The sequence below is a fragment of the Lagenorhynchus albirostris genome, chromosome 6, assembly GCF_949774975.1.
Source record: "Lagenorhynchus albirostris chromosome 6, mLagAlb1.1, whole genome shotgun sequence".
NCBI classification, from domain to species: domain Eukaryota; kingdom Metazoa; phylum Chordata; class Mammalia; order Artiodactyla; family Delphinidae; genus Lagenorhynchus; species Lagenorhynchus albirostris.
The window spans coordinates 58,459,913-58,748,270 of NC_083100.1; the positions used below are offsets into that span (position 1 = coordinate 58,459,913).

Sequence of the window (288,358 nt, forward strand, 5' to 3'; positions counted from 1 at the left end):
TGTGCAGTTCTTTTACCACCCTGCGGCCTGCCAGGAAGTCCACAGGACAGATAAATACGGTATCGGACTCCTTTGACTGGGGACAACTTAACTTTTTCTGGATTGTGGTTGTTTTTAAGCGAGGACAAGGAAAGAAAGGCAAGGAGGCTGATGGCCAGGGCTCCTGGATAAGCACAAGCCCTTTGGGGCTCTCAGGAGCTGAGTGTGAGTTAAGGTCCACCACTTAATGCTGTGACCTTGGGTGGGCCAGGAAGCTTCTCAGTTTCTTCCTCTCGAAAATGAAGCTAACAATTTCTACTTCGAAGGATTTTTAGAAAGGTTAAATAAAACTGTGTAGGGAAATTCCTAGCAACTGCTCAATACTTATTAATAGTTGCCTCCCATTTTCCACTGAAATTCCCAACTAAAACTTACTGTGGAACTAAAAGCAAAATCAACAGCAACTATAATACAGAATTTTAGTGCGTGTGGAAAGTACGGGGCCTAGTACAAAATCAGGTTGGAGGAGGACGAATGCAACAACAGCTAGCAGCTGCCTGTTTGGGAAGGAGTGAGGTTAGCTGCTCCAGTCAGCAACACATTTTATGGTCTGGTTTTCACAGGTCTGCACATGGGAAACAGGAGATGTTGTCTCTAACAATAATAGCTGACATTTATTGAGCACCTATTATATGCCAAGCATTCTTCCAAGTGCTTTACACACAGCATGTGATTTAATGAACACAATAATCTTATCAGGTAAGTATTATGAGTATTATTGATATCTCTCTTTTTAAACTTTTATTATGGAAAATCTCAAATATGTATTTAAAACTGGAGAGTATATTATAATGAACCCCTCTATGTTGATCACCCAGCATCAATAACTGTCAGCTCATAGCCAGACTTCTTTAATCCCTACCCCATCCATTTCCTCCTCCCTTATTTTAAAGCAAATCTCAGACATCATATCATTTTACTTGTAAATATTCCATTACTATCAAAATATCAAAAGACAACTAAAAAAAAACCCCAAATCACAATACCATGTTATAATCATACACAAACATATTTGAAATAATTCCTTAATATTATCAGACATCTAATCAGTGTTCAAGTCCCCCCAATTATCTCATAAATGATTTTTACAATTGCTTTTTTTTTTTTCAAAACCAGATCTAAGCAATATCCACACATTTAGTCTCTCATGTCTCTTTTAATCATAGGTCCCTCTCCCTCTTTTTCTTTCCTTGCAATTTGTTTATTGAAGTAACCTAGTCATTTATCCTTTTTATAAATGAAGACACAGGCTCATAGAGGTTAAAGGAATTTAGTAAGAGATAGAAAAGGAATTCAGACCCAGCCATGTCTGACTCCAGAGTCCAAGTGCTTAATGGCTTTATTATATTCCCTTTAAATCAAATGATGAAAAGCAAGACACAGGAAAAACACAATCACCCATAAAAGATTTCGGAACATGTCTAACTCCCCTAAGTGACTAGTTCCTTTACTAAGCGTCCACAGAAATCTGTTCATTTCAAACCCAGGCAGGGTTTGAATGTGGGAAGAGAAATTGAAAACAGGATAACCCAGTATCCTCCTTCTGTTTTGAATCTGACTAAATAATTCCTGCATTCATATGTATCTGTAACATGGTGAAAGGATTTTTATTTCCAACAAATATTTAGCAAAGCAAAAACATTTCTTAAACGAATCTACCAGTTTCCTTTTTCTTTCTTTCCTCCTTATTTTCCTCCTATATTCCCCTTTTCTCTGTTCTCCATAGCTAGATAAGGAAAAAAACATCTCTTTTAAGTAGTTATTTTAAAATACCAGTCAAATTAACAATTTGGTAGTTTGATACGTGATATCTGGCTTTTGTTACGGTAGTTTTGAAACCACAGTTACCCTAGCAACTGAATACATTTTTTTCTTTAAAAAATTTTTTAGCTGTCTGGAAGAGAAAAAAAAGAAAAAGAAAACTTATTGCCAGAATTTTCCTGTAATAGCCTCCATTAACTGCAGTGACTTCTATTGGAGAGGCCAGCACGGCTGTCTCCTGCTGTCACCCGTCATTCACTGATCTAGCAGATGTTTTGTTTGATAAGGCCAATTTGAGCTTTATAAAACATTTATTTTTTTACCTCCGAGGAGCAAATACCAGCAAGGATGGGATTCAGCATCTATCACTGGATACCATACAAGGGCCTCAACCTGCCAGTGGAGCTTCTAGGTGAGAGGAAACACTAAAACAAACCTAAAGGCTTCATTTATTTAAAAAAAAAAAAGAGGGAGGATGGTTAGAGGGCATTAGATCAGTCCCTTGAGACTTAGCAAGAGGGAAAAAAAAAAAAGTGAGTAGAAGAGCCAATATGGAATTGGCTATGCCAATATGGAATCTACTATGGAATCTTTCTGGAAACACCTTGGTAGGTGAGCAGTTGCCAAAGTGGGCAATGATATTAGTTGGTGAGATGATGGAATGAGAGAGGGGGTGATGCACATAGCGTTGAGTTTTATAGATTTGATAAAACATGTGTTAGTCTTTCAAGGAGGTGAAGTAGAGAAGAATCAGCAAGGAAAAAAGCTCTACATTAGGGCTTTTTGGAGCAACTAGACTATGAGCATTTGTAAGAATATTCATGCATTTGCTTCTGAATAAAATTCCCCTAGTAATCATGCTTCTAATGCACACAACTCTAGATTCCTTTTTCTTTACAAAACAAACAAACTGACTTTATAAATTACAAATATCCAAATCCTTTTCTCTTGACTAGAAGGAAGATTGGTTTCAACACCTGGGGCTATGGTGTGAGTAAGCCAAAAGGTAGCAAAAGAAGTGCTGGGCAGTTCTGCTCCTGTTGGTAAGATGCCTCCTCTTATGAGTCTCCTGGGCCAGGAAGTCCTCCTTTGTAATGTAATGGCTTGACAAAATGAAGGTTCCAGTCCTTCCTTTTTATTTTAGATGGCCCTGCCTATGTAAAATATTTTGACTTGAGGAATTACATTTTGAGCCAGGGTAAGAACTAAAGAAAGAGAGGAAAGAGAGAATGTTGCTTCCATTTGCAGAAAATGTAATTTCTGTACAGTAAACTTACCCTGAACAGCAACAAAATTTTTTGCAAACATATGCACATTCCTCTCTAGGTCAAAATAGGAAAAAAAAAAAAAAAGCAGAAACAGCAATATCAGCTAGGGCTTTTTCTTAACTACTTGAATCATTAAAGGAATCTACTGCTTCTTTCCCCCCAGCCCCCCACCCAGGTTTTTTGAGATATAACTGACACATAACGTTGGGTAAATGTAAGGTATACAACATGTAGATATGATACAAATGTATATTGTGTAATGATTACCACAATAGGGTTAGTTAACACATTCATCACCTCACATAATTACCTTTTTTTTTTTTTGGTAGTGGTGATGGTAAGAACATTTGAGATCCACTTTCTTTTAAAATAAATTTATTATTTGTTTTTGGCTGCATTGGGTCTTTGTTGCTGTACGTGGGCTTTCTCTAGATGCGGTGAGCGGGGGCTACTCTTCGTTGCGGTGCATGGGCTTCTCATTGCGGTGGCTTCTCTTGTTGCGGAGCACGGGCTCTAGGAGCGTGGGCTTCAGTAGTTGTGGCACGCAGGCTCAGTAGTTGTGGCTTGCGGGCTCTAGAGCGCAACTCAGTTGTGGCGCACGGGCTTATTTGCTCCATGGCATGTGGGATCTTCCCAGACCAGGGCTCGAACCCGTGTCCCCTGTATTGGCAGGCAGGTTCTTAACCACTGCACCATAAGGGAAGCCCTGAGATCTACTTTTTTAGCAACTTTCAAGTACACAATACAATACTGTTAACTATAATCACCATGCTGTACATCATTAGATCCCCAGAAATTATTCATCCTATGACTTGGAAGTTTGTACCTTTTGACCAACATCTCCTTGTTTCTCCTCCCCACAGCCAATCCGGAATTCAGATTGAGTACAGTGGGTATAGATGGCTTGTCTCTGCTCCACCATATTTGAAGCCTTAGCTGGGAAAACTCAAAGAGCAGGAACTAGACTCATCTGGATGAGTCTTCTTCATTCACGCATCTGTCAGTGGATGCTGGTCGGGACATCTATACATGGTCTCTCCACATGATCTCTCTGCATGGGCTAGTTTGGACTTCCTCACAGCATGCATGTGAATTCCTAGAGCCAGTGTCCAAGAGAGCAAGATGAAATAGCATGGTATCTTTGTGATCTCTTGATTGGGACAGTCACAAGTATTTGCCCAGGTTTGAGGGGAAAGGACATAAACTCCACCTCTCCATGGGAGGACTGTTAAGATCACATTGTAAAAAGAGCACTCAGGATATAAGATACTGTTTCAGTCCCTTTTGGAAAATACTGTCTGCAATAATATATGTATATACATGTAAAGGGAGCTTCCTAACAGAGTGCAGAGAGTTAACATCTGAGAGCTATTTTTCACTGTCTGTGGCAGTTGAAAATTAAAGTCTTTCTGGGACTTCCCTGGTGGTCCAGTGGGTAAGACTCCATGGTCCCAATGCAGGGGGCCCTGGTTTGATCCCTGGTCAGGGAACTAGATCCCGCATGCCGCAACTAAGAGTCCGCATGCTGCAACTAAGACCCTGCATGCTGCAACTGAGACCCGGCACAGCCTAAATAAATAAATATTAAAAAAAAAAAATAGGGCTTCGCTGGTGGCGCAGAGGTTAAGAATCCGCCTGCCAATGCAGGGGACATGGGTTTAAGCCCCGGTCTGGGAAGATCCCGCATGCCATGGAGCAACTAAGCCCATGTGCCACAACTACTGAACCTGCACTCTAGAGCCCGTTAGCCACAACTACTGAGCCCATGTGCCACAACTACTGAAGCCCGCACACCTAGAGCCCACGCTCTGCAACAAGAGAAGCCACCTTAATGAGAGGCCTGCGCACTGCAACTAAGAGTAGCCCCCGCTCCCCTCAACTAAAAAGAAAGCCCGCATGCAGCAACGAAGACCCAACGCAGCCAAAAATAAATAATAAATAAATTTATTTTAAAAAATGAAGTGTTGAAAATAAATAAATAAAATAAAGTCTTTCCTCCGCAGCTGCTCACCAAACATGAACACCCATTTTGGAATTCATAGAAGTGAGAAATAAATATTTTGTGTTATCCATTAAAAAATAATAAAGTCAGTCTGAGATATAAAGCAGGATTTTACATCTTCCCTATGCTTTCTTTATTAAGAATTATTTCCCCCTAATTTCTTGCAAGTGTAAACTTTGCAGTGTTTTGATTTACATTTTGCTCTCACACGCATAATTGGCAAGTGCATTACAATTCTTTAAACTTCTCATCAGCAGATGAACAACAGCAAGTACAGAATTTCAGTAACTACCAGAGTTTCTCTTTTGGCTCAAAATACTGTAATAAAAGTATTGATCTCATAACTCGATCACTTGCATCTCTTTAAAGTAAAATGTGATAGACTGCTTTAATAGAGAATTACTGATAATAGAAAAATATAATGCCCAGTCTCTCAGTTGTGCATTCCTTTTTATTAGCTTCTATTCGATTACATAATGCACAGTTTTGGAATATTCGAAATTAGCGGGCACCTTTGAAAGAAACTTTAATACTTTTCTTTGTTACTGCAAGTCTTTTTTTTTTTAATATGAAAAAAGACTGAGGAAATGTCTTAATGTTTGGTTAACAAATTAAAAACCCATGTTTAAATGCTTTAATATCCTGGTCCTATTTCACTGTGTCATCAGGGTTGATTTATCAGCTGTAAAATTCCGTAGGAAATCTTTTAAATGTAGAACTGTTAACAATAGTTCAACTTCTATACATATACTGTGATCTTCTGATAATGACAATATCAATTGTGACAGATCACTGCAGCTCACCCAGACCAGCTCTGAAATCAGTGATGCATTTTCAGAGATCTGAGACAGGTCACAAGGCTGGACTTGATTTCACTATCCAATGCTTGCTATGCATACAATAGTTTAGGCCCTTGCCACTCTTCTCCAAATCCTTTCTGCAAATCTTATGAACAAAACACTTTTTTCAAGAACCAAACAATTGGTGTGTTTGGGTGATCTTTCAATTAAGAAGACAGAAAAGATTTTGATCATATTACAAGGACAGACTCAATGGAAAGGAGTTTTGGAAGTTGACAATTTGTCATTTTAAAACATCAAGTTGAATGGAATACACCTCAGTGAATAGTTAAATTAGATCTGGAGGCATTAGCTCAGAGCTAACCCCTTTTTCTGTGTGCTAGTTCCATCATAATTGAGGGATGGGGAAGATGTACACAGAAGTGTATAGAAGTTAGGATTCATCTGGCTACATGTGTCAAAACAACCAGAAACCAAGATAAATAACATTGGCTTGAAGTTTACAAAATAGAAACTTACTTCTAAACTGATATGGCAGCTCCATGATCATCAGGGATCTTCCGCCTCTCTTGATGCCTCACCTATTTTATTTCGGACACAGCCTTATAGGTCAAGATGTAAGTTCCAGCTACTGATTCTACATTCTAGTCAGCAAAAAGGAGTAAAGGAAAAGAAAACATAGTCTTTCTCCTTAAGAATGTTACCCAGGGGACTTCCCTGGTGGTCCAGTGGTAAAGAATCCACCTTGCAATGCAGGGGATGCAGGTGCAGGTTCGATCCCTGGTCAGGGAATTAAGATCCCATATGCCGCGGGGCAACTAAGCCTGTGTGCCCCAACTAATGAGCTCGCATGCCTCAACTAGGGCCCATGCACCACAACTACGGAGCCCACGCGCCCTGGAGCCTGTGTGCCACAACTAGAGAGAGAAAACCTGCACGCCACAACTAGAGAAAAGCCTGCGCACCACAACGAAGATCCCGCATGCCGCAGCTAAGACCCGACACAGCCAAAAAATAAAGTAAAATAATAATAAATAAATCTTGAAAAAAAAAAGAATGTTACCCAGGAGCTAATTTAACACTTCACTTAACATCTGTAGTAGTAGAATTTACTCACATGGCCACATCCAGCTGCAAGGAATGCTGGGAAATACAGTCTTTATTCCTCATGACCATATTTCTAGATAACAAATCTATAAGGAAAAGGGAGAGATGAGACATTGGAGGCCAAATAGTATCCTCTACCACAAGATATGTGCTTTGGGGGAGGAGGGATGATCTAGAATCCAACAAACTGTTGTGATGAGGCAAATTTGTACAACATTGGGCTAGTCAGTATGTGACTGAATAGCAAAATGATTTTTAAATTTCATTCTATTCCAAGTAAACATCAAAAATTGTATCTAAACGAGACAAAGTAATTATTATTGATATTGTTAAGTGTGAAAATGGCATTGTGGTTATGTTAACATAATGCCTTACTTTTTAAAGATTTATGTTGAGTATGAAGGGATGAAATAACATGATCTCTGGGATTTGCTTAAAATATTTCTGCAAAGGAACAATGGGGGAAAGATGAAGAAAATACGGTCAAAATATTGATAATTTAAAATTTGGGGTTTTAGGTATATAGGATCTATCATCCTACTATTTTTAGTAAGTTTGAAACATTTCATTATAAAATATTTTTTTGTAAATAATCAGGATTGAAATTTCTAGATCCTAAGTGATAATATGAGTTCCTTGTAGCCTTGGCCAAGTTACTTAATGTTACTGAGTCTCAGTTTCTTCATCTGTAAAATGCAGATGATAATAACTTGTCCTAACCATTTAACAGTGCCACAGCGAGGGTCAAACATAAAAATGCCTGTGGAAGTGTTTCGGAACCTATAATGTAGTATGGCATCAGTTATTGTTAATGATATGCTTGCTGTCATTTTTGTTATCATTATTAATGTGAGGGCAAAGGCCATGTCTCATTATTCACTGCTGTATCTCCAGTGACTAGTAAAATGCCTGGCACATAATAGATATGAAATAAATGTCCGATGACTGAGAACAAAAATTGGTAAGCAAAAAATTTGTATCTGCAACTGACATGGGCTAGAAGAGACATGAGAACTTATCCATAGTACATATTAAATGACTGGCTTAAAGTGACACAGGATGGCAAAGGGTCAGTACATTGGAAAGGCAAAGGCATAGTCATCCTCAAAATTACAAGGGAAACACCAGAGACCCAGAAAAGAATGTTGTTTTCTTTTTAACTACCTTGGGAAAAGCATGCCGTAATATAATCACGTCACTTCTTGTTAGAGTCCCAAGGAACAGTGCATTTTCTAGCAGTACTCAGTTTTGTTTTGTTAACTACTATTTCTAAACAGGAGGCCAACCAGAGGGGACTCAAAAGTCCTTTTGTCATGCAAACATTTCGGTTCTAACGGTCACTATTGTAAGAACTGGTTTTGTAAATGGAATGACTACTTACCTTTTTTCTTTAAAAGTTCTCATAACACCGTTACATGATCTCTGTAGCCAAGAGCTGTGACTTCTGTCCAAGTCTTTCATGGGAAATTCTCTACTTGAGTATGCATCTGGATCAATCACTTCAGCAATGTCCTGACACAACAGGATTGAGTTAGGACCACATTTTCAGATTATCACTCTAGTCCTATGCGTGAGATACGTATGCTCGACACTCCCCTAGCAAATAACAGCAGAGAGCAATCATTCAGTAGCCAAGATTTCAGTGATAGAAATTATCGGACATTAATTTATTTTGACATACAATAAATATGTATTTTTGCTCATGAATGTATACATTGGTTAGGTAGTTCTGCTGATCTGAGCTGGTCTTGGTTGATCTCAGTGGGCAGGTCAGCTGGGAGCTGATTGAAGCAGGATGTTCATGGACGAGACGACTCATCTCTGCACTCTTGTTCTCCGGCAGGCTATCCCGTGCTTGTCGTGGTGAAGGCAGGGTTCAAAAGAGCAAGCAGAAGTGTGTAAGTCTTCCTGCAGGCCTTAGCTCAGAACTGGCTCATTCACTTCTGCTGCTTCTACTGGTTAAGCAAGTAACAAGGCCAGTAGAGAAAGGCAGGGAAAATAGATTCCACTTCTACATGGGATGCAAAGTCACATCATAAGAGACATGCATACCTAGAAGAGAAGAATTGGGGCCATTTTTTTTGCAATCAGTCTACCATAATAAAGATGAGATTTTGCTAGGGATACCTTAGTGAGGTTTCCTCTTGGAGTGTCCCCAACTAACCAAACAAAGTATTTTACCTCTTGAGTAAGAAGAAGAGAATTTCTTTGGAATAGTGGAGAGAAACTTTAAGTTGGGTAGGCTGGTGACAGATATTGGACTTTATTTTGAATGTTACAAAAACAGGCATAGATCTAATTATTCTGTGCTTTCTAAAGTTTGCCCATACCCAATAACAACACGGATTTCTATGTTCTGGGTATTAAGCTCTTTACATATTGCAGCTCATTTAATTCTTACAACTACCATATAAAATATCATTATCCCTATTTTATGGATGAGGTACCTGAGGCTTAGGAAGGTTAAAGGTTAGGAAGGTTTAACAGCCTGATCAAGGTCTCTCAGCTGTAAGTGAGAGAGTGTGGATTCAAACCCAGGACACTCTGACTTCAAGGCCAGTGGGAGATATTAAACACTATGATATTCAGTCTCCCAAAATGAAGAAGTTCCCTCTATCCCTGCAAATGGCATTGTACATCCATTTGGAGGTACAGAAAACCCTAACCATCTCAAGCTAAAAAAGTAATAGAAGTTTCATTTGCGGTTTATATGCTAAAGCAGGTTGGTGTCATATCGTAAAAGAGGAGTCAACAAACTTTTTCTATTAAAGGCCAGATAGTAAATAGTTTAGGCTTGTGGGTTAAATGGTCTCTGTTACAACTGTCAACTCTATATGTAAATGAATGAACGTGGCTGTGTGCCAACAAAACTTTATTTACAAAACGAGTGGCCAGCTGGATTTGTCATAGAGAATTTGATACCAAGCCAAGGCTTAGCAAAAAGGCACTTTGTTCCAAAGTCCAGTTTGAAGTGTTTTCCAAATCCCCTCAAACATGATAAATAGAGTAATAATGCACATTATAATAATTCATATATGCTATTAATAAAATATACTTAAAAATAAGGCAAAATCATGATTGTCATGTAAATACAAAAACACAGGTCAAAGATCTTATTTAATTTATTAATAATTAATGAGAGGGCTTCCCTGGTGGCACAGTGGTTGAGAGTCTGCCTGCCGCTACGGGTTCGTGTCCCGGTCCGGGAAGATCCCACATGCCGCGGAGCGGCTGGGCCCGTGAGCCATGGCCGCTGAGCCTGCGCATCCGGAGCCTGTGCTCTGCAACGGGAGAGGCCACAACAGTGAGAGGCCCACGTACCGCAAAAAAAATAATTAATTAATTAATTAATTAATTAATGAGAGAAACAGTGAGAGGTTAAAACTTTTTCAAAAGAGAATTCAAAGAACAACCACACATAGTAGCAACCAGGAATGCTGAAATGAAATTGCCAATAGGTGATAAAACAATATTTACAGGCAATAAAATGTAATGTTTGGAATCATCTCTTTTACATGGTGACAGTCAATTGCATCTTCACCAGAAACAATTTATTGTCACGTCTACAGACAAGACTCATTTGCGTCAGTTTTATACAACTTAGAGTTGGATGTAAAATTGCCTGAAGATCATGAAAACCACACACACCTATATAGTCAGAAAACCCCAAAGGATCACGTAGACAACATCCATTGAGAAGATACCTAGTAATCTTCACCCATTCTGAATTTTCCCTAATGAGCTATTATAATTTTTCTTAATACTATACTTTTTAAAAATTGAAGTAGAGTTGATTGACAATATTGTCTTAGTTTCAGGTATACAGAAAAGTGATTCAGTTATACATATATACACACATATATTTATAATTTTTTGATTCTTTCTCATTATAAGTTATTACAATATACTGAATATAGTTCCCTGTGCTATACAGTAAATCCTTGTTGCCTGTCTGTTTTATATGTAGTAGTGTGTATTTGTTAATCCCAAACTCCTAATTTATCCCTCCCCCCACACAGTTTGTTTTCTATGTCTGTGAGTCTGATTCTGTTTTATAAATCAGTTGATTTGTATTATTTTTTAGATTCCACATGTAAGTGATGTAATATAATATTTGTCTTTCTCTGTCTGACTTACTTTACTCAATATGATAATCTCTAGGTCCATCATGTTGCTTCAAATGGCAATATTTCATTCTTTTTATGGCTGAGTAATATTCATTGTGTATATATATATATATATACACCACATTTTCTTCATCCATTCATCTGTTGATGGACACTTAGGTTGCTTCCATGTCTTGGCTATTGTAAGTAGTACTGCTATGAACATTGGGGTGCATGTATCTTTTCGAATTAGAGTTTTCATCTTTTCTGGATGTAGGCCCAGGAGTGGGATTGCTGGATCATATGGTAACTCTATTATTTTTAGTTTTTTAAGGAACCTCCATACTGTTCTCCATAGTGGCTACACCAATTCACGTTCCCACCAACAGTGTAGGAGGGTTCCCTTTTTTCCACACCCTCTCCAGCATTTATTATTTGTAGACTTTTTGATCATGGCCATTCTGATCAGTGTGAGGCGATACCTCACTGTAGTTGTGATTTGCATTTCTTTAATAATTAGCGATGTTGAGCATCCTTTCATGTGCCTGTTGGCCATCTGTATGTTTTCTTTGGAGAAAGGTCTATTTAGGTTTTCTGCCCACTTTTTGATTGGGTTGTTTATTTTTTTTGATATTGAGTTGTATGAGCTGTTTGTATATTTTGGAAATTAATCCCTTGTTGGTTGCATCATTTGCAAATATTTTGTCCCAGTTTGTAGGTTGTCTTTTCATTTTGTTTATGGTTTCCTTTGCTGTTTAACACTATGCTTTAATCCAAAGTTTTCCAAAGGGTGGAAGATATAACACTAGTGATACTAAAGATGATTTTAAGTGGCATGGATAAATGTTTTGTATCTTAATGATCATATATTTATTTTATAATGGGTTGTAAAATTAAAATTAGTTAACTCATGATTTCACAGATACTATTTTTAAAAAAACATATCTAGACAGATCACTTTGAACTTACAGAACACTGTAGGTCAAGAGATGATTCTAAAATCCTGTAGAAAAAAATATTTACAAAGGAACAAAAATGAAACAAACATCAGACTTCCCATACACACCATTGGATGCTTAAAACAAGGGAAAAATGTCTTCAGTTTGTAGTGAAAATTATATTGAGTAGAATTTTATTTCAATCCAAACTTTTCAATCAAGAGTGAGAGCAGGGACTTCCTTGGTGGCACGCAGGTTAAGACTCCAAACTCTCAATGCAGGGGGCCCGGGTTTAATCCCTGGTCAGGGGACTAGAGCCCACGTGCATGCCACAACTAAGAGTTCGCATGCCACAACAAAGGATCTGGTGAGCTGCAGCTAAGGAGCCCACCTGTCACAACTAAGACCTGGCACAACCAAATAAATAAATAAATAAAATATTTAAAAAAAGAGTAAGAGCAATGTACAGTTATTCTCAGAAATTCAATAATTCAGAAAGTTTAACACCCACGTCAATTCCAGGTAACTTAAAAATGTACCCATTTCCACTCAAGATGGAGTAACAGAGACCAGATTGACCCTCCTGCCTGAAAAAACTAAAAAAAAAAAAAAAAATCAGATGAAATATATGAAACAATGGTTTTCAAGACATTGGCCATAAGATAATGAAGGACAGTGATCCCTGAGAGATGGGAAACACAGCAAGCGACCCCAATGATTATCACAGCTTAGTACCTGGGGACAGTTTCCAGGCTGCAGTGCAGGAGGGGGAACCCAAGCAGAATGCAATGATCTCTGAGTGGAGCAGGTGGAGCTGGGAGTTGCAGAGATGAAGCTGAGAGAGGCCAAAGCTGCTGGAGTTTGAAGAACAATGAACCAGAGAGGAGAAAGCTTCTCAGAGAGAAAGAACCCCCCAAATGTCCAGAGGTCCTCCCTGAAGTATTCACCTGAGAGCTTACCAGCACATGTGTGTGAGGACACTATACTAGATCATGTAAAGAACCACCCATGAGGACCTCACACAGGGCCACGAATAGTGCCAATGCCCACCAGCCATACTGGGAAACCTTATAATTCATGGGGTATTGGGTAGAGCATGCAGAAGCGTCTTGCTTCTGTAGCAGGGCAAAATTAGCCCTAGATTAAATGCTGTTCTGGTCTTACCTAATGAAGCTTAAAAGCAAGACCTGAAAGGATCAAATTTTTTTCCTGGTAACTTAGTTGCATCCCAGAACAAAGCTCAAGAATATTTATAGGGATATGAGAATATCCATAACCAACAAAGTAAACTTCACAATGTCCAGCATATAATAAAAAAGGTATCGGGCACGTGAAGAAGCAGGAAAATTATAAGGAGAAAAATTAACAATAGATATTGGAGAAAACTGATACAGATGATAGAATTAATAGATAATGACATTAAAATAGTTATCATAACTGTATCACATATGTTCCAAAATCTAGAGCAGTAGTTTTCAAGAGAGGACTGATTTGTTTTCCCCCAGCCAACATCTGGCAATTTCTGGAGACAGTTTGATTATCACAACTTGAAGGTAGTGGTGCTACTGGCATGTGGTGGGTAGAAGCCAAGGATGCTGCTAAACATCCTACAATACATAGGACAGCCTCCGCAACAGAGAGTTATTCAAACCAAATATCAGTAGAGCTGAAGTTGCGAGATCCTGATCTAGAGGAAAGATAGAACATGTTAAGTAGAAACACAGCAAATGTGAAAAAGACACAAACTGAGCTTCTAGAGATGAAAACAACGACAGAGATGAAAAAATACACTGGATAGGATTAAGTAACAACAGATTAGACACTGCAGAAAAATCAGGAGTGAATTTGAAGACGTGGTGATATAAACTATACACAATGAACACAGACAAAAATAAGTCTGGGGGAAGAAAAGGAACAGAGCATCAGTGAGCTGTGGGCCAGCATCGAGCGGCCTAATATATATGTAACTGGAGCCCTGATGGAAAGGTGACAGGGGGAGGGGTTTACAGAAAAAATGTATTTGAAGAAATAAAAGCCCCAAAATTTCCAAATGTAATAAAAACTAGATCCAAGGAGTTCAACCAGCCCCAAGAACAAGAAACACTACACCAAGGTAACATCATAATCAAATTCATTAAAACAAGTTACAAAGGGAAAATATTAAAAGCAACCAGAGGGGGTGGAAAAACATGACATGTATGAAGAACAAAGGTAATAAAAAAAAAACAAAAAAAAACAAAGGTAATGACAGAACATTTCTTGTCAGAAACAATGTAAGCAAAAAACAAAACAAGACAAAACAAACAAACATACAAACCAAAAACCCTGTGGAGCAACATCTTTAAAGTACTAAAAAATGAAAATAGTCATATATATACTATACTAGACTATATTTTAAAAATGAAGGCAAAATAAAGAACTTTTCAGTCATTAAAAAGCTGAAAGAATTCATATCCACATTACAAAAAATGTTAAAGGAAATCTTCTAGGCAGAAGGAAAACATTATCAGTTGTAAATATGGATCCACCAAAAGGAATAAAGAGCAATTGAAAGGGTAAAAATGTAGGTAAATGTGTAAGATTTTTTTCTTATTATTTCAATCTTTTAAAAAGATAATTGTTTAAACAACAACAAAATAATGTAGTGTGGGGTTTACAACATATGTGGAAGTAAATTGCATGACAACAATAGGACAAAGTGCCAATTTGCTTCGAGGGGAGGCAAAGCGGGGTGGTCCAGGAGCTCTGTCTGCGACTGACTGATTTGTTAAATTTAGTAGAAGTATTAGAAAACCTGTCTGGCCTAGAGGCTGAGCCAAGCTCTCCATTGGTAAGTACAAAGCCAATATTTTCTTTCCTAAATAAAAGGAAAAGGAAAAGGAAAAGGAAAGAAGGTGTAGACTGATTTGTACAGGCATTTGGTATGGATTTCCTCAGCAATGATGTAGGTCAGTGTTTGAGTGTCCCTTTGAGTGAAGGTCCCCTTCACTCGGTCCCCAGGCCACCAGGACAGCAGGCCCTGCGGGGAGGCCTGGCCGAGCGTAGGCTGAGATTGGGGAACAGGCATTTAGGAAGGTTCCTTTCTAGGGTACACGGCAAGGAACAGACCGGCAAGTTGTCCTTCCTCAAGCTAGGAGGACCTGGCTATGCCAATACTCAGATGGCAAAGGCTCAGATGGCTTAGTGGAGCTGCCGCCCCAGGTGACGCTAGTGGGCAGGGAACCACCCTCTACAGAGGCCTGGCTGCACTTCCCTAGGTCTTCTTATTTGATCCCCAATATGAGAACCCAAAGAAAATGATACATATCGTTCTAATCACAGGAAAGCAAAGATATTTCTAAATATAAGACCAAAGCCAGGAATAAGGACTTACTTTGTGCCAACATTATATCAAACAACTGATTTGCCTAATATTTTCACTGATTTCACCAAACATTTTGACATTGTGCAGATACAGAACTTGAAATAATTTCTTTCTTCAAAAATTGAGGCTGCAGTATTTGGCCTTAAAGATGCCAAGCCTAGACATTCTAAAGGATGGGTTCTCATGATAACATACAACTGAGAGAGGAACTAATTATGGTCTGGAGCTTCACTAGCTATAAAAACCCATAGAGGGCTTCCCTGGTGGCGCAGTGGTTGAGAGTCCGCCTGCCAATGCAGGGGACGCGGGTTCGTGCCCCGGTCCGGGAAGATCCCACATGCCGCGGAGCGGCTGGGCCTGTGAGCCATGGCCGCTGGGCCTGCGCGTCCGGAGCCTGTGCTCCGCGACAGGAGAGGCCACAGCGGTGAGAGGCCCGCGTACCGCAAAAAAAAAAAAAAAAAAAAAACCCATAGAAAGTTGTCTGGCTCCTACTGCTTTTGTGCTCTGTTCGAATATATGACTTTGCTTCTAATACTGTTTGGAATGTTGCAGAGCAATTGAATTATTTATTAAAACTCATAAACATAAATTCATTTCTTACTCTCTACAATTATACTGGAAATTAGTAATATTTTGTCCTAAAATGAAGATTCCCTTAAAGGTCAGTATGCGGTTTTTAATTTTATTTAATTAATTAATTCATTCATTTATGGCTGCGTTGGGTCTTCGTTGCTCTGTGCAGGCTTTCTCTAGTTGCAGGGAGCAGGGACTACTCTTTGTTGCGGTGCAGGAGCTTCTCATTGCGGTGGCTTCTCTTGTTGTGGATCATGGGCTCTAGGTGCGCGGGCTCAGTAGTTGTGGCGCACGGGCTTAGTAGCTCCGCGGCATGTGGGATCTTCCCCGACCAGGCTCGAACCTGTGTCCCCTTCATTGGCAGGCAGATTCTTAACCACTGTGCCACCAGGGAAGCCCCAGCATGTGGTTTCTATTTGGAGAGATATTAGGCTGATAACAGTCTTTTTTGTTTTTTTTCCTGTTGGCCTCCAACAAATTTTATCACCCTTTTCTTTGTCTTATTAGTTATTTATCTTATAATATCAGTGTATACATGTCAATCCCAATCTCCCAATTCATCACACCACCATAATCCCCCACCCGCCGCTTTCCCCCCCTGGTGTTCATACGTTTGTTCTCTACATCTGTGTCTCTATTTCTGCCCTGCAAACCGGTTCATCTGTACCATTTTTCTAGATTCCACATATATGCGTTAATATATGATATTTGTTTTTCTCTTTCTGACTTCACTCTGTATGACAGTCTCCAGATCCATCCACGTCTCTACAAATGACCCAATTTCATTACTTTTTATGGCTAATATTCCATTGTATATATGTGCCACATCTTCTTTATCCATTCGTCTGTTGATGGGCATTTAGGTTGCTTCCATGACCTGGCTATAGTAAATAGTGCTGCAATGAACATTGGAGTGCATGTGTCTTTTTGAATTATGGTTTTCTCTGGGTATGTGCCCAGTAGTGGGATTGCTGGGTCATATGGTAATTCTATTTTCAGTCTTTTAAGGAACCTCCATACTATTCTCCATAGTGGCTGTATCAATTTACATTCCCACCAACAGTGCAAGAGGGTTCCCTTTTCTCTACACCCTTTCCAGCATTTGTTGTTTGTAGATTTTCTGATGATGCCCATTCTAACTGGTATGAGGTGATACCTCATTGTAGTTTTGATTTGCATTTCTCTAATAATTAGTGATGTTGAGCAGCTTTTCATGTGCTTCTTTGTCATCTATATGTCTTCTTTGGAGAAATGTCTATTTAGGTCTTCTGCCCAATTTTGGATTGGGTTGTTTGTTTTTTTAATATTGAGCTGCATGAGCTGTTTATATATTTTGGAGATTAATCCTTTGTCCATTGATTTGTTTGCAAATATTTTCTCCCATTCTGAGGGTTGTCTTTTCATCTTGTTTGTAGTTTCCTTTGCTGTGCAAAAGTTTTAAGCTTCATTAGGTCCCATTTGTTTATTTTAGTTTTTATTTCCATTACTCTAGGAGGTGGATCAAAAAAGATCTTACTGTGATTTATGTCAAAGAGTGTTCTTCCTATGTTTTCCTCTAAGGGTCTTATAGTGTCTGGTCTTGCATTTAGGTCTCTAATTCATTTTGAGTTTATTTTTGTGTATGGTGTTAGGGAGTGTTCTAATTTCATTCTTTTACATGTAGCTGTCCAGTTTTCCTAGCACCACTTATTGAAGAGACTGTCTTTTCTCCATTGTATATCCTTGCCTCCTTTGCCATAGATTATTTGACCATAGGTGCATGGGTTTATCTCTGGGCTTTCTATCCTGTTCCATTGATCTATATTTCTGTTTTTGCCCCAGTACCATATTGTCTTAATTACTGTAGCTTTGTAGTATAGTCTAAAGTCAGGAAGTCTGATTCGTCCAGCTCGTTTTTTCCCTCAAGACTACTTTGGCTATTTGGGGTCTTTTGTGTCTCCATACAAATTTTAAGATTTTTGGTTCTAGTTCTGTAAAAAATGCCGCTGGTAATTGGATAGGGGTTGCATTGAATCTGTAGATTGCTTTGGGTAGTATAGTCATTTTCACAGTATTCATTCTTCCAATCCAAGAACATGGTATATCTCTCCATCTGTTAGTGTAATCTTCGATTTCTTTCATCAGTGTCTCATAGTTTTCTGAGTACAGGTCTTTTACCTCTTTAGGTAGGTTTATTCCTAGGTATTTTATTCTTTTCCTTGCAATGGTGAATGGGATAGCTTCCTTAATTTCTCTTTCTGATCTTTTGTTGTTAGTGTATAGGAATGCAAGAGATTTCTGTGCATTAATTTTGTATCCTGCAACTTTAGCAAATTCATTGATAAGCTCTAGTAGTTTTCTCGTGGCATCTTTAGGATTCTCCATGTCTAGTGCCATGTCATCTGCAAACAGTGACAGTTTTACTTCTCCTTTTCCAATATGTATTCCTTTTATTTCTTTTTCTTCTCTGATTACCGTGGCTAGGACTTCCAAAACTATGTTGAATAACAGTGGTGAGAGTGGACATCTTTGTCTTGGTTCTGATCTTAGAGGAAATGCTTTCAGTGTTTCACCATTGAGAATGATGTTTGCTGTTGGTTTGTCACATATGGCTTTTACTGTGTTGAGGTAGGTTCCCTCTATGCCCACTTTCTGGAGAGTTTGATCATAAATGGGTGTTGAATTTTGTCAAAAGCTTTTTCTGCATCTATTGAGATGATCACATGGTTTTTATTCTTCAGTTTGTTAATATGGTGTATCACATTGACTGATTTGCATATACTGAAGAATCCTTGCATCCCTGGGATAAATCCCACTTGATCATGGTGTATGAGCCTTTTAATGTGTTGTTGGATTCTGTTTGCTAGTATTTTGTTGAGGATTTTTGCATCTATATTCATGAGTGATATTGGTCTGCAATTTTCTTTTTTTGTAGTATCTTTGTCTGGTTTTGGTATCAGGGTGATGGTGGCTTCATAGAATGAGTTTGGGAGTGTTCCTTCCTCTGCAATTGTTTGGAAGAGTTTGAGAAGGATGGGTGTTAGCTCTTCTCTATATGTTTGATAGAATTCACCTGTGAAGCCATCTGCTCCTGGACTTTTGTTTGTTGAAAGACTTCTTTTTTGCAGTATGCGGGCCTCTCACTGCTGTGGCCTCTCCCGCCGCGGAGCACAGGCTCCAGACGCGCAGGCTCAGCGGCCATGGCTCACGGGACCAGCCACTCCGCGGCATGTGGGATCCTCCCGGACCAGGGCATGAACCCGTGTCCCCCGCATTTGCAGGTGGACTCTCAACCACTGCGCCACCAGGGAAGCCCTACTCCGCCATCTTGAACCAGTCTGATAACAGTCTAAATTTGACTTGAGTACAATGAAAATCTTTTTAATGAAGATGGAGAAGCTGGATATATTATACTCTACAACCTGTTATCAACCTTCCAAATAAGTGAAAAATTCCTAGGTAGAAAATTAAGATTAGCATCAATTATACTTCTTTGTGAGGCATGTTTCTATCTAAGCTCTTTGGACTCTAGCACTGCAAAATATATATTGCATAGTTGACAACTATTGTTAATGGATAGCTACTGTACTAATTTACTTTTTTTTTTTTTGGCCACGCCACGTGGCTTGTGGGATCTTAGTTCCCCAGCCAGGGACTGAACCCAGGCCCTTGTCAGTGAGAGCGTTGAGTCCTAACCACTGGACAGCCGGGGAGTTCCCTACATGGTTATTGTATGAATGAGTTTTGATAGTTTATACTGCAATAAGAAACATGCACAAATCTCAGTGGCTCAAAGGTTTATTTGTCACTCATGGAATGTGTCAGCTGTGGCTGTGCTCAATATGTGTTCATTTCAGGATCCAGGCTGAAGGAGCAACACAATTAAGGACACTCATTATTGTGGCAAAGGGAAAATGGTGTAATGGTTGACCTGTGCAATGGCACTTAAGCTTCTGTTTATATGTACATGTCGATTACACCTCACATTTCATTGGCCAAAGCAAATCACATGGCTAAACCCAATGTTAATAAACTGATGAAGTATGTGTCTCCTATACAAAGGGACTGCAAGTCACATGGAAATGTGTAGGATATATAACTCTCTTACAGGAGGTGTGGTGAATAGCTGAGAACAATAATGCAATGTTCCACCATTATTAAATGGGATGCATCAGATGAAGAAGTAATTCAACAGACTGTTCTGCTCTGATCATTCAAATAAGACCAACCTGATGGTTTATAGCATCCTTTGAAATTTTATCATTGCACTTTCAATTTAAGAATCATGGAACTTCTAGTGAAATACAAACCATTGCCACTCAGTGCTATTGTGTTGTGTTTTGTTGTTGTTGTTGTTGTTTTTGGTGGAAACATGGGGGAGAAAAGTCTCCTTAACAAGATCAATCACTAACTAGTTATGCCAAAGATAGTGACTCTTCTCTAATAACAGCTGTGTTGTAAAGCATTTCTTCCTACATTTTTAAAATTTATTTAATTAATTTATTTTTGGCTGTATTGGGTCTTTGTTGCTGTGCAACAAAGCCCTCTCCAATTGTAGAGAGCGGGGGCCACTCCTTGTTGCGGTGCATGGGCCTCTCATTGCGGTGGCCTCTCTTGTTGCAGAGCATGGGCTCCAGAGTGCAGGCTCAGTAGTTGTGGCACGCAGGCTCAGTAGTTGTGGCGCACGGGCTTAGTTGCTCTTTGGTATGTGGGATCTTCCCGGACTAGGACTCAAACCCGTGTCTCCTGCATTGGCAGGCAGACTCCTAACCACTGCGCCACCAGCGAAGCCCAGGCTCACATGTTCTTGTTAAAATGTATGGCAGCCACCACCATTCACAGTTCCTATTACTGTCTATAACCCTGTCCTTTAAAATTTGTCCCCTACTCAAAATCTCTCCTCAGGAAGAGCTGTCATTGATTTTTCTCCAGTATTCCACTGAGAGGCCACATTGTTTGAAGCAAAATGTCAGTGAATATCCTTCCAACAATTCTTCTGGCTTGTAATCATCCCCACACCTTCACTTTGGCTCATCATGTAGGAGCTAGTTTGTTCTGATGCCACACACATGTCCTGGGCAGGGAACTGTTTTTGAAGAGCTCTGCTACCATATGGTTTTTGTAAGTCTTCATTTGTGATTCAAGTATTTTGGCGTGATGTTGAATTTTATATTTTTTTGAGAGAGACTGAGCTCTGCCAGAATTTCAAAGACCTTAATTTTTGTCTGTAGCTTGATACTGCCCTGTTTTTCAGTTTCCATTATATGATGGTCTTCCTGATATTATTGCTAAATTTTCTTTATTAGTGCACGTAAGAGAATTATCGCCATCCCACCGCAGCCTGCTGCCTTTATAGAGAAATTGGTCATTATTTTTGGATGAGCTGAGTCATCAAAGAGATTCTGGATAATGGGCAGATCTGATAGTGTATATAGGTAAAGGTAAGATTATTCATTTTGTTTAGAACTCGCCTCTTATCTTTGCCAAGCACTTGAGTGGGGAGTTCGAGGTTTCCAAAAGAAAAACACATCAACTGAGTGGAAGATCCAACAGAGAGGCATAAACTTTGAACTTGAAGAGTCAGAAATTCTTCTGCTTGCCCCTGGTGGGATGCTGCCATAAGATGGAACTCATGCTTTGAGCACTACGATTAATGGAATTGCTGAAAAAGCAAATGTTTCTTTTCTTTTCTTTTTTTTTTTTTGCAAATGTTTCTTAAAAGCCTTTATAATTCACCAACAAAAGGGATTCAGAAATCCTATAAGGGACTGAGAAAAAGGTCAAGGTTAAAGGCCCCATCTTCACCGATGTGAAAGAGATGACTAGTCAATCAATACAGGATTTCTGCAAGGAATTCTGAAACCAGAGAGGGAAGTCTCTCTTCTGTCTCTAGGCAATTAGGAAAAGGCAGAACTCAAGAAGCAAAGTGTCTGATGGTACCGGTTAGGGCATTGGGCCCACATCCTGTGATAAGAACCAGCAGATGGTTCCTGGAAGAGACAAGAATTCTGTCAGTTCTGGTGTTGGTGCCTGCCCAGATATTGCTCAGGGTAACATTCTGACTGCTAAGTATCTACCTCACCAAGTATCTAACTCAGACTGGAGCAAGGCATGGAGGTGGGCGCTCTGTCAGCCAAAGCCTATCTGGGGCTGAAAGCTAGTTTCTTAGATAATGATTTTGTGTTCTGTAAACTATAAAAAGGGAAAGGGAAATCTGTCCGTTTCTCCACGGACAAGGAGTTGATACTCTTGTCAGAAGTCAAGAAACTTATTAAACTACAATTACCTGTGGGCAGGGTCACTGTGATTAAAGACATGGATTTTCTTCTCTTCCTCGCTTTCATGTAATGAGATGACACGGCCTCTGCTCAAAACATTCAGATAGGGACTTCCCTGGTGGCACAGTGGTTAAGAATCTGCTTGCCAATGCAGGGGACAAGGTTCGAGCCCTGGTCTGGGAAGATCCCACATGCTGCAGAGCAACTACACATGTGTTGCAACTACTGAGCCTGTGCTCTAGAGCCGGTGAGCCACAACTACTGAGCCCGTAAGCCACAACTACTGAAGCCCGCGTGACTAGAGCCCGTGCTCCGCAACAAGAGAAGCCACCGCAGTGAGAGAAGCCCCCGCTCACCCTAACTAGAGAAAGCCCGTGCGCAGCAACGAAGACCTAACACAGCCAAAACCAAATAAAATTTAAAACAAACAAACCAACCAAAAAAACCCATTCAGATATTTTGCTCCTTTTTGGTACTTTCTGCTGGCTCATGCAGCAGAAGGAATCAGATGATCTGCAGCCTGCCTCCTTAGGGAAGGCTGGGTTATCTTTCTCTCTCCTTTTTCATTAGATGTTTTAGTTCCTGGGTTAAGTCTCCTGCAGGGGAAGTGTGGCCTTGCTTGGTCCAGGTAAAACTACCCATATTCTTAAGCAATTTAAGAAATATTTCTTGTAGTGGCCAGAAGACAGACTGTGCATTTCCAGACAGCAGCAGTGTTGGTCGTGGATATCCTGAGCAGCGCCACCAGTGGTGTGGGTGAGAAGCGATTTGAAGTGAAAAGATGCAATGAAAAAGTGGAAAATCTGGGCCTGGGATATTGTGGTTGATAACTGTGCCACCTGCAGGAACCACATTATGGTTCTCTGCATAGAATGTCAAGCTAACCAGGCATCTGCTACTTCTGAACAGTGTGCTGTTGCATGGGGAGTCTGTAACGTTCTTTTCACTTCCATCGCATCTCCCGCGGGCTCAGAACATAACAGGTGTGTTTGTTGGACAGCAGAGAGTGGGAATTCCAAAAGTGTGTGTGCCAGGAAAGGAGAATTCTTCCATTAAGCTCAACTGTTTGTTATGCATTTAATGACTTGCCCTCCTGTTACATAATTATAAATTATGTAGAACCATGTCTTTTCTGCTTTGTCTTTCCAGTTTTCTATTCCTGAAGCTATTTTGTATTCTGTGTAAAATAAAATCCAGGAGGATTCTTTAAAAAAGGAAAAAAGAAATCTTTCTTGTGCCCTGGAAATTTCTGTGAAGAACAGGACACACCAGCCTGAACCTGTTTCCAACCCTGCTTCATTCTATTGCTTGGAGAGAATTAATTCACTCTTCATGGGCAACATCAAAGAAAAAACAGGCAGGATTTTCAGGGCTACCAAATGTGTTCAGTGGTGTTCAGATTCCAGGTCTACAGATGCTTGGCTTTCATTTGTTTCAAATGTTTGCACAGGTTCATGACTGGATAAGCAATATACTGGGTAGTGGACTTACGGTAAACATATCAGATAATCCATGCTCTACAGGTGTTTTACATATAGGAGTCTTTTATGGGTGAAACTGGGGAGAAAGCTGTTCTACAGCCCTTATTTCAGCAGGCCTTTTCTTTTTAAGAATAATGAAAGTATATAGTTCCCTGCATATTTCCTATTTCTGCTGTCACAAAGATTGTATCCAGGAAGCATGTGATTCCAGAAAATCCATTTGATGCTGGGTGAATACTACAAATTAATTTGGTTGAATTTCTGGAAGTTGCACACAACTATCCTGTCCCCTTTGAAGTGCTGCACCGGATGGCAATTTGCTACTGGCCTTCTGCAGACTCTTTTGTGGTAGATGAAAAGACCGGCTTCATGTAAATCAAATCACTAAAGTGTTTAGGCTCTCTGCATATATTGCTCCCTCAAGGAACAGGGCTGTGTTGGCCAGAAGGTGACCCATAAATCATAATGGGAACAAAAAAGTGTGGGAAGGATAGCAGCACGATATGGAACTTGCTTTCAGGCTTTCAGACAGTGGTAGGAAACAATAAGATAGGCTATCATGATGGGGAGCTAACTGCTAGGATCTTTGGAGGTACATCCATCAGGAATCTATCACCTTCTGCCAAGATCCATGAGACCAGATGTAACCTTAGAATTAAGCTGCTCACCAGAAATTGTCCTGGTAATTTCATGGCCTTGTCTGTTGGGAGCAGGAAGAGAGCAAAGTAACACTGAATTGAGAGCATTCCTGGGGACTTCAGAGGAAGATCATGAACTGGGAGTATTTGCCACTTTCTGATTCTTACCTGATTTATAACATGATTTAAATCCAAGAATTCTCAGAATATGAGTTATGGATATGATTACTTCAGGTAAACTAAGTAATCAGTTCTGATCAGAACTTAGTGATTTTTTTTTTTTCTTTTTTTTTTGCTGTACGCGGGCCTCTCACTGCTGTGGCCTCTCCCGTTGCGGAGCACAGGCTCCGGATGCACAGGCTCAGCGGCCATGGCTCACGGGCCCAGCCGCTCCGCGGCATGTGGGGTCCTCCTGGACCGGGGCACGAACCCGTGTCCCCTGCTTCGGCAGGCGGACTGTCAACCACTGCGCCACCAGGGAAGCCCGATTTTTTTTTTAGTTTAACTGAAATATATTTCAACATTCAATGTTATTGTAGCATTATTACACTCTAGATTCAGAAGTAAAAATGTCTTTTCCCAGGGTTTCTTGCTTTGAGTGATAATTGGAACTCAGTATTATATAGATGAGCCAGTGACTATGTCAACACTTATAGCTCCACATATATTTACTGCATAGTTAGTATTTGAAAAGAATCAAATAATGGATACGGTTGGGAAAGAGATTAAGTCTAAATATCAAAATATTCTGATGAAATGTCAAAACTGTAATGTCCAACATCCAGATGTTTTCAAATTGAAAATTTATCAGAGTATTATCTTCATGGGACAGTGTGAATGTGGCCTTCAAATACTGATTTACACTCAATGCCCAATTCTGTTACATTCTTCCAGCTTTAAACAATCACCTCTATTTGACACAAATAAAAAATCCATGTTATCCATATTAATAGAGTATTTCAGTTCTCAGAATAATCTGCTTGATAAAGACACTTTTCTGGTATTTTTCTCTTCTTTTTAAAAAGAAAATTCATAAAGAATTCAAAAAAGAAAAATCAAAGAAAAAAATCATAAAATTCACCCTTCTAAAGTGTACATACAATTCAGTGGTTTTTGGTATATTCATAAGGTTATGTGACCATCACCATTATATAGTAACAGAATATTTTTATTACTCCAAAAAAGAAATCCTGTGCCCATTAGCAGTTACTTCCCGTTCCCTTGTGTCCTCATGGAATGAGAACCACTGGCAACCACTAATCTACTTTCTGTCTCCATAGATTTGCCTGTTTTGAACATTTCATATAAATGGAACCATATAATATGTAGCCTTTTGTTTCTGGCTTCTTTAACCTGGCATAATGTTTTCAAGATCTGTGCATGTTTTAGCATGAATCACTACTTCATTCCTTTTTAATGGCTGAATAATATTCCATTTTATGGATATACTTCATTTTGTTTATCCATTCATTGCTTCATGGACATTTGAGTTGTTTTCAGTTTTTGGCTATTATGAATAATGCTGCTATAAACATTTGTGTACAAGTTTTTGTATGAAAATGTGTTTTCAATTCTCTTAGGTATATACTTAGGAGTGGAATTGCTAGGTCCTATAGTAACTCTGTGTTTATTTGAGAAACTGCCAGACTGCTTTCCAAAGTGTTTGCACTATTTTTTTTTTCAATGTTGGGGGTGGGAGTTTATTAATTAATTAATTTATTTTTGCTGTGTTGGGTCTTCATTTCTGTGAGAGGGCTTTCTCTAGTTGTGGCAAGCGGGGGCCACTCTTCATCGCGGTGCGTGGGCCTCTCACTATCGCGGCCTTTCTTGTTGTGGAGCACAGGCTCTAGACGCGCAGGCTCAGTAGTTGTGGCTCACAGGCCTAGTTGCTCCGCGGCATGTGGGATCCTCCCAGACCAGGGCTCGAACCTGTGTCCCCTGCATTAGCAGGCAGATTCTCAACCACTGTGCCACCAGGGAAGCCCATTTGCACTATTTTACATTCTCATCATCAGTGTATGAGGGCTGCAATTTCTCCACATCTTTGTCAACACTTGTTATTGTCCATCTTTTTCACTGTAGCCATCCTAGTGGGTATGAAGTGATATCTCATTGAGGTATTGATTTGCTTTTCCCTAGAGACTAATGATGTTGAGTAAGCATTGTTCATGTGCTTATTGGCCATTTATATATACTCTGTGGAGAAATGTCTATTCAAGTCTTTGCTCATTTTTAAAAAATATTAATTAATTAATTTATTTTTGGCTGCATTTGTTCTTCGTTGCTGCGTGTGGGCCTTCTCCAGTTGCAGCGAGCAGAGGCCACTCTTCGTTGCTGTGCATGAGCTTCTCATTGTGGTGGCTTCTCTTGTTGCAGAGCATGGGCTCTAGGTATGCAAGCTTCAGTAGTTGTGGCTGCGGGCTCTAGAGCACAGGCTCAGTAGTTGTGGCACACGGGCTCAGTTGCTCTGCAGCATGTAGGATCCTCCCGGACCAGGGCTCAAGCCTGTGTCCCCTGCATTGGCAGGCGGATTCCTAACCACTGCACCACCAGGGAAGTCCCTGCTCATTTTTAATTGGGCTGTCTTTTTATTATTAAGTTGTAAGAATTCTTTATATATTCTAGCTACTAGAGCCCTATCAGATAAATGATTCGTAAATATTTTCTGATATTTTCTCCTCTTCTGTGGGCTGTCTTTTCACTTTCTTGATAGTGTCCTTTGAAGCACTCCAATTTTTAATTTTGATGAAGCCTAATTTATCTATTTTTTTCTTTGGTTGCTTTTTCTTTATGTGTCATATTTAAGAAACCAATTCCTAATTCAAGGTAATGAAGATTAACTCCTATGTTTTCTTCTAAGAGTTTTACAGTATTAGCTCTTGCATTTAGCTCTCTGATCCATCTTTTTTTTTTTTAACATCTTTATTGGAGTATTATTGCTTTACGATGGTGTGTTAGTTTCTGCTTTATAACAAAGTGAATCAGTTATACATATGCATATGTTCCCATATGTCTTCCCTCTTGCGTCTCCCTCCCTCTCACCCTCCCTATCCCATCCCTCTAGGTGGTCACAAACCACTGAGTTGATCTCCCTGTGCTATGCGGCTGCTTCCCACTAGCTATCTATTTTACGTTTGGTAGTGTATGTATGTCCATGCCACTCTCTCACTTCGTCCCAGCTTACCCTTCCCCCTCCCCATGTCCTCAAGTCCATTCTCTACATCTGCATCTTTATTCCTGTCCTGCCCCTAGGTTCTTCAGAACCATTTTTTTTTTTTTTAGATTCCATATATATGTGTTAGCATATGGTATTTGTCTTCCTCTTTGACTTACTTCACTCTGTATGAAAGACTCTAGGTCCATCCACCTCACTACAAATAACTCAATTTCGTTTCTTTTTATGGCTGAATAATATTTCATTGTATATATGTGCCACATCTTCTTTATCCATTCATCTGTCGATGGACACTTAGGTTGCTTCCACGTCCTGGCTATTGTAAATAGAGCTGCAATGAACATTGTGGTACATGACTTTTTGAATTATGGTTTTCTCAGGGTATATGCCCAGTAGTGGGATTGCTGGGTCGTATGGTAGTTCTATTTTTAGTTTTTTCTGATCCATCTTAAATTAATTTTTGAATATCATGTGAGATAGAGGTCCAACTTCATGTGGATTTTGCATGTGGATTTCTATTCCATTTTCTAGGCATTTTTCCTTCTATTTTAAAATATGGAAAGTATTGATAAAGGAACTGATATAATTCTAACGAAATGTATTAACAATAAACTGAGAACTCAAAATTTCTGATTTCTAGGTTTATGTCCAATTTACAGTGCTTTTCATCTAAAGGAAACCACCAGATTTCTTTTGCTTAATTTTGAAATCATTTGTGCATCATAAAGTTGTAAAACTCTGAAATATCAGCTGTGTATAGGTTTTAGTAGTTTCTTTTTTTAAAATAGATTTATTTTATTTATTTATTTTTGGCTGCATTGGGTCTTCGGTGCTGCACGCAGGTTTTCTCTTGTTGTGGCAAGCTGGGGCTACTCTTTGTTGCAGTGCGCAGGCTTTTCATTGCAGTGGCTTCTCTTGTTGCCGAGCACGGGCTCTAGGTGCACGGGCTTCAGTAGTTGTAGCATGTGGGCTCAGTAGTTGTGGCTCGTGGGCTCTAGAACGCAGGCTCAGTAGTTGTGGCGCATGGGCTTAGCTGCTCCGCGGCATGTGGGATCTTCCTGGACCAGGGCTTGAACCTGTGTCCCCTGCATTGGCAGCCAGATTCTTAACCACAGTGCCACCAGGAAAGCCCTTGGTAGTTTCTTATAGGGCATTTTCAAAGAGCAAACTGCTTGTTGATTTTGAATTCTTCAGTTGGTAATTGGTATTCTGAAGCAAGGATAGTTTTTAACCAATAGTGAACAGTATATTTTGTTATCTTATTTTAGCATTACTCTCTCTCTATCATTTTACACTAATGGTTACACAGCCAATATTTTTAACTTTACTCTCTTATTTCTTGGCATTTATTGACTTGGCTTTAGTCAGTTGTAGTTGTTAAATTTAAATTCTGTTCTCCTATCACCTTTAATGTTCCCTTGCCTATTTGTAATGAGAAGTATGGAGCTATTTTATTCAGAAATTGTCAATGAAATTACTCATCCTGGCAGACAAAAATAACTCAAATGAGTAAAGTTTGGCTTCATCTACCTCATTTTTGAAATTAGTGCAATTTCCAACTTAGCATTCCTGATCAAGGAAATACTGACTGCCTTTGAAAATTTATGGGAAAAAAAAAGCAATGCACCTATACTCCTCAAAGACATTCAGACTTAAGGCCATCCTCCAACATGGCTTCTGTGGAACTGCCATTCTAACAAGCAGATGCTGTAAGCAAGAATGTGAATTATTAATGCAACATAGCATTGTCACCAACAGACCACAAAATCTATTTAAAAAATTCTTTTACTTACATAGTACAGATTCTGCTGTGGCACTGTGTGCTCTAAAGGCTGCAGGTACATTTTAGAAAACACCGATGAAGGCATTACTGCTCTGTCCATTTGTTCATAGCATATATCATTATTCAAGAAATTTAAGAACCATAATGAAGGAAAATCACACAGAAAGAAAAGAAAAGGAACATGGACTCTGTCAGAAACAAGGACTACATTTTTATTCAAGAGGTCCCTAATGATGGAAAATCACAGTGAAAGGCAGAGGCGAAACCAGGATTCCATAAAGGACCTGACACACACCAGTAGTACAAGTAGGAGAACAGTCATAGCAGAGGCATAAAAATAAAGAAAAACAAAATTAACGAGAGACAAGCTGTACTGGGGCTGATGTACCAAACAGCAACAAATCACAGCAAATTCTGAAGATTAATTTCAGAATCTTCTGAAATAAGCAAGGAGACAGACAGCATCAATATTAATGAAGCTGAAATAGAACTCCAAAAGAGCCACAGCATAAAATGGCACATGAATGTTTTGTTTTTAAATGGATTGTAGATTGGATCACAGGACCATCAGGAAAATGAAGGGACATTCACAAGAACATCATAACAGGGCCAGCTGTGTGATAAGCAATTACAACATCAGTGCTAAAATCTCCAATGTAAAAGAAAAACATCAGTGGTGAAATAAAAGAAAATGTCAACAGTCTGCAGATGAGGTAAAAGAAAGTGAAGAATAGATTTTATTGAGACTCAATAGCCTGCACTGTGTCAATATCGAATGTCTTTGATAAAACAGACAATAGACATTCAAAGAAAGATCAGAATTTGATTCTGTCTTGTAATGTACTCAATTTCCCTTCAAATTGTTAGCTAAGGCAGCCCTGGAATCAGCCCAATGCTTCCACTGCTTAAACCACTTGCTGGTTGTAAATTAAATGCTTTTGGAAGCTGTATAACTTTGACAGGCTTCTAGAGTTCTGCAGAGGTCTCATGCATCCCTGTAGATCAAATTTTAAAATAAATAGTTTAAGTGTGTTAATAGCGCTGGTTACTGAAAGGAATGTTACAGTCCACATTTTTATAAAATGAAGGATTTGTTATTAAAAGGCAAGTTGTCAATTATCATATCCCTGTTGGTTTTATGGAGTGCTGTCCTCCAGATGGACAGGTCCAGGGGCTATGTCTCAGAGTAGTTGTGGCAATTCCACTTGGCATTTCCATTGCTATGTGGTACCACAGAGGGAGAAAATAACACCCACTTCAAGCTTTTTCTCTCTTCCTATAGCTCTGTAACATTTATGATTGCAGGTTGTTGAGCTATTTTAACCACTAGCTGAGCCAAAGCCTGTTTGCAGGGGAAGAAAGAGTATAGGGGGGGTTCATTTCCCATCCACAATTAGAAAAACAAGTCATGTCTGGCATAAAACTGCCTCTGTAGGGTTGGGTTCTTTGCCAGTCTCCCCCTAAAAAATGGGTGGGAAGTTGTGGGCGTTTCTGGGGAAGTTAAACCAAGGCGCCCTTTCACACAGATCTGCTCTCTGTACTACCATAAAGAAATATTAGCACTGTCGTAATTTAAAGACATGTCCACAGATTCTTTGGTATTCTTCCCTTCAAGAGCTGGCGCTTAATTCTCCTCTCCCTGATACTAGGCTGGACTTAGTGACAAACAGAATATGATGAAAATAATGGGGCATGATGTTGGAGACTAGGTCATAAAAGGCATTAAGTTTTCCTCCTTGCTCTCTCTTGAATCATTCACTCGGGGGAAAGCACGGGCCATCTCATGAGGTAATCTCGAGGGCATTCAAACAATCCTATGGAGAGGCCGACTGGTTGAGAAACTGAGCCTTCCAAACGGCAGCCAACAGGAGTAAAAGGACGTCACTGTCAAGAACCATGCAGGTGAGCCATCCTCTTGTCCCAGTCGGCCTTCAGATGGCTGTAGCCAGGGCCGTCTGGAATGCAACCCTGTCTTGGATGCAACCTCGTGAGAGTCCCTGAGCCAGACTCCCTCAGCTAAACCTCTTCCAAATTCCTGACCCACAGAAACTGTGAGGTAATAAATGTTCATTGTTTAAGATGCTAAATTTGGGGGTGATTTTCTTTTTGGCCACGTCGTGCAGCTTGTGGGATCTCAGCTCCCCAACCAGGGACTGAACCTGGGTCATGGCGGTGAAAGTCTGGAATCCTAACCACTAGGCCACCAGGGAACTCCCTGGGGGTGATTTTCTATGTGGCAATCGATACAAGCCCCTGCCATTTACTTATGGCAACTATGTGCCAGGCTCTGTTTGCCAGACAAAACTTCTTGTAAGATAACGAGCTTCTCTAAAGAGGTCTAAGATTGCTAATTTCCATACGGGTATGAATCAGCCTGTTAAAAATGCTATTTTCTGTGGCTCATTCCCTAACATGGACCTATGAATCTGTATTTTAGCTAGCTTCCCAGGTGATTCTGATGCAGTTGGCTAGAGCATACTATTTGAGAAATATTGCTTCAAGCTTTTATCCTTTTCCTTCGGAAAATGCACATCTTTTAAATAAGACTCTCTGGGCATGTTGTTCCTTTTTAAAAATTATTATATTACTATTTAAAAAATACTACCCAAAGACTGTATGGAGTTTCTGGAAAGAGAGGGAGATGGCGTACCCTGATGAGAAGGTATTTTTGGAGACCAACAATTCCCCAAACCAGACCCTTTAAAAGATTTGTTTGGGTGGGATACTTGTACTCCCCAAGGAATTTTGGAGTTGCATTTATTTATTCTATAGGCAAAAACCTAGGCCTCATTTTGCTCGCAAGTTTATCTAATTTTTAGGAGATAAAGACAGAACCATCTCAGAGGAGCAGAGAGTTGCCAACATGTAGATCTGAGGGTGTCCAAAGGCCTTTCCCCAAGAGAAATTTCCTTTAGTCTCATAGGATAAGATAGAGTCATTCTCTTATCTCAACCATCTCTTTTTAAACATAAATACTTTGGGGATAGGTAACATTCTTAACCATCAGTCCCTCAAAAAGAGTGACTGCATCAAACCTTTTATTTTTTTTTCCTGTCAGGCTTAGAAAGGAGTAAGGGAGTGGAGAGAAAAAAGGTCTATTTCATGGGGCTTCCCTGGTGGCGCAGTGGTTAAGAACTCGCCTGCCGATGCAGGGCACATGGGTTTGAGCCCTGATCCGGGAAGATCCCACATGCTGCGGAGCAACTAAGCCTGCAAGCCACAACTACTGAAGCCTGCGCGCCTAGAGCCCGTGCTCCACAACAAGAGAAGCCACCGCAATGAGAAGCCCGTGCACCACAACAAAGACCCAATGCAGCCAAAACTAAATAATAAATTAATTAATTTTTTAAAAAAAGGTCTATTTCATGGAATCTATGATGCTATCAGTCATAAGGGCCACCTATGTTTGGTGTATTTTAAAAAAATACTTCCAATTATAATTGGAAGATGTCTTCAATTGTAAGATACCCTTTGATTTCTGAGCTATTAAAATGTGAAAAAAATATGTATCTTAGAATAGATGAAATAAAAGTAATTTTATGGCTGACATCAGTGGTTATCAATTACTTATCACTGGTAGAGGAGAGTCTAGATAATGAAACTGTTTCTCACCTTTGAGTTTCAAAGTGCTAAAGATTTGATAGAAAGTAATACTGAAATTTTAAACTACTAATGGAATTATTATATTGGTTTGTGCTTAAAATCATAAGAACAAAAATGATTCCTAATACTTAATTCTTATGATCTTACAACGTAACTGGAAATCATCAGAAAAATCACACTGCTTATATACATACAACTTTTTTTCTTAAAAGATGAGTTTTTCATTCATTTATTCATGGTCTCTAACATCACTGGGTCCTCAGTGGTACTAGCAAGGGTTTGGAAAGGGTTTGGCAAAGTTTTGGGGTGTGATTGTTGAGGGGAGGGTAGAAAAGGAATAATTTTGTAGCCTAAAGATATAGTTATCATTAATAGGAGATGATCTAGAATATGATTCTTTACTGGGACCCTCCTACTACACCTTCCTGTTCTCCTTTCTTACTGCTCCACCTCTCACTCTCAGAGGAAGTGGATGCCATCACACCCAACTGCCTCAATGTCTTGGCAACACCCCTTCAGCCTACACTGTAACCTTTATTCCTCCAGTTTCAGAGGAAGAGGCACCTACCCTGCTCCCGTGTAAGGCCAACCCTCCGTCTGTGCCCTGGACGCTATTCTCTTCTGATTTTTCAAAGAATTCACTTATACTATGACTGCTTTTTCCTGTTCTCAACTTTAACCAACACACCTCTACTGGCTCCTTCCCATCCATCCACATTTAAGCATCCTCAAGGGTCACATTGTAAAAGTTCTTTGAAATAAATACAAAGTAGTGAGTACAAACAAGTTGAGTGAAATTATAAAACCCAGGCAGAGCTTAAATGAAAGATCCTGACTCCTTCAACTGCAAAAAGCATCTTCCCAGAGAGCCTCTGTGCCCCATATGCTAACTATTCATTCCTTCAAAACAAATATTTGTTAAGCACCTTCCAGGATCATGGCAGAAAGCTGGAAATGTTTTCTTTCACCAGAAAAACAGAACTTGGCTCCAAAATTGCAACTTGAATATATATTTTTTTCATGGGTTTCCTAATTAGAAAGTTAGAGAGAGAAGCATGTTTTCTTTGTAGCTGGGAAGGAATAACCATAAATAAGGACTGAAATGCTTAGCTATTTGGATGAAGCCTTTCCACAAAGACTACTTATTCTACTCCTAGTCAATAAGAAACAGAACTGGAAGTATGGTAAGTTTTACAGATTCTTTACATTAAAACATTTGTATACTCAAAACAGACAGCCATATTCTAGTATATGCAAATATTCTATAGTTAAAGATGAATTAATACAGTCTAAAGACCCAATTTCTTAAGAAAAGAACATTTACAATAGCATTGAAAATATGAAATAATTTTCTGATTAAAGATGCACAGGACCTGTACACTAAAAACTATATAACATTGCTGAGAGAAATGAAAGAAGGCCTGAATAAAAGGAGAGCTATATTTTGTTCATGGGGTTGAAGACTCAATATTGTTAAGACATCTGTTCTCCCCCAATTGATCTATACATTCAATGCAATCCCAATAAAAAACTCAGCAGGCTGTTTTATAGAAATTGACAAACTGATTCTAAAATTCATATGGAAATGCAAAGGATTTAACATAACCAAAAGAACTGAAAAAGAAGAACAAAATTGGAGGACTAACTCTATCTGTTTTTTAAAAATTTATTTATTTTATTTATTGTTTATTTTTGGCTGTATTCCCGTGCGAGGGCTTTCTCTAGCTGCGGTGAGCGGGGGGCTACTCTTTGTTGTAGTGCACGTGCTTCTCATTGCGGTGACTTCTCTTGTTGTGGGGCACGGGCTCTAGGTGCGTGGGCGTCAGTAGTTGCAACACGTGGGCTCAGTAGTTGTGGCTCTCGGGCTCTAGAGCGCAGGCTCAGTAGTTGTGGCACATGGGCTTAGTTGCTCTGCGGCATGCGGGATCTTCAAGGACCAGGGCTCGAACCCGTATTCCCTGCATTGGCAGGTGGGTTCTTAACCACTGCTCCACCATGGAAGTCCCCTATCTGGTTTTAAGACTTTGTAAAGCTTCAGTAACCAAGACAGTGAGGTATATTGGCACAAAGATAGACAAACAGATCAATGAAAAAGAATAGAGAGTCCAGAAATAGGCCACATGTATATGAACAAATGATATTTTGACAAAGGTATACAGGTAATTCAGTGAAAAAAGGATAATCTTTCCAAAAAATGGTGCTGACATGTTTGGATATCCACATGCATGACAGTGAATGGATATATACATATGTCAAAGCTTGTCAAGTTGTACACTTTAAGTATACATAATTCATTGTATGTCATTTATACCTCAATCTAGCTGCTTAAAAAACATTAAGATTTATTTCTGAAAAACCAATGTATAACTTTTCAGATGATGTTGTTAGATGTCTCCCAAATCATAAGTGGAATACCATCTGGGTTAGGATCTCCTATGGATAGATAAACATAACAAGAGAGCAACCCTCTGCTCTGGTAAATTCACACCAGGCTACGTTAAGATACTGCCATTGGATTATTTTCCTTTAAACTTAAAAAGTTTCTTACTACACTGGATTAGAATTGGTGATCAGAACTGTCATTTTTGCTAAAAGAATAGATTTTTTTTCTCTTATCAGTGTTTTTAAAGAATAGATTTTTAATTTTGAAATGAGAAAAGTAATTCTTCAAAAGAAATTCTAATTTTAGAATGACACAATTCATGCAGATATCTTTTTCTATCATCCTTGATAATCTGAGTTGGTACTATTACATTAGGCAAGAAATCCTATTAATGTCTAATTATGCTAGGGAAATTAAATGGTTCCTAGAATCACCCAGAGTAAAATCTTAAGGGCAACAGTTTAGCTTTTAGTATATTTTGACAACGTAATAGCTATTAAAATAAAAATTGGGCTTGGTTTAATGGTTAAGATGTTTGTCATTCAAAAGACGTGAGCTAAATGTCCATCAAGCAATGCATGGTTAAACAAAATATGGTATACATTCAAAGGCATATTATTCAGCCTTAAAAAAATGAAATTCTGATACATGCTACAATATGGATGAATTTTGAAAACATGCTATAAGTGAAATAAGGCAGACATAAAACGACAAGTATTATATGATACTACTTACATGAAGTACCTAGAATAGTCAAATTCACAGAGACAAAAAGTAGAATAGTGGTTACTAGGAGATGGGAGGAAGGGGAAATGGGGAGTCGGTGCTAAAAAGTTGCAGTTTGGGAAGATGAAAAAGTCCTAGTGATCAATAGTGGTGATGGTTGCACAACAATGTGAATGTACTTAATGCCACTGAATTGTACACTTAAAATGGTTAAAATGGTAAATTTTAGGTTGTATATATTTTACCACAATAAAAATAAATTACCTTTTTAAAGCCTGGGCTAAGAACCAGTTCTACCACTTAAAAGTTATGAGATCTTGAGCTATACATGTATAGAAGCCAAAAGTTCCTCCTACGCAAATAGGGATAATAATAGCTACCTCATAGCCTACCTGAAAGAGCTTTTGTGAGAATTAAATGAGATAAATTATGTAAAGTATTTAAACAGCTTTTCTGGACAAAGTAAAAGTGAAGAAATGGTATATATGTGTGTGTGTGTGTGTGTGTGTGTGTGTATATGTATACATATACACATATATATATATTTACCTCTCCATCTCTAAGGTCAACAGTTTGTTGAATGAGTGAAGAAAGGAATGAATTGCAGCGCACTTTTCCCCAGTATATTTGAAATGTTAGAACAATGACAATAAAAATGACTATTAATATTTCCATAATGATTTAGAGTTCACAGAGACCTTTCATATACATCACCTCATCTGAATGTCATAATAACAGAATGAGTAGTGCAGATGTGAGACTGCTGTTCTTAACCACCAGGAACCTACAGCAAGGCAGCAATTAGGGTGCTTAGTACAATGGAAGAGTGAAGAAGCAAAGTTAAACTTTAAACTCAGGTTTGGAGCCCAAGATGTTTTCCACAGACACAGTACAAAATGATCAACAGGACGGGAAAATGTGCAGACCGTAAGATGACGTGAAAAGTTGGTAGGTAGTACCATTGTTTGGTACCTTTGCCCCAGATACCCTTCCTTCCCTCACACCTAAACATTAGCTACTATGCCTCTGGCAATTAGGGGTTAAAGTGGGACTTCAGTGCACCTGAGATAAGATACCTTTTTTTTTTTTTTGCGGTACGTGGGCCTCTCACTGTTGTGGCCTCTCCCGTTGCGGAGCACAGGCTCCGGACACGCATGCTCAGCGGCCATGGCTCACGGGTCCAGCCGCTCCACGGCATGTGCGATCCTCCGGGACCAGGGAACGAACCCGTGTCCCCTGCATCGTCAGGCGGACTCTCAACCACTGCGCCACCAGGGAAGCCCAAGATACCTTTTGATGGTGAGTAAGAGCCAGAAACGGTGGGAAAGAGAGGAATCTGACACTGATAACCCCAGAGCAGGAAGGAGCAGTGTCCTACAATTTCATTCCCATCACTGGAAAAAAGCCCTGGGAGGCTGTTCCATTTCTTGGCCAATGAGTTCTCCTATTGCTTAAGTCATTGTCTATACAGGATGGAATATGGATAAGAAAAGTTGGAAACAGACAAGGAAATAGAGTTACTGCAAACTGGACCAGATTAGATTTTGACTGTGATTTTTTCTAGCAGTTAAGAATAGTGACTTAAGCAATCAGTGAGGAAGGTACCAGCCAAGAAATGGGACTATCTTCCTTTATTGCTGCAGAGCATCTGGCAGCAATGAAAATGAGACTATGGAGTCTTCCGTGCATTATACTGTCTGTGGCGACTCTTCCTCCATAATTCCCTGGGCTGTCTTTTTGTGTTTGTTTTTTCAGACTAGATTTTTGGAGGTGTTATCTTCTACCTACAAAATACAATTTCCGCCCTTAAATTCTGCACCTGAAGTGTTTACCACATTTTCATTTCCTTTAAAATGTTAGAACTGAGTCATAATAAAGCTAGATAGTCATACAATAACCCTGAAAAGTGCTTGAAGCAAGCCTTACTGAGATGACTCCAACCTCCAACTATATGGCAAGCACACAGTTCTCCCAGTGCCTTCATCATGACAGAGGTGATCTTCCTGTAGTCTCTTTTGTTGTCTGCCTGCCTAAGATGCTCTTCCTGGCTCTAATGAGTGAGGATATAGACACATGTCACTGCTCCTTTCTCTCTACTCCTTTGACCTTGGATAGCATGCAGCCAGATTCTGTCTCCATCGTTACTGCAGAGAGTGCCATCTTTAAAGGAAGATGCCTTTTGCAGTCTTGTAAGAACTCCAGCTGGTCTGGCAAAGGTTGTAACCTATTTCACATCTTCAAGGATTACTCTTTTTTGGGGGTGTCTTTAAAAAGCAACACTCTACAACTACCTGTTTCCTTACGTAAAATTCTCCCATATCCTTTACCCCCATGCTTTAAAACACACTTTTAGGTGGCATAAATACTACAGGTAAGATCTGAAAAGCTCAATGTTAAAAATCATTAAATGTCATTAATTGTACATGGCAAGAATCTTTAAAATACACAGAAACTTCTTGAACAAACATCCGTGTGACACAATATACTTTCAGATCACGTCAGGTTGTTGGTCTACTAGGAGACACTGAGAAATTTTCATATGGATGTGAAATTATGATGGTTTCTAGGCTACTGGTGTCTCTGAAAAGAAATATCTGTTCCTAATATTTCGTGTCTAGAGTTTGATCACACGGTAATATAGATGCTACTCTCACTATTTCTGCGTTAAAGAAGCAACTGAGGCATATAGAACCTTGACGACTGATGAGGGTGACAATGTAACGGAGCCTGTAGGTAGCTCAGGACTCCCTGGAAGAATGGAGCTCAAGGTAGGAGGGGCTGTGTGCTAATACGAAAAGTATCTTAGAGAAGAGATGGGATTCACAAAGTTTGAAGGAGGCAGTAGGTATTTAGAAGGAGATTCTGGTATAGTACATAGGAAGTATATTAGTTTGTTTGGGCTGTGATAACAAAGTACCACAGACTGGGTGGCTTAAACAACAGAAATTAATTTCTTCACAGTTCTGGAGGCTAGAAGTCCAAGATTAAGATATCAGCAGGGTTGGTTTTTTTCTGAGGGTCTCTCTCCTTGGGTTGTAGGTGGCCACCTTTCTGTGTCTTCGTATGGCCTTCCCTGTTTGTCTGTGTCCTAATCTCTTCTTCTTACATGGACACCAGTCATTTTGGATTAGGGAGCACCCATCTGATCTCAGTTTACCTCAATTACCTCTTTAAGGGCCCTGTCTCCAAAGAGTCAGTTCTGAGGTACTAGAGGTTAGGACTTCAACACATGAATTTGGGAGGAGGGACACATTCATCCCATAACAGAGAGCAATCTAGGCAGGGACATGAAGACATGAAAAGTATATGATGATGACTGGGTGTTTGCTGTAGCAGACGTGTAACGTGCTCTTTGGGGAGTGGGGAGAGATGCAGCTGGAGAGGTAGATGGGGCTCACAGGATGAAGGGTCTTGTCTACCAGGCTGTGGAGTTTGGATTTTATCCTGGAGACTATGAGAAGCCATGGAAAATTTTATTTGATTTTATTTTTTTAAAATTTATTTATTTATTATTTATTTTTTTGCATTGGGTCTTCGTTGCTGTGTGCGGGCTTTCTCTAGTTGCGGCAAGCCGGGGCTACTCTTCATTGCGGTGCGCGGGCTTCTCATTGCAGTGGTTTCTCTTGTTGTGGAGCACGGGCTCTAGGTGCATGGGCTTCAGTAGTGTGGTACACGGGCTCAGTAGTTGTGGCTCGCGGGCTCTAGAGTGCAGGCCCAGTAGTTGTGGCGCACGGGCTTGGTTGCTCCGCGGCTTGTGGCATCTTCCTGGACCAGGGATCGAACCCGTGTCCCCTGCATTGGCAGGTGGGTTCTTAACCACTGCGCCACCTGGGAAGCCTGAAAATTTTAGATTATGGAAATGGCACAACCACATTTGTGTTTTTGGATACTCTGTCTGCACTGGGGATTGGATTGTAAAGGGGGAAATTGTTTGAAGGCAAGGAAACTAATTAGGAAGTTAAGGGTGGATCCAGAGAGATGAGGAAGCTGGAAGGAGGTTTTCAGGGTGCTATGTAGAGACTTCAGGGGAGGAGATGGTGTGGAAGAACCCGAAGCTCTTATGAGCAAGTGGACAGGATGAGGTCTTGAAGGAAGCCAAGGGCACAAAAGGCACGGAGAAGGCGGTCAGTGAAGAAAAGAAGAAAGATGTAAGGATGAGGAAGGATTCAGAGAGCTTAACAGATGTAGGGGCATTAAAGGAGTCTCTGCCTGATGCCTCTGTTTTTGCTTTTGTTTCTGCTTCTGTTAAGAGGATGGTGGATAAAGTCTGGGACTTGAGGAGAATAGTAAAGATTTGGAGTGACCACCGTGAATAGAAAGGGAATAAAATAATTTCTGAGCTATACTCAGTGGAGTGCATGGCTTTCACAGGAGTGTGGAGGGGCGGGAGGGTAGTAGTCCTGGAACAGAGAAATTGAACGAGGTGAGTTTCTGTTTGGATGGCTGAGAGAGTTGATGAGGCCAAAGCCCCAGGCTGAGGGAACTGGGGGGGCTGGTGAGAGAGTGGCTGATATTTTGGGATCCAGGCCAGGGGAGAGAAAAGGAACCGGGAGAGGCTAGAAATCTGACAACTTAGGACGTTTGAGGTAGAGATAAGGCTGAAGAGCTGGTTTAATGAAAGAGAGGACACATGAAGTGCAGGTGGAAAGGAAGCGGTGGTGAAGACAAAGAGGTTTCTAATGAAAAGTTTCAGGGGAAAGAGAAGCTTTAGGTAGCGACAGTGTCCTGAAGTCAGTGTTAATGAGTGGAGATATGTGCTGAGATGACACAGGAGAGTTTGATATTAGACCCGAAAGGAACATTTCCTAAAAATGCTGTCAACATGGCTCTGTTGTTTGGTCTTTTTTAAACTTTGGGCTTGGGGAATATTGGAAACCTCTGTTCCCTAAGGAAGACGAAAGTGAAAAGATAGAGCTCTGAGAAACAAGTACATCTGGGGACCATTAATTATATGTAAAAACAAAAACACCCTCAAAACAAGAAACAGGGCAGGAGAGGTAAGCACTCTGCCTTTTTCGATGTTAAATAACTAGCTAGAAAGAATTCTTTGCCTAAATCTTCATAATAAGGCAATTTTATTTGGTTTATAGTTCCCGTAAATCTTGAAACCAGAGAACTTTTATTTAAGTTTTGTTATATAAATCCCCCCTACCCTTGAAAAACAGCTTGAATTCTCTTTTATGTTCTTGTCATCCTCCTGGGGTTATGAGTTTGATTAGTAAAGTGGACCTGTAATTTCTAACTTCACACTCTGCACTTTATCTTACTATTCATTATTTGCCCTAATTTCTCCCTCCAGAAATCAGTTTTCTTTTAGACAGCTTTCTTTTCCAAACTCTCTATAATATTAAAATAAAAACTAAAAAAAGAAAAAGCATTAACCTTGTTCACTTAGGATATTCTATAGGAATCTTTAAAGTGAATAAAGCTGTACACAAATGTTCATAGTATTATTCGTAATAGGCAAGAAGTGAAAACCCAATTGTCTATTAACTGATGTATGAATAAATAAAATGTGGTATTATCCATATAATTATATACCATTTGACCATAAAAAGTAATGAATTACTGATATATGGTACTGCTATGAAAGAAGGCAGACACAAAGAGCCAATGGGTATATGCTAATGGGTATAGGGTTTCTTTTGGGGGTGATGAAAATATTCTAGAATTAGGTTGTGGTAATAGTTGTACATTGTGAATATACTAAAAAACACTGAGTTGTACATCTTAAAAAGGTGAATTTTATGGTATGTGAAATATATCTCAACAAAAAAATAAAGTGAAGAAAGCTACTAGAGACTAAAGTAAGGTCTATATGACACAGTGGACATGCTACACAGAAATAAACCATTTACTACAATTTTCTGCCCCATGGCTAGTTTATTTTGCCTTGCTATACTTGTCTATCACCCTTAAGCTATGAAGTTATCTGACTTAAGGTTTTAAAAAACAGAGTCAAACTTAATCTTTTAATCATTTGGTCTTATTTCCTTTTTGTTTGAATTTAAGATTTCTACATGCATTGAACATTTCTTATATATGCCCATTGTTTAAAAGTCTCATTACACATACTGAACTCTTAGTGGTGAGTCTGAGTCTCTAGTCTGTAAGTCAAACAGCCAGGAGTGGAATCTACCAGTAATAAGTAATGTACTACTTGACACACTCTCTTATACTGCTTTGGGAAAACCAGTCAAATAGTAATTGATTGAAATAGCATTTTATCGTTGAAGAAAAGGTGATTGAGTCAAAGGAAATATTAATTTGACTTAGAAGCAAGATTAACTTCTTTACCAAGATCATGGCCTCTTTAAGAAAAAAAAAACAGGAAAGAGAAAAAAGAAAGAAAAAGAGGGAGGGAAGGAAAGAGAAAAAGGGAGGGGGAACTCAGCAATCTTCTAATGTCTGGCATAACATTCCCCAATGACCTGAATCAGGGTTCGAGGGTGAGAGTGGCAGCGCTTATTCTAGTCAGAGATCTACCTCCACACGTACATGCACTAACATATAAGGAGTCAGACCCCAGACTTCCTGCAATTTACTCTAAACAAGGCGGCGCTAGACTTAACTGTTGTGATAAAATTGGGGCTAAAATTGAGCCCCAACAGTTCCTCCCCTCCCTGAATGCACATTTTGTTCCTCCTCTTTAGAAGTGAAGCGTAGTCACTTCTTAGCTTAGTCATTTCTTAGTCAGATCGGGCTGCCATAGCAAAACTGCACAAACTAACTTATCTCTCATAGTTCTGGAGGCAGGAAGTCCTCAGATCAGGGTGGCAGCATGTTTGGGTCCTGGTGAGAGCCCTCTTCTAGGCTGTAGATGGCTGACTTCATGTGGTATCCTCCCCACATGGCAGGAAGAGAGAGCTAGCTCTCTGGCCTCTTCTCAGAAGAGCACTAAACTCATTCAGGAGGGCTCCATCCTCAAAACCTACTTACCTCCCAGAGGCCCCACCTCCTAATACCATCACACTGTGGACTAGATTTCAACATATGAATTTTTAGGGGTATGCAAACATTCAGTTCATGACATGGAGTTTATTTCCACTCCCCTTCCATCTGCGCTGGTCTCGTGGCTTGCTCTGCCCAACAGAACACAACAGAAGTGGCTTTCCGGGACTTCCAAGCTCGCAGGTTAAGAGAGCTGGTACTTCACCTCCTGCACCTTGGAACCCTGAGCCATCATGTAAGAAGTCCTGACTATCCTGCTGGAGAGATGTCTGCCTCATATGGTGACCCTGGAGGATGAGATATCATGTGGAGACAGAGGCCACAGGAAGAGCACTGAGGGACCAAACATGTGAGTAAAGAAGCATGTGTATGTTATAGATCCAACCACTATGACTGCAGTCATTTGAAGTCACTAAGTTTGGGGCTGTTTTTTTCTTTTTAATATAACAATAGAAAACTACAACAGAAATTGGAATCTGGAAGTGAGGTGCTACGGTAATAAAAAGCTAAAAACGTGTGGCATTGGCTTTGGGACCAGCTGGAGGGCAGAGGCCAGAAGGGCTTTGAGGAAACTGTAAATGAAGTTGGAAGGAGGGTGATAACAATGTTATTGTATACTGGAGAAAAGGCAACCCCTGTTAAGTAGTGGTGGAAAGTCTGGCAACCCTGTTGACTATAGTAATACATCAATACAAGATAGAAAACATACCTCATGAACTTGTCAACATGGCTAAGGAGATTTGCAGGCAGAATATTGCACGTACCAGTTGGTTTCTCTAAGCTGCATATGATGAAACAGGAATATAGAGTCCTAGCCAGGACTTTGCTGGCAAGAATCAAATCCAAGGTGCTGCCAGCTAGATGACAGGGCTTCTAAGAATTTTAAGTGCACACCTCTTGGATTTTCTTTGCTAGACAAAAGGACCCCTGAGAATCTTAAAGGCATTGTCCCATAGCACCTGACTCTAAATCCAAGATAGAGGGAGCCTGTCTCACAGAGATTTGAGGGTGTGGCTTTTATCGAATAGAGTGGATTAAAATTTGATACACTGGAAGCCCTTCAAGATTTTAAAAAAGGAATTATATAAGCATGGCCTGAAGGGACAGAGATAGTGTAAAAACAAAAGAGGCCTCTGAGCCCACAACTTCCTCTGGACAAGAAGCAAGCAGAGACTGCTACTCAGTTGCAAACATGGACCGTTTCTTTTTTTTTTTTTTTTGGCTGCACTGGGTCTTCATTGCTATGCACAGGCTTTCTCTAGTTGTGGCGAGTGGGGGCTACTCTTCGTTGCGGTGCACAGGCTTCTCATTGCAGTGGTTTCTCTTGTTGCAGAACATGGGTTGTAGGTGCACGGGCTTCAGCAGCTGCAGCATGTGGGCTCAGTAGTTGAGGCACATGGGTGCTAGAGCATGCGGGCTTCAGTAGTTGCGGTGCATGGGCTCGGTAGTTGTGGTTCGAGGGCTCTAGAGTGCAGGCTCAGTAGTTGTGGTGGACGGCCTTAGCTGTTCCACAGCATGTGGGATCTTCCTGTATCAGGGATCGAACCCGTGTCTCCTGCATTGGCAGGTGGATTCTCAACCACTGCGACGCCAGGGAAGTCCCTGGACAATTTCTTATGGAAAATGAAGAATGACTCAGAGGGCAGAGCCAAGGGCCTAGAGAATCTGATACTCCCAGCACGTGGAACTGGGCCTTAATTAAGGCACATTCTCTGATCTCAGAGTTGGAGGAAATGATAGTATGTGCTTGGCCTAATTTCAGAATGACTATAGTCTGGTGACTGCTATGTACCTCCTATCCCTCCCACCCCTTAAAAAATTTTTTTTAAAATTGAAGTATATTTGATTTACAACATTGTGTTAGTTTCTGGTATACAGCAAAGTGATTCAATTATATAGATAGATAATATATATGTACACACATGTACATACATATTCTTTTTCACATTCTTTTCCATTATGGTTTATTACAGGATATTGAATATAGTTCCCTGTGCTATACAGTTGGACCTTATTATCTATTTTATGTATAGTATTTTGTATCTGCTAATTCCAAACTCCTAATTTATCCCTCCCCTACTCCCTTTTCCTTTTGGTAACCATAAGTTCGTTTTCTATGTCTGCAAATCTGTTTCTCTTTTGTAAATCAGTTGATTTGTATTTTTTTTTTCGATTCCATATGTAAGTGATGTATTTGTCTTTGTCTGACTTACTTCACTCAGTATGATAATCTCTAGGTCCATCCATGTTGCTGCAAATGGCAGTATTTCATTTTTTATGGCTAATATTCCATTATATATATATATGTATATATACCACATCTTCTTCATCCATTCATCTGTTGTTTTTTGTTTTTTTTTTTTGTGGTATGCGGGCCTCTCACTGTTGTGGCCTCTCCCCTCACCGTTATGGCCTCTCCCATTGCAGAGCACAGGCTCCATACGCACAGGCTAAGCGGCGATGGCTCACGGGCCCAGCCGCTCAGCGGCATGTGGGATCTTCCTGGACCGGGGCACGAACCTGTGTCCCCTGCATCGGCAGGCGGACTCTCAACCACTGTGCCACCAGGGAAGTCCCCATTCATCTGTTGATGGACACTTAGGTTGCTTCCATGTCTTGGCTATTGTGAGTAGCACTGCTATGAACATTGGGGTGCATGTATCTTTTCGAATTAGAGTTTTCTCTGGATATACGCCTAGGAGTGGGATCGCTGGATCATATCTATTCCCCTCTTTTTGAATGGAGGTGTCTATTGTGGTTATACTGTCCCTTTTTCACCATGGTATTGCTGGATGCAGGTGGGACAGATAAGTTTTCTTTTTCACAGGTCTTTGCAAATAAGGGCTGCACTTGAGAGACTACCCTTGAAGAGCTTCAGTTGCTCCTGGACCTTATTTAACTGACAAAGTCCCGGACTTTGACCTGATGCCATAAAAGTACGAGATTTTAGGAGCTCTGAAGAGTGTGTATATTTTGCACATTGGAAGGATGTGAATTGTTGTGGCCAGAGGGTAGACTAAAGTAGCTAGTTTCCAAAGATTGTCCCCCACAAATACTTCTCCTACAAGTATACTTGCCAATCTTCACATTAAGAGATGGAGCGTATTTCCCCTTCCTTGAATCTAGACTACCTTTGACCAGTAGGATATAGACAAAGTGACATTCTAGGTCTTCTGGAACTAGACCTTAAGGGAACTGACAGCTTCCACTGCCTATTGCTACTGAAATGCTCCCTCTTTGAACCCAGCCGCCACGCTGTGAGATGCCTGAGTGACAGAGAAAGGCCATGTAGAGAAGGACTGAGGTGCCCTAAGCAACAGCCCCGTCTGACTAGCAACAAATGTCAGCCAAATGAGTGAGGCCATTTTGGATCTTCTAGCAATCCCAGTGCCTAGCCTAGCAATTCCACCCAAAGCAGAACTACCCAGATAACCCACAGAAATGTGAGAAACACTAAATATTTGTGTTAAGGCACTAAGTTTTGTTTGTACAGGAGACTATAGTTGAAGGGAACTAATAATATCTGAAGAATGCTTTCATCTTGTGCCAGGTAACCTGGTTGCTGCTGTACACACCATTTTCATTAGACCTCATGAAACCTTTGTGAGGAAGATGGTGGTAGGATCAGGAAACTGAGGCTGAGACAAATAAGATGGTCCAAATGACATAGCTAGTAAGCAGTAGTACCAGAATTCAGGTCTAGGTTATCTGGCTCCAAAGCCTGTATTCTATTTAATATGCTGTGACACTCAACAATATTTTATAATTAATGGGCAAACCTCAGGTTTAACATAGAGAAAAATATGATTGGTGATTTTAAACAATATTACTCTGGAAACCTTGTTTATATTAAGTCCTAGAAAATTCTTATTTTATATACCATGCTAATGCATAGAAAGCCAAATCTTTGCTTTATCATAGTCTCAATTAATAGACTTTTATTGAACTTAATTTCCTCTTTTAGCATGTATTATTCAAGTAACAGGGAGATATGTTCCTTGCTTATATTGGTAATACATTTTAATTATATTTCTATGGAAAAATCTTTCATTTTGTTACTTATGGAATTCTTCGATTGGTTTAATGCTGTCAAAAATCTATTCAGGGCTTCCCTGGTGGCGCAGTGGTTGAGAGTCCGCCTGCCGATGCAGGGGACACGGGTTCATGTCCCAGTCCGGGAAGATGCCGCAGGGAGGCTGGGCCCGTGAGCCATGGCCGCTGAGCCTGCGCATCCGGAGCCTGTGCTCTGCAGCAGAGAGGCCACAACGGTGAGAGGCCCGCGTACCGCAAAAAAAAAAAAAAAAAAAAAAAAATATATATATATATTCATTACATTTCACTTTCTTTAAAGTTAATATAGAAAATGCAACAGAAGATAGTTATATTTGATAGGCACAACATTCCTGAGATTTTGACTTAAAAAATAATGTGGATTAGAACAATAACACTAAAAAAATCTTCAAAGAGCTTGAAATACCTGCTTCAAAGCCCCATATCTAAGATGGAATCTGTGGTTAAAGAATAGTGACATTTCTATTCTTTCCCAAGATAGCTCATTTCAATTTATTCACAAATGATTAGGTAGTTATATTTAGCTAACAATTCTATACAAAGGAGTCTCTTAGCATTCTTTTTAGCAGTATAGTTCTATACAAATGTGAGCAATGGTTTTAGGCCAAATTTTTCCTTTTATTTGATTGCTCCAGACTTTCACAATTTCATAGTCTGGCTCTTAGGATTATTTTCCAGTTGCTAGGGATTTTACTACATTTTGTGTACATTCACAGAAATACTGATGGAGACAACAGTGGTGAAAAGCCTGGCAGGCTGGTTCCTTTAGGGTCTTGTCTCTGTCCACGGCCGCCATGAACCCCTTGCTCTGTCCTAGCCACTGGCAGCTCTTTATTGTGACTTTGTGAGTGAGTGGTATTCTTGCATGTCTCTGAGACTTGCTCCCCATCTCATTAATCTCAACTCAGCCTTTACAGTTCAGCACAAGTGTCCCCTACTCCAGTAAGCCCTCCATCATTGTCGGTCTTGGTGCCATACCGCATTTACTCACCCCCAATTTAACCCTCACTTATTACACTGTGATTCCTTTGTCTCTTTCCCCCATTATGCTATGGAAGCACTGAGGAAAGCAATTGCATTTTATCCATCTTTATCTTCCCATCCCTCAGCAGAGTACCTGGCACAGCATTAGATTCAATAAATGCTTATTAAAGGAGAGAATGAAAGGGAAGCCTGTCTTAGGAAAAAAAAAATACAAGCCTTAGAAAGGCACCTTCAAGGAGATCCACAGAAAAACACACTAACTTACTTTCTCTGTCAAACAGCTTTATTGAGAGATAATTCACATGCCCTGTAATTCACTTCTTAGGGTTATTTATGCTATGACAAACCCCTGCAGGTAGTTACAATTTATTCTCCTTCAGACTCTTGCATATACCACAAATGCTTGTGTTTTGTTAACTTTCTTTTTATAATGACAGTTTTCAAACATACTGAAAAATATTCAACACTTAAAATTCTCAGACCTCCTTTTGTCCAGCACAGTGGTTCTCAAACTTTAGTTGCATCAGAATCAACTGGAGGGTTTGTTAAACTATAAATTGCTGGACCCTACCCTCAGAGTTTAGAAATTAGCATTTCTAACAGATTCTCAAATGATGCTACCGCTGCTGGTCTGGGGACTACTTTTGAGAACTTTTGGCCTAGCAGTTTCAACAATTATCAACATTTTGCCATATCTATCATTTATCACTCCCTCCCTTCCTTCCTCTTTCCTTTCTCTTCTGTATTTCTAAAAGCAAATGTCTGACGTTTCTCTATCATTTCACCCTTAAATACTTCTGTATATATCTAAACAATAAGGACTTAAAAAAACATATTATAATATCATCACACCTAAAAGTTAACACTACTTCATTAATATCCCTCATTGATAATGATCACATTTTTCTGATTATCTCAAAAACACTTTTTATGGTTGGTTTGTTCAAATCAGCATTAAAACAAGGTTAACACATTCCATTTTGTTGTGATTAAGCCTCTTTTAATCTAGAACAGTCGTCTTTCCCTTTATTTTCTCATGCCATTGACTTGTTGACAAAATCAGGTCAGTTACCCTGTAGAATGTCTTACCTTCTGGATTTGGATAACTGTTCCTTCATAGTGTAATTCAACTTGTCCTCCCATCCACTGTATTTCCTGTAAACTGGAAGTCAGTACTAAAGGTTGAATTAGATTCAGTTTTAGCTTCTTTAGCAAGAATATCTCGTAGGCGATGCCACATAAGTTATGTTGAATCACATCAGGAGGCATATAACATCTGGTTGTTCTACTTTTATTTTATTTTAATTTTTTTTTGGTTATTCTACTTTTAGTGATGCTACATTGATTGGTAGATTCAAGTGGTAACAGCTTAATCATTGTAAAGTGAACTACCAACCTTTCTCCTTAATAGTTTTAATCATCCATTGATAAGCACTGCCTATACCACAAAATAGTGTTTTTCTAACTCAATCATTCTGTTTACATCTATTTTTATTTTTTAAATTAATTAATTAATTTTTGGCTGCTTTGGGTCTTCATTGCTGCGTGCAGGTTTTCTCTAGTTGTGGCGAGCGGGGTCTACTCTTTGTTGAGGTGTGCGGGCTTCTCATTGTGGTGGCTTCTCTTGTTGCAGAGCATGGGCTCTAGGCACATGGGTTTCAGTAGTTGCAGCACGCGGGCTCAGGAGTTGTGGCGCGTGGGCTTAGTTGCTCCAAGGCATGTGGGATCTTCCTGGACCAGGGCTCGAACCTGTGTCCCTTGCATTGGCAGGTGGATTCTTAACCACTGTGCCACCAGGGAAGTCCCTCTGTTTAAATTTATTAACTGGGTTTTCCTCCTCAATTAGGGTGATTTAGTGTATTTTGTACAGGATGGGCAGGATACATTCTTTTCCTTTATTTTTTAATTTTTTAATTAAAAACAAATTTTTTTTTTTGGCCGCACTCTGTGCGGCATGCAGGATCCTAGTTCCCCGACCAGGGATCAAACCCGTACCCCCTACAGTGGAAGCATGGAATCCTAACCACTGGACTGCCAGAGAAGTTCCTCTTTTCCTTTAGTTTTTAATTTTCAAAGTAAGGACTCGGTGCCTGTTGTTACTAAATTGTGTTGTTCCTCAAATTCATATGTTGAAGTCCTAAGCCCCAGTATGTGTTTGGAGATGTCTTTAAAAGGCAATTAAGATAAAATGTAGTCATTAGGGTAGTCCCTAATACAACAAGACTGGTGTCCTTACAAGAAGAGGAAATTCAGACACAGATATACACAGAGGGAAGGCCATGTGAAGACACTGGGAGAATGTGGGCCTCTGCAAGCCAAGAGAGGCCTCAGAAGAAATCAACCTTGCTGACACCTTGATCTTGGATTTCTAGCTCCCAGAATTGTGAGACAAAAACTTTCTGTTGTTGAAGCCACCTAGTCTGTAGTATTTTGTTATGGCAGCCCTAGTGAGCATACAATGCCCTAGCTACTTGTAATGGTGACCAGTAATTTTTTGTATATTTATGTAATTAATTAGCTAATTAATTAATTAGCTTTCTTTCTCTTTTTCATATCATTATGAATGCATGGATTTTATACATCCAACGTGTTTCAATTTGTTGCAATCATTTTTCTTTTGGATGTTTAAATTGTTCTGTATTTGGCTAGAGGGAGCCTAGAGGAAATTGACTTTTGTGTCATTTTGATATGATCCCAACAGTCTTTGATAACTTCCTTGCTTTCAGGTAGAAGGCATCCTGGACGCATTTTATACATTTTGGATCCCAACACATTAACATAATTATTTGCTCTATAATGTCCATAAAATAGTTTCAGAGTAATCCAAGTATTTTTCACTAATTAGACTACTAGATGAAATTTAAAATTTATCTTTCTTTTTGTCCTTAGAATACCTATTTCTAAGAATATATACTCAAAGTCTTATGTTCTAGAGACTTCCCCGGTGGCGCAGTGGTTAAGAATACACTTGCCAATGCAGGGTACATGGATTCAATCCCTGGTCCGGGAAGATTCCACATGCCTCAGGGCAACTAAGCCCGTGCACCACAACTACTGAGCCTGCGTGCCACAGCTACTGAAGCCCGCGTGCCTAGAGCCTGTGCTCTGCAACAAGAGAAGCCGCTGCAATGAGAAGCCTGTGCACCGCAAGGAAGAGTAGCCCCCGCTGGCCGCAACTAGAGAAAGCCCGCGCGCAGAAACGAAGACCCAATGCAGCCAAAAATAAGTAAAAAATTAATTAATTAAAAAAAGACAAAGGCTGCAGAAGCAGCAAAAGAAAAAAATAGGTAAATTGGACCATATCAAAATTAAAAAAAAATACTTTTCTTCAAGCTGTAATGAGAACTGAAGTTAAAAGACAGATGAAATGGGAAGAAGCACAGTTCTGGGATTTCATCTTCCTACTTATATGCATCATTTAATAGTTCACCAATGATTTCACAGCATTTCATCCAGGATTCCCTGAATATACTGTTTCCTGATGGAACATTTTAATCACTGCATCAATTTAGATAATTCTGGTCATGTCATAACCACTGAAGCCTTAATGTTTCAGGCTCTTGTTTGTCCTTGAATATCAAAGCCTACAGATATGCTGAATATGTCTTCCAGTAACGTTAATAGTCCTATTTACTGAACTGAAATATTCATGATTAAAAAAAGAAATCCTAGCCAGAAGTTCCCTTTGAGGTCAATTTGTTTTACATGAACTATTTGAGTTAATCTTTTGCTCCAGTTAAAAGCACACACAGACATGGGTGCACACGAACACACATATACACACCCCTTTCTTCTTTATCTATACTGTTAGACTGCATCATTTACTATATGTAAGACATCATTTGGCTGTTGTGTGACAAGCATGTTTAAATACAAAGTGCATCTGGAATCAGATGGAATTGGTTTTTTTCTTGCCTAATAGTTAGGTTATTGCCTAACAAAGAGACTGTAATAAAATTGCCTAAACTTTTATGGATTTGGTGTCTTTAGCTACAAAAGTAACACTTACCTATAGAGTTAGTAAATTAGGTCCCAAATATAAAGTGGCTAGGACAGTATCTGCACACAATAAGGGTTTAATAACTATCTTCATTCTCTACCTAAAAACCTCTTAGGACAAATGAAAGCAGAAAAAAAATCATTTGATCTTGAAGATGACTGTGAGTACAGTGCTACTTCCTCTCTTGATTCTTAGATCATTGTGTGTAATCCGGCTCTACTTTAAAGGAGCGCCAACATGAGCTGTTATTGCTTCAGTTGGCCAGGAAGGCAAAGTGTTAAGCAGTCTTTTAAGTCCTGTTAATTTGTATAAGGCACAGAGGTAATATAAAACAGTGGCTGTCCTAGTCACGGGTTCTCCTATCAGCTGTCAGACAGGATATCCCAAAGATAGCTTCTAGAAGGAGATTCCTCAGTAATTTTCCAAGGTCACTCAAGAAAACCTACGTTTCATCCCACTCTTTGGAGATCTTTCCCTCCTTGTGAAAAGGCATTTTTTCATCCAGAGTAAAATGAAGCACAAGACTATTAATTCTAAACTTCATCTTGGTAGTGAGACATCTGGTGGGAGCAATGCTTTCCTTAGGTTGGTACTCACTTTTTTTTTTTCCTTGTTAAATAATCATTTTTGTCATTAGGTAGCTGTTAAAAAAGCAAGGGAAGAGAGCACTGTTCAACAGATTTCTGCTGCAGCAAAAAGTACTCCTCCTAAATCACTACTTAATAGCAACTTTCAAAGAGTTGATCTCCTCAGAGCACATGCTCCAAGAGGTTTTAATGTGTATTATATGAAAATGCATGTACCCATTTGGTAATGCTGGGTTAAGGAGATTGAACAGGTCTCTTTATTGCAGAATTTCTCAGATCCTTAAATATACTAATGTATATTACTGTCTCCTAAGGGGGGATGCAGGATGCAGCACTTCCTAAACTTATCTGATCCTAGATCTGTTGTTCCACAGAGCAGTGTGGAGGATCACTGTTGCAGAGAATACACTCTGGGAAATAATGTCCTATAATTTAAAACTACAGGTAAGAGGAACATTGGACCAATGGGCCCCTAATGTACATTAATCATTTTCAGGACAGTATAAGTTATTCTTTGCTTTGGTTATTGCAACCGTTGTTTGGCTGTAAGAAATAGAAACCCATTGCAAACCAATTTAAACAGAAGATGGAAGTATTGGTAGAACACAGCGCTTTCGCAGAGTCCAAAGTCAGAAAGTATACAGAGTTTTAGGAGAACTAGACTGTAACTTGAAAGTCAGAACTTGTGATTAAAGGACCATGTGGGTGATTGATTACCTATGCTTTTTTCCTGCCTGCCTGTTTTTTTCTTTCTTTTGAAGAGCTTTGTCTATATTGTCAAGAAAGTGTCTGACATAGCCTATGTCCCGTTCTATGTTCCCGTTAAGTTGTCAATATTATTTATTGCTATGTCCTAAGTCCAGCTTCTCAAAAGAAAGAGAATCTTGATAGCCCAGCTTGGATTGGGCTTTCACCCAACCCTAGAAACAATCTGTTGAGGCTAAAATTCATGTGCTATAAATAGGAAGGTCTAGGCCTGCCCCCTCAGTTGGGTGAGGGGGATGGATTTTTCTTAGAAGGAAGGGGCCATGGGATGAGTAGGCACCACTAAAGTAACATTAGTCATGACTTCTTTATAAGAATCATTTTAGAAAGAAGGGCAGCTTTGATTGCAGTATATCATATACTGACAATAGCAAATCGATTTAGAAAGAATGTGCTTCATAGAATCTATTTGTGAATCTATTATGAATATTGTGTCAGGCATTATCACTATTTATTAATAACTAATTCTCCTCTACTGCTGGGTACAAGTACGGATCCCCTGCCCCTTGAAGTTTGATGTGGCCATGTAACTTCACTTGGCCAATGAAACGTCACTTCGTGGGGGGAAATACTTTGATATAGAAGGATTTAGAGACCAGTGTAGCCTGCAAGTGCCAAGCCAACTCATGGACAGCTAGCAGAGCTCTGAGGGACTTCCTGTAAGGGAACTATTTTATTCTGTAACCCCTCTGACATTTTGGAGTTGTCTGTTATTGTATTATAATCTAGCCTACCCTGACTAGTACAAATATTCCCTGAAATGAACCACACAGGTTCAACAATGTAATGAAGGTGAAATATTATCCTGAGCTGGTGCTAATCTGAGAGGCCATAAGTTTGGTGACCTAGGCCTATGGACAAGATGCCCCAGTTTCCAGTTCAATTGACGGGACTCTTGTGATACATTTTGGTAATCTTCACTTCTCATGACTAGAATTTTAAGTATCCTTGTGAAGGTTAATAAAAATATTATTTTCACACACTCTCATTATATAACACCATTAAGTGTTATCAGAAGAGGAGCAATTTTCTTCAGTGTTTTCTCAGTGAACTAGGTGTATCAACATTTATGACAATTATGTACATTCAATCAGATGACCACCAATGCCACTGATTTGTTTCAGAATTATCATTCTGTACTCAAGCTGTTATCTTGAAAAAATGGTTCAGGAAGTGTAAGTGGACATAGGTGCGCTTTTCTAATACAACCCTGATTTTGCTCAGAGACCTATCCATAGCCCTCACAGTCAGATGCCTCAGAGGAAGCTGAGCTCTACTCCAGTCCCAAGGTTGGGCTGAATGGTCTCAGGCTAACCCCATTTCCCCTGCCAGTGTTCGGTTCAAATACAGGCATGAGACCCTACTTTGCCCAGTGGAAGAAGAAGTCTGCTAGAGGGTTTCTAGGGCATATTTCCTTTTTTCTAAGAAAGAGTTACAGGAAGAGATGGTTTCTTCCCCTTACCCCCTCTGAATATTGTCATTTCAGGATGTGTTGCCTAGAATTGCCACAGCAGTCTTTTTGCTGTTAGCCTGAAGATGAATCCAGAGGATGCCCAGAGAAGACAGAGCTGTGATACAGAAAGAACCAGGATCCCTGAAAATAGTGTTGAGCTACAGAATCTATCAATCCTGAAGTTCTTCCTCTCTGGACTTTCTGTTGCATAGGACAAATTTCCATTGAATCAGAATTGCTATTACTTGCAGCTAAAAGCATCCTGGCTAATACATTAATAATATATTTGCTCTTTTAGGTTAGCATATGCCTTTTATGTTGCCTCTGAGAAAACAGCATGTAAAATTTTCTTTTAAGACTTCCTAAATCTTTATTCATGAATTACGATAGAGATTAGATAACAAAACTCCAGTAGTTTCTGCGATAACTGGACTCTTTAATCAATCAGCATGCTTTCAAACACTATGAGCAATTCCAGAATACAGAGCAGATGATTAAACATGTTTTACTTCACAGGTAGCTTATGGTCAAATTTCAAAGATTCAAAATAATGTTCTGTCAAGTGGAAGAATGAAAATTTAAAATCTGTTTCTTTGCTGGTGCCTGACAGGGTCTGGGTACTGCTGGTAATAGAACAGGGAAAGGCAAGGATTAAGCACTGCCTGGGACATAATATCAGAAGTCCTGCAAGTAAGTGAAAATCAAGGTGGTGGTGTATTTTAAATCGTGAAATTGTAATCAAAGTACTTAGGTATTCTATAGATTTTTACCAAGTTCTTAGATAGTTATTTGTGTAACTACTTGTTTGCCTGCCCTGTTAGATTGCAAGCTCCTTGAGGGCAATGACCATGTTTATCTTGTTCTTCACTGCACCTCCATCACACAATTGTCATTGTTTTTTGTGATAAGAACATTTAAAATCTAGTCTTTTAGCAACTTTCAAGTATATGTATGTAACACAGTATTGTTAACTATAATGACAATGCTGTGCGTTAGATCCCCAGAACTTATTTATCTTCTAACTCCAAGTTTGTACCCTCTGACCAACATGTCCCCAACTCCCCCCCTACCCCCAGGGGTACTTATTTTTTTTGCAAGCTGTTCCCTTCCCCTGTAAAGTTATTCTCAGGACTCAATTTCCCTCTTAGTGTAGTTATTACTATTATTTTGTTATCTGTTATGCCTGTAACAGATGTGGATGAAGTTGACCAATACGTGTAGTCCAGCCTTGCCAGCCCATGATGAATGTGTCACTACTCCATTTTCCTCCTTTCCTCCTTAGACTCTCTCTAAAGTCTTCCTGTCTCCTGTCCCCTAGCTTTCTCCACAAGATCATTAAATCTCTGGATTTCCAACTGAGCTAGTCTGTATAAATTACTGACTCCAAACCACTCCCTAGATCCTTTGTGACCTTTGGTCAACTTACTTGATCCCTGGTCATTTCTTACCCTAGTAAGGTAAGAAAAATTCTGAAAGCTAATAATAACAAAGAACAAAAAATATGAGCTCTACTTATTTTCATCCCATTGATATTTCCTTGGCAGCATCCTTATGTTGAGCTGATCTGATGGCCTATTCTCATCCTTCCTCTGACAGAGATCTTTTGCTCAATTTCCATTCTAGGGATTTCCCTGGTAGTCCAGTGGTTAAGAATCCGCCTTCCAATGCAGGGGACACAGGTTCAATCCCTGGTCGGGGAGCTAAGATCCCACATGCCGTGGGGCAACTAAACCCCGCGCCGCAACTACTGAGCCTGTGCACCACGACTAGAGAGAAGCCCACAACGAAGACCCAACACAGCCAAAAAAAGAAAAAAAAAAATTTCCATTCTAGACCACTTCTGATTCTTTCCTCTAGGCTTCACTTAATCACTGAGCCCAACAGATACTAAATAGACTTCCCTTTGTGCAAAAGGCTCAAGGACAAGCTTTCCTATGTTCAAAGTCATTTTCTTAGGCTTGGCATTAGTATTAACTCTTAATATCCTGTCTGTCTCACTGAATCTTCATTTATCATGTAGAATAAAAGACACCTACTAGGGTTTTCTCTGAGACATGCCTGCTTCATTAGTAGAGGGAGGTCATGCACAGAGATGTTTCTACTATGTGACCTCTACCCACCTGACCAAGGCTGACTGGACCCTTGGTAGAACTTTACCTAAACCAGGCCAATCAGATCCTCTTTCTCATGAATATGAATTGACCCCCAGTGAGTTGGAAATGGAGTCTTATTATTGGGCAACTGTTAGCAGCAGCTATTGGCCACTCCTGAAACTTCCTAGCTCACTGACATCTGTGTGACCTGCTTTGTCAAAGCACTTTAAAGGTGGTGAAAAGTGCAAGTAAAAGACGTAGCTGCAAATAGAGAAACAGGTAACTGACTCAAGGACTTGATAGTGTGAATTGAAGGGAACAGGTAGATCGCAGAGATATTGAGATTGAAGAAAGAGCAAGATCTGGCTAAAAGACAGTGATAACTTGAAGATAATTCTATTTCTCCAAGACTGGGGAACATTTTCAATTACTATTGGAGTGGCTGGTTGCTGGGCAGATTGGGCTCTCTGGGATTCTTGAGCTTTTCAGGTAATGGTTCCTCTCTTTTCACAAGCAGCAGTGTGAAAGCCAACTATAGAACTTCACTACTGAACAGTAAACAATTTAGGAATTACTTTGTTAGGACTATTCATAACCGTTTATACTGAGGCTGGGTACAAAATGTGGGCTATTTAGCTTCCTTCTGTTTTGTACCTACTGTGTACTCACACCCATTTTTTTTTTTTTTGAATGATATGTAACCTGTTATCTTCTTAGGCTCATCATTCACACCCATTTTTATAAATACAAGGTATTGGTGACAAGGGAGCTAGATTGGGAGAATTTAAACGGTGCATATTTACCAATGACATAATGAAAAAATAATACAAAACCAAAATCAAATCAAGTTGCCCATGTCCTTGAGAATTTCCAAACTTATAGAAAAAGCTTTTTTACTTATCTCAGTAGATCACTCTCATAGGAAAGAGGAAAATGTTATGCAATTTTATTATCAATAATGGCTCCGTTGCTGCTTATAAAAATTCCCTATTAGAATTTTGGCTGAAAGGGAACAGATTTTTCCGTTTGATTGGGGCTTGAAATTTGGCTTCTGCCATTTGCCAGTTAGTTGTGTGACTCTATCCAAATTATATAACCTTTCTGATCTTGTTCCCACATCTGTAAAATGGGCATACCCATACCAGCCAACTCAGAACTTTTCCTTTATTAGAAACTAGTCTCTTTGAAAGAAGCACCTAAAAAAAGTGTCACAATTTTTGGACAAGTATTGCATTCACTGCAACAAATACTTGAATGCTGACTGAAGGCCAGGACCTAAATGAATGAATTCCTTCTACAGATGGAGCTCATGGTAGTCAGGTAGTCAGGTAGTCAGGTAGTCAGGTAGGGGTGAGATGAGATGAAACCCTAATATTAACAATAGCCTTTATTACTATTTATGAGCCTTTCCTATCTGTGTTGGGTACTGTTACTACAAGGTTTACACACATTATCTCATTTATCCTCAATCCTCACAATAACCTCTTAAGGTGGGTCTCAGTAGCCTCATTTTATCCCAGAGGAAACTGAAGCCCAGAGAGATTATTTTGGTCAGGGTCAAACGGCTAATGGGTAGTGGAATCCAGATTGGAACCAACGTTTCCCAAATTCCAAAGCCTTCTGCTCTTAACCTTCCAGAGGAAAAGGAGCGGGATGTGTGTGGAAACTGGCTGTGTTAAACGCATTCTGGGATCCAGTGCCTGTAATACGCCTGAAAAATAAGGCGACAAAGGACTCCTTAGATCATACCCTTAACCCTTTTTTCCGTTAAGAAAGTTTAACAGCTTCTCACCATCTGGATTGACTGAAGAGCGTTATAGGAAAAGGAGGCGAGCTGGGGCCGTGGTCCCCGAGGACTCAGCTGGCGGCCAAGCGGGGCTGGCGCGGCTGATCGCCAGACCTCAGGCGACCCGCCTCCGCGCGGGCGGTCAGGCCGAGGGTGCTTCGAGGTGAGCGGCGGGTGAAGTGTGGGGCTGCGAGCGAGCAGCGGCAAGCGAGCGTGTGCGGGAAACACGGGGCGCGCACCGGTAAGGAAGCGGAGATCCGGGGCCGAGAAGCCCCACGTGTAGGGATGGCGGAAGACGCGCGCTCCTGCGTGCCACCGGCTCAGGCCTGCAAGGATGGCTTTCCAGCTCCCGCCAGCTCGGTCGCCGCGCGACTCCTCCCACCCTCTCCCGCCTCCCGCGGCCAAACCAATGGGCGGGACGGGATGGGGGGAGCGCTGGGCGGAGCGGGGTGGGGCGCGCGGCTTGCGCGCAGGTGCAGCCCGGCGCCCGGCCCGCCTGTTCCGCTGCTGCCGCCGCCGCCGCCGCCGCCGCCGCCGCCGACGTGCATTCCGCTCGGCGGAGGGGCCGGGCCTGCGCTTTCTCCTCCTTCCTCCCGGCCTCCGGCTGCCGGTAGGACCCGTTTCCCGCTGCCGCTGGGAGCCTGTGTCATCGTCCGCCCTGAGCACGGTGAGGTCCTCAGGGAGCCTGTGGTCGCGACCCCCGCCGCGTCTTTGACTCTGGCCCATTGCTCTGAGGCCGGCGTCCCGCCAGGGCCGGGTGGCCGGCCTGGGCGGAGGGCGGCGTGGAGCGTGTGGATGAATGAGGCGCTCTCGGACTAGGCCGCGTGTCCCGGGAGCGGCCCACGCCTCACCCGGCACGCTATGGGGAAAGCCTTCTCCGGAGGCGGGGACGGCCAGTGGCCCAGTCCAGAGGGGGAAGATGTTGGGTGGGACCTCGCTTTGGCTGGGCGGCCAGCCACTCCTTGGTAGGAGGCCAGAGGACTGGAAAGTCTCTGCTCGTGCAGCTGTGCTTCGGAGACCTGGGGTTTGGCTGGGAACAGCTGTGAGTTACGACCCTGAGAAGGGAGATTCCTGGCCCTCGGGGTCAGGGATCAGAGGCTATCACTTCATGAGCAGGGCGTCAGCGTGGCCCCGGGAGGTTCATTTGGAGCCAGAAGACAGGGATAGTTTTAGTTCCCAGCTTATAAAACGTGAGGTTAGCAGTCCTCATGAGTTCAGTTTGCAGTACTAAAGTCGGCTCAATTTTGCCCGGAGAAACTTAGAGCCAGATTGTCAGTGACCGAGAAAGTTTCGACCTGTAAATAAAAAGGCTTAGTAGATCCATTTACGACTAGAAGTAACCAAAGGGTGGATTCAGGAGGTTGCTTATGAGGACTGATGAGTCGTAACTACAGTGCCAAAGGTGGAAGAGACTTGTTGGAAAGACCTTGATACCGGCGTGTGTTCATTCATGCGAAAAATGGTGCTTGTGGGCGAAATGGGAAAGAACAGGTTCCAGATTGAGGGAATGGTTTGGTGGGAGGTGACTCGGTTGCTAGTGGTTCTAGAATGGATTTTCTTTGACACTCTTACCTGTGCTCCTGCTTCCAAATGCTTTCATTCATATAACCGCATGTCAGGTTAAGAAAATGTTTTGTGAACAGTCTGGATGGAAGATTGGCAGCTAAATTTTATTTTTGATTTCTGGTGCCACATATTTTTAGATCAGTTTTCCAGGACTTCTCAGGAGTGACTGCTTTGACGACTATCAGAATCAGATCTGTTAACAGAACTTTTTTGTTTTCATTTTTGTTGAGAAATAAAGTGTGTCAGTTTTAGATTGATATATACAGTATGCTGTATTCTTAATCTATTACTCAATAATATATTGTGTGTGATGAAATGTGTTTTTGGTCAATGGGGACAGTAAAAAGTTTTGTTCATATGTGTGTTTGTTTTGACATTTCAGATGCCCCCCAAAAAGGGAGGTGATGGAATTAAACCACCCCCAATCATTGGAAGATTTGGAACTTCCTTGAAAATTGGTGTTGTTGGGTTGCCAAATGTTGGGTAGGTGAATGTTGGGCTTTTCTCATTTTCGTTTTGTAAATACTTTGGGTCTTGTTGTAGAAATGGGAACTCATGAGGTAATAAAAATTTAAATTGAAGAAAAGAGGCTAGGAAGCTGGACTATTAATATGTTGCAAAACAAGGTTTTCATTTACACTTATCTTATTTTTGCTTTTCTACGCAGATATTGGGTTGAAACTTGAGTTACTTATATTGTTTGTTTTGCTAAACTCAGAGGAAGAAGCAGTGGGAGTTTAAACATCAAGTTGAACCAGATCAGCTCTGGTTCGCCAGAAACACTGTTGGGAGATACACAGTATTGAATTTATGCGGAATTAGAGTAGTTTAAATTAGATTTTCATGCTGGCTGGCTCCGTAGGGTACTTAGGCTGGCTACCAGAGGCCATGCAGTAGGATACTTTAGGAAATAGTTTTAAAAGCCCCATTATAAATTTGATTAGATTTTTGGGAGATCAGGGATCAGATGGCTGAATTTTTACTAGAAAAGAAGGTGACAAGTTTGAACTTAATACTGGAAGTTGTGTGCTAAAAGGGTATCTTATAAAGTGGCTAAATCTGAATGTTGTGAGAATAAAATTTTGAGTTTTGTAATGTTTAAAATTAAAGTGAATTATTACTGCAAATAAGACTAATTAGGAAATATTTGTGGGGTTTATTATATAAATCTGTACACATGCAACTTGGTTGTTCAAAGTCTACTTTTTTCATTTTTTGCCCTTCTATTTTAATACCTTTTACTAACCTTAAAATGTAAAATGTCTCAGAAGTGATTAGGGTGTACTAAGGAGTAACAGATCCAATATGGATTTATTAAGAGGACGGAAAGTATTTTGGAATGTGCTTTAGGCTTTTAGATTGGTGGCAGGTAGGACAACTATGTTCTTTCACGTGTTCCTAGGAGCCTCTGTCATAGAGATTGCTTAGTGAATGGAGCATGGTGTGACCAAGTAAGGCAGTTCTGAAATTCTTGTAATGTAAAACATGACAAGTGGGGCTGTCCTAATTTCAGTCTGGAGCTGGAGAGGTTTGCATTTTGAGGGGGTTTCCTGCTGTGATATAGGCTGCTTGAAAAGTAAGACTAAATAGAGAGTGGGAATATAAGCAAAACAAATAATTAAGCAAAGTACTGTAGGGTGCTGTCAATAAACTTGAAAGCAAGATATGATCGTTATGTATGTTGTGAACTTTATTGCGTTAGTAAGCAAGACATAGTTTTTAGATATTAACATACTTCTCTCATTCTAGAATCATTGCAGCTTGACTTTACATGGGACTGATTTAAAATGGGCCATCTTAAAAAATGTTTCCTGTATGAGTTTTTTAGCATAGAGCATAATAAAGTCAATATATAGGAAGATAACCTAGAATATTTTATTATCCAGTATAAATGTGCTATTTATGCTTTTAAATTAAATACTCCTCCCACTTTCCCCCAGTTTTATTGACGTATACTTTATAAACAGTAAAATTCACTCATTTTAAATGTGCAGTTCAATGAGTTTTGGCAATTGTGTTTGGTTATGAACACTCTTTTTTAGAATGATCTTACTTTGCCTAACTGTATCAGGTAGGGTTCTTCGTAAGCAACACAAATTCTTGCTGTTTTAAGCAAGGAAAAGAGACTTATTGGAAGGAGAGCATTGAAGGACAAGCTGAACAGCCAGGCCTCAGGAAGGACAGGAACCTGGGTAGTGCTGGCAGAGACGGGTCCACGTGGAGCTCAGCCATATGAACTGAACTTCTGGGTGTTTCTCATCACCTGCTGCCTCTCCAGTGATATAGATTCCTGTGTAAGGAAATCTTACTGGGCATGTCTACCTCTGGATAGGCCCACAAGAAATGGATTGGGGAGAGGGGACAGTTCTCTGAAGGATGGCCTGCTGATCAAAAATAAGGACATTTAGTGCTGAAACCATCTAAAGAATCTCTTGGTTTTTAGAGAACTGGATGAATAAGAAGGTTTGCTGATTACCTAGAAACATAGAGGGATATTTATAGCTAACAATAGTTGATGTTTATTTGAACACTTATTTAGTGTATGCCTCTCACTATTCTGAGCACTTTATGTGTATTATCTAATTTAATCAATGTTTAACGTCCCTGCCCCCTTCTCATTAGAATTTAAATTCCGTAAAGGCAAGGATTGTCTTGTTCTTGTTTATTGTTGTATTTCTAGCACCTAGACTGGTGTTAGGAACTTAGTAGGTAGGCACTCAGTAATCATCTGTGAATGGATAGTTTTTCTGCCCTTGATGCCATGTGTAGGTTTAATGATAAGGAGGCACGTTTTGATGGCCACTTTTTTTTTTTTTTTTTGCGGTACGCGGGCCTCTCACTGTTGTGGCCTCTCCCGTTGCGGAGCACAGGCTTCGGACGCGCAGGCTCAGCGGCCATGGCTCACGGGCCCAGCAGCTCCGCGGCATGTGGGATCTTCCCGGACCCGGGCACGAACCCGCGTCCCCTGCATTGGCAGGTGGACTCTCAACCACTGCGCCACCAGGGAAGCCCAGAAGTTTCTTTTTTATGTAAAAATGTAAATTTTGCAGTCATAGATTGGTATATTGACCTTGCTTTATGAAATCTTAGAAACCCCAGCTCCTTGCACCTCATGCTTCAGCAATCCCAAGGGAATGGCCTTCCATTCTCATGGACCAAAGTGTTGTGAATTCCAGACAACTGGTTATCCGAGGGGTGAAAGGACCAAACAACTTGCCCTGCAGTCTAAGAGGGATTTTTTTTTTCCTGTAAGCTGCCACACCATACTTCTGGTAACATTCCTTTGTCCAGATATAGTCATAAGAATTTACTTTCAAGGAAGGCTAGGATATGTAGTCTTTATTTTGATGGACATATGTTCAGTTAAAAATTCTGTTACTATGAAAGGAGGAAAGAATGAATATTGGGGGACAACTGTATACTCTGTTCCATTACTCAGCAACTGCCTCAGGAGAGTATTTGTCTTGCTTAGTTGATACTTCTGGGAATGTCCTTTGGTTGTTCCTACAGCTTGCCTTTTCCCAATTTGCCAGAGTCCAACCACAAAGCTATGTACTGTTGTTGAGGAAAACATTGTAGGAAATGCTTTAAAAAAAAAATCACAGAGTAATTATGTTCAATGTTTTAGTTATCTATTTTTATGTAGGAAACCACTCCAAAAGTTTGTGGTTTAAAACGATAAATATTTATAATAATATTTCTCATGATTCTGTGGGTTAGCTGGGTGAGTCTACTGCTGGTCTCACTTGAGATCCTTCAGGTGGCTGCATTCAGCTGATGGCTAGTGAGGGTTGGAAGGTCCAAGATGGCCATACCCACAGGGCTGGGGCCTTATCAGGCTGGAAGTCTAGGGCATTTCTATCTTCCCTTACTTGGCTTCTTTCTCTCCAAGTGGTCTCCAGCCCAAACTTTTTTATAGCATGGTGGCTGACGCCCAAGAGAGTGAAAATGTGCCAGTGGTACAAAACACTCCCACCTATTTCTTTTAGTCAAAGCAAGTCGTGACACCAGCCCAGAGATAAGGAGGGAAGGGAAATAGACTCACCCTCTTGAGGGAAGGAGTAGAAAAGAACATGTGGCCATCTTTAATCCATTGCATTCTACTATTTTCCTATTTTCCTAATATAGTTTTATATGACACCCATTTGTTCCCTGGAGAAGTCTTCCTGGCTCGTTCTTAGCTTCTTGTTCTTACTGAAGAGGCTCCATTCTTGATTGCTTCGAGAAACTCACTGGAGGAAGATTAATCTCTAGATGCTCAATTAATAATGCTCTTTTTAATGCATATATTTATTTTTCATGCTGGCCAGTTTTCTTTTTCCAATATTTGATTATAAAAAATTTCACGTACAGAAAAGCCACTCACTTTTTATACAGAATAGTGTTTATTATATATACATTATATATAGGAAACAATAAGCAATTATGTATATTCTATCCTTGGGATAGATTATATTTTTCTTTTACAATTTTAAAGTCTTAATAGTAATCTTCCACTGATGACTATTAATAATTTGTTTTTTGCAGATTGCTTACATGAACTAGTTTGAAATTGATGTGGAAATGAAGGTACAGCGTGGTACAGATTGTGTATTTTAACTCTTTTGTAGGTCATTTAAGACCTTTTAAAAATGTTTGCTTTTGACAAAAACTATAGCAAAAGGCAATAATGATCTGATTGTCAAAGCTGGTACGCATTTTTTGTCCTTAACTTACTTAACCTCTCTGCCCTATTTGGCACTGTTAGTAACTCCCCACCTCTCTCAACTCTTCCTTCAGTCTTTTGTGCTTGCTACACTTCCTGTGTTTGCGCTCTATATTAGGTTTCTGTCCTTGGCTGTCTTCTCTTTTATACTTTCTCCCTGGGCAGTCTCATCCTCTCCTAATTTTAATCATCTGTTGGCTTCTCTTTTCTAAATTTATATGTCCTGCTCAGGTTGCATCTGAGTTCCAGATTCATATATCTAACTGCCCTGAATATCTCCAGTTAAATGTCTACACCCTACATGTCTAAAACTGAACTTATTGCCTCTTGCATTCCCTATCTTGGTTAATAATACTACTTTCCACCCAGATACTTGAGAGATTTATCTTTTCATCCTTTCCCCTCAGCTGTATTTTTCAGTAGGGCACCAAACCTGGTACCTGAATATCTCTCTGATCTATTTTCTTCACATCTTTTTGCCACTCATTTCTTACTTGAATTATTCCAGAGGCTTCTTAAGTGGGCTTTCTGTCAGCGCATTATCTATAGTAAATCTTTTTTTGTTTTGCCCAGGGGTTTTTTTGTTTTTTAAATTGAGGTATAACATACACAGTAAAATGCGAAAACTTTAAATGTACATATCAGATTTTTACATTTTAATTCACCCATGTAACCAGTAAAAATCTAGAACAAATTCTAGAACAAAAAAATCTAGAACCAGTAAAAATCTAGAACCAGTAAAAATCTAGAACAAAAAATCTAGAACCAGTAAAAATCTAGAACCAGTAAAAATTTAGAACAAATTTCTAGAAAAATCTAGAACAAAATCTAGAACAAATCCAGTGCCACAAAAGACTTCCTTGTACCCCTTCCCAGTTGGTACTATCCTTCCTAGGATAACCATATTCCAACTTGTATTACCACATTGATTAGTTTGCCTGATACAGATGGAATCACACATTATGCACTCTTGTTTGTTTTTTTTTTTTTCTTTTTTGCGGTACGCGGGCCTCTGACTGTTGTGGCCTCTCCCGTTGTGGAGCACAGGCTCCAGACGTGCAGGCTCAGCAGCCATGGCTCACGGGCCTTTCCACTCCGTGGCATGTGGGATCTTCCCGGACCGGGGCACGAACCTGCGTCCCCTGCATGGGCAGGCGGACTCTCAACCACTGCGCCACCAGGGAAGCCCACATTATTCACTCTTTATATCTTTTACAAGTCATTATGCCTGAGAGAATATACACTATATTTACCCTTTTTGCTATTGATGGGCATTTGGGTTGTTTCCTTTTTTTGTCTATTATGAATAGAGCTGCTTTGAACATTCATGTACATGTCTTTTGGTGGGTAGATATAAGAACTCATTTCTGTTGGGTGAATGGATACACTTACCCCACTCACCCTGTCCCCCGAACTCCCCACCTCTAGGAGTTAAATAGCTTTAGATACTGCCACATAATTTTCCAAAGTGGTTATTCTAATTTATAGTGCCGGTATTGTAAAAAAGAGTTCTAATTTCTCTTCATCCTCACTAGCACTTGGTATTATCGTTCTTTTTCATTTTGGCCATACTTGTGTGCAGTATCATGATCATTTTGCATACCTGTGATAGCTAATGATTTTGAACATCTTTTAATATGTTTACCGGACATTTTTTGTGAAGGATATTTTTTCTTTTTAGTAATAATTAGGTGTTTTTTATTCTGGATATGGGTTCCTTGTTGGATATGCATTAGAACTACCTCTTCCTAGTCTGTGTGACTTTTTGCTTAAGAGTAAATAAAAATTGTTTTTGAAGTAGTTTCGCAATTAAAAAATTTCATACTTGCAAAGCTAGTTAAAAAAATTCCTATATGAGGTCTGCTTACACTCCCCAAATGTTAACATAGTACAGTTATAAAAATCAGGAAATTAGCATTGATTTACCAGTTGTCTCACTAATGTCCATTTTCTGGTCCAGGATCTAATACAGGATTACATATATGTTGCATTTAATTGTTGCTGTGTCCTTAGTTTCCTTTAACCTAGAACAGTTTCTCACTTTGTCTTTCATGTCCTTGACACTTTTGAGGAGTGCTGACCTCTTATGGTAGGCTCTTAAACCTTGGGGTTTATCTAATATTTCCTTGTGATTAAATTCAAATTATGCATTTTTGGATGCAGAAGTGACATGTGCTTCTTAGTACATTATATCAGGAAGCACACAATGTTGATTTGTCCTGTTACTAGTGATTTTAACTTTGATCACTTATCTAAGGAGGTGTCTGACAAATTTCTTCACTGAAAAGTTTACTGTATTTTCCGTTGCAATTAATAAATATATCTTTTAGGGAGATACTTTGAAATTATGTAAATACTGTGTTTCTCATACTTTTGCCCCCCAGTTTTGGCATGTATTAATGATTCTTGTTTGAAATAGTTATTATTGTGGTGTTTACCAAATAGAGATTTAAAAATTTCTGTTGGTCTTCTACATTTATAGAGGAAACAATTTATAGAAGAAACAATGGAAATTCTATTGTTTAGAATTCTATTGTTTAGAATTCTGTTGTAAAGAAGAACCCCCCATTTTCTCATGTAAATTACTTATAATTTGTTTATATCAGGATCAGTTTTTACTTTGCTGGTTATAATGCGTTACTATTGTTATTTATTTTGTTGCTCAAATTGCCCACATTTGGCCATCAGGAGCCTTCCTGTTCACTCGTGTTACTTTTGATGTGTCCTCTATTTTTTGAGTATTTTCTGGTTTCTAGCTCCACATTATGTTCCAGGCTTATTTGTACCTTCTCTGTCCCAGCTTTGTAATAAACAAATTTTTCTGTTGACATATGTTTTCATCTCTCTTGGGTGTATACTTAGGAGTGGAATTTCTGGGTTGTATGTAACCGTATATTTAACTATTTGAGGAACTGCCAAACTTTTCTAAAGCGAGTGTGTCATTCTGTGTTCTTACCAGCAATGTATGTGGGTTCTACTTTCTTCACATTCTCACCAGTGCTTGTAATTATCTTTATTAAACATTTTTTATTTTTTTAAAATTTTATTTATTATTTATTTATTTATTTTTGCGGTTTGCGGGCCTCTCACTGTTGCGGCCTCTCCCGTTGTGGAGCACAGGCTCCGGACGCGCAGGCTCAGCAGCCATGGCTCACGGGCCCAGCTGCGGCATGTGGGATCTTCCCAGACCGGGGCACGAACCTGTGTCCCCTGCGTCGGCAGGCAGACTCTCAACCAGTGCGCCACCAGGGAAGCCCTATTAAACATTTTTTAAATTGAGGTTTAGTTGATTTACAATATTATAGTAGTTTCAGGTGTGCAGCATAGTGATTCAAAATTTTTATAGGTTATACTTCATTTATAGTTATTATAAAATATTGGCTATATCCCTTGTGCTGTGCAATATGTCCTTGTAGCTTATTTATTTTATACATATTAGTTTTTACCTCTTACTCCCCTACCCGTATCTTGCCACTACACCCTTTCCCTGTCCTCACTGATAACCACTATTTTCTCTGTATCTTCATTTTGATTTCATTTTATTTCAGATATTTTATTTTTTATACAATAGTTCTGTCTGGATAGTTTTCATATTTTTTCATTCCTCATTATCTTCACCTGTGAGTCTGTTTATTTTTTGTTATATTCACTGGTTTGTTTTGTTTTTTAGATTCCACATATAAGTGATAATATACAGTATTTGTCTTTCTCTGCCTGACTTATTTCACTAAGCATAATACCCTCCAGGTCCAGCCACATTGTTGCAAATGGCAGAATTTCTTTCTTTCTTTTTTAATGGCTGAGTAGTATTCCGTTTTGTGTGTGTGTGTGTGTGTGTGTGTGTGTGTGTGTGTGTGTGTGTGTGTGTGTGGTGTGTGTGGTGTGTGGTGTGTATCTCATGTTATCTTTATCCCTTTATCTGTTCACGGACACTTAGTTTGCTTCTATATCTTGGCTATTGTAAATAATGGTGCTATGAACACTGGGGTGTATGTATCTTTTAGAATTAGTATTTTCATTTTCTTTGGATATGTACCCAAGAAGTTGAATTGCTGGATCATATGGTAGTTCCACTTTTAGTTTTTTGAGGAACCTGCGTGCTGTTTTCCACAGTGGTTGCAGCAATTTATGTTCCCACCAACAGTGTACAGGGTTCTTTTTTCTCCACATCCTAGCCAATATTTGTTATTTGTGGTCTCTGATTGTTATCATCTTTTTAATTATAGCGAAGGCATGAAGTGGTATCTCATTGTGGTTTTGAATTGCACTTCCTTGATGCCTAATAATATTGAGCATCTTTTCATGTGCTTATTATGCCTTCATTTTGGAACGATTTTCGTTGGGAATTCCAGGAACAGTTTTTCTTTCAGCACATTGAAGGTATCTTCCATTTTCTTCCAGCTTTCTAATGAGAAGTCTGTTGTTGTTGTTATCTTGGTTTCTTTGTACATAATGTGTTTTTTTTTTTCCCTATAACTTTCTTTAAAATTTTCTCTTTACTACTGGTTTTCAGAAATTTGATTTTCATATGCATTGATGTGGTTTCCCTTATGCCTCTTTTGCTTGGGGTCTGTTGAGACTTTAGGCTTGTGAGTTTATGATTTTCATTAAATTTGTAAAATATTTGGCCAGAGCATTTCTTCAAATGCTCTTTTCTCCCCCTCTCCTCCTTTCCCTTCCTCTCCTTCTGAGACTTTTATTACATATGGGTTAGTCCGCTAGGTAATATTCTACTGAAGCTCTGGTTATGTTTTTGTCCAATTTTTTTCCCCTGTGCTTCATTTGATAGCTGCTGTTGTTCTGTCTTCATGTTCACTGATCTTTTCTGCAGTGTCTAATCTACAGTTAGTCACATCCAGTGTGTTTCATTTCAATTCAATTTTTTCATATACTGTATTTTTTATACAATAGTTCTGTCTGGATGGTTTTCATATTTTCATTATCTTCATATTTACCTTTATATCCTTCAGAAAAATTTTAAAAAATCTATTACATTTATTTTAAGGTCCTCGTCTGCTAATTCCATCATCTCTATCATTACTGTGTTTGTGTTTATTGACTTTTATCTTGCTTTGGATCTATATTTTCCTGCTTCTTTGCATGCCTGTTAATTTTTTTTTTTTTTTATGGTACGCGGGCCTCTCACTGTTGTGGCCTCTCCCGTTGTGGAGCACAGGCTCTGGACGCGCAGGCTCAGCGGCCATGGCTCACGGGCCCAGCCGCTCCGCGGCATGTGGGATCTTCCTGGACCGGGGCACGAACCTGTGTCCCCTGCATCAGCAGGCGGACTCTCAACCACTGTGCCACCAGGGAAGCCCGTGCCTGTTAATTTTTATTGGATTCCAGATGCTGGATTTTATGTTGAGTGCTGAATGTTATAGTATTCCTTTAACGAGTGTAGGACTTTGTTCTGGCATTTAGTTTTTGTGTATCATTTTGATTGTTTTGAGGCTGTTTATTATATTTTCTTATGATGAGTTCATAATATTTTTTGCTCTGGTGCTACTTTAGCTCTGATACTAAGACGTGACTCTTTGAGGACTCTACCCAAGTTCCCTTATATTATTATATCTTTCTCTGCTCTGGCTGGTGGGGATGTGAACTGTTCCAAGCTCCGTGTGAACCTGAGAACTGTTCACTGTGCTGCTTTTGAGTGTTTTTTTCTCCTGGCCTTTGGAGACTGAGCTTCCTCATGTACAAATATTACTGAGCCATATTCTTGAAGATACCTTCTGCTTATCTCCAGAGCCCTCTCTCTGTGCAACTGCTTCCTTTCTAGTATACTGTCCTGTAAATTTTAGCTACTTTGGCCTGCTCAAACTCTCATCTCAGTCTCTTTAACTTGGCATGACTGCCGGGTTCTATTGGTTCCCCCTCCCTGTGCTGTGGCTTTGAAACCACCTTTAGGCAGTAAGCTAGGGTAGTTTTAGAGCTTAGTTCATTGGTTGTTTTCACAGGGAACACAGTCCTGTGCTACATACTGTCCCCTGTTTGAAAACTGTTTATTTCATGTTTTATCTGATTTCCTAGCTCTTTGTGTCAGGAGGGCAGTTCCATAAATAGAAGGGGAAGCAAAATTCCCCAATAACATTTAAATGAACTTAAATCTTATTGTATACTTCTCAGTATTCCAGGGTGCCTCCTCTTTCATGGAAATTCGTGACTTGGGAATTATTTGTTTTCTTTTTTAATATGTTATGAATAATCTTTTGGACAATGGATATGCTCTCCCACTCACTCTTTCCTGTTATCAACAGTAATTGTGTACCTTAAAAGTACTTCATAATTTACTTTCTGTTAAATCTTTTAATTTTCATTGTTTATTTTTCAGAATTCTGGTCACTTTTTTTTTTTCTATTTTCATAATTTTTTTTTGCATTTTTTAAAATTAGTTGTCCATTTTATACATATTAGTGTATATATGTCAATCCCAATATCCCAGTGCATCACACACCACCCCCCACCCACCGCTTCCTCACTTGGTGTCCATACGTTTGTTCTCTACATCTGTGTCTCAATTTCTGCCCTACAAACTGGTTCATCTGTACCATTTTTCTAGGTTCCATGTATATGCATTAATATACAATATTTGTTTTTCACTTTCTGACTTACTTCACTCTGTATGACAGTCTCTAGATCCATCCCTGTCTCTACAAATGACCCAATTTCGTTCCTTTTTATGGCTGAGTAATATTCCATTGTATATATGTACCACATCTTCTTTATCCATTTGTCTGTCGATGGGCATTTAGGTTGCTTCCATGTCCTGGCTATTGTAAACAGTGCTGCAATGAACATTGGGGTGCATGTATCTTTTTGAATTATGGTTTTCTCTGGTTATGTGCCCAGTAGTGGGATTGCTGGGTCATATGGTAATTCTAGTTTCAATATTTTAAGGAACCTCCATACTGTTCTCCATAGTGGCTGTATCAATTTACACTCCCACCAACAGTGCAAGAGGGTTCCCTTTTCTCCACACCCTCTCCAGCATTTGTTGTTTGTAGATTTTCTGGTGATGTCCATTCTAACTGGTATGAGGTGATACCTCATTGTAGTTTTGATTTGCATTTCTCTAATAATTAGTGATGTTGAGCAGCTTTTCATGGGCTTCTTGGCCATCTGTATGTTTTCTTTGGAGAAATGTCTATTTAGGTCTTCTGCCCATTTTTGGATTGGGTTTTTTTTTTTAATATTGAGCTGCATGAGCTGTTTATATATTTTGGAGATTAATCCTTTGTCCGTTGATTCATTTGCAAATATTTTCTCCCATTCTGAGGGTTGTCTTTTCATCTTGTTTGTAGTTTCCTTTGCTGTGCAAAAGTTTTAAGCTTCATTAGGTCCCATTTGTTTATTTTAGTTTTTATTTCCATTACTCTAGGAGGTGGATCAAAAAAGATCTTGCTGTGATTTATGTCAAAGAGTGTTCTTCCTATGTTTTCCTCTAAGGGTCTTATAGTGTCTGGTCTTGCATTTAGGTCTCTAATTCATTTTGAGTTTATTTTTGTGTATGGTGTTAGGGAGTGTTCTAATTTCATTCTTTTACATGTAGCTGTCCAGTTTTCCCAGCACCGCTTATTGAAGAGACTGTGTTTTTCTCCATTTTATATTCTTGCCTCCTTTGTTGTAGATTAACTGACCATAGGTGTGTGGGTTTATTTCTGGTCTTTCTATCCTGTTCCATTGATTTATATTTCTGTTTTTGTGCCAGTACCGTATTGTCTTGATTCCTGGCTTGGTAGTATAGTTTGAAGTCAGGGAGTCTGATTCCTCCAGCTCCTTTTTTTTTCCCTCAAGACTACTTTGGCTATTTGGGGTCTTTTGTGTCTCCATACAAATTTTAAGATTTTTGGTTCTAGTTCTGTAAAAAATGCCACTGGTAATTGGATAAGGATTGCATTGAATCTGTAGATTGCTTTGGGTTGTATAGTCATTTTCACAATATTGATTCCTCCAATCCAAGAACATGGTATATATCTCCATCTGTTTGTATCAGCTTTAATTTCTTTCATCAGCATCTTATAGTTTTCTGCATACAGGTCTTTTGTCTCCCTAGGTAGGTTTATTCCTAGGTATTTTATTCTTTTTGTTGCAATGGTAAATCGGAGTGTTTCCTTAATTTCTCTTTCAGATTTTTCGTCATTAGTGTATAGGAATGCAAGAGATTTTTGTGCATTAATTTTGTATCCTGCAACTTTACCAAATTCATTGACTAGCTCTAGTAGTTTTCTGGTGGCATCTTTAGGATTCTCTATGTATAGTTTCATGCCATCTACAAACAGTGACAGTTTTACGTCTTCTTTTCCAATTTGTATTTCTTTTTCTTCTCTAATTGCCATGGCTAGGACTTCCAAAACTATGTTGAATAATAGTGGTGAGAGTGGACATCTTTGTCTTGTTCCTGATCTTAGAGGAAATGCTTTCAGTGTTTCACCATTGAGAATGTTGTTTGCTCTGGGTTTGTTGTACATGGCTTTTACTATGTTGAGGTAGGTTCCCTCTATGCCCACTTTCTGGAGAGTTTTTATTATAAATGGGTGTTGAATTTTGTCAAAACCTTTTTCTGCATCTATTGAGATGATCATATGGTTTTTCTTCTTCAGTTTCTTAATATGGTGTATCACGTTGATTGATTTGCATATATTGAAGAATCCTTGCATCCCTGGGATAAATCCCACTTGATCATGGTGTATGATCCTTTTAATGTGTTGTTGGATTCTGCTTGCTAGTACTTTGTTGAGGATTTTTGCATCTATATTCATGAGTGATATTGGTCTGCAATTTTCTTTTTTTGTAGTATCTTTGTCTGGTTTTGGTATCAGGGTGATGGTGGCCTCATAGAATGAGTTTGGGATTGTTCCTTCCTCTGCAATTGTTTGGAAGAGTTTGAGAAGGATGGGTGTTAGCTCTTCTCTAAATGTTTGATAGAATTCACCTGTGAAGCCATCTGGTCCTGGACTTTTGTTTGTTGAAAGACTTTTTTGTTGTTGTTGTTGTTGAAAGACTTTTAATCACAGTTTCAATTTCATTACTTGTGATTGGTCTGTCCATATTTTCTGTTTCTTCCTGGTTCTGTCTTGGAAGGTTATACCTTGTAAGAATTTGTCCATTTCTTCCAGGTTGTCCATTTTATTGGCATAGGGTTGCTTGTAGTAGTCTCTTAGGATGCTTTGTATTTCTGTGTTGTCTGTTGTAACTTCTCCTTTTTCATCTCTAATTTTATTGACTTGAGTCCTCTCCCTCTTTTTCTGGATGAGTCTGGCTAATGGTTTATCAATTTTGTTTATCTTCTCAAAGAACCAGCTTTTAGTTTCATTGATCTTTGCTATTGTTTTCTTTGTTTCTGTTTGATTTATTTCTGCTCTGATCTTTATGATTTCTTTCCTTCTACTAACTTTGGGTTTTGTTTGTTCTTCTTTCTCTAGTTCCTTTAGGTGTAAGGTTAGATTGTTTACTTGAGATTTTTCTTGTTTCTTGAGGTAGGATTGTATTGCTATAAACTTCCCTCTTAGAACTGCTTTTGCTGCATCCCGTAGGTTTTGGGTCATCGTGTTTTCATTATCATTTGTCTCTAGGTATTTTTTGATTCCCTCTTTGATTTCTTCAGTAATCTCTTGGTTATTTAGTAACATATTGTTTAGCCTCCATGTGTTTGTGTTTTTTACATGTTTTTCCCTGTGCTTGATTTCTAATCTCATAGCGTTGTGGTCAGAAAAGATGCTTGATATGATTTCAATTTTCTTAAATTTACTTTGGCTTGATTTGTTACCCAAGATGTGATCTATCCTGGAGAATGTTCCATGAGCACTTGAGAAGAAAGTGTAATCTGCTATTTTGGATGGAATGTCCTATAAATATCAATTAAATCTATCTGGTCTATTGTGTCTTTTAAAGCTTGTGTTTCCTTATTAATTTTCTGTTTGGATGATCTGTCCATTGGTGTAAGTGAGGTGTTCAAGTCCCCCACTATTATTGTGTTACTGTCAATTTTCTCTTTCATAGCTGTTAGCCATTGCCTTATGTATTGAGGTGCTCCTTTGTTGGGTGCATATATATTTATAATTGTTATATCTTCTTCTTGGATTGATTCCTTGATTATTATATAATGTCCTTCCTTGTCTCTTGTAACATTCGTTATTTTAAAGTCTGTTTTATTTGATATGAGTATTGCTACTCCAGCTTTCTTTTGATTTCCATTTTCATGGAATATCTTTTTCCATCCCCTCACTTTCATTGTGTATGTGTCCCTAGGTTTGAAGTGGGTCTCTTGTAGACAGCATATATATGGGTCTTGTTTTTGTATCCATTCAGCAAGCCTGTGTCTTTTGGTAGGAGCATTTTTTTTTTTTTTTTTTTTTTTGCTGTACGCGGGCCTCTCACTGTTGTGGCCTCTCCCGTTGCGGAGCACAGGCTCTGGACGCGCAGGCTCAGCGGCCATGGCTCACGGGCCTAGCCGCTCCGCGGCATGTGGGATCTTCCCAGACCGGGGTATGAACCCGTGTACCCTGCATCGGCAGGCGGACTCTCAACCACTGCGCCACCAGGGAAGCCCGGTAGGAGCATTTAATCCATTCACGTTTAAGGCAATTATCGATATGTATGTTCCTGTTACCATTTTCTTAATTGTTTTGAGTTTGTTTTGTAGGTCCTTTTCTTCTCTTGTGTTTCCCAGTTAGAGAAGTTCCTTTAGCATTTGTTGTAGAGCTGGTTTGGTGGTGCTGAATTCTTTTAGCTTTTGCTTGTCTGTAAAGCTTTTGATTTCTCCATCGAATCTGAATGAGATCCTTGCCGGGTAGAGTAATCTTGGTTGTAGTTTTTTCTCTTTCATTACTTTAAATATGTCATGCCAGTCCCTTCTGGCTTGTAGAGTTTCTACTGAGAAATCAGCTGTTAACCTTATGGGAGTTCCCTTGTATGTTATGTCATTTTTCCCTTGCTGCTTCAATAATTTTTCTTTGTCTTTAATGTTTGCTAATTTGATTACTGTGTGTCTCGGTGTGTTTCTCCTTGGGTTTTTCCTGTATGGGACTCTCTGTGCTTCCTGGACTTGGGTGACTATTTCCTTTCCCATGTTAGGGAAGTTTTCAACTATAATCTATTCAGATATTTTCTCTGGTCCTTTCTCTCTCTCTTCTCTTTCTGGGACCCCTATAATGTGAATGTTGTTGTGTTTAATGTTGTCCCAGAGGTCTCTTAGGCTGTCTTCATTTCTTTTCATTCTTCTTTCTTTATTCTGTTCCACAGTAGTGAATTCCACCATTCTGTCTTCCGGATAAGGTCACTTATCCGTTCTTCTGCTTCAGTTATTCTGCTATTGATTCCTTCTGGTGTATTTCTCATTTCAGTTATTGTATTGTTCACCTGTGTTTGTTTGTTCTTTAATTCTTCTAGGTCTTTGTTAAACATTTCTTGCATTTTCTCGATCTTTGCCTCCATTCTTTTTCCGATGTCCTGTATCATCTTAACTATCATTATTCTGAATTCTTTTTCTGGAAGGTTGCCTATCTCCACTTCATTTAGCTGTTTTTCTGGGGTCTTATTTTTTTCCTTCATTTGGTACATAGCCTTCTACCTTTTCATCTTGTCTATCTTTCTGTGAATGCGGTTTTTGTTCCATAGGCTGCAGGATTGTAGTTCTTCTTGCTGCTGCTGTCTGCCCTCTCATGGATGAGGCTATCTAAGAGGCTTGTGGAAGTTTCCTGATGGGAGGGACTGGTGGTGGGTAGAGCTGGGTTTTGCTCTGGTGGGCCGAATTCAGTAAAACTTTAATATGCCTCTCTGCTGATGGGTGGGGCTGGGTTCCCTCCCTGTTGGTTGTTTGGCCTGAGGGGACCCAACACTGGAGGCTACCCTGGCTCTTTGGTGGGGTAATGGCGGGCTCTGGGAGAGCTCTTGCCAAGGAGTACTTCCCAGAACTTCTGCTCCTAGTGTCCTTGTTCTCATGGTGAGACACAGCCACCCCTGCCTCTGCAGGAGACCCTCCAACACTAGCAGGTAGGTGTGGTTCAGTCTCCTGAGGGGTCACTGCTCTTTCCCCTGGGTCCTGATGTGGACACTACTTTGTGTGTGCCCTCCAAGAGTGGAGTCTCTTTTTCCCCCACTCCTGTCAAAGTCCTGCAATCAAATCCCGCTAGCCTCAAAGTCTGATTCTCTGGGAGTTCCTCCTCCCGTTGCCGGACCCCCAGGTTGGGAAGCCTGAAGTGGGGCTCAGAACCTTCACTCCACTGGGTGGAGTATAAGTATTCTGTGGTATAAGTATTCTCCAATTTGTGAGTCACCCATCCAGCAGTTATGGGATTTGATTTTATTGTGCTTGCGCCCTTCCTACTGTCTCATTGTGGTTTCTTCTTTGTCTTTGGGTGTGGGGTGTCTTTTTTGGTGAGTTCCAGGGTCTCCCTGTCGATGATTGTTCAGCAGTTAGTTGTGATTCTGGTGCTCTTGCAAGAGGGAGTGAGAGCCCATCCTTCTACTCCACCGTCTTGAACCTGAAGCCTGGTCACTGTTGCTATATCATATAATTTCAGATTTTTTTTTTCGCTCATTTATTTATTTAGTATTAACTATAGCCTGTTTTGGATTTCACCAGTTTTCCTGCTAATGTCCTTTTTCTTTTCCTGTATAGACCTTTTAAAGGTCATGAAAAATTTCATTTACTTTTGAAAAGTTCTATTCAGGTATTTTGTATAATGTCTCTCAATTCCAGTTTGATGTTTCCTCATGCTGTGGACTTTTTCTTTATCCACTCCTCTGTCGATAGACATTAGGGCTGCTTCCACCTTTTGGTTATTGTGAATAATGCTGAAGTGAACATGAGTGTGCAAATATCACTTTGAGATCCTGCTTTTAATTATTTTGGGTAAATACCCTGAAGTGGAGTTGCTGGATCACATGGTAATTCTATTTTTAGTTTGTTGAGGAACCTTCATACTGTTTTCCATAGCAGCTGTACCATTTTACATTCCACCAACAGTGTACCAGAGTTCTAATTTCTCTACGTCTTGGCCAACACTTGTTTTCTGTTTTTTTGGTAGTGACTGTCTTAATGGGTGTGAGGTGATACCTCATTGTGGTTTTGATTTGCATTTTACTGATGATTGGTGATGTTGAGCATCTTTTCGTATGTTTCTTGGCTATTTGTTTATCTTCTGTGGAGAAATGTCTATTGAGGTCCTTTGCTACTTTTTAATGTTACTTTTTACAGTTACTTTTGTTGTTGTTGTTAAGTTATACTAGTTCTCTATACATTCTGGATATTAACTCTTTATCAGACATGTGATTTGCAATTATTTTTTTCCCATTCTATAGGTTACCTTTCACTCTGTTGATTGTTTCTTTTGATGTGCAGTTTTTAAGTTTGAGGTAGTCTCATTTTTTTTCTAATTTTGCTTTTGTTGCGTGTCCTTTTGGTGTCATATCTCAGAAATAATTGCCAAATCCAGCGTTACAAAGTTTTTCCCCTATATTTCCTCTGTGACTTTTATAGTTTTAGGCTCTACCTTTAGGTCTGTAATCCATTTTGAGTTAATTTTTGTGTATGGTGTAAGGTGAGGGTCTTCATTCCTTTGCATGTGGCTATCCAGTTTTCTCAGTGTCATTTATTGAAGAGACTGTCTTTTCCCCATTGTGTGGTCTTGATACTCTTGTCAAAGATTATCTGACTGTATATGGGAGGATTTATTTCTGGGCTCTCTATTCTGTTCCACTGGTATATGGGTCCATCTTTATGTCAGTTCCACACTATTTGGATTACTGTAGTTTTATAATATATTTTGGTATCAGAAATCATGCAATAGACTTTTGGGAAGAACACTGTGGAGGTGAAGTGCCTTTCTCATTGTGTCATATTGAGGGGCTACATGATAGCAACATGATTTGTCACTGGTGATGTTAACCTTGATCATTTGGTTAAGGTGGTGTCTGCCAGATTTCTCCACTGTAAAATTATCCTTTTTCTTTTTGATAGGCTGTTCCTTAGAAGCAATTCACTAAGTCCAACCCATGCTCAAGGGGAGGGGAATTAAGCTCCACCTCCTGAAGGAATAAGTATCAAAGAATTTGTGGACATTTGTTAAAATCACCACAGTAATTAATTAGTATTATGGGGGAAAGGTATCTTGAGGCTATTTAAATATTCTGTTTCTTCTTAAAGTTTACCCAGCTAAACTTTATCACTTCTTGGTGGATTTTGCCTGCAGCAATTATTAGTGTGGTGTTCTAATGGTGATATTCTACTTCCTTTATTCCTTTTACATTTATTATTTGGAATTCTTCTGTATGGAATGTTTTTTTTCCCCCCTACAATTAGTTATTTATTCAATCATTTATATAGTTCTATTTAGACTCAGTGAAATTTTTTTTATTCTTTGGGTTTTAATCCAATATTATCAGTATTTATTTTGTTGCTCAAATTGTTCAGATTTGGTCATTGGGAGCTCCTTTAAGTTGCGTTTTATGTCCTTTTTACATGCCTCCATCTTTTTTTTCCATTCTTTTTGTTTTTTCCCTTTCTTTTTTTTTCCTTTTTTTTCTTTTCTTTTCAAGCATTTCCTTACTCTCTGACACTGTAAGATATTTCTGGCTAATAGTGTATTTTTTGTGTCCTAACCTTGTCTCCAGAGAGCCTTGGTTTCTTTTATCGAAGAATGGTATTTAGAAACTAAGATCTGGGCTCTAGATGTGATCCTACTGCTGGGGTGTTACTTCTTTTAAGCCCTCTCACCTGATAGAATTAGGAAAAATATGTGGTTATACTAACTTATGTATACACACATTGGTATTTATTCCTGTCATTTCTGTTTTCTGTATCTAGCAGATAGATACTTTTTAACAGTTTAGTTATATGTAAATTCAAAACATTTCGAAAGAATATTCTTTTTTCCATGCTTTTGGTTGTGTGTTGTATGAATGGTTAATTCAGAATGCTGGGGGAGTTTGCATTGGTATCCTGACTTCCCTATACATATTGTAATTTTGCATAAGGTTTTAGATAAAACATATATTCAGTCAGATTTATTTATTATAGTAAAATATATAATTTCAAAAATAAAGTATTTAGGTCTTAAGTGGAGGGGGCATACATTAAGTCTAACCACTCTTTTTTTTAATGATATCATTGCTGAAATAATATTTATGTAAACCTGTTCTTGCATAAGAGAGATCCCTACAATTTTGAATCTTATACTTTCAAGCTTCAATAATAACCTTATAAGGGATCTGAATGTGTGTGTGTGTGTAAAATTGTCATTTCACAAAAAGCCTTATGGGCTTTACCACTCCAATTTAAGCCAAAACTTTAAAATTCTTTGCTTTTGCAAGGCTTTTCTTTAATAGATTTGAATAGATCAAAATGTCTTAACTTGCCGCTAAAGGCTATACTAATAATCCTTAGAAAATTTTCTTTTTCCTTCTTCCTTTTTACTTTTTTGTACTTACAAAGCTATTGGAAGGTACAGATTACTTGGACTTTATGAAATTTAAAATCCTGTCCAAGATGAGTTGATCTGTGAAAATGGAGATGTCTTCCATGTTTAGTTTGACTGCATGTAAGAATTTTTTTAGCCTAAGAGATAATGGGACTTTCTTTTCTATATTTTTACTGTATAATATGTTTTAAGGGATAAACTTTTTTCTTTAGTATTAAACATATTTTTGTCTAGGTAGGCAGTCAAAAATGTAGTACTTAATAAAACCAATAAATTTGAAAATAACTCCATGAACTCCCTATGGACTTTTTTTTTTTTTTTTTTTTTTTTTTGCCGTATGCGGGCCCCTCACCGTTGTGGCCTCTCCCGTTGCAGAGCACAGGCTCCAGACGCGCAGGCTCAGCGGCCATGGCTCACAGGCCCAGCCACTCTGCGGCATGTGGGATCCTCCTGGACTGGGGCACGAACCCGTGTCCCCCGCATCGGCAGGCGGACTCCCAACCACTGTACCACCAGGGAAGCCCCTGGACTTTTTATATTGCAATTACTGTGACTGTGGTAATAGCAATGAGCAGTTTTTTATCTACAGTGTACAAAAATACAACTGCACTTTTTTTGTCCCCCAAGAAAGGCACAAATGTCTTGTAAGTGGATTAATTAATATATTTAAATTTTCCTTGAAGTATTTTTATTGTACCATTATTTTGTAATATTTTTATTGCATGTATGCAATATTTTAGTTACATTTTATTTTTTTAATTTTTTATTTTTATTTGTTGGCTGCACTGCGCATCTTCTGGGATCTTAGTTCCCTGACCAGGGATTGAATCCGCGCCCTTGGCAGTGGAAGCGCGGAATTGTAACCACTGGACCGCCAGGGTATTCCCTTTACTTACATTTTCGGTAAATAAGGACTTATGGATTGTTTTGGCAACCTAAGTATCACTTTTTATGTTTTATTTTTGTGTAGGGAGGGGAATAAGGTATGGAGCATATTACTCTCCAGTTCATTTACTTCAGTACACTTTTGTAATTCTCCCTTTTGTGAGCAATATCCTGAGGGGAAAACTGGTCGTGTTCTTGAGGTCCATCCTCCAAGTCTTCTAATTCTTTGCTGGGTTCCCTGTACTTCAGCATCAGCTTACGCGAGTAAAGCTGTTCTTGCATAAGAGAGATCCCTGGATTCTTGGCCGCCTTACTTTGCCTAGAATGGGCAAATGTCCCATTTCCAGATTCTTAGCCCCTTCAAACAGATACTTTCTGTATCCTGCATTTAAATGGCTTTTCTAGTTTTGGGTGAGAGTTCTAGTCTGCTGTTAGCTTTTGCATCTCACCCAGAAGCAGAATTTCCTCCCTCCACCAGTTGACTTGTTAGAGAAATCTGGATGTTAGTCTTACAGAATTTTCCAAAGTCCAAATTTTCTTAATAGCATCTATGTGGTGTCATTTAATATGTTCTCCTGTCCTCTGTATTTTCTGTTAAGTGATAGTAATATCTAAAGGCTTGATCAGGTAAGTTTCAGATAATTTTTGATCATATAATTTTTTTATGTCAGGAATACTTGAAAGATGGTGTACATAATTGTTAGGAGGTACTTTTTGGGGGGGAGACAGTTAATGATCATTGGTGATAATTACCCAATTCATTAGTTCCTTAGTGGTTGCAAAATGGTGGTATTCTAAGTTTTTTATTCTTTTTTCATTTATTGGCTGGAATATGTCTATAAAAGAATCTTTTCTTCATCAACTCTTTGTTACTCTAAAAGTGCAGTTTATATAGGAAAGACACAATGAATGTTTTACTCAACGGTTATCAGAAGAATCAATCACCTAGCATCATTAAAAGGTAGCCAGAGAGGGTTTTTTTTTTCTTTTTTTTGATTTTGTCTTGTTGAGGATTATTAAGAGCTCATGGATATGAAGTTATTTGATTTGTTATAGTTCATTGTAGCTATCCTTAAAGATGCTCAGATTGACCCATCTTTGGCCTGTGGGCCTATTCAGATTGGCTCCAGAGTGCTTTTGATAGGACTCTATGGCCTTCAGTAGGTTCCTTGTTTTCCCTTGGGGAAAAATTGTTTGAGATTCATCTTGTATACTTCTGGTCCCAGACCTGGAACTAGTAATTTCTCCAAGAAGTCCTCGTTATTTTTAATGGACATGGCATTTAAAGCTCATAATTTGAATGTGAGTTTTCTTTTTAAAAATTATCTGCCTTATTTTATATATTAATTTTTAAAATTGTATTAATCTTCAGTGTCTTTCTTGAAATAGATGGACTATAACTTGATAAATATACAGACTATTTTAAATTAAGTACTATGACATTTATCTTAACAGGATTGAAAAGAAAAGCTATCTCTATAGGAACTAGTAATTTCCTCTTAATCATCATTCCTAGAGTTCTGGGATTGTTACCAGGCTCTTAGAGGTTACCAATATAAATTCTACAACAGTCAGTATTATTCAGTGAGTTGTTAGCTGAGTTAAAATACTGGGGCCTACACCAAATCTGGAAAGAGGCCTGGTAGTGCGTGCCTTTAAATTCTCAGCTGAGTCTGTTATAGGCAAGCATTTGAAAGCTACTGATTTGACCATTGGTACTCTAAGTAACCAGTAATGATTTAAGTGTCTGTTTTTGGAAACTTTTCTACTTTAATCCTAAATATTTAGTCTGAATGTGATATAAGAGCAATATCTTAAAGACCTATGGGCAGGTTCAAGTTAATATATCGTTGCCAAACCATCCTTCTCACCAGTAGTATTTAGGTAAGCCTTCCTTGTTGCCTTTTGTTCATTACTATTTTATTTTATTTTATTTTTAGAGGGTGTCTTAGAGATGGCTTTTTATTTATTTTATTTTATTTATTATTATTTTTAATTTATTTATTTATTTGTTTATTTATGGCTGTGTTGGCTCCTCGTTTCTGTGCGAGGGCTTTCTCTAGTTGTGGCAAGCGGGGGCCACTCCTCATCGCAGTGCGCGGGCCTCTCACTATCGTGGCCTCTCTTGTTGCGGAGCGCACGCTCCAGACGCGCAGGCTCAGTAATTGTGGCTCACGGGGCTAGTTGCTCCGCGGCATGTGGGAACTTCCCAGACCGGGACTCGAACCCTTGTCCCCTGCATCGGCAGGCAGGTTCTCAACCACTGTGCCACCAGGGAAGCCCAGAGATGGCTTTTTAAAAAAATTTTTATATTTGGCTGCGTTGGGTCTTAGTTGTGGCGCACAGGCTCTTTGTTGTAGTGCGCGGGCTTTTCTCTAGTTGTGGCGTGTGGGTTTTCTCCTCTCTAGTTGTGGTGCACTGGCTCCGGGGTGTGTGGGCTCTGTAGTTGTGGCGTGCGGGTTCCAGAGTGGGTGGGCTGTATAGTTTGCTGCTTGAGGGTTCTAGTTGAGGCATGCGAGCTCAGTAGTTGTGGTGGCGTGCTGGCTTAGTTGCCCCGTGGCATGTGAGATCTTAGTTCCCTGACCAGGGATTGAACCCACGTCCCCTGCATTGTAAGGTGGATTCTTTACCACTGGACCACCAGGGAAGTCCCTGTTCATTACTCTTTTAAAAGGGTCTCAGAATTTAAAAAAAAAAAAAAAGGACTGGTTCTCTGATTTAAAATTCAGTCAGATGAACTAACTGTAGCAAGTATAAACTTCTGATGAATATAGGGTTAGAGCTCATCTGGGAGACATTTTTACCTTAAAAAGTGTTTGGAAAAGATAGAATAGTAATACGAGTTGGCATTCTCTGAGTGTGTATTATCTGATAAAAATCAGATAACAGAAAATTAGTGAACAGTTCTTTCATTTTTAATAGCTTTTTCTTGATTAAAATTATACCTTGGAAAAAATTCACATTTTGACTTTCACAATCCACCATTCACAGTTCTAGATTACCAGTAATCCTTATGCACTAACAATTAGAAGGGAGTCTGAGCTCCAAACTCCCATTTCCTATTAGACAATTAGCCAATGCTTGTAAAGTGATTGACCTAACTAAATGCACACCTCTCTACATTTATGCCAGAGAAGATTATACTAGATACAGGTGAAATGATACTGGTATTCCAGGTACTTTAGGAGTAAAATAGATTTTGTGGTGTGTTGTGAGACTAGTTATCATTTATAACAAAGATTCTTTGGGGAGATGCTTTTCACGTTCCAAATAGACTGAGAGAGGAGCATAACTTAATTGTAAATCATGAGCTGCATTGTTGTAAATTTCATTTGTTTCTGTTAGTAAAAATGTATTCCCTGCCCTACCCCCCACCCTGCATTCCCAGATTGGTTTTATAATCCTTATGGATTTTATTTGAGCATTGAAATTAGAGTGAGATAGATTTTTCTCAGTGTTAGCCTAAGAATTGATTGAAATCGTTTTTATTCATTTTAGGAAATCTACTTTCTTCAATGTATTAACCAATAGTCAAGCTTCAGCAGAAAACTTCCCATTCTGCACTATTGATCCTAATGAGAGCAGAGTACCTGTGCCAGATGAAAGGTTTGACTTTCTTTGCCAGTACCACAAACCAGCAAGGTAAGAAGAATCTTTATGCCATTGTTCACGTGGTTGGCCCTGTATAGATTGAGTAAATATATATAAGTGATATATTTAAAATTATGTAGAAGGGTTGTGTTGTTTATTTCAAAATTAATGTAGCATTATTGTTTTGGGTGATTATAAAAGTAACCTAGAACCTGGAGAAGGGTGAGGAAGGATACATCCATTGTTAACATTGAAGTTATTTTTTTCTGGGGAGTGTGAAGTAGAGGGAGTAATTAGTCTGTATTATGTGATTCCATTCATGTAAAATGATACATGTATGTGTGTATTCATAGGAAAATGTATGAACTGAAGATCACAAACTAATTGATGGTTATCTCTGGGGAATGGAATTTTTAGGTCATTTTTTTCTTCATTTCTTGTAGTTCTCTCTGTTTGAAGTTTTTATAACAGCATGTATTATATCTTTAATTAGAAAAAGTAAGATAATACAGTTTTATTGTAGGAAGTTCAGACAATATGGAAATGTATAAAGAGAGGAGTAAAAATCACCTATACTTCTACCTTGATATAATAGATATAAATACTTTTGAGGTAGATCCTTCCATACTTTTGATATATTTTTACTTGGGGTATCGTTAATATTTTTCTAGATTAAAAAGTACAGATTTAAATAAATAATAATTTCTAATATAATGTTTAGTACTATGTTATATGAATGTGCACAGATTATTTACCATTTCCCTGTTATTGAGAATTTAGTTTGCTTTTAGTTTTTCACTATTTTGAATGTGGTGATAAATCCCCAATTTTTGTCTCCAGCCCTGAACTCTGTTGAACTCTAGATGTGTATCTAACCGACTGCTTGACACTGACACTTAGAAGGCTAAACAGGTGCCTCCGATTTTACATGTCCTAAATGGACTTGATTTCACCCTGCCTGTGTCAAATTTGTTCTTCCTCAAGACGTTTATAATTCAATAAATAGTACTATTATTTCTTCAGTTGCTTAAGTTAAAGCCCAAGATCTATCCTTGGTTCTTTTCTTTCCTCACCCCTACATCCAATCTATCAGCAATTCCTATGAGTTCTAACTACAGAATATATACCAAATTTATTTACTTCTCTTACTTTCATCCTCTAGTTTTAGCATCTGTTGATTTTTTTATGAATTAATTATTACTGTGATGATTGTCACATGATGATTTTGTAATTCCACCATTTCTTCTTCATTTATTAGTTGACATTCTGCTGTAAGAAGAGCTTTCTTGTTTTCATTTATTCATTCATATCAGTGTTACTCACTTGGTTATAATATGTCACAGTCATTGGATATAGCTCAAATTATATCCCTCAAATTGGCTCCTCAAGCTGACTTCTGAATCCTTTTTAAAAACTTTTTATTTTTAAATGATTTCAATTTTATATAAAAGCTGCAAAATTATATGTAGAATGTTTGTATGCCTTTCACTCAAATTTCTCTGAACCTTTGAAAATAACTTGCAGACATGATGCCACATTGCACTTTAATTCTTCAGTTTGTATTTGCTAAGTATAGGCACTCGCCTACATAACCACAGTAAACCATCATAATCAGGACATTGACAATGATCTAATATTATCATCTAATTCACAGATTCCATTTAGCTTTCTCCAGTTGTCCCCATAATGTGCTTATTTGCTCAGTCCCTTTATATGTTGCAAATCCTTTGAACCCACCAGGTTGTTGCCCAGGTTGGACACTCTCCTGGCTTGGGCCCTGCCTGTTGCTGGGCTGCTCTCCTGCCCAGATGCCTTCCTTGTCCAGGCCCCAGCTGCTATTGTGCTGCCTTCTCTGCCCACTCTGACTCTCTCCTTGTGTGAGCCTTTGCCACTGAGGGGCTGTGTGGTCATGTGACATTGCTGAAATTCTCCAGAGACATGAAGAGAACAACAACAATAATAAAGCTCTTGGAGGGACTTCCCTGGTGGTGTAGTGGTTAAGACTCTGAGCTCCCAGTGCAGGGGACCTGGGTTTGCTCCCTGGTCAGGGAACTAGATCCCACATGCATGCCGCAACTAAGAGTTCGCATACCACAGTTAAGGAGCCCGCCTACTGCAACTAAGGAGCCCGCCTACCACAACTAAGGGACACACGTGCCGCAACTAAGGAGCCTGTGAGATGCAGCTAAGGAGCCCGCCTGCCACAGCTAAGACCCAATGCAACCAAATAAATAAATAAATGTCATGTTATTAAAAAAAAAATCAATAATAAAGCTCATGGACTTCAAATTTATTGAAATTTTAGGCAGTGAGGGAATTAATTTCTCAAAATTTCTTTTGCTTTACTGGTAAACATTGATTAAACACCTTTATGGAAATACAAAAGTTGAATGGGAACCCATCTTCATTTTTTCCATAACTTAATTTTGTCCTCTTTGTGGTCAAGCAAATAAGGAAGAATTGACAGTAATTCATAGTTTTTCTTCTTGCAACCCCAAACTTACCTGTTATATTGCAAGTTTCCAGGTTTTTTGTTTGTTTTTTTGATGGAAGAAAAATCCTCCTCATCAGTTTCATTTGTTTCTATTGAAGAAAGACTTATAAATGTTTTTGGTATTCTGTGTTCATTATATCATAGTGATTAAAAAGATTTTAAACCTTATTTTAATTTCAAGAAAGTTTCATAAGGTCTAAAAACATAAAGTAGTCTTAAAATCATTGGTACAGTATATAGAAAATCTTTGAATTAGGGCTCAAGTTTTTATTTTTTGAGATATATTAATGGTTTAAACCTTTATCCTGGCCTTAAATCAAGAATCAGAATTAAGAAGCTCATTTTCATTAGAAAACAGAATCTCAGAGCTATAGATTGTCCTGTGTGGTTTCCTTATAAAAGGAACGGAAGCCCAGAAAGGTGAAATGATTTGCTCAAGGTCATACAGATAGTTAATGTCAACCAGGGCTAGAACCCCAGACTTCTTCCTTCAACTTCAGGGCCTTTCCTCTCATATCTATGCTACTGTACTTTGTATTTATCATATGGGTGATATGTTTTAGTTGTTAGAAGTTATATTATTTAGATGAGTTTGGTTGCACCTAACGTATGGACTTAAAAATTGATTTATTGAGTTAGTAACAGGTAGCATGGTATTTTGTGTTGGTTTCAGCACCTCAGTTGTGTCATCAAGGACCTGGCTTTGTTCCCCTCTCCATTTTACTTACTTTATCAGCTTGATCATAAGATCGCCTTCCCCTTTGGTCATCTCAAATGACCAAATCATTTGGAACTCTCAAATCTTGGAACTGTATACTTTCTCATCCTTGTTCAGAGTGAAGGAAGAGCGGTTTGCTTCTAGAAGCCCTGTCAGAGGACTGACGATCTTCTATTCAAGAATCCTCTTAACCCTCTCTGGCAAATCTCTCCTTAAGCCTTTCTAGGCAAATGGGGCAAGGCAGAGGTCCTAGAATCATTAATTGTGCCTAGGGAATGAGATTAAGCTGCTTAGTATAGGCCCAAGCTACATGCCCCCTTCTAGAGTTAGGTGTAGAGCCAGCTTTTTCAAAGCTCCAGGCTACACTGGCGAGGTATGGCTAGCCAAATGACAGTCAATAGTCATCAAGAGAAGGGGCAAAGGATGCTGGAGAGGCAACCACAGTAGTCACCAAAAACTTAACCCCATCTTATGTATGTTTTCTGTGGATTTGCTGGTACCAGTTATGAAGTAATTTCTATTTGTATAAAAATTTTTTATAGAACAGTTATTTTAAAAGGACTCAGTTTCCATGCAGATAATAGGAAAGCATTTTGTGGAACTTTTTTTTTTTTTTGCGGTTTGCGGGCCCATCACCGCCGTGGCCCCTCCCGCTGCGTAGCACAGGCGCCAGACACGCAGGCTCAGCGGCCATGGCTCATGGGACCAGCCGCTCCACGGCACGTGGGATCCTCCCGGACCGGGGCACGAACCCATGTCCCCCACATCGGCAGGCGGACTCCCAACCACTGCACCACCAGGGAAGCCCTTGTGGAACTTTTATGTTGTATTTTATCATGTAATAAAATTGACATTCTGAAAAATGAATACTCTGAAAATTGACAAAGGATACATAAATGCATATACCGTACACCTTTGTCATATGACATTGAAAGTAGCTTTATTTACTCATATGCTTTAATCTCCATTTCTACATGGCTGACTGGTTTTCTTGTTTTCTAATTTGTGTTAACTGTTACTTTACTGTGTCTAATTCTGCTGCTGTTGTTAACAACTACGTTATTACTATGCTGACAATTGGTTCACATCATTACATGTGCATTTTGGGGCTGTAAAACCTATATGGTGATTAAATGCAAACCCAGATATCCTATATTTGAATAGCAGTTTTGGTCACTATTAGCTGAGTGATCCTGAGTGCAATAGATTTCTTAACTCCTCTATGGCTTAATTTCCTCATCTGTAAAGTGGGTTTAATAAATAACACCCATCTTATAGAGTAAGTTTGAACTTTAGAATGATAATACATGTAAAGCACTTAGTCCAGTTCCTGGCACAAAGTATCTGTTGAGTACGTTGGCTCATTCTATGATGATTACCTTGACTTGTATCAGTATACTGTTTAAATGTTCTCTGCTTTTGTGTATGTGTGCATGTGCCAGTATAATAAAATTAATGATATGAGTTTTAGTTTTTAGAGTAACAATAAAAACATCTGTTCTGCTTTAAAATGTTTTCCCTTCATTTTCCTAGGTAAGAAAGTCCTAATTTTTTTTTTTTTTTTTTTTTTTTTTTTTGCGGTACGCGGGCTTCTCACTGTTGTGGCCTCTCCCATTGCGGAGCACAGGCTCCGGACGCGCAGGCTCAGCGGCCATGGCTCACGGGCCCAGCCGCTCTGCGGCATGTGGGATCCTCCCGGACCGGGACACAAACCCGTGTCCCCTGCATCGGCAGGCGGACTCTCAACCACTGCGCCACCAGGGAAGCCCGAAAGTCCTAATTTTTTTTTGTTTTGTTTTTTTGCGGTACGCGGACCTCTCACTGTTGTGGCCTCTCCCGTTGCGGAGCACAGGCTCCGAACGCACAGGCTCAGCGACCATGGCTCACGGGCCCAGCCGCTCCGCGGCATGTGGGATCTTCCCGGACCGGGACACAAACCCGTGTCCCCTGCATCGGCAGGCGGACTCTCAACCACTGCGCCACCAGGGAAGCCCCAGAAAGTCCTAATGTTTTAAAAGATTATTTCTTGTTTAAATTTTTTTAATTCATTTGAGAGTCTAATAAACATTGTTCTAGAAAGGAAAGAATTAATTCATGTAACATGTTTGGGAAAGCCATTTGGTTAATAAACAGGTTCTTAGTACTATTTTATATTAAAATCATCTTTTGTTTTTCAGCAAAATTCCTGCTTTTCTAAATGTAGTGGATATTGCTGGCCTTGTGAAAGGAGCTCACAATGGGCAAGGCCTGGGAAATGCCTTTTTATCTCATATTAGTGCCTGTGATGGAATCTTTCATCTAACACGTAAGTACAGTTGTTTATTTAATTGATTGATTTCATTATGATCCGTGTTTTCTTTCCATTATTGTGAAAGTAAAATTAATAAATAATAAAATAAAGTTTGCTTAGCTTCACAAGGTGAATTGTGGATTTGTCTGTTGATTGTGACTTAATGTGATTAAGTATCATCTCCATATGAGAAGGCTTATTCCATAGTAATATGCTGTGTTGCTGTTATTTTGTAATTGAATTTTATCCCATTCTGGATTAGACCCATTGAAAAGTGTTTTTATGCAGAAGTACTTTTGTTGATTGTAAAGGCATTTTGAAATTTTCTTAACTTGTGGAATTTGTCTGCATTTTTGCTTTTCCATGTGTTGAAAAGGCAGAATTGATAGAGGAGGGGACACCGTTACTTCAGAGGAAAGAAAATCATCCAGGTTATTTACTAAAGATGAAAGGATTAAGGAGAGACTATAGATCAGCTAGTCCTTGATGGAGAGAGGGATATAAAGCAGAGAGAAAATAAGTAGAACTATATGTTGGTTTGTGTTCTTTTGACTGTAGAAGTGAACCAAGAACAAAGTAATTCTCTGACAAAATAGAAAGTTTTAGGTTAAGGCTCAGGTCAAGACTGTACTTTATGGTAATAATATTAATAATATTATAATGAGCAAACGAAGGAAACATAAATTAGAGGTGGGGTCTGGTTCAGTGCTTTTGTTTGTTACTGGCCCTTGACAGATAACTATAAACAATTGAGAGTGAGCATTTAGAAAATTTGAGTAATTTTTTGGTCATTTGAATTTAATTAAAATATTGTGCTAGTATTTATGTATGTCTTTTAAAAAATTCATTTGCCTAGTAATTCATTTTTATTGTATTTTACAAAAGCCCATAACAGGTAGTTTGAGAAGTGCTGGTCTAGGTAGCTTTACTTGGATGAAGGTTTGGAGACACCTTCTGGAAGGGTTTGGAATGTAGGCAAAGAATAAGGTTATATGTTTGTGTGTGTGGGGTTTCAGTTATGTTGAGTAGTGTTACCTAATGTCTGTACATTGGCGGGAGCCTCTGTTTTCCTGACAGTTTGTTTTTTCACTGGTTCTGGTGACTGATGTGAGAGTTTCAAAGAGAGGGTAGAATCAAGTGTGACAACTGGGTTTCTGGACTGGGCCAGTTGAATGACTCTTGATGCTACTCACTGAGATGTTAAATACAGAAGGAGCAGCAAGTCTTGGCAGAGTCAAAGAGTTCAGTTTGGGACAGTTTTTTGAATGTGTACCAGGGACATCCAGATAGGGATGTCTTTAAGGAAGTAGTCTTGATAGGGCAGGTATGACAGGAGGATGGGGGCCAAGAGAACTGAAGGTTGGGGTGTGAGTGATTGAACTGATGTGTGGGATAGAGCTTACCATAGGGTAGCAGTGAAGGTAGGAAAGGACTGAAAAGTGGAGGGATCTATTTCCTGATGAGGTTCAGGAACAGGTATGTTGGCTGTAAGCGGGTGTGTGGTTGAGAGGGATATTTGACTTAAAATTTTCAGAGCTGGAGCAGTTTCGGGTGATGATAAGTTCCTGAGAATAGCCTGAAACCATTCATATATGTAATAAAGTCTTTGGTTTTGTTGTCTCTTGTATAATATTCATCTGATATGTTTTCCTAACCTTTAGGGGAAAAATGAATTTGGTTAGGAGCATACATACTTTATTGTATTTCATTCAGGCTAAAGATATTGTTGTTAAGAAAGGGAAAAAAATCCAGTTAAACTAGGTAACATGCTTTCTTATAGTGATTGATTTGAAATATGTTAAACTGTGAAAATATGCACCTTAGAATTGATGAAATACAGTATATATTATTGTATAGTGCACAGAACACAGAATGATACATTTATAACAAGAATTTTTTAAAAACCTTTGTAGAATTACAGGCAATAACAAAGACTTGAAGAGAATAAAAGGATAAAGTGATTACTTTGAAGCTATGAAAAGTGAGAATTCTTTAATTCCAAATTATGGTATATTTTCATCTTCAACTGGTCATTAAATATGAGTGTGAAATAAAATTTTATCTTTAATATTACTCTTTATAAAGGTTATTTTCTTCAAACGTCTTAAAGTCACCAGAAATGCAGTTCATTTGTTTATTTAATATTCGTTAATTAAATAGTAAATGTTTTTTCTGTTCTGGGTGTTGGAAATATATAGTGGGTAGCAGAATCTAATACAGTTTCTCGTTTTATGAAGCTTCTAGTCTAGTGGTGGAAACAGATATTGATTAATAATGTTAATAAATGTGTAATTACATTATTGTATTTGGACTTAAAAAAAGACGTACTTGTGAATTGTTTACTTATTTGCTTATTATTAGCATGTTTGAAACTTGTTTTATTTCTTTACTTCATTTTAATTTTGGTGTGAAAAATCCATTTTTTATGTTAATATCTTTTAGTTTCTCTATTTTTAAAAATTAATTAATTAACTTACTTTTGGCTACATTAGGTTTTCATTGCTGCTCACGGGCTTTCTCTAGTTGCGGCGAGTGGGGGCTACTCTTTGTTGTGGTGCGAGGGCTTCTCATTGCAGTGGCTTCTCTTGTTACGGAGCACAGGCTCTAGGCATGCAGGCTTCAGTAGTTGTGGCACGTGGACTCGATAGTTGTGGTTCGCAGCCTCTAGAGCACAGGCTCGGTAGTTGTGGTGCACGGGCTTAGTTGCACCATGGCATGTGGGATCTTCCCAGACCAGGGATCGAACCTGTGTCCCCTGCATTGGCAGGCGGATTCTTAACCACTGTGCCACTAGGGAAGTCATCTATTTTTGTTTTATACAGTTGGTTTAAACTACTAAGGAAAGGGACAGTGTAGGATGATATGTATTCGTGTGTTCAGGGCACTGTAAAGCTTTTCATTAGAACTTCTGAAAACAGAGAGAAAAAATTTTTAATGGTAAGTTGTGGTTATTACAGAGTTTTAATTTATTAATGTTATGTTTCTCTCCGTTAGTTTGATTCTTAAAGGTTAATTTTCCCCTCACCTTGTTTATTTCCCTTGGTTATTAGATGGATGTAAATATATACCTTGCATCAAAAATTTATACTTGTTTTAAATGTAAATAGTTATTCTGACAGGTTTGTTGGCTTTAGATCTTTTTTTTTTAACTTTTAAATCTAGTTATTTTAACAAGCACTCTTTTTAATTGAAGTATAGTTGACTTACAAAATATAGTTTCAGGTGTACAATATAGTGATTCAATATTTTTATGTATTACACTTCATATAAAGATATAAAATACTGACTATATTCCCTGTACTGTACATTACATCCTTGTAACTTACTTATTTTATACCTAGTTGTTTGTACCTCTTAATGACTTTGAATCTTTAGACCACTCTGTTTTATTCATTTGACACATTATTTGTGGAGCTTCTCTTTTTAGTGTGCTAGATTCTAAGGGATGTAATGGTGAGTAAAAAGAAAATGACCCTCCTTTATGGAGTTTACAGTCCAGTGGAGGAGACAGACATTGAATAAATGGTCACATGAACACTAGATGTCATTCTCCAGTTGCGTACAGAGAACAGAGACAGTATGTGTGTGTGTGTGTGTGTGTGTGTGGTGTTACCTTGAGGAAGTGATGATTTTGCTGAGAGGTAAAGGTTGGGTGAGGGCTAATAAGTTAGCAGCAGGAGGGAAGGAGAGATTGATTATTCAGAGTAAATGGCTTGTTTCAAAGGCCCTAGCACAATGAAGGAATTGTCAGCGTGGATAGGATTAATAACGAGGAGTAGAAGTGATGGAAAAGATCCTGGGAGGTAGCTGGGGATTCACCATGTCCACTATATTAAGGATTTTCTTCTCTGATGACTTAAGTATAAAGTTTTGAATGGAGACTTGGGGCAGGGAGGCAGATTAAAGTGTTTACAGGAGTTATTCAGTTGAGTTGCATTTTTAATGTTTTTTTTCATACTTTTGTTTTATTGTATTTTTAAAGTTTTTTTGAGGTCTCATTAAATTTCTTTAATTTTTTATTGAAATATAGTTGATTTATAATGTGTTAGTTTTACGTGTACAGCGCAGTGATTCAGTTATACATACATATATACATGTATATATGTGTGTGTGTGTGTGTATATATATATGTGTGTGTGTATATATATATATATATATATATACTTTTTTAGATTCTTTTCCCCTATAGGTTATTACAGAATATTGAGTATAGTTCCCTGTGCTATACAGTAGGTCCTTGTTGGTTATCTGTTTTATGTATATGTTAACCTCAAACTCCTAATTTATCCCTCTCCCCCCACCCCACTTCCCCTTTGGTAATCATAAGTTTGTTTCCTATGTCTGTTGATCTTTTTTTTTTTTTTTCAAGTTTCTGAAGACATTTATTTCCAACATAAAGGCAACATTTAACAGTTTGAAAATTCTTGGTCTAAAATTCATGTGACTATAGCTTTGGTCTCACAATCCCTGGTTTTAGAAACTTTTTGCATTGCTCTGTTATCTGTGGGTCTATTTTTGTTTTGTAAATAAGTTCATTTGTATCTTTTTTTTTTTTAAGATTCCACATATAAGCAATATCATATGATATTTGTCTTTCTCTGTCTGGCTTAACTTCACCTAGTATGATAATCTCTAGGTCCATCCATGTTGGTTGCTGCAAATGGCAATATTCTTTATTTACGGCTGAGTAATATTCCTGTGTGTGTGTGTGTGTGTGTGTACACACACACACACACACACACATATATATATATACACACATATATATATATATATATATATACACACATAGATACTATACACTATATCTTCTTTATCCATTCATCTGTTGATGGACATTTAGGTTGTTTTTATGTCTTGGCTATTGTAAATAGTGCTGCAGTGAACATCGGGGTGCATGTAGATTTTCAAATTATGGTTTTCTCTAGATACATGCCCAGGAGTGGGATCGCAGGTTCATATGGTAACTCTGCTTTTAGTTTTTTTTTTTTTTTTTTTTTTTTGTGGTACGCGGGCCTCTCACTGTTGTGGCCTCTCCCGTTGCGGAGCACAGGCTCCGGACGCGCAGGCCCAGCGGCCACGGTTCACGGGCCCGGCCGCTCCGCGGCATGTGGGATCTTCCCGGACCGGGGCACGAACCCGTGTCCCCTGCATCGGCAGGCGGACTCTCAACCACTGCGCCACCAGGGAAGCCCTGCTTTTAGTTTTTTAAGGAACCTCCATACTGTTCTCCATAGTGGCTGTACCAGTTTATATTTCCACCTGTAGTGTAGGAGGTTTCCTTATTCTCCACACCCTCTCTAGCATTTATTATTTGTAGACTTTCTGAGGATGGCCATTCTGACTGGAATGAGGTGATACCTCATTGTAGTTGTGATTTGCATTTCTCAAATAATTAGCGATGTTGAGCATTTTTTCATGTGCCTGCAGTTATTTATCTGAGGTATATATTCCTTTCTTTGGTCTAAGTGTCAAACTGTTTTTGAATGTTGATGATGTTCTAAATAATCATCTTCCTACTTAATTATTCCCCCTTTCCCAAAGTATTTTGAACTTTTGAAATTCTGCAGAAATTATTTCTTGATCCAGATGTGTTACTCTTCAGCTGACTGCTTTTCATGTTTCTTGAACCATACAGAACATTTTTTTAATGGTTTGCATGATTTAAAAAACTAAAAACTTTTAAAAAGTGGGAATTTCTCCATACTTTTGCCGTGTGGCACCTATGATTTTGGATAAACAACTCTGACTAGATATGGGTATGTTATACATTGCTAGTTATATGTATTAACTATAGAACAGAAATTCTTTATGAATTCATAATTTTCCTTTTTTTTTTGTTTTTGCTTTTCCTTACTTGATCATGTCATTGAGAAAGAAAAATAACAGTTTCCAGTGTTTGGGAAAAAATAAATAGAAATTAACATTCTAAAAATTACTTAATGGATTAACTGCTTTTGAAAACAAAACAGATACCCATTATACTTAGTATATATCACTTTTATGGAAAATTTTGTTGTGAAGATTTTGTTTTAAAAAGCTAAATACCGTGTTTGTTTATTTTAAAAGTTTTTTGAAGCAAACTATCCACATTTCCTTAATAGGTTAGTTATTCACATAAGCTGAGTTAGCTTTTTTATGAACCAAAAAAACTAGCCTTCATTCACTTTGAAGCAGAAACGCAGAGGTATGACGTTCAGGATATACTTTTCAAAGTGGTCTGTTAAAAATTAGTTACTGTTTAAATGACATTAAAGATAATAATGAAAGGGAAAATAAATCAGAATCATGTTAGCATAAAGCAACTATTTTATTTTTCTGCTATTTCAGTCTAGTGCCTAGAGTAAAGTGGAACGAATGTGGGTTTTAGAATCAAACCTGTGTAACTGTCAGTTCTTACTTTCTAGCTGTGTAACTGTGAAAAAGTAACACCTTGTCTTTGAACCTCAGTTTTCTCATGTAAAATGGGGATTGTAATACTGTACTTAAAGAATTATTTTGGAGTTTAAATAAACGATCATTCTGTGTGAGTGCAAATAGACTGTTATTTTTAATGCTGCTTCATTGTTTTTCTTGTGAACTTAGATTTTTAATTTCTACATTTTTTTAATTATAAATTAAAAAAAATTGTGGTAAAGTGTTCATAACATAAAATTTGCAGTTTTAACCATTTTTGAGTGTACAATTCAGTGATGTTAAGTACATTCACATGTTGTGCACCCATCACCACCATCCATCTCCAGAACTTTTTCATTTTCCCAAATTGAAACTCTGTACCTATTAAACTGTAACTTCCAATTCCTTCTTCCCCCAGCCCCTGTCAGCCACTGTTCTACTTTCTGTCTCTGAATTTGACTACTCTAGGTACCTCATATGAATGGAATCATACAATATTTATCCTATTGTGACTGGCTTATTTCATGCTTCATTATTTAATTATTTTTTAATTTTTTGCGGTACGCGGGCCCCTCACTGTTGTGGCCTCTCCCACTGCGGAGCACAGCCTCCAGACGCACAGACTCAGCGGCCATGGCTCACGGGCCTAGCCGCTCCGCGGCATGTGGGATCCTCCCGGACTGAGGCACGAACCCGCGTCCCCCGCATTGGCAGGCGGACTCTCAACCACTGCACCACCAGGGAAGCCCCCTGCTTTATTATTTTTTAACTGCTGCACCATTATCCACAGTATGAAAGTACCAGAGTTTATTAAATTAGTACTTCCTATTTGTGGGCATTTATTTATTTATTTTCCCAGCTTTATTGAGATATAATTGACATATAACATTGTCAACGTGATGATTTGATATATGTATGTATTGTGAAATGATTACCACAGTATGGTTAGTTAACACATCCATCACATCACATAATTAACATTTTTTGTGTGTGTTGAGAACATTTAAGATTATTCATTTAGCATCTTTCAAGCATGCAATAGAGTATTGTTAACTATAGTCACCATGCTTTACATTAGACACCAGAACTTAGGCATCTTGTGACTGGAAGTTTGTACCCTTTGACCAGCATCTCCCCATTTCCCCCACCCCAGCCCCTGGGGTCTACTCTCTGTAGCCACCAGTCTACTCTCTCTGTTTCTTTGAGTTTGGCTTTTTTAGATTCCACATGTAAGTGAGATCATACAATATTTGTCTTTCTTTGACTTATTTCACTTAGCATACTGTATGGGCAGTATCATTTCTGACTTTTTTTTTTTTTAACAGAGAATGTTGCTAATGGAATTCTTATACAGGTTTTTTTGTTTGTTTTTGGTACATGTGTGGGTATTTCTCTAAGAGATGCCTAGAAGTGTAATTACTAGGCCAATGGGTATATACACTTAGAATTCTATCAGATACATCCAAATTCTCCTCCTTTATCTCCAAGGGGATAATAGTGTTTTAATTTTTTGAATAATTTTAGACAGGTCATATATTGGAATAGGTAAAACATTTACATGGTTCAAAAAGAAAATTGATGTAACATTGGGGTATACATTGAGAAATCTTTTTCCTACTCACATTCTGATTCCTCTGTCTTGCCTTTATAAGTGAGGCATTTATTAGTTTTTTGTGTTATTTTTTAGAGCAAGGCTTGGGGAATTTTTTTCTTTAGTGGGGCAGATAGTAAACATTTTGCTCTGTTGCATGTTCTTTGTGTCTGTGTGTGTTTGCAGCACTTCAAAAAGTGTAACAATCATTCTTAGCTCTAAGGTCATACAAAAATAGGGCACAAGCCTTAGTTCGCTGATCTCTGTTCTAGAGTTTGTTCATACAATGCAGACACATGGGGATATATTATATGTGTCATCTTCGTGAAAATACTTTTATCAGTCTTTTCCTTTGATTTCTTCTATTACCTTTATACTTAGAAAGTTCTTATCCTTCTCATAATCAGGTAAATATTCACAACTGTTTTTTTCTAGTTGATTTTCCATTATTTTTTTGAGATAGAAAATACAGTAAAGTATAAAATTCACAAATCTGAAGTGCATAGCTGGATGCATTTGTACATGTATATACACTTGTGTAACGACCACATAGATCAAGGTAGAGAACATTTCTGTCACCCTTCCCAGTCAGTTCCCCACTCAGGGTAATCACTGTTCTGACTTACATCATCATTGATTAGTTTTGCTTATTCTTGAACTTCTTATAAATGTAATCGCACATTCTGTATTCTTTTGTGCCTTCCCCCTTTCTCCCGCCATAATGTCTGTGAGATTCATCCCTATTGGGTATATCGATATTGATAATTTGTAGTTTTGTTAAGTTAGAAATTTGGATTTTATCCACTTCATGGATAATATACAGGATTATGTCATTTAGTTAACAGAGTTGATACTCTATCAACTATGTATGAACACATTCTGAACAGATTTTAGTGGGAAGAAGTTTGGGGCAAAAAGAACTGCCAGGAGGTTCTTATAGTATTTCACGAAAGAAATAATGAGGACTGGATTTCAGAAAACTGTCAGTGACAGTTGAAGGGAAAGCAAATTTGAGAGACTTTGTGAAGAAGGGATAGGCTTTTCTTACATCTCGCGTAAACAGAAGTCTCTTCAAATAAAACTGTTTGCCAAAGATTCAGTGCAGAATAGGGAAACAGTGACAATATTATGGGAGGCAAATTCTTTTAAAATTCATATACATGCAGTAACTTGTAACAGGTTTTCTATTTAGAAAAATGATTATTTTTTTCTCTAGGGTTTTGTGAGCCGTATGACTTGTTTTAGAAGCAATGTAACTTCCTATTGTTAAATTTTTAAAGCTTTGAACATGACGAGGCTATTGATTTCACTGAATCCTTAGCTTTTTAAAGCTGGCATTAGAAGTTTTGAAGTGATTTTTCAATAGGAAGCTAAGGTGTTTGTGTGTTATCTGAAGGACAGCACCTTTGGCTCTATCGTTGCACCTACTGTCAAGCTGTTTATAGATAAAACTTGTTAGTTTCTCAGCAGCTACTTAGAGATAAGACCTTGTAGACTGGAAACAAAGGTTCTGTTTTCTGAGGTATGGGACAGTTTTGTTCCCAATTTAGAAACATATAGGAGGTCCAGATTTATAGAACTGCTAATTATAAAGTATGTAATCATTTATAGTTATAGGAAAGAAAATTTCAAATACAACTTGATTATTTTCAGCTAAATTGGTATGTGTTTGCGTGTGCGTGTATTATGTTGGTAGTGATGATGGGAGGGCGGGGTATGTGGTGCCCTGTTCTTTCCAGAGTTCTGTTCTCCAGTTGCTTGTTAAAGGGATAAAATGTAGGGAACCTGGGATGACTATACAGCCAGCATGTTTTTAAACTACCTCTTCAGGGTATGAACAGGCAGTTATGGCATGGCAAGCACTTCAGCATTAACATTATTAGCCTGTCTGAATTGTTTTGGCATTTTATTTTGATGTCCAGAAGAAGAGACGTGATTATTCAGTACCTAGTATGAATTAGGTACTATGGTCGATTTTTTCTAATATATTATTCTATTTAATCTTAACAATTCTGCAGGATTGGTGTTATCCCAGCTGTACAGATGAGGATACTGAGAGAGAGAGGCTAAGCAGTTTTGCTAGGGTACATAGCTAGTATACTGCGCATAGAGTCCATCCTTATTCTCTCTCTTTATTTGGCCGAGCAGCGTGGCTTCTGGGATCTTGGTTCCCCCACCAGAGATAGAACCCGGACCCAGCAGTGAAAGCGCCGAGCCCTAACCACTGGGATGCCAGGCAACTCCCCCATCTTTCTTCTTTAAGTCCTTTTTTCTTTCCAGGTTTTCACCATACCACACTGCTTTTGTACATTTTTAGATCTAAATGTTTAGGATCTGTGGGACTTCTCTGGTCGTCTGGTGGTTAAGACTCTGCTTCCACTGCAAGGGGCGTGGGTTCAAATCCTGGTGGGGGAAGTGAGATCCTGCATGCCACGCAGCGCGGCCAAAAAAAAAAGCGTTTAGGATCTATATAGTAAACATGTTCAAGATCCATGTATTTGTGTGTGTGTGTGTGTGTGTGTGTGTGTGTGTGTGTGTGTGAAAGAGAGAGAAAGAAAATTCAAGTGCTTGGTATACATTGTTTTTCAGAGACTACCTGCTCTGCACAGTAGTGACCTACAGGTATAACTGGAGACTTTTCTGAAGAGACAGGTGCCGTATAGTGATTTTAAAAGAATTAGGTTATAGTTTTATTCTTTTGTTGCCAGGAAATATTATTAAGTACTTACTATGTGCCAGGCTCTGTGCTAAGTGGTTTTTGTGAGGAATTTCATTCAATTCTCAGAACAAGTCAGAAGTAGGTACAGAGGGGTTAGAACATCTGTCCAAGGTTACATAGCTGGTAGATGGTATAGTTGGGAGTAGTACTCAGTAAGGCAAGTCTGACTCCAAAACCTGCACCATTAGCCTTTGTACCAGTGCTGACCAATAGAAATATAATGTGAGCTACGTATCTAATTAAAATTTTCTGATAGCCACATTAAAAAAGTAAAAAGTGAAATTAACTTTAATAACATATATTTAATCTATCAAAAATATTATTTCAGCATGTAGTCAATATGAAAAATTGATATATTTTTGGTGCCATGTCTTTGAAATCTGGTGTGTAATTTATACTTAGAGCACATCTCCGTTTGGACTAGCCACATTTCAAGTATTTTATAGCCTCATGTGGCTAGTGGCTATAGTATTAGATAGCTCAGCTCTACACTATATTCATAGAAAGAAATTTGAAGAGATACATCAAACTGTTCATAGGTTTTTGGGAGAATAGAATTGGGATGGAGAGAGAGGTGGGTGACTTTCCTTTTTAGATCCTTGGCTTTTTAAAAAGTGAGCATGTATTACTCTGATTTTTAAAACACGAGGAATTTTCTTATTTAAATACCAATATAAGGTATGCACAAATGATTCAAATAAAATTCTCAGGAGTTCTGTATTAAATTAAGGAGAAGATGGCTTTGGCTTAGAATGCTGTGATTCAGGAGTTGTCAGTGATCTTCTGCCATCTCTGTAAAATGTTTGATTTTTAAGCTGGGCTAATCAAATTAGTTCTGCCAGGATGATTTAGTTAAGAATTTTACTCTCAGGTAACTAAATTAGTGGGTTCTGTTGTTAAAGAAGTACTTCATTGAGAGCTCCCACACATTATATTTGTATGGTCTGTTCTGCCATAAAAATACTTGCGTTTCACAGGGAGATCAGCTTGGTGCTTTGTGACCACCTAGAGGGGTGGGATAGGGAGGGTGGGAGGGAGACGCAAGAGGGAGGAGATGTGGGGATATATGTACACGTATAGCTGATTCACTTTGTTAGAAAGCAGAAACTAACACACCATTGTAAAGCAATTATACTCCAATAAAGATGTTAGAAAAATAATTTATACAACATCTATACTGCATAATATTTTGCAGTCTTTAAAAATGTTAATGTAACTCTGTGGTCATTGAATGAAAATACCATCACCATATATTATTACATGCAGACATAAGACTGCGAAAGAACATTTATAATGTGATCTTATTTTTAGTAAAATACAAACACATAGAAAATCTGCAAAAATATATGCAAAAATGCTAGCAATAGTTACATTTTGTTAGAGGGAATATAAGTAATTTTCACTGCTTTTTCTCCTGCCTTTCTGTTGTCACAAATGTTCTCAAACTAAATATATTCTGGCCAGGTATTGTTTTGTAATTAGAAAAATAGCCTGTAAGCCTGGTTTTATTTTGAAAGAAAAGAAAGATAATGTAGTTCTGAAAATTAATTTTGATTATTTTCAAAAATATTTTTCTCTGTTTGAATCTTTAGCAGACAAAAAACCCCTGTAAGTAATTTAGAAGGAAAACAAAATGAAAGAATTTCATAGAGTAAAAATACCTAAGATTTTCCAGTTTTATTTTATTTTGTTTACATTATATACTAATTCCACATTCCATCACTCCCTTTTTCTTTCATGTTTTCCACAAATCCTACTGTCTCTGTCACCTTTAAGTGAATACATTTTGGGTAAGAAAAAAAATGTGCATTCCTAAGATACCTTACTGTTATGTAGTGAAAGTGTGTGTGTGTGTTTGTGTGTGTGTGTGTGTGCGTGTGTGTGTGTGTGTGTGTGTGTGTGTGTGTGTGTGTTGAGGGGAGAAGAGGAGGCTGTGGGGAAGTCAGGACTGCCTTTATACCTTTTTGTTCTAATAACAAACTAATTCCTTTTTGTGCAGGTATCTCTTCCCCCATTCCATGTATTCTTGGTAAGGCGATATTATCCAGCTTCCTCCTTCTACCCTGGGAGGTTGTGGGAGCTTTATCTGTGCCCTTGCCAGGTAGAGCCAGGAATTGGCCCCCTAACCTGAGCTGGGCTTTGAACGATGAAAAGATTGGGTTAAGGTCATTGAGAGCTCATTATTTCATTTCATCTGGTTTTTTTTCCCCCCAAGAGTAAGAATGATAATAGGAAAAGAAGCATAGTCTTCTAAATAGATTCTTAACATTTTTATTGTCTTTACACCAGTTGTTTTAATATGCCCAATGCAGTCCTCTAAACAAAATTCCTTTGTTAATTTGTCAAAGCAAAGGGAAACCCTTGCTAGCCATGCCAGCCCATTGTTGTTTGAGATATAATCAGTAGCCATCTACTTGATATCAAAAAGTATTCCCTTAAAATAGATTGAATTATATGCAATTTAGGTACAAAAACTTGTGCTTTAGAAAAAAATTAGTGTCATTCCATAGTCCACATAAAATTGTAAGTTAATTATGTATTTATCCTCACCCCCTTTCCATCATCTCTAATAAGAAGGCAGTTTTGGTTTTATCAGATTTCACTCTATTTCTTTTCTTTTCTTTAAAATCTGAAAGGATATATGCTTATTTTCTTCTCCTGATTACAGGGAGGAATTTAGTTTCTATTTGAATTTACTTTCCAATGTTTATTTTCCTTAAAAAAAGGAGTCTACGTCAGTAAGTAGAATATTTCCATTTAGGGAATAATTGCTAATTGTAGTTCGATTTTGATGTCATTTCTTTTTATTTTGAAAGATCTCTGCAGTTTTATAATTCTTAGGAAGTGTGTCTGTCATTCCCCCATACCCCAGGATGATTTTAAACCCTTGACTGATTTTACTTCTCTTTTGGGCTTACCCTTCTCAAACTGGGCAGACAAGTTCTTACGGGATAGAATTAAGATTAATCTATGTAGATGATTTCTGTGCAGATGGTTAGAATTTTTGGCCAGGAAAAATAAAGCCTTATCCTTTCTCCTTTGTTATCAATGGCAGACGCGTCTTCACTCAGTTTTGTATTGCAGTTACTCTATATCTGTTTAAATTTCATATGCCTAAATTGCTTAGTTAGAGCTTTAACAGTAAGATTCCAGAGGGCTCCTATAGTTTTGTTGCCTGTGTTTGCTAAAAAGGGATGAAGGTAACATTGATGGAAGAAATAGGTTTTAAGTTGCCTTTCTAGTTGTAACCCTCAAGGCACTACCACTTTATTGAACTGCTAAATGAGAAGGTGAAAAGGCTTTCATTTAATTGCCATCCCCCCTTTTAGGTTAAGTTAGGTGTTTATATGTTTTGTAAATCACCTTTAATTACCATGAACATAAATTACTGTTTTTCAAGAGACCACCTCCCCCCTTCCTCATAAGCACGTCATTTAAGAGTTTAAAACGAGTCACGCATTTTTGCCTAAACACAGATTGCCAATATAAAGCTGTCTTTGATTGTATCCTAAAATAATGGGTTTTTTTTCCTTTGGGTCCTGTAATTTTCTTTTTCAGCAGTATTTATTAAATTAATCTAGTATTGGATTGCAGTAAACAATCTGACCAAAAAACATATGTTTCCTTTGTTTCTTCGGTACAAATTCAATGGGTTAAGTAATTATGCAGTGGTTCTCATCTACATATACAATGCATTCTAATAATCAACTTCTGTTTACTGTGGAAATAATGCAGCAGTAGGAAACAGTTCCTTCTAGTTTGCATTGTAATATTGTATACATTGTAATGTTGTATGCAGTAATCTACTAGCTGTTTACAATTTAATTGCTTGAACATATCCTCATATTCATGGTGGTCTTATGTCTACTTTAGGTGCTTGAGACGTTCTCATTTTTTTTCTAGATTGTCTTTTCCGACATGTTTTAGAGGTCTCCTTTCCTGTCCTCTGCTCAAAATAGCAACTATATGGATTCTTTTTAAAACTCTTCTCTCACTAAGGAGTTGAAATCACTCAGGGATGGAAGGGCAACTTCTAAGGTCCTGGAGAGTCTCTTGATCTTTTAAACATTAAATTTTGAACCACATTTTTCTTAGTTGTCAGAACATTGTCATTATGTTAAGTTAAAAATGTAAGTTTGAGACTGATTTGGTTTTGAAAACCAGTGTATTCATTGTTATACTTGACTTGCATGAATGAAATCAGATGAACACTTGTTTTTTATCACAGTGTGAGTCTTCAATTTCCTCATAACTTGTCCCTCTGCAGATTTGACATTGACACCCATAACCGCCCATTGTGGACCTGATACAGTTTTCCTGCATCAGTGACTTAAAATTTTGAGGTTACGGGTTGCCAGCCGAGGCAGTTGAGGGAAAGGCAGGGCTTCCTCTAAGGGCTGTAGGTTGTGTAGCAGCACTAGTCCTTTGGAACTGGAAGATTCCTCTTCTCTCCACTGGTGAGGTCAAGGTGTCTCCTCAGAACCCCCAGGCTGCCCGTGAACCTGGAATTATCTTGTCCAGGTCTGTGACGTCTCCTTCCTGGTGCATCTTCTCCTCCCACCCTAACCCTGTCTTTGCTGTCCTTGCTCCCAGTGTAGGAGGGAGGAAGGAACGTTGCCTGGCTGGCCTGGATTTGACTGACTCAGTTCTTGCCATTGGGACCTAAAGAAGACCCCGTTGTTCCACCAGACGTTTAGATATTTTGCACATCACATAGGAAAAGAGTTGGGTCAGGTGAAGGTGGTTTTGTTCCTCTTCCCCCTTCCCTGAGTTGAAAGGGACAACTGTGTCCACCTTCTCTTTAGGCCAGTTGTGAAGGTCTTCTCTTGTATGCCAGGGTGTCAGATGGATAGAACTGAAACAATGGTTATACATTAATTTATAGCTTTCTGAGAATAGTGTTCTCCCTCACCCGCAACTAAATTTATTGTTCACATTTTAATAAAGCTTTAGTGTGAAAATGTAGGGGGTTGAATGTACTCCACCCATTTTCCTAATTTGTTTTTTCCATTTTTGTATATTCAGACTGAATTCTGATTTGTGTATTATGAGTAAAATGTTTGGGAAAAAACTAATTTAAATTATTTTGAATACAATTTTTAAAAACAATTGAAACATTGGTATATTAAGGGTTACAGTCAGACCAAGTGCTGATATTTTATTTTAAAGAACTGAGGAAAATAAAGCCCCATTAAGGAACTTTACTGCAGGTTTTGATTTTAAATATAGAACCCCAGTCTTATTATAATCACCATTTAGATATGATTTGCTATTTATAAACTCATGGTTGTATTAATAGGAAGGAATCAGTTGAGTAACAGGGAAAGGAATTTATTGAGTTAGGAGGAGGCGCTTTACAGTGCTCTCATTTGATTCTCCCAAGAACCCTATGAGTTAGATCTTATTAGCCCATTTTAGAAATGAGGAAACTGAGTCTCAGGGAGTTTAAATAACTTTGGAAAATCACAGAGCTACTGAGTGGCAGAGTGAAGATTTTTAGGAAAACCCATACTTTAATTGCTACCCTATGTTTACTTCCTAAAGCTATTTTATTGCTTAAAATTATATCATAAAATATTTTTCTTGTTTTAGAATAGCTTTAATATTAATAATTTTTAATGAGAGGATAATATTGTCAGTGATCTATGATTTATCATTTCCTAGATACTGCATATGTTTTCAGTTATTCTACTATGATAGATAACTCTCAGTGAGTGAATATTCATGTCTTTTTGCCTTTATTGTATTATTTGCTTAAGAAATATTTATTGGAGAGAAATTAATGAATCAAAGGATACACTTCTTTTACATTTCATTTCTTGCTAGCCATTGCCATGTTGATTTTCAATAGGGTTTCTTGAATTTGCTTTTTGTAGAGATTACCATACCCCATTTAACCAACTGTAAATACCCGTTGTACAGCGTATATTGGGAACAACTTAAAGTGTACATAAATCAGTGAAATAAGATTACATGGTAACTATTTACCCTATGGAGAGTAAAGGGGAAAAGCTGAGTGACTTTGATAAGAAAACAGTTGGCGAAGCCCCAAGAGTGGGACTGTTCCTAGAGAACAGTTGTTGGAAGAGAATGGAGGAGCTTGAACACACTGGAATTTACCAGGGGATTGGTTTGTACCTGGTTTGCTTTTCTTGGCAGGGTTTTGTGGTTAATCTCTGAGTTAAATTTGATGTAAATTAAGACCAGACTATAATTTGAATTTGAATTTGAATCCTTCTTTGTTATAATCCGTTTTTGTTCTTTCTGTCAGTCTTTCTTTGCTAACATTGTAATTCGTGGATGAGAATTTTAAAGTTTGCTTCGTTTGACTTGAGAGGCATTAGGAGACTGGCATATTTTACTTGCAAATAGAAGATTTAGACTGAGTATTTACATAGAAGGATTATGTTATAAGCATCACTATGTTTTTTCACTAAATGACTTGTTAGGTAATATTTTATTAGGAAATAAATGAAGGAAACAAAGTTAATGTTATTTCAGATGGTATACTTAACCCTGGTGTCTGTGAAAATATATGTACATATTTATATATTGTATTTTCCTATCATTTTTGATAACTGTCCCATACCAGCTAAGGCAGAGTGGTAGCTAATCTTTACTGGACTGATGATGATATCCCTTGACAGTGGTGGAAGGAACTGTTCTGCCCAGCATTTTCCTGTCATCTCCTTTCTTTCCCTTTACATGACATGAAGAATTACAAGTACTATTACCAGAAGCTTTATTTATTGAGGATTAATATGTTATAGGCAGCATCTGAAAGCTTTATTATTACATCTGTTACCTCATTTAATTTTTCACAAGGTTTACTTGAAGTATGCACTACTATTCCCATTTTACATACTAGAGAAACAATTAGAGAGGTTAAATAACTCAGGTTAGTAAATGGCAGAACTGGAAGTTGAATTTGGGCTCTTTGATCTAAAGCCCTTCCTTTTAACCATTATCTCATGTGTTGTGTACATTTTTAGTTAAATTGACTATAAATGGTCCCATGTTTCAAGTCTTTAGTCTCCTTTGCCTTAGAACCTAGTTATTTCAAGGAAATCTTCACATTCTGTTTTTGAACAAAGTACTCATGCTAATTACTTTGAGGTTCACAAGCATTTCTTAGGGATAGAGTTCAGAGGGAAAGAGAGATCTCGTTTAGTCAGAGAAGTTGTGATTTTGCTTGGTTCGTAAAGATAGATGTTTTGTGTGGGTTTCTTTGAAGGTGATTTATGTATGGTAAGGGAAATACGGTTGGAAAGTGCATGCTTACTGTTTATTAGCATCAATGTATCAGTATTTTATCTGGACTTTAAAAAATGTATTTAAAGGTTACAGGATCTTATTTTTACTAAATAAGAATTCCATTGAAACACTTTTCTGACTTGAGCTTTTTCCCCCCTCTTGGGCATTTAGGTGGAATACAAAAAAATGGGATATATTGGCATTTTCCTAGGATAAAGTTGGCACAATAGTGAGATGGTTCATTGGCATCCTCTAAAGGCGATTGGTGATACTTTTTGGATCTCTTTTGATACCACACTAGTAGTCTTTGATAGTTTTATGCTATCTGGTATGATATGAAGGATGTTCCTGGCTTATCTCTTCTATTTCCTGCCCCAGGTCTGGAAACAGCACAGTGTCCAAAGAATGCTGGTTCCTTTTTCTAACTGCTGTAGTCTTTCTCACTCAGCTATCTCTCTTTATATCCCCTAGAGAAATTCATTTTTTTAAAAAAGAATGCAATTTTTCCAGCCACTTGTCTCCATGTGGAAAGGTGGAAAATTATCTTTAAAAGAGTGGGGATTAATAACCTCTAAAGCAGCAGTTCTCAAACTTTTTGGTCTGAAGACTCTTTTATATTCTTAAAATTATTAAATATACCGAAAACTTGTGTTTATGTAGGTTAAGATCAATCAATATTTACCATATTAGAAATTTAAACTAAGACTAAAAAATTTCTTCTTAATGCATTTTAAAATAACAGTGATAAACCCATTATATGTTAACATATTTTTGAAAAATAATTATATTTTCTAAAACAAAATATTTAATAAGAGTGGGATTATTTTATATTTTGCAAATCTCTTTAATATCTGGCATAATAGGGGATAGCTGGATTATATTTGCTTGTATACTTAATTTTTTGCAATATGTTGATTTGGGTGAGATGAAGAAAATCTGGCCTTATACAGATATGTGGTTTGAAAAAGAAAGAGTACTTTAATAACCATTTCAGATAATTGTGAATATTATTCTTTGATACTACATCAAAGCTTGACAAATAGAAATTTCTTAAAAGTTAATTGAAATGTAGAATCTTCAACTATAGCAATGGACTCTTTTTCTCTCACATTAAAGTCCATTGGTCTATTTTGTACTTTGAATGACTCTCCTACCCATGCATGCCTTGAGTCATTTGGAGAATACCAGTTCTCAGTGAGTGATGCAGATCTTTTAAATTATGACACATTTTATTATACAACAGCACAAAATCACGTATGTTAATATCGCCACAGATCTCATAAGAAAAGTCTTTAAATATTGGGAAGCTGTCCGGTGCTTTGTGACCGCCTGGAGGGGTGGGATAGGGAGGGTGGGAGGGAGGGAGACGCAAGAGGGAAGAGATATGGGAACATATGTATATATATAACTGATTCATTTTGTTGTAAAGCAGAAACTAACACACCATTGTAAAGCAATTATACTCCAATAAAGATGTTAAAAAAAAATATTGGGAAGCTGTCAAGGTCATGGTGGCAGTTACAAGTTTTCCAAAATTTTAATTTTAATTTGAAAGCCTGAATTTTATCGTTTATAATAAAATGGCTGCCATATACTAAAGATTAAATAACCATGGTTTGAATGTCAGTTGTTCTTTCGAGTAGAAATGGTGCTCCATGGAAAAAGTGGCTAGTTCAGCTGGAAATTCAAATGCTTTTCTGTGACAACTATTGTACTTTGGTATGTAGCAGAAGTGTTTTATGTGTACTTCTGTGTCCTTACCCAGCATATTAAAAAGATGTGTACCCAAAGCTGAAATTTAATAAAATTAATAATTTTTACTCTCATTAAGGACATTGTTAAGTGAAACTTGATTACTGTTTTTGTATGTGTGTGTGAAGTAAACAATGATTATTAGTACAGTTTGGCATCACTACCTTGATTCATGCTAACATCCTGGTAGTTCTTAGCATTGATTTTGTACCATGACTACAAATGTCAACACAGTGAGAAAAACCAATAGCATCTTATTATTATTATGACATAATGCTTTAAACTTGCACACCCCTCAGGGGTCCATGGACCACACTTTGAGAACCACTGTTCTAAATTCTTTGAAAATGCCCAGAAGTCTTCGTTAGTCTTTATGAATCTACCTACATCTTTTGTTCATACAACCTGGATTTCTTCAAGTTCCACTGTTCCAGGTACATGTAAGTAATTTATCACTCAACTTTATCATTTTCGTTTTGCGAGCATCACATACAAAAGTTTACTGCAGATGTGCAGATGTTCAGCTACTTGGTCATTTGAAAGGGCTTTGAATAATAGACATTGTGTATATCAGCCTACAAATGAATATTTGTATGTAAATATTTGTGTGTAAATAAATTGGATGTTACATATATATCCTAGAATTAAACAGTTGTAATGTGAATTTTAGAGATAATTCAGTATTCCTTGGTTGTATTGATATTAATGTGACTCTAAGGGATGTTGTAGATCACACTTGCCTGTTTATTTTTTCCTCATTTTTTAGTGACTTAAGTCTACCCTCTCCATCCCCAGTTGTTGCTCTTTAAACTAGAACAGTTAAAATCATTTAAGACGAATAAGGATCCTTTGTGTACAGGAATATTTGGGAGTAGGAGAAATCTTTTAATCATAATCCATTCCTAATCAAATCTTTTTCTGTGATTAGTTCATTGCAGTGGCAGAATTGGGGTAGTGAGTATGTCTTAAACTTGAAGTTTTATTTCATTCTACTTTGCCTTATTCTCTTTTAAGAAACAACATCAAAAACAACATAGCTTCTAGTGCTCCAGTAAAAGTTTAGATTTTTAGGTTGGGTGGTGGTGGTAGTGAGGAATGCTAGTCATTTTGGACACCGCCATCTGTTTCACTTTTCTCCATCAATGAGAAAACACCTCTAACACTGATAGCTAATTAGGCCTAAAGAGCTTGGGTGTTTGTTTCTTGCTTTTATGGGGAGGTTTTGGTCCAGCACTGAATAATAGTACTCCGATATCAACTAATAAGAATAGATTTTTAAAAAATTTTGAAAATATTTTAACCTGTTACTAAACTATGAAATACACTGGTAATATATTAACACATTGGCAATATATTAATATACTGTCTCATATAAATACTTTTAGCCCAGTATTAATCCTAGTTTGTCTGGTTCAACGTCTTTTTTATGTTGGGAATACTGTATTTCCCTGTAGAAGAAACCTTTTGGCTATTCAAAGATTAAAACAGATATTCTGGCAAAACATTATAAAAATGTTGATTATGAACAATTTAAGAGCTTCACTTCAGTATTTTCTTTTTATAAGCCACCTGTTGTCTTATGTGCCTAGTGTATACATTTGAACAAAGTGCTCATCACTTGTCAGCCATCAGTGGCAGCATAGAAATTACTTGTGGTACTTGCTTTGCAAGAAGTTCTTTTGTATTTGTGACATCAGCTTTGTTTTATACAATTAAAGTATTACACGCTAGAATAATCTAAATTGCAACCACTAAACGGTGATTTAATTCTTCTTGCCTTGAACTGAATTTGTTTACTGATTATATGTAGCTATTGACTACTGTTTAACATGACAGATTCATAAAAATTTCCCCCCATTTTGATAGCAAATAAGGTGGTTATATTATTAAAGGTTTTTCTCAATTTAAAAATTTGCCTTCAATAAATATTACATAAAGGGATAACATGTTGAAAACCCTGCGTGTGTGGATAATCTTTCTCATATGATTTGATTTTCAAATGAAGTTTAATACTTCTGATATGATATATTCATGATCACTTTAATAGTATTGTTCTAATTTTTAAATTCCCAGTTAAAAGTGTTTGCAGTCATTTTTATTCACTTTCTTCTGTTAAAAAAGAACAAAGTATAACTGTTTGATTAAGACTTAAGATTGATACTAGAATAAATATTTAGACTGTTAGATAACTTCTCTTATACTTACAGTAACATTAACTCTACACAGCAATCTGGATGCTTAGATAACTTTACCAGTGGATTTTAAGTAATCTGAATATTTCCTTTTTGTTGTCTTGTTAATAGTCCTGGTTATAATTTTTTAAAATAAGTTAACAGCACTAATACATTGACATTATTTAAAATGACAAATATTTTATCCAGATCATTTTTTTAGTGAACAGATTTCAGAACTAATGGAATAAAATTACTCACTTAAAGCAAATTTATCTTGTATTTTGTATAAAGCTTAGGTAGGAATGCCACTATTCAGTTATATTATAAAGGTAAAGTATAGTATAAATACATTTTCCAAGGTAGCCAGTGGTATATTTCTGCAATATAATTGACTTCCTACACCTTGACAATAGTTTGTATACAGAAACTCTACATGAACTACTACAGAAAACTACTCACAAATAAGACTTTTTTGTTCTTTTCAGAAACAGTCTGAAACTAAATGGGAACTTTATGTTTGCAGGAACAAAATTTGGAATTTCTTTTTTACTGCATGGTTGCTCTGATGTAAATGATGTAATATAGTGGACATTAGTATATAAGTAAATGATCAAATGAGTCATAAGATGGAACATCTGCCTCAGAAGCCCTTTCAGACAGCATAAGCTATGCCGTTGAAGTCTCTAATCAGTGCATCTGTCCCTGAGACTTCAGTGGTGCAAGGATAGTTTTCTATTTTGGATTAGTTACTATATGAAGACAGTATATTAACAATTTTTTTTGTGATGCATGCAACTGGAAAATTTGTGCCTGTGATATCTGAATAAAAAATTAACAGTGATTTTTTTAAAGCATAGTAATAATTAAGGGATGGCAATGAACATATAAACTTTTACTTTTACCTGCCTTAAAGTGGTTATTTATGATAGGATTTTACATTGCAGACCCGTAGATGCTTACTGGAGGAAATTTTCTTGCAAATACTGATGTTACAACAGGAGAGAAATCCAGATGGAACCTGAAGCACAGCAGGATTCAGAAAAGATATTTAACTAAAACAGAAGCCTGTATTTTGGGTCCATTCTGAGCTGGAGAATTCCTATAGTTTTAAAATTGCCACCAGAGAGAGTTGGGATGGCGGGGGGAGGAAGGGTGGGCAAAGGAGGGAGGGTATGTGCATGTTCATGTGTTTCATACAAAGTAAAAACTTCTAACCAAATGCACTGTAGAATACCAGATGATGATAATGACATACAGAGAATTGTGGTATATGTATGTGTATTTTATTCTTATAATCAACAAGCCACAGAAGATGAATTCTTATGATCATATTTAATTTTACTAAAGGATATGATCTAAAGTAGAAGTCTGCCCTCTTCCCTTAGAAAATTTATACTTAGCCATTCAATTAATCCTTTTTAACAATAGAGAAACAAGTGTAATTAGAGTAGGGTTTTTTGTTTGTTTGTTTTTTGTTTTTTTGCGGTACGCGGGCCTCTCACTGTTGTGGCCTCTCCCGTTGCGGAGCACAGGCTCCAGACATGCAGGCTCAGCAGCCATGGCTCACGGCCCCAGCCGCTCCGCGGCATGTGGGATCTTCCCGGACCGGGACACGAACCCGTGTCCCCTGCATTGGCAGGCGGACTCTCAGCCACTGTGCCACCAGGGAAGCCCCAATGAAAATTTTTTTTAAAATGAAGGAGAAATAGTTTTTCTTAGCCAAACAAAAACTAGGCATTCATTGACAGCAGATTTACTGTATAAGAAATGTTAAAGCAAGTTCTTCAAGCAGGAGGAATATGATCTACACAAACTTAGATCTACATAAAGGCCACTGGACATGGAAAAAAAAGTTATTACTTATTTTTAATTTATTTGAGATAAAGGTCAGCAAACTTTTTATATAAAGGGCTAGACAATATTTTAGGTTTTAAGAGCCATACACTCTTGTGTCTACTCAGCTCTGCCATTGTAGTGTGAAATATATAAGTGAATGAATGTGGCTGTGTTCTAGTAAAACAATTTCTAAAAACAGGCAGAGGGTTAGAGTTGGCCCATGGGCTATCGTTGGCTCATCCCTGCTCTAACAGTTAACTGACTATCTAAGACAAAAGTAGTATTATATGTTTATAGCATTTATAAAAGATATGACAATAGCATAAAAGATGGAAGAAAGGAATTGGAAATATAATATTTCTGTAAGTCCTTGTACTACACATGAAATGGTATAATATTTGAAGGTGCCCTCAGATTAATTAAAAATGAGTATTGGACAACCACTAAAAATTTTGAAATAAGGGCATAAATAATAAATCTATGGAAGCAATGCAATGGACTTGTAAACAATCCTCAGCATAAGAGAAGTTAGAGAAAGAGGAATAAAGAAAGAATAGATGGAACAAATAGAAAATAGTAAGATGGTAAATTTTAATCTAGTCATATCAGTAATCACGTTAAACGTGGATAGTCTAAACCAGGGAATGGCAAAGTACTTCCAACCACAGTTTCATTTCTTCGTACATGTGTGCCATGATAAAGGAAGTTCCTGGACCTATTGGGCATCTAGAATTTAGATACTCATTTACTTGCATAGGAAGAATTCAGATACTGTCCTGTGATACCCGCCTGTTTAATGGTAATTTACTTCAAGGAGTAATTTTCATTTTAGGGAATAAAAATTGACTTGGGTATGACTAGAGATAAAAGGGTACATTGTATTCCAGACTTTAGAAACACCAATCGGAAATAAAGGAAAAAAAGTATTACAGTAAATACACATTAAAGCTGTTCTGTCTTATCAGTTACCTAAATGACATTGGATTAGGAGTTAGTTTTTAATGTAGGAAGTTTTCAAAATTCATTTGTGAACTATAATCTGTTATTAGGTACACATCCATTTCTAGGGCTAGCTATACTTTTCCCTTTGGAATATCGCTGACTATATATACTACAGTAAGAATGCTTACACATTACTTGTTGATAAATACTAATGTGTTGTAGGTTAAAATCTGTGCTTAAGGGCTTCCCTGGTGGCGCAGTGGTTGAGAGTCTGCCTGCCAATGCAGGGCACACGGGTTCGTGCCCCGGTCTGGGAAGATCCCACATGCCGTGGAGCGGCTGGGCCCGTGAGCCATGACCGCTGAGCCTGCACGTCCAGAGCCTGTGCTCCACAACGGGAGAGGCCACAACAGTGAGAGGCCCGCATACCGCAAAAAAAAAAAAAAATCTGTGCTTAATATTTTGTTGGTAACTTTCATGTAACTAACTTGAAGCAATACTGCTTGCCTTTGAAAATAATTCAATGTTTGGAAAGATATTTGTGGTTTTAAATTCCAGCTTTGTTACTTACTAACTAGTTTTGTACAAGCAGTAACAGTTAGGCTGTTTGAGTAAAGTGGAGATTATTATCATACCTCGTTTACATAGTGAGGTTTAAATGAGATATAATGTATGTAAAACACTAAATACTGAGAAATATTAAATTTAAATCTCAAATTAATTGTTTTGAATATGTAATTATATATGTGGCTCAAAAGTAAAATGATATCTAAAGATAAACACTGAAAAGTCTTCTTCACCTTGTCTCTATCTACCATGCCCCCTCCAACTCTAGTATTTAATTAATTAATTAATTTATGGCTGCGTTGGGTCTTTGTTGCTGCATGGGGGCTTTCTTTAGTTGCATCGAGTGGGGGCTACTCTTTGTTGCGGTGCGCAGGCTTCTCATTGCAGTGGCTTCTCTTGTTCCCGAGCATGGTCTCTAGGCACACGGGCTTCTGTAGTTATGGCACACTGGCTCAGTAGCTGTGGCACGCGGCCTCTGGTGCGCAGGCTCAGTAGTTGTGGCGCACGCGCTTAGTTGCTCTGCGGCATGTGGGATCTTCCCAGACCAGGGCTCGAACCTGTGTCCCCTGCATTGGCAGGCAGATTCTTAACCACTGCGCCACCAGGGAAGTCCCTAGTATTTATTTTTACTAGTTTCTTGCTTATTCTTCGATAGTTTTTTTATACAGTTACAAGCAAATACAGTTAAATATTTTTTCTTTCCCTTTCCTAAACAAAATGCCTGCCATATAAACTGTGATGCACTTTGCTTTTGATATTTAAAATGTCCTGGAGAGCTCTCCATATCAGTGCACAGAGATTGTTTTCATTTTTCTTCACAGATACATTGTATTTCATTGTGTGGCTGGGTCATCATTTATTCAGGAGGTTCAGTATTGCTGGATACTTGGCTTATTTCCAGTTTTTTGCTGTGATTATGTTATAATGCCACAATGAGTAATCTAGTACTTATGTTATTTCATAAATGTGTAAGTTTATGAGAGAGATTCCCAGAAATGGAATTGTTGAGTTAAAGGGAAAATGCATTGGTAATTATGGCAGATACTGCCAGATTTCCTTCATAGGGGTTGTGCAGTTTTTGTACTGCTTCCAGCAATGTATGAGAATACTTGTTTCTCTATAACCTTGCTAGCAGAATGTGTGTTAAACTTACAGATTTTTTGCAGGTCGTTAGGAGAGAATTGGTATGTGGGTGTAGTTTTAATTTGCTGTTCTCATTATAAGTGAAGTTGAACATCTCTTCGGATGTTTAATAGCTGTTCGTGTTTTTCTTCAGATTGCCTGTTTATGTTGCTTGCCCATTTTCCTGTTGGGTTGTCCTTCCTTCCTTCCTTCCTTCCTTCCTTCCTCCCTTCCTTCCTTCCTCCCTCCCTCCCTCCCTCCCTTCCTTCCTCCCTTCTTTCCTTCTTTCTTTCTTTCTTTTCCGTAATAACTAAGAATTCTTTTATGTTGGGCATATTAGATCTATGAGTTGCAGATATTTTTTCCCAATTAGTCATTTATCTTTTTCTTTATGGTCCGTTTTGCTATACAAATATGTTTTGGTAGTTGAGCTCAGTTGTTATCAAAGAGGCCTTCTCCAGGGAATTCCCTGGCAGTCCAGTGGTTAGGACTCTGTGCTTCCACTACAGGGGGCATGAGTTTGATCCCTGGTTGGGGAACAAAGATTCTGCAAGCCATCTGGCTCGGCCAAAAAAAAAAAAACAGGCCTTCCCCAACTCAGGGCTATAAAGTAATTCATCATATTTTCTTTCAGTATGTTTATGGTTTCATCTTTTACTTGTAAATCTCTAATCCATTTAGAGTTTATCTTTGTGTACACTGCAACACATCGATTCTACTATGTGTATATATTTTTTAAGTATTCCTTTCATAATGTTGTCAAATAATATTTATTAAAGTCTGTTCTTTACTGACTTGACACCTTTGGCATATGCTAGATTCCTATAAGTACTTGGGTCTATTTCAGATCTTTCTCTGTTTCATCAGTGTGTCAGTTTATTCATTTCCTAATGCGACACTTTTAAAAAAATCATCAAGACTTTGTACATATTGTAGTATCTGGTAGGGCTGTTCCCTTCATTTTCATAGTGTTCCTGGCTAGTTTTGCTTATTTATTTTTCTGTATAAACTTAATAATCATCTTTCTTCATCACAGAAAATAAATCTTGTTGGCATTATTATTATGATGACATTCAATAAACTTAATAATCAGCTTTCCTCATCTCTGAAAAAGAAATCTCGTTGGCATTATTATGATGACATTAAATTTAAGTTAATTTTAAAAGAATTTATAATCTTTTCGTTCAGAAACATGGTGTGTTCTTTTACTTGTTCATGTCTACTTTTGAAGTGTTTGGAAAGGTCCTCTTTGTGTTGGTTTTGTACATTTATTGTACAATTAATTTCTGGGTTTTTTATCTTTTTTCTTGCTTTTGGTATTATAAATGTGGTCTTCTCTTTCGTTATGTTTTCTGTTGTTGTTTGTATATTAAGAATACTTTAAAAAATCAACCTGTTCACGTGATTCTTTGTTAGGTACTGTAGGAAGGTCTTAAAAATGGATAAAATATAGATTAAGGGAAATTGGATATAGCACATTAATTCAGTGGAATACTGTGCAGTTTATATTAAAGTGGACAGGTGCCTGTGACTCATGAAATGAAAAAGTAGATATTCTGGTTTTGTTTAAGCCCTATGGAAAAAAAGCCTCAAAAATGTATTCAAATGTTAACAATGGTTTTTTGGGGATTGCTAGATAATTTCTTCTTTTTGCATAACTTTTCTGGTGGCAGTTACTAGTCCACAAAAATCCATGTTTTCCTTCCTTGTACATGTCCGTTCATCTTTACTACATTTCCAAATCCACCATGAGAATGGACATGTGTCTGCAGTTTTAGCAGTGGATTGTGAAAAGAAGTGATAGGTGATACTTGTCCTAGATTTTAAGGCATTGACTATGCCTCCTATAGTAGTTGCTTTTCTCCTTTTATGCTGATTTAATTGGAAGCACTTAGACCATGCAGATGATGGTGGTGCCTTAGAGGATGGTTGAGTCATGTCTTGGAAGGAAGCTGGATCCATGAATGACTGCAAGGAGCAGAGCTGCCTCGCTAAGCTGGACCATTTGTTTCAAGATTGAAATTAAAGAGAAATAAACTTTTTGCTTGTTAATTCACTCGAATTTTGGCTCTCTTTGTGTTCTAGTTTTACTGTGGCTTATACACTTGTGTAGGGCTTCCCTGGTGGCGCAGTGGTTGAGAATCTGCCTGCCAATGCAGGGGACACGGGTTTGAGCCCTGGTCTGGGAAGATCCCACATGCCGCGGAGCGACTGGGCCCGTGAGCCACAAACTACTGAGCCTGCGCATCTGGAGCCTGTGCTCCGCAACAAGAGAGGCCGTGATAGTGAGAGACCTGCGGACTGCGATGAAGAGTGGCCCCTGCTTGCCGCAACTAGAGAAAGCCCTCGCACAGAAACGAAGACCCAACACAGCCAAAAATACAATAAATTAAAAAAACAAAAAACCAAACAGAGTTGGTAAAAGACCACAGGCATAAAGACGATCATTTAAAAAAATAAAAATACACTTGTGTATTCTAAATATGTGAACACATTACTTTTATAATTAAAAAATCCATTTTCAAAGAATGTAAGATCATACTATACTTATTTTACTGAAACTTGATTTTCTCATTTAAAATATCCTGAATATCTTTCCATGCCATCAAATGCCCCTTTTTGTGTAAATAAACTTTTTATTTGGAATAATTATAGATTTACAGGAAAATTTCAAAGATAGCACTGAGAGTTCTCATATACCCCTCACCCAGTTTCAGTTTCCTCTTATGTTATCATTGTTTCAGTATCCCCTTATTTTACCATGGTGCATTTGTAAAAACTAAGTACATAAAACATGGTACATTTATTAAACCAGCATTGGTACATTACTATTAACTAAACTCCAGACTTTATTTGGATTGCACCATTTTATCTACTGAAGTTCTTTTTCTATTCCAGGATCCAATTCAGGAGACCACATCTTATTTACTTGTCATGTTTCCTTAGCCTTCTTTGGTCTCCTCTGATAGTTCTTAGTCTTTCCTTCTTTTTCATGACCTTCACAGTTTTGACAGTTGAAGTGTTTTGTAGTTCCCTCAGATTGGGTTTATCTGATGTTTTTCTCATGATTAAACCAGGGTTATGGGTTTTTGGAAAGAATACCACAGAGGTGAAGTGCCTTTCACATCATATCCAGGAATACATGGTATCTACATGACATCAGGGATATGTAAAGCTTTATCACTCGATGAAGGTGGTGTTTGCCAGGTATTTTCACTGTAAAGTTACTATTTTTTCCTTTTCATATTTTTCCTTTTCTTTGGAAGCAAGTCAAATCTAGCCCACAATAAAAGGGAAAGGGGAAAATACCCATTTTTGAAGGCTAAATTTAATTTGATAGATATCAAACTTGATGTCCAAAGACCAACTTTGGATACTTGAAATTTTCTGCTTTGCTTCTGTGGGCAGCTGACCAATCAGCATGGAACCAGGCTTGAATTTCCTTCTTTAATTGCACATTGTATAGCCTACAAGTTGGGAACAAGAGAGGAATAAATAGGATTGGAGAATATACTTGTGTCCCTCCCCAAATGCCTCATTTTTTTCTATTTGTCATCTTGATCTGGAAATCAAAGTTAAATTCCCTATCTCTGGAGATCTGAACATTTCTGGTAGTACAATGGGAAGAGTTAACTGAGTACCATTTATTGAGTTCCATTTAGGGCCAGTACTGTGCTGGGCCTTTCACATGAATCATAGTTAATCTTTAGAACAATCTTAAGAGGAAAGTACATTTTACCACAAAGAAACTGAGACTAGATTTTGACTTGCCTAATGTCATTCAGCTTATAAGAGGTAGTATCTAGGTCAAAACCATTTCTTCCCCCACCTCCTTTTTTTCCATCTTATATATCACAGTGCCACCAGTTCTTTTGTCTCTACATCAATAAGAACAACCTAGTTATCATTAAATATAGGTATATGATAGCTATTTGGTGTACTTAACAGGTAGTATGAAAAGATGAAAACTATTAGTGCTGTGTGTTGTAATCAGATTTTCAAGTTAGGATTCTCTTTTCCCCAACCTAGATCATGTGCTGCCCTATTTTCTCTGCCCTAGTGTATACTTCCTGAATACCTGAAGAAACCCGTAAGAGACTGGGCTCTCCTGGTCTCAGTTCCAGCTTGCTGTTGCACAGCTGATGGTTGGATTATCAATAGTTTGACTTTGCCATTGGCCAGTTCATTCTGATGCCAGTGGCTGATATAACTCATTTCTCCCTCAGAACTGATGATGGTAAACTTTTTCTGAGAGTATGTTAATATGCAGATATAGTAGTCATATTAGCAAAGATTGACCTTTTGTGGTTGTTGAAGTAGTGTCCCATTTTCTTAAAGAGATGTCAGAGTTTTTAATGGTATCTTTAGAGATTTGTTATAGGCAATAAACAAAATGTTTAAAAAGTAAAATTATGCTGTATATTTGATGGTAATAAATACTAAGGAAAATAAAGTACAGAAAGAGAATAGTAAGTGTTTGGGTGGGGATTGCAGTTTTAAACACTGCAAAGGAAGGCTTCACTGAGAAGTTGTCATTTGAGTAAAGAACTAAAGGAGGTAAGGGATCAAATTATTTAAATTTTGGGGGCACAGTAGGAAATGCAAGGGGCCTGAGGTGGAGTAGGGCCTGGTGTTTTTGAGTTCTGCTCTTCTATATCCACCTGTATCATATACTCTTCTTTTCCTTTTAGTATAACAGGTGAATTGTCCCTGCCAAGGCTAACTTGTTAAATCTGCTTCCCTCTCACATGTGATTGTGATCCTGCTGCCCTGCCTTCTCTTTCCTGTATCATGTTTCCTCTCTATTGATTTGTTCCCATGACCGTGCAAACATGGGGTAATGACCCCGTCCAGCTACTACTCTGTTCTCTTTTGCAACGAGACTGAAAAGAGGTTGTTTGTACTGTGTCCACTTCTTTGCATTCCATTTTTTTTTAACTTCAGTGAGGTTTTGCCCCCCAAAAGAGCATTTGAGAATGCTCTTGTCTAGGTCATCAATAACCTCCACGTTGCCAAATGCTCCTTTTTCATCATTCTCTCTGAGTAAATAATAGCCAGTTATCCATTTATTATCTGTTTCTCCTTCTAGTATGTAAGTTCCATGACAGTATGCACATGGGTGCCCCTCGATATTTGTTGAATGTGTGGGTATGTGTTGCTACATACGTCCTTGTACATACCTTATATACACCATGGTCCACTTGCCTGAGGTTTTTTTCCTTAGGGTAAGTTGCTAAAAGTAGAAATTACTGAGCCAAAGAGTGTACACATTTTAAAGGCTTGTTAGTAAGCTGCCTCCTTAACCAGAACATACTGTTAGTATTTGTTTATCTTTAAGGCTTTAGCATTTATTATGAACACCTCTTAAATGCTTTTAATATTTTAGATTTGTATGGTTTCCCAGATAGCCAAAATTCCAGTGTAACTTACAGTTTCTTACTTTAATATTCTGTCTATAGTCTAATAGAAAAAGGTGCTCCTGAAGTTTTGTGTCCACAGAGTATTGGAGACTTAGAATATCATCGAAGCAGTATGACTGTCTTTAGGAAAGAAGTTTTAGCCATTATACTGCATCCTGCTGTCTTATCTGAGGAGTAACACATTTGCTAGAGGTATTTTCCTTTAGATTGCTGCCCCAGTCAGAGGTCAAGTACTGTAGTAACTACACTTTTGCTATATTGATTGAAGAAACAGAGCACTAACACACGCACACACACACCAAATTTGTACTCTGATCATATGGGTGGATTTCTGATTCTGGACTTAAAAGTCGAATAGTTTGATTTTACTCACATATTCCCAATACTTTGTTGTTAAAATGTAGGCATTTGATAAGAATATTGATAAGGCTATTGATAAGAATAAAAATGGATACATTTGCTCTATAGTTGTAGTGTTATACTGAATGTAAATTTTTTCCATGTAAATATTATATTTATAACAAACTATATTTTATTATGGAATCTTTAGATTTTTTCCTTCATTGAAAGAAATGTTTCTGCTATTATTAGCTAGTAGCTGCTGTTTTCAGTGTGCAGTTTGTTGCTTGATTATATGTTATAAAATAAACTTAAGTTTGCCCTAGACTGCTAAACTCAATAGTTGCATGTTAGCTTATTGTTAGGAATAGGGTTCTTGTAAATTTGGAAGGGAAGAGTAAAATTAATGTGAAAAATAAAGATATCAAGATATCTTCTCTTTCATTAATCTTTCACAACAAATTAATTTTCTTTTTCTGGTTCTTGTTATGTGACTGGCAAGTGAAATGTAAGTTTAGTTACCAGTCCAGAATGTTTTAGGAACATGGAGTTTTTGAATTATAACCATCACTGCTATCTAACAAGTGATAGCAAACATTTATTAAATACCTACAATGTAAAGCCCTTAGGGCTAGGTTAATAAAATTCATAATATATCTGTCCTTAAAAAATTCACAGCCAAATTGGGAAATTAAGACAAATGATGGCATTCATAATAACTCAGAATTAGTCAATAAATGGAAGTTTATTATAATGTTGTTACCACCAATAGAAATGTCTATTTAACCTTTACATATTGTCAGGCATCCCACGTGAGCTTCTGTCTGTTTTACAGATAATTGAGTAAAAATATTTAGAGGTTCTATAATTACTGATAGTGAAGATTTTTAAAGTATTCCTTTAGTTAAGGTAGGGTGCCCCTAAAAGAGCCTTGTAGGCCAGCAAAGATATATATTTGAATATCTAGCATATCGACATGAAGTTTAGAATTTTTAATAAACTGAACTCAGTATTATGTAACAATGTTCATACGTAACTACTTTGAGAAGTTTCTGTTCTTTTAAACTTTGAAGTACTAATAGCCTGCAATTTTTCACATTGTTGTCATACTGTAGCCATTAAGTTGCACTTTGAGAATTTGGGGTATTAGAATTTTATTAGTTAAGTTTTTAAATTATCCTCTTGGTTGTGTTTTCCCCCCACCCCCGATATGGGTAAAATAAACTGTCAATACTTACAGTTAAAAATAGAAAATGCAGGGCTTCCCTGGTGGCGCAGTGGTTGGGAGTCCGCCTGCCGGTGCAGGGGATGCGGGTTCGTGCCCCGGTCCGGGAGGATCCCGCGTGCCGCGGAGCGGCTGGGCCCGTGAGCCATGGCCGCTGGGCCTTTGCGTTTGGAGCCTGTGCTCCGCAAACGGGAGAGGCCACAATGGTGAGAGTCCCGCATATCGCAAAAAAAAGAAAAAGAAAAAAGAAAAATGCATGAACGTATGTGCTTATAATCTAATCATTATTTTTAAAATTTTTTTTTGCGGTACGCGGGCCTCTCACTGTTGTGGCCTCCCCCGTTGCGGAGCACAGGCTCCGGACGCGCAGGCTCAGGGGCCATGGCTCATGGGCCCAGCCGCTCCGCAGCATGTGGCATCTTCCCAGACCGCGGCACGAACCCGTGTCGTGTCCCCTGCATCGGCAGGCGGACTCTCAACCACTGCGCCACCAGGGAAGCCCTCATTATCCTTTTAGTTTAAGCATTATCCTTGGTTTAAATTTAAGTCATATACCTCAGATCATAAACTAAACCAATCCAAAATAAGGCAAATAAGGCATAATGTTCTGGCATCTTCCTTACACTTCTGTATTTCCTGGTAGAAGTGGAGATTTTGAAAATAAGAGGAGATATTCCTTAGAAGGAGATTTTAATGTTGCTGTTATTTAAAATAAGTTAAGTTGCTTATTTTTCCTTTAAAACTTTGTACCAGTTTTCAGAAGTCAGGAGTTTATCTAGCTTGTACAAGTTTTGGGGAACTAATTCTACAACATAAAATAATTTTGCTATCTTTTCTCTTTGTGATTAAATATTTAAACCAAGTATAAAATTTAGGTTAAAGATATTAGGAAGAAAATAAAATATATATGTATTTGATTTGAAATATACTTATTTCATAGGCTCATATAAAGACAATTTAAATTAGCTGGCACAATTTATGCAGAAAGTAATAACAGTTTGATCATATGAAGTGTGTTTACGTCTGTGTTTCTGTTTGTCTTAAGGAAGTAGAGTAAGTTTATTAAAATTTTTGTTTGCTAAATTTAAATAATTAAATTTAGATCTTTTTCCAGAGCGCTGAGGAACTGGTATTTGTTCCTTTGTGGAAGGAGGTGGATTCATAAATTAATAATGGCTTATTAGTTCAATAGTGGTAGTTTGAAAAACCATGTATATTTCCATGTTCTATTTTACATTTGAGGTTATGCAAAAGTAGTTAATATTTATGTTCTGATATTTTAAAAAAATTATCTGCTTTGAATTGATTTAGTGATTCATAGATTATAGTTGTTGTGTTGTTTTTTGTTTTTCTTTTTTACACCGGTGTTTAGTTTATCCTTAAAGTTAGTTTAGTTCTTCATAGGGAACTGTGTTTTTTTTAATATATATAAATTTATTTATTTTATTATTTTAATTTTTTTTTTTGGCTGTGTTCGGTCTTCAATGCTACACGCAGGCTTTTCTCTGGTTGCAGCGAGTGGGAGCTACTCTTCGTTGTGGTGCGCGGGCTTCTCATTGCAGTGGCTTCTCTTGTTGCAGAGCGCAGGCTCTAGGTGCGTGGGCTTCAGTAGTTGTGGCACATGGGCTCAGTAGTTGTGGCTTGCGGGCTCTAGAGTGCAGGCTCAGTAGTTGTGGCGCACGGGCTTAGTTGGTCTGTGGCATGTGGGATCTTCCTGGACCAGGTCTCGAACCCGTGTCCCCTGCATTGGCAGGAGGATTCTTAACCACTGCGCCACCAGGGAAGCCACAGGGAACTGTGTTTTGATTTGATTAGTAATTAGAAAATAGGCATTTAAAAATTTTTGCATAGGCTTCTAAAATGCCACTAAATATCTCTAAGAATACTGAAAAATACCTATGTTTGGTTTACATGTATAATAAATTCTGAAAATTATTTAATGAAATTATTACGTATAGTTGATATTTCAAGTATAAAAGGGTTTGGATAAAACTGAAGTGAATTTATTAGCAATTTGAAATGTACAGCTTTTTAATGTGATTGAATCCAGTATTTTAAAGAAGGTTAGTATATTCTGAACCCATTAGAGAATTGGTTAAATTGGGGTAAGTCAAGGACTTTTTGTAAATTAAGATTTTCTTTAAGATCTGTCTTTTTCTTTTAAGTGGTATTAATTTCTTGAGGAATTCATATTTTCTGATTAAGCATGTTAGGGTTTGCCTGAAAAAAAATTTAAATGATCCAGATGTACTTGATTTTATTAAACTGGCTGACTTTATCATAAGTCCATTGCCATTTGCTTATGGTTTCTGGCTTTTACAAGCGGTGAATAATAGTGCTCTTAAATTGGATTTATGCTGACTTTTAAGAAACATATTTGTTCCAAGCAGTCTAAGAAGCACAGAGATCCATGTCAATATTAAGAATTCATATTTTCCTTGAACAGAAGGTTGTGTTAAAATGGTACATGGTATGTTTTCATTGCCTGTTGAAAGACTTTCATGCAGTTAAAATAAGCATTTTGATGGTGGTTGAATTAAGAGTTTTTGTCAGTCTCTTCTCATCATGGATGATTAGACTAAAACGTCTGCTTGTCTTGACTTGAGATCACCACAGCTTCAGATAACACGCTTTGTGATTGAAGGTCGAAATATTTTGAATTCTAATAGGCTGCCAGATGAATTGCTTGAAATAGACTGTAAAATTTCAAGGCTTCCTTTTCCATCTGCTGTGAAAAGAACCATTGGGAATGGTTGAGCTTGATGATCATAGAATTACTGTATGGTGATTCTAAAACCCTCAAAGGGAAGTTGCTATGGAGATCTAGTTCCAAACTGAAATGATTCACCTTTGAAAGGCTGCAGGGTCTGAGGAGCTGAACACATCATTGTTCAGGTGGTCATTGGTTAGGAAATTGCTGGTGCCTGTGTAATCAGCATTCCTGTGGTAGTTAACGATCTAAAAAGGTTTGTTCTGAATGATGTGGGACAACAGCAATGTGCATAAGATGGCTTCTCTCAATCATGGTTTGCTCAGCCTGGGGCTTGTAAAAATACAGTACTAAATAGCACAGAAAGGAATTGCTTCATTGAGGAAATCTTTTGAAAACAAAATTTTGCATTGATGAGTTTGACATAAAAAAAAGAAGGTTCCTTTTTAAAATAAAGTTTTTTGCAGAAACATACTTTGTTTTCTTCGTTTTATTCCACCCTGCACCCCCATTTTGTGATAAGAAGCTCTTTATTTCTCTAGGCCCAGGACCGTGGTGAAATATTCAGCTTTTAATATCCTAAGTACCTTGTCAAGAGCCTCTTCGTATAGCCACAGGGTCACATGAGGAGTTTAGAAAAGCCCCAAATCGTAGAGAATGAATCTAGGAAAGTCCCGAAGTTATCAGGAGTAGAATGCAATTAATCCCTCTATAGCAAATTGATCCCCTCAAATTTTTTATTTTTTGTGATAGCATTATTTTATTTTATTATTTTAAATTTTATTTTTGGCTATGTTGGGTCTTTGTTGCTGCGCGCGGGCCCTCTCTAGTTGCGGCGAGCGGGTGCTACTCTTCTTTGCAGTGCATAGGCTTCTCATTGCGGTGGCTTCTCTTGTTGTGGAGCATGGGCTCTAGGCGCACGGGCTTCAGTAGTTGTAGCTCACGGGCTCTAGAGCGCAGGCTCAGTAGTTGTGGCTCACAGGCTTAATTGCTCTGTGGCATGTGGGATCTTCTCAGACCACGGATCCAACCCGTGTCCTCTGCATTGGGCAGGCAGATTCTTAACCACTGCGCCACCAGGGAAGTCCCGGGCAACACAATTTTAAATTGATATTGTTTACAATTTTTTCTTCTATGATTTTTAGTAAAAATTTTTAATCACCTTTCACTTTTATTTCCAGAAACCTGAGACCAGAATAATTTTTGAAATTCGTTTGACGACAAACCATTGTAAACTGCTTTTCTCCCATATTAAGATTTCAAAATATGTGAAATTCAGTCTTAATTTCCTAAGAGCCTATAATGTTGAGCTTCTGTAATCAAGTATGAAATCTTATCAAAGATAATTTTATATATTGTTTCTCTAGATAAGAAGTTTTCCCCAAACATTATTGAGGTATATTTTACATATAATAAAATCACCCATTCTTACTGTACAGCTTGATGAATTTTGTTTATTGTATACAGTATGTTTCCACCATCACAATCAATAAATACATTTTAATCATCCTAGAATGTTCCCTCATATTCTTTTGCAGTTCCTCCAACCCTTTTGCTCTAGAAACCACTAGTCTGCTTTCTATCATTATAGATTTATCATTTTTAGAATTTCATATAGTATCATATGGTATGTTTGTGTTAGACTTTTTTAAACTAGCATAATGTTTTTGAGATTTATCCATATTGTGTGTTAACATTTTGTTCTTTGTTATTGCTATGGTAATGATAGTATGGATATATCACAGTTTGCTTATCCATTTATTAGTTGATGGGGATGTTTGAATTTCAAATTTCCAACTTTACTGTTATGAATATAGGTATTCAAGTCTTTGTGTGAGCATATATTTCTATTTCTTTTGGATAAATATTATACCTAGAAATGGGCTTGCTGAAACATATGGTAAATATATGTTTAGCTTTATAAGATACTGCCACATACTGTTTTCCAAAGTGGCTGTTGGAAATTCCCTGGTTGTCCAGTGGTTAGAGCTCCATGCTTTCATTGCCGAGGGTGCAGGTTCAATCCCTGGTTGGGGAACTAAGATCCCTCAAGCTGTGCGGTGTGGCCAAAACAAAACAAAGTGGCTGCAATTTTCATTTCACACCAGCAATATGTGAGTTCCAGATACTCTTCATCCTCTTCAACACTTGATATTGTCAGTCATTTAAACTTTAGACATTCTAAAGGGTTTCTCATTGTGGCTTTAATTTCTGTTTTCCAGATGATTAATGATGAACATCTTTTCGCGCTCATCTTTATGTCTGCTTTGGTGAAATATCTGTTCAGACCTTTTGCCTGTATTAAATTGAACTGTTTGTATTATTTTGAGCTGAAAGAGTTCTTTGTATGTTCTGGCTACAAGTCCTTTATCAGATATATGTTTGTGAAATTTTCTCCCAGACTGTGGCTTGCCTTTTTGTTTTCTTGATTTTGTCTTTCAAAGAGCAAAAGTTTTTCATTACGATGTTCATTTTATCATTTTTTTCTCCAGTGACTCATTGCTTTTTTTACCCTGTTTAATAAATCTTTACCCAACTTAGTGTCACAAAGGTTTTCTTTTATTAAAGTTTAATAATGTTAGTACTTACATTTATGTCTGTCATCCAGTTTAATTTTGCATATGGCATGAGGTAAGGGGTTAAAGTTAATATTTTTCAATACAGATAGCTAGTTGTTTCAGAAACATCTGATATTTTCTCTCAGTGAATTGACTTGGCACCTTGTCAGAAATCAGTTGACCACATTTTGGGGTCAAATATTGGTCTATTTCTGGACTCTATTCTATTCCATTGTTCTGTTTGTCTATTCTGCCAATACCACACTGTTTTGATTACTGTAGCTTTAGTAAGTTTTAAAATCAAATAGTATAGGTCTTCCAACTTTGTTCTTTTTCAAGATATTTTGGCTTTTCTAGGTTCTCTATACAAATTTTAGATTCAGCATTAATTTCTACAAATTAAGAAACAGCCTGCTGGCTTCCCTGGTGGTGCAGTGGTTGAGAGTCCGCCTGCTGATGCAGGGGACACGGGTTTGTGCCCTGGTCCGGGAAGATCCCACATGCCATGGAGCGGCTGGGCCCGTGAGCCATGGCCCCTGAGCCTGCGCGTCCGGAGCCTGTGCTCCGCAACAAGAGAGGCCACAACAGTGAGAGGCCCATGTACTGCAAAACAAAAACAAACAAAAAAAACCCAACAAACTCAGCCTGCTGAGTTTTTATTGATTTTTGACTTTGTATTGAAACTAAGTATGGAGACTACCACTCTGTGAACATGGTAAATCTCTTAATTTACATAGGTCTTCTATCAACAATATTTTGTATTGATAGGTTATAGTATACAGGTTTTGTACATATTTTTAAAATTTATCCTGAAGTATTTAAAAATTTTTTCTTGCTATTGTAGGTTATTTGTATATGCCCTTAATCAGGTTGAAGAAGTTCTCTTCTATTCATAGTTGCCTGAAGACTTTCATCCTGAATGGGTACTGGATTTTATCAAATGCATTTCTTTTTTTTTGGCTTAACAAAAGGAGTTTATTTGTCTTACATATGAAAAAATTCAAGGGTTGGTTCAGCAACCCAACAATGTCATAAAAGCCCAGATTATTTTTATCTTTTCATGTTTCCACCCTTAGTATTTCCATGATATCCTCTCTCCAAGCCTCATATTATTACATGATAGTAGCTAAAACTAGGAAGTAATTGGCAAGCTCTCCTTAAATTTGTATTTTTTTTAACATCTTTATTGGAGTATAATTGCTTTACAATAGTGTGTTAGTTTCTGCTTTATAACAAAGTGAATCAGCTATACATATACATATATCCCCATATCTCCTCCCTCCTGTGTCTCCCTCCCACCCTCCCTATACCACCCCTCCAGGTGGTCACAAAGCACTGAGCTGATCTCCCTGTGCTATGCGGCTGCTTCCCACTAGCTATCTATTTTACATTTGGTAGTATTTATAAGTCCATGCCACTCTCTCACTTCGTCCCAGCTTACCCTTCCCCCTCCCCATGTCCTCAAGTCCATTCTCTACGTCTGCGTCTTTATTCCTGTCCTGCCCCTAGGTTCTTCAGAACCATTGTTTTTTTTAGATTCCATATATATGTGTTAGCATATGGTATTTGTTTTTCTCTTTCTGACTTACTTCACTCTGTATGACAGACTCTAGGTCCATCCACCTCATTACAAATAACTCAATTTTGTTTCTTTTTATGGCTGAGTAATATTCCATTGTATATATGTGCCACATTTTCTTTATCCATTCATCTGTCGATGGACACTTGGTTGCTTCCACGTCCTGGCTATTGAAAATAGAGCTGCAGTGAACATTGTGGTTCATGACTCTTTTTGTACTATGCTTTTTCTCAGGGTATATGCCCAGTAGTGGGGTTGCTGGGTCGTATGGTAGTTCTATTTGTAGTTTTTTAACGAACCTCTATACTGTTCTCCATAGTGGCTGTATCAATTTACATTCCCACCAACAGTGCAAGAGGGTTCCCTTTTCTCCACACCCTCTCCAGCATTTATTGTTTGTAGATTTTTTGATGATGGCCATTCTGACTGGTGTGAGGTGATACCTCATTGTAGTTTTGATTTGCATTTCTCTAATGATTAGTGATGTTGAGCATCTTTTCATGTCTTTGTTGGCAATCTGTATATCCTCTTTGGAGAAATATCTGTTTAGGTCTTCTGCCCATTTTTGGATTGGGTGGTTTGGTTTTTTGACATTGAGTTGCATGAGCTGCTTATACATTTTGGAGGTTAATCCTTTGTCAGTTGCTTCACTTGCAAATATTTTCTCCCATTCTGAGTGTTGTCTTTTCGTCTTGTTTATGGTTTCCTTTGCTGTGCAAAAGCTTTTAAGTTTCATTAGGTCCAATTTGTTTATTTTTATTTCCATTTCTCTAGGAGGTGGGTCAAAAAGGATCTTGCTGTGATTTATGTCATAGACTGTTCCAAATGTACTTCTTTTTGTTATTGAAATGATCATATGGTGTTTCTTTTTTATTGTATTAATATGGTGACTTTCATAGACTGATTTTTGGATAATAAGCTGCTCGTATTGCCAGAATAAACTCAGTTATTCATGATGAATAATTCTTTTTGCATTATGTTTGATTTGATTTGCTAAGATATTTTTTAAAGGATTTTTACAGCTGTGTTAATGAGGGATCATCAGTTCTGTGGTTTTCTTTTCTTTCTTTCTTTCTTTTTTCCAGATCTTTGTCTGGTTTGGATATGAGGGTTATATTAGCCCTATAAATTGAGTTCAAAAGGGGATTTCTTCCTTCCTTGATTTTCTGAATTTCTTCCTTGATTTTCTGAAAGAGTTTGTGGAGGATTAGTGTTATTTTTACCCTAAATGTTTTTGTTTGTTTGTTTGTTTTGTGTTTTTTTGCGGTAAGCGGGCCTCTCACTGTTGTGGCCTCTTCCATTGCGGAGCACAGGCTCCGGACGCGTAGGCTCAGCAGCCGTGGCTCACGGGCCCAGCCGCTCTGCAGCATGTGGGATCTTCCCAGACTGGGGCATGAACCCGTGTCCCCTGCATCGGTAGGCAGACTCTCAACCACTGCGCCACCAGGGAAGCCCTACCATAAATGTTTGATAGAATTTACCAGTAAAGCCGCCTAAGCCTGGAGTTTTCTTTCTTTTTTTTTTTTAATGTGTGTGTGTAAATCCATACTTTATTACACTGAGTTGGCTTAAAGTGAATTATAGTTGTGATACAGGGCAGAGCAACGTTTAGGAGTGAATTCAGAGGTAATGACTCTCTCTGAGCAGATACAACAATTCAGAACTTTGTATGAGATGATTTAGAGGAGGAGTTGCCAAATAAGTCTGGTGAAAGGCACTTCTTAGAGAACACTGAGCATGAGCAAGCTTTCTACATCAAGATCCTGACAGTGTGGTTGGGAAAGCCAGCAAACAAGCTCTTATGACATCATCAGAAAGTGTCATCTAAAGATGACAATGGTCATCTTTAGATCTTTGGCTATCTTTTTAAAGAAACATTTTTCCCTTCATTTCCTTGTTATTATTTAGTTGTTTTATTTATTTATTTATTTATTAACATCTTTATTAGAGTATAATTGCTTTACAATGGTGAGTCAGTTTCTGCTTTATAACAAGAAACTGACATATACATATGTCCCCATATCTCTTCCCTCTTGCATCTCCCTCCCTACCACCCTCCCTACCACCCTCCCTATCCCACCCCTCTAGGTGGTCACAAAGCACTGAGCTTATCTCCCTTTGCTATGCGGTTGCTTCCCACTAGCTATCTGTTTTATGTTTGGTAGTGTATATATGTCCATGCCACTCTCTCACTTTGTCCCAGCTTACCCTTCCCCCTCCCCGCATCCTCAAGTCCATTCTCTAGTAGGTCTGCATCTTTATTCCCATCTTGCCCCTGGGTTCTTCTGACCCTGGAGTTTTCTTTGTGGGAAGAATTTTGTTTGCAAATTCAGTTTCTCTAATTGATATAGGGCTATTCATATTTTCTATTTCTTCTTGGTTCCCTTTTGGTAATTTGTGTCTTTTCAGCATTTTGATGATTTCATCTAGACTGTCAAATTTTCTTTCTACGTATTTGGTTTAAATCTGCTTTTCCTCTTTAATTTCTTTCATTTTTTTTTTAAATTTAATTTCTTTTTTGGCCGCACCAAGAGGCTTGTGGGATCTTTGTTCCCTGACCAGGGATTGAACCTGGGCCCTCCGGCAGTAAAAGCACAGAGTTCTAACCACTGGACTGCCAGGGAATTACTCTCCCCTTTAATTTCTTTTTTATTTTAATAAATAAATTTACTTATTTATTTTTGGCTGCATTGGGTCTCCGTTGCTGCGCATGGGCTTTCTCTAGTTGTGGCGAGCGGGGGCTACTGTTCGTTGGAGTGCATGGGCTTCTCATTGTGATGACTCCTCTTGTTGTGGAGCATGGACTCTAGGCATGTGGGCTTAGTAGTTGTGGCATGCGGGCTCAGTAGTTGTGGTTCTTGGGCTCTAGAGCGCAGGCTCAGTAGTTGTGGCACATGGGCTTAGTTGCTCTGGGCCATGTGCGATCTTCCTGGACCAGGGATCGAGCCTGTGTCCCTGCATTGGCAGGCAGATTCTTAACCACTGTGCCACCAGGGAAGTCCCTCCTGTTTAATTTCTTAAAGTGAGAACTCATATCATTGATTTTAGAGCTTCTTTTTTTTTTCCAGTTTATTTTTGGCTGCATCCGGTCTTAGTTGCAGCACGTGAGATCTTCGTTGAGGCATGCGGGATCTTTCGTTGCAGCGCGCGGGCTTCTCTCTAGTTGTGGCATACGGGTTTTCTCTTCTTTAGTTGTGGCGCACAGGCTCTAGGGCACGTGGGCTCTGTAGTTGTGGAGTGCAGGTTCCAGGGTATGTGGGCTCTGTAGTTTGCGGCACACGGACTCTAGTTGAGGTGTGCAAGCTCATTAGTTGTGGTGCGTGGGCTTAGTTGCCTTGTGCATGTGGAATCTTTGTTCCCTAACCAGGGGTCGAACCCTCATCTCCTGCATTGGCAGGTGGATTCTTTACCACTGGATCACCAGGGAAGTCCCTAGAGCTTCTTTTTTTAATGTAATCATTTAAAGTTACACTTTCCTCTAAGTACTGCTTTTACTGCATTCCACGTATTTTGATATGTTGTATTTTTATTATCATTTTAAAATATTTTCTTATTTCTCTTGTAATTTCTTCTTAATTCTTAAGAAGTATGTGTGTTTCTGAATGTTTGGGGTTTACCTGTTATGCTTATTGTTACTGATTTCTAATTTAGTTTCTTTGTGGTCAAGGATCATATTGTGTATGGTTTTAGTTTTAGTCTTTTTATGTTTATTGAGACTTGTTTTTTGACTCAATGTGTAGTATGGGCCAACTCAGCTGTGTACTCTTGAAAAGAATGTATACTTTGTTATTATTAGGTATAATGTTTGATAAATATCAATCATTTAAGTGAAGTTGATTGATAGCATTTTTCATATCTTCTGTGTATTTATCGATTTTTTTTTTTTTGGTCTGGTCTATCAATTTAGTTAAGAGAAGAGTATAAAAAATCTCCAACTCTTGATTGTGGAATTGTCTATTTTGTCTTAATTTTGTCAATTTCGATTTCCTATATTTTGAAGTTTTGTTATAAAGTATATACACATATATGAATATGTTCCTTCCTAATGAATTTACTTTTTCTCATTATAAAATATCCTTTTATCTTTAGGAATACTTTTAATTTTGAAATCATAAGATAGAGCGACTATAACTATCTTATGTTTATTGTTTTCCATTCATTTACTTTCAACCGATCAATGTCTTTATATTTAAAGTACATCTCTTGTACAGAGCATATAGTTATGTCCTGTTTTATTAATTTTGATAGTTGGCAACTATTAAAATGCATCGTTTAATGTACTTATTGATAGATTTAGATCTGTGTGCTTCTCTTTGTGTTCTCTTTGTTGCTTCTGTGTTTTGTTCCTCTGTTTCTCTTTCTATGTATTATTTTATTATTTGAAGATTTCTTAGGGTTTCATTTTAGTATTCATCTTGGTTTTTAACTAGACTTCACCTTTTTTCTTTAGCTGTTGCTTTTTCATTTACAATACACATCCTTAACTTTTCACAGATAGTGTGTAGATGTTTTTAAGTTTCTTACAGTTTACATAGCTTATATCGTATCATTTCATGTAAAATATAAAAACCTTGCAACTATATAAACCCATACTCCCTTCCAGTCCTTTGTGCTATAGTTGTTATATGTAATACTCTACATATATAAATGCAACAATTAAAAAATTGAGATCAAATTCACATAAAATTAACCATTTAAAAATGTACATTCCAGTGGCCTTTAGTACATCCCACAAACGGCTTTTGCTTTAAACATATGTTTGTATTATAAATAAATCAAGAAGACAAAAACAGAAAAAATTAGTCTGTTGTATTTACTCAAATATTTGCCATTTCTGATGCTCTGTTTTTTTTCTGAGAATCTGAGGTTCTGTCTATTGCATGTCCTTCTACTCTGCCATCTTGAAATGTGTCTCCTGAGGTTCTACCTATTATCATTTCCCTTAAGCTTGAAGACGTCTTCCAAATGTTTAAGTGCAGGGCTGTTGGCAATGAATTCTCTCCGTTTTCTTTCATCTGAAAATGTCTTTATTTCAGTGTCATTCTTTAAGAATATTTTTGCTGGGTATAAAATTCTTAGTTGACAGGTTTTTTGGTTTTCCTTTTTGTACTTTAAAACTATTGCACTCTTCTGGCCTTAGTTTTTGATGAGAAATCAACCATTAATTGAAACATTTTTCTTTTTCTGCTTTCAAGATTTGCTCTTTATTTTTGACATTTGTGTTGTACCTCTGCTATTGTGTCTGCCATTGAGTGTGTCTCTTCATGGACTTCTTTGAGTTTATTTTATTGGTATTCATTGAACTTCTTCAATCTGTAAATTTCTGTCTTTCAATAAATGTACATACACTTTTACTCATTAATTCTTCAAATATTTTTTCTGCCCTCCTAGGACTGTAATTACATGCATGCTGGACCATTTTATATAATCTTATAGGTCTCTGAGACTGTTCATTTTTGCTTAATCTATTTTTCTGTGTTACTCAGACCAGATAGTTTGTATTGATTTATCTAAAAGTTAACTCATCTCAATTTGGCTGTTATGTCCATACAGGGTTTTTTTTTTTAAGGTATTGTCTTATCAGTTCTGGTTTTTTTTTTTTTTTTTTTTTTTGCGGTATGTGGTCCTCTCACTGTTGTGGCCTCTCCCATTGCGGAGCACAGGCTCTGGACGCGCAGGCTCAACGGCCATGGCTCATGGGCCCAGCCGCTCCGCAGCATGTGGGATCTTCCCGGACCTGGGCATGAACCTGTGTCCCCTGCATCGGCAGGCGGACTCTCAACCACTGCGCCACCAGGGAAGCCCAGTTCTGATTTTTTTTTTTAATCATTTTTAGTTCTCTGCTGGGAGTGCCTGACTTTTGTTCATCATGTGCATATTTGTTTTTATTTACTGAAGATAGTTTTAATAGGCACTTAAAATTTTCCTTAGCTACTTCCAATATCCAGTCATCTCAAGTTCAGTTTCACTTGTTTCTTTTCTCTTAACAATATGTTTGATTTTCCTTAGGTAATTTTGGATTGTATCCTGGACATTGTGAATATTAAGTTACAATTCTGGATTCCATTGTTTTTCTCTGCTGTGTGTTGTTTCCTTTGTATTAGTAGGCAATTGGACTTGAACTACAAACTCCATTTCTCAGTTTGTACCTCCCGTTTCACTTCAGATATTTTGTCTTTAACTAGTCTGCTTTAAGTCTGCCCTGCCCATGCATGGTTCTGGCATCAGGTAAAGAGATGTGTGTACAGAATTTGGGGATTCCCTCTATTTTCCCTTGCTCTCTCCTGTCCCTTTGCATTCTTTCATTGCCATAGTTTCCCTGGCTTTACTTTTCTGGTTCCCCAGACCAGACAATTTATCTGCTTCTTGTGCTGTGCTGCCTACACTTGGCTCCAGAGAAAGTCTTGAAAATAGGAATCCATTTCGTATAACTCCTCTCCTTTAAGAATGTATTCTCAACTAGTCTGTCTTTGTTGTTTAGTGCCTTTAGGTAGCTGCTTTTTTTGTATCTTGTCTTGTTCTGTAGCACTTTTCCCCCCTAGAGTGGGGAGTGGTAGTTTTCCAGTGAGGTTTTACCATGCCGTTATTGAAAATGGAAGCCCTGTGGGTGGAGTTTTAGGCTACCTAATAACTCAGTGGCACGCCAAAACTGGAATACAGTTTCTTTTCAGATTTGTACACCAGCACTTCCTATAGTGATAGCATGCATATTAAGGCAGTGGGTTTTGAACCTTAAGAAAAACGTATTTGAGATTTATAGTTAAATTCAACTTCTTACCAAAATATAGTTGAATCCTGAATTGATTATTATACAGTATTTATCCTTAGTAATAATATATTATCATTATACCTTGATTATTATATAATAAAATTCTGTTGAGTGAATAATTGATAATTATAAGTATTACGTTTCTGAGGATTCTGAATTTACTTGTGCTGCAGTGTTATCTCTCATATAGCCTTTGGGGCTAAATTAAAGAAGATATAAAAGATTCAGTCCAGTGTGTTAGTGACTAAATGGTAACTAATTTATATTTACTGATGGGAATATTTTTGTTGGGGATAGGCTAAATATTGTATTGACTTCTGGGTTTTTTCCCTGTTTAAAAAAAATTACTTAAGATTCTTCAAGACATGATTGTTGATACATTTTAATGTGAGCTTGTATAACAATTAAAATGACAGTATTATAAAAGAAGACATAGTAAGTACATTCTTAACTAAATATTCACAGTAGGAGAAGGGAAGAGAACCTTAAAATATTTTTCCCTTAAATAAAGTCTAAATTAATATCTTTTAGCATGGTAAATTTGGGCCATAAATTGGAGTTAGTAGGTAGATAAATCAGTAGTACAAGAAATTAATTTTACTGCATCTTTGTGCCCATTATTTTAAAGGTAGTACTGATGATCATCACTAACAGAAGTTTTATAGCAGACTGTATTATTACAGAACAGAATTTTGCAGATATTTAAAATTATATGGATGGAGATACTTCACAAAATGATAAAGGACTGCTGTTGTACTCTGTAATAGTAGCAATAAAAACAACCTTCCTCTTGGGGACCAGAACCCCATTCAAATAAGCTATTCGTCTGTTTGTTTGTTTGTTTGGTTTGAGATTTTCTAGTTCATGTTCAGATCACGTTTCCCAGGTATGTGAACTGGCACTGCCACTCCCACAGTTGGGTTCATGTCAGAGCTTCCTAGTCTTCTGTTGTGTCTGTGTGCTCATAAGTGATATAGTGATAGCTGTCTTCACTCTGTGTAGGAAATTGCTTCTCAAAGGCTTTGTTATATCTTCCTATTCAGCAGGAGGGAAATTTAGGTTCCAGTTGTGTAAGTACATTGGCTTATTTTTAGTATATGAATTGAAATTCTTAAAGCTGGGTCAAAAGTAAAATGTTCATCAGGTACATTTAAAAAATATCAGATATTATCTTCTGATAAATATTAGGAGGTGACATTTAAGCTGTGAGTGATAAATTATTTGCTAGACAATGAAAAGAGGAAAGACATTCTCAGTATCTTATAAGGTACAGTTTAACTGAAATTATTTGACAAGCTAATCCAATTTCTTTGTTAGGAGGTACTCTTAAATACAATCGATGAGGGCTTAAACTCATTTAAGTGAATCTTTTTTAAAAATTAATTAATTAATTAATTTATGGCTGTGTTCGGTCTTCGTTTCTGTGTGAGGGCTTTCTCCAGTTGTGGCAAGCGGGGGCCACTCTTCATTGCGGTGCGCGGGCCTCTCAATATTGCAGCCTCCCTTGTTGCGGAGCACAGGCTCCAGACGCGCAGGCTCAGTAGTGTGGCTCACGGGCCCAGTTGCTCCGCGGCAGGTGGGATCCTCCCAGACCAGGGCTCGAACCCGTGTCCCCTGCATCGGCAGGCAGACTCTCAACCACTGCACCACCAGCGAAGCCCAAGTGAATTGTCTTATGTTTAAGGGAGAAGTAAAACTTGAACTGGATAGACTTTGGCTAGGTGAAAGGGGATAGTACCAACACTTGTTCTGTACCTTCTGTGTATCAAAGATTTTGCTATGCAAAAAAAAATTTTTTTTAATTTTTTTTTTTTTCAGTAGATAGCATCCCTGTTTAGAGAGGAGGAAACTAGGAGCCAGAAAGATTGTTGTTAGCTACATGACCTTAGGCAAGTTAATGGCAGAACTCATAATTTCTGAAGCCAGGACTGTTGGCCTGATGACACCTTATACCAAGTGGATGCATTAATTTTTAAATATGGGGTAATAGATACTCATTATTCTATAATGCTTTATCTATGGTAGGAAGCATAATATCTGAGTTGTGATATTTCCTGTTATAATAGAATTCCATTTCAGAATGGCATAAAAATGAAGATTATCTCTCAGCTTGTACTATTAAGCAGGTAAGATATGGTTTCAGGCAGTATTTGATCCACTGACTCAAAACTGTCCCTAAAGACTTAATCTCTTTCTGTCTTTGCCCTCTGCCTTGACCAACTTTATCCTAAGGCTGATTACTCTCACGGTCTGAAGATGGCTTCTAGCATCTCACTGGCCACGTGGTTTCTAGTTCACACCCATCAGGGAAAAAGAGTGACTTTGGCCCAGCCTCCCAGTAAAAAGCTTTGAGATTTACTCCACTTGGACCTGCTTTGGACATGTCCAATCTTTGACCATTCATTGTGGGCAGATAGAATCATCTAAACTCCCTAAACTCCTAAGTGGTTATAAGAGAGGGGGCATAGATAGATGTCGGGGAGTTGACAATAAATCTGTATGTTCCAGTGTCAAACTTGAACATTGTTATTTGCAGTTTTGTTAATTGGAGAGGAGAGAAAATACCTGTTAAATTTTAAGTTAAAAAATTTTTAGGAATTAATTCACTTTGATACTTTGATTCTTGACTGGCTCATATCATCGTTCTTTTCATGGTAATACCTCATAATACTGGTTTAAAACATCCCATTATTATGAGTTAAAGCAGTATAATTCTGATGAAATTTCATTACTAGAGTGGTAATAAAAATGTTTCCTCTTCATTAAATATGTGAAGTTTATTATTCATGAAAATGAAACTGATATATTACTTTGTGAGATCACCAAACATGAAGCAGAATGGTGTTATTAGAGCCTCCTCATAGTGCTCTGTATCGGTTAGTGCATATTTTATTTAATTCCATGTTTTAAAGTTTTATTTGTTTGTATTTATTTTTAAACAGAGTTTTGTTCTCCAAATGAAAACCTTTTTTTTTTCCCCACTTTTTTAGGTTAAAAGTTTTCTTTTGATTTAAATTTTTGATCAGCTTCCTTAGTAGTCACCCATACTTTTGTTTAGAGGTAATGTTTTATTTTATATTATTGCTATAATCAGTATCACTTCAGTTGGTCTTTTCTGGAAGTGCATCTTCTCTTTTTCTACTTCATTTTATTTCCACTACTATTTCCTAATTCAGGCTCTTATGCGTTATAACTGTCCTTTGTAATAAATTCTTGCTGGGCCTCTCTTTTTCTGATCAGTGTGACCCAGGGACCATTTGTGTCAGACATGTTTTGTTTAAAATGCAGAATCCTAGGTGGGACCCTGGTGATCCAGAATCAGGGAGAAGGCTGGGAAGGCCTAAGAGAATATGCAAAGTGCAAATGGATATGTTTTTATTGTTTTTATCCAAACTGTGGATTAAGCAGTAAGATTTTAGATAAATGAAAAAAAAAAAAGATTTTAGATAAATGAAAATAAAATTCTTGTATTTTAATGTTTACATTTATTGCTAGGCCTCAGTATATTTTTTCTGTATGCTAGTCACACATGCAGATTTATATATGGCATATGTATAAATAAGCCTATACATATAATACATTCATGTTTATATTTAAAATTTGCTTTTATTATTATACTTAAGTGTTATATTATCTCTAGTATTAATACTTTTATTCAGGGTTAAAACTTAGCAAAATAATATATGATAATATATATAGTATGTGTTTAATATCGTTGGATGCATTCTTATAGGTAAAAATTTATATGACGGAAAGGAAATCTTATTTAAGAAATGAACCGCACTATTTAAAATAGAAATCTGAGATCTTTTTCACGTTGCAGCTGAGTTAAACAAATAATCTTTCTACCATTGCTAAGAAGTGCATGTAGTTAAAAATATGTATACATTTATACATATTATTTTTAAAAACCTAGTTAACTTTAAAATATGTAAGTTTTCTTGTCGTTTAGGGTTCTGTGAAGCTGATCATCAAGAGGGTTGCAAATCATTGGTGGTTTCTATTTTCAGATTTCCACATCCCGGAGTAATTTGCTTTAATTTCACCCAATTTAACCTATACTTCACACCATCACCATTCAGCTTTAATAGCTATGTTCTATGCATAAGAAAAGCAGATAAATGTCCACAATTAGGCTGCAAATGATTACAACTAGTTAGGGCTTTATGAAGACAAAACTTAAAGGACTATGGCGCCAAATAAAGCCACAAAAGACGGCTGAAAATGCTGTCTCGAGAAGTCAAGTCTACCATGGCATTTGATTTATCACTTTTGTAGTTGATTTTACTTATTTTTAACATATTGGCAGGTGTGCCTACTCTGAGAAATATTCAGCTTTAAAGAATATTAGTTCCCTGTTGTTTAATGTATTTTAGTTTTTGTTTGCTTCCTTGAATTTCAGCATAGATAACAAGATTGAATCTTCTTTAAAAAATATTAAAATAATAGCATGTTTTTTGAAATTAAGCAGAATTGGTTTGAAATGTACTGGCATCTACATACCTTGTCAATGCATTTGTGAAATTAAGACGTCTGAAATGTTTGTGTATCAATATATGGTACTATCAGACATATGATGGAAGTATAATTTTATAATTCTGTCTAGAATTCCATTTCTGGATGGGTCTTAGCATGTAAAAGGTATACCTTTAGAGTATTACTTGTGTAATGTATGTGCACATATATAAAAGATTCAGAAATTATTTTAATCCTATATATGTGTGGGTGTTATGTTTTCCTCTCTCTATGTAAGTTCTTCTTGATGGTTACTGTACAGCATTATTTTAATGTATAAAGAATTTGTTTATCTTTCAAGGTTTTAAAAAAGCCAGACTATTCATTTTACTATAAAGCATGTCTTCCTCCTGCAAAATAAAATGTGTCCTTTTTGTTAATGTTTTTCCATATTTAGCAAGGTAAATCTGAGTTAAAAGACTGGATCGCGTCTCTCTTCAAAATTTTCAGTCCAGGTTTTGACATATAAATCTTTTCTTATTTTTTAGTGAATAAATAAAATTCAAAGTTTTAGTTTAGTATTTAGATTTTATTCTTTGGTCATTCCGTTAAATATTCTCTCAGAAATTCTATATAGATAAGAGTAACAATACTGATGGATAATAATTTCTTTTTACAGCTTTTGTGCACCCAGAATTATTCATGTAAGTGAAATACACCCATTCTAGAAATGTCACGTCCACCGTTTTATTTATTATATGAGGGGTAACATGTATCTATTTAAAACATGTACCTATTGTAGATAATCCTTATTTTCTGAACTAATAATCAAATAATGCCTCTTTAGTTTATTGCTTAGAAGCCAAAATAAATGTAGATTAAAAACCTAAGCAGGGCTTCCCTGGTGGCGCAGCGGTTGAGAGTCCGCCTGCCGATGCAGGGGACACAGGTTCGTGCCCCGGTCCGGGAAGATCCCACATGCCGCGGAGCTGCTGGGCCCGTGAGCCATGGCCGCTCAGCTTGCGCATCTGGAGCCTGTGCTCCGCAATGGGAGAGGCCACAACAGTGAGAGGCCTGTGTACCGCAAAAAAAAAAAAAAACCTAAGCAGTTGTGGGTTTTATGCACATGTAACAAACACAATATGCATGCGTGCACAGAGTTGCTAACTTTAAAAATAATGCTCAGGAAGTAATAGCTTGTTGCCTTTATAAAAGGAATGTATGTGGGAAAGTATACTGAAACTTATTTTTTAAAATATCTTTATTTTAAAGAAAGCAGTCTACCCTACAAAGTAGACCAGTATAGCCATGGTAAGACAATATAGCTACACAGCTTCGCAGTTGTATTAAACTAGTTTCATACGCTATATCATAAAACTTTCAGTCCAATCAGCAACTAAATTTAAATACTGCAAATTGTAGCAGCAAAACAATAATTCTGCTGATTAGCCCCTTTCCATTTCTTGTAAGTGAACTGTTTATGCTGTTGAGTACCTTTTGAAAAAAGAAAAAGCCAAAACAGCCTTGATTAGTCAAGGAGTAATTGGATGACTTGATTTTAGCAAGAGAATGAATTGGTTGATGATAGCCTGTAACTAAGTGTAGTGGTTCTGTTCAGATGAATACATAACATACAGTCATCAGATCTTGACAGGTATAACATATAAGCAGTGCTAAAATCTGGTGGTAGTGGGGATAAGGTGGAGATGGAGGGGAATAAGTTTGCCATGAAGTCTTTTATTAGACATTTTAAGGTGATTCTTAAAGGAATTAAGAGGAACTAACTTTTTTTTTTTACATTGGGGAAGGGGTAGGGAGATTTGTCTTACTTTAATACTATAGTCCCCATGTTTTATGCTCTAAAGACAAAATAGCTCTAAAGACAGAAGAGCTGTAGGATCATTTAACTTTCTTTAGGGGCATCAGCAATATTATATCTTTTTACTCTTGTTGAATATCATGGTTCATTAGCGGAGCCATGTGGGAAAGCCTTGAAGCATTAATTGTGTTGCTATTTAACTATTTAAAGTCTTGATAAGTCAGAACTTTTTGTAGATGGCATTATGATTTCCTGATTATTTTAAGGCTTTATCTGAGTTTACATGAATGAAAACTGGCATAAAACAAAAATTTTTTTTTTCGAATTTATTCCTTTGTAACTAGTCTTCTTAAATAAGTCCTGGTTCTCATCTTCCTCCTCCCCCCACCCCAAAGAATGTATTACAGTAACGACCCCTCCTCTGCTATAATGTTCTGCTGGGGTCCAAAAGTTTCAGCTGCATAAAATACGAGGGCAGTTTATTGCCAGATGAATGGAACGGCTGGGGTGAGCCCACACACCTAGTTGCAGGGGCTGAGGGTGTGGCAAGGTGAGGGCCCAGCCAAATCCCTTTTGGTACTGGCTTTGATTTGGCACCACCTGGTGGTGATTGTTTGCTCTGACTTAACTATTGATGGTGATCTTTAGGGTAGCAGTAGAATTCTAGGAATTTCTCAGGTAGCTGGTACCAATTTTGTTGAACCAATTCGGGTGGATTGGGTTGGAAGACTACTGGGTATGCGGTGACCTACCTTACACAATCTGCTTCAAAAGGTTCAGTTGCTTTCCTGTCCTTAATCTTCCTTCTGTGTTTCTGGTCTCATTTTAGAACTGTGGATTATTGCATTTAAGAGCATAATTATTTTATGAGGTATGTTATTTGGTTTTATGACATCTACCTTCGCAGTTTGGACCCAAGAATGATCCCTATCATGTAATGTGGATTTAGTCAAACCGTTATTTTCCTATTCTAACACCAGATGTTCTTGGTGAGTCCTTCCTTTTCCATTCCTTCTATCCCCACCCCTACCCCACCATATCTTAAAAAAACTAGGTAAAAGTTATAATCCATTGATATTATAGATAAAGCTAAAAATAGTTATCTAAAAAATTAATAGCCAGTCATTTATTTAACTGATTAATACCTGTCACATGTTTACATTTTTCAGGTATTTAAACACCAGTATCAAACTCTAGCAGAGGCAATATTATCTCTTATCAGAGCGTCCATGTACTTAAATATGAGATTAAAAAATAATTTATACTTCCATCAAAACCTGCACACATATCTTAAAGTTTAAATGACGTCTATGTAACACCAGTGTTCCAGTTTGAAACCTTAAGGCTGACTTTCCATCAGCTTGTACTGAATACTGACCCCCTCCCTACTTCCCTTCATCCTGGATTTACTTTCTTGTATTTATTATATGCTGACCTATTTCTCTCCTAAACATCTTTAAAGGCAGAAACTAATCTTATTGAGCTTTCTCTCACCTCTGAAATTTGCCTTCCAGCTCTTGGCATCATTCTGTTTGTGATTAACATTCAGTACACTTTTGTCAAATATGTCTCTTAAACTATGCATCTTAAACATCTCCAATTTTATGACTGGCCACATTTCATTTCTTCTCAATTTAATGTCATTCTTCCTACCCACTAGACAAAAAAAAAATCTTCGTAAAGATTTAATTTTTTTTTTAGATTTAACCACTTTCTTGTTATTTCTATAACTAGTACCCAACAGTCAGCTGCACTGTTTGTGACTAGTAGTCTCTTTCCAAGCTATTATTAGATCTTGTATATAACTGATAGAATCGTTTAAAGAGTGTGAGTGAATAAGCGAGCAAGGGCAAGATCACAAGAGCACTCCTCTGAAAATCTACATAGGAATTTTATAATCAAGGAGATTAAATTTTAATTTAATCTTTTCATCAATTGACACCACACATTTGAACCTATGGCAACATCTTCTGGTCGATACATAGCACAACCTTTGTCTTTTCGTGTCCACCGGCGGTTCTCAACTGTGAGTTAGCAACGCCTAGAGACAGTTTTGATCTTCACAGCTGGGGCGTGTGCCTGTGTGCATGTGCGCGCACACTCATGCGGGTGGTGTGGGTGTGTGTGTTACCGGCATCTGGTTTGGAGAGGCCAAGGGTGCTGTTGAAACATCCTGCAATGCACAGGTCGAACCCCCGCAAAGAAGAATTACCCGGCCCCAGATGTTAGGACTGCCAAGGTTGAGAAACCCTGGTATACACCTTGTCTTCAGCTTTTCATTTATAAGTGTAACTAACATATTTTGAGTGTTTACATCCTAAGATCTTGACATATGTTACCACTTTTAATCTTCAGGGCAATCTTATGAGGTAGGTATTATTCTCTAGATTTTAGACAAGGAAACTAAGGCACAGAGAAATTAAATAATCACACAACTAATGAATCAAACAGTCTGAAATCCAGATTTGAATCTAGGTAATCTGATTCCAGAGTCTGTGCCCTGCATCATTTCTGCTCTATTTATACTTCTATCCTGCCTAGAATTTCCTCTTGACTCTCTGCTTCCCTTTGCTAATATCTGTCCCTAAAAGTCTTAATCTGTACTCAAGCCTTCCCTCCTCAATCTTGATTCACGCTAATCAATCCCTTCTCTCTCTTTTTCTTTTATGGCTGCATTTATTTGTCTTAGTTATAGTGTATAGGTTTGCCCTCTTCTTAATTTGATTTATACATTTAAAAAATTATGCCATAATATGTAATCCAGTGCCCAAGAAGTCCTCAGAAAATAATGAAGTGAATATCGTCACTAATAGCCAAGCAATTCAGAGGTGAAGAGATGAAACACAAGAAACGTCTCACATCTGTCATTTCAGTTTGCCATGTTTTGTGCGTTACTTACCCTGTTACTTTATGTGATTGACATGCTTAGCACTGGTTTCTTTGAAGTACTTGCTAAATATCTTATTGTGTGCTGTGAAATTGATCCTTTGCTGTTGTGCTGCATGTCTAACTTCGTCTAGAATCTGTCGTTCTCCTCTAACAGTTTTTCATTCTGAGTGCTAAAAAGTGCTCGAGACATTCATTCATTCATTGATTCCTTTACTCTTCACTTCACCTTGTACCTAATTGTATATCAGCTCTGATTAAGGCACTGGAAGGAACAAGAAAGGCATTTAAGACAGAATCCTAGAACTTAAATAAGTAGAAGATAGAGTCACATATTCTAATATTAGATATACATGCTACAGGTCAGGATATGGTTAGAGAAGGCATCATCGTGGAGATACCATTTCAGTGGCATCTAATTAAGGTCGTGAAAGATATGTAACTTTTTTTTGAAAGGCAGAAATGGGGAGGAAGAATATTCCATGCAGAATGATGAGTAACAGCACTGAAAATGTAAAATGAGAGCATTGAATGTAGGTCAGTTTGATTGAAAGGTGTGGGATATTAATGGGCACCAACATTAGAAAAATTAAAGCTCTGATTTGTCATTTAGTTTATTTCTTAAAGGGCAGAGAGTTCACATGACTCCTTTTATTCATTGCTTACAGTGCTGGTAATAAAGTTAGAATTCTAGTTCTGTGCATTACTCCATTTGCATTTTCTCTCCTTACAACATTATTCTTTAAAAAGGTACAAAAATGGATTTTCCCAGGAGTCATATTTAGGGTAATATATTAAATCACCAGTTTTACCACACCTTATTCCAAACAAGTGTCTTCAATTCCTATTCTGACCCAAGGATGGTAGAGATCTCTTAGACCTGGACTCCTAGAATTGCTGTGCTGATGAGGGGAAGTTAAGCTATGCATTTTAGGGATGGATGTGATTTGTAATAGAAAGAAAGAATATGTATCTTTGAGGCCCAGGGAAGGGAGTGGGCAAAAGTTTACTGACAGTTGAGTATTAAGAACTTTCAGGGCTTAGGGAGTCAGTACAAGAGTTTGACTTTAGCTGAGGATTTGTGGAGAGTGAGGGTAGGGCAAGGTCAGTTTATAGAGCACCTTTTCTAGTGACAGAAGGCTAAGTGATGTTTTAGAAATTAGGAAGTTAGTAAGATTAAATGCAGCAAAAGCAGCTTGCTCAACATTGGAAGTAGAGCAGAATCTCAATAAATATTAATTCAAAATACCATTGATTAAATTTAGCTTTTATACATCTAAGTATCTATTATATAGAATAAGAAGTGAAAATCTTGTTCAGAGATGAATGTTAGTTCTCATTAAGGTACTTTTCTGCCTGCCTCTTTGGAAAGAGTTGATATGTGGCAGCAACTAAAAATGTAAAACCCTTGAGCAGTTGAATATAATTAAGTACAGGTGTTGACTCTGGGTTATAATTCATAACTTTTAAGTGACTTTAAGGATTCCTTAATGGTGTGACTATCTAATTATCTACAATATAAGTACAATACCAGTAACGGTTAGGTAGAGTTTTCTGGTGTTCTGTACATTTAAAAGAATTATATTGTAAAATATTGTAATGTGTTGCTTCTAATCAGCAACACATGTATGTGACTTCCTTGGTGGCACAGTGGTTAAGAATCCGGCTGCCAATGCAGGGGACACAGGTTTGGTCCCTGGTCCGGGAAGATCCCACATGCCGTGGAGCAACTAAACCCGTGCGCCACAACTACTGAGCCTGCGCTCTAGAGCCCGTGAGCCACAACTACTGAGCCCTTGTGCCACAGCTGCTAAAGTCCGTGCACCTAGAGCCCATGATCCACAACAAGAGAAGCCACCGCAATAAGCAAGCGTACGGCAACGAAGAGTAGCCCCCACTCGCCGCAACTAGGGAAAGTCAAGTCCGTGCTCAGCAACAAAGACCCAACACAGCCAAAAATAAATAAATAAATAAAATTTATTTTAAAAAAAATTGTTGCACTGGGTCTTAGTTGCGGCAGGCAGGCAACATTTTTTCTTTTCTTTTTTTTTAATTGAAATATAGTTGATGTACAATATTATGTTAATTTCAGGTGTACAACATAGTGATTCAATGTTTAAATACATTACAAAATCATCACCATGATAAGTCAACCATCTGTCCCTATATGAAGTTATTACAATATTATTGACCATATTTCTTATGCTATATATTACATTCCTATGACTTACTTATTTTATAACTGGAAGTTTGTACCTCTTAATCCCCTTCACCTATTTCACCCACCCAGCCCCCTCCTCTGGCAGCCCCAGTTTGGTCTCTGTATCTATGAATCTATTTGCATTTTGTTTTGTTTGTTCATTTGTTTTGTGTTTTAAGTTCCACATAAGTGAGGTTATATGGTATTTGACTTATCTCACTTATCATGATACCCTCTAAGTTATTCCATGTTGTTGCAAATGGCAAGATTTTATTTTATTTTATTTATGGCCATAACTACCCCTTTAAACTACTCTTCCCCCATACAATAAAGAATTTTTGTCATGTCATTTATAAAAAATAAATAGGAACTAGCATTTTTCAGTGTTTATGAATAAAGCTGTAGATGTTAAGTGAATTGCCAATGCAAGTTTAGCTCTCTCCCTTCTCTTTAAATAGTAATGAGCTATAGAATTATAAGTAAGTTGGGAATCATAGTTCTGACACAAGGTAGGACTTTGTTTTAAAGAACGGATTAGAAATGTGAAAAGATAGAGGTTTTTTTGAGGAGGATATCCTTGTCTTGATTTCTAACATTGTATTTAATAATTTATTTTTTACTGGTTTAGGATTGTGGCCCTTAACCATTCAGTGATTTTGGTGGGACTCTGGATTAGAATATAGATGCTCAGAACATTTGTTATTTACCACATAGGACACAGGATGTTTTGCTGTTGTGATTTAAGATTCAGTATATTTGTATAATAATTTTATTTCTTTTTTTCTAGAGTCTTTTTAAAAATTTTTTATTGGAGTATAGTTGATTTACAATGTTGTGTTAGTTTCAGGTGTACAGCAAAGTGAATTGGTTATACATATACATATATCCACTCTTTTTAGATTCTTTTCCCATATAGGTCATTACAGAGTATTGAGTAGAGTTCCCTGTGCTATACAGTAGGTCCTTATTAGTTATCTATTTTGTATATAGTAGTGTGTATATGTCAATCCCACTCTCCCAATTTGTCCCTCCCCCCCCTTGCCCCCTGGTAACCATAAGATTGTTTCATATATCTGTAACTCTATTTCTGTTTTGTAGATAAGTTAATTTGTACCCTTTTTTTAGATACCACATATAAGCAATATCATATAATATTTGTCTTCCTCTGTCTGACTGACTTCATTTAGTATGACCATCTCCAGGTCCATCCATGTTGCTGCAAATGACATTATTTCATTCTTTTTAGGCTGAGTAATATTTCATTGTATATATGTACCACTTCTTCTTATCCATTCATCTGTCCATGGACAGCTGTCCACATCTTGGCTATTGTAAACAACACTGCAATGAATATTGGGGTGCATGTATCCTTTTGAACCATATTTTTCTCCAGATACATGTCCAGGAGTGGGATTGCTGGGTCATATGGTAGCTCTATTTTTAGTTTCTTAAGGAACCTCCATACTGTTCTCCATAGTGGCTGTACCAGTTTACATTCCCACCAACAGTGTAGGAGGGTTCCCTTTTCTCTACACGCTCTCGAGCATTTATTGTTTGTAGACTTTTTGATGATGGCCATTCTGACTGGTGTGAGATGATACCTCGTTTTAGTTTTGATTTGCATTTCTCTCATAATTAGTGAAGTTGAACATCTTTTCATAATGCTTTTTGGCCATCTGTATGTCTTCTTTGGAGAAATGTCTATTTAGACCTTCTGCCCATTTGTTTTTTTCTTTTGATTGGGTTGTTTGTTTTTTTGATATTGAGCTGCATGAGCTGTTTGTATATTTTGGAGAGTAATCCCTTGTGTTCATTCATTTGGAAATATTTTCTCCCATTCTGTGGGTTGTCTTTTTCATTTTGTTTATGGTTTCCTTTGCTGTGCAAAAGCTTTTAAATTATGTAAGTCCCATTTGTTTATTTTTGTTTTTATTTTCAGTACTGTAGGAGGTGGATCCAAAAAGATACTGCTGCAATTTATGTCAGAGAGCATTCTGCCTATGTTTTCCTCTAGGAGTTTCATAGTATCCAGCCTTACATTTAGGTCCTTAATCCATTTTGAGTTTATTTTTGTGTATGGTTTTAGAAAGTGTCCTAATTTCATTTGTTTGCATGTAGCTGTCCAGTTTTTCCAGCACCACTTATTGAAGAGACTGTCTTTTCTCCATTGTATATCCTTGCCTCCTTTGTCATAGATTAGGTGACCATAGTGCATGGGTTATCTCTGGACTTTCTATTCTGTTCCATTGATCTATATTTGTTTTTGTGCCAGTACCGTACTGTTTTGATTACTGTAGCTTTGTAGTATAGTCTGAAGTCAGGGAGTCTGATTCCTCCAGCTCCGTTTTTCTTTCTCAAGATTGCTATGGCTATTTGGGGGTCTCTTGTGTTTCCATACAATTGTAAAATTTTTTGTTCTAATTCTGTGAAAAATGCCATTGGTAATTTGATAGGGATTGCATTGAATCTGCAGATTGCTTTGGGTAGTATAGTTATTTTCACAGTATTGATTCTTCCAATCCAAAAACATGGTATGTTTCTCCATCTGTTTGTGTCATCTTTTATTTCTTTCATCAGTATCTTAATAGTTTTCTGAGTACAGTAGGTCCCCTACATAGGGACAAGTTCCAATCCAAGAGCATGTTCTTAAGTCCAATTTGTTCATAAGTCCAACAAAGTTAGCCTAGGTACCCAACTAACACAATCAGCTCTATAGTACTGTACAGTAGTAGGTTTATAATGCTTTTCACACAAATAATACATAAAAACAAACACAAAAAATAAAGAAAACATTTTTAATCTTACAGTACGGTACCTTGAAAAGTACAGTAGTACAGTACAACAGCTGGCATACAGGGGCCGGCATCGAGTGAACAGGCAAGAAGAGTTACTGACTGGAGGAGGAAGTGGAGGTGGGAGATGGTGGAGCTGAAGGATCATCAGCAATAGGAGATGGAGGGCAAGCTGCAGTTTCACTCATGCCTGACATTGATGGCACGGGTTCTGGTTCCTTGCTGGATTCAATTCTATCTACCCTCTTGAAAAAATGATCCAGTGATGTCTGGGTAATATCTCTTTTTTTTCCTGTCATAGATGACACGGTAGCACCGGATTGCATTCTTAATGGCTGCTGCAACCTTCGTGTACCATTCTACTTTTGGGTCCTGTGCCTCAAAAACTAAAAGTGCCTCCTCAAATAAAGAAAATCCCCTTGCCATTTCCTGCTTCGTGAATCTCTTCGGTTCATCATTTACTTCTTCCTCTTGTCTCTCTTCGTCCTTTCTGTGGGCCTCCAATTCCATCAGGTCTTCATTAGTAAGCTCCTCATGTTGCACAGCAAGGAGTTCAGTGAAGCCGTACTCTTGCAGATCTAGCTCCAGCTTCTTGCTGAGAGTCACTAAGTTGCTGAAGACCTCTTTCAACTCCTTATCCGAACGCATGTTCGCATCTTTGAAAGTTTGCAACTTGAAGGTTCATATGTAGGGGACTTACTGTACAGGTCTTTTGCCCCCTTAGGTAGATTTATTCCTAGGTATTTTATTCTTTTTGATGCAATGGTAAATGGGATTGTTTCCTTGATTTCTCTTTCTGATCTTTCATTGTTAGCGTATAGGAATGCAAGAGATTTCTGTGTAACCTGCAACTTTACCAAATTCATTGATTAGTTCTAGTAGTTTTCTGGTGGCATCTTTAGGATTTTCTATGTATAGTATTATGTCATCGGCAAACAGTGACAGTTTTACTTCTTCTTTTCCAATTTGTATTCCTTTTATTTCTTTTTCTTCTGATTGCTGTGGCTAGGACTTCCAATACTATGTTGAATAATAGTGGTGAAAGTAGACATCCTTGTCTTGTTCCTGATCTTAAAGGGAATGCCTTTCAGGTTTTCACCACTGAGAATGATGTTTGCTCTGGGTTTGTCGTATATGGCTTTTATTATGTTGAGGTAGTTTCCCTCTATGTCCACTTTCTGGAGAGTTTTTATCATAAATCAGTGTTGAATTTTGTCAAAAGCTTTTTCTGCATCTATTGAGATGATAATATGGTTTTTATTCTTCAACTTGTTGATGTGGTATATCACATTGATTGATTTGTGGGTATTTCTAGAGTCTTTGGTTATATAATACTTTTTGCTTCCATACTTGATTTGGGCTCTTAAATCTTACATGTACCGATGTTACCTTAGATGCAAATAAAGATCTTGACTTGAAACCTTGTCATGATATCTCCCCCACACCTCTCTCTGTCTCTCTCTGTCTTTCTCTGTCTCTCTCTCTCTTTCTCATTGCTTTTATGTAGATGACATTATTTTCTTTGCTAAAGTTGCACTATGTATCCTGCCTTCATATCTCCCATCAGTATTCTAGTGTACTTCTTTATCACCATATTTGGAGTACAGCAATTCTCTTTTAGCTGGTTCCCTACTTCTGGTTAGTCTTTCTAAAATGCCACTTTTTGTTTGTTACTCAATAACATAAAAACCAATGTTGCCTCCCTATTGAGTAGCAGATGCAATCCAGACTTACCTTGCTGTTTGAACTTCCCTATTCTTTACCCTACTGGATGTACTAAGTTTTTGTCTCCTACCACTCCTCAATACAGCGTCACACTATAGTCAGGCTTTCCAGTAAGCCTTCTTTATTTCAACCTTCATTTTTTTATCTGATGCTTTTTCCTGTTACTTGTCATGCCTTTCTTTATCTTCTTTACCTATACCAAATTTCTGTATTTAAAGGCCTTGATGATTAGTTATTATTAATTGAACCTATATTTAAGGTCCTTGCTAGTGAGTATTGTTCTCCTTTTTTATTGGCTTAGATTTGTTTTCCCAACCAATTGTCTAATTATTAGGACTAAGGTCCTCATATTTTGATTTTTGTTTTTAATTCTTAAGATTTAGCACATTGTTATGTATAAGCAAACTTTCTTTAAGTGGGGAACTTATGTTTAGCAAGGCTCATTGTGGTCTGCATATGTTGAGGAGGTGACAGTTTATGCATTGATTGTATAGTGGTAGAGGATGGAAAGAACTTAAGTAAAATAGGCCCATCTTGACCACATACCCTCTTATTTCCAAGTAAACTCTAGACATACAATTTGGAATATCAAGTTTTCCATGACAGGTAGTTTATAAAGTACCGCTGTGAAGCCTGTACACTTAAATACATCACGTGTTTTAAAATCTATTTCTGTATAGCTAGGGATGCTTCGCTTCTGAAAGCTGAATATAACCCAAATTTAAGTAGTAATATAGCAAAGCAGTTCACTGAAGTGCTGAATTTTCAAAGTATATTTTTATTTCTGAAGTCTTTTCCAGTTAGATTAAGCATCCTAAAAGTATGGATTTATCTGTCTTACTCAAATCTTTATGGAATAAGGTAGGATTTGAATGAATTAATTAATGAGTAAGTTGGTCAATCTTCAGTCCATTTATAATTGAAAATAGCCAACTCATTTCTGCCAAATCATCCCAAGAAATAAATATGATGCAGAGTGTTCAATGCCCCGTGGATAGTCAAATGTATCTCACCAAGTCTGTATTTTGACTGGCTCTCAGTAAAGAGGTACACAAATTTTAAAAGTCACAGCTTTAATATGAGCATTGACATTCTGCATTCACTTAGTGAACACATTTTATAATAGAAATGATTTATTTAATAACTAAAAATACATTTTTTGTTCATTTTATTTGCTGTTACCTCAAAGTATACTGGAGTCAATCAAGCGAGTTTGGGGCTGGAAATTCTGTGAAAGAGTGTGTAATAGAGGGTTAAGAGAGAGAGCTAAGAGAGATATCAACATTTATGTGGTGGTTAGAGCAAGGAAAGGAATAGCCTGAGAAGAAATGGCCAGAGAAAATAGAAGAAAATCAGGAGAATGCAGTTGAAATGAAAGAGACATCGTCAGTGCTCTGAAGTTAGATGCTACTGAGAGGTGATTCAAGATTCCTGAAGAATGGCTGTTTGATTTAGCATCATGAAGGCAAATCATTGGTGTTCTTTTTGAGATCGATTTCTGATAGCCTGGTGGGGGCACACTCCAAACTGTTGTGGGTTAAGTTTTGTATAGGAAGTAAAGAAGTGGCGAGAGCAGGAATGGCTTGGAGCCAAGAAGTTTGGCTGGAAAGGGAATTGATGTCTGAGGGTGACTGACCTGACTGATTTAACATAGAATCTTAAGCCTACTTAAATATTGATGGGAAAGTATTGATGGAAATGGTGGTGATACAAATATAGGAGAGAGAGAGGCATAATAGATTGAGGTCTCAGGAAATACAAAGAACAGTCTGCGGAGCAAACTTCCTTGGAAGGGGATAAGATCCAGAGCAGAGATAGTAGAGATTGGACATAAATAGTAGAAGGTAATGCTTTCCAGTTTACTGCTGGAAAGAAGGAAAGATTGGGTAAAAACAAAAAGGGGGTTTGGTATTCCAAGGTGACATGCATTTTCTCTGTGAAGTGAGAAAGATTAGGTCTCCTGGGTAGCAGGAGGGAAGAGGAAAGATCAGAAATGTGAGAGAAGTCAAGAAGGTTTGAAAAAGGTGCTTTATTGGGAAAGGAAACATTGCAGGATTGCTGGGTGAAGAATCTTTGTGATGGAATCCAGTCTGAGCCTAGCTTATGGTTAAATTTCTCTTATAACACATTGTTTAATAATGAGACTTTATTATAGTTAGTATTTTCAGTCACCATTTTTATATGTATATAAAGAAATGTACAGATATAAAATAATTTTCATGATTATGGTGGTTTTCTCCCTGTGGCTAGTCACTGCAAAACCAAAATTTTAACTAAAATTTGTGTAAATTTTTCTACAAGTTAAACTTGTTTATTGTGTTTAAAAAAGAATGACTTTTTAAAATGACTTGTTTTTATGAACAATGCATGTTCATTATAAAAAGTTTAAGCAAGACAAAACTGATAAAGAAGATTTAAAAATTACTCAACACCTCCTTGCCTAGGAATTACTTTTATTAGCATTTGGTCTGTGTTATTAAAAGAGAGAAACAGTTTTATTAAAACGTGATCATTAATGTATATACTGTTTTAAATAGAATACTATATTTAGTTGGAAAGAAAGAAAAAGAACTGAAGTAATACAGAAGAAATTAATGATTCTGTACCAGTTGGTTGACCAACTTGAGGTTGGTCAATTTTTGTTTCAGTGTTTGTTTATGCTGGCATACTTAGAATGTGAAACTTTGAAAATGGCTATGATTTCTAAGTGGGCCACCTTCTTGACAGAATCTCTTTCAGAGGCCTTCTTGACAGATAGAATCTCTTTCAAAGACTGAGAAATCTTACGGTGTTTTACCTTGTATAATTAATCCACTCAGAGTATATATAGAGAGGAGTATTTTCAAAACCAGAATGAGCTTAGCAATGCTAAAATTTAGCTCTTTCGTACTCTTCAGTTATAAGAAATAAGAGAAGAGGTCCATGTTTACATCCTTGAGTCATAGTATTCTCATCTCTGGCATATGGAAGACATATGCCATATGGGGACATAACTATTATAAAATATTTCTCAAAGAACTACTCTTTGCCAGAAGCAATGATCATCTTTCTCTAGGAGAAAGGAGAATACTCCTTTCTTCTTGAAACATTTTCTTTCCCCTACTCCTGGAAGAGCATATTCCTTGTTTTTCACTGACTTTGTCACCACTTCGTAGTCTCTTTTGCCAAATCCTTCCCTATCAGACACCTGAGTTTTTAGTGCTCTCTCTTTATGATGTCATCCAGACCCGTAACTTTAAACACATTTGATAATTCCCAATTTTGTATCTCCAGTCATGACCTTCCAAACTACATCTAGTCCATTCTATCATATATTCTCAGTACAAACATTCTCATCTTCTCTACAGCAGCAATTTTATTTCAGGTTACCACTCATCTGCACCACTGCAACTACCCCCTAACTTAGTCTTTCTGCCATCACTCTTGTCCCCTCCCTTAAAGTCTGTTCTTTTGAGAGTAACCAAAGTGGCTTCTTTAAGTCATAAATCATATATCATCATCCTACTTTCCCTTTATTTAAAGCTCCCTAATCAATGGCTTCCCATTATAGCTAGAATAAAATCCAAACATCCATGGCTTACAAATGTTTGTGAACTGCTTTACTTCTCCAACTTAAACTTTATTTACTATCCTCTGTTGTGGTTCACCCACACTGACCTTATTTCTACTTCTTAGAACTCTCTTCCTTCAGGTCTTCTCATTACTCCCTCATTCTGGCCATTCTATTCTCAGCTCCAATACCGTCTCCTCAGAGAGGCTTCTCTGACTATCCTAGTACAAGTATTGCCCAGCAAATGTAAATTGATACAGCCACTATGGAGAACAGTATGGAGGTTCCTTAAAGAACTAAAAATAGAACTACCATATGACCCAGCAATCCCACTACTGGGCATATACCCTGAGAAAACCATGATTCAAAAAGAGTCATGTACTACAGTGTTCATTGCAGCACTATTTATAATAGCTAGGACATGGAAGCAACTTAAATGTCCATCAACAAATGAATGGATAAAGAAGACGTGGCACATATATACAATGGAATATTACTCAGCCATAAAAAGGAACAAAATTGAATTATTTGTAGTGAGGTGGATGGACCTAGAGTCTGTCATACAGAATGAGGTAAGTCAGAAAGAGAAAAACAAATACCGTATGCTAACACATATGTATATGGAATCTAAAAAAACGGTACTGATGAACCTAATGGCAGGGCAGGAATAAGGACACAGACGTAGAGAACAACTTGAGGACACGGTAGGGAAGCGGAAGCTGGGATGAAGTGAGAGCGTAGCATGGACATATATACACTACCAAATGTTAAATAGATAGCTAGTGGGAAGCAGCTGCATAGCACAGGGAGATCAGCTCGGTGCTTTGTGACCACCTATAGGGGTGGGATAGGGAGGGTGGGAGGGAGGGAGACGCAAGAGGGAGGGGATATGGGGATATATGTATACATATAGCTGATTAACTTTGTTGTACAGCAGAAACTAACACAACATTGTAAAGCAATTATAGTCCAATAAGATAAAAAAAAAGTTTGCCTAGCAATGCCACCCCCTCCCCCCAGCACACACATGCTCTATCATATTATCCTATTTTATATGGAATAGTACCAAAATAGTTTTTAAAAATCAGATGACATCCCACCACCAAAATGACCATAGTTAATATTTTCAGACATTTCTTGATTTTACAAAAAAACAATTGTGATCTCACATTTTTGACTTAATTTATTTAAATAGGAAATGTTTTCACTAATGTAAGTGGGAAATTGCCAAAATTGAAGATAATGAAAATAAATACAATGAAAACTACATATTTAATTTTTTAGCCTTTAGAAGCTCTGAGGCTGAGGCCTGTTCTGTTGATAAAAAGTTATCAACATTTATAAATTTATAAATGTTAAACATTAAAGATCAATGGCATCAAACCAACATTTTCTCCTTGACATAGTCAGAAGGACTAAACGAGAATTGAAAGAGAAATAACTTTCTCATCAAGCAATTCAGTATGATATAGTCTTCAAGATGACTCTAGTCATCTTCTTTATCAGTAAAGTATTTCCCCCAAAAGGGAATTGTGATAATAATTGTAACATTTATGATACTAATTGTTTTAGTTAATGTGAAGTTGAAATAAATAACTTTTGCCATGGACTAGGGTAAAAATGTTGTGGTGAACTAGTAAGAATTAGTGGGGGGAAAACCTGTAAACTCACAAAGTTTATTATAAACTGTTCCAAGGTGAATTGAGTGACATGAAATGATATTATTCAAAATTAATGTTTGAGTATATTACTATGGAGTTTCTTCTAAATTACTAATTCCTACATCATAAAAAAATAGTATATGCCCCAGTTACTGAAAGAGTTCTCTGTTAAGCACTTTACATATATTATCCAATTTAATCATACCATCCTCTGAAAGGTAGAAATATCTTATTTTAAAGATATGATAATGAGATCCTTAGAGATTCAGTGATTTGGCTAAGATTTTATGACCAGCAAGGCTGTTAAAGCCCTTATTCTTTTTTTTTTTTTAAATTATTTATTTATTTGACTGCGCCAGGTCTTAGTTGCAGCACTCGGGATCTTCATTTGCCGCACTTGGGACCTTTAGTTGTGGCATGTGGGATCCATTTCCCTGACCAGGGATCGAACCCCAGCCCCCTGCATTGGGAGCATGGAGTCCCAACCACTGGACCACCAGGGAAGTCCCTAAAGCCCTTATTCTTAACCAGTAAATCTTGTACTAAAAAAGATATGAAAGAATGTTATGATGTGAGTGTACAGTGATGTCTGTTGACCCAGGAGCATGTCTTTGGAAATTAATCTCTGATTTTTTAGTTGTAAGAAATGGAAAGTTGCCCAAATGGCTGCCAAATTTTCTGTAAGCTTACATTTTACAGCTCTTTTAGGCCCCAGTTGATCACAGGGCTATTCAGTTTTGAAGGATAACTTTAATGTTCCCTTCCGTTCATTTTTATCTTAACTTTTGGCACTATTTATTTTTAAAAATAAATTTAAGTTATTTGCATAATATGTTACCACCTCATATACAAATGAATAAAATAGGAACACTAACTTTCAGGCATAGGAACAACAATGCAATTTAGTTTCTGTTATCCACTTAATTAAAATTGAGGGCTGGGACTTCCCTGGTGGCGCAGTGGTTAAGAATCTGCATGCCACATAGAGAATGGACTTGAGGACACGGGGAGGGGGAAAGGTAAGCTGGGACAAAGTGAGAGAGTGGCATGGACATATATACACTACCAAATGTAAAATAGATAGCTAGTGGGAAGCAGCCGCATAGCTCAGGGAGATCAGCTCAGTGCTTTGTGACCACCTAGAGGGGTGGGATAGGGAGAGTGGGAGGGAGACTCAAGAGGGAAGAGATACGGGGATGTATGTATACGTATAGCTGATTCACTTTGTTATACAGCAGAAACTAACACAATGTTGTAAAGCAATTATACTCCAATAAAGAAGTTAAAAAAAAAAAAAAGAATCCACCTGCCAGTGCAGGGGACATGGGTTCGAGCCCTGGTCCGGGAAGATCCCACATGCCTCAGAGCAACTAAGCCCGTGTGCCACAACTACTGAGCATATGTACTGGGACTGCTGAAGCCTGTGCACCGAGAGCCTGTGCTTTGCAACAAGAGAAGCCGCTGCAATGAGAAGTCCGTGCACTGCAACAAAGAGTAGCCCCTGCTCACCACAACTAGAGGAAGCCCATGCAGAGCAATGAAGACCCAACACAGCCAAAAATAAATAAATCAATTAATTTTAAAAAATAAATTTTAAAAGGAGGGCTGAAATTAAGAAATTGCCATTTAAAATCTGCTGATGCATTTACTGTAGGGATGTTGTTGAGGACATCACTATAGTTACTCATTAGCCCCTACATCAAGATGACTATATAAGAAATTTTTCATTCTAAGTGTCATAAAACGTTTTTTATTTCTATAACTGAACTGACCACGTTTCCTTTGTTGATCTGAGTGCCAGGAAACTAACTTTTATTTTCAGTTTTCCTGTTTTATTGTGCTATTTGTGTAAGTTGCCTCATCATGATAAGAAGTAAATAGTATTGTGCTTCCAGGGAAACTTTTTTCATACTTTTCAGGTATTCAAAAAACTTACCTAAACCATTGTCTGATGTGTTTACTAGTAAGATATAATGTACCTCCTCATTTCTTACTAATTTTGTTCATATGAATCAGGTACTATATAACATCGATTGTTTGCCAAGAATACTTAAGTATTATTTTAAATAGTTATATTTAATTGTAATAATTTACTTTTAAAATTATTATTACCAAATATTTCCACGTTAAGATATGAACAGATTAATTATTTTAATTCTGGGGAATTATATTTAAAAAGTTTGCAACCTGTAATGAGAATGTCTTGGTTTTTTTGTATGTAAGAATGAGCTGTAGTCAGTTTTTCTCTTATCAAACTCAATCAAACTGTCATGATTCCTATGATACCTCTATCTAAAATAATTGATACTGTATGTTTGAAAGCATCTCATTTTGGGAATATAATCTAATTGGTAATTTTAATTAAATTAACTTGTTTATAAATGTGTTTATTGTTTGGTGGGTATATCATTGCGTCCTGTTTATAATATTTCTTAGTATTTGTTCATTTTTGTGATACTGTTATCTGATAATTTGAGTAAATCCCAGTTGAATTATGTTGCCACATTATGTCTTCAAAAGGGCATAAAGTCAGTACACATGCTTGAGTAATGTCTGGTTGTTTTACCCTTATGTTTCCAGTTGGCAATTTGAAATTATGGCTTCAACTGCACTTTAAATATGTGATAATAACATGTGTTTCTAATAAGGGCCAGCACCATTTTGTTCAGATAGCGTGAATGGTTGTCACTCATATATGACGAATGCACCTTCATCTGCTTCTTTGATAGTCCCCTAAAAACCATACCCTCAAATCAGGCCGATGAAATTAGCTGCTGTGTAAATTGTGTGTCTGAGTGGTTCATTATCTAATCACCGTCAGAACCACAGTGATAAAGTAGATTGAAGCAGGGAAGAGGTCTGCCAGATGATTTCACCACCACCACCACCACCACCCCCCGCCCCAAATCCAGTTTCCCTTGGAAACCCTAATAGTGCAGTTTAGAACTTCAGGCTCTCATGCCTGGAATACAGTATCTTTTAATGTACCAAACCTGAAAATACCAGTAGTTCTGGAGCGTAATTTTCTTTCTTTAAAGATCATAATTTTATTTATTTCAATCAGTTTTTGAAACGTTGAGGCTCTTGAATTACTGTTTTGCTGCTAGTGCCCTAAATAGGAAAAAAAATACTCTGTCCTACTTGTAAGAATTCAGAATAACTTGAATAAATTGTTAACCTTCTAGGAATCTTGGCTCACTCTAATAATGAACTTCTGTGTTATTTGTTTATTGAATTGCTTCCCTTTAATTTATTTTAGGTGCTTTTGAAGATGATGATATCACGCATGTTGAAGGAAGTGTAGATCCTATTCGAGATATAGAAATTATACATGAAGAGCTTCAGCTTAAAGATGAGGAAATGATTGGGCCCGTTATAGATAAACTAGAAAAAGTGGCTGTGAGAGGAGGAGATAAAAAACTAAAACCTGAATATGTAAGTAAAATCTACAGCTTCTTTAGATATTTGAGTTCATTTTCCTTGATTAAATTTTTAAAATAAAGCACATACAATAACTAATATTGTTATGGAATTTTAGGATTCAAGGATCATTTCTGTTAAAAAATTGTTGAGAAACCTTGTTTTCTCTTGGCAGCGAAGGATTGTGGTGACAGGCTGTTTAAGGTGTTCTTAGGAGACCATATATAGCAGTAATATTGAGTATTTTATGGTTACTATGTATATCCTCAAGTTTTGGTGTTGGAGATGTGGGGTTTTATGATGAAAACTTACTGGATTTAGATAAAGGATTGAATATGAGTTTTGTGGATTTGGAAGAAGTGACTTACATAAGGAATTGGTCTTCCACAGCGATTGACTGAATGAATGCACTGTTAAAGTAGACAGATAATTTTAATCTTTTATGGTGTGAAAACACATGTCATTGTCTTTAATATTCAAATGTGTTTTCTATCACATTGTAGTGAATAATTATTAGTAATATTGTAGGAAATGTTTCAAAATCTGTTTTGAAGCTTTTAGTTTAAGTATCATCAAATTGTCTTTTACCTTAAAAAAGCAGCCTTAATTATATATTTTCTCATTAATTAACATCTTCCACAAACTGTTTTTGATTTTTATTTTTTTGGTTATAGGAAGAGATTTCTTTCTTTTTAACTTTTCATGTGTTTTTAATATGTTTATTTTTTATTTTCTCATTTTTGGAAACTGATTATCTTTTTGCTTTCTCATTTATTTTTAATAAGTTTGGAAAACACACCTTTGATTAGGGAACTCTAATAGGAAGAAATCAATTACAGAATCAACCTCTAAACAGTCACACTACCAATAAATTATGGTCGAAAGTGCCTGGTCTTGGAACAGGGAGACCTGTATTGTGCTACTGATTTCCTTGAGAGTCTGGAGTGAGCCCAAGTCATTTTACTTTTCTTAACCTCATAGTTACTTCACTTTTTCCCTGTTCAAATAGAATGGAGAAGGGAGAGCGATTTGTCTGAGGAAATTGTACAAGATTTAGGATGGAAAAGGGGATTTCACATGTGGGTATGAAAGATATCCCTTTCTGTAAAGGGGGAAAACGTCCTGAGACAGATGTTGGGATTGAAGGCAATTCCTTTGCCCCAAACAGCATGGTTTCTGATTAGAGTAAAGCCTTATGCAGTCATCCTTTAGTTAATTGAAACTTACTGACATCCATATATATTTCAGAAGCATTAACCGTCTTCAAAATAAATTTGTCGATCTTACTTTTACTTAAATGGGGAAAAGAGGCATCACGTTCTTCTGAAATTCTTGGGCTACCATTTCCTGGCCTTTCTTCTCAAAGAAAACTAGAATGCTGAGTGTTATTACTCCTTCTTATTTCCCCAAACTGTGATTATTTCATCATTTTCTTTCCTCATATTAGATTCAGCTGCTTCAGAATAAATTATAGATTCATGTTTCTCAACCTTTTTTTTAAATTATCACTGTCCCTAAGGAAAAAAATTGAATTAAATTTCAATTAATTAAATTTCTCCCTAATGAGAGAAATTAAATACTAACAAGTAAGAATTTGTTGGATAGACTTGAGCTTTGGAGGGCCACAAAACATTTTAATAACGAAGTTTTTTTTCACTCCCAAGAACCAATTTTTGCCCCTCTGGGAGTAATATTACCCCTATTGTGAATTCATGCTATAGATTATCTTGTAGCAAAGCCAATATTGGTAAGTATGGTAAAACAGATGGCTTTTTAGAAATTTTTTTTCAGTTTGTTGTTAGCAAAAATAGGATTCTGGTTGGGTCTATAACGCAATTTGGAAAGAATTAACATCTTTACAATACAGAATCCTTCAGTGTAGGAACATCTTATATTTCTATTTATTGAGCCAAGCACTGTTGGGCACTTTTTATATATGTTATTTAAATCTCACAACATGCAAGGTATATATTATTATCTCCATGTTAAAACTGAGGAAGGCCAAGTTTCAAGAGGTTTTGTGAATTGCTCAAGATTTCATACTTAGTAAATTGTGGATCAAGTTTTTCAACCATATCAGTCCAACTACAGGGCCAATATGTTGGGTTTTTTTTTTTATGCTTTTAAAAATTGTAAAGCATTAACCTCATATGTATAGTTTAACAAATAGCTGTGATACAAATGGGAGTAAAACCTACTTGCAGGTCAAGAAATAGAATATTGTTTAGCACCCCAAAGTATCTCCATCACTTACCAGTCTTAAAATTTTCTGTCTTCCCACAGCTAACCATAATCCTGAAATTTATAATAATATCCTTATCGGTGTATGTGCCACCTGCAATGATATGAATTATTTTCCTGAGTGCAAACTTTATATAAATGGTATATAAAATGCAAACTTTATATAAATGGTATCATGTTGTATCTATTTATATGAGCATTTTCATTCAGCATTATTTTGTACGGTTCATTTATGTTGCATTTATCTTTAATTCATTTGTTTTTCTTAATGTAAAATATTTCATTAAAAAAAATACCATAATTTTAAGATCTGTTCTACTGTCAGTGGGCATTTGAATTTTCCCTCAAAGTTTTTTATAATCATAAGCAATGCAGCTGTGAACATTCTTTTACATCCTGATGCATGTAAGGATAAAGTCTTATATTTATTATGGAAGTCAGTAGTATATGTATATCTTCGACTTTACTAGATAACACTGTTTTCCTAGTCTGTGAGAGTTTATCCTGTTGTCAGTACTTGGTATTATCAGACTTTTTCATTTTTGCAGTTTGATAGCTGTGTAATGGTATTTGGTTATGGTTCTCATTTGCAGTTCTCTAGTTATGTAAGATTGGAGACCTTTTTAAATATTGATTGGCCCTTTAGGATTTCCTCTTTTGTGAAGTGCTTGTTCTAATTATTTTGCTCATTTTCTATTGGATCAGTGTCTTTTTCTCAATAATTTGTGAAAGTTACTTATATATTTTGGATGTTAGTCATTTGCTTTGAATGGATTGCAAATATGTTCTCCAATTCTGTGGCTTTTATTTTTAATCTTTTTAATAGTATCTTTTGATGAACAGGTGTTAATTTTAAGGTTAGTGTTTTCCTGTCTTGTTTAAGAAACTTTCCTACCTTAAGGTCATCAAGATAATCTCTTGTATTCTAAAAGCATTATTGTTTTATCTTTCACACTTAGCTCACTAACCCACCTGGAAATTATTTTTTGTAAGTAGTTTAAGGCAGGCATCCAATTGGACCTTTTTTCCCCATATGGAAAACCTGTTGGTCCAGCACCACTTAAAAAAAAGACTGTCCTGGGCTTCCCTGGTGGCACAGCGGTTAAGAATCCGCCCGTCAATGCAGGGGACACGGGTTCAAGCCCTGGTCTGGGAAGATCCCACGTGCCACGGAGCAACTAAGCCCGTGCACCACAACTACTGAGCCTATGCTCTAGAGCCCACAAGCCACAATTACTGAGCCCGCACACCACAACTGTTGAAGCCTGTACACCTAGAGCCCATGCTCTGCAACAAGAGAAGCCACGGCAATGAGAAGCCCGTGCACTGCAACAAAGAGTAGCCCCTGCTCGCCACAACTAGAGAAAGCCCGTGCGCAGCGACAAAGAGCCAACGCAGCCAAAAAAAAAAAAAAAAAGACTGTCCTTTCCCTACTCCAGTGAGGTGCCTCCTCTGTCATAAATCAAAGAGCTTTGGCGTCTTAGCTCTTTCCTGAGGATCGGCAGATGAGTCTAGGTAAAAGTGGCCAAGAGCAGCAGTGGGATCCCAAACCTGCTGAGGTGAAGGTGAGAAGGGAAGATGGAATGAGGGGTTAATATCCCATGGATTCTATGGTCTTATGTGTGTTCCTTACATCATTTTTATACTTTCCTCATCCCCTGCTGTCCCAGTCTCTAGTCTAGATCAGGCACAATTAAAGTGTGGTCCTCACACCAGCAGCATCACCATCACCTGGGAGCTTCTTAGAAATGCAAGCTACAGATCTACTAAATTAGAATCTCTGGGGGTGTGTTTTAACAGGCTCTCCTGCTATGCACGCTACACAAAGTTTGAGGATCACTGCTTTAGAGCAGCCACCAGCCCTCTACCCTCCACTCCAGGGTAGAAGAGTCTTTGGCCTTCCCCTACCCTTTTCTTGGTCTAGTAATGCCTCACTACCTTTTTAGGTCCTTGGTACTATTAAGAAGATAATATTTTTCTCTATTTAGGCCTGCTTTATTGTTGTCTTTATAGGCACAGTTACTCTGAATCACTTAGTTCATTAGTAGTGAAAATGGAGGTCTCCTCGATACAATTTTACCAACAGTTTGCTTGATATCATAATATAACAATCTGACAGTTCATGGCGATAAAGACCAATGTTAAGCAGGGAAAGACATTTTAGGATGAGTTATTTTAAGTAGTTTATTTATTAGTGAATATTTTTACATTATAACTACTTTTGCCTTAAAAAAAAAGTAAGTTACAAACAACAACATTTATAGTATAATCCGGTTTACGTAAAAAATGATAGCTGTATTTTTATAAGTGCATCCAAAGAGGTATGGAAATATGCTCAATTGTTATGTTTTAACAGTAAACATTTGGAAACTAAAAAAGGTTTTTAATGGTAAAGTGTTTGGAAAGGGACTAGTGGCTGTGAGAGAGTGAGTGATTGGGGTGGGCACTTTGACTATTTACCCTCTATACCTCTCTGTTACTTGACTTTTTTTCATTGCAATGTATTATTAATTTTTTTAAGGAAAAAAAAGGTCAAGGAAATTATTTCCTTTAGGTGGCCTCCAAATAAAGAGGTAAATGCATATATATTGTCCTTAGCTGTTTCTGACCTATATTCATCAAACTATAATTTTAGCTTTGCACTAGAGAAAGGGTTTTGAAGTTTCTATCCGAGATTGGAAAAGGAATGTGGTAGGAGATGTGAAGCTGGAATAGATGCATACATGAGAAGTCATAGGCTTTAGGATCAATTTCATCTTCACTAACGTGAAAATTTGGATAGGCAATGTAATTTATGAAGATTAAGAAGAAGCTCCTTACGTGTTTTCTTAACACTGTGACAGTTTGAGTTACAAAGCCATTTTGAGTCATATCTCAAACTCTTTGCCTTTTAATCTAAATTTTGGTTGTGTCTCCTCAGAAGTAGACCTTGAAGCAAGAACTGGAGTGCAGGTAGTTTTCTTGGGAGTTAACTCAGGAGGCACACATCAGGGAGTGGGGAATTAAGACCAGGAAGGGAAGGAAACCAATACAAAGTTATGTATATGAGCAGGCGGAAAACCCTGAGCAGAAGGGGATCAGCCCTTCCAGGGATCTCTAGAAAACAGTGTAGAAAGTGTCTTGTAGTTTTTCTACTGGAAGGATGAGGAAGCTGGGGTAATTAATTATTAACTAATTTCCATCAGTCATTGATTGTGGGCTGCTCCTCGGAGTGTTGACTACCTGCCTGGCGCCTGATGCCTGTGTGGTCTGGGCATGGTGCTTAGGCAGTTGCAGATGCTTAGAGTAAGAAGCCATTCAGCATGTACCGGATCTGTGAGGGCAAAGGGCATAGGGGCAGGGCACCAACAGTCTCTGCCAACATTTCTTCATCCAATGTGCATCTAAACTTTGTATCCTAATCATTCTATTTAGTTTTGGTGGTTCTTTAGTATCACAAGTTTAATTTGGTGGTGTTTTATATTCCCTGTTTCTGATTTATCTTTAGTTTTCCTAATACAAAGAGGGTATCTATGTGATTCTGGTACCAACTAGTTCTTGTAGGGGAGTTGTCTGTTTTTAACATTTTCTTGTATTCTCTAACAAATGGTCTAAAGGTATAAAATGTGATTGTCTTCTTTTCTTCAGTTTATGTTTGTAATCTTGACTAACAGAATCAGGGACTTTAATTGGATGTAGATCCTAGGCTATAAAAGCTACTTGGAAGTTATAAGAAAAATAGGTATTTGGGTCACTAGGTATTTACTAATTATTCCTTAATACTTGTTCAAATGTGTCTTTATTTTCTGGGTAATCTTTCAGAAATTTAACACTCAAGCCTCTCTTCCTATGAAGTTTCCATTTTCTAGATTTGGTTGTTATGTATTTTTATGTAAATAAGCAGGAAAAACGTGAATTAGATATACTCTAGCATAAAACATGAGACCACTTTTTAATGCTAAAACAGAATCTTCCTGACTACAATGTTCATATATTCTGTCATAAAGATACCTTTTATAAAGTGGGTCTTGCTGTTGTGTTAAAACGGAGGCACTAAAGAAGGGAAGAGTGGGATAAACATTTACTATTGGTATTATTAGCTAGGTGTACTAGTTTCCTAGGGCTGCCATAACAAGTATCACAAACTAGATGGCTTAAAATAATAGAAATGTATTCTTTCACAGTTCTGGAGGCTAGAAGCCTGAAATCAAGGTGTTGGCAGGGCTGTGCTCCCTCTGAAGCCTCTAGGGGAGAATCATTTCTTGCGCCTTCAGCTCCTGGTAGCCCCAGGCATTCCTTGGTGTATGGCAGCGTAATTCCAATCTCTGCCTCCATCTTCTCATGGCCACCTTCCCTCTGTCCAAATTTCACTCTTCTTATAAGGATACTAGTGTAACCGGATTAAGGGCCCACCCTACTCCAGATAGGCATCTTTAGCTAATTCCCAGCTAAGGTCCTACTCTGAGGGATTAGGACTTCAACCTGTCTTTTTGGAGGACACTTTAAGCCATAACAAGGCATCAAGTTCAAGGTTGATTTTAAAGTGTGTATACATTGTATTTGGAAAAACAAAATTTGGAAAATGAAGGTAGAAAGCTTTAAGAAAAATTTTATTTTGTGTTGATCAAGTATTTGGAAATATTCATACTTAAAAAATAGTTATAGAACTAACAGTTACTTAATTAAACAACTAAATAAGGCAACCAGGAATTGTAATTAATGGATCTTTTTTTCCTCTCAGTCTCTCTGAATGAAATAATTAACGTCCACCAAACATATGGCTATTAGCAGATTTCTTCTCATTATTCTTATGGCAGTTTTTAAAGTTGATTTTTTACATAACTTAAAAAAACATTAAAAATATTTAAATATGTAACGTGTTTTTCACTAAAATCAAAAGATTCAAAAAGAGTATACTGTAAAAACATAATTCTCCTACCCACTTCTGTCTTCTCATTTACCCTTTTCTCCTCTTTAGATTCTTATGTATCTTTCCAGAACTAGTCTTACATGACTTAAAAAGATCGTTTCTAAAAGAACAAGATACTAAAAATACTGAATTGCATTCATTCACCTTTCTCCCCATATCCTCTCTGTTCTCGTGGTCTCGCAACTCAGTGGACCCAAATTGTTTGAACTGAGTATCAGTATCTTTGACTCCTCTTTCTCGTGTACAATTTATATCCCGTCCTGTTGATTTTACCTCCTGAATATTCCTTGTATCTCTTCCTTCCTCCTTATTTTAAAAACTTCTTTAGTTTGGGCCTCATTTATGCTTAAACTGATTTCTTTACCTCCATTCTTGCTTTTGTTCTCCACAATTAGAAACTGCAGATCTCACTATGTTATTCCCTTGATTAAGATACCTCACCATCTTCCTGTAAGATACTGCCAACATAAAGTCCAAGGCTTACAAATTTCTTTGTGATCCGACTTTGCCTGACTTATACTTTCTCAGCTCTCCTAACAGTGAACTAAACATTTTGGTTTCACATGAGCTCATTAACTACAACTCTACCCTTTTGCTGCCCCTTCAGTCCTGTTTCCTAGTCATCCTTTGAGACATAGCCTAAAGCAGAAGCTTCTTACTCTTTAAAAAAAACATTTTATTGTGGAAAACTATACATAAAATAAAATTTACCACTTTAATCATTTTAAGTGTACAATTCAGTGGCATTAAGTACATTCACAATGTTGTACGATCATCACCACTATCCATTTCTGGAACTTTTTCACCATCCCAGACTGAAACTGTATCCTTTAAATAATAACATACCATTTCCTCCTCCTTCCAGCCCCGGTAACATCTATTCTACTTCCTTTCTCTATGGATTTGCCTATTCTAGGTCCCTAATGAAAGTGGAACTATACAATTTTTGTCTTTCTGTATCTGGCTTATAGGTCCTCAGTTCTCACTATTATTTATTTGAAGACAGCAATTAGGAAGTGCAAAGCTGTTTAAGACTAGCATGATAACACAAAGAATGTATTGTGCTTGGGGCAAGGCTCACAAGGATTAGGCTCATTTGAGACCAAACTACTTTAGTAGTATATCAATTTATATATACCCTGAGGGGAATAAACTCATATAACAACTGATGTTTTGGTGCATATGCTATAGGCATACTTTCCTGGATATTTCTATCTGTCCACTTTCTCCTTGCCTGTCGCCAATGGAACACAGATGGAGAAAATTAAAAATACGACATGTTAGTATCCCCATAAACTCATTATTAGCAACCTCAAGTGGGTCCTCAGCTATATCCAGCTTTCCTAGTTGCTCCCCTGCTCTCTGCTACAACTGATTCCCTACTCTCCTCAAACCTCTTATTTATGTCCATTCCCCACTTTCATCCATCCCTACCCTTAGCAGACAACCTTGCCTCCTATTTCAAAGATCAGAATAAAAGCCATCAGACATAGGAATTCCCTCATTTTCTCTCTAATTTTCCACTAGCCAAAACTAAAGCCTACTGTTCATTCCTCTTATCTATGGCTAGTTATTCCAATTCTTTGAATCTTACCACTTACTAACTTTCTAGAAATCTTACACTATTAGTCATCCCTTGTTTTTTTTCCCTTTGTTGCTTTTAAGTGATTTTATTGAGGTAAATTAACATAGCATTAAGTTCACCCTTTTCATATATATAATTCAGTGGTTTTTAGTGTATTCACAAAGTTGTATTTCATTCACCAGTAGTTCCTTCTTTCTTGTATATACAACTCGTCCCTCTCAAACTAGACCGTTTGCATCAACTATTTAAATATGTCTTTTTTAATCTTAAAAAACACTTCTTACTGAGTACCACACTCCTCATCCTTCAATTACCATATTTTCTCTATTCTCCTTCTTTAAAACCTCTTGAAAGAGTTATTTTTTTCTACCTCCTAATAACTCAGTTCTATCTATCTGGTTTATCTGCTCATTAAACTCAAACAGTTTTCACCAGGGTCATTAGTGGCTTTTGCATTGTTAAATCCAAGGAACATTTTCAGTCATCTTGGTTTGTCAGTAGTATTGGACACTGTTGTATCATTGCCTGAACTACTCTTCCCTTGGATTCCATGACCACATTCTCCTGGTTTCCCTCCTACTTCTCTAGCAACTTCTCAGTTTCTTTTGCAGGCTCATCTTCTTATACCTTTTGCTATTAAATATTGGCATTACTTAAAGTTGAGTCTTAGGCTGTCATCTCTTCTCTCAATTCTCTTTCTATGTGATGCAATCCATATCCATTGATACAATTACTATTTAAATACAAATAGCTTACAGATTTGTATCTCTAACCCCATCTGTCCTCTGAACTCCAGGCTAGTATATTTAATTCCTGACCTGACATCTCATGTGTTTCTCAAAGACAACTCAAAAGTTAGCACATCTGAAATCAAACTCCCTCCCTCAAACCTGATTCTCTTCAGGGTTTCTTAGCTCAGTGAATTGTACCACTGTCTGTTAGATTATGCAAACCAAAAACTTAATCGTTTTTGACACATTCTCTTTCCATCATTTCTCATATCTAATCTATCACTGAATTCTGGCAATACGTTTGGCAATATACAGATGTAATAATATGCCTATATTTTCTTGTGTATATGCATACATATAAAGATAAAGGATAAAACAAATACGGCAAAATGATACTTTAATGAATATGTATACAGACATTCTCTATTGTAGTTTTTCTTTAAGTTTGAAATTATTTCAAAATAAAAGGTAAAAACATAGCAAAATTAAAATGTCTTATGACTTTAATGTATAGAGGTACAGTTAAAATATATGACAGGGCTTCCCTGGTGGCGCAGTGGTTGGGAGTCCGCCTGCCAATGCAGGGGACACGGGTCTGGGAAAGATCCCACTTGCCGCGGAGCGGCTGGGCCGGTGAGCCATGGCCGCTGAGCCTGCGCGTCCCTCCGCAACGGGAGAGGCCACAACAGTGAGAGGCCCGCGTACTGCAAAAAATAAAAAAATTTAAAAAATAAATAAAATAAAATACATGACAATAATAGCACAATGGGGGTGATAATGACATAATTTAAAATGATATAATACTCCAGTTAAAAGACAAAGAGTTTGGCAGTTTCTCAAAGAGTTAAACATAGAATTACCATGTGACCCAGCAGTTCCACTCCCAGATTGATATTTCCAAAAGAATTGACAACTGGTGCTCAAACAAATACGTGTACATGCATGTTTATAGCAGCACTATTCACAATAGCCAGAAGATAGAAGCAGCCCAAATGTCCATCAGGGGTTAAGTAGATAAACAAATTGTGGTATATACATACAATGAATATTAGTCAGCCTTAAAAAGTAAATGAATGCAGATGCCAGATGTGGATCAACCTTGAAAATATTATGCTAAGTGAGAGAACCCAGACATAAAGGTCACATATATTGTATGATTCCATATGTGTAAAATATGCAGAGTAGGTAAATTCATAGAGACAGAACTGAAGATTGGTGGTTGCCAGGAGCTAGTGGGAGGGGAAAGTGGGGGCAAACTGCTTAATGAGTACACGGTTTTCCTTTAAAGTGATTGAAATGTTTTAGAAGTCGATAGAGATAGTGGTCGCATCACAGTATGAAGGCTTAGTACTAAATTACTTTAAAATGGTTAATTTTATGTTTATTTCATCTCAATAAATTTTTAAAAAATTAGTTAAGACAGAATGTCAGATTGGATTTTTAAAACCCACCTCTATGTTGCTTATAAGATACATCTTAAATATGAAGACATGGAAAAATTGGAAGTAAAGGATGGAGAAATATATACCACCCCTCTCAAAAAAAAAGCCACTGTATTATAGTAATATCAAAATAGACTTTAAAGGAGTTATAAGGAAGTATTTCATAATGCTAAATGTTCAATCTACCAGGAAGATAAAATAATTTTAAGTTTGTATATACCTAATAACATAACTTCAAAATATATAAAGCAAAAACTGATAGAACTAAAAAGTTTTTTTAAAAAGACCCAAATCTACAGTCATGATAGAATATTTTAACACTTCTTTTAGTAATTGATAGAACAAGCAGACAAAATTTTAGTAAGAATATAGAAAACTTAAACGATGTGATTAAGGAGTGTGACCCAGTTGACATATAGAATACTGCACCTAACAACCACAAATGTACGTTCTTATCAAGTACCAATTTAACATTTACCAAAATTTTCCATATTATTAGCCATATAGCAAATGAACAAATTTCAAATGATTGAAATCATAAAGAATATGTTATCTGACCACTATGGAATTAAAATCAGCAATCATCTTTCACAGAGTGAAAGAACATATTTGCAGTATCTAATAAAGAACTTGTCTACAGAATATGCAAAGAACTATAAATAAGAAAAAGGCAGCCCAATAGAAAAATAGGCAAAAGACTTGAACAAGTACTTCATAAGAGATGAAATCCCCCAGTAATCATTAGGGAAATGCAAATTCAAACTGTGAGATACTACACACTTACCATTAAGAAAACTGACAGTACCGAGCGTTGGAGGAAATATGAAGCAAATGGAATTCTCAGACAGTGTTGATGGGAGTGTAAATTAGTACATCTGCTTTTGAAAACTGACCAGCAGTGTATATGAAGTTTGACTAAATATGTGACCTGAGACTGGCGCAATTCCAGTCTTAGGTATATACTCAAGAGAAATGCATACATAAACTTACTGAAGTACATGTATAAGACTGTTTATAGAAGCTTTATTTGTAATAGTTTTAAAGTATAAACAACCTCAGTGTCTACCAATAGTAGAATAGGCAAATTGAGGTATATTCCTACAGTGGAATATTACATGGCAAAGAAAGAACACACTACGACTATATCTAACAACGTGGATGAATTTCACGAACGATGTTGAATGAAAGAAGCTGGACACAACAATACGTATTTTATGAATCTATTTCCATAAATTTCAATAACGGGCTAATTTGTAGTGTAAAAAAGCCAGGATAGTGCTTATCTCTGGAGGGGAGTGGCACATTGTGACTGCATTACTGCTAATATTCTGTGTGTTGATCAGGTGGTAGTTACATGCATATGTTGATTCTGTGATACTTCATCAAGCTGTACACTTATGTATGTTACACTGAGTATATGCTATACTTCAGTATAACCCCTTTTCACGTTTGACCTTCAAACCACTGATTATATTCTGCCATATCAGGTGAATCTCCAATTTGGATTTTTATTTTCCGGATTTTATTTTGCTTCCTTAAAAATCTGTCTTAGTTCCTCAACTCTTGACATCTCATCCATTTTTTCCTAACCTCACTCTGTTCTCTATGGCCTCATGCTCTTGTTTCATTGGCGTTCTTTTTGCATTCTGCCAAGTATGCCAAATAATTCATTGAGAGAGTGGTGTGTGTGTGTGTGTGTGTGTATGATCATTTTCCTCTTCCTTTATGACTCTCCTTATTCAGTAGCCTTTTTATTAAAATCAGATTTGTGGGCTTTTCCTCTTCCCTTTGTCCTTCCTTGAACATGGTGAAATCCATTCAGACTTATTTATAGAAATCATAGGGACAGTTGCCTTCTTCTTTTTTTTTTTTTTTGGTGATACGCGGGCCTCTCACTGCTGTGGCCTCTCCCGTTGCGGAGCAGAGTCTCTGGACGCGCAGGCTCAGCGGCCATGGCTCACGGGCCCAGCCGCTCCGCGGCATGTGGGATCTTCCCGGACCGGGGCACGAACCCGTGTCCCCTGCATCGGCAGGCAGACTCCCAACCACTGCGCCACCAGGGAAGCCCTGCCTTCTTCTTAGTAATAGTCAAATCCTCCGCTGAGATCTATACCTCAGAAATAAATGGGTGTCCATCCCGGTTGCCACTTTATAGCCAATGGGCTAGGAACATTGCTGTTTTAAGTTTCCACTGTTTACTTCAGTGAATCACATAACTGAAAACCAACAACTGCCAACAAACATTCTAACAGATGATTGCTAGAATTAACCGATCATTTTAATTCTTAGAGGACATTTCCCCCCCACCCTCCACACATACTCGCTCAGCCATCAGAGCATTGCTGCCAGGTGTCTTAGTTTGCTTCTGTGTTGCCTGACTCTTTTCTGGAAGTTTTAGTCACTGAAGTATGTAGAAAGATGGTAGTCAGTGATCGCTACTCTGGTCTCCATAAACAGCAGCATTCATCTAGTAGGGAAACAAATGCTTAATATTCTGATTCAGGCAGATATTTAATTTCAACTTAGAATGCAATGGAGGTCTGTTTCATGAGTGAAAGTGTAGTTAGGATTTTCCTCTATTTGGGTTGTTTAAAGCGGGTATTTGGTGGGAGCAGGTGGAAGCTGTATTAGTGGACTTCTAACCAGACTATTTTGAGCTGGAGGCCTTACCCGCCATTCTTTTGGTCTGAGTGCATTGTTGGCTTTGTGTGTTAAAGCCACCCAACCAGCATAGGTCAGCTCATCTGAGTGTTAACTTCAGGTATTAGGGTAGTGGGTTTGGCTAGAGAGAAGTACCAGGCTTGGAAGCTATCATTATTGCAGAGTAAGAGTGATAAACTGCCAAGCCTATCCAGTTAGCCACCAAATTTTAGGATTACAGATGGTGGGCAGAGGATAGATGAAGTCCTCCCTTCCCCCTCACCCTGTGAATATACCTTTATTTTTTTTCCTATCTTAAAGATGATATTTATTGGTTAAAAATAAATAAAACAGCATTATATTTTTAAAAAAGAAGGCAGAAAGGGAAAGTCTCTCTGGGATCCAATCTTCCTGATTTCTATTGCTACCAATTTGTTAAGGCATCTATCCAGTTTCATTTTATGAGTGCATTTATTTATATGTATTATATATAGTTTCAGAACCACAAATGGAATCACGTTGTGCATTCTGCCATAAATAATAATACTTAATATCTATGGAATATTTACTGTGTACCTGGAACTGTGGCAGTTACTTTACATGTGTTTTCTCATTTAATCCTCACAATCACCGTATATTGAATTGGAGTTACTATCCCAATTTTACAGAGGCAAACTTAGGTTAAGTAGCTGCCCCAAAGTTACACTGCTACAAAGTGATAGAGCCAGGGCTTGAGCCCAAATCTGTTTGACAACAAAATCCATATTCTTAACTTTTTTCCATTGTTTTGAACCTGCTTTTTTTGTTTAGCAATGTATCTTGGACATTTTCCTATGCAAATATATATACAAATATGTCTTGTCTTAATGGATAAAAACTGTCCTGTTGTATGGATGTCCCATAATTTATTAACGAATCTTCAGTTTATGGGTTTTTAGGTTGCTTCTAATCTATACCTCTCTTCTTGTGCTAGTATCACACTGTTCCAATTACTGTAGCAGCTTTATGATTTATTTAAATATATAGTAAAGCAAGCTACATATTTTTCTCTCTAAACGTATTTAACTCTCAAGTAATTCATTCTTTTAGGATAATGATATATTTAATTTGTAATGTTTTCCAACAACCCTGTTATGATTTTAACTGTAATTGTGTTAGATAAACATTATAGTGGCTAGAATTTTTATCAGCACGGTTTTGATAAGAATAGATGAATTTTGAGTGCAGAGTCTGGCTGAAGCAGGTTTTAGGTCAGTGTTTCTGGACCTCAAGTATGGGAGTCCATGAACCTAGAACATATACTTAAATTGGCTGTCGTTGGAGCATTTGGGTATTGCCATGGAGTCACATAACCATGGTTCTTGGATTTTTGGATCGTGAATCCTTTTTAAAAGCATTTGGAAGATATGTGCCATTATCCCTCAAATGCACATAAACATAGAACTTTACATACAATTTCAGGGTATTAGGAAATTCCTGAAATCCATTTATGGATCATGGATTAATAATTTCTGCTGTGGGAACTAGAAAATACCGAAATAGAGAAGTCAAGTAGTCTGAGAAAGTCTATATGGGTTATATAACATAACGAGGTTATGTTAGTGTTTGCAAAGAAAATATTATTTTTGTGGTTCATGGATTGACAATCAGATATTTTACCCACATAGAAAGAATATAGAATTTTCCTATTGACCTTGGAATGAGAATGAGGACTTTGAATAACAGCCTTGGGAATGCCTACGCTAAACAGGAGTAATTAGAAAGGCAGTAAGGAAGACAGGCCAGGGTGATTGGACAGAGCGTGAATTTCCAAGTCACTTAGACCTGAATTTGAATCTCAGCTCTGCCCCTTACTGGCAATAGGAATTTAGGCAAATCATACATCCTCTCTGAGTCTAAATACATTATAGCTGCTGTTAACAACAACAGTAATAAAATATATCAAGAACATAGAGCATTTCTAAAGGTTAAATGTGAGGCTATCATCAATAAGAGTCACGGCAGAAGAGCAAAGTATTCAAGGTGAGTTTGGATTAAGTTTTTTTGGAGTTTAAAGGTAGTTGTTCAGCAAAAGCTAGTCCTTATAGAATGTTAAGGCTAGAAGCCTGAATTGAGATTTCACTGAGAGCCAGTATTGTTGGTAACCGTCAGAAATTTGAAGAAAAGGACTAATAAACAATTATTCCAGTTGGAGAAGATGTGTGCTTTAAAGGAGTACTCAAGAGACTATATTGGCATTTTGTAGATCACTAGTATTTAATCTTTCAACAATCATAAAAACAATGACAAAACTCATATTTATCGAGAGCTTACTCTGTGCCAAGAACTATGCTAAACACCTTATATGCATTATCTCTTTTGATCTTTACAACAACCCGCAGGAGGTAGATAGCATCATTATCTGCATTTTATTAATGAACTAATAGGTCATAGACCTGGTAAGTGGTGGATCTAGGATTTATTCCCACATTTAAACATAAAGTGGTTACTTCAAGTTAGATACTCATGTTGTTGCAATATAACCAAAAAAGTTCAACTGACCAGGAATTTTTGCACAGTCTTCATCATGTACAGAATTTATTTTGGAAATGAGGAATTTGTTAAAGTTATCAGAACAGTCCTCCTCCTACATCTGTATTTCTATATAACGATGTTACTAAAGACACAAAATTCTAAAGTAACTTCTGATGCATCAAGCATTAGTGTTTCTATTTTATGCTTTTATTGTATTCTAATTCGTTAAAAGTAGGTTAAGTTACGTAATAGGTTGTTTTTTCAGTTAACCAAATTCAATTAAATGGAATATTGTTCTAACTATAATTATTAATATATATGTTTATATATACAAGCATAGGAAAAGTTCAGTCAGTCCATTAAGTAGTTTATGCAAATAAGTCCAAATGTTTTCTTTCATTTGATCAACAGTTTTTCAGGTAAGGAACGTAGCATCTTTAATTTTGCTAAAACTAAATATTTTTACTTTATGTAAGAAAGACAGCACTTTGCAGCTATACCATATAATGATCATTTACATAAGGTAATCTTATCTGAAAGCAATCTATTTTTGATTTGTCTTAAGTAAAACTGGCATCTTAATAATCTAAGGTGCCTTTTCTTGGCTTTTAAATCTTTTGTAGGGATAATTAAGAGAGTACTGAGTATAAAATAAAATATTTTAAGTTTTAAAATATTTTTACTTTAAACTGTTTAAAAACTTGGTTATCTTTAAATTTTTCTAAAAGGATTTGAATGTGGCTTTAGTGAATATACTTCTTTAGAACTTTAATTATGAATTAATTCTCTTTACCTAAAATTTGAGTGCTCCTAATTTGTAATATAATATGGTGGTGTGAAGGGGGAAAGAGACTAACGCCTAAAAGATTTTGTGATAGGATCTCTATTTCTGAAGTGGTGCTTTAGTTAATTTAAAATGAAACTGAAATACTGAAATTCCTTCACTAGCAATCAGCATTTATTGAGGCCCTTTGGTTTTGTGAAAATGTTTATAGTTAAAAGTATTTTATACTTTTTATATGATTAAGATTTAATTTCCTTCCTTATTTTTGGTTTGGCTTTCCTTTGTCTATTTTCTTTTCTTTTTTTAATTGAAAAAAACTAGTGGAACCAAATGTAAGATGGTACCACTGTTTTCTCCTTCTTTTGTATAATCTTGTTGCGTGTCTCCACATAAGCTGTTCTGGCCTCTCATCATAGTAACCAGCTGGGCCATTTCACCTGCTGGAGCCATTAAAGAGGACTCTCTCCCCCTAGATTAATCCCCTCCGACATTAGTTTTTTGCACTGACAACTGGAGCAGGCATTCAGAATTTGCAGGTGGCCAGTGTGACGCACATAATTGCCTACAATTTTAGGCAATGAATAAAAATGGTCTACATTACTTGTCAAAGGTTGTATATGCAGTGCCAAGTGAGATCTATGGGAAGCCTTTTAGGGTTTAAAGAACAGTTAATAGCAAGGCTGCACAGGGCTTTTTTAATCATAATGCATTTGTAATATAGCACTTTGATCTTCTCCTTGTAGGAAATGGTGTTACATTAGCCACTTTTAAACATTTATGAGTGAAATAGAAGAGTAAAAGTGATTATTCTTAAGCAGACCATGTTAGATTTCATTAAAAGTTTTCGGCTTGCCCCTTCCTTGTTGAAGTCTGTGGGAAGTCCTTTTCCTGGAGGGTTTCAAATCAGGATCTAAGGATATAGGGCTTTTTCCTTATTTTTCCTGTTGGTAACAGCAAGATTTGGAAGGAAGGTATACTAAATACTGAGGTAATTTAACAAGTGGATATTTATAGAAGACTAATGATTTATGATAAAGTAAAATACATCAATGAAAATCTAAGAAATCTGTTACTAATAATTGTGTATTACAATAAATTTTGAGAAATGCATATTTAAAACATACCCAAAAGTTATCTTTCACAACAACAACAACAAAAAACAGATGACTCTCAAACGCACTTCTTCTGGAAGAGCTAAGTTTGACCTTTCAGACCCAAGAGCCTTTTATTAACACCTGCCTGTAAGGAGAACCTTGCCACACGCAGCTTTTAGATTCAGAACCACAAAACTGATGAGGAAAGGCTTGAAGGGTTCAGTTTGTGTCACTTGCTGTTTGCCGTTTCCATTTCACAGATGATTAATCTTTCTGTGAAGAAAGGCCAGAGAAACAAAGCACATTGGGCTCTTCCTGCAGTTACTCCTTCTGAATGCACACTAGCTTGCTAACTAAAAGGCCTTTAGATTTCCAGCAGAGAGAGATGTTCTGAAAGTGAATGCAGCTGGTTGGAGGTCACCAGTGCAGGGCTCTTGCCATTGTGTAATGGAGGCTTTGGCAGGTTGGAGGGGGTGGGTTGGAGCAGGGACAGGAGAAGTGGGCAGGGAGAAGGTGTCAGCAAAAAATTAATTCAGAATAAAAAGGGTTTTGGTCAGTTGATTTAATATTTTGGAGGGTAGATCATCAATAATAGGCTCAATTTCATCTATTTTGTTTTCCTTTTTAAGGAAAAAATTATAATTCAGTCTTTCTCCAGTGTTCCCCCACCCCCCCGTTTCCTAATAGCATGTTTATCTTGCAGTTTACATCACTAGATAATGTTGAGATATTATTAACTCTTGTAGTCTTTGGTATGTTTTAATGGTTTGAAATTTTTAAGATTGTTACTAATTTTGCTAGTATTCCACATTTCATATGGTAAAATTTTAATGCCACATTAATGTTTCATTTCGTATTTTAATGAGATATTGAAAATAATTTTCTGTGCAACTTACTTCTTTCATAAAAAAGTTGCCTTTATTTTTATAGTCAACTTTTAATTGAGGGTTTGAAAACTTTTAATTTTAATATTTAGTATCTAAATGCTTAGTATTCATCTTGTATTTACTTTTTTTCTCAATTGTGTATAGGACATAATGTGCAAAGTCAAATCCTGGGTTATAGATCAAAAGAAACCTGTTCGCTTCTGTCATGATTGGAATGACAAAGAGGTAAATTATAAATATGATGCGATCTATTATTACCTTTGCTTCGATTTCTTAGAGAACAAAATTGTCATTATTTTACACTTATTATTATATCTAGTTAAACTTTATTTCTCTCAATGATTTCTTATTCCCAGCCTTGTTATTTTTTCTTTTCCCCTACTCCTGATATTTTGTGACAACTAATCTTTTAGAAACAAGAATTATAAAAATGGCTTCCTGTTTAAATAGTTTTCTTTCAAGTTCTTTAGTGACTTAATATTTACTCAACTTTTAAAAAGGACTCTTTTTCTATCTCCCACTTTAGATTGAAGTGTTGAATAAACACTTATTTCTGACTTCAAAACCAATGGTCTACTTGGTTAATCTTTCTGAAAAAGACTACATTAGAAAGAAAAACAAATGGTAAGTTTTTTTTCTCCCCAGATGTACCCCGACATATCATATCTGAGCACACACAAACACACATACATATGTACTTACTGCTATGTTTGATTTAAAATTTTTCTACTTATTATTAAAAAGTTTAAAATGGATGAGAAAGCTTTGCCTAGTGTTAACATTCCGAGATGAATCTCCTAATGATTTACACTGAGAGAACTTAAGAGGAAAAACAAAGGAATTACATTAGGCAATATTGAATTATCCATATTTAATTATCAAATTCATTGAATAGACAATATTTCCTTTGCAAAATGAGAATAAATCTACTTAGAGCAATAAAACTTTTTAAACTAGGAAATTCTAGCTTTGTTGATTTTATATGTGACTTTAAAATATCTACTTGGAATTGTAGCTGGGCATAAGTTTTAAAATCCAGATTGAATACTTAAAAAACATTTTTTTTTTTCTGGTACGCGGGCCTCTCACCGTCGCGGCCCCTCCCATTGCGGAGCACAGGCTCCGGATGCGCAGGCCCAGTGGCCATGGCCCACGGGCCTAGCCGCTCCGTGACATGTGGGATCCTCCCGGACCTGGGCACGAACCCACGTCCCCTGCACCGGCAGGCGGACTCCCAACCACTGCGCCACCAGGGAAGCCCTTAAAAAACATTTTTTTAATTAAAAAAAAAGCTATGGTGGAGGGAAAGACCAGGTATTTGTTTCAAAATACTTTAAAATACACAAAGGTAAAAACTATGCATTCATGTATTGATTGTCATTTTTGACATGTAACCAAAATGTGCCAGGTTTCCTTTAGTTCACTAGTAACTTCAAAAAATCATATGTTTATGTAACATAAGGGCATGTACACATTTGGCATGGTACTCACTGGACCCTCAGTATTTTATACTGTTAAGTCATACAAACAAACCAAAACTATCCAAAGTAAAATATCTGAATTCTCCTAAAATATATTTTCATTTGTTTTCCCCTGTACTTCATTAAGTACTTAGATGCACATGGTTTCAATTTTCCATTAAAAATTCTCATTTCCATATGATATCAAAGAGTGAGAAGCTTTAAACTGAAAAATAAACATTCATAGACTGGAAGCCAAAACAATAATTAATGTCAGATGGTTAACTCCAATAAATCATTAGAATAAATTCTGTGAAATTACTGCAACTAAAAATGCCCTGTTGATATTACTATAAGACATTTTGTGTTCCTGATAGGAAACTGAATTTGGCCTCTTAATTTGTAATGTTCTAGAAAGCATAAACCTGACATGAAAATTCAGTTCTGACTGGTCAGTGTCTTCTAGTAGATAATTAACTTTAAAATAAACAGTTCTGTCTTGTTTCTTATATAAAATTCTTATAAATTTTGTGATTGATATGTTAAAAATTGTTACCTTTGGGAAGGAATTTTAAATATATTATTTGACTTCAGTTAATAAATCTCATTGTAGTGTGAATGGTAAGGTTTCCCAGGGCTCCGTGAAACAATACAGACATCAAAGTTTACATGAAAAGGGATGAGTCAGTTTCCTTGCCCAAAGGAGCTTCTCACACCTGTATTTGGATGATTACAGGTAGAACTCCCTGGCTCTAATTGTACAGTAAATACTATTTCCCAGACCCTAATGGTAGACAGACTGCTTGGGAGACGCCAGTCTGTGATTTAGCTGTCGCCAGACACCCCATGTTTTTTGTGAGACCAGTGGTGATGATGATATGGTTATAGCCAATTGAAAGTAAACTCTTGTCTAAATAGCACATTTTAATTTATAAAAATGTAGAGGTATGGATGATCCTATTTATAAAATCAAATTTTAGATTTTATGTATGACTGATGATCTGGTTTGGGGTAGCGTGTATGTTTGGTGGGGGTGGGGGGAGTCAGATCTTGTGGAAGTTAGTGTAATTGTAGCTGAAAGATCAAAGACTGGGTAACTGAGTGATGTTCCAGAAGAGAATTTACCACATAGCCATTTTCTGTACAGTTTCTGCCGCCTGCTGTTCCTATTTTCCCTCAAGCTAGCCATTGACTACCCCCTGTGCATCCCTGCTCGTAAAAAATGATTGAGGAAGTATTTGTCATGTATTTATGAGTGGGAAACATTGTGTGATAGGGAATGGCATCTACTGGAGCCAGAAAGATTGCCATTCTCCTTTCATTCAGCCACTCTGCTACAGCTTTAAATCTGTTTATGCAACATAGCCTTTGTATTAAAGTGCAGAATAAATTTTTATTATGAAGGATATGAACACTAGGTTTTCATCACTTATAACATTGCAAGCAGATGTAAATAGTTAAAATATATTTTAATTACTAAATCCTTTAAATTTGTGTTAGCATCTTGTTTTTTGGTAATGTTTATATCTCAGCTCCATTTGCATAAGTTGCTCCTTTAGCAAAAGAAAAAGGTTTTGTTTTTTAAGGTTATTATGTAATGTTACTGTAGCAGATTAAGACTGATGCAGGAAGTAGTAATAAATATTTTCATGGGTCTTTTAGATCTAGAAAGCTATTTTAAATGGTCAGGAAAGAGGAGGAGGAGTTTGTGATTCTGGCCACAAGAGGAAGACAAACTATATTTTAGGGGGTCACCATTTCAGAAGTAATGAACGTTTTAATTACTAAAGTTCACTTTAAATTTAAATGGAAACATGTTAATTTTTAAGTCCTAGAAAATAAGGAAGCATTTTGAAAGACAAGTCTATTGTGTTACTGAGTAGGTGTATTGACCTTTTTGAAAGATGTAAAAACCGGAATGGTTCCAAGCATCTACTCACTGGTTTTAACAATGTTGAATTAGTCATTTCATTGATTTATGATTAAGACTTAGCCCCTGAAGAGAAGCTAATAACATGGCAGCCGGGTTAGTTACAGTTGTGTTGTGATTAGATGACAGTAATCAAGATGTTGTAAGGGGAATCCACAGAAATTTTTTTTATTATTATATATTGTTGTTCTTTGAATGAATAAGACTATGCAGAAATTGTTGTTGTGTTGTCGTCGTCGTCATCTCTGGCAGATGTCAATGATTTTTGAACACTTGAGGATTTCATATTTTAAACATGATCAGTTACTTATAACTAAGATCCTATTACATGTAGTATTAATTTTCGTTTGAGATCGCCTAATGAGTCATGGTGTCAAGCAGGTATAGGACATTAGACCTGCCAAACTGTTGCTTAATTAGGGGTGTAAATTTCAATCTTTGCACCTTTGCTGCTCTGTTAGTAGTATATCCTATCCAATTATGAAATTGGTAGAACTAATTTTGTACACCTACATAGCTTCCAATTTTGTTTCTTTTTTGTGTTCTCTTGTCCCCATCCTTCTTAAACCTGTTGATAAAGGATAATTTTATTTTGTTGTTTATTATACTACATATTCATATTCAACTGAAAAGTATAACTAAAATTTAAGACATTCAGATTTCTTGTATGCATGTGTGTGTGTGTGTGTGTATGTGTGTGTAAAACATGTATTTGCATATGCCCTGGTGGGCTTGTGGTCACTGAACATTATTCTCTAATATTATATAAGAGTCAATTAATCTGAGTGTTGAAATTGATTCAAGATAGGTAGACAAGTAGTTGCAGTCTTTTAAGCTGTTTTGTAATCAAGGGCAATGTGTCAGGTTCACTAAATGAATTTTAAATAGAAAAATGTTTTATTAATTCATATTTTACTATGATTCTGTCTGCCCTACCCCAACTTTTCTGTTTTTGTTAATTTTCCACTTAATTTGTACATAACAATTAAATGTGTTTGGTGATACTGTATATTGTATACCTGGCTAGGGGGAAAATCATGGAATAAGCCCAATATATTCTTGATATCTTGAACTGTATATAAGAATTACAGATACTATATCTCAGCAACTATTTACAAAGGGGAAGTGTGAACATTTTTTTGCATATAATTTTTAATGTATGTATATATAATATAAAATTATATTTATATATGTTATATACTATTCAGGAAAAAAGTACCTTTCAGGTATATAGGGATAGTTTGAGCTATAATATCGATTGGTTCTTAGGCTTTCTTGTGCAAGCGCATCATATATTCACAATAAGTATAGATGTTGACACATAAGCATACTTTACACATCTACTATAATTATTGCTATTCCTATAGGAGTAGAAGTATTTAGTTGATTGGCAACACTCCCCAGAGGTAATGTTGAGTGATCATCTGCCATACTGTGAGACTTAGGTTTTATTTTCTTGTTTACAGTTGGAGGTCTGACAGAAATTGTTCTACCTAACTCATCCTTGGACATTGTTCTCCACAACACATGTTATCTAGTAGCACATTTCCATTACGTCTTATCAATAGGAGCAGTATTCACTATTATAGGTGATTTCACCAATTTCTATCATTCACTGATTTCCATTATTTTCAGGCTATACACTTAACTCAACGTGAGCAAAAGTCCACTTCACAATTATATTTGTAGAAGGTTAATATAACCTTCTTCCCACAGCATTTTCTTGGCCTTTCAGGAATGCCATGATGTATTCTGTAAAACTACTATAAGAAGTCATCAATTTCTGACAAGATTATTCATTGAAGCTAGAAATTTAACACAGATAATGCTGCTTTGAAAAAAATCACATTGTTATACATTCGATTTACTCGAAACAAATAAAATGGGAATGATTAATTATTCTTAAATAAATTATTCATTTTAGTTCAGAAAGCTTCCCAAGTAGATTTGAAATTAGGTTCAATTCATATAAAGTTTTCAGGAACATACACTAGTATATAAAGCAAGATTCACATGTATAAGGTTTTTTTTAAATGTTTCACTTTATCATCCACTAGTCTGGCAAAGTAAAAGCCCTGAAATATCCATGCAGTGTTTCTTTGGGATTATAATTTCTGTTTTTTTAAAAAATCACTTGTGGTTCTTATGGTTTGGGGGGAATGTTGTGTCAGCTTCATCTTGAAGTACCTAACATTATGAAGGCTGTGAGAAAACATTTTTTATTGTAAGTGTGTTCCTACCTTCTTGAAATCACAATGTAATGTTGGTAAGTTTGTTTTAACATGTGAGGAGTTTTTTAGCTGAATTAAATTTTAAAAGCTATAATTTGTAACTTTTATTGGAGATTACTTTATGAGGACTAGTGTTTATTTGCTTCTTTGCCAGATATAAAAGGGTGATAGAACAAGTTAAGGATATTCTGGAAGCCTAAACTGAGCGATTCTTTTTTTAGTATGAGATTGATTAAATTGGTAAATCCTATACAAAATATTCTTTTGTGTTTTTTTAATAAATTTATTTATTTATTTATTTATTTTTGGCTGTGTTGGGTCTTCGTTTCTGTGCGAGGGCTTTCTCTAGTTGTGGCGAGCGGGGGCCACTCTTCATCGTGGTGCGCGGGCCTCTCACTATCGCGGCCTCTGTTGTTGCGGAGCACAGGCTCCAGGTGTGCAGGCTCAGCAGTTGTGGCTCACGGGCCTAGTTACTCTGCGGCATGTGGGATCTTCCCAGACCAGGGCTCGAACCCTTGTCCCCTGCATTGGCAGGCAGATTCTCAACCACTGCGCCACCAGGGAAGCCCCAAAATATTCTTAATTTTACTGAAGTAAGTTGTAAATGAATTCAAAAAGAAAAAATTTTCTTAAGACCCCTTCTCTGTTTTATAGTTTCTTATTTTTGCTATTGGATAATTATCAATTATTTACTTTTTAATTTGTATTATGACAAAGCTTTGAAACAGTACCATATGCACTATGAATTAGGATTTCAATAATTTCTGGTGAATGGATTTTGTGGAGTTGAATTATTTCTTAATTTCTCTGGCCAAAATCTTGAGAGTGAAAAAAAATATACTAAAGCAAGACAATCTTTTTATTACAAAAGATGGAAGGCTGAAAGAAGTGGGAGGGAAAAGACCTTTGGCCATTCAGGAATCTTTATTTGAATGTCCTTTAGCATTTGTATATGTATGTACATGTAATAATACTTGTGTACTTTTCTGGTTTCATTAAGTGGTTTTTGGTTACTCTTGCAGCAATTTCATAATTCCTGTCAAGAGATGTTAGTGCCCTAGAGCACGTAGTCATAATGAAACCAAATCACACCTCTGATTCCATGTTTGAAAAAGATAATTATAGGGCTTCCCTGGTGGCGCAGTGGTTAAGAATCTGCCTGCTAATGCAGGGGACGCGGGTTCGAGCCCTGGTCCAGGAAGATCCCACATGCCACAGAACAACTAAGCCCATGCACCACAACTACTGAGCCTGAGCTCTAGAGCCTGCGAGCCACAACTACTGAGCCCACATGCTGCAGCTACTAAAGCCCATGTGCCTAGAGCCCGTGCTCCGCAACAAGAGAAGCCACTGCAATGAGAAGCCCGCACATCACAAGGAAGAATATCCCCTGCTCGCCACAATTAGAGAAAGCCCGTGTGCAGCAACAAAGACCCAATGCAGCCAAAAATAAAAATAAGTAAATAAATAAAATTTTTAAAAAGATAATTATGGAAGAAAGCACATCTTTTTATATGGATATAATGTTATTGACCCACCGTATTAGGCATGTTAGGAATTTCCCCTGACCTATTTGCCTTTTTGCCCAATACAGTTTATAGGCAATAATTTCTCTTTGCAAGATCGTTCACTGAATTTGAGAAAGTGATACTGTACTTTTGGGAGTCAGTTGTTATCTTCATTAGCACCATCTGTTGACTTACTAATTTATGAGCAATATAATTTATGAGATGTGTCAGGACTTTCATCTTTTTTAAAGTGGCTGAAGAATTTCACTGCATATAATAGGGAGAAGTTTTACAAATTTTCTTCTAGCTTTAAGAACCTAAAGCTCTTTCACAAAAAAACAAGTGTTCTCTAGGATTCTTTCATGAAATTAAAACATATATCCCCCATACATGCACACACATATATAACCTAGGAAATGAAAGACAAACTTTGGCATACAGCTATATAATGTTCCTCAAATCACGAGTGATTCATGTACACAGAGAGTTTCTCTGCCTCTCTACCCGACTCACTTTGGTGAATACTTCAAGGTCTATTAATATTCTTAAAAATCTGTGTCCCAGAGGTTAAGGACTGTTGAGTCAGATTTTGGTTCTAAAACTATGAGTTGAGATGAACTACACTCATAAAATGGGAGTTTTGAGTAGTAGTTGGTATAGATAGAGGCGACTGTTGAAGCCCAAAAATCTTAGGACTGTTGGTGATGAGAGATAGGGCAGGGCCTTGTGAAGGCTGAAGAATGGAGTCTAACTGTAGTATATGCGATCTCAATACCAGTGTTTTCCTGGGAGAAGGCTGTAGAAAAGGAAAGGAGAAAGTGCCATTTGGGGCAATTTCAATGTTTTGCCTAATATCTCCTGCTTATGCAGAATAGGAGAGGAGTATTATTTTCTGTGCCCCTGTCTTCTGTGGTCTCTCCTGTTCCCCAGTCACTAGATCTACCTTTGGAGATACTACTGTAGTTCAACTACATTATAAGTTAAATAGACTTCTGAAGGCTAGACCAAAATGCTGGATACCGTTGATAACATTGATTCTGTAAGGAAAGTGAATTCTAAGAAATTTAGAGCATATAGTCTATTTGTAAATTAGGTAGTGTATGTTATCAGGAAGTTTGATGTATTAAGAATACAGCTACTTTAGACTTTGAAATGCTAGTTTTGTGGTCCTTATTTGCTGCTAACTAGTTCTTCAACCTCAGGCAAATTATATAGCCATTCATGTATTGAAGACAGTTCATCAGAATGTTCACATAAAATGTGTTCTGTATAAACAATATTTCTGAAATTTAATTAACATAACTCAAAAAGAATACAGTAATAGAAAAAGGACTTGGTAAGTCTTCTAAATGTATCTTTGGGATACATTCCCTTGGTTTTTCTTTCCATTATATCGATAAAGAAACAAAATGTATCATGTATATGTTTACAGCTATAATTCTATGCTTTGAAACAGTTGTCATCCAAAACAAAAACAAACTGAGAACCATCTCTATTGCACAGTGGCGGTAGCGATAAAACTCCCATGATATCACCATCTTCCATAGGACTCTGCCCTCATCTCTCTCTCAGGTTAGGCCCTGTGACTTCATCATTTGAAGCTTAGAGGATTTTATTGTCACTCCTGGGCTTCCATTAGAGTAAATCATTCTTTAACTGTTATGATAGCATAATTTTTTTTAAAAAAAATGGTGTTTATTCTTTAAAGCCTTTTAAAACAGTTCCATTGTATCAGAGCTTCTCTATTTCTGAATGTTTATATGTGTGCTGGGGATGAGGCAGTGAAGGTTAATAAAGAATTAAAGGAGATCATCTCTAAGGTTCCCTCCTAGTGCTAGAATTTTATGATTTTAGTGAATTATAGCAAATTCACAATGAAAAGATGCCCATGCAAATGTCTAGTACCTTCTCAACCCTCATATGTAGGTTTGTCATGGTAAGATGTTTTTGTGACCGTGGGACAATCCAGAGCATTCCTGAGGTTGGCAGATACATAATTCATGAGCAACTTTTCTGGACTGAATTGAAGATAAGACCTGGTCTTTCCCCCTCCTCTCATTCCTACTCCCATATCTCTACCCCTTGAAAATAAGTCTTTTCTGGATCTTACCATGCTCTTATCTTCCTCATAGTAGCTATTGCTCTGTCTAGAATGAGAACAAAGTGGAAATAAAACTTATTTGTAGAATTGGCATATCTATATTTGAAGGTAGTTACATTACTCAAAATATTGCATTGCCTTATTCTAAATTGACCTAGAAAGCATTTCCCCATCAAAAACATTTGATTATAAAACACCCTCAAAAGCTTACTTAATCCACCATGTAGTAAAAATAGTACAGTTTGGGTGAGACATATTTTGGTATCTGTGACCATTTTTATTACCAGTTTTAAAATTCTGCTAAAAAATATGTTTCAAAATAACTGACTTAGGAACTCTGAGTACACCCCTGTCTGTAAATTTGGGGCTGCACATTGGTACCTGGTTCAGTCTTTTTAATGCTTATTATCAAGAAGACAATTAACTTCATAAAAACTGTCAATATGAATATAAATTTCAAGTTTATGTATTCTTATGAAGACTGTGAGCTCAGTGAAGAGATAGGTACTATGCTTCCTTTTTCCTTTTCTAAGCAAATAAACATTGAGACTGATTAAAAAAAGCCTTTGCCCCCATAAGGGTTATAGTCTCATGGAATAATAGACAACCAACAAACAAATATTTAATATAATGTCAGGAAATGATTAGGATCACTTTGCTGTACATCTGAAACTAACACAACGTTGTTAATCAACTATGTTCCAATATAAAATAAAAATTTTTAAAAAAGAAAAAAAAAGAAATAGATTACCTCAGTGGCTTAACTTATATCACTATTTCACTTGATCATTTTTATTTCCTCGTCTGTGTTTATGATACCATCAGTATACTAGTCTCATCTTTGAAGTCTCAGCATTAATATTTAAGATTTATACTTCTTTTTCTTTAAAATTAAATATTAACTCTTGGTAAACTTTTTTCATAATATTTCTCACATTTTAATATATTTTTTTCCATTTCCTTTGCCACAGCCCTCTTTATTGTGTGTAATTTTATTGCTGAAAGATTATCACTCTTCTTTTTTCAAATAAACCTAGCATATAGCATAATGCATAATTAGCATTTAGTTAGCAGCCAGAGGATATTTGTTGAATGAATAATGTGCTGGTGACGTTTAAAAGCCAGATATAAAATTCTGGCAGAAAATTAGGCTGCCAGAATTTTATATCTGGCTTTTAAAGTGTATCTTTTGGAAATTTTACCTTTCTCATTTTAAACATAAAAATAATAACTATCTTCCTCATAAAGTTGGTATGACTGTTATATGAATTGATACACTTGATCACTTAGGGTAGTAATTGGTACATAGTAAATTCCCAAAAAACATTTTCGATTTTTACAAATGAATGAAAGAATAAATGCATGAATAAAATAAATAAATAAATAAAGCAGGGTAGGAGGGTGCTATTTTAGTTAGGGTGGTCAGGAAAGGCCTTTAAGAAGCAAGGGAGTGCACCATGAGAGAGGGAGGATCTGAGGAAAGCTTAGTCCAGGGAGAGGGAACAGCAAATTCAAAGGCAAATGTGATGGAACATCGAAAAAGAATATAAAATGTGAAGACAACCACTTGAAAAGAGCTAATAAGTTTTTATTCAAATACATTGCAATTAAAAAGCATATTAAACCATCCTAAATGTGTTCAAGTAAAATTTGCAATTATATAGATTTATTTTGAATTTCATCTGCCCCACACTACTACTCGTAAATCACTTCTTTTAAAAGTCCCTTGATGTATGCCCTCAAATAAGTAGATTGAACTTTATTAAGAATAATAACAACCAACATTTATCAAAACTTCACAGTGTTTCAACTTAGGTTACTTCATTGGATCCTCAGACAAATCTCGAGATGGCCTCCATGACACTTATTTGGCCTCGAATTGAATTTTTACTAAAATGAAGCATTTTCATAGTTGAATTAAGAGATCTGCATTTTAGTTTAGGAATGTGTTCAGCTAGCAGAGAGATAAATAAGATTGTGTTTCCATTAATACAGATACAAAGGTGCCTTTTTAGTACTTTAAGTATTTGTCATTAATATCAAGGGAGTACTCATCAATATTCCTAGGTGATTGTCAACATTTTCGTTAGAAATTCTCTAAAAAGAACAGTCTGTGGAAATTATCTTTGGGTTTAGTCCATTTTGAAATGTAAAAGGAAAAGATCGAATAACATCTGTCTGTTGGTAATTGTTTTTTAGCTTTTTTTTTTTTTTTAAGTGATGTTTCATTTTTTCCCAAAGAGCATAGCTGGATGTTGGAAACATGAAGGTCACTGGTAGTTTTCATACATAATTTATACTTAAAATTGTTACCTTTTAAATTGTGCCATTTTTCTTTTCTCTGTCCTGCCCCCACCCTCCCATTAAGTGACAGTGACTTAGCTTTTCATGTACCAAACCCAAAGACATACATAGTAAACCATCATTTATTATTGAGTTCCTGCTGTGTGCCAGGCATCCTTTAGAGGTTAGAAATTGGTGAGATGTTAATAGAAGAATAGATGAAACATGAAAAATTTAAGGATATTTATGAAACATAGATATTATCATGCCCATTTTACAGATAAGACAATTGGAGAGATTCAGAACATGCCCAAGTTCTTGTAGTAGTAGAAGAAATAGACCCATTTGACTTGAATGTTTGTGCCAGTTCCACACGACACTGCAAGATATATTTGTGAATCTTCAGAGATCTTTGAAAATATTGCTTTAATTAACTTTGTGTTCTGCTATGTTTTATCTCAGGAAATAACATCTCCACCAAATTGTTTAGGGTTTTAGTTAATAAAAGGAAACAGTTCTCAAGATGACAACTATCTGCTCTTCTTAGGATAATAAGTTTTCTGCTGCTGCCATTTTTCTCTTGCCTTGTAGTTTTGTTAACTATATGATACTGTTACAGCAAAATATTTTAGTACCTGCTTTAGCATCCATTTTTAAACATATTAATACCATATATGAAAATTTTGGTGGAGAAAATACAACTGTTCTCATTGAAGCCGATATAAAAATTGCATCAAGTTGCCAAGTCTAAAATAATACTACAGACTAGACCTCAGAAAACAGCTATAACTACAGATCAGTTTTTATATATTAATATGATAAGCAAAATTTTCCTTTTTTCTTTCTTCTAGCATACCATACAGTTTGTTAAGAACAATTCTTCACTGCTGGGGTAAGGAAGTTGGTGTGTAAATGAACAGGGAAATGAGAGAATATCATGAAATAGAACAACAACGGATAATTTATGTGCCTAAAGTGTTGTTGTTACGTTAGTCGTAGTCAGCAGCAGTCAACATGTACTGAACACTTAACTATATGCATTACATTTAAGACCCCCACCAACCTTATAGAGTAGTAAGTACTATTAGTATTTTAAGGAAGTCAAAGCAAGTATAGAGAGACTGAGGAACTTAGCCAAGAATGGTGCCAAGCTTCAAACCTGAGCAGTTTATGTCCAGAGTTCTCGTTCTTTACTACTGCGCCATGATGTCTCAGCATTGGTGCACTGGTGATGTTGGAAAGGTAGACAAGGCCTGAGAAATAGATCACATACTTGCCACATTCCCTATCACTATACATTTCATTTAGACATAGTTCATGCACTATAAAATTTGAGACTAAAATTTCACTATAACCTGATTAGAGAATGCTAACTGAAGGTAATATAAAATTTTTACCTGAAACCTTATCTTTATTATCATGGACTTACCTCTGTACCAATTTAATAACCCTTTGTCGGGTCAATAATTAAAATAGTTTATATATTTTTACGTGGAAAATACATGTTATCAATTCTTTTTCAAGATAAGTACATTCTTCTACCACTTGGTTTTGTTTGTGTGTTTGTTTTTAACCACATACTGATTTGTTCTGTTTTCTTGCATTTTCAGTTACTTGGATGTGTTTTTGAGACCTTTCTGGGAGTAGGGAATTGTGCATGTATGTGCATGTGTATGTATCTCTTTTATTAGCTGAAGTGCATGCAGGTAATTTGTATAATATTCTGTTCAGATGCTTCACTAACACATAGCAATATAATTGAAAGAACATTGTATATGCATATTCATATGTATGTATGTATATGTACACATAGATCCAAGTCTTGGGCAGAATAATGACTACTGTTTGTTCAACACCTATTATATGCCAGACTTTGGGGCACTTACATATGTTGTCTCATTTGGTTTAATCCTCACAACAAGGCAAATATCTACCCAAATATCTATCTTTCTCTCAAGCTCATGAAAGTATAAAACATCTTATTGCATTTATAGCATGCTTTTCATGAAACAAAAAGTGCAAAAAAGAGTTGTCTATGTTGGTTGTATCCTGGTAAACATTACACAGAAACCCCTACCAGCTAGAGAGCAAACATTTATGCAGTGTTTTTATATAAGCAGGACTCAAGATAGTTTGGTTGGCTTCCTTATAGCCCTTGTTTCCTCACCTGTGAAACAGAAGAGTAATAACTTTCTTACAGAATAATGAGGGTTAAATAAAATATTTTACATATATTAAGTGAAATTATTCTGTGGTAGATAGGTCCATTTGTCTTGGAATTTAATTCTCATAATTTGATGAAAACGTATATATGATAGATCTATAGTTAATTAGTGTCTGGCAATTGTAATTGCACAATAAATTCTCTTAACTAATTTGAGTCCTGCTTACATAAACCACTGCAATTATGTTTGCTTTCCAACAAGCACGCTTTTCTGTAATTTTCACTGGTATACAACCAGCATAGCTCTTTTTTTGCACTTTGGTTGCATGAAAAACATGCTATAAATGCAGTAAAATGTTTTATACTTTTCTCTCATGAGCTCAAGTTAAAACAAGTCTTTAAAACATTTTGTTAACCTGTTAATTCTCAAGAAATAAAGGATAGCAACTTGCCATTTTCTTCTATTTCTCCTAATTATACGTATTTTTATTTTTTATAATATTGTAATGTTCTGCCTTCTGAAATTTACAAGGATAAGGTCACTTGCATTTCTCTTCCTTTCACTGTATTTTTGTTTCCTCTCTGCTTCCCCTACCAAAAAAAAATTTTTTTTAAGTTTGTGATCCAGTTAGAAGTCTATTTAGAAATATAAGTACCAGACTTCATATTTATAGAGATTTTACTGTTTCATGAACACTTTTAAATGGAACAGTAGCAGTTAGAAAATCTTGCTGTGTTTCTCCTGTCATTAATCAAGACTAATCCCTATACCTTGCCATCTCTACCCAAATGGATTTTTCCTTAGTCTTGTCAGCAGGTATGTTGTAACACGTACGTAGCTAAGAAAATCAGTGGTTTACCAGACAGTTCAGGTAGATGTAGACTGAAAAAGAACAATTTATAATAATGTTTTTATTATTTAAAAGTGTTTTTTTTTGTGAGTCTTTTAAAATAAATATCGTATGGAATAGTTTGCATGGGATATTTCTTGCATTGTAGAACTTTACTTTAGGCCAAATCTGAGACAAAAGAGAAAAAGAGACCAAAAGAGAATACCAACAATTTGTTTCCTTTCCTATATTCAGAGGTAAACATCTTAGTTGTCTAGATCTCTTGAAATTAGTACTTTTCAAAGCTTTTAATTGGGCTTCCCTGGTGGCGCAGTGGTTGAGAGTCCGCCTGCCGAAGCGGGGGCACACGTTTGTGCCCCGGTCCGGGAAGATCCCACATGCCGCGGAGTGGCTGGGCCCGTGAGCCATGGCCGCTGAGCCTGCGCGTCCGCAGCCTGTGCTCCGCAACGGGAGAGGCCACAGCAGTGAGAGGCCCGCGTACCGCAAAAAAAAAAAAAAAGCTTTTAATTGTTACTAGAATAAATAGTTCAAGTCGTTATTTGGTTAAAGTTTAATGATTAAATATGATTAAGTAATTATGTTTCTACAGTTACCCATTTCGTGATTATGATATATGATGAGACATTATTTTAAATCTATTATTAAGTGAAATTTGTATTGGTGGCCAAGTATAAGGTTTAATGTGACTTGGTATTACTTAGACATTTTGGCTGTACAGTTTAAAGACCACCAAATTACTTTGCGAAATTCTTAACAGCTTTACCATCTTGGAGAACCAAAACAAAAGAAAAAGCAATGCCTATTAAGTATTCTTAGCTATATGCATGGGAATGTATGTGAGTGTGCTTCAGCTTAATAATAACGACTTTCTTATTATGTATCACTTTATAGGATTTTTTTTTTGTAAAATATTTACTAGTTATATATTTGCTGTCTTATGGTTATTTCAGTGCCCTATTGACATCAAGGGTTACTGATTGTTGTATTAGTAGTTCCTGACAAACAGAAATTATTTGATATGCTAAGCCATTTCTGACAGAAGATACAAAGTTTTGACAAACACGTATGGCACAGCAAGTGTCCAATTCTAAAGAGCAAAATAAATGCAAACCACCATTACGGTGAACACAAACAGCCTGAAAGCAAGTTATCAGTAAGCAAATAATTGTTGAACTGTTATGAATGGAATAGGATGTTGAAATAGGGCATGATTGGCTGATGTTACATATGTCCTTGATTACCTTCCCTGTGCTTTTATCCTAATAAGTGACATTCTTTGTATTCCCTTGGATGGCTAGACAGTCTGACACTGAAGAAGAATAAATATTGCATGTGGTACACATTAAGCTGTCATCCAAGACAGCATTTATAAAAAGTAACTGGAGAAATTCATAAGAAATTCTGTACTGCTACAGTTTCCTGGCTCCAGTCATAATTGTCAAAGTTCTTGACACATTCAGGTCTTCAGAAATGATTTAGGTTTACAGTGGCTTGGTGTATGAATAATTATTATGGATTTGTGTTCCCATATTGCCTTAGGATGTTAATGTTAGTTACCCAAATGTTATATTTTACAGTAATTCTTTTTTAAGGGAACTTTATTATTTTTATTTATTTATTTTTGGCTGCATTGGGTCTTCATTGCTGCATAGGCTTTCTCTAGTTGCGGCGAGCGGGGGCTACTCTTCTTTGTGGTGCGTGGGCTTCTCATTGTGGTGGCTTCTCTTGTTGCGGAGCGTGGGCTTCGGTAGTTGTGGCTCGCGGGCTTTAGAGCACAGGCTCGGTAGTTGTGGCACTAGGGCTTAGTTGCTCCGTGGCATGTGGCATCTTCCCGGACTAGGGCTCGAACCCGTGTCCCCTGCATTGGCAGGCAGATTCTTAACCACTGCACCACCAGGGAAGCCCATACAGTAATTTTTATTTTAAGAAATGTCTCCACATTGGTGTTAGTGACATATCTTCCATCGTATGATTTTTCTTAAAAGGATTTTAGACAATTCATATATTTGAAAGGAAGAACAGGATTTTTTTTTTTTTTTTTTTTTTTTTTTTGCGGTACACGGGCCTCTCACTGTTGTGGCCTCTCCCGTTGCTGAGCACAGGCTCCGGACGCGCAGGCTCAGTGGTCATGGCTCACTGGCCCAGCCGCTCTGCGGCATGTGGGATCTGCCCGGACCGGGGCACGAACCCGTGTTCCCTGCATCAGCAGGCGGACTCTCAACCACTGCGCCAGCAGGGAAGCCCAAGAACAGGAATTTTTAAATGCTTAGTTTATCTTTAATCTGTTGGGAAATATTGCTTGCTTGTGTTTAGTGCTAGCAAACAACTTTCAAAATAAATATTTTTATTTTTCTTCTCTAGCAGCATTGGAAAGCCTTCAAATGGTCCAAATGAATACTATTTTAAAGTTATTTCCAAAAAGCCAAATCACTACTTGGTGTTTTATTTTTAAATATTGCTTTTATTCACATACTTTCGTAATTTTAATATAGTTCTTTAAGGCAGGGTAGTGTTTTATTAATTCCAGTCACTATTATCTCTTAAAATTTCCTTTTGGAGGAAGATGTGTAGAAGATATAATATTGTACAAAAATAAACATACATAAATAAAGAAATTATGAATGCAACTTTAGCAAGCATTTTTTAAACTCTTCTTTCTCTCGCTAAACTAAAACACTTCTTTTTATCCTGTCTATATGGTGTGTCACATCGTAACTGAAGGATGCCAGAAAAAAATTTTTTCTTTATATTTCTGTAACCTGACACAGTTATTCTAAGCCATTTGAAATTAAGTAATTAGTATTCCCATTCTATAATCTAATCAAGAATATAACATATTCTATCAGCTGATTACTAGGAGAATGTGATTAAGTATCAGAATGATTTAGGATGCAACACAAATATGAAAATAAAATACTGTGTTGAGTTCCAAATTATGAACTCTATTTTTGGGGGGGACAAGAGGTCAGTCAGGGTTTCTGTGACAACTGTATTTTGTGTTAGTTTTAAAATTATACAGTTTTACTTTGGGGCAATGTTTTTGGGGGTACTCTCTTTACTTTGAAATCTAAACCATCCATTTGAATTGAAGAAACTTTTCTCCAGGTATAACACGGCTCAACTGTTACCTATAGCTTTTAACTCTCTGGCCACTACAGAGCACAAAATATTTGCCCAACTGGTAAATTGAACTGTAAGTCCCACTGTGGGAAATTGCTTTGCTGTGCTCCAAACAGCAGTTATCTTAGTAATTGTACCTGAATTCTTTGTGGCTAATAGAGCGTAGACGTCCATTTTACAAGCAGAAAAATTTCTCTTAAATACTTTTAATTATAAATCCCCCACGTAAAATGTGAATCAGTAGACTATAGTGAGATGTTAAACTGTATCATTTTTAATTGTTAGTGCAGAAAAGTGAAATTCTTTTTTTCTTTTTAGTGTAAAACTGTACATACCAACATTTCACATTCTAAACTGGAGCTCCCAACAAGGAGCTTATCGGAGCAAATTGTCTAGTCCATCCCCTTCCTCACTCAAAACCTAATGACCCTTTATCATCATGGTTTAGATTGCTGGACACAGATGTGAGAAAATACAAGTAATCTACAGGTAACTACAGTAGCTGCGCTGATGTTCTCAGAGAACTGACTGCTGGGAAGATAAAGAGCTTCCCACAGAGTCTGTGACTTTCCGGCAGCAAAGCACATCATGAGCTCATACATGAAGTTTTATTTGCTGAAGATTCACAATAAGATGCATTAGAACATTCAGCAGGGACTCTTTTTAGATGAGCACAGAAATTCTGGAGGGTTATTAGTTGATACACCATTGCATAGCATCACACTAAAATTTTTTTGAATTTCAACATTAATTCTTTCGAGAAACACCAAAGATTATGACTGCAATGCAGCGTTAATTTGAACTTCTTGATATTTAAATAATCTACTACAGACCCTAATCTCTTTCTCTTCACAAAAGGCTGAGCTTCATGCTGAAAAGTAGTTTGGTTATGATTTTTAATATGAAAGCAGAACGGCAATTTCTCAAACTTCATAGTAAATTGTATTTCAAAGGACTTGTTTGTGGCCAGGTGCTCTGCTTTTGTTAGCTGCTTAGATTGTGATCAGTGAGGTAAACTCATTTATCCATTTGCATGCAATTGAGTAATTTACCATGAAAAGGATGATCGTTTATTTTTTGTTTGTTTTGTTTTGGTTTTCGGGTTGGTTTTTTTTTTTTTGACAAAGGTACTGCACCTGTAGCTTAAGTTTTATAATTGTTGGTTTAACTATTATTTGCAATAATCATAGTTTCATGCAGCTTTAGAAAAACTACAATGCAAAAAATATTTACATAATCTTTTTTTATGTATGAAGTGTTTTGTTTTTAGTCATTGAATTTGGTTTAAGTTTACTAGGTTGGGGTGAATCAGTATGAATTAGACTGTCTGAACTTCAGGTGTGTATTCCTTTTCAAAAATTGTTTGCTCGTCATATTTTTCTAAAAGCGAATTAATTTTGTTTCTGTAAAAACTGTAGCTCCAGGATTAGGAATAGACATATTTCCTTCATATGTCAAAATGAATTACAGTCCTCAGATCATTTTTAGAAATTACCATTTTAATAGCTGAAAGATAAAGATGATTTTCAGCAACTCTTGTTGGTTAAGCAGCTGACAGCCAACAAAAGAAGTAGTGAGATACTTGACTCATTCATTATATAGTTATATGGGTTATGTACCTAGCTTATTCTTTTCAGAAAATATTGAAAAGCCCAGAAAATTAAAGAAGATACTGGCTAAGTCTTTTAGGCTAGGTTCCAAGTCATTTTCACTTCAAAAATATTATACTTTTAGAAACAATTCTTTGCAAGCAGAGCACCAAAATTACAGCAAATATACCTGCCATCTTACGTAGTTAATTTAATATTATGTTTCTAGTATAGAATGACCATGAACAAAGTAAATTTCTTATCAGAAAACAGAAAAAACAAATTATCTGTAAGGAGAAGTCGTATTATTCTTACAGCAATTAGCATCATTCTTTTGATATATTTGAAATATTCTATGTTGCATGGCATAGATTAATCTAAAAAACAGGACATTGAAGAATTGCTTGAGGCAGTATTATACATTAATTCTGTTTTTAGTTTGCTATAAGATCTAAAGAAAAAACTATATTTGTTTCCATTTAGCAGTAAATAGGAAACACAGAACTCAGAATTCTACAAAGTGTATTTTCTTACCATCTTCATGTTTAAAGGGAAAGAAACCAGGGAAGCATGTGCAGTATAAGATTGTTTTGCATTTTTGTTTTTACATCACCAGATTAAGTATAATGAAATCCATCTGCAAATTGTAGGAAATACCCATTGGTTTTTGTCAAGGACTATAGTATGGTTTTTTCCCCTTCTTTTTCTGCTGTAGTTTTTTAAAAAAATAAATTCAACAAGATATACGGAAAATTAAAAACCTTGTCTGTTATAAAGTTTTGTTTGAGCGTTTTAAACTGAGTGATTAGCAGAAATAATGACCCTGTCAGCCTTAATCACATTAAAATGTGGTTAACATCATTTAATTTTTTCTACTTAATATGCAAAAATTTCCAGTAGATTTGCAGTGAAGGCCATTGAAATTCCATTAGAACAAGAATAAAAATTTCAGGCATCATTTATTCAGAGAAGGAATAAAGGTCTCGATTGAGAACTGCTGAATCTTTCTATTAGAGACACTATGAATCATTACATTGAATGTACCTTACGTTTCGATAGATCTGTGTGTCTGGATTTTCAAATAGCTGAAAGTCATGTTTTATCATTTTTCATGAGGAGAAATAAACTAGAATTGCATAATTTTATAAATACCTAAAAGATTACTGAACATTTTATTTTGTACTCATTCAACCTGCTTAAATTTTAAGTAGAAAGTTATTTGTGCCTTAAAAACAAAATGAAAGAATTGATTATTTTAACATGGAACAAACTACATAACCAATCCACAAAATGGACAGGTTGTGTTTTAAATAGTTAACTTGGTATATGCCAAATAAGAAATTTAGAATTAAGCACCAAATGACGCTCTTTCCCAAAGTCCGTAGCTTATCATTTGTCAAGCTTCAACTGGTATGTTATACTGCATTAGCTATGTATAAATTACAGCTGAAGCACGTTCTGTGGTTTCTAGTATTGTTTGTCCTTTTATGATCATTTCTGATATTTGTTGTGATGTAGTAGGAAAAGCTTAATTTTATTTTAAGCAATTAAGAAATGCCTACCATTTATACTTTCTTTGGTACGTTTGCATTTGCCAGTATCCTGTAAAACTTACATTGTGTGGAATGTTTCTCCCCATTTAAAAAAAAAGACTGTTACTCTATATACCTGATAAGCAGAAATGGCTTTCTGGACCCATTCCTATCTCTCGGGTAATTAAGTAATTATACAGTGTTGTTGTTGTTGTTGTTGTTTCTTTTTTTTAATCTGTATTTTGTTCCCAGACCATTTGAACCCATTATATAATTACTCTGTGTGTACTTTGTAGTAAAAATATCATTGGAAAATTTATCAGGGAAAGTGTTCCATGCATGTGCTACTCATAATGTATAAATTTCTCTATCCTGGCATGTTTCTGTGTCTGGAAATCTAAGAACATTTAATTGTCTGCTTCTCCTGTTCACCACACCCCTTTTCCCCACTGTGGCTGGCTCTTCTGTCCTCCTCAGAAACCCCTTCCCTGACTACCTTGTCTAGAGTAATCCCCAGACTCCCTTTTGTTCAAAGCATCGTGTGTATTTGCTTCTGAGCACTTGGCATAAGTTATATAATCTCACTTACTTGTTTCTCTTTCTGTCCCATAAGAATTTACATTCCATGAAAATGAGGATCATGCCTGTTTTGTTCATTTTATATTTCCAGTGCTTGGCACCAGACTCAGTAAATTTTGTGATTGATTGAATGGCTGGCTGGATGAAATCAGTTGACTTTATTCCATTATGTTTCAACTCTGACTTTTAGTCTTCATTAATAGAAATATGTAGATCACTTGAAGTCTGTCTATTCTGGTTAGATACATCAAAGGTTTAGAACACAGTTAGATGGATGTCTATGCCAGGTGGCAGCGGATGATTTCCATAATGGGTCAGAAAGTAAATATTTTTGGCTTTGAGGACCACACAGTCTCTGTTACAGCTACTCACCTTTGCTGTTGTACTGCAAAGGCAGCTATAGACAGTATGTAAACAAATGGGCATGGCGTGTGCCAATAAAATTTCATTTATGGACACTTACATTTGAATTTCGTATAATTTCACTGTCACAAAATAGTCTTCCTTTTTTGTTGTTGTTTTTATGAGAAATCATTTTTAAATGTAAAAACCCTTCTCAGCTTGTGGGCCATACAAAAATGTGCAATGATTTGCTGACCCCTGTTCTATGCACTTAGCCAAAGACAACCTTTCACTTGTGCACGTGATTATATATCCCCACTCACCTACTGAAGTAGTTCCTCCTCTGTCTCCCGCATCGTCAGTTTTTCCTTTCCCAGTGGATGTTTCACATCAGCATACAGGCATGCTGTCATTTCTCCAATCTTTAGAACAACAGCTTATTTTGACTGCACTTGCCTTACACACTACAGCCCATTCTCTCCTTCCTCTGGAAAGAGTTATATAAGTATTAAATGAAATTACATATATAAGATGCCTGTCATTTTCTCCTTTCATTTTAAAAGAAATGGAGTTTTACAGTTGCATTTTTTGCGTTACTTTGTTTGCAGATTTTCCTTATTTAAAGGAAAACTAGACAATATGACCCCATTGGGAGGCAAGGTGGGGAAGAAGAGGTATATAATGGAAGAAGGCTCCATTTTGTCTTTCTGTCTCTGTCTCTTTCTGAATAAACTGTGCTTAGAAACTTCATGACATTCTCTTGCTTGGCTTTTGGGTGACAGACATATTAGCCTTCCACTTCTAATATCTTTCCTTTACTGATTTTCTCTTTGCCTGTCATGGCTCTTCCCTGGCAATTAGTAATTGAGTGATTCTTGTTAACGTTTTTCACTTGCCCTCTATGCTCATGCCTTCAACTCTAACCTGGATATATGCTAGTGGTTCTCAAAGTTTAGTGTGCACCAGAATCCTCTGGAGGGTTTATTAAAACACAGATTGCTGCCTTTACTGCCAGAGTTTCTGATTCATTAGGTCTGGGATGGGGCCCTGAGAATCGTCAAGTCCAACAAGTTCCTAGGTGCTGCTGGTGCTCCTGGTACATGGATGTTACTCTGAGATGTGCTGCTCTCTGCTAATGATTTGCAAATCCATAGCCTTACTTTTTCCTCTTAGCCCTTTTCAAGTTTCATTATTCCAGACCGGCAACAAGAAATCTCCATTTGGCTATTCCATTATCATTATGAAGCTTATATGTACAAAACTAAACTCCTTATTTTTTCTTACAATATATCCACAGTAGGAACTACTTTCAAACTTTTTTATCCTTGTTAGTAGCACTGGTACTCTTTGAATCTTTTAAGCTCATCTCTTCAAATCATTTTAACATATGTCCTTTCATACATCTTATTCAGTTAATCACTAAGTTCCATCTTTTTTCTTCTAAATCTGGCCCTTACTCATTCCTTCCTCTTCCATTACACTGCTTATCAACCTAGACCAAAACTTTATCACTTCATTTTTAAGTTGGGTAACAGCCTCCCAGCTTATCATCCTTGACTTTGTAGGTTGTTTTCCTATGCATGGCATTCTGATTTGCTTTAAACATATTCACGCTGACATTTTCTCAATCCATGATCCTTCATTGAAACGTAGGAGAATATCTTTACAGCTTGGGATAGGCAAAGATCCCTCGGATGAAATAGAAAAAATACTAATATAAAAGAAAAAATTGGATTTCATTATAATGAATAGCTCTGTTCACCAAAAAATACTGTTAAGAAAATGAACAGATTAGCCACAGACTGGAAAAATATACTCACTATACATATATCTGACCAAGGACTTATATCCAGAATATATTTTTAAATTTCTACAAATAAATAATATAAAGACTAGTAACCCAATTCTAAGAATGGGCAAAAGACTTAGACATACACTTCACAAAAGAAGATACATGAATAAACACGAAAAGGTACTCAGCATCTTTAAGTCATCAGGGAAAGACAGTTTAAAACCACAGTGAGATATGATTTCACAGTCACTAAAACGGCTAAAATCAAAATAACTAACAGCACCAAAAGTGGACAAGGAAAGGGGAGCAGGAATTGTATCACCTTGGAAAATTGGCGGTTTATGTCAAGTATACATTTATCCTCTGACCCAGTAATTCTAACTTTTAGTATTTATCTAAAAAAATGAAAACATATGTTCATATCTTATAAATGTTTTTCTTACACAAAGTAATAATAGCAGCTTTATTCATAATGGCCCAAAACTAGGAGCAACTCACATTAGTAGAAAAATGGATAAATAAATTGTGGCATATTTATGTGATGGAAATCATATACCTCACCAATAAAATACACAGAGCAACATGGAGAGGCAGGGTGGATTGACTGGGAAAGGTCATAAGGGAACTTTCTGGAGACATAGAAATGTTCTCTGTTTTGAGGTGGTGGTTACATGTGTATATAAAATTCTCAAAATTCATTGAAACATACAAGATCTATACTTTTTTTTAAGATTTATTATTTATTTTATTTATTTATTTTTGGCTGTGTCTGGTCTTAGTTGTGGTGTGTGCGCTCTTTGTCTCGCAGCACATGGGCTTCTCTCTAGTTGTGACATGCAGGCTCCAGGGTGTGTGGGCTCTGTAGTTTGCAGCATGCAGGCTCTCTTAGTTGAGGCGTGCAAGCTCAGTAGTTGTGGCGTGGGGGCTTAGTTGCCCCATGGCATGTGGGATCTTAGTTCCCTCACCAGGGATCGAACATGTGCCCCCTGCATTGGAAGGCAGATTCTTTACCACTGGACCACCAGGGAAGTCCCAAGATCTGTATGTTTTATTTTTTGTTAATTATACTGCAACAAAAAAATAATTTTTTAAAAAGCCAGCAATGGCTTCTTGTTCCCTATCAGGTGTATCCAAATATACATTAAAATACCTAAAGAGATAACAGGCTGACGTGATAAGCTCTGTGAAGACGATGACAATGTTTATCTCATTTATTCCTACCAACCCAGCACTTTGCTAGCACCTAGTAAATATTAAATAAATACCTCTTGTGTGAGTAAATAGTCTTAACACACCATGAATGTTTTTGCACATATTTTATAATAGTTTTTCTAATTACTGTATGATATGCTATTGTATTGATGTGCTATATTTTATTTCTTAAAGCAAACTATAGTGACATACAATATTATGTTAGTTTCACTGTACAGCATAGTGACTTGGCAGTCAAATACATTATGAGATGGTCACCATAAGTCTAGTAACTGTTTGTCACCGTATAAAATTATTATAGTATTATTAAATATTCCCAATGTTGTACATTACATCCCCATGACTTATGTATTTTATAACTGGAAGTTTGTACCTCTTAATCCCTTTGACCTATTTTACCCAACCTCCAGTAACCACCAGTTTGTTCCCTGTGAGTCTGTTTTCATTTTGTTTTGTTTTTTAGATTCCACATATAAGTGAGATCATAGGAATTTGTCTTTCTCTGACTGGCTTATTTCACTTAGAATAATACCTTCTAGGTCCATCCGTCCTGTCACAAATGGCAAGATTTCATTTTTAATGACTGAGTAGCATTCCATTGTGCGTGTGTGTGCGTGCACGCGTGTGTGAGCACACATGCACACGTGTGTGTTCTTTATCCATTCATCTATCAATGGACACAGGTTACTTCCATATCTTGGCTATTGTAAATAATGCTACAGTGAACATAGGGGTGCATATATCTTTTCTAATTAGTGTTTTTGTTTTCTTCAGGTAAATACCTAGAAGCAGAATTACTGGATCATAGGGTAGTTCTATTTTTAATTTTTTGAGAAACCTTCATACTTTTTCCGTAGTGGCTACACCAATCTACCTTCCCACCAACAGTGCACAAGTATTCCCTTTTCTCTACATCCTCACTAACACTTGTTATTTGTTGTCTTTCTGATGATAACCATTCTGATAGATATGAGGTGATACGTCATCGTGGTTTTGATTTGCATTTCCCTGATGATTAGTGATATTGGACATCATTTCAGGTGTCTATTAGTCTTTTGTATTTTTTCTTTGGAGAAGTGTCTATTCAGGTTATCTGCCCATTTTAAAATCAGATTGTTTAGTTTTTGATATTGAGTTGTATGATTCCTTTATATAATTTAGATATTAACCCTTTTCGATTATCCAGATCCCCCAGTGTTTTCTATTGAGGTTATTTGACTTTTTTTTTTCTGGTGAGTAAACTACAATGAACAACCTTGTAGCCATCCAAGAAAGTACATTTTTCCTTAACCCCAGCCAACACTGGGTGTTATTCTTGCTTTAATCTTTACTAATTTGACAGATAAAAAGTGGTATATTATTTTAATTTTTATTTCTTTGATTACCATGTAAAGATAGGGTACCTTTAATAACTGTTAGACTAATTATTAGAGAAAAGATGTATCTCCACTAGGAACAGAATTAAACATGGGCTTAAGTCAGTTGCATAGCATTTAATTTCTCACTTATAATTATTATTTTGATGTATTCTAAGAGCAGAAATTTTATTGTAAAGTAAGAGAAACCACTCAAGAATATACTTTAACTGTAATATGTCATTAATAAAATTACTTTTGGCAATTTCTTTTCAAGTGAATTTATTTAAAACAGTAGATAAGTGTAGCAGGCAATGTGTAAAGGCAGTAGAGAGAAACCTTTGAACTAAGAATGGGAACAAAGGAATAAAGGTTTTATTAATTTTGTGTCTCCCAGTATGGCCAGGGAACAGGAAGTGAAGCTGCTTTTCACACTCAGAGGCAAGTAACAAGTGGTTCCTAGACTGACTCCTTTGATTCATATTGGTTTAGAAATTATAGCAAAGTCAAATATACTTCCTACTGGTTCACTTCAAATCTATTTTTTATATATTTGCAACCCTAGGTAATTTTTTGCCCTTCTTAGAAACTGCCAGAGTATCACTCAGCAGTGATTTTAATGAGTAGCAAAACTTGCCGTTTTCCTATACAGCAGACAGGACAGTTTAAGGAGAAAGTAAGAAAGAAAAGCCATCCCTTTAAATAAAGTTTGAAGTGGTTAGTGTTTAGACCTGCCTTCTCAGATAAATTTGATTAATAGCCAGATCACAGATAAATATACAGCACACTCCTGTTTAAGAAATTTTGTTCTGAACGTTGAGGTATTCAAAAAAGGCAAAGCCGTTCTTCACTTTATAAATAATAAATGTTGAGCACTTACCTTGTGTCAGATACTATGCTAAGCATATTACATGAACTTTCTTATTTAATCTTTACAGCAACGCTCTGATGTAGATGCTATTATTATCTCCATTTGTTGATGAGAAAACTGAGACCTTAGAAAGGTTCCATGACACGGCTAGGATACTTCCTCTCTCTGGCTGCAGTACTCTGTAATCATATTCTATACTGCCTCCCTTTGCAAAGGGATTATGTGTGGGAATCCTTTAATTATAGGATTCCTTTCATTAAAATAAATTAACTTTTGTATTTTATTTACAAAAGTTCATTTTGCATACAGTGTCTTTTCAGTAAAATAATGGACTCTGACCTATTATTACTTGCTAGGACAAACTACAAGCTATGAAACCAACTACAAATTTTGCTAGCTGTGATTCTACTCCCACATTTCCTAGTTATCCCTTTTCTTGTATAAAAATATTCCACTAAGCAAATTGGCACTTTGTATAAGACTATGCATACCAAATTATGTCAAAATAAATATTCCTATAACAGAGAATAAGTCTTCTTTCAGAAGCAGCTGGAAGTTTTGCCACAGATTACTTACCACTGACAGGGAAAAGGCATTTCATTTCTCATCTAACATGGTTCCATTTAGCATCTGTGAAAATGTCTGTTAATAAGAATAGGTGCATGTATCTATTTGCAGCTACTGAAGTTTGCATTGAGAGCTCTTCTCTTTTTTAGTGCTTCTTGCTTCTCCACTGTCCCCAAATCATTGTTCTCCAAAGATACAGAAAGAGTGACTTTCCTTTTTTTACAATGACTATTTGCCTTGGGTTTGTATCCTTCTGAGTTGCTCCTTTATGAAATTCACATGTATCCCACATGGTAAATAGAGGATTTGGATAAACGGGATCATGAGGGGATGGACTTCTTTGTTAGAATATGGAAGCACCCTCCAGAGGCTGAATTAAGAACAACTTCAGGAAGAAGAATCCATATGGGTAGGGAGGTCTGTGCAGATTGATTCTGACATACATACCCATACTTATCTTTCCCTTGGGTGTTTCTTACTTTGTTACTGGCCCACAAAATCCCAGCTCTGTCATGAACAAAAGCCCCTTTCCTTTTCTGCTTTTCCTATTTTTTTAAAAAAGTTATATAACTGAAAAGACCACTAAATGTATTGGTTTCTTTTTCTAAAAATTCTTGATTTTAATGGGGCCAAATTCTTCCTTTATTGAGATTATGCATCCCCTCCTCTTTGTCATGCCTGTGGCACATTACTTCCCCTATCACAATGCTTATCATGCTGTTTTTAAACTATGCATTTGTCTGTTTTTCCTCCCCCATCCCTTACACCCCCTTTTTCAAAGTTGCTTGCCCAAGGTTTAATATAATGCTTATTAGTACACGTAGTTATTTACTACATATATTTGCAATCATTGTGCTTTCATTCTTTCCAGTTACTTTAATTCTACAGTAACTGTTGAGAATGACCCCACTCACTGATAGGAGACAGCTAAGTTTGGGGGCTAACCTTTGAAGACCTCCTTTGTTCTAGGCACTTTAATACATCAACCTGTGAGGATATATTATTTGTGTTATTGATGATTCAACTGAGATTCAGGAAGCTTAAATGGCTTTCCCAGAACCTTATAGCTGGTATGTGATTAAGCTGGCATTTGAATTAGTACTTGCTTTACTCCAAAATCTCTGCTTTTTCTGTTGATCCTTTCTATCTCTGCAGGAAGGTTAGACATTATAGGATCATAATGTGCAGAATATTCGCACTTTTGTTTTTTATCTTTTTTTTTTTTTTTTTTTTTTGGTACGCGGGTCTCTCACTGCCGTGGCCTCTCCCGTTGCGGAGCACAGGCTCTGGACGCGCAGGCTCAGCGGCCATGGCTCACGGGCCTTTCCACTCTGAGGCATGTGGGATCTTCCCGGACCGGGGCACGAACCTGTGTCCCCTGCATCGGCAGGCGGACTCTGAACCACTGCGCCACCAGGGAAGCCCTGTTTTTTATCTTTATATTCTCAGTTCAGCTTTGGGTTTTTTATTTTTCGGATAATTAATATACACAAAATTTTCCCTTTTAAAGTAGGTTTTAGTATATCCACAATGTGCCACCATCACCACTAGATCCAAAACATTTTCATCACCCCAGAAAGAAACCCTTTGTCCATTAGCTGTCCCTCTCCATTACCTCCCCCACCTAGCCCCTGGCAACCACTAATCTACTTCCTGTCTCTTTGGATTTGCCTGTTGAGGATATTTCATATAAATTGAATCATACAATATGTAGCCTTTTGTGTGTGGCTTCTTTTACCTAGTATAATGTTTTTCAGGGTTCATCTATGTTGTAGCATGTATCAGTACGTCATTTCTTTTTATGACTGAATTGCTTTCCATTGTATGGATATACCACTTACTGTCCATCTTTTTAATTTTACCCATCCTAGTGGGTGTCGAGTGCTATTTCATTGTGGTTTTGATTCGTATTTCTCTGATGATTAGTGATACTGAACATGTTAAGTGTTGGCCATTTGTATATCTCCTTGGGAAAAATGTCTGTTCAAATCCTTTGCCCATTTAAAATTGGGTTTCTGCCTTTTTTTATTGAGTTTTAAGTTTTAATTATTATTGTGTGATGTTTTTTATTGAAGTGTAGTTGATTTACAATCTTGTGTTAGTTTTAGGTATACAGCAAAGTAATTTAGTTACATATATATTTTTTCAGATTATTTTCCATTGTAGGTTATTATAAGATATTTAATATAGTTCCCTATACTATACAGTAAATCCTTGTTGCATGTCTGTTATTTAATTTTTTAATGTAGTCTCTCTACTTGGCTCTTATCAGATGTATGATTTCCAAACATTTTTCCCCCCATTCTATGGATTGTCATTTCACTGTCTTGACAGTGTCTTTTAGTGCACAAAATTTTTAATTTTGAAAAGTTTGTGTTTTCTTTCGTTGTTTGTGCTTTGGGTGTCATATCTAACAGACTATTGCCTAATCCAAGGTCATGAAGATTTCCACCTGCTTTCTTCTAAGAGTTTTATAGTTTTAACTCTTACATTTAGGTCTTTGGTCCATTTTAACTTTTGTTTGTGGATATTCACTTGTCTAAGCCCCATTTGTTAACTGTTATTTCCCCATTGAATTGTGTTGGTACCCTTGTCAAAAATCAGTTGACCATATCATAAACTCAACAACAAAAAACCCAAATAACACAATTAAAAAAATGGGCAGAGAACTTGAATAAACATTTCTCCAAAGAAATGTCCATCACAGAATGAATGGATAAACAAAATGTGGTATATACCTCCAATGGAACATTATTCGGCCTTTAAAAAAAGAAGGAAATCCTGTCATCTGCTATAACATGGATGAAACTTGAGGACATTGTGAAGTAAAATAAGCCAATCCAAAAAAAGACAAAAACTGTATGATGCTACTTATAAGAGGTGTCTAAAGTAGGCACACTCATAAAAACAAAGCACAGTGATGGTTTATAGGGGCTGGAGGTGGGGTGGAGTGGGTGGGGTGGTAGAAAACAGTGGATATAAAATTTCTGTTTTGTAAGATAAAAAAGTTCTGGAGATCTGTTATAGAACAGTGAATATAGTCAACACCACTGAGTGGTACACTTAAAAATGGTTAAGATGGTAAATTTTGTGTTATTTTTAACCACAATTACAAAATTTAAAAAAAATCAGTTGATCTAGCCGTATGGGTGTATTTCTGAACTCTCAAGTCTATTGCATTGGTCTGTATGTCTAGTCTTGTCTAGTCTTTTGCCAGTGCCACATTGTCTGGATTACTCTAGTTTTATAGTAAGTTTTGAAATATGGAAGGGTGAGACCTTTAATTTTGTTCTTTTTCAAGATTGTTTTGGCTATTGTGGGTTCTTTCATTTTTCATATGAATTTTAGGATGGGCATGTCAATTTCTGCACAAAAGGCAGCTGGAATTTTGATAGATTGCATTGACTCTGTAGATGAATTATTAACAATGTTAGGTCTTCTAATCCATGAACACGTATGTCTTTCCATTTGCTTTGATATTTAATTTCTATCAATGATGCTTTATAGTTTTTGATACAAGTATACTTCTTTTGTTAAATATATTCCTATCTCAGTTTAGTTTTATTTATCATCTATAAGCCCTTCATAAATTTAGACCAGTCTCAAAAAGACTGGATGCTGAAGTTTTCATCACCTTTATGATACTGTATTTCTTTGGCACACTACCACGATGACATGTGTTGTCACACATGCGCTCTCTCTCTCTCCCCCCATGTATACACACGTTCTCTTATTCCAAGGATCTTCTCTATCTTTCCCAATCTGTCAAAGATAGTCTTTTTGATTTTCTTCATAAGTAGTCTGGGTATGGAAGTCCCATTTCTGATACCATCTACATTAAAAAATTTGTGTCTGTGATAGTTAAATCAAGATTTGCGGCTCTCCCTGTAAATTTATGTTTTGATTATAGATTGACTCAACCTTTGCACAGAAGTGGAAGAAAAGATAGTTTATCCTGGGGCACCATGGCCAGAAGTAGTTAAATCTCATCTATAGGATCATAATATAGTTGGGAAGTTTTCTTGTAGCTAACGGAGTTTCATAATCTCAAGCTACAAATATTGATTTATACCTCATGACAACTATTGTTACAGAATATTTCTATGTGTAACATTTAAGATTAGAATATCAAATTGCAAAGAAATGGCAGAGATTCACAAATAGTGGCTCTCAGACATCAAAATACAGAGTGTTGTAAGGGTTAGGTGCAAATCCCACTTCTAGCGATCATAAATCTAGGTTTTCTCGTAGAGTCCTTAGATTCACAGGTGGTCTAGAAACTATATTTTGAGAAGCACTGCCCTAAAGTATCAAAAAATGTACCCTGCTTGGGACCACTTAGTACGTGAATGCAAATCCTAACCTGGTAGCCTTGCAAGAGGTAAGAAGCCTGAGATTCAGGGAACATTTTAAAGTTTAAGGTGCTCGTTTTGGTACATTCTCAGAGAACCTTGATGGTTCTGACTTGAATTACAGTAGTTCAAGCCACAGATTTTACCTTGGGAATGAAAATAATCCCACGTATAATACTATGATTTTTTTCTTTGTATAGCCTTACCTGAATTAGGTGTACTTCACCTAATGTTGGTATAATTTTTCACTTCACCATTCTAGTAAATGTGCATACCTCCAATGGTTAGGTCAACTATAGCTTACTAATTTCTAAAGGTTGACTCTGGCAGAAGAGACAGATAGCTAGGAAGTACATACTTACTTCTGAGTGTTCATTACCTAATCTTTTAGATTAACTTTCAGCTTTCCTATTTATTGATCCACCCAACATTTATTGAGCATATGCTTGTGCCAGGTACTGTCATAAGCGGTTCTGGAAATATTGCAATGAACAAAGTATTCAAAAAGTTCCTTTCCCTAATAACTGAGTAAGTGGGTTTACCAATAATGGGTGGAAGATAATAAACTTTAAGAACATATGGGACTTCCCTGGCGGTCCAGTGGTTAAGATTGCGCATTTCCACTGCAGCGGGGCGTGGGTTCGATCCCTGGTCGGGCAATTAAGATCCTGCATGCTGCAAGGTATGGCCTAATTAATTAAGTAATTTGTAAAAAAAGAACATAGTATATCATGTGTGATGAAGAAATAAGTCAGGGTGCGGGAATAGAGAGTGACAGGAAATGGAAAAGGAAAGGCTTCTTTTTTAAGGTGGTGGAAAGTAACATTTAAGCAGAAATCTGAAGTGCCTAAAGATTTCAGCACTTGTATTTGTTCAATTTCTGGCATATGCCATAAAATGGTAGAATTTTCCACCTTAAAAGGATCATTTAATCATTGCACTTCAGAGTTGTTAAAAACAACAGAACTATTTCTTCTGATGAAATCTGATGCAAAAATCCAGCATATAAAGAATGACGCAGCTCTGGTTAAAATGCAAAAGTGGAGGGTCGAGAACCTCCCTATTCTTCCCCTCTTGCTGTCTCCACCATTTCTCCTCCTAGCACCTTGGGAGCTCCTATAGGGAACCCGGAACGATTTGAAAACTACTCAGCAGTTTGCAGGTGGGTAAACTAAAGCTAAGAGAACTTAACTGCCCGTAGTCCTTCAGCTAGTTATTAGTCAAAGCACTTTGCATCCATTATATACCAGCGCTGTGCTAGGAGAGTTCTGTAGATATATCAGGGAACAAAGACAAATCCCTGACCTCAAGAAGTTTTTATTATAGTGGGAGGAGATAACCAAAAAATAGGCAATTTATAGTGTAGGATGGAGTGTGGTAATAACATCTGTCTGTGTGGAAGCTCGGGGAAAGCTCTACGGGAGCTAGTTTCTTAAAGAATACATTGAATTTAGACCAGTTAAGAGGAGCTGCTATCATATACTTAAATGAAGATAACCCCCAAATGTGGTCATTATCAGTATCAAGATGCTTTTAGCTACAAATAACAAAGACAATCCCAACATGTAATAGTTAAACCCAAGGCAGTTTGTCTTCAGGTTTGGTTAATTCAGTGTTCCTGTGACAGTTTCAAGACCAAGGGTTTTTCTCATCTTTCCCTACATCCATTCTTTTGGTCAAAGTATGGCTGCTGGAATTCTAGAGGTAAGATCCAGACATAGTGTCCAGCAGAGACACTCTTCTTTTCCCTTTTTAAGAGCCAAAGGAGCCTTTCAGAATCTTCCTGAAGCCCCTAGCAGGCTTCCTCTCATGCCCTATTGACCAGAACTAGTTCACATGCCCACTCTCGGACAAGTTGCCAGCTGGTGAATGGGATTTCTGTTATTTACACAAAGTAATTAGGACTCACCCTGATGTTTTCTCCTGTTTATTCATTGCAAGATAATTTTTAATATAAATTTATTTATTTATTATGATTATTTTTTAGAATTTATTTATTTTATTGATTTATTTTTTTGGCTGTTTTGGGTCTTCGTTCCTGCGTGTGGGATTTCTCTAGTTGCGGTGAGAGGGGGCTACCCTTCTTTGCTGTGCGTGGGCTTCTCATTGCAGTGGCTTCTCTTGTTGCAGAGTACAAGCTCTAGGTGCACAGGATTCAGCAGTTGCAGCACACAGGCTCAGTAGTTGTGGCTCAAGGGCTCTAGAGCACAGGCTCAGTAGTTGTGGCACACGGGCTTAGTTGCTCCGCGGCATGTGGGATCTTCCCAGACCAGGGATCGAACCCGTGTCCCCTGCATTGGCAGGTGGATTCTTAACTACTGTGCCACCAGGGAAGCCCTGTGGTATTAATTTTAGTGCAGGTTTCTAGTATTTATTGCCATTTGTAAAATAACTGGATTAATACATAATGTTTATGTCATCTTTAAGAAGATAGCCTTACCTTCCATAAGCCTTACTCTTTTTTTTTCTTTTAGAACACTGCAAATTGACATTAATTTACAGTGATCACGTTTGGAAAATGGAAAAGAAAAATGTAATATCTTAAAGTCACTATTTGGGACTTTGAGCGGTTTTAATAGAAATGGGAGTAAACCTGCAAGGGAGGAGACTAGTGTTTATCAGTGCCCCCTGGATTTTTGGTATATCTATACCTTGAACAACATGAGTGGAACTGGCTTAGTAAAGGTCATGTCTTTAATAACATTGACTGAATCATGTTAAGTCACTGCACGAACCAGCCCTGGATCCTCTGACGTATAAGTTGGCTCATTTTCTGAGTACTGACATATGGCTCTTGCCAGCATTTATATTCAGTCAAAAGCAAGATATCACTGATTTTTTTTTTTAAAGTTAAGACCTAGATTCACACAGGAAACCATACAAGGTGTGTATAAGGACCTGATATTACCATATGTAACAATTTTAAAGATTTTAAATCTACTTTGATGCTGGAAAGTAGAATAAGCAGATTTGAGAGAGTTCTGATGTTCAACAAAGATAGCATAAATGGTAATATAACTTGGCTTTAGAGCCAAATTGAGCCATCTTTAAAGGATTTTTAGAAAATCAGAATTTGAGTAGCTGGGGATAGTTGAATGGCTGGATGGGCATGAAGTGTAGAAAAGAATAAATTAAAATTCTTATTAAAGTATATTAGAGAAAACTATTTCAGGAGTTTAAGTTTCAGGAATTTAGTTTTATGCAGAATATCATACCATTGAGATATCATCATACCATTGAGATTCCCATTATAAAGGTAAGTATTGTTTTGTGAAACCAGTCTCAGTTTGGATATGTATATGAAAATAATGTGTGTATGTGCACCGTATGTTTGAATCAGGTATAAAATCTATTTCTTCTTGTGGGTGATGGTCAAAAAAAGTTTGAAAGCTGTTGTATTAGGACACAATAAAATGGAGGATTTAACTCTAGTATGGAGAGCTTCCAGTTAAGAGGGTAGACTGAACCAATATAGGGCGCTCCCTTCTTGTTTCTAATATATAGAAACACCAGAGGAAATAACCAGGAAAGATAGTATTGATGATGATGTGATATTTTTAGAACGCGGCAGGGCTTGAAAGCAAGAAAAAGGATTCTCTAGGTGCCAGAAACTAAGAGGAAACTCAGTGATAGTCGAAAGTGTACTCAACAGTGTATGGCCCTCAGGGAAAACTGAGCTCATGGCTTAGAGGCCTTAGTTTCCATATAGGAATAAGACTCAGAGCACAGGCCCAGGCTGCAGGTGCTGGAACAAGGCTCACTCATAAAGCCTAGAAAGAGCTGTCCTTTCCATGATCAGATACTAGAAAATTGCACCCCCCCAGCTCCCACCCCTTCTGGAAAAGGGAAGAAACTGTTATTCTCAGGAAACTAGAGACTGGGACTGTACTATAAGAAGAAGCAGGTCAATTTGCATTACCAATAACCTAGTGCAGAAACTCTGTCAAAGTGATCTGGAGCCCAAGACCTTCCACAGGTCTTCCCCTGGAAGAAACAACCACAAAACTACGTCAGCAACCCAGCAGTTGACCACAGATTCTCTTGGAACAAAATGGCTCCTGCCAAATGACCACACATCCAAGAACAACACAGCACATACACAGGAGCCAACGGTTTTGAGAGGTCATAAGCAGATGGCATATGATGGGGCGGTGGGGACAGAGTTATACACAAGAAATTAGAAATAATTAGAGCAGTCTGAAAGGAACTTTTAAGTTAATCTTTTAGAAATCGTGAAAGAGAATAAGAATTCATTAAACAAGTGTAAAATGTTACCCCAAAAGAACAGGTAGATTTGAAAGAGAAACAAATACAATTTTTAGATAAAATTTGTACCTGGAAGAGAAATATAAACCATGTAAATTAACCCTAGGAAAATCAAATTATGGAATCTGGAATTTCAAGATTGGATAAGAAGGTCAGGTTATAAGACCAAAGGTATATTTGAGACATAATCTTTTAGAAATCTAATGCTAGTTTAATATTAAAGATCTCATTTGTCCAAAGACACTAACAGATCATAACCTGCCAGTGTGTCTCAAAGCATAACCCTTTAGCCTGAAAACTGATTGTCCCTGCTTAGTCTCCTTGCTGTGGAATCATTACTAGGAAGAAAAATACAACTAATGGCAGTTCCTCTTTCCATTTGTCACTCATAAGACTTTGGGGAAATCAGTGTGGCTCTGGCTCCTTATTAGTAATCTCTGGCTTTGTGCAATAATCTATTTATATAAATTTATAAAACGAATGCTCTGAAAGTCTTTACAGTTTAACTCTTTAGGAGTGTACTGTCTTTACTGTTTCTTCTCCCCTCATATAATTTGATATTCTATGACAATATCATTATTATTTTGGTTACTAACAGTTGGATAGTTTTCTTTAGACATTTGCTAACATTTGTGTATGGAGATTACTGTTCAGTCACTTTGACAGAATGTACTTGAAATTGTTTTTCTAGTAGTGGTACTGAGCTCAACTTTGATTTTCCATATCCCTCATGTGCCAATAGCTCACATTTTTTAGATGACTACTATAGTTTGGGGTATGGTTTGTAGCAATAGAATAGACATCTTTCTGCAAAAGGTAACTGGTCCCAATGGGGTTCAAACTTGTGATCTTGGCCTCATTATCACACTTTTGTAACCATGAGACCTAACAGATATATTATATGTATTTCAGTCTATAATCTTGAAATCAAGTCGTATTTTTAATTACTCAAGGCTTATTTCAAATATGTAATTAAAAATCACTTTGGGACATTTCTCGCTTTTGTTTGATAGTAAAAGTAACAAAAGTAAAGCAGACAGCCAAAGAACCTAACTCACTTTTCATCTTCCCTGTGTTTTCTATGACAGTGAAAGTCACAAAAGTGAAGCTTGCAGGCAAAGACCTAACTCACTTTACGGAGAGTGCTACGGTACCTTTTTCTTTTAGTGAGGCTATAGCAGGTCTGATGTCAGTCACTTTAGAGACCTTTAGACCTCAGTGCTCATTTATTGCTAAAATGTACCAGCTCTGCTTCTGCATTATGAAGATCATCTGTCAACACTTTGAGATATTCTCCTTTGTTATTAAGCTTGTGATGCTCTACACTGTCAGGTTTTTTGCCAATTATAGTTAAGGTACAATGGTGTATTCACCAGATCAAAGTCTCACATTGGCGGTAGAGGAATGATTTGTAAGTCTTTATTCATCTGAATTGTACAATAGAACACCTGAGGAATGCAAATAATCCCTCTGAGGAATCTGCAGGAAAGGCTGTTAAAATGACAGGGTAAAACTATTGTTATTCTGAATTGATGTTTCAGCCAAAGTAATTATTTCTTATCTTGTTGTCTCATAACAGTTCTAGTTTTATTAGTTATGTTGACCATATTTATGAAACAAAATGTGTATTTTATATATATGTTATCCTTTTACATGGGCTTGTTTTATTTTACTTTATTAAATCTATATTTGGTGTGTGATTTTCCTTTTTTTAAATTACATATTTGATTTTGACTTGTATAATAAATGTATGTTACTAAACCATTGATGGTAAATTTTAATATACAGTTTTGTTTGAATACTGTAAGTCTATAAACTAAGTTAGAATCTCATAATGTTATTATAGGAAGAAGTATCAATTTAAATTTTTACTTTTTTCTTTAACCTTTCCTTCATAATTTTAGATAAGAAAATAGCTGGTTTGGATTCCCTATTTTAAAGGACACATACTTTATTCCAAAATACATTTTTAGGGATTGGTTCGTTATTTTTAGGATGTGACCAAAAGAGGAAAAAAAATATTATGAAGATCAAAAACCACTGATAAATATTAAATAAGTAAATTGTAGGTTAGCCTTGTATAACAAACATGTATGAACTATTGTGTGAATTTTTCATTCCTTTATCCCATTCTACTCAGTAGACCATATTCTTAATTTTCTAATAACTCTCATCCCTGCCATTTTCTTTGATGGGTGAGTGTTGATGAATTTGTGGTTTAGTTCTTGTGTTTCTTATCCACTGTAGTGACATTTGCATTGTTTATTTATGGATAACTTCCTCACTTTTTTTACCATGATAGTTATTAAAACCTTGGTCTAAATATGGGAGACAAGTGGAACTATATGAGACTATGATATATATTGAACTATGAAATCCATATCCAGTTCTATACTAAGCTCTATTCCAGAATCATAGGCACATATGCTGTGATTATCTGAGAATAAAAATTAACAATACTAACTGCTGTTAATATTTGTTTACTATATGCCTCGCTTTACTTTTCTAGGTTCTTTACCTACATCATAATATGTACTGTTATTATCTCCATAGGTGAGGAAACTGAGGCTTAGAAAGGTTTAGTAACCTGCCCAGGAATAAAAAGCTAGAAAAGTGGTAGGATCAGAACCTGGTTAATATACTCACTACACTTATGTCATTTATGTTCTAACTACCACTTGGCTAAAATACTCCACATTTTGGAACAGATCACTCAATAATGTCTTTTCAGGTAACACTCGATATCAATTTCCTAACTGATTTGGCTTTCCAAACCCTTTTGCTATTAAAGTACTTTATTTCCTCTGTAGTTCTATTATTTATGATCCTACAAAAGTGAGATTCATAAGAACAATGTGTACACAATCAACTAGGTTTTTGTAAATCTATATTTCCGGACTTTTTTTTTTTCTTTTAATTAGCAAAAATCTCCCTCAAAACCAGTGACAACTGTAAAGTCTTGTTAGTCCAAGAAGGAACTGAACCAGGCATATAGATATCTGGGTGGAACAAATTCTGTATTTGTCAGAGCTCTTCGAAATTAGCTGACACTTTTAGGTGTGATTCCTATAAATACAGAACTTTGTGTTTTTGCTTTTTAAAAATATACTTTGTAAAGTAAGGAGAATAATAAATCATAACATTGAGGTTTTCAAGGTCACAGTTGTTAATGCTGAGCAAATTTAGTGTAACTGTAAAAAGTTTTAAAATATTTGTATTAGTTCCTATAGATAATGTGTTAAAGTAAAACTAGATTACAGTAAAATATTATGGCGTATACCTGAAGCAATTGCTGCCTGTTAATGCCTTGACCTTGAAAAGCTATACACAAAAAGATGGCATCATAAAACTGTGCAATTCTTATGAATATGTATGTGCTACTTGATAATAATGAATGTGGTACAGTCATGCATGCACTACAAGATAATGTTGTGCCCTTTTTTGTCTACAGGTTGATAAAAATTAAAGAGTGGGTGGACAAGTATGACCCAGGTGCCTTGGTCATTCCTTTTAGTGGGGCCTTGGAACTCAAGTTGCAAGAATTGAGTGCTGAGGAGAGACAGAAGTATCTGGAAGCGAACATGACACAAAGGTTAATTAGCATTCATTTTCCCTACACTTTATTATCAACTATTTCCTTGCAGTAATTTAATTGCTTGCGCTGATAGAATAATAAATGACAGAGTAATTACCATTATAAAGAGGGAATCTTCTCCTTTCTTTACCATGAGACAGAGTGAAAAGATTTATTTTAAATTAAGTTTTTAACTGTCATCTGTCATCTCCGTACAGTGTTTTAATTATAACATAGGTATTAGTTATGTATTTTTTTGAGAAGGAATGATCGCCAAAACTCTTTCGTCATGTTCAGTGGGGGAGGGGAAAGGGTGAATCAGTTGCCTTAATTTTTTCTGAGTAACAGTAATATATTGTTTAAACATTGGATTTCAATCAAATAATTTTGCTTTCATGACCCACGTCCTGGAAATAATTGATATTGGAGGAAAATAATCATAGAATGGGTAGATCAAATTTTTCTTTTTTTTTATAATAAACGATTCAAAATGATATGTTCAGACTAGTACAATTAAAACCAATTTTAGAAGGAATTTTTTAGGAATAGTTATGTGCTTTCTGACTTCTTCAAGTGTATTATAAAAGATGAATGGTCATTTACTAATATCTCTAACATTTTCTGCTTGAAATGAATAATTTTAGCTTTGTACTGATCTCTGGCACAATCAACTTATATGTTGAGTGAATTTGTTACATTTTATTTCAGCGCTTTGCCAAAGATCATTAAGGCTGGGTTTGCAGCACTCCAACTAGAATACTTTTTCACTGCAGGCCCAGATGAAGTGCGTGCATGGACCATCAGGGTAAGATTCATACTTATTCATCAGCTATATCCAGTTCCACACTATTGAATTCAGATTGATATCACTGACTTTGAAGTTTGTCATGGTGGCGGTTAGCTAGTCATTACAGATGAGGTTTTTGTCCAGGATAACTTTAATTATTTGTGAGCTGCTGAACAGTGAAAGTGGAGCGGCATTGATTGAGGCAGGTAACAATTGATTCTGCCTATTACATAGTCTGAATTTCTTCATCCTGTAGAATCTGTCTACCCTCCTCCTGTGGTCAGAGATAAGACACACCAGTATTGTGCTTGCTTAATCTGTGTGACTGGGTTTGTCTGCAGTGAAATTGATGTTGCTTTTCATTTTGTATTCGCTAAGTTTGTTTGGGTTGCGGGTGGTTCTTTCCTCCTTTGCTTTGCTCGGATTACATTTTCAGCAATAAAAGCAATATGACATCATTATGCTCTTCATAGATACACAGTTGGGCTCAAAGAGCTAAACTCAATGTGTAATAATTCATGGCTTTTTAAATTTGAATTCATAAAAGTAGTGTTTATTTTTGCAGTGTTTTATATTCAATCTTCTTTAATAATGTGATATGTATTTTAAATATTGATGTATAACTGATTACCACCAGAAAGAATGACTAATTTATTCCCAGAGGACAATAGAAACTGAACTGTAATGGCTTGCTTTTAAATGAAAATATATTGTAATATGGTAGTTACTGTTGAAAAATATTTTGAAATATATGTCATCCGAAATTGTGTTACAGAATATAAAAATAATGTCAGAACTTTTAGAAATACTCAGTGTCTTACTCATTCTTTTATTATGCTTTTTTAATGTATGCTACATGATAAATTTTAGGGCTGCTTTGATTTCTGTTTTCACTGACTACCTTAATTTATTGTTACATCTATTTTGATTTAAGATGGATAGGAACATGGAGTCAGTTGAACATAATGTTAAATGCGTTTTGTGAATGTGAGATTCACTTTTCTTTGATCTCCTCTTTCCTTTGTAAAAAAAAATGTTTGATTGACTTAAAACTAAGGTCCTTTTATATAGACTTACAAAATAATGTCAAAGCAAATCCAGGTTGGTAAACAAATTGCCAGGGTTTATTTTTACTATATATTTTAAAGCCTTAAAACTTCCAAACTTAAGTATGTACGGCAGGAAAGATAACATATTCTGGGCTTGAAAATATGAAAGCTGGTTTATTTTAAGACTGATTGTAAGTATCCATGATTTAATGTGCTAAGATATTTAGTCAGGTAAGCATCAGTGAGTAGCCATATTAACCCAATACATCTTTTATTGTAAAAACTGTGCTTTATAGTGTCAGACTCCTTACCACTTTAACATGCTTTATTAAGCAGCCTTTAGGTCACCCATTATTTCTCAAATTTCTTTCCATGGTTGTGTGTGTCTGGAATGTACGTCCTTGTAATTTAACATATGGGGTAATTATAAGACATTTCTCTTCCTGTATCAACTTGAATTTTCCTTTATGATGGTTAGAGGCAGGGTGTATTATGTAAAGAGTTCAAAATTCTATTAAAATTTTATGAGGATTTTAAAATTATTTGCTGAACATATATTGTATGATTTGTTGGAAATATCTTAAAAATATCCCTTTATATATTGATTTTTATATGTTCTTTAGATGAGCTGAAATTTTCAAGGCTTTTTATCTTTTTGAAACCTTTGATAATTCAACTTGAAAGCTATTTAAAATCCTTACTTTTTTCCACTGTGAAGAATAGAAAATCGAAATGCAACCTACGCCGAAACCAGACCACTGCATCTAAATCGATAAATCCGTGGATGACTATTAGGAAAAACAAAGCTACACTTCTTTAATATCTACTGATCTGTCTGTGCTAAATCTGCTGCACAGATAGTGCCCAGTGTTGAAAATGTTCTAATTGTATATCTGACATCTTAACTGATATTAAACTAAGTTTAAGTTGAGTCCAACAGCAGATCAGAGAAAAGAAACTCTACGCTTTCAGTCAGTCATCTTAAATGCAATTAGTTTTCTCTGGTCTTTCTATTCAAAGAAAGGGACGAAGGCTCCTCAAGCTGCAGGAAAGATTCACACAGATTTTGAAAAAGGATTCATTATGGCTGAAGTAATGAAATACGAAGATTTTAAAGAGGAAGGTTCTGAAAATGCGGTCAAGGTAAGGAATTATTTTCTAGTTTCACACTTTATAATTTTTGCTAATATGAAGATACTCAGGATTAAAATGAATAACTGTCTTTTAAACTGTGTGTCAGCATTAGTTTTACTATCAACTGACTGAAGAGCTGTAGATGTTTACATGCTTTTTAGACAATTTTTTAAATGTGTAAATTGTCAGTAATTTTGTGGTGTTTTTCTAAAACAAAAAAAATTTTTAAAGCTAGCTTTAAGTAGTTATAAATAATTTCAAAGAATTTGTTCACTGATGACCAATGAAAAATTATACTTATTATATTTGATACGTGAAATAGAAGTAGTATGTATATGTTTAACATTAATTCAAAGAAAGCAATATAAATTTAGTTAAATAAAACCTGTTCTTGCTGAACTTCATGGTTGTACGTTTTTTTTTAAAGATCTTTGGGAACTTGATTTGCTTTCTCAACACTAGAGGGCAGGTCCAAAATTGTGCTTTATTTTAGCTAATTAAGTATAATTTGATTTGCATCCACTAATAGTGAAGCTGTGTTATACATGAGTAATAAATGATTTCTTTTAATGTAAATTCTGTTGCAGACTTGATTTTGTTTGACTTTATTAGGTTTACTTAGCAAAGTCCAGGGGGTATGTCATCTCTCATCAATAAATAGATAGGTCAAGGGATTAAACTAACGTTGTAAAAAGGTTTCTTTATCATTAACTTAATTTGTTATTTGAAGACTACTGTAGAAAACGTTAAAGAATTTAAAGAGGTCTCTTGTGTTTACTATTTCATAATTTCAAAGGAATGCAAAAAAGTTTATTTCAAGTTTAGTTTATTCTCACTGTTATCATTGGAAAGATCATACTGAACAGCAGGACTATAATAGAATTGTTGGAACCCCAGGAAGAGAAGGGGAAAATCTTGGTATAATTGGTTCAATGTGGAATGAGAGCTATTTTGTTTTTTAAAAAGGAATGAAAGAAGTTACAATTTACAACTAAACAAAGTCATTAACTTTCCAATAGTGTCATCTGTGTCGATAGATAAATATGCAAATATAGTGTATTAAGATTGGACTTTGTCAAGAATACTAATTAGACTTGAAAAATCTCAGATTATTTTTCAACGTGCTACATGATGCTGGCATATATTTTTTTCATAAAGATGATTAAAATAAGGATATTTTTCTATTACTAGAATTCAGAAATCAGCTGCTTCTTTTTTATACTCTCAGGGGATAAGCCTGTTTTACCAACCCTTAATAGATGCTGTGTTGTAATAAACTTGAAGATATATAAATTGTGAATACTTCCTTTAACAATACAGGGAAATTTTTTAATATACAATAAAATAATATTGCCTACTTGTAGAAATGCTTAACACTAACTGGGAGCTTTTATACAATAAATTGGAAAAGATTGACCTCTGGCTTTTCAGCTTAGAATACCATGATGTATTTTATGTGGTTTTTAATCTCCAAAACTAACATTTCGAAATTTGAACTCCAAATAAAATGAAGCATTTATGAATTTCTTTTATTCAACAAATACTTACTTGCACATTATCAAGTAGATTTTAGGTTTGAGAGCAAGATTGTGTATATGTGTATGTATGTATATGTATTTCGAACACCAGTACAGCATAACTAATTTAATGCCAGTGTTGTGAACTATATACTGAATAGCTCTGTGTGGGCTTTGTAGTCTACAGGGATATCACATTATTAGCAATCATATCTGCTTAGGCAAAGCTGGCTTCTACAGATGGCTGCTTTCAAGTGCAAATGAACTGGTTAGACGTGTCTTGTTTAATACATACTCAAGATTCACAAATGGGTATTGATTTTTTTTTTCAACCAGTGTTTCTGATAGCAGTGGAAATGGATTAAATGGTCTCTAGAGAATTTAAAGGAACACTGTCACCTTTAATTAGTAGTAAACTTGAGTGATAACAAAGTATATAAACTTACATTAATATGTCATGTCAATATGTATTTGATTTAAGTTGTCTATATAGTTTTATAACATTGGACTTTAGATTCTCAAAACAAGTAGCATATGGCCTTCCATACATCACAGCTTTACAAAAATCATGTGTGTGTGTGTATGCCTTTTAGAATGTTAGGGTATACTGGCTTTTTAAAAATTAGCTTCATTTTTAAAAACACTTATTACTAGGTGTTTTTTTATATGTGGTCTAGATAATTGAAATATGCTTACTAGGGCTCTATGACCTGGTTTGTTGATTTTAACCTCAGATGTATGATCTTTCTTAGTCTTGTTTCTAATTAGTATAATTGCATTTAACTTTGAACATTCTTATCAATATCTTCGAAGGGAAGTACTAATCTGTTGGGCAAAGGTTTCATGTTCTCAGTAAATTCCAACAGAAGTAAAATACTTTTGAGAATTTTTTCCAAAAGATCATCAAGTCCTCAATGTTGAGTGGTCAGTGTGGGGTCATGTGGGACTGGGTTGGTTGTGTGCAGTGTTAAGTGAGAATATGTAGATGTTGAAGAGCCTGTTGTGCTGAGGATGAAGTGTGTGTGCTGTGCACGGGGTGAACCTGGGTCTCTGTAACTGCCGCTTGTTTATGTTAGAATTACCGGAGGATTGCTGTCTTGATCTACATGCCAGCGGGTGGAATCAGTTGCTTTGCTGACTAATTTACAAGTGGAAAGTATATCTGTCTTTGCAGTTCCAACCTATTAGAGTCTGCTTATAACTAGGGCCATTAGTCAGTAAACTTCTTTGTGTTCAATTCTAGTATACACCACTATGTATTGTCATTGTCAAGATCAAATTAAAAACTACAAAGAAATAATTTAAAATCTGTACATGACAATTGATAATGGTTTTCTTTGTAGCAAGCTGTCTTTTTGGCATCACCAGTATCACCAAAGAATTTCTTTAAGCAAATAAAGCAGCTTTAACCTAGTTATATAATCTTTTTTCCTGCCTGGTTTGATCTGTTTGTTACAGTGACTTGCCGGATGTTTGCAGACACATCAGAAATGTACCATAAACACCATGTAATGAAACTTAATGATATTGGTATAATTACATTTATGTACCAACAACTTAGTGGAGAATACATTATGATTATGTATGTATGGAAAATCTAGTGCTGCCCAAATCAGGAGTACTTTGCTCCTCTCCAAGTCTAGTCTTGAACTTGTGTGCCTTCCTGTATTTCTTTTTTTTTTTTCCTTTAATATGACCCAAGAAGTATAATGCTTTTTGTGTGTGTTCCTACCATTTACCTTATATATTTAATTGTAAAAAAACTCATTTCCTCTGTGTTTCCTGTTTACAGGCTGCTGGAAAGTACAGACAACAAGGCAGAAATTATATTGTTGAAGATGGAGATATTATCTTCTTCAAATTTAATACACCTCAGCAACCGAAGAAGAAATAAATTTTAGCCATCACTCAGATAAACGTACAACTTCCAAAAGGCATATACTTTTTTTTTTAATTAAAATTTCTGAAAACTGAAAGGGCAAATAAAGTTGGGGGGATGGGAATCTTCTACAAACAGAATTATTTTTATTTGTTTTAAAATTAAAATACTGTGTACCTCCAGTGAAGTGCAAGTTCACTAAATGTGAACAGCTTTGCTTTTCACGTGATTAAGACCCTACTCCAAATTGTAGAAGCTTTTCAGGAACCATATTACTCTCATGATACTTCATTAATCTCCATCATGTGTGCCAAGCCTGACACATTTGACAGTGAGGACAATGTGGCTTGCTCCGTTTTGAATCTACAGATAATGCATGTTTTACAGTACTCCAGATGTCTACACTCAATAAAACATTTGACAAAACCAGCCTTGGTGTGTTTGGGGATGTCTGTATTGACTGACTGTGGTGTGCTGAATGCGATACGGCACCTGGCGGTGGCTGATTACAGAATTTTAAGGCGTGTGTATGACACAGCAACTAGCTTGTGGGGCAGCTGCAATTGTATCTTAAAAGTGGGTCTTTCATAGGAATCAGAAGAATAGTATACCAGGGATTTGTCTCAAGAAAGTTAATTAATTTGTAGATGGACATTTATAAAAAGATGATGGTAATGATATTACAGAGGATATAACATAGGTGACTGTGACCAAAAAGAAAATAATGCTGGAAAAAAATTCTGCTTCAAAAATTAAAGGATTTTTGTTGTTGTTGCTGTTGTTCTGACCATACTGAATAGAATGTTCATTTTTAATCATTCCTTTGAAATTATGAAATTATTGTGAAAACTAACCCTTTCATATCTGGCGGGTTATATTTTTGTTTCAATTCAGTAGTGAGTGTAAAAAGTTCATTACTAAAAAGGTTAGAGCTTGAAAATTACAAAACTTCTTAAATACTTGCTATTAAAATATGTTAAGACCAGTTGAAATTTTCGTATGTATAAGTTAAGCACTTTCTAAAATTGTAGCAGAAAGTTCTGAAAGAAAATAATGATAAAATAGTTATCTGGAGATCATTTGCCGCTTAGCCGCCTTCTTTTATGATGACAGTCTTAGAGTTTCCTCCTCCCTGAGCCCTCCCATTCTCTCCCATTTCACACTCCTGCAAGACTGCCCTTGTCCCCATCCATGGCCCTTTTGTGCTCCTCTGTGATCAGAAGACCATTGCAGTGGAGTGCAGACTCCCACCTAGGCCAGCCCTTGCCTCTCTACTGTGTTACTTTGTTACACTAAAGATAAGGAAGTTTTAAAACACACACACATAAATTTAACATTGAAAGTTACTTAATGTAGCACAAAAAGCAAGAAAAGAAATGATTTTAAAGGCAATTTGCTATACAGAGGAAAGGTTGTTTAAAGAGGATTCAATTGAGTAATGAATACAGTTTAGAAGCTCTTTAGTGAGTATGTTGTTTTTGAGAATCAAATAGTGATATTCTTTTGCTAACATAAAAATTAGTAAACTTCAGCAGGGAAATAAGAATAAAATGAAGTGAAAAGTTGTTTTTTTATTTTTATTTTTTAAGAACTGAGTAAAACATAAATGAAACTCAGGTACAGGTGCAGTTAACCAAGTTTGCAGTGAAAATTCCTGTTATATTTCTATACTGGAGGAATGTAGAGATTAGTGGCTTGTTAGGGGTGTCAGCAGTATAAGAAAAAAGCCAATCTCTTGCTTTTGAGTCCTTTCCAAAGTAAATTGCATAGACTTCTTAAAGAAGTTTGGAATCTCATTAAAAATCCTTTAAGATTGTGTAATTTTACTTTCTCTAATTTCTAATGTGATAATTGCATATTGTAGAACAGAACCATTAATAAGAGAAAGGAATTAGTTTTGAGGTAACTGCCTTCATTAGGGGCTGAAATTAAATGCTAAAGATGTTTAATTTGGTTAGAAGTTCTGTAACATTCTATATATGTATACAAATTTGTATATCAACAAAAGTTGAGAATTCCAAGAACTTTTGCATATAGATAACTGGGTATATGCCTATTTCTTCATGTTTTCCCTCCTTTAATATTAGTGATAGTTAATGTATTTTTAGGATAATAAGTGAACATTTTTTCACCTAGCTGTAGATCCATCTTAATCAGATTTTTAGTTAAGAGAAATTTGATTTGAAAAAAGTCCGTGATAGCATTTTAGTTTAGTTTTATCATATTACCTTCATAACTTCACTTTGGGCATGGCTCAGGTCAGAACCCCCCAAAAAGCACAAATGCTTTTATCGTTAACATATTTGTGTGAAGCTTCTGTTCACTTATAATCTGCCAGCCCCATTTGGAGAGTAAATTTTCTAACTCGTGATTAATCAGTTTTCCTGCATCAAAATCCAGATTGATGTTTATCTCTAGTTGTCTCTTAGTATTATTTTCTCAAAGCTCCTTTGTAACATCTCTGTCCCCTCTGATTCAAGGAGTCAGAGACAGAAAATCTCTTCATTTCCTGTCCCTTATATTTTTCTGATTAGTCTACACGTAACGGTCTTTTGTTACTTTGCCAGAGACTTCAGAAATGTTGGTTCTAACAGCACAGAACATTAACTCGGAAAACTGATCTCATTTTAAGCTTATAAAAATACACGATTGTGATAGAATAAAAGAGCTAGGCTTGACTTTTGAGTGACTTTGTCTCTGAACTAATTTGGGGCCTCATATAAAAACTGACAGTTCTTGGTTTGCCTTCGTGGTCTGTGAATATCCTGAGCCACTTGTAAATTAGTATCTCAGTGGAAAGCCCCATGATGCAATTAGGAGGTATAAAAAAGAGGGGACTCACTTGACCACCATCACCCCCCCGACCCCGCCCCACCCCACCCCAGGTAGCACTTACAGAGTTCTCAAACCACCTATCCGATCTGGTCCTTGGCTTTACATGTCTAGGGACTTGATTTTTTAAGCTCAGCTGATGCTGTATGTGACATTTTCCAAATTCTATGAGTCTAATTTATAAACTAGAATGCCAATTTCTTTTTTTTACAGTAAAAGATGTTCCAGATATATAAATAAGAAATGGTAGTGAAGGCTCATACTCAGGAGGCCAGGGTTTGACTCCTGACGACACCACTTCCTAGTTGTGTGACCTCAGTTAGGTAAGTTACTTGACTACTCTGAGCCTGTTTCTTCTGCTATAGAATGGGGATAATGGACCACCCTCATGTGGTTGTTGTGAGGATTAAGTGAATTTATATATGTATAAGCATACCTCAGAGATATTGCGGGTTCCAGACCACTGCAATAAAGCTAATATCTCAAGAAAGCGAGTCATACAAATTTTTCATTTCCCAGTGCATATAAAAGTTGTTTACATTATAGTCTATTAAGTGTGCAATAGCATTACGTCTGAAAAAGCAATGTACGTACCTTAATTTAAAAATACTTTATTGCTAAAAAATGCTAACCATCATCTGGGCCTTCAGTAAGTTGTAATATTTTGCAATAGTAACATCAAAGATCACTCATTACAGATCACCATAATAAATATAATAACGAAAAAGTTTGATATATTGCAAGAATTACCAAAATGTGACACAGACACACAAAGTGAGCAAACACTTGGGAAAATGGCACCAATAGACTTGCTCGACACAGGGTTGCCACAAACCTTCAATTTCTAAAAAACACAGTATCCGTAAAGCACAATAAAGTGAGATATGCCCATAAAAAGCTAAAACTGCTTAGTAACTAGTAAGTACTTAGCCAATGTTAACAATTCTTTTAATTTATATTCTTTTAACGTATATTCGGAGTGGTCCCTTCTAGCATCTGTATCCATCCACGAGGCAAAACTATAGTATGAACAGTAAATTGCTTGGTGAATGTAAAATTAAAAGAGAGAAATGTAAATGTTCATTAGGAAATCACTTCCAGGACTTCTAGTGGTTGTCCCCAATTGAGGATACTTCTGTCTACTTGATCATTAGGTCATTTTATTAGTCCTGCCTCTGTATGGTCACAGTAAAAAGATGGGAACAAATAATTATGGTATTTCTTCCAAAGACACATAAAAATGGGAGATAATAGGGGGATTTACTCTTTTAGCATCATAGAACTCCAAGCTCTAGGGTGTGCAACAAAGTTCTTAATGAAACATGAAAAAAACTCAAGTCACATGAGTTGGAATGCTCAGATCCAGCTGTTCCTTTGACTTATGCTTCCCAGCCCAGAGAGTGGTTTATTTTGATACCATTCCCGGGGAGCACTTCTGTATCTGCTTTCTTATGTGGATGGCAGAGTTGCTTTCATGCTTTGGCAAGCAACCAAGGAGGGAAGAACCTGTCATAAGGGGCCTGTGTATGTGGCTTGCATTTGAGGGCCCACAGAGTCCATCCAGTAAGGTCAGAGCAGTCTCTTGCCACAGGAGTTGGGGAGAGAAAGGTAAATAATGATATGTTCAGTTCTTGCACTCTCCTTCAGGTCTTCATGCAAATTGCATTTTTTTCTGGTGAAATAAACCATCTTGGTTGCCTTAGAGTATAAGGAGTAGATCTCATCTTCAGTTAATTAAGTTTCAGTCACATTTTCCTAGTTGTCTTAATATTGTTTTATAAAACACTTTACTCTCCAGATCATGACTATAAACTATTTGTTTGAAAAAGGTTATTTGCCGATTATTTCATCCATCCTATGTTGATTTTACCCTGAGAAAATGACATTATACGAGAGTATGCTAGTTTTCTACCAGAATGCATTCTTCTTTCTTCATAGTTTAAATAGAGTATAGCTGGACACCTGGCTGTCCTGCTACAGACTTTGTGCAGCTAGGTGTAGGTTCCATGACTAAGTTCTTGTCAGTGGAATGTGAATGAAGGCCTTAAAACCTTGAATATGTGCTCACCTCAGGAGCTACTTTCCTTCCAGGGAACCCCTTGTTAATAATGCAAACAAGGACATCACCTTAGGGCACAGCGGAGCAACAGTATAACAGAAAGCCACATCTCTGAAGGACTCTGGCAAGCAGAGCACTCAGGAACCTGACCGCTTCCCTTGGGACTGGTATGTGAAAGAGAAACTGCAGGGTTCTTTAAGCTACTGTATTTGAGCTACCATATTTCTGTTGTAGCAGCCTAGCTTTTTACCCTAGCAGATATAGACATTTTCTGTTCTTGTCTCCATTATACCTTCTTTGGAGTTTATACCTTCTGTGTTATGAGCACAGCTTTTATTGGGTGGAAAGAGCTAATCCAATCTGGATCAGGTACCACTTCCACTGCTTCCGCAAATTACTCCTCCTGTCTTACATTCTTCACACGTATAATGAAGATCATAGACTAAATGGCCTAGTATGAAAGGACTAAAGAGCATTCCAGATATACAATAGCCACACAATAAATGTAAATTCCATATTGTTCCCTTTAACATCACCCAAAAGTAAGCGCTCCTAATAGGCCCAATCCTTATGTACCACACTCAAGAAAACTATAGAGCATGTTTTTCTGGGGTTATTTAAATACCTGTGCTGTAGAAGAAATATTAATATTTTGACGTTGTTAAAGAATATCCCAAAAGAGGAAATAGTTGAATTGAGGGATAAATGTTGACATTTTGCTAATAACATGCCAGAACCTCATATAAATCATTGAATTCCGAGACTGAAAATGTCATTTCTTGCTTAACTTAACCTATCCTATAAATAAGAAGTAACTGAGGGGACCTCCCTAGTGGTCCAATGGTTAAGACTCCACGCTCCCAATGCAGGGGACCTGGGTTCGATCCCTGGTCAGGGAACTAGATCCCGCATGCTGCAATGAAGATCCCGCATGCTGCAACGAAGATCCCACGTGCTGCAACTAAGACCCAGCACAGCCAAATAAATAAATAAATATTAAAAAAAAAGTGAGGAGCAGAAAGATTAAGATTAACCATAATGACAAGTCATAAAATAATAAACTGTTGCAAAGATTAATTTATAAAGTTGTTATTTGGAAGTTGAAATTAATTTTCACACGGAAAATGGTTATTACATTTTCAGAGTAGCCACAAAATCCTATTCAACACAGTGTAACTGAAATACTGTAGGGGGTTTTGGACAGCCAAGGGAAAAGAAAGGGTAAGGAAATCCAAACATCTCAACTTGGCAATTGAGGCCATTGATGATCTGGCCACAGCCTATTTCTCTCTCATTATTCCTTTTTTTGGTAAAGGCACAAGGAAATTAAATCCCTTAACCAATTACACAGCTCATTATTTTCTCTGTCCAAAAAAAAAAAAGATGATCATAATTTTTAAACCAGTACAGCAGAGCATTATTTGCATTGAATGACCCATTTTGGCCTTAATGAATAGAAACAAGTTTGGGAGGGTAGAATGAAAATCCTGCCAGCCTGAATCATATAAACACAAAAGGTTTCAGCAATCCATGATTTTCCCATTAATCCAGCCTAGGATATCAACGAGCGGTTTCTGAAAATAAATAAATGATTAGGGATGAGTAGAGATGAGAGAATACCTAACAGACCCTTGTGAAGCCTCTATTCACCTTACCCTCTTCTCCTTCAAACTATTGTTACCATGAGAATCATAAAGGAGTATTTATCCTAAATAAGTGAAGAATGTGGAAATTTAAAGAAAAAAAGGCAGTTTAAAAAGTATTCTACTTGGGACTTCCCTGGCGGTCCAGTGGTTAAGACTCAGCACTTCCACTGCAGGGGGCCCGGGTTCAATCCCTGGTCAGAGAACTAAGATCCTGTGTGCGCCACACAGCAAAAAAAGAAGTATCCTATTCAGTGAAAACGTGCTGTCCCTCTCTACTTGCTAAGGTGGAGGACACGCTCTATGCTTTTATTTGGGGAACAGTTACTCAGATGTACATATATGTAAATTTTCATCCAGCTGTACAGTCAAGACTTGAGTCCTTTACTGTATATGTTATACCTCAATTTTAAAAAGAAAAGAAATGCATCCCTCAATTAAATGATTGGTTGGTACGGCCCTTATGCCCAAAGTGCAATATTGAGTGTTCGTAAAGTGCTTATATACTTAAAATTTTTAAAGATGTTGGCTAGTGATAATATCAGTATATAAACCACAGACCAAACAAGTTTGTTAATGCTTAAGATGGACACATTTCACAATTGAACAGGAGGTATTATTTCAGAAACTATGATAAAAGACTCATTCCCACAGATGAGAAGGTAAATGATTTTCTGTGGTCAAAAGAATTGAAATCCATGTCAGCTGTAATAAGATTCAATTGTAATAGCAAAAACAATTGGAACAATTTAAATATTCATCAATATAGGAAAATGGTGAAATGAACTATAATACATCCATAGAAAAGACTACCTTTGGCCATTAAAAAGAATAAAGTACATCAATATGAGCAGCATAGAAAGATTTCTTATTCATTTTGCTTTGTGAAAAAGTAAGTTGCAGAACAATATGCATAGTATGGTCACAGAGGTACCCTCAGTTAACTGTTTGGTGTGTATCCTTCCAAATAGTTACTGTTGTACTTACATATATGTAAACCTCTACATATGTTTTTACATAAATGGGATTATAATCATTATGCAATGTTTTCACTTAAATAACTGAATTAAAGATTTGAAGGCAATGTAAAAAATGCATCTAGAATTACATCATATCTGAGAACTTTCATGTATTCCTTTAAGCGAAGACTTGAAGAATGAAAAGTATGCAGCCATCAAAACAAGTAGGGTAGGGCTTCCCTGGTGGCGCAGTGGTTGAGAGTCTGCCTGTCGATGCAGGGGACATGGGTTCATGCCCCGGTCCGGGAAGATCCCACATGCCGCGGAGCGGCTGGGCCCGTGAGCCATGGCTGCTGAACCTGTGCGTCCGGAGCCTGTACTCCGCAACGGGAGAGGCCACAACAGTGAGAGGCCCGCGTACTGCAAAAAAACAAAAACAAAACAAGTAGGGTACAAGATTCCCAGGCAGAAGGAACAGCAAATGCAGAGGTTGTGAGGCAGGAAAGGACCTGGTGTTTTGGAGGAACAGGAAGCTGGAGTGACTAAAGTGTAATAAGTAAAAGGTTCTTGGTTATGCAGGATCTTGCATGCATGAGAAAGTTCTGGCATCTTATTCTGACTTAAATAGATAATCACTAAAGAGTTTTAAACAAGAGAGACATGCAATCTGATTCATATTTTTAAAAATCACCGGGGACAGCTACATGTAAAAGAATGAAATTAGAACCCTCCCTAACACCATACACAAAAATAAACTCAAAATGGATTAAAGGTCTGAATGTAAGGCCAGACACTATAAAACTCTTGAGGAAAACATAGGCAGAACACTCTTTGACATAAGTCACAGCAAGATCTTCTTTGACCCACCTCCTAGAGTAATGAAGATAAAAACAGAAATAAACAAATAAGACCTAATTAAACTTAAAAGCTTTTGCAAAGCAAAGGAAACCATAAGCAAGACGAAAAGACAACCCTCAAAATGGGAGAAAATATTTGCAAATGAAGCAACTGACAAAGGATTAATCTCCAAAATATACAAACAGCTCATGCAGCTCAACATCAAAAAAACAACCCAATCAAAAAATGGGCAGGAAACCTAAATAGACATTTCTACAAAGAAGACATACGGATGGCTAACAAACACATGAAAAGATGTTCCACATCACTAATTATTAGAGAAATGCAAACCAAAACTACAATGAGGGGACTTCCCTGGTGATCCAGTGGTTAAGAATCCACCTTCCAATGAAGAGGACATGGGTTCAATCCCTGGTCAAGGAACTAAGATCCCACATGCCATGGGGCAACTAAGCCTGTGTGCTGCAACTACTGAGCCTGCGCGCTCTGGCCCATGCACCACAACTAGGGAGAAGCCTGCATGCCTCAACTAGAGAAGCCTGCACACCACAACAAGGAGCCCACGCACCGCAATGAAAGATCCCACATGCCTCAGCGAGGATCCTGTGTGCCGCAACTAAGACCCAATGCAGCCAAAAACATAAGGAAAATAAGTTTTAAAAATGTTAAAAAAAATCAACCTAAAAATTACTAATAAGATGGTTTCCATTTTTTCTTTCATACTGTTTTCAAAATTTGAAGTGTATTTTATACCTACAACACTTCAATTTAAACCTGCCACATTCCCAGTGTTCAGCAGCCACATGTGCCTTAGTGGCCACTGTAGTGGATAGCACAGGTCTAGGGCTTTGCCCTTCCTCCTAAGGAATTTAGCCAAAACTCTCATCCCCACCTGATTTCAACAGAGCGCATAAAAACCCACTTTGCTCAGACCGGTTGTGTTTTCATTTAAGGCTGAATATAAAAAGTATATGATAAATCTTCATTCCTGCTTTTTTTTCTTTTTGAAGAAAAGAGGGTGAGGGGGCTCACTGACTGTAGAGGATACATGGGAGAGATAAGTTATAAGAGGTACCAATGAGGTTGACTCTAGACTTGAACTATGAAGAAATGGAGAGACGTAACTTGATTCGACCTGCTTAGTGGAGGAAGAGTTCACAAGACGTACTGATGGAATGGATGAGAGGTGGGGAGGGAAGAATCAAGAATGACTCCTAGGTTTTTAGCCTGAGCAGGTAGATGCATGATGATGCCACTTCCTGAGATGGGAGAGACCTGGGGGAGGAGCAGGTACAGGATGTGTGGGGGGCATGGGGATCAAGAATCTGTTTTGACTGTAGCTGACACTGCCCAACTTGAAGACTTACTATAAAGCTACCATGATCAAAACAGTGTGATATTGGTGAACGAATAGACAAATAGATGAATGAAACAGAATGGAGAGCACAGAAGAAATACAGTCAACTGACCATTGACAAAGGAGCCAAGGCAATACAATGGAGCAAAGATTTTCAACAAATTTTCAAACAAATGATGCTGGAACAAGTGACGGCCACATACAAAGAATGGATCCCTACACAGAATTATACCCTTCACAAAAAGCAATTCAAAATGGATCACAGACCTAAATGTAAAATGCAAAACTATAAAAATGCTAGAAGATAACATAGGAGAAAATCTAGATCACCTTGGATACAGTGATGACTTTTTAGATACAACACCAAAGATAATCCATAAAAGAAAGAATTGATAAGCTGGACTGCATTAAAAATTTAAAACGTATGCTCTGTAAAAGACACTGTCAAGAGAATGAGAAGACAAGCCACAGACTGGGAGAAAATATTTGCAGAAGACATATCTGATAAAGGACTGTTACCCAAAACATAAAAAGAACTCTTTAAAACTCAACAATAAGAAAAACAGCCCAATTAAAAAATGTTTTAGAGGTAGGTTCAAGATGGGTAGATATGAAGTTGGCCACTAGCTACAAGTATCTGAAGCTCAGAGGAAAGTTTGAGGCAGCAGATATATAAATTTAGAGTCATCACTATATGGATGGCATTTAAAACCTGGGGACTAGAGTAGATCACCCAGATTACATAGAGTGTATAGAAAGAGAAGAGGAAAGGACCAAGAATGAGTTTGGTCAGAGATCAAGGAAAGGAGTAGAGATCAGCAAAACAGACTCGAAGAAGCGACTAATGAGGTAGGAAGAAAACAAGGGGGTATGGTCAGAGCAGCCAGGAGAAGGCAGAGTTCCAAAAGAAAGCAAATGCTGCTGAGCAGTTGGAAAAAAATGCTGGTTGACAAGTTGTTTCATTTGAAAGCAAGTTTGAATTACTCTTTTGAGAAGTTTTTCCACAAAGGAAACAAGAGAAACGGGGTAGAGGCTGGAGGGTTTTTTGGTTGGTTGGTTGTTGGTAGGTTTTTTCGTTTTGTTTTGGTTTTGTGTGATGGAAAATGCTAGAGCATGTCTGGGTGTTGATAGGTATGCTCCCGGAGAGGAGAGTTTGAGGCTGATGAGGTAAGAGAGAAAGGAGAGGACAGAAGAAGTGTAGTTTTGAGAAGCTGTGGGGTGGGAGGGTTCCATCTGGAACCCAGGTGGAAGGACTGGCCTTTAGTAGATGCAGGAATGCTTCTTCCACTGGCATAGAAGAGAAGACAGTGAGAACATGAGTAGAGATGTAGCTTGTTTTCCCAGTGATGTTTAAATCAAAGCCATAGCAGAGGGTATGTGAAGAGAGTAGGTTTGAAGGGTTAGTAGAAGCTTTTCCACAGCTCTCTTCAACTTGCCTTTTTGATTTTGTTTCTTTTTTTTTTTTTTAAACCAAGTTTCCATGGGCTAGCACAGAATCCTGGAAGCCTCCATTTATTAACCTTTTATTTATTGGATCATGAAGTGGAGGAGCACTTGGGGTTAGTATCAGTGGGGACAGTGTACCAGCTGAGTGTCAGTCCTGGGGGAATGGGTACCTTCTTACTCCTTGTGAGCCTGCCCTTTACCTTGTTCCAGGAAATAGAAAATACCAGCATTTAAGGTAATCTCTCATGAGGCTCTGCATTTTATCTTTCTATTTTGTGGTAAAATTCCTCACTTCTTTCTCTTGTGAGGCCTGCCCAGTCTAAGCAGTTTCTGTTTAGGGTAACTACCCTCTTCAAAAAAGTTTGTCTCAGTAGAGAATAGCAGTCGCAGCTGCTGCTACAGTGATATAAATAAGGGTGTGGGGAGTGTACAGTTCCTAGCCTTTCATTTCAGTCCTTTGAAATCTCATGACAGTGCAGACCAGAGAGTACCCCTTGGACTTTTGTGACTCTTGCCTGAGTGGATTAACTAACCCTGTTTACTAATATCTTTCAGCCCCCTCTTTTTTTTTTTTTTTTTTTTTTGCGGTATGCGGACCTCTCACTGCTGTGGCCTCTCCCGTTGCGGAGCACAGGCTCCGGACATGCAGGCTCAGCGGTCATGGCTCACAGGCCCAGCCGCTCCGCAGCATGTGGGATCTTCCCGGACCAGGGCACGAACCCGCGTCCCCTGCATCAGCAGGCGGACCCTCAACCACTGCACCACCAGGGAAGCCCCTTTCAGCCGCCTCTTGAAGACCCTCATCTTTAGAATCCACTGCTCTCGTTACTTTGAACAAAGCCTCCAGTTTGCTGCTCTTCTGATCACAGCATGAGAGCAAGCATATTTGCTTTGGTCAAATTTTGTGTGTAAGTGATTTCAGCCATTTGGCTTATTGTATTTGTATCATTTGGGGGTGAATTCCAGGGACCTCAGGACATCATTCCTGTTTTTACTTGAAAATAGATGTAATGAAGAACTGTATTAGATTTGGCCAAGTTTTATTTCCGAGGAAGGAGCCTGTCTTGTGGTTTAACTCATCCAAAGGTACATCTGATGTCTGGTTTGACCAACATCTTTACTCAGTTTAAACAGTGTAACAAAGGAAAGATCTATTTCCTTTCTTATGCATGCCTTGAATAGTGATGCCCAGCTCAGGCATTGGAACCAAAGTCCCACCTTTTACCTGCTAATGCCTTCAAATCTCACAAACACTGTTGATTATTTACCCGTAACCATTTCTCATACCCAGCACACCCCCTTTTCCTTGCAACAAAATCTTTTTTTTTTTAACATCTTTATTGGAGTATGTTGCTTTACAGTGGTGTGTTGCAACAAAATCTTAATTTTGTTCAACAGACAGTAAGTGTGCCTAGCTCCAGGAAGTACATTATTATTGGTCTAAATTCACCATGTAATCTCGTTTCTCCTCTGCCAGGGTTAAGGATAGGCAGGTGATCCAGTTCTGGCCTGTGAAATGTAAAGAAGTCTGGGGAGGGGCTTGACAGAGCTTTGGGGGAAAAATTCCTCCCTGATAAAAAGAGGGAGACAAGAAGACATTGTCACTCTCTTTTCTTTCCTGCTACCAGGGACTTGGGATGAATTCCAAGGCCCTCTGTACATCATTCCTTTGTTATTTGAAAATCGATTTAATAAAGAACTGTGTTTGGAGTTGTGGAAAAGGAAAGCCAAGAGATGGGCAAAGAAGCATCCCTAACTGTTAGCCAATCTTGGGTCAGCCTCCCTCCAGATTCTTGTTTTGTGCAAGAATTAAATGCTCTCATTGTTTAAGCCACTTTTAGTTGAGTATTCTGTTACTTGCAGCTAAAAGCCTTCAGACACATCTGACTTCACAGAACTTACTGTGCTTCACAGAGCATCTTTAACACTCTTTATCCTGACTGAACAAAAACAATTCCCCATCTTCTACTTGGCTGTTAAACCATGGTTCCTGAGTAGCTTATTAAATATAGTTGAAGATCCAAGAGTATTATAAAAAGCAAAGTGTTTTAATTCTTCTGATTTTTCTAATGTACTTTGGCCAAGTGGAATACTATAAATAAAATGATTTTTCATTAACTGATCTATAGAAGAAAGAATGTCAGTATTCCCAAATAGCCATTTTAGAGTTTTCTTCTTTTTTTTCCTCAGTGTAATCACTATATATATTTTTATTTTATTTTTATTGGTGTATAGTTGTTTTACAGTGTTGTGTTAGTTTCTACTGTACAGCAAGAGATAATTGGATAAAGAAGATGTGGTACATATATACAATGGAATATTTCTCAGCCATAGGAACAAAATTGGGTCATTTGTAGAGACGTGGATGGACCTAGAGACTGTCATACAGAGTGAAGTAAGTCAGAAAGAGAAAAACAAATATCGTATATTAACGCATATATATGGAATCTAGACAAATGGTACAGATGAACCTGTTTGCAAGGCAGAAATAGAGACACAGACGTAGAGAACAAACGTATGGACACCAAGGGGGGAAAGGAGGGGTGGGATGAATTGGGAGATTGGGATTGACATATATACGCTAACTAATATGTATAAAATAGAGTTTTCTTCCTTAAAGTGTTTTTCAGGCTTTCTGGTTCAGAATTTGAGTTCTTTTCATTTTTATTTTTTTTATTTTGGCTGTGTTGGGTCTTCATTGCTGCACGCGGGCTTTCTCTAGTTGTGGCGGGTGGGGGCTACTCTTTGTTGCGGTGTGCGGGCTCCTCATTGTGGTGGCTTCTCTTGTTGTGGAGCACAGGCTCTAGGTGCACAGGCTTCAGTAGTTGAGGCACACGGGCTCAGTAGCTGTGGCTTGTGGGCTCTAGAGTGCCGGCTCAGTAGTTGTGGCGCACGGGCTTAGTTGCTCCGTGGCATGTGGGATCTTCCCGGCCCAGGGATTGAACCCATGTCCCCTGCATTGGTAGGCAGATTCTTAACCACTGTGCCACCAGGGAAGCCAGAATTTGAGTTCTTAATTGAGCCAGCCTTTGGAAATTATTGGAAATCAACCATAAACAGCCTCTGCTATTGCCTAAGACAGTCACTATGGGTTTATTATTATTATTGCTATAAAAGCTCACCTGTGTTATTAAAACCCAAAATATTCTTCATCCTTTATGGCTTGGCATTTTTAACCTTATTTGTCCATAACTTTAGCACTTTATCCACTTTTTATTACTAGAGACTTAAATTTGTTCTGCATTTAATATTCTTATCACAGTTTTTCTCCTTTCCAGTCCATTCATATCTTTATACCTTTTGTCCCTGAAAATGTGGGAATATGGCCAAATCTCATTTTGGGGACGGCTGGGTCAAATCGAAGATGATGATACTGTCATTTATAATTAACTACCAAACGTACATCTCCAGTTTACCAGGTTTTCTGTTTTCCATATCTTTACCTGAGAGTACCATTGAGGTGTTTGGGTTAAAACCAGCTCCAGGAAATTGACATTTTGTAATAAACAAAAACAGTCATAAACTAACATTTCTCAGAGCCTGAAACAAACCATGCAACAAGCCTGGAAGGAATAAGCACAATCTTCTCTTCATTCAGAGTTTTAGCTTTTATGTTGGCCAAGTCGGATTTAGTTACTGACAGTAGGTACAAGCTTCTTTTCTAACTAAATGAATTGGGGTGAAAGTGGGGGAGAGGGGAGGGAAGAGTGACAAAACTACAGTGACCAAGTTAGGACATAAGTGCTTAGTAAACTCAGTGAAGAATTTGTAGGCCAATGCACATTTCCACAAGTGGTTTGTGGAACTTATTTTCAAATTCCATGTAGAGTGCTGATTGCATCAAGCAAGATGAATAATTTATCTCCTGCATCACTGGAGCAATGACTGTAAACTTGTTCATTAAATTCAACAAGCATGTATGAGCCAGGCTTGTGCCAGCTAGTAAGGACTATCACCCTTTTGAAACCTAGGCCCATGGAGGAGGGGTTTTAAGGTTGTCTTGGTTGTACCCACAGGATTTTAATTTATGGAGATGACTGAGAGGCTAATGCCATTGAAAGAAGATTGTGATTACTTACATTTCCCAAGAGAAGGGAGCTTGCCATACCATGCAGGGCCTCATGGGGAAGCACCAGGTTTGGTCAGAAGGCAGAAGCAGCAAAGGGAAAACATGGCCCAGACTTTTATTGTTTTCCCCGGGAAAAGCAAAGCAAGGCAGGGAAAATAGCTTAGGATTGGCTAGTTTAAATAACGTTGGCAAGCTCTGGGCTATAGGGATGGTGTCTGGTTTTGTGCTACCTAGCTCTGGTGATTAGGGGAGAGGAATGTTGGGTTGGTGTGTGAGAGTTAAATAAAGGAGGTGGTTGAGAGTGTGGGCTCATGATTGTTTAGAGGCCTTGTAATATGATTTTTGTGCATCCACAAAAGCTAGCTCACAGGGGAGATGTCAACAATGGTGGCCATCGGTTTGGCCCTGTGAATAATGAATGCCAACTAGACAAATATAGAATCTAAGAAAACACAGAACAAAAATCCACATGATCAGGAATTCTCAGTGCAAATCAATCCTCTTACATAAAAACATAATTTAGAAACTATACTACGTATGGACAAGCACGTGGGAAACAAACCACATAGCTATTGCAGGTTTTAATTATAAAAATGTGCAATAAAGAATTTGGCCTTGCCCAAAGAGAGGTCTGGCCTTTGCCCTCAGCTTACAGGATTAATCTGTGTCATACCTGATAAGACCGTCTTTGTGTAGGGCCCATGATGGCCACACTGGATTGTAGCGTGGGGACTGGACTCTCCAGAAAGACTAGCTGTAATTTAAGGTAGGGCTTAGGTCACACAGTATGAACCTACAGGCTGAGTTCAACCATGTGGGCACTCAATCATGCCTACATAGTGGAACCCCAATAAAAACTGGACACTGATGCTCAGATGAACTTCCCCAGTGGGCAGTACTCCATGCATACATGTAGATGCCAGGAGGGAAATGGATCCTAACTCCACAGGACAGGATGATGGAAGCTGCACATCTGCAACCCTTCCAAACTCTACCCAATGCCTCTCTTCCTTTGATTTTAATGTCTCCTTTCCCAGTAATAAACCATAGCCATAAATATAAAACCTCTCAGTGAGTTCTGGAGCCCCTCTAGTGATTTATCAAACTTGAGGGTGGTCTGGGGAATCACTCCCCACAAAACATGCAGTTGGTGTTAGAAGAGAAGGCAGTCTTGGGAACTGGGACCTCAAACTTTGCAGTTTGTCTAACTCCAGGCAAAAAGTATTAATGTATACACATGCATTGTACATAAAGAAATAAAATTTAAAAGTAAAGAAGGTATTAATTTAAAAAATGGAAGGTTTTCCTCCCCTCTCTAGCTTCACAAGTCCCAGTTCCCCACAGAATCCCACTTGAACTGTTTCTTTCTGGTTTATCTTTCTAGACATTTTCTGCACAAATATAAACATATATACATACTTTATTATTCTTTTAATCATAAATGAAATTGTGCTCTATAGACAATTCTGAAATTTCCTTTTATCCCTTCTATTTCACGAATAGTCTTTGTGTCAGCACATCTGGACCTACCCCTGTGCTTTTGGCTGTATGATGGCTGTACAATCATAAGAAGGGAACCAACTGTCAGGGTTCCTGTGAGATCACATGATTTCACACATGTAGAGCTCTTAGAAGAGTACTAACACAAAACAAGCAAGCATTCCATATGTTATCATTTATTTGTTTATTCAGCCTGCCCTCTATTGGGTACATTGCTATTTCTAGCAATGTACCTATTTTCCCATTATTTCTAACAAGGCCAGAATGAATTTCCTTGAGTTTGTACTTATACATTCACATCTGGGATAAATTTCTAGGAATGGAATTGGTATGCCAAAGGCTATATGCATTTAACATTTTGCTAGGTGTTGTCAAATTGCTGTCTAAAATGGTTGTACCAATTTACATTCCAACCCCTGGCCTGTGATCTGCCTGATTCCCCTTACTTCCAATTACTGAGCATTATCCAACTTTTTAGTCTTTATCAACCTGATAGGCTTTTAAAAATTGCATCTCCTTTCAGTTTACTTTGCATTTCTTTAATTATTGTGAGGCTGGGTATCTTTTTCTTTTATATTTATGCATTTATATTTATAGTACTTTTTTCTTCCAGCTGCTTAATTCATGTGCTTTAATTTTCTATTTGATTTAAGCAAACTTCCCATGCGATTTGAAACTACTATTTTGAATAAGACTCAGGCAAAATGAAAAGATACCAAGATGCTTTCCCAGCCAGCATTCCACACCATCATGACTTCCACTATGGTTTTAAACTTCTTTAAAAAAAAAAAAAAAAGCTAAGCTAAATGAAAAACGATATACTGGAAAGAAGTACTTCTTGCCAGTGGTTGATTGAAGGGCTTTTGCTTATTTGTTTATTCCTTTCAACTAAATAGAACTCATTCCCTTTAATTCAGCTTATATCCATTTCTCCAACATGGAAACCAACCCACCAAGAACTGAATCTTTTTATTTTTTAACTTAAGCCAACCTAATAAATAAATATTCTATTATTTCTCACCCAACATAAAAGGTGATAGAGAGCAAACTGGTAACAACTTTTGTGTGTATTGGTACATTTTTTGCACTTTTTATAAGAGTGAATTACTTTTCTAAAAACAAGTTGACTTGGAGGATGGTGGAGTAGAAGGACATGTGCTCATCTCCTCTTGCAAGAGCACTGAAATCACAACTAACTGCTGAACACCCATCGAAAGGAAGACACTGGAACCCACAAAAAAGATACCCCAAAGACAAAGGAGAAGCTGCAATGAGACGGTAGGAGGGGCACAATCATGATAAAATCAAATCCCATACTTGAAGAGATAATAGCTGAAAACTTCCCTAACATGGGAAAGGAAGCAGTCAACCAAGTCCAAGAAGCGCAGAGAGCCCCAGGCTGGATAAACCCAAGGAGGAATATGCTGAGACACATAGTAATCAAATTAACAAAAGTTAAAGACAAAGAAAAAATATTAAAAGCAACAAGGGAAAAATGACAAATAACATACAAGGAACTCCCATAAGGTTATCGGCTGATTTCTCAGCAGAAACTCTGCAAGCCAGAAGGGAGTGGCATGATATATTTAAAGTGATGAAAGGGAAGAAACTACAACCAAGATTACTCTACCGAGAAAGGCTCTCATTCAGATTTGATGGAGAAATCAAAAGCTTTAGAGACAAGCAAAAGCTGAGAGAATTCAGCACCAGCAGACCAGATTTGCAACAATGCTAAAGGAACTCCTCTAGGCGGGAAAGAGACTAGCAACTTAAACAAACAAACCCAAAAGAACAAAAAACCTTGTACGCATATAGACTGTTATATCAAAACCTCATGGGAACAGCAAACCCCAAAACTACAAAAGAAACACACAAAAGAAAAAGTAACCCAAACACAACACTAAAGATGATCATCAAATCACAAGAGAAGAGAACAAACAAGGAAGGGAAGAAAAAAGACCCACAAAACCAAAACAATTAAGAAAATGACAATAAGAAGACAGATATCAGGTCCCTGGTGGCGCAGTGGTTGAGAGTCCGCCTGCTGCTGCAGGGGACACGGTTTCGTGCCCCGGACCGGGAGGATCCCACATGCTGCAGAGCGGCTAGGCCCGTGAGCCATGGCCGCTGAGCCTGCACGTCTGGAGCCTGTGCTCCACAACAGGAGAGGCCACAACAGTGAGAGGCCCGCGTACCGCAAAAAAAAAAAAAAAAAGACAGATATCGATAATTACCTTAAATGTAGATGGATTAAATGCACCAACCAAAAGACTTAGACTGGCAGAGTGGATACAAAAACAATACTCGAATATATGCTGTGTACAAGAGCCCCACCTCAGACCCAGGGACACATACAGACTGAAAGTGAGGGTATGGAAGAAGCTATTCCATGCAAATGGAAATCAAAAGAAAGCTGGAGTAGCAATTCTCATATCAGACAAAATAGATTTTAAAATAAAGACTGGTATAAGAGACAAAGAAGGACATTACATAATGATCAAGGGATCAATCCAAGAAGACGATACAACAATTGTAAATATATATGCACCCAACATAGGAGCACCTATAACAATAATAGTGGGGGACTTTAACACCCCACTTTTATCAATGGACAGATCATCCAGACAGAAAATCAATAAGGAAACACAGGCCTTAAATGACACATTAGACCAGCTGGACTTAATTGATATTTATAGAGCATTCCATCCAAAAGCAGCAGAATGCTTTCTTCTCAAGTGCACACAGAACATTCTCCAGCATTGACCACATGCTGGACCACAAGGCGAGCCTTGGTGAATTTAAGAAAAATAATTTTTTTCACATCTTTATTGGAGTATAAATGCTTTACACTGTTGTGTTAGTTTCTGCTGTACAACAAAGGGAATCAGTTATATGTATACATAAATCCCCATATTCCCTCCCTCTTGAGCCTCCCTCCAACCCTCCCTATCCTATCCCTCTAGGTTGTCACGGAGCATTGAGTTGAACTCCCTGTGCTATGCAGCAGCTTCCCACTACCCATCCATTTTACATTTGGTAGTGTATATATGTCATTGTTACTCTCTCACTTCATCCCAGCTTCCCCTACCCCTCCTGTGCCCTCAGGTCCATTCTCTACGTCTGCCTCTTTATTCTGTATGACAGATTCTAGATCCATCCACCTCACGACAAATAACTCAATTTCGTTCCATTTTATGGCCCACTAATACTCCATTGTATATATGTGCCACGTCTTCTTTATCCATTCATCTCTTGATGGGCATTTAGGTTGCTTCCATGTCCTGGCTATTATAAGTAGTGCTACAATGAGTATTGTGGTACATGTATCTTTTTGAATTATGGTTTTCTCAGGGTATATGCCCAGTAGTGGGATTGCTGGGTCATATGGTAGTTCTGTTTTTAGTTTTCAAGGAACCTCCATACTGTTCTCCATAGTGGCTGTGTCAATTTACATTCCCACCAACAGTGCAAGAGGGTTCCCTTTTCACCACACCCTCTCCAGGATTTATTATTTCTAGATTTTTTGATGATGGCCATTCTGACTGGTGTGAGGTGACACATTGTGGTTTTGATTTACATTTCTCTAATGATTAGTGATGTTGAGCATCTTTTCATGTATTTGTTGGCCATCTGTATGTCTTCTTTGGAGAGATGTCTATTTAGGTCTTCCACCCATTTGGTGTTCGGTTGTTTGTGATATTGAGCTGCATGTATGGCTTGTATATGTTAGAGATTACTCCTTTGTCAGTTGCTTAATTTGCAAATTTTTTCTCCCATTCTGAGGGTTGTCTTTTCATCTTGTTTCTGGTTTCCTTTGCTGTGCAAAAGCTTTTAAGTTTCATTAGGTCCCATTTGTTTATTTTTGTTTTTATTTCCCTTACTCTAAGAGGTAGGTGATAAAGGATCTTGCTGTGATTTATGTCATAGAGTGATGCCTGTGTTTTCCTCTAAGAGTTTTATAGTGTTTGGACTTACATTTAGGTCTTTAATCCATTTTGAGTTTATTGTTGTGTATGGTGTTAGGGAGTGTTCTAATTTCATTCTTTTACACATATCTGTCCATTTTTCCCAGCACCACTTATTGAAGGGGCTGTCTTTTCTCGATTGTATATTCTTGCCTCTTTGTTAAAGATAAGGTGACCATAGGTGCATGGGTTTATCTCTGGACTTTCTATCCTGTTCCATTGACCTGTATGTCTGTTTTTGTGCCAGTACCATACTGTTTTGATTGCTATAGCTATGTAATATAGTCTGAAGTTAGGGAGCCTGATTCCTCCAGCTCCGTCTTTCTTTCTCAAGATTGTGTTGGCTATTTGGGGTCTCTTGTGTTTCCATACAAATTGTAAAATTTCTTGTTTTAGTTCTTTGAAAAATGCCATTGGTAATTTGATAGGGATGGCATTGAACCTATAGATTGCTTTAGTTAGTACAGTCATTTTCACAATATTGATTCTTCTAATCCAGGAGCATGGTATAACTCTCCATCTGTTTATGTTATCTTTGATTTCTTTCATCAGTGTTTTATAGTTTTCTGAGTACAGGTCTTTTGCCTCCTTAGGTAGGTTTATTCCTAGGTATTTTATTCTTTTTTTTGTGATGGTAAATGGGATTGTTTCCTTACTTTCTCTTTCTGAACTTTCATTGTTAGTGTATAGGAATGCAAGAGATTTCTGTGCATTAATTTTGTATCCTGCAACTTTAGCAAATTCATTGATAAGCTCTAGTAGTTTTCTGGTGGCAGCTTTAGGATTCTCCGTGTATAGTACCATGTCATCTGCAAACAGTGACAGTTTTACTTCTCCTTTTCCAATATGTATTCCTTTTATTTCTTTTTCTTCTCTGATTACCGTGGCTAGGACTTCCAAAACTATGTTGAATAATAGTGGCAAGAGTGGACATGTTTGTCTTGGTTCTGCTCTTAGAGGAAATGCTTTCAGTGTTTCACCATTGAGAATGATGTTTGCTGTGGGTTTGTCACATATGGCTTTTACTATGTTGAGGTAGGTTCCCTCTATGCCCACTTTCTGGAGAGCTTTTATCATAAATGGGTGTTGAATTTTGTCAAAAGCTTTTTCTGCAGCTATTGAGATGATCATATAGTTTTTATCCTTTAATTTGTTAATATGGTGTATCACATTGATTGTTTTGCATATATTGAAGAATCCTTGCAACCCTGGGATAAATCCCACTTGATCATGCTGTATGATTTTTTTAATGTGTTGTTGGATTCTGATTGCTAGTATTTTGTTGAGGACTTTTGCATCTATGTTCATCAGTGATATTGGTCTACAGTTTTCTTTTTTTGTGATATCTTTGCCTGGTTTTGGTGTCAGGGTGATGGTGGCCTCATAGAACAAGTTTGGGAGTGTTCCTCCCTCTGCAATTTTTTGGAAAAGTTTGAGAAGGATACGTGTTAACTCTTCTCTAAATATTTGATAGAATTTGCTGGTGAAGCCAGCTGATCCTGGACTTTTGTTTGTTGGAAGATTTTTAATTACAGTTTCCATTTCATTACCTGTGATTGGTCTGTATATATTTTCTAATTTTTCCTGGTTCAATCTGGGAAAGTTGTACCTTTCCAAGAATTTGTCCATTTCTTCCAGGTTGTCCAATTTATTGGCATACAGTTTCTTGTAGTAGTCTTTTATGATCCTTTGTATTTCTGCAGTGCCAGTTATAACTTCTCCTTTTTATTTCTGATTTTATTGAGCCCTCTCTTGATGAGTCTGGCTAAAGGTTTATCAATTTTGTTTACCTTCTCAAAGAACCAACTTTTAGTTTTATTGATCTTTGTTATTGTTTTCTTCATTTCTATTTCATTTATTTCTGCTATGATTTCTACTCTGATTTATTTTTTCTTTTACTAACTTTGGGTTTTCATTGTTCTTATTTTTCTAGTTGCTTTGGGTTTACAGTTAGATTGTTTATTTGAGATTTTTCTTGTTTGTTGAGGTGAGCTTGAATTGCTATGAACTTCCCTCTTAGAACTGCTTTTGCTGCCTCCCATAGGTTTTGGATTATTGTGTTTTCGTTGTCATTTATTTCTAGGTATTTTTTAAATTTCTTCTTTGATTTCTTCAGTGATTGCTTGGTTATCTCGCAGTGCACTGTGTAGCCTCCACGTGTTTGTGATTTTTACAGTTTTTTTCCTGTAATTGATTTCTTTTTTCAGTATTCTTTTTTTCTGTTTTTTAAATTAAATTAAAATAATTTATTTATTATACAGCAGGTTCTTATTTGCAATTGATTTCTAATCTCACAGCATTGTGATCAGAAAAGATGCTTGATAAGATTTCGATTTTCTTAAATTTTTAGGTTGATTTGTTGACCCAAGATGTGATCTGTTCTGGAGAACATTCCATGTGCACTTGAGAAGGAAGATTATTCTTCCGCTTTTGGGTGGAATGTCTTAAAAATATCAGTTAGATCTGTCTGGTCTATTGTGTCATTTAAAGCTTGTGTTTCTTTATTTATTTTCTGTCTGGATGATCTGTCTATTGGTGTAAGTGGGGTGTTAATGTCCCTACTATTACTGTGTTACTGTCGATTTCTCCTTTTATGGCTGTTAGCATTTGCCTTATGTACTGAGGTGCTCCTATGTTGAGTGCATAAATATTTATAATTGTTATGTTTTCTTCTTGGATTGATCCCTTGATCATTATGTTGTGTCCTTCCTTATCTCTTGTAACAGTCTTTATTTTAAAGTCTATTTTATCTGATATGAATATTGCTACTCCAACTTACTTGTGATTTCCATTTGCATGGAATATCTTTTTCCATCCCCTCACTTTCAGTCTGTATGTGTCCCTAGGTCTGAAGTGGGTTTCTTGTAGACAGCATATATAAGGGTATTGTTTTAGTATCCATTCAGGCAGTCTATGTCTTTTGGTGGGAGCATTTAATCCATTTACATTTAACGTAATTATCAATATGTATGTTCCTATTACCATTTTCTTAATTGATTTGGGTTTGTTTTTGTGGGTCTTTTTCTTCTCTTGTGTTTCCCACTTAGAGAAGTTCCTTTAGCATTTGTTTAAAGCTGGTTTGGTGATGCTGAATTCTTGTAGCTTTTGCTTGTCTGTAAAGCTTTTGATTTCTCCATCAAATCTGAATGAGATCCTTGCTGGGTAGATTAATCTTGGTTATAGGTTTTTCCCTTTCATCACTTTAAATATGTCCTGCCAGTCCCTTCTGGCTTGCAGAGTTTCTGCTGAAAGATCAGCTGTTAACCTTATGGGGATTCCCTTGTATGTTATTTGTTGCTTTTCTCTTGCTGCCTGTACTATTTTTTCTTTGCATTTAATTTTTGATAGTTTGATTAATATGTGGCTTGGTGGGTTTCTCTTTGGGTTTATCCTCTCTGCACTTCCTGGACTTGATTGACTATTTCCTTTCCCATGTTAGGGAAGTTTTCAACTATAATCTCTTCAAATATTTTCTCAGACCCTTTCTTTTTCTCTTCTTTTTCTGGGACCCCTATAATTTGAATGTTGGTTCATTTAATGTTGTCCTAGAGATCTCTGAGACTGTCCTCAATTCTCTTCATTCTTTTTTCTTTATTTTGCTCCTTGGCAGTTATTTCTACCATTTTATCTTCCAGCTCACTTATCCGTTCTTCTGCCTCAGTTATTCTGCTATTCATTCCGTCTAGAGTTTTTTTTTTTTTTTTTTGTGGTACACAGGCCTCTCACCGTTGTGGCCTCTCCCGTTGCAGAGCACAGGCTCCGGACGCGCAGGCTCAGCAGCCATGGCTCACGGGCCTAGCTGCTCCGCGGCATGTGGGATCATCCCAGACCAGGGCACAAACCTATGTCCCCTGCATCGGCAGGTGGACTCTCAACCACTGCGCCTCCAGGGAAGCCCTAGAGTATTTTTAATTTCAGTTATCGTGTTGGTCATCACTGTTTGCTCTTTAGTTCTTCTAGATCCTTGTTAAATGTTTCATGTATTTATTCTGTTTCCGAGATTTTGGATCATCTTTACTGTCATTACTCTGAATTCTTTTTCAGGTAGGTTGCCTATTTCATCTTCATTTATTTGGTCTTGTACGTTTTTACCTTGCTCCTTCATCTGCAACATGTTTTTGTTGTTTCATTTTTTTCTTTTTCGATGTGTGAAGCTGTATTCCTGTCTTACTGGTTGTAGAGCCGGGTTTTGGCGCTTAGATGAGGACCTCCGGGAGACCTCACTTGGATTAATTTTCCCTGGGGTCTGAGGTTCTCTGTTAATCCAGTGGTTTGGACTTAGCGCTCCCACCACAGGACTTAGCGCTCCCACCACAGGAGCTTGGGCCTGACCTCCGGCCTGGGAACCAAGACCCTGCAAGCTGTGTGGTGCAGCAAGCAAAAACAAAAAAGAAAAAGGAAAAAAGGAGCAGTACAATAACAAAAAATTAAAAATAAAATAAAATTAGAAAGGTAAAAAGTATAAAAGCGTGGTGGGGGAGGAACAAGCCAAAAGGAGCAGAACAATAACAAAGTGTAAAGAATAAAATTAGAAAAATAAAAGGTTTATTGAAAAAATAGAAAGTAAATGCATCAACAACGTAAAACAGAACCCCAACTTAAAGAAGAAGAAAAAAAACGGCCTTGGCTATGGGGGGGTCTTAGTTTAGGTGGCGGGTGGAAGTTAGGCAGGGTGAGGTTTAGGGTGGGGGTGGCCTAGGTGTGGGGGGGTGATATTCAAGCGTGGGGTGAGGCCTCTGCTTAGGACCTGCACGGAAGGGGAGAGGCAGCACCTCCAAAGGGGGACCTCCAGAGTGTGGAGTTCCAGAGTTTGAAGGTAAGGCCCTGGGTGAGGGTGTGTGGCTGGGGTTTCGGCCCAGCGTAGTTGGAGGGGGTCTCAGATGGGGTCTCCAAGTGTAGAGGTGGGGCCCTGGGTGGGGGTGTAGGGGCAGGGCTTGGGCTCTGTGCAGCAGGAGGGAGGCTCCAAGGGCAGAGTATTAGGCCTGGGAACCCAACAGTCTCCCTGATGCCTAAGTGGATAGGGAAGGTGCTGGCCATGTTCCCTTCTGTTCCTCTGCCCATCCTCCCAGGGTCCACCCCGTCGCCGCTGGACCGCTCACCATGGCTGGGTCCCACTGAGTGTATGAACTCCTCCCCTCCCCCAGCCTCCTCTCAGGGGTGCCAGCCCTGTAGGTCCGGCCTTTACTTTTGCTCCCCCTTCCCTCCCTCCCACTGCCTCAGGACTCGCATGGCTGGAGGGGGCCTTGGTGGGCAGAGGATCAGGCCAGGGATCTCAGCAGGCTCCCAGGGGCCCAAGTGAGTAGGGGAAATGCTTTCCATGCTCCCTTTTGATCCTCTACCCTCACAATGGTCCCCCGCTTTCCCCCTCTGGGCGTGGGATCCCTTCCCCTCCCCCAGCCGCCCCTCAGGGGCACTGGTCTCGTCCCACCTCCACTTCTCCTCTCCCCTCACTCTCACCCATGCCACATGTCCTACCTGTTTGCTGGGGGTTCCTCCCATCCCCTTAGGTGTCCATAGTCCCCCACTGCTGCCCGGTAAGTGCCCTAGTTGTGTGGAGACACGAATTCTGTGTCCTCCTAGTCCACCATCTTGACGCCGCCCCTCAATTTAAGAAAATTGAAATCATATCAAGCATCTTTTCTGATCACAATGCTATGAAATTAGAAATAAACTACAAGAAAAAAACTATAAAATAAACACTGTGGAGGCTAAACAATATGCTACTAAACAACCAATGGATCACTGAGGAAATCAAAGAGGAAATAAAAAAATACCTGGAGGCAAATGACAATGAAAGCACAATGATTGAAAACCTATGGGATGCAGCAAAAGCAGTTCTAAGAGGGAAGTTTATAGCAATACAATCTAACCTCAGGATACAAGAAAAATCTCAAATAAACAACCTAACCTTACACCTAAAGCAACTAGAGAAAAAGAACAAACAAAACCTAAAGTTAGTAGAAGGATAGAAATCATGAATATCAGAGCAGAAATAAATGAAATAGAGACAAAGAAAACAATAGCAAGGATCAATGAAACTAAAAGCTGGTTCTTTGAGAAGATAAAATTGATAAACCTTTAGCCAGATTCATCAAGAAAAAAAGGGAGAGGACTCAAATCAATAAAATTAGAAATGAAAAAGGAGAAGTTATAACTGACACCACAGAAATACAAAGGATCATAAGAGACTCTTACAAGAAACTGTATGCCAATAAAATGGACAACCTGGAAGAAATGGATAAATTCTTAGAAAGATGCAGTCTCCCAAGATTGAACCAGGAAGAAATAGAAAATATGAACAGACCAATCACAAGCACTGAAATTGAAACTGTGATTAAAAGTCTTCCAACAAACAAAAGTCCAGGACCAGATGGCTTCACAGGCGAACTCTATCAAACCTTTAAAGAAGAGCTAACACCTATCCATCTGAAACTGTTCCAGAAAATTGCAGAGGAAGTAAACTCCCAAACTCATTCTATGAGGCCACCATCACCCTGATACTAAAACCAGACAAAGATACCACAAAAAAAGAAAATTACAGGCCAATATCACTGATGAACATAAACACAAAAATCCTCAACAAAATACTAGCATTCGAAATCCAACAATACATTAAAAGGATCATACACCATGATCAAGTGGGATTTATCCCAGGGATGCAAGGATTTTTCAATATCCACAAATCAATCAGTGTGATACACCACATCAATAAATTGAAGAATAAAAACCATATTATCATCTCAGTAGATGCAGAAAATACTGTTGACAAGATTCAGCACCCATTTATGATAAAAACTCTCCAGAAAGTGGGCACAGAGGGAACATACCTCAACATAATAAAGGCCGTATGCAATAAACCTACAGCTAACGTCATACTCAATGGTGAAAAGCTGAAAGCATTTCCTCTAAGATCAGGAACAAGACAATGATGTCCATTCTTGCCACTTTTATTAAACATAGTTTTGGAAGTCCTAGCTACGGCAATCAGAGAAGAAAAGAAATAAAAGGAATACAAATTGGAAAAGAAGAAGTTAAACTGTCACTGTTTGAAGATGACATGATACTATACGTAGAAGATCCTGAAGACACTACCAGAAAACTACTAGAGCTTATCAATGAATTTGGTAAAGTTGCAGGTTACAAAATTAATACACAAAAACCTGTTGCATTTCTATACAGTAACAAAGATCAGAAAGAGAAATTCAAGAACCAATCCCATTTACCATCACATCAAAAAGAATAAAATACCTAGGAACAAATCTATCTAAGGAGACAAAAGACATGTACTCCTAAAACTATAAGACACTGATGAAAAAAATTGAAGAAGACACAAACGGATGGAAAGATATACCATGTTCGCGGACTAGAAGAATCAACATTGTGAAAATGACTATACTACCCAAGGTAATCTACAGATTCAATGCAACCCCTATCAAATTACCAATGGCATTTTTCACAGAACTGGAACAAAACAATCTTAAAATTTGTATGGAGACACAAAAGACCCTGAATAGCCAAAGCAATCTTGAGAAAAAAACCAGAGCTGGATGAAGTGTGCTCCCTGACTTTAGACTATACTACAAAGCTATAGTCATCAAAACAGTATGGTACTGGCACAAAAATAGAAATATAGATCAGTGGAACAGGATAGATATCCCAGAAATAAACCCACGCACCTATTGTCAATTAATCTACAACAAAGGAGGCAAGACCACTCAATGGTAGAAAGAGGTCCTCTTCAACAAATGGTGCTGGGAAAACTGGACAGCTACATGTAAAAAAAAATGGAATTAGATTATTCTTTACCACCATACACAAAAATAAGCTCAAAATGGATTGAAGACCTAAATGTGAGACCGGACACTATTAAACTCCTAGAGGAAAACATAAGCAGAACACTTCCTGACATAAATCGCAGCAGTATCTGTTTTTTGATCTGTCTCCCAGAATAATGGAAATAGAAACAAAAATAAACAAATGGGACTAATTAAACTCAAAAGCTTTTGCACAGCAAAGGAAACCATAAACAAAACGAAAAGACAACCCACAGATTGGGAGAAAATATTTGCAAATTATGTGACTGACAAAGGGTTAGTCTCCAGAATTTGCAAACAGCTCATGAGGCTTAATACCATCAAAACAAACAACCCAATCAAAAAATGGGCAGAAGACCTAAATAGACATTTCTCCAAAGAAGACACACAGATGGCCGAGAGGCACATGAAAAGATGTTCAACTTTGCTAATTATTAGAGAAATGCAAATCAAAACTACAATGAGATATCACCTCACCCTAGTCAAAATGGCTATTATCAAAAAGTCCACAAACAGTAAATGCTGGAGAGGGTGTGGAGAGGAGGGAACCCTCCTACACTGTTGGTGGAAATGTAAATTGGTACAGCCACTATGGAGAATAGTATGGAGGTTCCTTTAAGAGCTAAAAATAGAGCTACCATATGACTCTGCAATCCCACTCCTGGGCATAAAAACATGGTCTGAAAGGATACATGCACCCCAGTGTTCATTGCAGCACTGTCTACAATAGCCAAAACGTAGAAGCACCCTAAATGTCCATTGACAGAGGAATGAATAAAGAAGATGTGGTACGTATATACAATGGAATATTACTCAGCCATAAAAAAGAATGAAATAATGCCATTTGCAGCAGCATGGATGGACCTAGAGATTGTCATACTGAGTGAAGTAAGTCAGACAGAGAAAGACAAATATCCTTTGATATCCCTTATATGCAGAATCTAAAAAGAAATGATACAAATGAACTTATTTACAAAACAGAAACAGACTCAAGACTTAGAGAACAAACTGTGGTTACCAGGGGGGAAGGGTGGGGGGAAGGGATAGTTAGGGAGTTTGGGATTGACATGTACACACGGCTGTATTTAAAATGGATAACCAACAAGGACCTACTGTATAGCACAGGGAGCTCTGCTCAATGTCATGTGGTAGCCTGGATGGGAGGGGAGTTTGGGGGAGAATAGATACATGTATATGTATGGCTGAGTCCCTTTGCTGTGCACCTGAAACTAACATTGTTAATTGCCTATACTCCAATATAAAATAAAAAGTTAAAATAAAAACAGGTTGACTTGTATGTTCTAAAATATATTTTTAAATATATATTTATACTTATAAATATATATATATTTTTTGGCCACACGTAGCATGTGGGATCTTAGTTCCCCAACCAGGGATGGAACCAGGGTCCCCTTCAGTGAAAGCATGGAGTCTTAACCACTGGACTGCCAGGGAAGTCCCAAAAGCTATATTCTTGATTTTCAAGTGAATTTCACATTTTGCAAAGAACATTTGCATCAACTCCTCAGGAATTTGGTTTCTCCAAAAAGGAGAAACCCCCAAATATGGTCCTGCCTTTTGTCAAACCTCCTTTTCTTCCAAAACTGACCTCTTGAAAGCTTCCCAAATGGGGCTCCTTATTTTTCAACTGTACAATCTCATTCCCCTTCCTGCCCTCCATTTTTCAGAACTTGTAACAGTCAGTATATGATTATACCCATACTGGCTTCACATATTTGGATATACCCATATCTATCTTTTCTCCCCTGCTAATTATAAAGCTCCTATAGATTAAGTACTCTGTTAGTTATAAGTTAGAATAACAAATTACCTCCAAATTTAGCAGCTTAAAACAACAATAAACATTTATTTTCTAGCATAGTTTCTGCAGGTCAGAAGTTCAGGAGCTGGGCTGCAGTCCCATTAGCAAAGGCTTGACTGGAGCTGGAGCATCTGCTTCCAAGATGGTGCACTCTCAGACTGGCAAATTGATGCTACAGAGTTTCTCACCACGTGGACTCCTCCATAGAGCTACTCAAGAGTCTTCATGACATGGCATCTGGCTTCCCCCAGTATGAGTGATCTAAGAAAGGACAAGACAAAAGCCACAGAGGCTTTTACGACCTAGACTCATAAGTCACACATTCATTTGCAAAAATATCCTACTGGTTACACAGATCAGCCCTTTTTAGGGATGTGAATACGAGGAGGCAAGAATCATTTGTGGCCATCCTGAAGCCTGGCTACCATGGGGACCCTGTCATTTATTCATTCTTTATGTTGTGCCTCATAGGTCATAGATCTTGGCATTGGTATAATCATTTAACCCAATTATGCACAAATACAGTAATGAATCAGGAAACTGTTTCCTTTAATCAAAACTGATGACACATGTATAAAAGGACAAGTCCCAGGTCAGGTCTGCAAGGCAGAGATTTGCATGCAAGCATTTTATTGTGGAGAGCCCTCTGGATCCCCACACGCCCACTGTGGGGAGTGCCAACTGAAGGATTGGGATCAGGGAGTTGTTGAACTACAACAAAGGCCTCAGCAAATGCCCAGGGGAGCTCTGGAGCTAGGATGGCCCTTCAGAGTATTTACACCATGGAAATGGGCAAAAGCTACAAGTCAGAGTTTTTAATCCCCAATCTGACCCTTGAGTCGGTTATTGACCATTTACCAGCACACAAGTGATCTACTGAATCCCTTTCTCTGAGGTCCAGAATGTATTATTTTAGAAAATTAAAATTCTGAGAAGTCCTACAAAAAGGAAAAGTATTTAACTTTGTGAAATGAGCATTTCCCAAACATATGACATGGATACAAATCTTAGGCACAGGCTCAAGTATACAAGAAGCTATTTAATTTCTGATTCTGAATCCCTTTCTTTCAGATTGATGAGAAAACAAAACATAACCTCCCTCCTTCCTGAAATTCCCTCACCACCCCTACCCCCTAGGGTTGTACACTGGTTCCAAGTGGCAGGAGAGGTGCCCTTGAGTGGTTCTGGTTCTCACTCACTGGTCCACCCAGGTACTGCTCAGATGCCCCACATCCCTGCCCACAGCCCGGCCAGGTCTGAGGTCTGAGTTAGTCCTTCTGTGACAAAGTAAAGGAATATCCTGTCCTGTAGGCGGGAGGCCCTTTCTCCAGCTCACCTGTCAGCACCACTTCCGTCGCCTCGGGCTGGTCTCCCCCATTCTCCAGGCTCCTGAAAGCCTCTGAGCTGCAAACCCTGGTCTCCGGGCTGTGCTGACCTTTTCCTTCGCCACCTCCCTGGGCTCTGTTGCACAACACCACAGACACAGGATCCCTCCCTACCTCCTTCTCTTCCCGACTCCCCCTTCCAGTGCCCCGCGCCTCCACCCCCCACCCGGCCCCCCACCACTCTCCCCTCTCCTCGTTCCTTCCCTCCTCCTGTCCTTCTCTCTTCCCCAACTCAAATACTTTCCCGGCTGGGGAAATCCCTCTCTAGTCAACCAGTCTCTGCTTAAAAATCGGCTGAATTCTCCTAAGGATTTAGGTTTTAAATAACAAAAGCCATAAAGGCTGGCTGTTTTGTTTTCTATCCTAACAGAAGCCTCTTTTAAGGCACTGTACCCCCTATCTGTTTATATGGGTAAGAAAGTATGAAATTGGGGGAGGTGGGGTGAAGAAGTTCATGTCTGAAAATACCTTTCTCTCCATCACACCTCTTTGAACTTTGGAACATTTCAGGCAAAGTCTGCCAGCAGCTTCCCACGTGGCCTATTGAGTACCCTGCCGGGTGCCCAGCAAGTGCCATGGGATGGCCTCAGGGCTCAGTCTGCAGACGGACACAGACAGTGTCCGTGTCATCTCCGGACTTTGTCGGCCGTTCTGGAGCGTAGGTGCAAAAGAGGAGGGAGGGTGGAGGCCAGGGAGTCCCAGTTGATCGGGAGGTACTGCAGAAGGCAAGTTAGGGGAGGTTGCTGTTCTTGGTGGCTTTTTGAAAACTTTCTTACAAGATTGCATCTTCGCCGCCGTTACACTTGTGTTTACACCGGTACTGCTTTCTGAGGCGCCGATGGCACTTTTGAAAAGGATGCTGATCCCCACAGAGCTCTGAAAGCATCTTAATATCCCTTGGAAAATTAACATATTGACTTAGAAGTGATGCCAAAATGCAAAGACTCCACCAGACTAAAATAAACTCAAACCTAGTTAAACGGGCATGATTTAATAGCAGGCCACTTCTACACTGTTTATTTCACACAGCATTTATATTGGTGGCAGCTATGATAGCAGGTCCTAGGGCCTCGATAAGATCAACAGATTACCAAGTGCTAATTGTTTCTGCCAGGTGTAAGTGAGGCGATAAATAGCTTATGGATTAAACAGCAGTGCCCGAGGGTACCATTCCGGGACTCCAGGCTCTTCTGCACCCTGGCAAAATAACTTCCTCTTATCCCATAATTAGACACTTTTACCTTTAAAAACTGCACTCATTAGTGAATATGTTATCCTTCCTCTGCCACATTTAGAAGAGAAGAAAAAAGATAAGGGGGGAAAGTAGTCTAATAAGTTAAATGTCAATGACATTTCATCCTTTTGTCATCATTGAAATACAGACTATCTTGGATCATATCTGGTCATCTATGTAGTTTTTGCATAAGGAGCGACTTTCCAGTGCTGAAGTGCGGTAATCATCACTTCTGGTCCTCCGCGGCCCGGCGCATTTCAGTGCCCGCTGGCCCACTGCAACTGTTTGCTACCATTTATGGTTCTGCCTCACATTCACTTACAAGTGTTATGATACCATCACACTTATTCAATGCCAGTTAATGTGTCTTAACTTTATCACGAATGCAGTTGTTCCCTTCACAGCTTCCCATCTCAAGTGAGAATCGTATGGGTTGAATATCACTACCACATTATTTTACTAGAAATGCAGACACAGAGTGCAGACACAGTGTGACAGTTTTTGGTTTTTAAAAAAAATATATTTATTTATTTATTTTTGGCTGCTGCACGCGGGCTTTCTCTAGTTGCTGCGAGCGGGGGCTACTCTTCCTGGCGGTGCGCAGGCTTCTCATTGTGGTGGCTTCTCTTGTTGCAGAGCACAGGCTCTAGAGCACAGCCTTAGTAGTTGTGGTGCACAGGCTTAGCTGTTCCGTGGCATGTGGGATCTTCCCGGACCAGGGATCAAACTCGTGTCCCCTGCATTGGCAGGCGGATTCTTAACCACTGCACCACAAGGGAAGCCCTGAAAGGTGGTTTTTGTTTTTTTCCTTTCTTCTTCAGCCTCTGAACATCTGGTTGGAACAGTGTTACCTGGATAATGTTATTTTTCACTCTGCTTTAGTCATGGTATGTCAAATGTGTTGGATATTCTAAAGACAAAAATGTGTCCACTTCTTGTTATTTCATCCATCCATTTGTCCATACATTTACTTCATCATTTATTCTTTGCATGTTTACCAAACTCTTTTGTTTCAGACCCTGTGCGGGGCGCTAGATGAAAGACAAATGTGAGTCCGGCACATGTCTTTCTGCTGAGCTCAGAGGGAGAGGCCGAAATTGTAAATTCTGACTACAGTATAAAGCTGTGGGCAGGCCCCACCCAGCTTGGGCTTAGGCCAGAAGATTCCAATGAGGAGATGATAAAGCAAAGAGGAGCAGCAGAGAGCAGGAGCAGGGACTTGTAGGCCCCTCGCTGAGCTCCCCTCGGTAGCATGTAAGAGCCCACTGTGTCTGGGGTATGAGTGCAGGCTCGGCCAGGAGGACCCTGCAAGGATGAAACACAGAGCTTACCAAGGTTCTCCCATTTTATTCTCCCAGTAACCCTGTGATTCGGGTACTGCCCCAGCTGCTCCGTAGTGGGGAGCAAGAGGGATCGAGGAAGAAATTCCAGCTGCCCCTGCTTACTGTGACCTTGGAGAAAGGAACTTAACCTCACTGGCCTCCGTTTCTTCGTGTGTTAAATGGGGATCAAAACAGTTTCTACCTCTCAGGCTTGTGAGGCTGAAATGAATTTATACATGTAAAGCACTGAGAACAGTGCATAAGTTCAATAAATAATAGCTATCATTACTAATCTCGCTGATTAAGTTTAGTGACTATAATTAAGTGACAAAAATCAGCCAGCTAAAAAGGGGTAGAGCTAGGGGTCAAACCACTTCCTTACCCACAACACGGCGTAGTGTACTGTGGGACCGCATAGGTCAAGCCTGGGTGCAACGAAGGAAGGCTTTCTGTAGAAGTGGAATCCAACCTGAGTGTGAAAGAAGGGCCAAGAGTTTGCCAGTGGTGGAAGGCATTTCTGGGAGATGGAGCTGATTGTGTGAAGTCCCCCTGATTGTGTGAAAGCATGACTGGTATGTTGGGGGAACTGAGGTACCTGAGGTATGGGGGGCAGGGAGTGGGCAAAGCACACAGGAATACCAGCTGAGGAGTTTGGTCTGGATCTTGAGGCCTTGCAGATTCTTTGTCTCATTTTTGGTGTTAGTTATGTGCTTATATGAAGAGTGGGAAAGAGTGAAAGAGAAACTTCAAAATATAGGTCATCTGTACTTACAATTTACTTACTGTTTTTCTTTAAATGACTTGCTCTTTTAACTTCAGTTTATTTTTCAAAGAAACTTTATATCGCAGCCATAAGTGGAAAGCTCAAAATGCCAGATGTGTTTTGAAATTCAGATTTTTTTTCTGATTCAGAAAGGTGATATAATGCATATACTTAACGTTAGTTAACACACCCCAGGGGGCAAAAGAATCAATGAATATTTCTGCAGAGAAATGTATGAATATTTACACTAAGATGAAGACTATATATAGCTTGCCTTGAATCAACTTTGGCTCCAGACTTACAACCTTTCGTTTTTCAGAGTTTTTTGCATTTTAGAATGTGGATGAGTAGTATCACTTGCCAGAAATGGAAGGTAACAGAAAATATATTCATTGCAAAGGAAACCGTGTGATTCAAGTCCAGCTCACCCTCCCTGCTGTAGGTGTTCACAGCCTCCCCCAGCAACGTTAACAGTGCCGGGAACTGGAGGTAGGGTAGACAGAAACTCTAAGTGATATTCTTTCAACTTTTCTAGAAAGTTGAAACTATTCTAAAATTAATTTTTTTTAAAGTCAACTTTCTCTTGACATTGATAACTGAAAGAGAATAAAAAGCAGAATCACCTTCTCATTCAGTCATTTCTGGGTTTTTTTTTTTGATTTATTTTTCTTTTGATGTGGACCATTTTTAAGGTCTTTATTGAATTTGTTACAGTATTGCTTCTGTTTTATGTTTTGGCTTTTTGGCCGGGAGGCATGTGGGATCTTAGCTCCCTGACCAGGGATTGAACAGGCACCCCCTGCACTGGAAGGTGAAGTCTTAACCCCTGGACCGCCAGGGAAGTCCCCGTCATTTCATTTTTTAATGCTCCCTCCTCATTCCACCTAAAATCAACCCATGGATTTGCCAGTCCCCAGGGCAGGCTCCCAGCCTTGGGAAACCCTGGCTGACTCTGGGCTGGGCCATGCTCTCTGAAGATCAGGCCAAGGGCTTGGGCCTTTTCTGTGGATGATGAGGTTTCATTAATGGTGTTTAAGTAGGTTTGGGGGTGCCTTTGAGAGTTTCACCTGGGAATGCGGTAGACAGTTTGGCTGAAGCGGGAGAAGCTGGGCAGGGGGAGGGAAAGGTTGGTGGTCATGAAGGGACGGATGTGGGACAGCTATGGGAGGACAGGAGGGTTCAAAGGGGTAGGGATCCACGCCCACTAGAGGTATTGGGACAGGGCCAGGGTATGTAGAAGAGTGTGTCAGAGGGCTGGTTGAGGCGGGATGCTGACTTTGAGGGGACGAAAGGCACCTTACAGAAAATGTCCCTCGTGGGACTGGAAGTCAGAGCGTAGAGCCAGAGATGCTAGTATGGATGCCATCCTTCTGCATAATGGGGCCCTGGAGCTGGAGGACATCTCCAGGAAAGAGAAAAAAACACTCCACTCCCCCAACCCCTTACATCCCCCACCTCCACCCCCCAACTGCGATTTAAATTGAGGAGGAGACCCAGGCTTCTTACAAATTAGGAAATAGGCAGAGGGGCCCTCATTGTAGGTAGAAAAGGAAGCTTGGTCCTTGGTTGGTAATCGTGGTGCCAGTGGAATCGGGATCTAATTGGAGAAAGATGGAGACCCTCCCCTAGAGGACACGATGCCCAGGGCTGCCAAAGCAGGGAGCTGTTTTACCAAAGGCCAAAGAACCAATACCAAAGAAAATGAAAGAGGCACATGAAGACATCCTGGAGAAAGCAAGGAAACAGGACTTGCCTCTACAGAGTCTGGGGGCCTGTTTGCACACAGAGGACACCCACCCTGCCCGCCTGCCTATTTTTGCCCCCAAACTCTCTCCTGCCCATCAGCCCCTTGTCTGAGCTACCGACTCCAGGGACCCTGTGCCAAGCCAGTGCCATTCTGGGGCTTAACCCCGCTGCTGGAAGCAGGAGAGAAACTGGGGGCCCCGGGGCCAGTTGCTGAGCTTGGATCTCAGCTAAGGGAAGAGCAGTGCTGAGCAGAGGCCCCCTGCCCCTGGCCTGCCCCTACAGCCCTGGCCCCCTGGGGTCAGCCCCCTGCCCTCCCAGGGTGGGCTGACTGGCAGCCGGCTGCGGGCCTGCCTGGGAAGCCGGTCAGCCTGACATCCCCAGCAGATGTCAGTCTGGGAACAGGAAGCAGCTTGTTTGGGGCTTCTAAAAATAAATAAATAAATAATAACCACAACCACAAGAACGGTCTTTTATTCCAGAGTTAAAAAATGCTTTAATGACTAGAGCATTTAGCGCATCGGGGGTTTTCATTGTTTTCAATTATGTGCAATTCTGAAAGGAGAGCACAAATTCTGAGCCTGAATGGAGAATTGTGGGGCTGTGGATTGGTGCTGTTTTAAACATTTGCTTTACTACTTTAAGAAGAGAACTGTAAAATGGAAATAATGATATAGTATTACAAGTAAATTACACTGTGGAATAGCATTAATATTGCAGTTGAAACCTAGAATTTGAAGTAAAGATGGAAATATTCATTTGTACATAGTTTTTGTTCTCACAAAAATGATTTGGCATTAGGCAAGAAGCTTCCTTCCCCGTGTGTGCCCTCGGTCTGCTCCCTGGCCCCACCCCTGCCTGGGCCCACAGCAGGGCCCAGGCGCCCACCCGCTGGGACGGGAGACCAGGAGTTCTTAGCCCTCTGGAGCACTGGCACAGGCGGGGTTCTCTGTGCTTCCCCCAGCGAGGGGGACTCTTAATGCATTACAGAAACGTGGGATTTAGAATGTAGAAATCCCTGCTGTCTTGGGTGGCGGGTGGTGTGTGGACCTAATGGTCTTAGGTGCTTGGGGACAGAGGCTGGATAACGGGTTGGCGGCAGACGAGGTGACAGATGAGCTTTACTCTTCGGCAATCACTTTCTCTCTTCCCCTTCGGAGAAGAGGGCTGGGAGAAGGGCAACAGGGAAAAGGTCAGAGTCCATAACTTCCTTCTGTTTGCCAATTCAAGTGTTGTGTTCCCCGCCACCATGGGTTGCAGGATCTTAGGTCCCCAGCCAGGGATTGAACCTGGGCTCTGGCATTAAAGCGCCAAGTCCTAACCACTGAACCGCCAGGGACTTCCAATTCAAGTATTTTTAATTTTTATTTTATCTTATTTCTTTTCTGTATTGGGGAACTGTCCTCCTGCAAGTGTTTTTTAAACTAATATAATACAGCTGAGCTCTGCTGGTTCTATTTTCTGAACCGAACATCTAGGCCCCCGTGGTCAGTGACAATAAAAGATCTTTGGAAACGCATCCTTTAGGGGCACCCCATCATCCTAGACCAGGGCCCACACGGCTCACAAGCCCCCACCACCCATTTCCTGACCTGGCCCTTCCCACTCTGCCCAACTCTCTTGACCCTTTGTCCCTGAGAGCCCTCCGTGCAGGTCACTCTCCTTCCCCATCATCCACGCAGGCCACCAAGCTCACCGTTCCAGAGTGCACTGCCTCTGTGAAGTCTTCCTGGGGAAGCCCCTCACCCCCCACTACGTACCCCACGTGCTCCTGTCACAGCCAGCACTGACCTTTTAGTATTTATGTGCCCCCATCCGCATTTGACCATGAGTTCCCTAAAGTAACTGGAGTCATACTTGTATCCCTTGCTCATTACAGGGCATGGCGATAAGTGGTTATTGAATACATGAATGAATGAATGAATGATTTGACAGGTTGGGAGGTGTGACTAGGAAGTATTATTTATTGAGTACTCCTGCAGGGTAGGCATGATCTCTCTTTTTACAAATAAGAAAACTGAGGGTCAGAAATGTTTAGTAACTTGCCCCAAGTTAACACAGCCAGGAAGGGACAGAGCAAGGATTAGAGCAAGTCTGTCTGACTCCTTAATCCACCTTTTCACCCACATGATGGAATGAGGATTCATTCAAAGAACATACACTGGGCACCACCAAGAGACCTTTGTAGTGCTTATCGGTTCCTTGCAATCTTCATAACAGCCTAGCAAATACCAAGGGTCTTCTTCATAGAGATTTGCACTGAGTTCCTTGTAACCACTCCTCTCCCCCACCCTGTCTCCCACCCCCATAACCTTTTATTTGGAAAACTTTAAACCTGGAGAAAAGTTGAAAGAGTAGGACAATGAACATGAGTATACCCTTCATACTAGCAAATATATATATATACACTCATATATGTATTTACACATTAGTGGTTTAGGGTTTTTGTGTGTTTTGCTTGTTTTGCTAAACTATTTGAAAATAATTTGCAGACTCCTAGATATTTTGGCATGCTTCTGTTAAGGAGAAAGATTCTCTTCCATAGTCACAACACCATTATCACACCCAATCAATTAACATATACTTAACAGTTAATATATAGTCTATACTCAAATTCTCTAACTGGTTCAGGAATGTCCTTTTATAGTTATTTTTGTTTTTGGATCCAGGACCTAACTGAGTTATCTTTTCTCTTTGCTCTTCTGTAACCTAAAACAGTTTGACTTTTTTTTTTCTTTTTCATGATACTGACATTTTGAAGTACAGAAAATTTTCTTGAAGAGTGTCCCACATTCTGGGTATCTCTGTTTTTCCCTTGTATTTTTTCACCAAGAGTAGTACATAGTGTCATTGTGTATCTCCTGCTGTATTGTATCAGGAGGTATAGAATGTCAGTTTGTCCCATTATTGGTGATATTATTATGTTTGATTACTTGGAGTGATGGGCAGCCTCTAAGACGGTTCCCAATGGTTCCTACCTCTTGGTATTCACATCCTGTGTGTCCCCCTCACCTTGACTGTGATCTGGATTTAGTGACTCACTTCTAAAGACGAGACTATGGCAGGAGATATAGAATGTCCCTTCTGAAATTAGGTTATAGAAAGACCGTGGTTTTCATTTGGGGAGCTCTCTGTTTGCATCACTTGCCCTGGGGGAAGTTAGCTGCTCTGTGTGTGTGTGTGTGTGTGTGTGTGTGTGTGTGTGTGTGTGTGTGTGTTTTGAGGTGGCCATATGGAGAGACCCACAGGAGTGATCTTGGAAGTGAATCTTCAGAGGGCTGCCACCTGAGTGATATAATCGACTATCATAATTTCTTTCTGATAGCCAAACTGTCCCAAATTAGTAGAAGTTCCTTCAAGCTGAGGTCTGTATCCTTTTGACAGGTTTCCATCAGTCTTTGAGCACTTTCTTACTTTCTGGCTCACTTTTTATTTTCCCTGCCCCAGACCTGGAATCAGCCATCTCGCCAAGGTTTCTTTTAGTGGAGAATGGCATTCAGAAACCGGGCTCTGGTCCCTAGGTTTGCTCATTGTTACTAGGATATCATTGCTTATAGACCTTTTAGTGGACAGAGGTAGGAAATGCATTTTTTTCTAAAATAAATGTCCTCCAATTCAAATCCAACTCTGTAGGGTTCTTCCTCACCTTCCCATTCCAAATTTGTGTCTCTCTTCCTCCACAGTGAGAACCCTGATTCAACAGCAGTATATTTAATCATTTGCTCTGTCCTACAACATACTCAAAATAGTTTCAGAATTACTATCCCAATACCATTTCCAACAAGAAGACTTTTAAGAAAAATTCAAGACTTTGCTGTTCTATTTGTTCTTAGAATGTATCCCACTAAAGGTATACAGAGGACAGTATTCACAAATCATTGAAGTTGACTCTTTGTATGGGTGGGGCTCCATACTGATCTGATAGGCAGTTAGGTTTCTTTGTTTCTATTTGCATTTAGTTTCAGGATTTGCTTCTTCAAATCTTTTTTTTTTTTAATTTATTTGTTTTATTTATTTATTTTTGGCTGCGTTGGGTCTCTGTTACTGCACACGGGCTTTCTCTAGTTGCGATGAGCAGGGGCTACTCTTCGTTGCGGTGCGCGGGCTTCCGTTGCAGTGGCTTCTCTTGTTGCAGAGCATGGGCTCTAGGCGCCCGGGCTTCAGGAGTTGTGGCTCGCGGGCTCTGGAACGCAGGCTCAGTAGTTGTGGTGCACGGACTTAGTTGCTCCACAGCATGTGGGATCTTCCTGGAGCAGGGCTCGGACCCGTGTCCCCTGCACTGGCAGGCGGACTCTTAACTGCTGCGCCACCAGGGAAGCCCTTCAAATCTTTTAAAATTTTATATTTTTTATAAAAGTTTATAAAACTTTTACATGGTTCAAAAGTCAAAACTCTCTATAAGTATACTCAGAAGTCTTCCTTCCATTTTTATTCCTTCCACTCCATTCCTATCCATCCACTGTAAGCAACCATTTTTATTAGTTTCTGATTTATTCTTCCTGTGTTTCTTTTTCTTATACAAAAAGTAACCTACTAAATCCACCCTCTAGCACCTTGATATTTTTACTTAATATATCTTAGAAGTCACCACATGTTAATTCATCGAAATATTTCTCTTTTTCAGCTTTATATTACTCCACTGTGTGAATTCATCATAGTTTATTCAGTTAGTATTTACCTAACAGATAAGCATTTAAGTTGTTTCTAATATTTTGTTATTATAAATAATGTCTCAGTGAATTTATAAATATATTGTTTTATATTTGGGGAAGTGTACTTTCAGGGTGAATTTCTGGAATTAGGATCGCTGGGTCAAAGGGTGAACGCATATGTAGTCTTCTAGATATTCCAGATTACCTCCATAGGGGCTGTACCATTTTGCAGTCCCACCAACCGTTATGAGAATCCCCTTTTTCTTACAGCCTCGACAACAGAGTGTATTACCAAACTTTTGAATTTTTGACAATTTGATAAAGGCTAGTATCTTATTATAGTTCAGATATGCATCTGTATCATTACGAGTGAAACTGAACATCTTTTCCTATTTTAAGGTCCATTTACATATTTTTTATGTGTGTAAACTGTCTATCCACATTTTTGCCCAATTTTCTATCAAGTCTTAGCCTTTTTTCCCCAATATTTAAATGTTCCTTATATTCCTAATATTACAGACTAGCCTGTATCTATGATAAATGTTACAGAGCTTTTCTCTCAGTTTGCTTTTTTTTGTTTTTGCCATGCAGCAGGGTTTTAAAAAATGTTGAATTTATTAATATTTTCTTTTTTTGTATCTGGATATTTTACTTTTCATTACAAAGCGTTTATTTGGGAGTTCGGCTGGGCTTGGACTGGGTTTCCGTGCATGTCGGTATTGTGTCTCCCTTTTGTGAGTCACCATGGTGAGACCTCTTTCCCCTTTTGCCGATAAGATGGGGTCTGTGAGCCTAGACAGTCTGATTGGTTTTTCATCTGTTTCTCTCTCAGGAGTTCCACATCCCTACTTCACCCGAGGAGCCTGGGTTGGGGATAGTCGCTTAGCTCTCATTGGGAGGGGTGAATGCTACGTGGGAGAGAAAGCTGCCTCACATTTTCTCTCTCAACTGGAGGAGCAGGTACCCATAGCTGCCCTTGGATTGCATGGGGTTGAGTCAGAGAAAGAGTTTTCCCACACCCAGGGTATAAATAAGTCCACCGTATTTTCTTCTAATACTTGTGTGGTTTCATCTTTTACATTTAGATTTCTGGTTCATTTGGCGTTTATCCTGGTGGTTGGTAAGAGGTATGGGTCCAATTTTCTGATCGACAAGGTGCCCCTGGAGAGCTGCGGGAGAGGGTGGCGGTGGCGGTGTGGGGAATAAGCGGCCATCCTTATGGTCTTGGCCACTAGGTGGCGCTCCGCTAGACTCTTTTCTGCGGGACTGTAGGAGGAAAGGATGTTAAGTCTTCAGAAGAAACAAGAAATGACTGGTTAGGTTTCATTGGCCAAGAGGAAGCCTCTAGTGGGAAGTTCCCCTCCATCCACACAACCTTGACTTCTATAGGCAGCTCCGTGCTTCTTTCCTCATGTTAGAAAGTATCATTTCCTCCAAGTCTCTGTTTCCCAGCAGGAAGGCTATGTGGGCCAAGAGTGTGTGTGCATAAAGATTACCTCCTCGGTATCTTCAGGCCCTGGGGTGAGGCAGTGGGCAGAGAGGTCACGAGGGCCCCTGCCCTGACCTGTACTTCTCTGGTAACCTGGGCCTGGGAGTGACAAGACCTTGGTTCCTGACCAAAGCCACTGCCAACTGGCATTATTATCACAAGCATGCCGCTTAGCCTCCTATTCCTCAGTGTCCTCATCTGTAAAATGGGACAACAACGCCTTCCCTACCTGTGTGCCAAGGATGTCAGTGGGATAAAATGATATAAGTGGAAATGGGTGTGCAAAGTAAAAAACACTGTACAAATGCATTTTTACTATCATCATGGTTATATCTTATCATATATGGATTTATCCCTCTGGAAGATATTATGGTCAAAAGAATTTGTAGTGATAGGCTACTTTGCTATATAAGGTGATTTTTCCACGTATCCTCTCATGGAAGTGACACGGCCTTAATGAGAAAATGGACAAGGTTAGCTTAAAAAGAACTGCCGAAGAAGAGGTCCACGATGAGCTTTCCTAAGGGTCCCTAAACCCCCTGAAATTGTGTACAGAATTGCATACCTGTGTATTTTTCACAGCTTGTATCAGATTGATAAAGGAGTTCTTAGTCGAAAAATGGTTAAGAACCACCTGAAAAAGAGGAGCCACGCTGGCCCCAGGGCCCTCTCCCCATTTGACTCTGAAAGGACTGAACTGGTTCTAGCTCCTTCCTCAGCCCCAGATTGGATCTTATAGCTACTGGTCTCACTTCCAAGTGGAGCTGGTCTGGAGGGAAGGAGAAAAGAGATGTAGGAAGGGTCTACAAGAGGTCTGAAGTGTCTAGAAAGCAAGGATGAAACCCTAAGGCAGTGTGGGCCCAGGGACAGCTCAGCAAATAGGTCAGAAAACAATTTTGTCTTGCAAAACTTGTTGTGCCACAACGGTCTTCCCTCTGTTCCTGAAATGAGCCAAGGTCATGCCCATCTTGGGGCCTTCTGCAGAGGCATTTTTGATTACCTAGAATGTTCTTTTTGCCCTGGGTCTTCTCCTGACTGGCTGCTTCATATCATCCAGGTCTCAGCTGGAATATCAATTCCTCAGAAAAGTCCTACCCAGTCACACAATTCCCCCAGCCCAAATTATCTTCCAAGAGCAACCATCACCATGTGGGGTCATCTTTTTTATTTGCTTACTTGTTTGTTGTCTGCACTGCCAGCCCCCCACCCAGCAGAGGGAAAATGTGATATGGGCACATAATATGTGATAAACATATTATTCCCAGAGTCTGCAACAGTATCTGACATAGGGAAGCGCTCAACACACACTTGATAGGTGAGTGGATAAGTGGATGCGTGTTGTATTAAAGAACCGTGTTCTCATTAGAAAGGGCTGCATCAGCATCTTCCTCTTTCTTCCTCTTCCTCTTTCCTTGGTGCCAATGTCAAAGTCACCAGGTCCTGCCTGTGTGCTCTACTTCTGAGAAATGCCTCACAGCTGTCTGTCTGTCCTCTCCTACTCTCCAATCCCCCGTAGCCACTGCTTGCTTACCCTGTCTCTCTCTCCCTGTGGCCAGACTTTCCTGAAACACAGGTGTCCCTGTCCCAGCTCTGCATCCTCCTTCCTTGCTACTATTCACCCCCCAACTCCTGCGATAGCCAACCTCCTCGTGTATCCTCCATTTTGGGGGCTGTACTGAAGTGTCTTTCCCACAGTAACTCCAGGCCCTGCTTTTCTAGCCAACAGATCTTGCCTTTCTCATTAGTGGACCCCAAGCATGGTGGTGTAGGCAGCACCTTGGTAATCCCTGGAGAAGACATAAGTGTCTGCCTCTGAGGTGTACAGGGCTTCTGAAGGTAGCAGGATGGGTGGGTGGGTGAGAAGGGGCGGGAGCTGGGGCAATAGCCAGAGAGAGATTTCTGAGGATGTCTCAGAAGCAGACAGAGAAGGGCCCCCCACAGGGCAGGCCTGGGGCCCCTAGACAGCTCTTGGGGAGCCTGTGGGCAGAGATGCTGGAGCTGGCCTTCCACCAATCAGTGAAGCCCTTGGAAGGCCTGGAATGGAGCTGCACCCAGGTGACGAGATGGCCTTGTCCCTGCCTGTTTTGCAGCTGTGGAGAGCCATCCAAGGGTGGGCAGGCGGTTGTGTAACACTTAAGAGGGGAGAAAGCAAACCCAGGGAGACAGAAGATCTTGGCTTTGGTGACGGAACAAACACTGACCGCAGTTGATGAGGTGGCCCTTCTCTCCATCTACAGCTATTGCTTGCCCCTCAGAAGAGCCCACACCGGAACTGAGGTGGGAAAACTTTACATAAGGTAGCACCGTTTAGAGACCTTTCTTATGAAAGACACTCTATTTCCTGTGAGTTACTGCCATGAAGAATATTTATTTTTAATATCAAGTGTCTAAATTCATCTACCCTCTAGAGATCATTTCATCTTGTACTGTGTGCTATCTCAGCAGAAAAAATGCTTTCCCCAAATGTGTCAGTTCTATTTTTAAAAAGGTTCAGTGACCTATTTCTGTTATTCTCACAGACACCGAAAGAACAGTAGAGTCTATTTAGGCTCAGCTCTGTCACCGAAAAGTTACCCCTGCCAGGTGTTGCCTACAGAGGCACCATCTTGCTTTGCAGTAAAGAAGCATAAATAAATAAGAGGAGTATTGTCAGAGTGAGATCATGGGAGCGTAAACACGCACACATACACACACTTCTCCATTTTTGAACAATGTGATGATGACTACAGTCCAACCTCAGCCAAACTCACATTAGGAGATTGCTTAAGAGTCAACCATTTACTGGACAAAGAGCTTGAAAAGACAATTTACAAAAGAGGAACTACAGTTCATCAACTAACACACGGAAAAATGGTTAACTCCTCTAGTCATCAAGGAAATGAAAATACTTAATAATGCCACTTTCCAACACTAACCTACGGTGTGAGAAGTCAGGATAGCAGTTACCCTTGGCTGGGGTAGAGGAGGGTGAACGGGGCACAGCAGGGGCTTCTGGGCTTCTGGTAATGTTCAGTTTCGTGATCGGGGTGCTGGTTACTTAGGGGGTGTTCACTTTGAGAACATTCACTCATGATTTGTATACTTCTCTGAATGTATGATAAACCACATTATAAAGTTTACATAAGAAATAAGCTCACTTTCTACCTATTAAGTTAGCAGAAGAAAAAGAATTAGCGATAATAGCCATGCCATTGAAGCCATCAGGTAGCTGGAATTTTTATGTATTGCTAGAGGCAGTGTACATTAATACAGTCCTCTCTGGGGAACAATTCAGCAATATGGATTTGAACTCTTAGAAATATTCATATTTGTTAACTCAATAATTCCACTTCTGAGATCTATCTTAAGAAACAATCCTAAGTGTCAAAAAAGGTTTAAATTGCAATACCACTGAAAATAACAAAAAAACATGTATAATAGCAAAACATTGAAAGCAATTTAAATGTTTGACTATAGGGCAATGGTTAAGAAAACTTTGATAAATCCCGTGATGACATTTTATGTACCCTTACTGTAAACTGAAGTGAGTAATGACAGAGGGAAACACAATACAGTAAGTAGGAAAAGCAGGATATGAAATAGTAGGCACAGTTACAACTACATTAAAAAAAAAAAAAAAAAAAGGAACGACTCTTTGCAGAGAAAATCACCAGAGGATAAAAAAGTGAGCAATGCTTGTGTTTGGCTAACAGGTCCAGGTGGGATAAAATTTCTTTAATGTACTTTCCCATGTTATCCAAATTTTATTTAATGAGGTTGTATTACTTTGGTAAAGGAGGGAATGTTTTAAAAGTCAGCCTTGTGCCTTCCACTCAGTTTCAGAAGGTGCTGCCCTCTGTTTCCCCCGGGTCCCCTACACCCCTGCCAGTCTGTGTTTAGGTGCCTAATGTCACCGTTCTGGGTGGAATGGAACCAGCACTGAAAACTGTCACCTCTGGGGAGAGCATAAAGCCAACTGTCCTTTCTGTCCTGGCTGTTGAGGGCTTGTCTCTGATGACCCATGTATTCCCTAAGTTTATCACCAGGGCTACAAATGTGCCATGGTCTTACTAAAACCCTTGAAATCTGGAGGAGCGGGGGTGGGGAAAGCATGGACTCAAAAAGATAAGAAGAAAAGTGCAAAATTAAAATTTACAGATTTTTATTGCAGTGGCTACTCTCCCTGAGAGCAGGGACCACTTTGTAAAGATCTTTCTTAACCTCGTGAATGTTCCAGAGCGTTGAGGATTAAATGTAAATTATGTCAGCTCCTTTCATCGTTACCTTTGATTTCATAAAAATGTCATTAAATTTGAGATCAATTGTAGGTTAAATTTCTCTCCTATCCAAGAGTTTCGGACTATTCATGACCTTTGAGAGAAATTCACAGGTAATAAATGTTAAACTCTTTTTTTGGTAGCTATATAATTTTTAAAAGCAAAATGGTAAGAGATCTCTCAGCAACAGCAATATACTTGTTTCCTGTGGGATAGACATGTATTTAAATGCCTGTTCTAGGACTTCCCTGGCGGTTCAGTGGTTAGGACTCTGCACTTCCACTGCAGGGGGCGTGGGTTTGATCCCTGGTTGGGGAACTAAGATCCCGCATGCCATGGGGCACAACCAAAAATAATAAGAATAATAAATGCCTGTTCCGAAGTAGGACAGAGTCTCCTCAGGTGAGAGTGACTAGGGCCTGGAGGTCTCCTTATTTCTTCCCTCAGGTAATAAGCAATCGATTAAGAGGCCTTCCACCACACCCTTGCCCTGCTCCTAGATGAAAATTTATTCAAGTCTCTTCCCGCTGAGCACGCCCTCTTAAGAGACGTCAGCCCGGACCCCGGAGACTAGATAGGCCCCCTCCTGCCCTCTCTCCTAAGTCCTGTGCTTCCTTCTGTCAAACCTCTTTCTTCTTTGAATTGTAATTATCTGCCCCTGACCTGGGAGATCCCTGAGACTGGGGACCACTTTGTAAAGATCTTTCTTAGCCTTGTGAATACTCCAGAGAGTTGAGGATTCAATGAATGAATGACAGGATGGGAGGGAGGGAGTGGAAAAGACAGACGGGGATTGGAGAAGGTGGGGGGTTGGTGGTGTGGAGTTGGAGGCGAGGGCAGTCTGAAACAGGTTTGGATTGAGTGGACTGCGAGACAGGTGCTTGGTCCACAGGAATACTCCGGTCTGGAGGGCAGGCGAGGGGCTGGGATAGAGAAATCAGGTGGTGGCCACCAACATATATGGGGAGGGAGGGAATTGAAGCCCCGGCTATGGTTGCGAAGAGGCCACGTAGGAAGTTTGGGCAGAGAGAGCCTGGGAAACCTCAGCACTCATGGGGTGGGCAGGAACGTGATAAAGAGAGCAGGGGCTGTGAAGTCTGAGTGGTCCCAGCGGAAAGAGGAAGAACGCTGTAACAGGAGGCAAGAAGCCCAGGCGGGAGGCCGGTTACAGCGCTGAGCACTCGTGTGGGTCGACTGTGTGCCAGGCCCCAGCCCTGTGTTTTGTGTGGATTATCTCAAGTGAGCTGCAGGACAATGTTAGGATAAAGCCCTTTTTATAGATGTGTGAACTGAGGCACAGATAGGCTGAGTTGCCCAAAGACATAGAGGAAGGAAGTGAAGACTCAGGGACTCCGCTCCAGACTCCATCACAACGCCGGATTACCTCCAAGTGCAAGTGGGGCTGGAAGAGCGTCCCTAGGAGAAGGTATTAGAAAGGCTCAGAGCAGTGTCTGTGATGAGGACCCCGGCCAAACTGCAGGGGAACTAGTGAGTCAGCGAGGGATCAAGGAGACAGCAAGTGACTGTATAATGAAGGGTGGCTTGCAATTTCACGAATGTATTTGTTATCAAGAAGCGATTGCCAGTTAATACGTTTCTAATTTTAATGTCTTTTAAAAATTATCTTAGCTGGTTTTGGGTGGTGTGTAGGGTTTGAGAGCTGCTTCTGCTGCCACAAACGTGGAGACTTTGTCCTGAGTCCCATGCTTAGTACTCCGATGTCCCAACTTGAGCTAAAGAAGCCGCCCTGGGTTCCTGGCCACGGCGGCCTGCGCGCTGGTATTTTACGTCTCATCACCAGAGGATTAATTGATGACATCACCGTGGAACCTCCCAGTGTTGGCTCCGTGACTGATGAACATGGGCCTCGGAGGCCTGCCGGTTTTTTGGCCTACAGAGCAAATGGACGATATACTATGAAGGACCGCAGACAGCTTCCTGTTTACAGTGGGAGGTTTAGGTTTCACAATCCTGGGCCGATCCAATGCAGCAAACGTTCCAAAACTCAATAGATTTCTTGTTCTATTCGTTGGATTTGTGTCCTATTGAGTTTTTCATGGCTAGAGTATTCATGAGAATGAAACTGCCGGGCTATCTGAATGTTAGCCTGCCTTTTGAGAAGAAATCAGTGGATAATGGATTTGCTCCTGTTAATGAAGTTTTAAAGGCTGTATCAATCCTCTAACATGACATGTGGGAAAGAATGAAAAGCAGCAGAAAAAGAAGCATCTGTGAAAAGATAGGAAACATTAAAGCTTGGACTAGAATGCTTTCTGCGTATGGAAGAGATAAGCTTATCACAGTATTTTTGTCCTGCTGACCTATGGTGACATACTGATGATGTTAACTGGCATGTTCTTAGTTTTTTGTTTCTTAAAGAAAATAGGCTTCATTTCTACAACTATGCTACTAAATACAATGATCTTTCTAACAACGCCCTTAACGTTTTTTGGAGATGCCATTTCTGATTTTCAGAAATTAAGGTAAAATCAGGAAGCAAGATCCCATATGCTGAGAACCCTGGATGGCTGATCAACTTTACCTATGGTGCTTTGCCTTTAAACAGTGGGTGGTAGTACATGACTTCAGACGTGTATCTAAGACTCTTTCCTCAACAGTAAGAAAGGAGCAGAAATAAATAATTTTTTTCGAATTAAAAAAAAATTACCTCTGAACCTATCAATGAAAACTGAAGCACCTCTCCATTGCTTTGCTGTCTCCTTCCTTAATGCAGAATTGGCCACAACAAACACTGCGGGCCTTTCTGTTCAATATTTGACATTATGGATTTTCCTACATTTCCTTTGTCTACAGACACTCTTCCAGAGCCATATGGCCTGCAGAACCACCTAGAAAGTGAAGAGGAAGCAGGGGCCCTCCATCCCTCCTGGAGACTGGGTGGCCCTGCCTGGGGGCCTTCGCGCTAGATGTGCCCATTGCCTAGAACCCTCCCTTGTGGCGTCTCCCTAGCTAACTTCTCTCCTCCCTCGAGTCTTCCACCATCACAGTAAGACCTACTGTGACCATCCTGTAATACTGCAGCTGGCCCCCTGCCCCCAAACTGCAGGGGCTCCTATCTCCCTTTCCCTGCTCTATTTTGTTCTTTTTTTCCATAGCAACGGTCACTAGCAACTGTCCATAGCAACTGTCATAGCCACTAAGCCAGTAATACTACTTATGCATTATCTTTAGTGTTTGCTGCACATTTCCCCCCTGACTACTATATGGCAAGCTCCTTGAAGGCAGGCATCTTTATTTTGTCCTCTGACTTATTCCAGGTGCCTAGAGCACTTGTGGGCATCTAGCAGGCCCTCCATTCATATTTTTGGAATAAAAACAAGGGAGTTCTCCCAGGTGGCTGTGACTCCTTCATAAAACGGGAAGGGCTTTTGCCAAGCCTTGGAAGATGGGCAGGCTTTCCATAGGAGAAACAGGGGAGACAACCAGGTAGGGGAGCAACATGAGCAAAAATGCTGGAAGAGAGGAGGAAGGAAATCATTTGGGAAGCAGTGAGTAGACCGATTTGGTGGTACCCAGGGTGTGTGACATCAAATACCAGGATAAGAGGTGTGGATTTTCTTTCATAGACAATGGGAGGGAAGCGAAGGACTATGGAACGGGTTCTGAGCAGGGAAGGCACTTGTTACCCGTAATATTTTAGGAAGATGAATCTGGAGGTGGAGTGCCTTTGGGTGGGAGTGGCCCCTTCTGGGAGATTTTCCTAGATCCCCACCCGCTGTGTCCCCCACCTCATGAGCCCTCTCCATCAGTCTGAGGATTTTCTGTGCCCCCATTTTCTTTGTGTTCTCACTGCTCCTTACTAAGCAGAATCAGAATCTGAAGGTGTGTTGCACCATCTTAGATTTGGAGGGAGGCAGCTTTAGCTCTGCCTACTCTCCTTTCTCTAGGTGAAACTGGGGGAGCCATTACCCATGGCCTCTGGTTAGAAATGGCATGCAGCACTTGGAATCCTTCCTCCTGCTTCTCCATCTTCAAATTCATGCCATGGTCCCCAAGAGGGATGAGTGAAGGCTTTGAGATTTCCCTAAGCAACACTGAAATTCCAAAGGAGGAAAGGCACAGAAGACCTTTGCCCGGTACCTCAAGAACGTGGACAAATTTAGAGCTGGAGCCTTGTGTTACAATTGCAAGTCAAACTCCAAGAGGGGTAACCAGCTTATTAGCGCAGGCACCTGGAAACTGACTTTTCTGCCATCTCTCCAAGCACACACACACATGCATGCACGCACACACATGTGTGCACGCTCTCACATACACACATCTACTGGGCCATAGAAAGATCAAGGCCAACTGCAAAGCACCCATTCCCCAAGACTCCTAATTTATATTGGGAACTAGCTGTAAAGCTCCTCCTGGCCCCCAGCCTTCCCTTGCAATGATAAAGAGCATGTCACATCACACTAAATGTGACACTTAATCAAAACCCATCTTCTTTAACAAATCCTTAACCTCCAGCACAGGAGAGTCACCAAGGCCAAGGGACGAGACAGGGAGCCGACTCAGGTGGCACACGCTTTGATCAAGATGATACAGATTTCCTTTTATTTCACTTTCATCAGAGTTGTAAAATTCCAGATCTGTCCCCTTTTTGATTTGACAACAGCACATTTCAGTAGAGGTTGACACCAAAAAAAGACCAGGACTTGTTCTCTCTTCAACTGGGAGTAGGCGATAATTTCTCTGAATCCTCTTCAGTAATGATCGCCAGAGCTTCTGATCTTCCCATAAGCAAGTTTTGCAGGGAATGTGGTTAAACTGAAGCGCAAACCTGGCTGGCATCTGGTTCCTTTCTTAAGTGGTATCTAAATACCCTTAATCTATCGGCCCTGGAAAAGACCTCCCCTTCTCTGCTTCCTTCCCTCGGTCTTTTTTTCTGAGACTTAAATCCTCGAGTGAATTCTTTCGCCAGATTTCTGGGGCAGGAAATTTACTTCCCTGGCACTCAGTACGTTAGAAACTTCTGGGGTTCCAGCAACCGTTCATTTCTATAGCATGGCCCATGGCTTTTCTCATGACCTATGTGGGATTTTGTTTTTAAATTATTTAATCACTAGCTAGTTCCCAATAGAACATATTTCCATATTGAATTTCCATATTGAATTTCCATATTGAATCCTAATTATGGATGATGTAGGTGTTATGAATCAGAAAGATTTACTTCTGCTTCCGAGAAACTTTCCATCTTGAATTATGATGACATAATAGTAATAGTAATGGTAGCATGTGACAGATGGCTACAAGAATTCCAAAGCACAGATCGTTCATGCATCCAGTAAGTATTAAGCATCTACCATGTGGCAGACCCTGTTCTAGACACTGGGATACTGCTCTGTACAAAATGGATAACATTCCTGCCTGCAAGGTGCTTATATTCTAGTTGGGGCTGGGCTGAAAATGGGGCAACATTTTCAACTTTTGTATATTTGGCTTTGAATGGCTTACAACTTTATCCATTGACCTTCCCCAATCACCTTTTGTAGACTGAATTTGGACTTTCATGTACCCACCAACAAGTGAAATGTCTGAGCTATTGCGTGATGTCACACCAGCCCCATTTGTGTAGTGTCAGTACCCTTATTATTCACTAAAAATGAGCAGAAATTTGAAAAACGAAAGTGTATAAGTTCTTGTGAACTTATTATAATTGAGACAAAGATGGAAACCACTAGAAAGGAAAAAAGGAAAATGAGAGAACCTATTTAAAATGTTGTAGGAATATCACATATTGAGTCTCACAAAGTAGAATGTATTTTTTGTTTCTGTGAGAGTAGTCTTCCTTATAACATGCGTTAGAAACAGCTTGGGCAGGTTCTCGGCAACAGCACTCTCTAGGCACCACCTCTACACGGGCAGGCCTTTTTCTACTCAGGAGGGCTGGGGCTGGGCCGGGGACCCAGAAAGGACCAGGCATGGCCTGGCACCAGGAAAATGCACTTATGTTTTACTCAGGACTTAAAGGAAAATAGAATATCCAGCATATTTCAGAGCAGGAGGAAAAAGATGGTTTTCTAGAAAGGACTGCATTTCAGCCAGAAAGAGGAGATCAAAAACTAGCAAAGAATCATCTCCTTCCCAAGACCAGGTTAAGGCTAAAGATTGTAGACTAACCTGGAATGGGAAGGTAGAAGCTGGGAAGGTGGCAAGGGCCAGAGCTAGGAAGAGAGTAAGTGTCACACCTGCTTTGACTCTTCTAAGTAGAGGCCTCACCCGCTTTGCCCCTGGAGGAGAGGAGACAGGCAGAAGATTATTCCTGAATACAAGTCTGTGAGGGAGTCAGCGCAGGACGACAGTCAGCACACTGATGGGATGGTGTGGAATGTTGGGAGTGAGGGCAGCAAGAGCCATCTGAAGCTGGAACAACCAGAACTTTACTTTGTGGTTCCAGTGGCTTATGATCTGTGTCCTACTTTCCCTCCTGCAGGCCCCAAACTGCTCATGTAGCAATGCAGCACACACGGAAGGAAACCACAGCCCTAAAAGCCAGCAGGAGCTGGAGCGAAGGAGGCTGCATTTGTCCTGGGAGACAAGCTCCCTCCACTTCTGACCTGGCAGACGAGCTGGGAGGTATGCTACAACCCCTGGTCAAAGCTTATAAGGGTCATCTTCCACTGGCCCCTCTCTGTCATCTCCCCATTATACCTGAGACCTGACTCCTGGTTTGACCATCGGATTAAGAAACTTAGTGCAGAATTCAGCCACCATCAAGGTTGGTAAATAGGTGTTTGTTTCTGTGAGTTGTTGTGATAAAATAGTGTCTATTTTAAACTTTTTATTATAAGAAAATTTTCAACATACATAAAAGTACAAAGAATCTCAAGTTGTACACCTTAAACTTACACAATGTAATATTTCAATTACATCTCAATTCTAAAAATTAATTTAAAAAATACAATTTAAAAAAACTCCTCTTCCACCATATGATAGACTACTATGCAGCCATTAAAAACTTAAAAATCATTTTACTAAAAAAAAAAAAAAAAAAAAAAAAGACTCCCATATACCCATCATCTAAATTTAAACATTAACACCTTGCTATATGCTATAGACTGAATGTTTGTGTTCCATCCCAAGTCATGTGTTGAAACCTAATCCCCACTGTGATGATATTAGGAGGTGGGGCCTTTGGGAGGTGATTAGGTCATGAGGGTGGAGTCCTCATGAATGGGATTAGTGCCCTTCTAAAAGAGAACCCAGAGAACTCCCTCACCTCTTCCACAATGTGAGGTTAAGTGAGAGGACAGTCATTTATAAACCAGGAAGGGGGCTCTCATCAGACATCAAATCTGCCAGCACCTTGATCTTAGACTTTCAGCCTCCAGAACTATGAGATATAAATGCTTATAATCCATTTATATCTTATAAATGCTTATAATCCAATTTCAGCCTCCAGAACTATGAGGTAAAAACATTTATATGAGATATAAATGTTTATAATCCACCCGGTCTATGGTATTTGCTACAGCAGTCAAAATGGACTAAAATGCCAATTTGCTTCATCAGTTTTTTCTTTCCTTAAGTATTTTAAAATAAATCCCAGACATTGTATTTCACCCCTGAATATGCAGTATATGCTTTTGAAGAGACGAGGACATTTTCTTATAGAATAACCATAGCACCATTATCACACATATCAAAATTAACAATAAATTCTTAAATATTTTCTAATACCCAGTCCAGATTCGAGATCAGGCGCATTCAAGGTGGTATGGCTGTAGACATACCCAATCCAAATGCAAATCTTCCTGATTATCCCCAAATGTCTTCTTATAATTGGTTTGTTTGAATCGGGATCCAAACCAGGTGCACCGTTGCATTTGGTTGTTATTTCTCTTCTGTTGCTTTAATTTAGAGGATCATTCTGTAGCACTAACCAGTGGGTGGTTCTTACCACCCACCCCTCTGTCCTAGGCTTCTGTGACTCTTTCCAAGTGTACTCTGAGGCCCCTCTGGAGCAGTTCAGTTGACCAGACCAGAGTGACCACGATTTGAAGGTATCAGCCCTGTTACGGAACCAGAATCGCAGATTTTCAAAATTCCAGGTATGAGACCATGAGATTTGGGGAAATGTATGATGCAGTTTCTGTCCCTGGCTCCAGACAAGACACAGCTTCCACCTGGAGCAGGAAGAGGAGGAAGCTGGAGGAGAGAGAGAGCAGAGGGACCCCAGGATAGAAGCAGAACTGAGGGGGGAGCGCTCCACACACTGAGGGTCCAGGCAGAGGGGCTCCCTCTGCAGCTTGTGCTGAGTGGCGAGGCAGCCACCCTCCTCGGGGTCCTCTGGTGAGCACTGCCCCTGACTCTCCTGTGTGTTCAGTGGAAGGGACGCCCATAGCTGCCAGGAGAACTTTGCAGTCAAAGGCCCACAACACAGGGAAGCTCCTTCATGGGGTTCGGGGCCCTGGCTACCTAGAGGGTTAGCGGTGCTTGGAAGGAAGCCCCTCACCCACCCCAAAACTGGCCAGCACCGAGTTGAGGTCATCCATGCAGCTGGGCCGGGTCACACAGGCCCTCTCTTACATCTTCGTACAGCTGCCTTGTCACTGGCATACTCTCGTGCTCCCTCTGAGAGTTCAGCCTTATGCTAGGCTGTTTCCCCTAGATGTGAAACTTTGATCCAAAGAATAGCATTTCTTACATGAGAGCAGGAAGTGCCTGGAGCCTGAGCTTTGTCCTCTAGTGCGGTATTGCAGCGTTAAGTGTGCCTCTGGACCTCTTGGACCAGAGCTAGACATGTTGGTGAACAGAGCGGAGAGGTGTGAGCCAACACCCAGATGACAGCTGTGCCCCAGGCCTAGGCCATTCCAGAGCACTGGGCTGCCTCTCTGCTCGTGTCTGCGTGGAAATGTTCCTGCCGAGCGCATTTGGGGGACATTCATATATTCTTCGATGACCCACTTAGCGCTCTTTGGGCTCTTGTCTTCCCTTTATTGGCTTTGGTGACCACGGCGCTGGGAGCACTCTGCTCTCAGACAGGCTCCCCGGGGGACCCCAGACACTCTGACTGTAACCAGGACAGTGGGAACTTTGGGGGGATGCTGCTCTGCCGGCCCCCACATGTAGCACAGAGATCCTGGCAGCTGGAATCTGGTCTGCATCTGATCCATTTTATCTGCGAAGTATTCAGAAAATTTCTCCCCCAAAGAACATGCTGACTCTCTGAAGGAGGGAGTGCAGGGTGGGCCGCTTGTTTGAAGACATTCTTGGTTTTGATGAGGCTTGTGCAGAGACCCAAGATAAGCCTCAGAATGTGAGCCAAGCGGGTGGGGAAAAGGCTCTCTAGTGACACTCAGCATCTTCCCCTGCCTTCCATTTTACATGTTTACCAATTGTGAAAGCAAATCCAGCTGTTGGGAGGGATTGCTTCCAGATGACATTATGGGAAAGGAAAACACACTTTATAAAAAAGCTGCAGAATAAAAAGCAGAACATGTACGCTCTGTGGGCCAGGATTTCATATGGACTATTTCCTGATATTGTGCAATAAGCCAGCTCCTGGGTAGTAATCAGAACGGTGCAAATGTTCCCTGTACGAGAGTAAGGAGACCAGAATTGGGATCAAACGTGGCAGAACTAGGGGAAAATCACTCGACCTCGCTGGGCCACCATATTTGTCTCCTTTTGGAGAACTGCTTCCCACCTTCACCGGGGATCTTGTGAAAGCCTCGGAAAATATTTTCTGTATGCTGAATAATGTAAGAGAAACCATGGGAAAGCAAGGACATTTTGCTTCTGAATCCGGGATGGGTTTCTCAGCCCCCAGCACAGAAATTTGCTGTGTTGGCTTTCTCAAAGATTTTAGAAGCTCTCTAATGAGCTGGAATTAAAGTGTCCCTTTACTAATTTGGTTTTACAGGTCACTGGATAAAACCTACTTAGAGTGGTTTGGAAGAGGATTAGGACATTTGCATCTCTTCCAAGTTGACTTTCCAGGCAGGGTCAGTCAGCGGCTGGAGACTCCCTTGGCTAGGGGCCAGAGCTCTTTTGTAAGCTGCAAGTTTGCAAGGGCTTGTTGAGCACACTATAACTCTATTATCCAAGGAACAGAAAGTTTGCAAGGAAATAAAAATGTAAATATATAAGAGCAAGACCCACGTTCCCAAGTTTGCCAGCCTAGAGAGAACGCCGGAAAGCCCAGCGCTGCAGTTACCCAGGGCAAAGGAATCAGCCAAGGCCCTTGAGTTACTCTTGTTCAACCCCTGTTGGGGCAGAGTGGACCTCAGTAGTCAGACAATTGCCTTGAGCTCAGGAAGTCTCCTTAGACCAGCACTGTAGCCACTAGCCATGTGTGGCTGTTAGAATTAAATAAAATTTAAAATTGTTTTTCAGTCGCACCAGCCGCATTTCAAGGGCTCCGTAGCCACATGCAGCTTAGTAATTACAGTAAGGATAAAATGAACACTCACTCATTTACAGCAGTGAAGGAAGCATACAAAATCTCTGCCCTCGTGGAGTTTCTGTTCTAAAGGGCAGGATAAACAATAGACAATAAACATATCAGTTGTGGTCTCAGCAGGAAACAGATGATGCATTCAATTGAGTAACTGAGAAGAGTTTAATAAAGGGAGGATTTACCAAGATGTGGGCTGACTTCAAGGAAACCAGCAAGGAATGGTGCCGGACCCCAGAATTACCCACTGTGGGGAAGCACACCCACACCTAGGCTGGACGGGCCGAGAGGAGAGGCGATCACCAGAACCCAGTGAGAGCTGTGGGGAGGAGCTGTAACCTGGCCCAGAGAGGCCACAGGCGGGGAGTCCCCTGGGGCACAGAGCAGGGCGGAAAAGGGTGGAGAGGGAATCTGAAGGGGCAAACGGAGTATCTAGTAAAGGCAACAGGTGCAAGAGGAAGAGGAGCAGGTAAGAGGGATGAATTATGGGTCAGGGCAGCCACGTAAAACAGATCCCCTGAAGCACAGGGTGTCCTTCATTTGCTCTCCCACCAGCCCTCCTTTCCCTGTTTGCTTATGACTAATTGTGACCCCTCCTCCATGTCCATCTATCGTCTCTGTGGTTCTTCTGCCACTTGTCCCATCCTCTCTGTGGCACCATCACAAGTCCTTGGAGCCAAACCAGGGCAGCTCTGCTGAACCTTCGGTGAATCTTCATGCTCTGTTTACCTTAGGAGCACAGGCAGGGCAATTTTTAAGTTTTCATTTTAAATAGGCTCTATTTTTTGAGAATAGTTTTAATTTTCCAGAAAAATTGAGAAAATAGCACAGAGAGTTCCCATATTATCCTCACCCCCCCCCAACAACTACCCTTATTATTACTCTCTTCTGTTAGCATGGCACATTTGTTACAATTAATGAACCAATAATGATATATTATTAATTAAAGTCCATACTGTATTCTGATTTTCTTAGTTTTTGCCATCAACCCAAGCTGTCTCCATGCCCACTCTGTACTCCCTAATCTGGCTACCTGTTTCCACACATCTTCCTCCAAGCTTTCAAAAGCTAATAGAGAAAATCCTGAAACTGGGTGAGTTGTTCCAGTCTGAGGAGAGAACATCTAGAAGCACTAACAGTCACAAAGCAACCTACAGGTGCAAGGGATTATGGACAGCCTCGACCCAGTCCTCAACCTCTGGGCACTCCCCTCCCTGAAGCCATCACATAGGGGTCCCTTCAGCCCTTCATCCAACTTCCCCTACTGTTAATACCTTACATATCATGATACACTTATCAAAACTGAGAAACTAGCATTGACAGGGGACTATTAACTAGACTTTGTTCAGATTTCACCAGTTTTCCTGCTAATATCTGACTTTTTCTGTTCTAGAATCAAATCCAGGATACCACGTAGGATTTACTTGTCCTGTCTCAATTTTCTCCAATCTGTGACTTCCCTTGTCTTTCACGACCTTGACATTTTTGAAGAGCATTGGTCAGGAGTTTTGTAGAATGTCTTTCAATTTGGGCTTGGGTTTGATGTTTTCTCATGACTAGACTGGGGTTATGAATATTTGGGAAGAAGACCCCGAAGGTGAAGTGCCTTTCTCATGACATCATATCAGGGGGCTCATGATATGAGCATGACATATTACAGATGATATGAACCTTGGTCACTTAGTTAAGGTGGTATCTGCCAGCTTTTGCCACTATAAAGTTACTAATTTTCTTTTCCATAACCTTGTTACCAGTATGTCACTAAATCCAGCCCACACTCAAGGGGAAAGAAATTAAGCTCCTTCTCTGGAGGAAGGAGTAGCAAACCTTTGCGGGTATATGTTAAACACACCACAGTAATGAATTAATATCTTTGGGTGCATGCGTTGAGGCTATACAAAGATCCTGTTTCTCCTTAAAGTTTCACCCACTACTTTTCACATTCCTCAGTGGATCCTGCCTACAGCAATTACTGCTATGGGGCTTGAAAGGTAATTTCTGATTTCCCTCATTCCTTTCACATTTATAATTTGGAATCCTTCTGTGAGGACAGTTCGTCTCTTCTACTCATTTATTAATGAATTCAATCATTTATTTATACCACTATGGACTCATGGATCTTTATTTTTTCTTTGAGTTATAATCTAATAATATTATTATTAATTTTGTTGCTCAAATTGTTCCACTTTTGGACATTAGGAGCTCTTTCAGATTTGCTCTTGTGTCCTTTTGGCATGCCCTCATCCTTTTTTGTGTTTTGCTTTGTTTTAAGCAGTACTTTACTTTCTGTGCCCCACAGTCTCTTTGTATTTTCAGCCCCAGCTACTCCAGCTATAGAATCTGCCATTTTTCCAGAGGGTGTTCCAGGGCATTTTAAATTTCCCTGCTGATATGCTAGTGGCTTTATTTAGGGCCTGCTGCTTTGCCAGGATCAGAATCCTTTCCTTACAGGCAACTCTCACAATGGTAAAGAGTCTGACAGAATCATTGTCCCTACCCTGGCACGTAGTAGTTGGGCACACAACTATGTAATCCTCAGTGTTCTCTTCCACAAAATGGGGAATAATCGCACTTCCTTATGGGGTCTGTGTGAGAATTAAATGAGAGAATGCATGTGAAGCTGTTCACTTGCCTGTCATAAGTATTCAATAAATATTTTTTTATGATAATGAAGATGCTGCTGCTTCTGGTAGGGGCAATCGATTTTAAGGGCATGGACTCATGGCAGATGCCCAGCTATGTAACCTTAATAAAACTCTCTGCACCTCAGTTTCTCATCTGTAAAATGGGGATAACAATAACCATCTCATAGAGTCTTTGTTGGATTAAATAATATACACAAAGCACTCAGAACTGGGCCTATAGTAAGTACTTGTTAACTGTTAGCTTTTTTTTTTTTTTTTCTTTTTTTGCTGTATGCGGCCCTCTCACTGTTGTGGCCTCTCCCGTTGCGGAGCACAGGCTCCGGACGCACAGGCTCAGCGGCCATGGCTCATGGGCCCAGCCGCTCCGCGGCATGTGGGATCTTCCCGGACCGGGGCACGAACCTGCGTCCCCTGCATCAGCAGGCGGACTCTCAACCACTGCGCCACCAGGGAAGCCCTAACTGTTAGCTATTATTGTTTTTGTAATTATTATTATTATTGAGTAAATCTCTGGTTCCTTTGGTGTTATCTTACCCATAATTGGTAGGCCAATAATTATGGTAGAAAAATTAAACTATGTACAAACTATGAAATGTAAAGGTAATAGGTGGTTACCATCATGCAGTTATAATCCTTAGAAGGAGTATAGCTGAATTTGAATTCATAACTATTTCAATCACAGTCATGTGCTGCTGACATTTTCTCCTCTGAGGTGTTCACAAATGGCTGAGACGGAATTACTCAATCCACACTCATCTCGCGATGATGCATTTGGCTCAAACGGCGTGCGGCTTTGGGGAAACTCTTTGTGAACCATCAGAGTTGAACATTAAAAATGATAACTATGATCAGCCAATGCTGAGGGACCCATCTTGTGGAAAAAAGAAATGGAACCAACACAGTTAGTGACACAATAATTAGGACACACGGGAGACTGCTGACAATTTGGAGATATTTTCTTGGAGAAAATATCGAATTATTGAATGACTTGTTTTTGGGAGGGGGAAGGTCTTTATTGATAAATAGGTTACAGTGAAATAGAGTGATAGTTTTTAGGAGACATTAGTAGATAATTAATTTGGCAATTTATTACTGCAGAGTGACAGTCGTGGCCCTCTCCTCTGAGCACGTGAAGTCAAATACCCAAAGGTACCTTCTGCTCTGTCTGTGGGATACAGTGTCATGAAAACTCCTGCCCTCCTGCTGAAAACCCCAGTGAGTTTTCTCGTCAAGAACTGTTAGGCTTTTCTCACTATTAGTGTTACCGTGCAGCTGAAGCTCCGCTCAGGGAAGAGTGTGGAGGTGTGATGCTGTGAGGGAAGGCCCACTGGCTCCGGCTGGACACACAGGATTCCCTCCCCTTTCTCTCACCCGTCTCAGTCCCCCACTCCCATGCCCAGCCTCCCTCATACCCTCGGGGCACTCCTTGATGCCAGGTGAGT

General features: G+C 38.0%; 1 protein-coding gene and 1 pseudogene across 1 annotated transcript; both read left to right on the forward strand.

Moving 5' to 3' along the window:
- The first annotated feature begins 59,203 nt into the window (after nucleotides 1-59,203).
- On the forward strand, nucleotides 59,204-227,124 carry OLA1 (Obg like ATPase 1). The gene is made up of 11 exons (XM_060152621.1): nucleotides 59,204-59,361; nucleotides 60,643-60,743; nucleotides 84,768-84,911; nucleotides 90,250-90,377; nucleotides 161,663-161,838; nucleotides 180,795-180,875; nucleotides 181,177-181,274; nucleotides 220,207-220,347; nucleotides 221,038-221,134; nucleotides 223,186-223,308; nucleotides 226,609-227,124. Exons 2-11 carry the CDS (start codon nucleotides 60,643-60,645, stop codon nucleotides 226,708-226,710), a joined length of 1,191 nt encoding a protein of 396 aa, XP_060008604.1. The 5' UTR covers nucleotides 59,204-59,361; the 3' UTR covers nucleotides 226,711-227,124.
- A 44,388-nt stretch (nucleotides 227,125-271,512) lies between these two features.
- LOC132521531 (oligosaccharyltransferase complex subunit OSTC-like) lies at nucleotides 271,513-276,048 on the forward strand (annotated as a pseudogene).
- The last annotated feature ends 12,310 nt before the right edge of the window (nucleotides 276,049-288,358 follow it).

What these genes read in the sequence shown, in the direction of transcription:
- OLA1 (XM_060152621.1), top strand. Translation starts at nt 60,643, where the DNA reads ATGCCCCCCAAAAAGGGAGGTGATGGAATTAAACCACCCCCAATCATT. An exon ending in TGGAATCTTTCATCTAACAC is followed by an intron (nt 90,378 to 161,662) that starts GTAAGTACAGTT and finishes AATTTATTTTAG; the next exon opens with GTGCTTTTGAAGATGATGAT. An exon ending in AAAAACTAAAACCTGAATAT is followed by an intron (nt 161,839 to 180,794) that starts GTAAGTAAAATC and finishes AATTGTGTATAG; the next exon opens with GACATAATGTGCAAAGTCAA.